The sequence below is a fragment of the Erpetoichthys calabaricus genome, chromosome 1 (genome assembly GCF_900747795.2).
Source record: "Erpetoichthys calabaricus chromosome 1, fErpCal1.3, whole genome shotgun sequence".
In the NCBI taxonomy this organism is placed as follows: Eukaryota; Metazoa; Chordata; class Cladistia; order Polypteriformes; family Polypteridae; genus Erpetoichthys; species Erpetoichthys calabaricus.
The window spans coordinates 147,207,545-147,495,902 of NC_041394.2; the positions used below are offsets into that span (position 1 = coordinate 147,207,545).

General features: G+C 40.1%; 1 protein-coding gene across 1 annotated transcript; it reads left to right on the forward strand.

The window, feature by feature from the left end:
• The first annotated feature begins 254,438 nt into the window (after positions 1 to 254,438).
• LOC114651285 (piggyBac transposable element-derived protein 3-like) lies at positions 254,439 to 256,863 on the forward strand. Its single transcript, XM_028801252.1, has 3 exons — positions 254,439 to 254,538; positions 254,979 to 256,609; positions 256,846 to 256,863. Exons 1-3 carry the CDS (start codon positions 254,439 to 254,441, stop codon positions 256,861 to 256,863), a joined length of 1,749 nt encoding a protein of 582 aa, XP_028657085.1.
• Positions 256,864 to 288,358: the final 31,495 nt, after the last annotated feature.

Sequence of the window (288,358 nt, forward strand, 5' to 3'; positions counted from 1 at the left end):
TTAATAGAAGTAGAGGTGCTCTTTTCCTAGAATTCTGCACCCTTTTTCTCCAACCACACCCCACAGGACATGTTTCCAAAATGCATCAGGCTTGTGCAAATGTTAATTTGCAAACTTAAGGTGCTGAAGTCTGTGGCTAAGACACAGGAACGGTTTTCTTCTCCTGACGCTACGATGAAGGTTGTATTTGTTCAGGTGTAGCTGCATAGAAGAACGGTGCACTACCACTCCAGAGTCTGTAAAATCTTCCTGAAGGTCTTTTGCAGTCAAAAGGGGTTTAATTGCCTTTTTAGCAATTGAACAAACAGCTCTTTCAGAAAGTTTCCTTGGTCTTGCAGACCTCAACTTGTCCTACACCGTTCCTGTTCACTGCAATTTCTTAATAGCATTTTGAACTGAGGAAACAGCTACCTGAAAAACTTTGCAGACTTCTTGTAGCCTTCTCCTGCATTGTGAGCAAAGCTCTAATGAGGTACAAAGCTCTAATGAGGTAATTAAGATCTGAGACCTCTAATATCTTGGGGTGCCCAAACTTTTGCATGATACGTTCCTGTTTTCACTGTACAAATTGTACCTAACAAAAACAATATAATGGTAATGTGTCATCTTTACCTTTATGCCTTTTTGTGATCAGTTCATCGTCTGCTTACATAACTATTCACAGCGTTTTTCCCAGGTTCCTAAAATCGAGGAGCTACTGAGTTGGCAAGGTAGGATCCAGCATAAGTTAAACGCATAACAAAATAAACTCAGTCCAATAAAGTTAGTTTTAAAAAAGATTACTGAAAATTCAAAGCAAAACAGTTCACACAAAAATAGAGAAAAAGGTTGTTAACACACACAGGATGAAAGGCAAAAAAGGAAAAAATGCTTCTTCTACAAAGTTAGATTTAGATAGATAAAGTTACTTTCTATACTTAAAGGTTGCATTATTTCTCTATTGCAAACGTACATATGTTTTACTTAACACATTCTGTATGTTCTATATGAACAGCACATTCAACATGGTCAGTATGATACGTTACGAGATACAGTTTGAAAGTGTTTGGCCTCCATGGCACTCATTTTTAGTCAGAGGGACAAGAAATAATTAGAATATTCCATTTCAATTTAGCTTGTGGGAGTTGTATTAGAATCTACCATAGACTATGTATTAATTTATAGGCAAACATGTGATGTTCAAAGGTGTTACATTCTCTAACCTTGATAATATTGTGAACACAAATATAGTGTTACGTTTTGTTTCTTAGCACAAGAGAACCAGTGCTCTGGACTGAGTAGAAGCAATGGGAACAATCATGTTTATGTATATTTGTTTTCAGTTACTATGTTTTTCAGAGCTACAGTTGTTTGGTTCTATGCAATTGTGACTGTTATCTGGGGGGAATGCAGCCTGTTTGTTTAGCCTAACCTACTCTGATAAAATTTGTCTGGTTCTGCTAAATGGGTACAATAAAGTGCTGTGGCAGAAGACAAATTTCTTTGAGTGGTATTTGTGCCTATGGCAAGCAGTGATAAGATACCATGAGCAGCCAGGCTGGCAGGCAGGCAAATTAAATAGCTGCTGAATGTTTGGGATGATGTAAGTAAACTGTGCAGCTCAAATGTCCGTCATATTGCCATATTGCCTGGTTCCAAGTTAGAAAGTACTTGTAAAATAAAACGGCTAAAGAAATTGTTAAACAAAGTTTATTGCTAGTCATTTTTGTATTTTATTTCATAAATACAAAACCATTAGACAGACAAGGATCAGGCAATCTGCCAAACATTATTATAAAGGGCAAAACTACAAATGTCAGACAAGGAATCAAAGAATTAATCCTAGAATTTCTAACCAAGAACATTCAGCATTGTGCTGTTGGGCTGAGGGCACCTTTTCTTTTTGATACATAAAGTACAGACTGTCTGTGCTGCATCCCCTAACTGTTAAAAAGACTGTATTTGAAACATTGTCATTTGACACGTGTGCAGCAGTAACGAGGAATAAAATTAAGCTAAAGAGAAAAATTGTCAAAACAGCAATTAATGGTAACCTAAGGATCCTGACAAGAATCTCTTAAGCTGAGCCTGCTGTTTTCTCTCATAGTCAGACATGACGTGTTGCTGTTCTCTCCTAGGCTTACTCTTCGGTAATTTGAAATCCAAATACCAGGTCTTAGTATTAACCACACTGAGATTTCTCAGCTTGTCTAATGAGTAGTCAATCTGTCATTTTTTTAATTTTACGATTAAACTCAGTTCTAGTGCATTCCAAGAAATTTACATGCACTCGTACCTTACATACAAAGGTTTCATTCAATTCAATTCAATTTTTATTGTTGTAAGTGGGAAGATTGGTTTGTCGGCAGCTTTTAGAGAGAGGCCACATGAAAACATTAAAAAACACATCAACAAAGAACACAGCCATCAAAAATAAACTTAGTACAAACAAATAAAATATAGCAATAAACATGATACTTTTGGGAAAAATGAGATCAAACATATTAAATAATAGAAAAATAGATATAAAAATGAAACCAGCATTTAGATTTGACTGATGATTGATGGAGATGCTAACTGTTCATCCTATGATTTAAGCCTGTGGATGGATGTTTATTATAGTTATTACTTATTTAAAAAATTAATAGACTTGGTTTCCTTAAACAGTAGAGGAAATGCTGTTCCTTTTTGCTGCTAGCTTCTGTCTTTTCATTAAAAAGTCAGTTTTGAGTCTATGATCATCTTCAGATATTTATAACCATCAACAATCTTCACTGCTTGATCTTTGGTTTCTTTTGGGTGAATGGTGTTTCTTCTGAAATCAATGATAAATACCTTAGATTTTGTAACACTTAGTTGTTGAAAGGCTAATCACACACCAGTTAACAAAACTATTGTCACGCACATACGAGTAGGAGGACGTTGTGTGGATCATGTAAAGGTAATTCCACGCCAGGCCAGGGGGTGGCGGGGTGCACTAAATCTTCTCCTGTTATCTCTACAGACCAACTGCAGGAAAACCTGTCTGACTCAGCATTGAAGACATCACTTCCGGTTCCGGCACCTAGGAGGACGTCACTTCCAGTTCCAGCCCCCCGACTGACATCAGAAGAAGGTCACTTCTGGTTCCCCCACATCACATCCAGTCTGACTACTTAAAACCAAACCCTCATCAGTTTGCATCTGGACTCCAAACAAATCACTACTTGTACAAAATTAATGCATTGCAGCCATGGATAATATACCTTTTTAAGTGTGTTGAGTCTGATCTTTTCACACCATCTACCATTAGACCAGAACTGGAGTCATTCTTATTCAGTGGGCTTAAAATCAGTGAGTCATCAGCAAATAGGATGAACCTGTTTTCAAATTTACTGCAAAAACCATTAATGTTGAGGATATACAAAAGAGGTGAGAGAACACAGCCCCGAGAGGACTCTGTGGATGAGGACAGCATATCAGACAGACAACCACTGACTTTCAGTGTTTGAGTCCTCACTACTAAAGAGTCAATCAGCCACCAAACTGAAATCCAAATGAAATCATTCTGAGTTGAGGATTCCCTTATGTATGATTTGCCTGTTCTTTTCATGCAAGATTTCTCTGCATAAACTAAAAATGTTGTTGGGCTGAGTAGTGATGAAATTACAAGAGTGTATGTACAATTTAGCAAAGGACTGGTGACAAATGCAGAGTTGGTTCCCAGTTTGTTCCCGCTTTTATTTGGACGCATTTGAATAACTTTGACCGATCAAACATTCTTTTGTAATGAACACTTTGCCAAGTACTTTGCAAAATAGTTTTCAACATACTAAATCAGGAATACACAAGAATGGCAAATAGAACCTTAATGTTCAAAGAGTAGAATAGTGTTCCAGGCCAATTTATTACCCATCATTTCAGTAACAACCTTGTGATTAAGCCTTCATGTCCAGGTTTTTATAGTAGGAAGATTAAGACAATACTTTGTATCTTAATGTTAATAATAATAATTCTAATATTATCAAAACACAGCAACAAAAAAGCATTGCCACCAGAAAGCTGGAGATTTTCCAGCAGTAGCAGAAGTAGGAAAACATTTTGAGTTTGTCATTCTGCTTAAAAAGTGCTGTAATTTTGTGTAACAATGTTAACAACAGTCTCTGGTTTTTCAGGGAGGATTGTGGGAGGCATTAGCACAGGATGAAACAAACTGATGCTGCTGCCTCTGCCTCCCTGGATTTGCAAGTTTAACATCATAATTGTAGACATTTATCTTTGAAGGCTGCTTGCTGAAACAAAGCAACCCAGGTTGATGTTCACCACCTATGGCAGTGTTTATTTATCTTAAGATCAGTGTTTTATCTTCTAATAAAAAAAAAGCACTTCAATAACATGAAGGCAATTTTAATTGCACATTAATGTAGATGAGACTGTCATCCATAAATAGCTGTACAGTCTTCTTGTATTTCTTTGCTCTTTGCTTTGGAAATACTTAATGTTCACTCAGTAGCATTAAAGGCTTCACAGATCCCTGGTACTTTGTTATAATGTGCAATAAGGAAATGTGTATGCGTTTTCACATTCTATTTACTTCTCTATTGCTGTTAGTCTTCATCTTACTCTGATCAATGGCTTGATTGTATTTGTATGTGGGCTTAAACTAAAAATTTTCAAAATAAAACTAATTTTCTAAAGCAGAAATCTAAGCATCGGTGTATAATATGACAGAAACAGGGAAGCTGGAGCCTATCCCAGCAATCACTGGGGGCAAGACAGGAACAATTCGAGTTGGTCTCCCTTTCGCCACATGTTGGAGCATACCTTGCCTCCGTTTAGCTAGCGATACCTGTTTGTTCAACAGACATTATCATCTAGAGATTGTTAAGGAGTAATGTTTGACTTTTTTTTGAGAGAGAGATCAGAGCTAAATGTATTTTACAGGGTAGTTGCTGATTGCTACAAATATCAGGGTCAGGTGCTTTTCTCCCCACTCAGGGGACACTCTCCCGTCAGAGCTGAATGCAATCAGATTCAGTGCCAACATCTGACGTTGGAGCATACCTATCCTCCAGCCAATTCAGGTTGCACAGGTGGTCCAGCTCCTCCAGGATGGCACATCCATACGTGGCGTCACAAAAAGTTTTGTTGTACCTCCCAGCACAGTCTCAAGAGCATAGAGGAGATATTAGGAGATGGGCCGTTACACAAGCAGAGGTGGACAGGGCTGAGGAAGAGCATACACCCAGCAGCAGGACCGGTATCTGCTTTGTTGCGTGAGGAGGAACAGCTGCAAGAACCCCTGTACTCAAATGGCATCCACAGTCACCAGATCTCCATCCAACAGAGCAGGGGTCCCCAACTTTGGTCTTGGAAGACCACAGTGGCTGCAGGTTTTCATTCTAAACCCTTTTCTTAATTAGTGACCTGTTTTTGCCACTAATTAACTTCTTTTGAATTAATTTTATTTGACTTGCTCTTGAAGACTCTGAAACTTCATTGTTTCTTTTTCCTTAATTAGCTGCCCAGCAATACCGAGATACAAAATGAGCCTAATCAGGACCAGCAAACTGAGTCCAGCATAAAATATCTGAAAATAAAGAAAGATGAAGGACTCAGGAATATTGATCTGCTCAGGTTCCCAAAACATTTCAACAGTGCTCTTAGAAAAGAGAAAATCAACAATTTCAGAAATGTATGCTATTGCACAACATAGCAGCAACAAGCCATGGAATTAAAGGAAAGGTTTAATTAACACCAAGACTCTGTGCCTAATTAAGCAGCTGGTTGGAGTGAAATTTGTTGGAGTTTGAGGCCCTAACTTAGTTGATCTTCTGTTGGCTCACTCATGCATTTCATGTCTGACTGGGTGCCATTTAAGGAAAGAAATGAAGCAATTCAGAGGAATGATGCAGAAATTCAGGGGAACAAATCTTAAAAAACAAGTCAATTAAAATTAATTCAAAAGAAGAATTAGCTGCAAAAACAGGACACTAATTAAGAAACGGGTTAGAATGAAAACCTGCAGCCACTGTGGTCCTCCAGACTGGAGTTGGTGACTCCTGCAATAGACTATCTTTGGGATGTGCTGAAAGTTCACATCACGGATGTGCAGCTGACAAATCTGCACCGACTGCGTGATGATGTCATGTCAATATGGACCAATATCCCTGAGGAATGTTTCTGGTGCTTTGTTGAATCTTTGCCATGAAGAATTATGGCAGTTCTGAATGAAAAAGGAGGTCCATCCCAGGACTAGCAAGGTGTACCTAATAAAATGGCAAGTGAGTGTATATAATATTTTACATAGCATCTTTTATCTATCCATATATCTAGGTCACCTTTTTATACATATATATATATATATATATATATATATATATATATATATATATATATATATATATATATATATATTGTGATAGATGGCCGGCTACATATTCCGGCCCTCAACCCCAGGCCACCAGGAGGAGCTCTCCCGACAGCGTGGACGTGCCCCGAGTTCCAGCAGGGACTCATGGACTATGTAGTTTTTATGCACAGCCCTGTTGGATGTCTTGGGGACCACCATGAGTCGCTGTAGGGAGGCTCGTGGACTCTTACATGCCCTATAACCCAGAAGTGTGTCATAATCCCATGACAGGAAGAAACGGCGTGCTTCCGGGTTGAAGAAAAGGACTGTTTACCCTGACCCGGAAGGAATAAGGACTTGTGGGTTGTGGAACAGGAACCACTTCCGGGTCAGGGGGTATAAAGGACCATGGGAAAGCCCAGTATGCTGAGCTGAGCTGGGAGGAAGGGTGGCAACGCGTCTGGGAGTGGAGGATTGGTTATTGGTTTATTGATTATTGATTTATTTATGAGTATTGTGGAGAGAAGGGTGCTTAGTGCACATTATTATTATAAAATAAATAATACCCTAAGTTCTTGTCTATAAGCCGCGGCTTATCTAAGGAAAAAAGTTGTGAAAATGAAAAAATAGAATATCGGCTTATACATAAGTCTGGCTTATACATCCATCGCGGGGGTTGCGTTCCAGAGCCACCCGCGAAATAAGAAAATCCGCGAAGTAGAAACCATATGTTTATATGGCTATTTTTATATTGTCATGCTTGGGTCACAGATTTGCGCAGAAACACAGGAGGTTGTAGAGAGACAGGAACGTTATTCAAACACTGCAAACAAACATTTGTCTCTTTTTCAAAAGTTTAAACTGTGCTCCATGACAAGACAGAGATGACAGTTTTGTCTCACAATTAAAAGAGTGCAAACATATCTTCCTCTTCAAAGGTGTGTGTGTCACATAGATAGAGAAAACAATCTCTAGCAAACAAATCAATGGTGCTGTTTGGCTTTTAGGTATGCGAAGCACCGCGGCACAAAGCTGTTGAAGGCGGCAGCTCACACCCCCTCCGTCAGGAGCAGGAGCAGGAAGAGAGAGACAGAGTTTGTTTTTCAGTCAAAAATCAATACGTGCCCTTCGAGCTTTTAAGTATGCGAAGCACTGTGCAGCATGTCTTTTCAGGAATCAGCTTTACAAAAGATAGCAACGTGAAGATAATCTTTCAGCATTTTTAGACGAGCGTCCATATCGTCTAGGTGTGCGAACAGCCCCCCTGCTCAATCCCCATATGTCAGGATCACAGATAGGCAGCGCAAGAGTGAGAGAAAAGTAAGCAATCTAGCTTCTCAGCCATCTGCCAATAGCGTCCCTTGTATGAAATCAACTGGGCAAACCAACTGAGGAAGCATGTACCAGAAATTAAAAGACCCATTGTCTGCAGAAATCCGCGAACCAGCAAAAAATTCGCGATATATATTTAAATATGCTTACATATAAAATCACAATTTAAATGACCACTACGCGCGCGTTGACTCGGCGACGCCCAGAGCAGAAAGAATGCGCTGCGGCCGCTCCAACCGCGCCATGTGGGGAGTGAGAGAGATGCCAATATCTCACACTCTCTCCCCCCTTAAAGAAATTAAATGGGTGCGAGTGAGACCACTGACCTCCCTCCCTTCTATTAGTTATAGATTATAGTACGTTCGGCTTATCCATGAGTCCGGCTTATCTATGATACGATGTTATTTTAAAAATTCGTATGATTTTTGGTCTCCGGCTTATACATGAGTCCGGCTTATAGACAAGAACCTAGGGTAATTGGATTTTTATCTGCTGTCTGACGTCTGATCAGAGGGTTCAAGGGGTCACGGAGATCTCAGTCTTTCACAATATATATATATATTGTGAGATACGCCCAAACACCACCAGACTGAGACCGCATCTTTATAAAAGCACATGTTTATTTTCATCAATAGACACTGTCCCGCACAGCACACTGTGTCCCCAGCACCGATCACCCCTACTCCAGACTTCTCTTTCACTGTCCGTGGGCCACCTTTCCTCTCTCCACAAGAGCCTCGTCCTGCTCCCACTCCCAACTCTAGCTCCCTGATTGTAGGGAGGCGGCCCCTTTTATAATGACCCGGATGGGTTCCAGGTGCTCCATCTGACGAAACTTCCTGGTGTGGCGGAAGTGTCAGGAGAGCACCCAGAAGCACTCCAGGCGTCTCTGGAAGGATCATCTTCCATGTTCCCGGATGTGGCGGAAGTAGATGTTTCCCGGGCTCTCTGAGCCTCCTTGCTCCTCTCCTGTGGTCTTCTCCCGATCCAGGGTGGTTGCCCCCTCATGGCCCGGAGGATGAATACACCACCTCCCAGTCCTTCCAGGTGTCCCGACTGGGTCTGTGACAATATATAAAATCCAACATCTGTCTGTCTATCTCTATGTATATCTGTCCGCTTTTCACAAGAGAACTGTTTAATGGATTTAGATTGTTTTTTTTTCTATAATTTGCTTGAACATTCCAGTTGATTTTGCGACTTCTCTCATTGCGCTAAGTATCATAGTTCGCTTGCGGTACAGATTTATATGCGCAAATCCGAGAAAGAGGCAGCGAGCCAAGGAAAGGGGGCAGGGCCCTCATCACTCAAGTGCTTGCCTCCATTCAAGTCGGTCTACATCTCGCCACGTGTTGGAGCGTACCTTGCTTCTGCTTAGCTAGCGATACCTGTTTGTTCAAAAGACATTATCACCCATAGATTGTTAAGGAGTAACATTTGACGTTTTTCAGAGAGAGACTAGAGCTATGTGTTAGAGGGATAGCTGCTGATTGCCAGAGATATCACGGCCATGTGCTTTATTCCCCACACAGGGGATGCTCTCCTGTCAGAGCTGAACACGATCAGATACAGTGCCAACGTTTGATGTTGGAGCATACCTACCTTCTGTTTGGCCAGAATTACATTTTTCTTTTTTAATTGATTTTTAAAGTTTGTCCTGTTTCACTTCTATGTGGACGGAGGGACAGCTATTATCTTTATATATAATACGCTACCTTGGCTGTCCGTTTTTCTTGTCTATAATTTTAAATCACCTGTAGCTCGCAAACTGTCTGACCTATTCATCTGAAATTTGGTACACATATACTACGTGACTTCTACTGTCCGCTTTCTGGGTGATGATTGACCTCCAAGGTTATTCCTCTTTTTATTTTTATTTTATTGTAGAATCAACTCTCGGCAGCAGCCAGCAGGGCGACCGTGCGGCACATGTGTACAGGCGCTGTTCTCATTCCCCCGCCTCTTCATATCTTAAATCATTCTTGAGGCATATTGAAGACTTAAGTACCATCTTAAGTGAAAAATTAAGGAAAACGTACTACTGCGTAACGTACTAATTGCAACACAAACACTGACTTAATCAGTTTTAACACGAAAAGATGTCAATGAAAGAAGAGAAGAAGCAGGCTGCTAGGGTGGAGAAAAGAAGAGCTGCTCAGGAAGCAGCAAGCACATCAACCTCTGAGCAAATGAATGCTAAACGTACAGTGAAAGAGTATGAAAAGTATGAATACTCAAGTCAAGTGTATTTGTGCAGTGCACCGTTACTGGCTATGGCACATAGTCCTATGAGCCCACAATGTCTACAAAATATTTTAGAAAATGAGAAGGATGTAGTGGGGTGGGATGTAATATAAGAACAAAATCATCACTGCAAATCCCTAGCTATTCACTTAAACACTTGCCATGGAAAAATAACACTTATAGAGTGAATGCTTACATATGTTAATCGGCAAAAATCCAAGAAAATTTTGTGTAGTAAATTATTGTATTATACAAAATGTACCCCTAACGATATTACCTAACTTAAAATGTTATATGCCCTGAGGTAAACATTATATTCTATTTTTTTTTCAATATTAACAATACAGAAAAATTTCAAATCATTAAGTGTTCAACATGCATCAAGTTATTGTAGTCATTAGAGATGTTGGGCATAATTCTACTTGCACTGAACCCAATATTGTGCTGCAATTACAAGCCAAAAGCACCCAAACTTGGAACAGCACCAACTCTTTGCATGATAATTTACCAAATTCAAACTAGTGACCATGGATATTTGGCCTCAACATGTGTAATTATGTGTGTGGCATCTCATATCTTAAGAATGAGAAACATGATGCATTGATATTTGAATGGAGTATTTGATATACTGTACATACTTGCTCTTCCTTCATTACCTACCCATTGATGCAATGAAAAGATTTCCCATTCATATTGTTGTAATGATATCAGAATATTCAGTCTACCAACCGCTGAGCATGGATGAGTATGACTACAACTGACACACAGCAAGGTACCTAAATAAGTAAAAGCAAAACAGAAAACAGAAACTAAGCTAGTAGTCAGAAGTGTTATAGACAGCCATCAGACAAATGAACCATGTACAATACAATAAAGAAGTAATTTCAGTATCTTATTCCATTACGGACCCCAAATTGAAACTGCATTAGTATTAGGTATAGGTATTCGTGGAAGAGAATCTTCAGAGGTGTTTCTTTAAAAGGCAAGGGACCCCACAAAAGGGCTGAAAGTGGGAAGCTCTGTTCCACCAACTAGTCTATTTAGAGTCATTTTTGCTTAGAAAAGATGCATTTGTTTAAATTATATTGCCCTACTTGTGATTCTGTGTAATTCCTCAATTTAACAGTTACTTACTTATTTCTTGGGAAGATAGCCTATGTGTTCAGGCGCTACATCAAAGATTGGCACACTTTTGTAATCAGTGGGCATAACGTCGGTTTGTAGATGTGTATGGCATTTCCAATGTTGTGGAGAAAGCTGCAGTTAGGAAAAAAAAAGGTACAAGATTTGCATCGTTGTCAGCTCAAAGCCTCAATATGTTACACTGAAGTGTCATGTTTTAGAAGGTTGCTTGGATACATTAAGGTCTTAGATGTAAAATGGTAACATTCATGCAGACATTTCTCTGGGCATGCTGGAATGACGACCATTCCCCTGCCCACTATTTCCTGAAGGAGGTGTGCTTCTGTGTTGATAGGTTGTTCAAGAAAGGTCATGACAATTTCAAAATGTCATCACCTTTCTCAGCTCCTGTAATAGTGAAGGCGCGATCAGCATTTGTTACATGAAATTTACAACATTTAATGTTATGATTGAATGCCCTGCTCCTTAATTATTGTGGCTGCAATCTGTTAATTCATCACCAAAAAATGGCTTTTTTGCAGGTTAATTTCAGTACATTGGTAGCCTCAGTAATTGAGCTGAATTTTATCAAATCTTTCAGAAGAAGGGGCCTGAGTTGCCTCGAAGGCTTGTATATTGCAATCTTTTTAGTTAGCTAATAAAAGGTGTCATTTTGCTTAACTCTCATTTCTGGAACAGATAAAACCTTAGCCTGTTCCAAAAAGCAGGATTAGCAAATTATCTGTATAATTTGCCTCACTTAATTCTGGTGTAATCTGTTCTAGAAATACAAGCTAAATTAAATCCAGGGTTTTTCTGGAACCTAAACCAGATTTAAATTAATCCCATTTTACATTAGCCAGATTTCACACTAATCATCCTTTCTGGAATATAACTCAGGAGTTTTTAACTTTTCATTTGAATATGGTTTATTTAAACACTGTTCTGGTCTTGATCCTTCTGATTTAGATAGATAGATAGATAGATAGATAGATAGATAGATAGATAGATAGATAGATAGATAGATAGATAGATAGATAGATAGATAGATAGATAGATAGATAGATAGATAGATAGATAGATAGATCCCAGGGGAATATTTGGCTTTTTACAGAAGTTCTTTAAATAAATAAATATACACACACTTTGTACTGAACACACACCAGTATGCTTATAAAGCAAGAAAATTAAAAAAGGATCCCAGTGAGGCATTATACAGATATATTGATTTTGGTATAAAGAAGCCCCAGTAGTGTTTCTTGAAACACTTCTGATGAATAATTAATTGGCTAAAAGTCCACAGTGTTAGTGTGAAACATTGTTCATAATGACACTCAATTTTGTTTTAATTCTCTCTTTTGCAACTACCTCCAGGGGGTCAAGAGTCCTAAAACTGAAAATACCCTTTAATTAGCTTGTTGATTAAGTGGGCCTCTGTTAAAGTGATGTTGCTATCCCAGTACACCACAACAAAGAAAATCTCACGTGTCATCACAGAATTGTAGAAGATGGGAAGGATGTCACTTCCCACATTAAAGAAACACAGCGTCCTAAGGAAAAAGAGCCTACTCTGCCCTTTCTTATATAGTTTTTCTATGTTCTGAGACCAGCACAACATGTCATTAATGTAAACCCCCAAGTACTTGTAGGAGTGGACCACTACTTCTTCCACTCTTTGAATAGTGACTGGACATAGAGTCACTGTGGTGTGGCAAAAGTCAATACCCAGTTCCTTGGTTTTGCTGATGTTAAGATGCAGACAATTCTCTTTGCACCAAGAAACAAAGTTCTCCATCTGATACCTATCCTCTGTCTCACCCCCCTTATCAATACATCCTATAAGTGCAGAATAAGCTGAGAATTTTTGTAAGTGACATGGTGTTATAGTTATAGTCTGAGGTGTTCAGAGTGAAGAGAAAAGAAGACAGGACTGTTCCTTGTGTTGCTCATATCCATATCAGAAACAGTATTTGAGTCTCACAAACCGCGGTCTGCCTGAGAGATAGTCTATTATCCAGGACACCATAGGCTGATCCACCTGCATATCTCTAAGTTTACCCCTTAACAGGGATGGCTGGATGGTATAGCAGGCACTGGAGAAATCAACAGATATTATCATAACAGTGCTGCCAGCTTTGTCCAGGTGAGAATAAGCCTTGTGGAGCAGAGAGCTTGCATCCTCCACTCCTATCTTTGTCCGACAGGCAAATTAAAGTAGGCCTTGGTGGTCTACTACAAGAGGACTCATAGAGTTCAGGACCAGTCTCACAAAGGTCTTTATGATGTGAGATGTAAGTCTTGACTGAAATTGCTGGTTAGTATTTTGAGTTTAGAGGAAAGATTTTTTGATAAAGAACTTTGCCTTTCTTTTGACTGTGTTTATCTTCTTGCCCCTATCATGTCAATCCCTGCCTCCTATACATGGTACAACACCAAGAGGGCAACCAATTGCCCTGGATCACCAGAACTGTCCTTTAGTTCAGATGTTCCTTTTAAAATGTCTCATTCAGATTCAGAAGTTGTTCATTAGTAGCTCTTACTCATCAGCTAAAATCTTGTCCTGTAGGCTGAGGTAGTGTGAAAGGCAAACTGAACAGTTAGTTAAGCTTACTTTTACTGAAGCACTCAGATGAGATAAGTAGAATTTTTTAAACTTAAGAACAGCACTTCTTCCACACTTGCACATTTACATTCAACTCAAACATTATTCAACTTAATATGCATGATAGTTACAAATTCATTTATCATGTAGCTTTTATGGTTGTGTGTAGATTTTGATTAGCTATTGGTAAGAAATCAATACATAGAATCAAGTTTTTAACATTGTTTTAACTGTTCATAGTAATTTAGTTAATGGAAGAAAAATATAATGCTAATTGGATGCCTGTCTGCAGAGTTTTTACTTTATCAATTTATTTATTGTGGTACCCAGATGGGGGTGGTACCCAGCCAGGACGCCCGAGAAGACCGGATGAGGGCTTGTGCCTCCTCCAGACCTCGAGGGGGCAACTGCCCTGGGGGCCACGGGTACAGAGCTGGGAAGCTCGATCCTGTAGGGGCCCGTGGTCACTGCCAGGGGGCACCCCAATACCAGTAGGACCCTGGACATCAGCACTTCCGCCACACCCGGAAGTGCTGGGGGGAAGAAAAGAAGGGACACCTGGAGTGCTTCCGGGGATACAGCCGGCACTTTCGCCACACTGGGGCATATCAGTGGGAGATTGCTGGTAACACACCTGGAGCACATCCGGGTGCTTATTTAAAGGGGCTGCCTCCCTTCAGAGGACGACTTGAATCGGGTGGAAGAAGGATGAGGTCTCTGGAGGAGAGAAGGAGGCGGCTTGAAGAAGAAGAAATTGTTGGTGGAGAAAGGCATTGTGTTGGCCGGAACTTTGGGGTATTGGGGCTTGTTGAGCTGAGTTGTAAATAATGGAGCACTACAATAAACGTGTGTGGGGTAATCCTAACATGTCTGCCTGTCTGTGTCCGGGTCATATTCCACACAATATACATCCATCCATCCATTATCCAACCCGCTGAATCCAAACACAGGGTCACGGGGGTCTGCTGGAGCCAATCCCAGGGCACAAGGCAGGAACCAATCCAGGGCAGGGTGCCAACCCACCGCAGGACACACACAAACACACCCACACACCAAGCACACACTAGGGCCAATTTAGAATCGCCAAACCACCTAACCTGCATGTCTTTGGACTGTGGGAGGAAACCGGAGCGCCCGGAGGAAACCCACGCAGACACAGGGAGAACATGCAAACTCCACGCAGGGAGGACCCGGGAAGCGAACCCAGGTCCCCAGGTCTCCCAACTGCGAGGCAGCAGCGCTACCCACTGCGCCACCGTGCCCTTCACACAATATACACTAATTCTTTATTTGCATTCCTAATCTTTAATTTCAACTTGTCACTTAATTGTGAAGTTATCCGCCTCTGAAATTTTACTTGGTGTGACTCAGACTTTTAAATTGTTTTTAATTACATGACACAAATTGCATTTGAACTGTCAGCTGTATCAGGTGTTTCAGTTGAGTTAATGAAATCATGTCACTTGTGGAGCTCTCAGATGATTTGTAATTATTTTATTGTAATGCTCTTCAGTAGTTTTCACACCATTCATTCCTGCACAGGACATCACCCGAATTTTGTTTCTTTTATGTTCCTTTCAGTTTTAATGTCTGTCATATTATTGTATTTGGAGTGACCCAATAGTGCAGAAGTTTATACTCCCATGTTAGAATTCTACAGATCAGGGTTTGATTCCCAATTTTGTTAGGGTTTTATGCATTTTACTGCGTAATATTGAAAGGATGCTGTGGTTTTTACTAGACATTCTGCTATACTGATTGAAGATTCGATATTGAACCAGTTTGAGTAAGCAAGGTGTATAATTAACCTTACAATGGAGTCCGCATCCCTTGAAAAGGAAAGTCTACAGCTGTCTGCCACTATATAATGGAAAAATGGGCTGTGGAAATTAATAGAAGAACGGCTTATTTTGTGTAAAAGCATGTTGCAGTTCAGCCAAGGTTTGTTGCAATAAATTTTTTTCGATCCCCTCGTATGGGACTGCAGTACCTTTCATGTGTATTTTTAAAACAATTGGGCAGCACGTAAAGCCATCACTTACTTTCCACTCCCTTTTTCCTTCTTCAATCTCCTGCTGATCCTGTCTCCTTTAATGGCTCCTATAAGTTGCTATGGTGAGGTTATCCAGACTCATCTCATTTGCATTTCCCTAAAACATTTTCCTGCATTTGTTTTGCTACACTTTGCCTCCACTGTCACCACTACCATTTACAAATGTCTGCATCCTGGTAAAATAACCCACTTCCTTCAAGTTTGTCTCAAGAATAGCTCTCCAAACTGCAAAAACAATCTCATATGTAATGTTTACAACTACCTCCTCTTTCAGAACTCCTCCAGAGGGTTGTGACCCCACAGCTGGAAAACCCTAACAGCCATACTTGTCACTGTCAAGTCTATAATGAAATGCATAAGAGATCAAGCTTGTTCAGAAAGCTAAAGCATAAGCTTTCAATAGGATTCTACAAATCCTAGGACTGCCTGCATTGGCCTCTTGAACATTTGTGGTTAAACATTATGCTGATCTGGCCGGCACAGTGGTGCAGTGGTAGCACTGCTGCCTCACAGTTAGGAGACCCGGGTTCGCTTCCCGGGTCCTCCCTGTGTGGAGTTTGCATGTTCTCCCCGCATCTATGTGGGTTTCCTCCCAGAGTCCAAAGACATGCTGGTTAGGTGCATTGGCAATTCTGAATTGTCCCTAGTGTGTGCATGGTGTGTGTGTGTGCTCTCTGCGGTGGGCTGGCGCCCTGCCCGGGGTTTGTTTCCTGCCTTGCGCCCTGTGTTGGCTGGGATTGGCTCCAGCAGACCCCCATGACCCTGTAGTTAGGATATAGTGGGTTGGTATAATGGATGGATGGATTATGCTGATCTTCTAAGAATTTAAAGTATATAGCTTCTAATAGCCTAATGTGACATCTATAAGGCTTTACAGCATGTGCAGACCAGCTGGCTTGAGAGTGGCCTGTATTGCCGCTGGACGGAGTAAGCATTATTTCCATGGTATCATCTTAATATCAGGCAATTTAGACATTATGAATTTATATCTGTCTATCTATCAGACACTAGAATGTTACCAGGGCACTGTGAAGCCCAAAAGAAAGGATACAGTGCTTCCATTGTTCACTAGAGGTGTTGAAGGCAGTTTTCCACTTTGCAGAGTCTGTCAAAGATTTTATATCTAAATGGGTGTCCTCAGGTTACTGAATGAGTTATCTACTTGAATAGGACAGGTGTCATATCCAGAGAGTTAGTGGCATTTTCTGAAGTTGTTACAAAATCTAGATACCATTGAGGTTTGCTATTAGAATGATTAGACAGCGGCTGTGAATTTCTTCTATAACTCCTACATCCAGAAATTTTGGCATCTTCAGGTTAAGTTCAGCATGTTTCATCTTGGGGATATAATAAGGTTGTTCTCAAACAACTGCCGTGGGGTCAGTATGAAAATTGTGGAATATCATGTTAGTTAACCTAGGATTAGCATCCATGATATCGCCTTCCTTAATTTAATATCTTGTGGCGGATGGCTGGGGCCCTTACCCAGCTGGGATGCCTCAAAAATGGAAGGACCAGAGGAGAGAGCTTGTCCAGGACATTATCTCCCCCAGAATGATAGAGGGCAGCCCCCCAGTGGGGCCACGGGTTTGAAGCATGGAAGCTCAAATTCAGAGGACCAGAGTCAGGAGGAGGTGGATGAAGCTTGCTGGAAAAAGAGTGGAGGTTAAAAGAGAGAGAAGAGAAGAGAAGGACTGTGACTTGTACTTTGGTGGATTGTACTGTGCTGTGCTCTGGGGAGAGAGAAAAAGCGTCTTCCCATTGTAAATAAAAGTGTGTTGTGTGCTGCACTTGTGTCTCTGCCTGTCTTTGCCTCGGTGGTCCACAACCTCTCAGAACTAGATTATTTGTTTGGGACTCAAACTGCTATTTGAATTGTGCAAAAGAAAGTGCCAAACTCACTAAGCTCATTTCTCAGTCAGCCATCTCTCAGGACCCAATAACAAAGAATATTTATTGTGATGTTTTTCTTTGTTTCTTTTATTGGATTGTAGAGAAAAGCCAAGCAAAATGACACCTTTTATTGGCTAACTAGAAAGATTACAATATGCAAGCTTTCGAGGCAACTCAGGCCCCTTCTTCAGGCAAGATGTAATACAGAAACTGAAGTTTCCTATGTTTATATACACACTCTAGGACAAGAAACAACATTAGTAAAAATTTTTAAATGAGAGATTGTAAAATCCTATAATCTACTGAGCTTATTCTTTCCTTTATTTCAAAAAGTCATTGCCAATGAGCTAAGAGTTTAGAATGAGATGTAGGCACCCACACAATATTCCAATCAACCAATAATGAGATACATATGGAGCATGACACTTTGCTAAATGTGCTTTGACTAGGGAGTCACAGTTTTTCAGCTCTGAATGATATATTCTCAGACATGTTTTGGAACTCTAACTGCTTCTTCCAAACTTCCAGGAAAAATTCAGGATGCCTCATTGTTGCCTCTCATAGGGTAACTCAAAGACAATAATCTCTGTGGACACCTATAACACCGCTCCCTAAGCAAATAGTGCAAAAGAAAGAATTTAGATATTTACCTTCCACCCATGGACACTGCCTTAGCATATGTTTTAAAGACAGGTTCAATCTTTCAGTTATCTCATGATGCTGTAGATCATTAACAGATATTTTTAATAGCTTGGCCATCTGTTTACATATCTTTTTTTTTTTTTTTTTAATTTTATTTAGTAATTTTATTGTAATCATTCCATACAAATAGATCAATTTATAACAAAAAAAAAATTGAAGACAAATCAAACCACACCCCTGAGAAGGAGAGCTTAGCCAAAGAAGAATTGCTTAGGGCTTTTTAATAAGGCAACAATAAACAAAAGAAAGCAAGAAATATATATAGGTAAATAAAAAATGGAGAAGGAAAGTAAATGCTATAATAGTTATTTCTCTTAATCTAAAATAATATTGATTAGATCCTGCCAGGATTTTAAAAAATTCTGTACAGATCCTCTAACTGAGAATTAGATTTTTTCCAATTTCAAATAATATAAAACATCGGTTTCCGACTGACTTATCAGAGGAGAGTTAGGATTCATCCAATTTAACAAAATAAGTCTGCGTGCCAAAAGTGTAGTGAATGCAATCACTGTTTGCTTGTCCTTCTCCACTTCAAGTCCATCTGGAAGAACACTGAACACAGCTGTTAATGGGTTAGGAGGGATTGTGACCCCAAGGCTGTCTGAAAGGCACTTAAAAATTTTGGTCCAAAATGATGTTAGCTTGGTGCAGGCCCAAAACATGTGACCCAGTGAGGCAGGAGCTTGGTTGAAGCGTTCACAGGTTGGATCTTGCCCTGGAAACATTTTGGACAGTTTTAAGCGAGACAGATGAGCTCGATATATAATTTTTAGTTGAATAATACTATGCTTTGCGCATATGGAGCTCAAGTGAATTCTCTGCTTTGCTACCTTCCATTCCTTTTCTGATATATTGATTAAAAGACCTTCTTCCCAATGTCCTCTTGGGTCTTTGAAAGGTAGGGACTCCAATAAGATTTTATATAATGTGGAATGGTGTTTAATTCCTCGAAATTGAGCAGAATTTTTCCAGCATGGTGGAGGGTAAGAGGTGAGGAAAATCGGGCAGTTTCTGTTTAACAAAATTTCTAATTTGAAGATAGTGAAAGAAATGTGTAGCTGGGAGGTTGAATTTGGAACGTAATTGTTCAAAAGATGCAAATATGTTGTATCTCTGAGCATTTTAATCCCAAAACTTTTCCAGGTATTAAAAACTGGATATGTTTGCGAGGGTTGAAAGAGGTGGTTCTCTTGCAGAGGTGCCGCGGATTAAAGATTTCCATCTTAAAATGCTTTGTAAGTTGGTTCCATATTCTGAGTGAGTAAAGCACAATTGGGTTATTAGTATATTTGCGATAACTTGCATTTATTGGAGCGCAGAGCAGGGAGTGTAAAGAAGTACTACAGGATTTTACTTCTATTGCGAGCCAAGCCTGTGTATGTGCATTTTTTGTGTCCAGGTTTTTATGGCTTGTATGTTTGCTGCTCAGTAATAAAACTGAAAATTAGATAGAGCCATGCCACCTTCTGCCTGAGATCTTTGTAGGGTCGCTCTTCGGATACGTGGGTGTTTTGAGTTCCAAATGAATGAGGTTATTGTTGAATCTAATTGCTTAAAAAATGATTTATTGATATATATTGGAATGTTTTGAAATAAAAAGAGAAGTTTAGGAAGGATATTCATCTTAACAATGTTAATTCTTCCGGCTAGAGTGAGATGAAGGGTTGACCATCTATGCAAGTCTTGCTTAATTTTTTCCATACAGACGGCAAAATTTTGTTGATAAAGAGCTTTATGTTTACTTGTGATATTTACCCCTAGGTATTTAAACTGATCTGCTATGGTAAAAGGTAGGGTATCCAATCTAATATTATATGCTTGTGAATTCACTGGAAAGAGTATACTTTTATTCAGATTAATTCTGAGACCGGATATCTTTTGAAATTCTGTTAGTGCTGTTAGAACTGCAGGCACAGTGTTTTCTGAGTCTGATATATATAAAACCATATCATCTGCATATAGAGAAATTTTCTGTTCCAGTCCTTCTCTGATAATCCCCTTTATCTGATAAGAATTTCGACAGTCAACCGCCAGTGGTTCAATGGCGATTGCAAACAGCAGTGGTGACAAGGGACATCCTTGTCTGGTACTATGTTCTAGCTTAAAGTAGTCTGAGCAAATGTTGTTAATACAAACTGAAGCTTCTGGATTGGTATTACAGTAGTTTGATCCATGCACAAATATTCGGGCCAAACCCAAATTTCTCCAATGCAGTGAAAAGGTAGTTCCATTCAATCATATCAAATGCTTTTTCTGCCTCTAATGATAGTAATATCTCTGGGGTGTTTGATTTTGCTGGTGAATATATAACATTAAACAAGCGTCGGAGATTGGAAGATAGGTGTCGGCCTTTAATAAATCCAGTTTGATTCTGTGATATTACAGAGGGCAGCACTTTCTCCATCCTTCTAGCTAGAATTTTTGAGAGTATCTTAACATCGTTATTCAGGAGTGAAATTGGTCTGTATGATGCACATTGTAAAAAGTCCTTATTTTGTTTAGGAAAGACGGTGATTAATGCTTGACAAAATGTTTGAGGTAGTATTTGGTTGTCTCTAGCTTCTGTAAATGTTGCCAATAAGAGGGGAGCTAGCTGAGTGGAGAATTTCTTATAAAATTGTACGGGGTAACCATCAGGGCCTGCTGATTTCCCGCTTTGAAGTGACTTTATAGTATCTAGTAATTCTGTTAGCGTAATAATATAATGTAATAGTATAAATAGTAGAAATAGCAATAAACCAAGAGTATGATGTTAAACAGTCTACTTTAAGGTAGTAAAAAAAAAAGAAAAAAAAACACCCAGCCCTACTTTACTTACTTCCACACTCACGTCTATAACTGTAATTAAGACATAAACATATAATGTCCAAGTAAAGAAAAGGATGTATAAGGATGTATAAGGATGTATAATTATAATACCAGTCTCTTTAAAAGTGGATCCAACAGCATGTCTTGACAGAATACGGCTCCTTATTAACTTTCAAAAAAGTGTCGGAAACAGCTTCTTTAGTTCCTTTTCAGCTTCCTCCTTGCTTGGAAATACATAATATTGGTCTTGAACTTCCACTTTCAGTTTGGCGGGATACAAGAGGCTGTATTTGATATCGGCTTTCCGTAGCAACTTTTTAATGTTAAAGTAGGCTGTGCGTTTTGCAGCTGTTAATGGTGAGAAGTTGGGGAAAATACGAATAAGATTATTTTCAAATATAATCTCTTGCTTGTGTCTGAGAAGTGCCATCACATCAAGCTTACATTGTAATAACTCGAAGCAGACAATAAAAGACCTGGGTTTAAAGGTGCTTGATCTGTATGTGCGATAAGCAGCTGCTATCTCAATGTCGAGTTTAAAATCATCTCCAATTATTTTAGAGAGTAATTCTACTGCAAATTTCACTGGGTTTGAGCTTTCTCGTTTCTCAGGTATACCCTCAATTCTTATATTGTTTCTTCTGCACCCATCTTCCAGGGCCGCAAGTCTGTCTCCGAGTTTTTTGCATTCGGAATTGGCAGGTGTAGCTTTATCATTGGCGTTAGATGCCAATTGCTCCGCTGTTTCAACTCGAGCCGTGAATGCCTGCTTAACGTCATCCAGCTGATCTGTAATGTCATTAATCTGGTTGGCAAGCATTTTGCCAACCAGATGTTTGTCCGATGTGTTCCTCTAATTTCTCCAACATGCCTTTAAAGTTCACGTCAAAACGTTGAAATAGACGCGTTTCCCGGTCTTTGTTATCCTTCTTAAGCTCAATGTTAGACTTCTTAAGCTCATTCTTAAGCTCATTCTTGTTATCCTTCTTAAGCTCATTTATGGCCATAGCCATGGCAGAGGCCAGTGTAGCAATCATCTCTTTCAGTTCAGTTTTCAGTTCGGACAGTTCATTTCGGATTTTGTGCTCCGCGAGTGGAAATGCAGCTCCTGTTACAGCAGGTGCTGCAGGCTCGCGATGAGTAGATGAGAGTACATCCTGCAGGGTCTTTTCTAGTCTTGAATGATCCTCAGAAATCGGCGATCCATCGCGACCTGTATCACTTGCACCTTCGCTCCCATTTTCACTCTCGACTGGAGACGATACAATGGAGCATTCGTCTGCCTGTTCCAGGTCAGTCTCCGAGAGGCCATACCTTGCACTCGGGCCGGATGTCTGTCCAGACTTTGATGCAGCTTTAAGTTTCTTTTCCGGTTCTTTCTGACATATCTTCTTGTTACTCATGCTTGTATATTGTAGTGGAAGTTCCTTGGTCGGATTAAATACAGGATACCTCTAAATAATATGAAATACGTGGGAAAATAAAGCTGCTGCTAGCGGAGCTCTGCTTCAGACGTCCATCTCCTATAACGGACGAGACCAACATCTGTTTAAATATCTATACTTTGCTCCAGCTGTACACTGTGTCATCCTTGTATTGGTGTACCATATGTTCAGATTCTCCATAAATGCTTACATGTGGGTCTGGGTGTTGACGTTTGGAGTGCTTCGGCCCATCACTTTCTGCTCAGTTTGGATTCCCAGACTGGAATGGTATTTTTATTCTCTGTCATGCTCATTAGTTCAGCTTCCATTTTCCTCTTTCAAAGCAAGTCTTGAACTCCATCTGCTAATGCTGAGAGTTCTTCCACTGTGCTCCAGAAGTGCCACAGTTACCAGTTACACTACCTAACCCCATACATCAAAAACTGGGCTCTTATCTGATTACCTGGATTTTAGGTGTATTTTTTAAATCTTTGGATATGTATACTGTAGATGGTGTATCTCTGCATCTGGCTAAATTTCCTTTTCAGTACCTTAAAATTAGTAGTAAGGATATTTTTCAGGTTTTAATAGGCTTTCGGAGGTCTCACCAGGTAAGAATGTATGATAATCCATTGTTTAGGCCAATGATACTAGCTAGCTATTATTTCAAAATAAAGGAGGCATGCTATCATCCCGAACTGCTCGCATCTGAAATAAGTTATAAGTCTTACCTATTTGGATCCATAACAAGTAGGGTCCAGGGGCTCTAAAATCCCTTTTCTTGTGACTGACATGCCAGAATGGTCTTCTGACATGCCAGATGTCATTTAAGACATTGCACCAGCTCTGCCTACTGCCTCTGCATCTCTGTGGTGGAAAGCTGGTCTACTGGATTAGACATGTTGCACTTTATCGACAGCACCAAGTTAAAACAGATTCCACGTGAGTTGCACCGGGTTTGGGTCCCAGGTGGGAATAACCCATTTATTGTAGAGCTTTGTGGCAGTAGAAGGTGTGCCAGCGATGATTGTTGAATTTTCATGTACTGCACATGTCAGCATCTTGCCATCCTCTCATTAGAGCAGAATTTCTAAGGAGGACCATTTATATGTATGGGCAAGTGGGTGTGGCCAGAGGAGTAGGTAGATTCCTATTTGGGTCAGTGTTCTTCACAAATCTCTGGCATTTACTAAAGCCCTTTCCCACATCCTTTTTAATTTAGTCCCTGTAAACTCCGCCAAAATATCTTGACATTATAAATCAGTGCTCATCATATTCATTCTACTCACTAGTGCATTATAGCTACTCAAGAATTGATTATTTTTTTATAGATAATAATTTCCTGCCTACGATTAAATCATGCAAATACGACACAATTGTTATCTCCGACCATGCCCCTCTAGTCTTGGAGCTAAAATCATTAAGCCCCTCACACTCACCTCGCAGATGGCGCCTTAACCCTGTTCTATTGGCAGACGAGAACTACACAGAATTTATATCCAAACAAATCAGTTTCTTCCTAGAGACAAACACGCCCACAGAGGTTTCTGCAGGAACACTCTGGGAGACTCTAAAGGCCCTCTTAAGAGGACAGATTATTTCATATCTTTCCCACAGAAATAAATTAGAAACCAAGAAAGTGTCAGAGCTGAAAAGCGAAATTACTAGAATAGATGAAGAACAAGCCAGGTATCCAAGTGAAGCTCTCCACAGGAAAGGCAGGCCCTGCATACAGAACTTAACATCTTAACAACTAAAGAAACTGAACAACTTATTTATAAGTCTAGACATCATTACTATGAACACGGAGAAAAAGCTAATAAGCTTTTAGCTCAACAAATTCACAAACAAGAAGTTTGCAATGCAATACCAGTAATCACTAACACGAATGGAGAAGAAATTATTGACCATAAAAATATAATGCACGCATTTAGAGATTATTATAAATCCTTATATTCTGCTGAGCTCAAAGAAGACAACACACAATCTAATGCATTTCTGGATACATTACAGACACCACAAATAGATGCTTTAAGTGCTGAGGAACTGGATAAACCTCTGACGCTAACAGAATTACTAGATACTATAAAGTCACTTCAAAGCGGGAAATCAGCAGGCCCTGATGATTACCCCGTAGAATTTTATAAGAAATTCTCCACTCAGCTAGCTCCCCTCTTATTGGCAACATTTACAGAAGCTAGAGACAACTAAATACTATCTCAAACATTTCGTCAAGCATTAATCACCGTCTTTCCTAAACAAAATAAGGACTTGTTACAATGTGCATCATAAAGACCAATTTCACTCCTGAATAATGATGTTAAGATACTCTCAAAAATTCTAGCTAGAAGGATGGAGAAAGTGCTGCCCTCTGTAATATCACAGGATCAAACTGGATTTATTAAAGGCCGACACCTATCTTCCAATCTCCGACGCTTGTTTAATGTTATATATTCACCAGCAAAATCAAACACCCCAGAGATATTACTATCATTAGACGCAGAAAAAGCATTTGATTTGATTGAATGGAACTACCTTTTCACTGCATTGGAGAATTTTGGGTTTGGCCCGAATATTTGTGCATGGATCAAACTACTGTATACCAATCCAGAAGCTTCAGTTTGTATTAATAACATTTGCTCAGACTACTTTAAGCTAGAACGTGGTACCAGACAAGGATGTCCCTTGTCGCCACTGCTGTTTACAATCGCAATTGAACCACTGGCGGTTCACTGCCGAAGTTCTTATCAGATAAAGGGGATTGTCAGAGAAGGACTGGAACAGAAAATTTCTCTATATGTAGATGATATGGTTTTATATATATCAGACCCAAAAAACACTGTCCCTGCAGTTTTAACAGCACTAAGAGAATTTGAAAAGATATCTGGTCTTAGAATTAATCTGAATAAAAGTATACTCTTTCCAGTGAATTCACAAGCATATAATATTAGATTGGACACCCTACCTTTTACCATAGCAGATCAGTTTAAATACCTAGGGGTAAATATCACAAGTAAACTTAAAGCTCTTTATCAACAAAATTTTGCCATCTGTATGGAAAAAATTTAGCAAGACTTGCATAGATGGTCAACCCTTCATCTCACTCTAGCCGGAAGAATTAACATTGTTAAGATGAATATCCTTCCTAAACTTCTTTTTTTATTTCAAAACATTCCAATATATATCAATACATCATTTTTAAACAGTTAGATTCAACAATAACCTCATTCATTTGGAACTCAAAACACCCAAGTTTCCGAAGAGCGACCCTACAAAGATCTCAGGCAGAAGGTGGCATGGCTCTACCTAATTTTCAGTTTTATTACTGAGCAGCAAACTTACAAGCCATAAAAACCTGGACAGAAATATATGAACATACACAGGCTTGGTCCGCAATAGAAGTAACATCCTGTAGTACTTCTTTATACTCCCTGCTCTGCTCTCCAATAAATGCAAGTTATCGCAAATATACTAATAACCCAATTGTGCTTTACTCACTCAGAATATGGAACCAACTTAGAAAGCATTTTAAGATGGAAAATCTTTTATCTGTGTCACCTCTGCAAGAGAACCACCTCTTTCAACCCTCGCAAACATATCCAGTTTTTAATACCTGGAAAAGTTTTGGGATTAAAATGTTCAGAGATCTTTATATAGACAACATATTTGCATCTTTTGAACAATTACGTTCAAAATTCAACCTCCCAGCTACACATTTCTTTCACTATCTTCAAATTAGAAATTTTGTTAAACAGAAATTGCCCGATTTTCCCCACCTCGTACCCTCCACAATGCTGGAAAAAATACTGCTCAATTTCGAGGAATTAAACACCATTTCCGCATTATATAACATCTTATTAGAGTCCCTACCTTTCAAAGACCCAAGAGGACATTGGGAAGAAGATCTCTTAATCAAAATATCAGAAAAGGAGTGGAAGGTAGCACAGCAAAGAATTCACTCGAGCTCCATATGCGCAAAGCATAGAATTATTCAACTAAAAATTATATATCGAGCTCATCTGTCTCGTTTAAAACTGTCCAAAATGTTTCCAGGGCAAGATCCAACCTGCGAACGCTGCAACCAAGCTCCTGCCTCACTGGGTCACATGTTCTGGGCCTGGTTAGTGTTATACTTAACCTTTTCGAACCAATTTTTGGCTTTTTAACAATATCCATAATGGCAGCTAGTACCAATTATACCAATAGTGTTATTCTGTTTAGCGATGTTCAGGCTGTTCCAAATATCCCAACTGCATTTCATTACACAGGTCAGCTTCAGTTTGGCAAACCATCAAAATGTTGGACCACTTAGGTTAAAAAGACTCCATTTGGTGAATTGTGTTGTAGCAGGGTGTATGGTGTTTGGAACTATTTTAATATCTCTCACTGCCAACACTTGGAAAAGAAATAAAAGCAGTGTTATTTCATTCATTCTGCAATCACCCCCTGTCCCTGATGTTGGGGTGGACACTGCTATAAGCATTCTCTGTGGAAGTCTCTGGGCACAATGAGACATATCCAGGAGTAGGATATCCAGAGATTTGCCTCATTATGCACGTATACTTGTAGCTGTCAATTAAGTGCACTATTTAAGCAGCTCTGCTTATGGGCTCTTTTAGGATTAGTCATGCTTGTGTAACGGTTGTCTGGAATATGTGTGTGTGTCACTGTGAGTTTGCACCTTTCCCCATTCCTGATAATGGTGAAATGTCTGTATTGGTAAGTAAGGCCAAAGGTACATGGGGAGGGGAGCACCTGGCTTGGAGGGCCCAACAGACTGTATGGGGAGGAGCCAACCGGTGGTGAGAAAAAGGTGAGGAGAGAGAAGAGAGTACAGAGCCAAGGGAGAAGCTGATGCCATAAAAAGAAAAGGCAAGAGGGACAGCTATTCATCTTGCATGGAAAAAGTCAGGGAACCTGAGTTCATTTCAGGATAAATTATTTTTCTTTTCTGGTGAATGAGGTGCAGGCATTTGGGAGAGGACCTGATGGGCCAGCACAATGGACTGTTGCGCAGTACATTTCCCAGAACAGGAGGTATGGTTCAGCGCCTCATTCCCCACCACAGACTGTAGATGTTCATCCCTAACAATGAATATTTTAAAGACTCCAAATGCATTCAGTTTTTCTTTTTCTCATATTTATGTATTAGTGACATATGTGGTTGAGTGTTTTGTGCCATGATTTGTGTGGGGTGGGATAATATATATAGGGGTTTTTGTTAAGTCTGTGTAAGTTCTTATAATAATCTTTTTTTTTTAACTTAACTCTGCCTTCACTGGTGTGTTTCTATACTTGGGGTGGTGTAGTAGGGAAGCAGTGTTAGTCGCTCACACCCTGGATTAGTTCTTCATTTTTCTTTCTCTCTTTGCTACTGCTCTAGGATGGCAGTGCATATTATAACCGTGCTGGCTAGAGGAGCGGTATTTCCTTTAATTATTGATTCATACTCCCTTCTACCTCTTTTGTTTACATCCAGACTAGATTCTGCAAACTCTTTAGAATTGCAGCTCTTTGCTTGTGCACCAAACCTTTCATCTCTTTAATAGTATTTTGGTTTCACACAATCACATGGCATAGATTGCCGTGGCTCTCTAAATGTCCAGAAAGTATATTTACGTGACCTTACTTCCTAAGACTAAAATAACAGGAAAGCACAGTGCTTCACAACATAAGCATCACCAAAATCATCTGTTGGCCATTCACACATCCAGCTATGTCCCACCCAAAGCTGTCACTGGGCTTACAGAATTATCTAAGGTGGGCTGGTGGGTATGTTGTGTTCCTTCATTCATGACCTCTTGAGTTATTGATGATTTTTCAAAATTTTCTATCATATGGTGACAGTGTTTGTGCTTAAAGGCCATGAAATACACTTTGGTTGATTTTGGGTGTGTCTGCAAACCATGTCCTAAGGGTAGTATTGTGAAAGATATTTTCCTAGATTTCACCCTTGACACCTCCTTTCACATGCTGTTTGCCCATTTATTATGTTCTGTTGCTTGGTATTACTATGTGGTAGTCATTAGAAATAAAAGTGAAGCATGGGCCCTGGGCCACACTCAAACACTGTCCATCGAAACATTTAGATTTTTTGTTTTGGTGTTTAGTGTTTCATTAGTGTTCTAGTAGTTTATTATAATCACTTCTATTTTTTTTGGAGATTTTTGCTTTTTTTCCCTGTTGTCATTTTGAGTACCTTAGGCTGGAGTTCAGCCAGGTTATTTTTTGACATTTATCCTACCTAAAGGACATTGAAAATATAATTGTCTTATCTTTATTTCTGGTTCAAGACCTAGGTTCCTTCAGGGCTTCTGTTATAGCATTTGCTTTTGATGGATTGTATGAATCCACCCTTTCAAAATGTCTCATGCAACCAGCCATGCATTACAAATACTACTTCACCTTTTATCAGTGGTACATTTTTATTAACGTTCAACAAGCAAACAACTGTCATAAAAATTGATTTAAGTCAAATACCAGCAATCAAAGTAAGCAGTAAAAACAAAACCCACCAACCTATCCCATCTTAGCCACTCTGTTAAAGAGATCCCTAAAGGATCAAAGGTTATGGCAGGCCTGGGAGAAAGGCACAACAGAGGTGGCAAACCCAAAAGCAGAGAAAAGATCCAACAAAAGGGAGAAATTCAAATTAAGACTGGGGAGGTGACAATGACCACCAGAAAGCCAACTCTCAACTAAAACCACAGCGCTTGATCCAAGTAACAGTAGGTTAAACAAAGAAAAGTTCCATGACACAGAGAGAAGAAGAGGGGTCATGCTGACAGACTGAAAATATAAGAAAGAAACAATACTCTACATAAAGTTCCATATAAAGATGTCATCACCTTTAAGTTTGGAGCAAACATGAAACGTTGCAAAGAGGCGGAAAAGAAGCGGAGAGGATATTGGGTCACCATGTACTCGAATAACTAATTTAAGAAGGAGTAGGGAGGGACACAAAGCCTGGACCTCAGTTAATGGAATATTCCTAGCCTGGAGTTGTCATAATTGTCACTAGGTATCTTAGTAACATGATCTACCAGTGGAAAAAATGAAATGAGTTTGCCAGCAATACAAACAGTTGGAAGATGGTGGTGTTATTTTAACAAACTGAAGAAGAGCTGAAGTGCTTCTCAACCTTAGGCCAAATCTAGAGTGCATATGTAATAGGGGAGCTAAATTAGCTGGAATGGGACTTTAATGTAAAGGAAATGAAGTTAAGAACAAAGAGAGATAACCATGATGGTGGAGCAAATTGGAGCATTTAATTCACTCCAGTGGAAGGAGCATAAATCGGTCAAGGACCGATTACTTAATGCAAGGTATCTTACCATTATAGAAAAGAAGAGAAAAGATAGCTAGATTAAGGCCAGTATGTTATAGGGGGCTATGACACTAACAAAATTAAAACATGCGAGTATGTTCGTTTTGATAATTGCCAATCTACAAAGAAAATGACAACAGAAGAAGGGATCATGGGAAAATAGATTCCTTGAAAGACATGAACATGAAAAGAATGTTACAGTGTCCAATAGAATAGGAGATATGTTGATGCCCAAGTGTTTCAACAAACTAGGCAAATAAAATGCATGGTAGAATAACAAACTGATGGGGTATGGAATTTAATGAAAGTACAGCAGATTTAGACTACGGTAATTTTATACCTAGACATGGTCTCAAAAGAACTGAATAAACTAAGAATATAAGGAAGACCAGAAGGAGGATTGCCAATAAAAGCAAAATATCCCTCACATACAGAGAAATTTTATAATAGGAGGCCTAAGCAGCAATAGGGGTGTATGAAGTGAAGATTGTGAATAGTGATATCAAGGGGATCAAGTTAGATATTAAAAAGTAAGGGGAATTAGAGGAAAGCTCTCTCTGGCTCTTTTATGAATTTATAAGGGTGAAGAAATACTTGAGATTTTGAGAATTAATGCCATAGAGGGAGGGGTTTAACATCTAGTATAACTCCCATCACAATCTATTGAGTACAAAACCTTCCAAAGAGTTGCTGGGTGGGGACTACATTTATACAGTATAATATGTGGAAGGCAACAAATATTATCTGCAGCCTGGTGAGAATGGATAAAACTAATCTGATCTGGGTGAATTCATTTATGAATAACCAGCTGCGGACAGCATGCAAGAAGCTTTGCCAGCTGCTTTGCATCAAAAATCAAAGAGATTGGGTAATAGTTAGAGCAGTCAGACAACTCTGCATTGTTTTAGGATGAAGATAATCATATCCAGCTCAAACTGAGAGATTAATTCATTAATTTGGAGGTGGAGACAGTTGAGCTCAGCATTTGTTTATATTAGGTAGTAATTATTTGCATAAAGCAGAAAGGAGTTCTGGAGGCAAAACTTCAGGCCCCAGCAATTTACAAGGGTTCAGGGAATCCAGCATCTCCTTAAGTTTTAATGATGCAATTGAGGAATCTAATGTTGCAATATTGTCTGCAAAAGGTTATCCATAAATATTGTCTATGAAAGAATTAAATTCTGAAAGGGGAAGACTAATAATTGGTTATTGATATCCAGAGGGTTGTTAATAAGAATTTCTGATTCAATTTTAATGGATGGAAAACTCAAAAAGACTTTACATTTCTGTAATGCTAATTTCAGTGGTTTACTAACTTTAGCTTCGGAGGTGGAACATTGATTCCTTGTTTGATGAATTTCAAATTCTGCTTTCTGTAGCAGCAAAGAATTAAATTCAGACTGTGACTTAAATCAATAGCTCAGGGTCCAGATTCACCATAATAGGGCAGGTCTCATCCAAAGATGAGAAGGGAGACTCAAGTTCAAGAGCTGATTGCTAAAAAAATGCCAGCCAAAATTCCTATCAAATTATAAAGTCACAAATTAAAACCTTTCAAGACCAATATGTGGGGTTATCAACATAGAGTTAACAGAGATCAAAAAAGAACTATGAAGGGTTGCGAGGTTAAAAAAAGTATGAAAAAGTAAAGAGGCAGGATTGTGGAGGAGTCAGAGCTGTGAAAACGAGACAAGCAGTGTGGAATGGCCCCTAGAGGAGTGAGTGCTGACCACTCAAGAAGCAAGAGTTTCCAACAGCTCCAATTGGGCTCACACAGAGGCTGGGGAATGACAGCTAGAGAAAGAAGAAGGGCTTGCTGGGTCCTTGCTGAAGGCAGAGGGTTGGCAGTGAGGGACACAAGCCAGTTTAAGGGAAGACTGCACCTGCTGGAGGAGGTCTCCACATGTAGAAGAGACCATAAAGGTAGAACAGAGGAGACTTCATTTTTGAAGGGAGGCACAAGAGGATCATGTTGGTTATAAAGAGACAGATCCTGTGTGTTTTAACTTTAGATTTTATTTATTTGATGACTGTTTTTAACCTCCACTTTTATCACTGTTTTTATTGAGAATTATTTATAGGAAGACTTTTGAACGCATTTTATTTCACTTTTGTAACACTTTATGAAAGAAAAGCACTGAGCAAACTTTCTCCTACTCTTGCATGACTATGGGCAACTCAGATTCAAGGAAGTATACCAGCTGTGGACAGCTGGACCATGAAATTTTGGTGGCAGCAGTGGGATGAGCCAGTTGTGGTGGAGAACGAAGATGGAAGGACTACAGCAGGAGAATCTGGTGTCAGACTGTTCAAGGATCCCACGTACCCAAGCCTGAATGGATGGAGGAATACTGACTGCATGTTTATTGCAGTTTTTTCTTTGAACATCCTGTTTTAAAGGGTGCTTAGATTGGTTTCATTGTGAGGCTTTTAATGTGCTTGTGCTTTTATTGCCATTGCGAGAGGAACATGTTAAGGGATGTTAGCTAGCGGGCTGGCGCGGCACATGATGATGTCATCAGGCTGAGTCAGCATCCGGCTTGCTTATGGTGTGTATCATTACAGCAGTTTTACAACACGACCAGCTTTGAACTGATTGCTCGAGTACTGTCATTATTAACATGAGAAACATGGTGTCAGAAGTTTAACCACACGGCTCCGAAGACTAAAAACACATTGCTTTTCTTTCGCATCCTAAGCACAGACAAGGGCTGCACCGCTGCGAATCAATTCAAGTTAGTAGTCGCGCTCATCCTGGACTTATCCGCAGATATGGCAACACACATTCCGCCTCCTACGCCAATGAAAATGAGTGGCGACCTGGGCACAAACTGGGATGTTTTCAGGTCAGAATTTGAAGATTATGCCATTGCTATCGAGCTTAATAGGAAGGACGCCGCAATTCAAGCGGCCACGTTGTGGAGTATCATGGGCGCCAAGTGCAGACATGTCTACAAGCACAACCTAAATCTTTCAGCAGCGGACCAGTCCAATGTAACGGCTATTCTAAATGCATTGGAGGGACACTTTAAACCAACGAAGAACGTGATTTATGAACGCTATGTTTTTGGGAGTTGCAAACAGGAGGAAGGGGAGCCATTTGACAGTTTTCTTACACGGTTAAAAGAAAAATCCGCCACCTGTGAGTATGGAGCATTAAGAGACGAATTTGTTCGCGATAAAATCGTGCTAGGTATAGTAAATGAAGCAACCCGCAGACGGTTATTACGAGAGAGAGATCTCACCCTGACCATGGCCGTGGAGACATGTCGATCAGCAGAGCTCACTGACATGAGACTTAGGTCGATGGAGTTGGATAAACCTTCCATGGATAGTGTTAATGCCACCTCAAAGCGAATTACTAGGAGGCCACTACCCATCACCGCAGCAAAGCAGGCAAGTCAGTTTTCAGGCTCAGATACAGATCGACCGACATGCAAATATTGTGGCAGTCCACATGGACGTGGGAGGGAGCACTGTCCAGCATATGGAAAAACATGCAACTTATGTCAAACAGCCAACCACTTCGCTAGAGTGTGCTTGAAAAGCAAGAGAAGACAAATGGAAGGTAAACTTCTTACCATTGAACCAGAGGTAAACCAAGCAGGCAGCTGTGCTGATAATGATGTTTATTCTACTGAACGCATTGGCACTATGGGTGCTAGAGGTAAGAAGTGGCTTGTTACACTGCAGCTTCACAAGAAACCACAGCAATGTCAATTAGATTCTGGGGCCACTTGTGATGTTATGTGCTTAAAGGACAAAATGAGATTAGCACCAAGAGCTAAACTACGTCCCAGTAATACCAAGTTAAAACTGTACTCGGGTCAAACAATGACCTCCTTAGGACTCTTTGACACAGAATGTGTCATTCACGGTCGTAAGCATAGTTTGGAGTTTGAGATCGTTGAGGGCAGTCAGAAACCCCTTCTGTCAGGCTCAACGTGTGAAAGGCTTGGCCTAATGTGCTATTACCATTCCAGCAGAGCTATACCTCATAGACAGTGCCTCATCTGTGCCCCTCACCTGCAGTAGCTTGATTAAAATGTATGCTGATGTCTTCACAGGACCAATTGACTGCCTCCCAGGCACTATACATTTCAACCTAGACAGGGTAGTACAGCCAGTTCAATGTTCCCCACGGAATGTGCCAGTTGCTATGAAGGATGCTGTTAAAGCCCAGCTTGACAAATATGAAGCTGATGGCCATATTGCCACGGTGTCTGAACCAACTGATTGGATCAGCAACATGGTAATCGTGAAGAAGCCTGATAAATTGCGGGTGTGCATAGACCCAAAATTTCTGAATCAAGCGCTGCGACGTGCTCACTATATTATGCCCACTCTGGAGGATGTACTGTACAAACTCCCTAAGGCTAGGCTGTTTACCTTAGTGGATGCCAGAGATGCCTTTCTCCAGTGTAAGCTAGATGAGGAAAGTAGCTTCATGACCACATTTTGGACACCCTGGGGGCGGAAGAGGTGGCTGAAGCTTCCCTTTGGCGTTAGTGTTGCACCAGAAGTGTACCAACGTAAGCAGCATGAGTTGTTGGCAGGGCTCGAGGGTGTGGAGCCAGTCGCAGATGACATCCTTATCGTAGGATGTGGCGATACGGATGTCGAGGCTAATAAAGACCATGACGCAAAGCTGCTTGCTTTCATGGAGCGATGCAGAAAGGTCAAGCTGAGGCTTAGCATTAAGAAGTTGCGCTTTAAAGTGCCTGAAGTTCGCTTTCATGGACACGTTTTGTCATCCAGTGGCCTAAAAGCTGATCCAGAGAAAGTGTGGGCAATAATGGAAATGCCAACTCCAACAGATGCAAAAGCTGTGCAACGATTTGTAGGGTTCATCACGTACCTGAGCAAGTTTTTACCACATCTTTCGGAAGTGTGTGAGCCCCTAAGGAAACTCTTGAGCAAGGATGTAACTTGGCACTGGCTTCCCAAACATGAAGCTGCTGTGCAAGAGATTAAGAAGCTTGTCACCACAACTCCAGTTTTGCGATACTATGATGTGTCTAAACCTGTTACCATCCAAAGTGATTCAAGCCAACACGGTCTTGGCTGTTGCCTAATGCAAGAGGGCCAGCCCATTGCTTTTGCTTCGAGAGCATTGACTTCAGCTGAGCAAAACTATGCACAGATAGAGAAGGAATGCCTAAGTATTGTATTTGCTTGCCAGCATTTCCACCACTACTTATATGGCCGAGATCAAATCATAGCAGAAACAGATCACAAACCTCTTATCTCAATTTTCAGTAAATCCCTTCTCTGTGCACCAAAACGTCTTCAGAGTATGCTGCTTGCCCTCCAGCATTACAACCTCAAAGTGGTATATAAACCAGGCCCCGAAATGTTTTTGAGTGACGCCCTCAGCAGAGCCACTACAGCAGACACAAACAGTGGTTCAGGTGAAGCATGGCACTCAGTCTGTGCGCTACAGCAGGAGCAGTTCGATCTCGAACACGTGAATCAGGCCGATTATCTCAATGTCACGGATCAGCGCCTTACTCAAATAAGACAGCACACAGAAAAAGATGAAAACCTCTAAGCGCTTAAATCCACAGTTCTAACAGGCTGGCCAAACCTGAAAGAAGACACCAACTTAGCAGTCAGAGAATACTGGCCATACAGGGAAGAGCTCAGTGTGCAAAACGGCGTGCTTTATAAAGGTCAGAGAGTGATTATCCCAAAATCAATGCGCCCAGAAATGTTAAGACGGATACATGCAAGTCACATTGGTGGAGAAGCCTGTTACAGACAGGCACGTGACACCTTATACTGGCCTAGCATGCAGAGCGAGATTAAAGACTTTGTGAGCAAATGTACAGTCTGCAATGAATACGCTATAGAGCAGCAAAAAGAGACAATGATGTCTCATGAACTTCCTACCAGACCTTGGCAAATCATCAGCATCGATCTCTTCCAGCACAACGGTAAAGATTTTCTGCTGCTGGTTGACCACTATTCGGACTTTTGGGAGATAGAGCTCTTACCTGATTTGGCTGCAGAAACAACCATCAAACGTTGTAAGGCACAGTTTGCCCGGTATGGTCAACCTGATAGAGTAATCACCGATAATGGGCCCCAGTTTGCTTGTTTTCAATTTAGACGCTTTGCTGCAGCATGGGAATTTGAACATTGCACATCCTCCCCACGACACCCAAAGGCTAATGGCAAGGCTGAAGCAGCCGTGAAACTAGCAAAGAATCTCATCAAAAAAGCACTGCGTGACGGCACTGACGCCTGGAAGGCCATATTCCAGTGGCGTAACACACCAACTGAAACAATGGACAGTAGCCCAGCACAGCGCCTAATGTCCAGGCGCTTGAAGACTGCCCTTCCAGTTGCCAATGCATTGTTAAAGCCCAGCGTTGTGACAGGTGTTGTGGAGAAACTACGTCAGAGAAAACAGATAGCAAAGCTTACATATGATCGCAGTGCAAAAGATCTCCCAGAGCTTTCAGTGGGGGAAGCAATTCGGATGAAGCCACCACCAGGTGATCATACGGGCATCTGGAAACTAGGATCCTGTGTGCAGAAGGTAGCCCCGAGATCCTACTTACTAGGAGTAGATGGCTGACTGTATCGTCGGAATAGAGTGGACTTGAGGCCTGCAGAGTCGTCTATGCAAAATTCAGATTTAAAGTCTGGGACTTTGGCAACTTTCAGTCAATCGGAAGGAAATGGCAAGGCAGAGCAACACAAGGAGAAGGAGCAGTCATCTCCTGCAATAGTAACAACACCCCCTGTTCACGACTCCTGTGCTGATGTTAGTGATGCCACCCCCACACAACATACCACAGTCATCTCACGCTTTGGTCGGGTATCCAGGCCTCCCAACAGACTCAATTTGTGATGTACCCCCCTTCACCCTTGTTCTTGCAGTTATTTCTCAGTCATTTGTTCCTTACTTGTGATGTTATTGTTGCTATTACATTGTTTGAGAAAAAAAAAGTATATGTATGTACACATGTACATAGACATAGATGTACTGTGTTTATATTTAAGAAAATGTACTACTTCCTATAGGTCTATTATGGAAAAAAAAAACCAAAAAAAAAAAAACAATAGTTTTACTTGGTGTCAATGGTAATTCTAGTTATACACTTGATGGCTAATTTCGTTCAGAAAGGAAAGATGTTAAGGGATGTTAGCTAGCGGGCTGGCGCGGCACATGATGATGTCATCAGGCTGAGTCAGCATCCGGCTTGCTTATGGTGTGTATCATTACAGCAGTTTTACAACACGACCAGCTTTGAACTGATTGCTCGAGTACTGTCATTATTAACATGAGAAACAGAACACACCACGGACCCGGTCCCCAAATGCACTAGTTAGTCTTTGATCATCCCACTCATGCCACTGGCAGCTTGTGGGAGAATGTGTGTGGTAAAGATGCCAGAAGGGTGTATTCCACCTCTGGGTGGGTGTAGTTGCACATGGTAGCGTGTTGGAACAGCCTCGTGGTACTGAATGTGGAATTGGTGAGGCAACATTCAGTTCAGCCAATTAGTGCTCTGGGGTCTGTAGTTAAGAAACCTGCATCCATGGGGATATAAGGGACTTTGAGCAAGTGGAAACCCACTTCACAAGTTTGTTTCTTTACTGAATTAATAGCCTTACTGGGCTGAGGTGTTGCCCAACTGAAGTCAGGAAAAAAGAATATTTGTTGACCTTAGGAGGATTGATTAAGAATCTTCTTTACTTCATGAAGAACAGCTTGGTGGTCGGTAAAGAAACTTATTTTAGGTACTGCAAAAAAGCACCTAATACTCATTTACTCTTCTGTAAAAAGGCCTTCATAACACTTACAAATCATCAGTAAAGTGTTTATTGATCTCTGCAATGTGATCTACTAACAAAACTACACTTTGGAGTGGTCTGAAGTGGCTTAACTAAATATTACATATTTAACAGAAGACCTATGAGTCCTTCATATTAATAAGCCATTTTACCATCATGTCATTACGCCACACTGCACAGAGATGAATAACCAATCTACTGATGGTTTATAAGTGAAGACCAAAAGAAGCCTTTGTTAAGGTCTTGTTACTTAGGAATAAATGAGTAATAAATATTTTTTGCAGTACCTCAACTAAAGAATTACTGAACCTTTAATCATTAATCTTTAACCCAGAGCAATAACATTATACCTATTGATCCCATGGCACTCATCCACTACAGACAAGAAATTACACAAAGATGTAAATAAAACTGGTGAATTTTTTTTTCCATTTTCATTAATTTCCAGGTTTACAAAAATTATTTCTGCGGTTTCTGTCTTCCAACTCTGCAAGCTTAGATTTTAATAATGCCTACCACCTTTCTAGTAAAATAATTTGCTTATTATGGTAGATGATTTTCTCCAGGAATGTTCTAAACTATGAGCTATTCCTGTGCTCAGTCTGAACTTTTCTTTACATTCTTTTGGTGAATACCTAACTCAGCTTGAAAATTCAGCTATAAGGATTCACATATGGTGAAAAGCTATTTGATAACAATCCCTTTTAAATCATTGTTGAGAATGTGCATATTTGATCCACTAACATACTCAAGCATGAACACCACTATCTACAGGGTCTTCTTTACAAGACTTGAAACTTCAGAGAGGGACTTTCTTGATTCAGGCACCTCCAGATCTCCAGATTTCACAAGGTACGTACAACAGGAAAGTTTATATTAATATAAAGTGATATGGCGAGAGAGAGTCTGGAAAATCTAGAAGTGTATCCAGAGGACTACCTCAACACATGTCCATCAGCCACAAAATGTCATGTGGTCTCCAAAAGAGACTGTGAAAAACAGCTTCACAGAGTTTCACCGAATAGAAAGAAACCGATAATTTTAAAATGATTTCCATCTAATACCAGGGGCATATATTATGATATTTGGTTACACTGTAAGCAGACAGCCAATGCAACTACAGCATAATGTTAGTACTCATCACATGTTTTGCTTACCTGAGTGTCAACATCCACCTCTTTCATCCTGGCTAGGTTCCATGTGTGCTGCCAAGTCCTGCTGTGAATGTTTGTGCCTGAGGTTCATAAATAAATCTTACTTCCACTGGAAGACAACCCAACACTTAGGACTGACAGCAATTGCGGGTGTTGCACACATATATACATAAGGGTAAGGCAATCTGGTATCTCTAAACTCTTAGGTTAGTATGGATGAGTGGCACTGTATCCAGCACTGGCTCCTGTCCCATTATAGAGTAAGCAGGTTCAGAAAACATTTGACTGACAACTACAGGAGCGCTTATAGACTTCCTATTTTGAAGAGAAATGTTGTAAACACCACTAACATGCTGCATCAATATAGAATGAACAGAAAGTTGATTTTTAACTGTATAAACTGGTCAAAAAATAGATGGGCGGATGAAATAGCTATACTCTGATGTTTATCTGACTTTCCATATACTAAATGGTGGACTTGAACTGGGGTCAGAGTGTGGCTATCTTAGTGTGCTGCCCTTATATAACAAAGTTAATTTCAGAGTGTGCCTAAGAGCCGTTTGTAATGGATAGATGTTTCTGTCAATGGCAGAAGTCTGTGGCCTTAGCCCAATTCCATTAATTCTTTTCATATTTTTAATAATCTTCTTAGGAGCCTTAAAAACCTAAAACCCCTTAAATACTTCTTCATGTTGTAACCTAGTACAGGGCTGCTGAGCAGGTTGTATCACCTTTTTGACTCTTACGACTGTCATGTGAGTCCAGTTTCTAGCTCACTCCTTAGAAGTGACTGGGGTCTGAGGAGCAAATCTATCTGTTAAATATATATAACAAGTATGATTTATTATACTAATATGATATTAAGGGTTGTCTGTCTGTCATACAAAAACTTGCAAACCACTGGGCCTTAAACCTTGATCTTGGTCATAACTGAGAAGTTATGACATGATTATGACACCTAAGAACTGGAGATGTGCCTTACCTCTGCCATATAATTGGACTTCATGCCATTCTTGAAGCAAGTAGTTGCACGCCACACACTCTAGCTCATAGGAGCAGAACAGCAGAGTGGACATATGGCATTGCTGACAGAAAAAGACCCATGGCAACTTCTGATGCCTTGGCAGAGTGACCTGGGGTGCTGTGTTTTGTGAACTACCTTTCTTCAGGGACTATAGGTCTGAGTGTTTCCTAGTAAATAATTCAAAGAAGCTGCACTAGGATAGCTCTCTACAATCTGTTCCTTTTTATATTTTATCGTGTTTTGTTTTTGGGTTTAGTGTGTTATACAGGCAAAGTTTTTATTGATAATTTATTATTTTTCTGACTTGTGTTCTCTCCTTATCAGTTTATAATTCTTTCATAGTATGTCTTCTGTTTGAATCTGACCATTTTTGCAGCTCTCTGGTTTAGTCTCGAGAGAACAGCATTATATTGAAAATGATTTGAATGCTACTCAGATTTAATAGATTGCATCTGTAAAACACCAAGGCACCACAAGTCTGTAGTCACCATTATTCATCTGTGAGACATTTAATCTGAATCTTATCTTAACCCTGAAAGGCATCTTTAAGAGCTTTAGTGAGATGCAAAACAAGCATTGAAACATCTTCAATGATTCCATCAAAAACAGTTTGGTCATAGGATTATTTTAAATATAAAATTCAGTTTTTCACAAAGCTGCACTTTCAGATGAAAAATGATGGCTCCAGTTTGCTGATAATGTCATATTCACTCATGTCACAGCAGTTTGTTTGGGTTCCTGTAATTTGCAGGCTTTCACACTTATGATCTCAAGTGCAAAAAGATAGCTACAGATAACTCCAGAAATGCAAAATATGTTTGGCATATTGTGATGAGTTACTGGCACTGGAGCAGAAACTGGACAGCATCCAGCACTTTTAGAGCAAACTTTATCCTCAGCAAAACTGCATACTTCTATGTTAGCTAATGAAAGACTGGAATGAACAAGGGGCAAATAAGTAATACTTACCGGTAATTATTACTTGGATATTAGAACAGTTTTATTTTATGAGAAAATGGTATACAAAATATATTAAAGAGGAATTGTAGTTCTAGTAGTACAGAGACATTCTTGCTTACATGTCTGACCAATATGCACTATGACAGGGAAGGGCAAAGTCATTCCTGGAGGGCCACAGCGGCCGCGGGTTTTTGTTCCAACCCAGTTGCTTAATTAGAAAACAATCCTTGCCAATAATTACATTTCATGGCTTGTTAGTGCTTTAACTCTGCTATGTCAAGTCATTCTCATATCCTAGATTTTTTTTTTCCATTCTAAGGATATCATCCAAATACTTTGAAGTTTAAAACGAATGGGTAATTCTCAATCCTTCACTTTTTTCTCTTCTCTTTCCTTCCAAGTATTTAATTAAACCAAATAGTGCATGATAAATACACACGGGTGTAAAGGGTAACAAGCAAAATGGATAACTGCTGGTTTCTTTTGTCATTTGCAGCTTATTGCTAATAAGGAGCAATTAAAAACCGAGAATGCAGCTGTTTAAGACTTAAATAAGCAATAAGGATTCAAAATCTTAACGAGGGAGATAACTAAAATGAAGCAGAAGTGTTTCTAGAGCAATAAGTGCTTCTTATTAAGCAACTGGGTTGGAACAAAAACCTGCAGCCACTGCGGCCCTCCAGGAATGACTTTGCCCACCCCTGCACTATGATAAACAAAAATGTATTAAAATACAAAACTTCATTTTAATTAATAGAAAGCACAATTCAGCTTACCTGATGCTTCCATACCACAAGCAAGAAGTCAAATCAAGTTGGGGAGGATGCACTGGTACAGCTTGTTGCCGCACCCACCACATGACAAAACAGCTCGGCATTCCGGTTGACAACCCCTCAGGCAGACATGTGGTCCAGTCCCACCCTCCGGAAATGGCCCTCTATCTGCTGCAGCCAGGTGTTACATGGGCGACCCCTTGGCCTGGTTCAGCCATTCGGGTCCCCAACAATGAGGATCTTACGAGCTGGATCACCCTCGGGAAAACGCACCACATGGCTGTAGTGCCATAACTGACGCTCCCTCACAATGCAGGTAATGTGCCTCATTCCGGACTCCGTGAGCAACCGCTCATTCGACACAAAGTCAAACCAGCGGTACCCAAGGATTTTCCGGAGAGACACAGTACCAAAGGAGTCCAGTCTTCGTCTCAGGTCACTGGATAGCGTCCATGTCTCGCAACCATATAGCAAGACAGGAAGCACCAGGACTCTGAAGATTTGGACCTTCATCCTTTTCCATAAATATCAGGAGTGCCACATACCCCTTTCCAGCAATCTCATGACCCCCCCATGCTCTCCCAATCCGTCTACTGACTTCATAGGAAGAGTCACCAGAGACATGAATGTCACAGCCGAGGTAAGTAAATCTCTCAATAAGGTCAACACTCTCTCCGCAGACAGACACACTGCTGATGGCTGTGCCCCAGAGGTCATTAAAGATCTTGTTTTTTATCCAGGACACTCACAAGCCCAGACACTCAGACTCTATCAACTATCCATCCATCCATCCATTTTCCAACCAACTATCATAAATAAATTAATTTAAATAAATTCATTTATTCATTTATTTTACAAACCCAGTTATTGTGATGCCTTGTAGGATCAGAGCCCTTTCCAGCAACATTAGGAGTAAATTGGGAATATGGAGTAGTGTGGCACACTCAGTGACACAGCCTGTCATAGAGGACAAATTTAGAGTCACCAGTTAGCCTAAGCTGCCAGACCCACGCATGAGAGCTACAGGGAGAACAGGCAAGCAGACTGGGCTGCAGTGCATCAGCAATTCTAACAACTAGGCCACCATGCCTATCTTTGTAAATTATAGTTCACTTAAACGTAGGTGTCCATTTTGAAAGGCTTTTAGCAGGTTTGTTTATTTACTACGTTAACAAAATGAAAAGATTTTTTAAATATTTGACCCAAACACACCATGTACATTCACATAATGCACACATAGCACTTTGTAGTAATATAAATCTAGTTGTTCATCACCCACTTAAGTACCCACCTTATTCAAGTCAACAACTCTGAATAGGGTCACACCTTGAGAAGAAAACCAGCCCATCATCACCAAGTGAATGACCTATACACACCGTAAAAGTAAAACACAGAGGAATCACAAAGGTTTGGGGTATTTAACTGAAAATTCTGCTTACTAGCTAGACGACTTAAAGATATCATTTGAAACGAATGATGTAATCTTGAAAGCAGAACATCTAGTTTAGTGGAAAGATCCATCCTCTCTCACAGTGGTCTTTCGAGTGAAAACTACCTCCTCTTCCCAGGTAGTTTTATACTGGACGGGAAAGAGACGGAAGTCTCACTGATCTTCTTCTGTGTTGTCCTGGCTCAAATTGAAAAGGAAAATGGAGAAGTCACTGCATCGCTCCCAAATTAATTCCCCAGTGTGCCTCCTCTTGGATTTATATTACTACCAGGGACCATGTGTTCATCATGTGAAAATGCATGGTGCTTTTGGGAGAAATATTTTTAAAAGCTTTTCATTCTGTTAAGGTAGTAAATAAACAAAGTGGACATGATAAAACCCTTTTAAAATGGGCACCTACAGTTAGTTTAGATGAACAATAATTTATAGAGACCTGCATGGTGGAGCAGTTGTTAGCATTGCTGATGCACTGTGGTACAGTCCTGATGCCCTCTGTGTTTTCTCTTTAAGAGACTGACTCAGTTTGTTTGTTTGATAACACACAGAGAAACAGCTACTGGCCAATTTGAACTTCTTTCATGCCGTGTTTGGAGAACCTGTGTTGATTTAACAACTTTCTCTTGATAACAATTCCTTAACAACAAACAGACCCTCACTCCAAGCCATCTTAACAGACTCTGTGCCCTCAGAATATTGCTTGACAACCAACCAGAAAATGAAATCAGCTTAGACCATCATACAATAAAACCCTCTAATACTGTATAACCTTCTAGTATTCAGTGCTAATAAAGTATTCATCCCCTTGGAAGCTTTCACATTTTATTGTTAGATAACATTGAATCACAACATAAAATAATCACATAAGTATTTACCACCTTTAATATAACACACCTAAATCATCACTAGTGCAGATAATTAGTTAAATGGAAATCACCTCTCTGTTGAAAAAAAAAGGTTTTTATTTCAAGATGGGCAACCATATGCTACAGTGTGTTGGGGAAGCAGTGGAATCCCTTGAGGTACAGATCTAACAGCTCCTTGTCAGACAAAAGCATCTCCAGGATCAGGAAACTCTTCAGCATTGTCTGGGGTCAAAGTGGCTACTTCACTCATATACCTGGACTGTGTTAACTTTACTGCAGCCCCTGCTCTAGACAACATCAAAGGTGATGGAATCATGGAACTTTGGAAACACAAGTCCATGTCACCTTTACTTTCTCAAGCAGGTATCACCACTTGCAACTGCTTTGACCCTTTCCACATCCCAACCGTGCCTGCAGAGATTGGTGATGTGGTTGTTATCCATCCATCCGTTGTCCAGCCCGCTGAATCCGAACACAGGGTCACGGGGGTCTGCTGGAGCCAATCCCAGCCAACACAGGGCATGAGGCAGGAACCAATCCCGGGCAGGGTGCCAACCCACCGCAGGATGTGGTTGTTATGAAAAACTCTATCATGTGCCATCTGAATTTTTATTTACATAACCATTAAACTTTTGTGTCTTGTTTTTCTGCCACACAAGTTAAAAATGCAGAAAGAACAGCCTCAACAGCCCTTGGGAAGCACAAGGGCAGGCATGTTGGGACCATTGTATTCCACACTGGAGTCAACGACATTCAACATCAATAGTCAGAACTCCTGAAGACAGACTTCATTCAGGCCATGGAGGAGACAACCCCAAATACAATGAAAGGATGGATTCCTGGACCTAAACACCTGGATAAGGGCCTTCTGCAAGAGGAAAAACATTGGGTTCTTCGACAACTGAAACTTGCTCTGGGATAGTCTGTTTTTCTACAGATGTGGAAGCCTGCATTTGAATAGGTTTGGTGTCAGGGTCCTCTCTAATAATATCACTAAATAATTTGTCAAACTTGAATATTTAGCTTTAGTTCTTATGTAATTATAAACCACTATTAGAATGTGATCATTTTACAGACAGATCAGAGTTTAAATAAAAAGTATGAATAAAGCAACATTACCATTGTTTGTCATTTCAAGCTGTCCTAACACCCAGATACTGCTATGCTCTTCCAAGGCATTAAATGAGGCTTTACTAAATATTAGAGCATTAACAAGTAAGACTCTCTGCATTAACAATCTTATCAGGGCCAGGAATACAGACTTTCATTTATTGAGTGAATGTGGCTCAGCAATGATGGTGCTACAGTGCTAATTGAAGCACCACCTCTGAATTATAATTATTTTTTTCATTCTATAACCTGCTTTTTTATGTAACTCTAACTTTTTTTCAACAGCTAAATGATTATTTGAACAAACATTCTATCTATAATAATAAAAGGCAAAGCCCTCACTGACTGACTGACTGACTCACTCACTCACTGACTGACTGACTGACTCATCACTAATTCTCCAACTTCCCATGTAGGTGGAAGGCTGAAATTTGGCAGGCTCATTCCTTACAGCTTACTTACAAAAGTTAGGCAGGTTTCATTTCAAAATTCAACACATAATGGTCATAACTGGAACCTCGATGGCCGTGGGAGGCGGAGTTGAGTGTCACGTCATCACGCCTCCCACGTAATCACGTGAAAAGACTGTGAACGCAGTAGGGAGAAATGAAGGAAGAGCCGCAAACAGCGAAGAACAAAAAATTCATTAAACAATTGAGAAGGGAGCGAAACAATAAGTAGCGAGCGAGTGAAGCATACAAGCATCTTCATAAAGGAAACAAAGCACGGTGTAAAACGAAAGTTTAAATTAAGTTTATAGAAACGCTCCCGCTGCGGATTGCAATAACATATTCGCGAGATAAAAGTTTAATGAGAAGACACGAGGTATAAACGAACCACACGCCGTAGCGCAACGTTAGGGGCTTCACCTCTGGCGCTGACTTTCGAGATTCGATTCCCGAGAGGGGATGCAATGAGTGTGTACACATGAAGAGCACAGAATTAGGGCGAAACACGTGTCGCGTACTCTTTGCATAATTTGAAAGTAAACAATTTCAACCATTCTATGATCTGCTTCTCACAACTGAAAGACGGCACATGGCGGATGTTAGCCGACTTGCTGACCGCAACGTTAGGGGCTTCAACTCTGGTGCTGACGATAGAGATTCAATTCCCGAAAGGGGATGCAGTGAGTGTGTACGCCTGATGAGCCCAGAATTAGGGAGAAACACGTGTCGCATACTCTTTGCATTATTTGAAAGTAAACTATTAAAACCATTCTAGGATCTGCTTCTGGGAACAGAAAGAGGGCACGTGGCGGACGTAAGGCAACTTGCTGACCAACCACAAGCGTAACCTGGCAGGTAACCACCCATACAATCAGATTGTGATTCAGAAAACGAATGCCATGAATGTAATTACCACGAACTACATAATGTCAAATAAACGAAACACACGCCGTAGCGCGACAGCTGTGAAAAGGGAGGTTCACAAAAAAAACAGATCCTTAACAAATTGTTATTGGTATATTTTCGATCCGTTTAAAAAGGTTTTCTTTTCTTCTTAATAAAAAATTAAAAGCAGTACTTCGCCGCAACGAAGCGCGAGAATTTGGCTATATATATCTGCTTCTCACAATTAAAAGAGGGCACGTGGCGGATGTTAGACAACTTGATGACCAAGCATAAGTGTTACCTGCCAGGTAACCACCCATACAATCAGATTGTGATTCAGACTAGGAATGCAATGAATGTAATTACCCCGATCTACATACAAGGCGAAAGTCTTGCAACATTCAAAGATGATGGTTTGGGATAAGTACACCATGGAACATAAAAGAGCTTATGAAGCCTTGAACCGAAGAAAGCAAAATCTCAGAGATCGTAAAAAAAAAATAGGAGGTGATGTCGTTTTACTCGCTGTAGATTTTAGTCAAACATTACCAGTTATTCCACGAGGGAGACCAGCAGATGAACTCAACGCGTGTTTAAAATCCATGCTTCTCCCACGGTCGGTTATATGTTGCGTGTTCTCGGGTAGGTAAACCAAAAAATGTATTCATTTAAGCATGTAATGGGCAAACAAAAAATGAGGTATACCCGAAGGCACTGCAGTAGTACTCAATGTAACTTTATTTCTTAAATGTTAATGTTTTATTGTTTAATAATTTATACGCTTCTTATATGTTGTTCAAATTCTTTTATCAAAATACCAGTGACAGCGCAATGCACGATAACATGGAGTGAATACACCATACGCATCCGCCCACAGCCGCCCTGGTGTGCGCAGATAGGAGTTGATTCTACAATAAAATAAAATAAAGATAAAAAGAGTAATACAATCATCACCCATAAAGCGGATAGTAGATGTGACGTACTATATGTGTACCAGATTTCAAGTCAATAGGTGAAACGGTTTGCGAGCTACAGGTGATTTAAAATCCTTGACAGACAAACGAATAGCCACGGTAGCAAATTATAGAAGATTTTACTGTTTAATAATTTATATTTATATGAAATGTGCTTCTTATATATTACTTCATATTCTCATATGATAATGATGTTAATGTTGTTTATATTGATTTCTATGTTATTGTAAGTGCATGTATGTGTGTATATGTATGTATATATATATATAATATATGTGTATATGTATATATATATATATATACATATAATATATGTGTAGATGTATATATATATATATATATATATATATATAATATATATGTATATGTGTATATATATATATATGTGTATATGTATATATATATATAATATATGTGTATATGTGTATATGTGTTACGTTATTTTTAAAATGTTTCCTTTACTTTTTCATAACCTCTTTAACACACTACTTCTCCACTGCGAAGCGCGGGTATTTTGCTAGTTCTTGATAAGTTTCAGTCAGGTTTTAGAACAAACTGTATTGCAGAAACCATATGACTTATGGGTTAATGTGGACACACTTGCTACATATATTCTTGGCCTATTTTACCTAGGTGCAGCATTTGACACCATGGACCATTGGTTCTCAAACTTTTTGGTGTTGCAACCCACTTTTTCCCATAAAATTGTTTTCACAACCCACCAAGGGGGGGATCCCCTGGCTAATTAAACCCACCACGACCCACTACCAGTATAAACAATAGCAATTTGTGCACCCAGTTGTTGCAAACACTGTCATATCCCACAGTATTATTATAAACTACCTTAGACAATGGGTGGGCTTTTCTGGTAGAGTTTCAAACTGGTTTCAGTCTTATTTAACAAGTTGAATATTGTGTGGACTGTAGTTCAGGGATCCATGATATTGTAAACATCGTAGCAAAAGGATCTATTCTGGGCCTGCTGCTTTTTTTAATCTACATGCTTCCATTAGGCCAGATTATCTGAAAACACAAGATGAACTACAACAGCTATGCAGATGACACACAGCTTTACTTATCTACAGTATAGCACCCGATGAACCAGATGGCCTTTCTGATCCAATGCTTTCTGAATGGATAAGTAGCATTTTTCTCAAGCTAAATAAGAAATAAACAGAAATCTTGTGGTTTGTAAAAATAGATATAGTGAAGGCCTTAGAAATAAACTTGATGTCTTCACATTAACATTCAAGGGGAAAGTAAAGAATTTAGGTGTCATTATGGACTCTGACCTAAACTTTAAATAGCATATTAACCACGCTACTAGAACTATTCTACTTAAGGAGCATTGCGAAAATTAGACATCTTATAACACAGCAGCCATGATGTTGAGAAATTAATTCACACTTTTGATTTTAGTCAGCTAGATCACTGTAATGCACACCTAACAGGACTCCCTTAGAAAGATATCAGTTGATTGTAGTTATTTCAGAATGCAGCAGAAGGGACCTTAACCAGAAAAAGAAAATGTCAGCACATCATCAGTCTTAGCATCATTATCCTGGTTGTAACCTTAGATCTTCCAGTAATAGTCTGCTTATTATTCCAAGAGCTAAGCATAAAACGAAGTGGTGAAGTGGCTTTTTACCAGTAGAGATACACTAGGCTAACCTTCTGGCAGCGGCATGTATTGATGTACCATCCTGGAGAAGTTGGACTACCTGTGCAACCTCTGTAGGGTCCAGGTATCACCTCATGCTACCAGTAGTGACACTGACTGTAGCCAAATGCAAAACTAGTGAAAAAACGGTCAGAAAAGATGACTGGCCTCCACATGTTAAAACATTCCTGTTTTGGGGGTCATCTCATTGTTGCCCCTCTAGTGTACCTGTTGTTAATTTCATTAACACCCAAGCAGCTAAAACTGATTAACAACCCCCTCTGCTACTTAATCGATCAGATCAATATCCTAGAAGTTTCATTGACTTGATGCTATACTCTGATTAAAAAGTGTTCCTTTAATTTTTTGGAGAAGTATATATAAGAACTCTGCTTTTCTACTAATTATATATTTATGTTATGTAAGCCCATATTGATTTATTTTTATTACTTGCACATTATTATTCTTACCTTATTTAATTTGTTTTTCTTGTTTTGTAACTATATCTTTAAAATTTTGTAAAGCCCTTTGAGCCATATCAAGTGTGTAAAAATGTTCTATAGAAATAAATGTTTTTATTGTTGTAGTCAAGAGGTCTAAATTGATTGTAGAACAAATGAACCTGTGTCTGGAAGGTCCGCTTTATGGTAAATCAGTATTGTGACCTAACCAACACAAAGAAGACAAAAGAACACTTCAAGCAGCTCTGTGAAAAGATGACTGAAAGCACAAGTCAGGAGATGGATACAAGAAAATATCTAAGATACTGAATATCCAGTTAAATCAACCATAAAGAAATGGACAGTGTATAGCACAACCGTAAATGTGATGATCGTGTGAAAGGGCCACCAAAAAAACTCAGAAGGAGTTACAAGTTACAGTGGATTAGATGGGAGAGACTGAGCATACAACAACTGTTCAGATTCTTCACCAGTCACATCTCTATGAAAGATTGCCAGAGAGAAAGCCACAGTTAAAACAAATGCAAATGTCATCTCGGCTAGAGATCACCACAAGGCACCTGGTAGACTCTGACATCAGGTGGAAAAAGGTTCTGTTCTGGAGGAAAACCTAATGGAGTCTGCAAAAATCCTGCACCTTTGGAGAAGGTTTGTTTTTCAGCAAGATAAGATCATAACACCAAAACTACACTGGAATGGTGTAAAAACATCAGTGTTAATGTCCTGGAGTGGCAGAGTCACAGTTCATCCCTCAGTCCAATTGAGAATTTGTGACTGGACTTGACAAAGGCTGTTCACTCATGATCCCCATTCAGTCAGACCGAGCCTGAGCAGTTTGTCAAAGAACAATAGTCAAAAAGTGCAGTGACCAGAAGTGCAAAGCTGATACAGAACCAACTACATAGACTCAAAGCTGTCATGGCTGCCAAAAGTGCATTACCTAAATACAGACTTGATGGTGCTGAATACTTATGCAATCAATTATTTAAAATTTAATATTTGTTATTAATTTACACCACTTTGCAGAGATCTGTTTTCATTTTGACATTAAAAAGTCATTTTTTGTTGATCAGTGTCAAGAAATCCAAATTAAAATCACTATGATTGAATGATGTATAATAATAGAATGAAGGGACTGAAAATCAGATGTAAAAACAATCTAGGTTAAAGAGCTGATTACAGAAATTTGTAAAAAAATTCATGCAGAAAATCGCATTGTAGTTTCAAGTATATTAGTGTTTCAACACCAAAGGTAAAGACAGATTTTTTTAATGAAAAGATCATGAGATGAAACGTAGTTAAAAATCCAGTTCAACATCAAAATATATATATATATAAACCCTGATGTCTAGCACCAAACACTAAACTAAAAGTCTTAGTTAGAAAAATACACACAGAGAATTGTTAACCAGAAAAACAAGCAAAGAGAAACTGATGGGTTTTAGTAAATGGTGTCTGCAATCTCAGAAAATCAGGAAGTGTTACAATGCTGACATTTTATGCCATTAATCTGGTAATGTCATTTGCGACACAATTCTGGTTGACCTTATACCTAAGAATGGTATAGCTACTATCAGCAAATTTCTTCAAATGGCAGCACCCAAGGGAAAACAATATGGTATTGCAGGAGAACTATAAAAACTTAACTTTATGAAAACTAATCTGAAACAATGAACAAATATCAAATATAGATTTCTTGGGATTTAAAACCCTGTTGCACATTTGGAACTTTTAATAAAAGCCCTTAGAAATGAAAAACCCCAAAAGAGATCTCCTTAACATGTTTTTGGTTTCTCCTACACAACATTGAGATCAGAAAGAAACAAAATGGAGGCATGTTCTTTTGTCTCATACTTCTCAGATTTTTCTCCTGAGACACAATCCCCCAGAATTCTAACAAGGGCCTCTTACAGAGCTTCAGTAGAGATCTCAGTAGTAGATCTCAAGTAGATTTCTTGACCTTTTTTTTTTTTTGAAATATGAAAGCAATTGCATTGTGTTCCTAATAAAATTCAGTGAAACGTATGGAAAGTTAATTGTGGAAATAAAACACTTTACTATGATTACAAAAGTGTAGTATTTGCTTCTAGCATTAGTTGCTCCAGTTGTTATTGCTGCTCACCATGTAGGTCATACTTATTGTAAATGAAAAGACAGGAAGTGTGACACAGTAGTTAAGACTTTGGACTTCAATCCCTGAGGTTGTGGATTCATCTCCCACTACTGACACCACCGTGTAACCCTGGGCAAGGCACTTGATCTGCTTGTGTATCAATTGACTAAGGACAAGTAACCTATTGTATCTCAAATGTTGTAAGACACCTTGGATAAAAGCATCAGTCCAAAAATATGAAGTCTTGAAAGAGATTAAAACAAGACTAAAAGGAGATTTCACAAAATATAATATGCTTTTCAAAATAAATTCTCAATTTTGACTCCTTTTATCTCAGTTATATCTCATGTCTCCTTTTTGTCTAAAGCTATTTGTCCTAAAAAATTTTAGGAGAAACAACTGTGACAAAGTTGATTCTCAAATTTTAGTCTCATGAGCCATCAAAGACCAACCTTTGAGCAGTAAAATTCCCTCATGGGAGGAAAACTCAGAAAAAAAATTAAATAATGCAACTACAATAATTATAACAGTAATGCCATTGCTGTCCTTTAGTTTAAGTTACCTCCCACATTTTTATTAGTTACTATTTTAACTACACTTAATACAGCTAACCACCTTCTACATCCTGCCTCTTAATGAATTTATACCCTCTCCCTTTCATTGAAGTGTATCATTTAAATTACTGTATTGTTTAAAGTTTAATTTAAGACAAATTACAGCACCTTGTGTTTTTATGATTATACTAGGGGGCTGTGCCCCTTGCTCGCTTCACTCACCCACTCCCGGGTTTGGTTAACTGGATATACAATTTAAAGAGATTGTTATTTTCATGGGAATTGTTACATATGCATTATTTTCACTTTTACTTTGAAACTTCAGTAAAAACAATACTTGGAATTAACATTTCTTCAAGATTGCATTGAATTTTGATTCCATGTTTGAACTTACATCGTGACAATGCAACGTATATCTGCCCATGAGTGAATTTAGTTTCTTTATCTCTAATAAATTGCCCGAATGTTTGTCCCTGCTCTTTCTTCTTCACTTAGTCGTTGACGTGTCTAGAACTTACAAAATTATTGCCCTGATAAAATTTATAAGCTGATAAGATTTATAAGAGCTGAGAGCGCAGGAAGTGTGTCTGCCAAAAGCATTCACACAACTAAGAGCTGAGAGCACAGGAACTGTGTCTGACAAAAGCATTCACACGACTGAGATTAAATGACTGTGGTCTTGTTTGAAAATAGTTGTAAGTAGGGAGTGACTTGAAAGAATCTAATGGCAAAAGTCACAGTCTCGCGGGACTTGCTTCCAAAGGTTGTAAGTATGGCATGACTTGAAAGAATATTAAAAGTCTCCATCTTACGGGATTTCATTCCAAAAAGTCTCTCGAAAAGTCAAGTCTCGTCTCAAGATTTTTTTTAGATAGATAGATAGATAGATAGATAGATAGATAGATAGATAGATAGATAGATAGATAGATAGATAGATAGATAGATAGATAGATAGATAGATAGATAGATAGATAGATAGATAGATAGATAGATAGATAGATAGATAGATAGATACTTTATTAATCCCAATGGGAAATTCACATTCTCCAGCAGCAGCATACTGATACAATAAATAATATTAAATTAAAGAATGATAATAATGCAGGTGAAAAACAGACAATAACTTTGTATAATGTTAAATGTTAACGTTTACCCCCCGGGTGGAATTGAAGAGTTGCATAGTTTGGGGGAGGAACGATCTCCTCAATCTGTCAGTGGAGCAGGACAGTGACAGCAGTCTGTCACTGAAGCTGCTCTTCTGTCTGGAGATGACACTGTTTAGTGGATGCAGTGGATTCTCCATAATTGATAGGAGCCTGCTGAGTGCCCTTCGCTCTGCCACAGATGTTAAACTGTCCAGCTCCATGCCAACAATAGAGCCTGTCTTCCTCACCAGTTTGTCCAGGCGTGAGGCGTCTTTCCTCTTAATGCTGCCTCCCCAGCACACCACCGCGTAGAAGAGGGCGCTCGCCACAACTGTCTGATAGAACATCTGCAGCATCTTATTGCAGATGTTGAAGGACGCCAGCCTTCTAAGGAAGTATAGCCGGCTCTGTCCTTTCTTGCACAGCGCATCAGTATTGGCAGTCCAGTCTAATTTATCATCCAGCTGCACTCCCAGATATTTATAGGTCTGCACCATCTGCACACAGTCACCTTTGATGATCACAGGGTCTATGAGGGGTCTGGGCCTCCTAAAACCCACCACCAGCTCCTTGGTTTTGCTGGTGTTCAGTTGTAGGTGGTTTGAGTCGCACCATTTAACAAAGTCATTGATTAGGTCCCTATACTCCTCCTCCAGCCCATTACTGATGCAGCCCACGATAGCAGTGTCATCAGCGAACTTTTGCACATGGCAGGACTCCGAGTTGTATTGGAAGTCCGATGTATATAGGCTGAACAGGACCGGAGAAAGTACAGTCCCTTGTGGCGCTCCTGTGTTGCTGACCACAATGTCAGATGTGCAGTTCCCAAGACACACATACTGAGGTCTGTCTTTAAGATAGTCCACGATCCATGCCACCAGGTATGAATCTAATCCCATCTCTGTCAGCTTGTCCCTAAGGAGCAGAGGTTGGATTGTGTTGAAGGCGCTAGAGAAGTCTAGAAACATAATTCTTACAGCACCACTGCCTCTGTCCAAGTGAGAGAGGGATCGGTGTAGCATATAGATGATGGCATCCTCCACTCCCACCTTCTCCTGATATGCAAACTGCAGAGGGTCGAGGGCGTGTTGAACCTGTGGCCTAAGGTGGTGAAGCAGCAGCCTCTCCATGGTCTTCATCACATGTGATGTCAGAGCAACAGGTCGAAAGTCATTCAGCTCACTAGGACGTGATACCTTTGGGACTGGGGTGATACAAGATGTTTTCCAAAGCCTCGGGACTCTCCCCTGTTCCAGGCTCAGGTTGAAGATGCGCTGTAGAGGACCCCCCAGCTCCGATGCACAGACCTTCAGCAGTCGTGGCGATACTCCATCTGGACCCGCTGCTTTACTGGCACGAAGTCTCCTCAGCTCTCTGCTCACTTGCGCTGTTGTAATTATGGGTGGGGATGTCTCTCCTATGCTGGTATCAGCAGAAGGATGTGTGGAGGGTGCAGTACTTCGAGGTGAGAGTGAGAGTGGGTTAGGGTGGTCAAACCTGTTAAAGAAGTTGTTCATTTGGTGGAAAGATTTAATACTAAAGTGAGGGCTGCTGTTGACATAGTTGCACCTGAAAAGACAGTTAAAAAATCTTCTAGCATTGTTATACCTTGGAAGACCCAAAGAGTGTCTGATTTAAAGAGAACATGCCGTAGAGCTGAGCGTAAATGGAGGAAGACTAAACTAACTATTGACTATGAGATATTAAAAGTTAAAATAACAGAATACAATAACACAGTCCGTCTTGAGAGGCGCTGCTATTTCTCTAAGATTATAAATAACAATGCTAGTAATCCCAGAGTCTTATTTTCGACAATTGATCATCTGTTAAACCCAGGTAACTCAAAGGAATGCCTCCTAAGTACTTCCAGTAAAACCTGTGAGGCTATCGCTGTATTTTTCAATCAAAAAATTAATGATATTAGAAATAACATAGTATATCTCCCCAACACTAAGGATCCCCCGAAACCCCAGTACTCCATAATAAATAAATTAGAGTCTTTCACTAGGATAGATTTACCTGATTTACATAAAATAATTTCTCAAATGAAACCATCCACCTGTGCCCTTGACCCAATACCAACAAATTTTTTCAAAGAAGTATCGGGTGTGCTTATTGATAATGTTCTTGACATAGTAAATTCGTCATTAGATACGGGGGTCTTCCCAGACTGTCTTAAGACTGCGGTAGTTAAACCCCTACTTAAGAAAAATAATCTCGACCCCTCTTCTCTTGAAAATTATAGACCCATCTCTAACCTGCCTTTCTTAAGTAAAATTCTAGAGAAGGCAGTCATTATGCAGTTAAATGAGCACCTCAATAAACATGCTATTCTTGATAAATTTCAGTCAGGTTTTAGAACAAATCACAGCACAGAAACTGCACTCGTTAAAGTAGTAAATGACTTGCGGGTAAATGCAGACAGAGGCCATTTATCTGTTCTCATCCTCTTAGATTTGAGTGCCGCATTTGACACTATTGATCATAATATTCTTAAGAATCGCCTTAGTCAATGGGTGGGCCTCTCTGGCAGTGTCTTAAACTGGTTTGAATCCTACCTGGCAGGGAGAAAATTCTTTGTTAGTTGTGGTAATTATAACTCAAAGACACATGATATTCTATATGGTGTTCCACAAGGCTCTATCCTGGGTCCGCTGCTCTTCTCAATCTACATGCTTCCATTAGGTCAGATTATCTCGGGACATAACGTGAGCTACCACAGCTATGCTGATGACACACAGCTGTATTTATCAATAGCACCTGATGACCCCAAATCTCTTGATTCGCTAACACAATGTCTAACCTGTATCTCAGAATGGATGAATAGTAACTTTCTCAAATTAAATAAAGAAAAAACCGAAATCTTAGTGATTGGCAATAATGGATACAATGAGGCTATTAGAAATAAACTGGATGCATTAGGATTAAAAGTCAAATCGGAGGTAAAAAGCTTAGGGGTAACCGTTGATTGTAATCTGAATTTTAAATCGCATATTAATAAAATCACTAGGACAGCATTTTTTCACCTAAGGAACATAGCAAAAGTTAGACCTCTTATATCATCGAAAGATGCAGAGAAATTAGTTCATGCGTTTGTCTTTAGTCGGCTAGATTACTGTAATGCACTCCTCTCAGGACTACCCAAAAAAGACATCAATCGTTTGCAGTTAGTGCAGAATGCAGCTGCTAGAATCCTTACCAGGAAAAGAAAATCCGAACACATTTCTCCAGTTTTGATGTCACTACACTGGTTACCTGTGTCATTCAGAATTGACTTCAAAATTCTGCTTATGGTTTATAAAGCTTTAAATAATCTCGCCCCGTCTTATATATCGGAATGTCTGACACCTTATATTCCAAATCGCAACCTCAGATCCTCAACTGAGTGTCTCCTTAGAATTCCAAGAGCAAAACTTAAAAGAAGTGGTGAGGCGGCCTTCTGCTGTTATGCACCTAAAATCTGGAATAGCCTGCCAGTAGGAATTCGCCAGGCTAATACAGTGGAGCACTTTAAAAAACTACTGAAAACACATTACTTTAACATGGCCTTCTCATAACTTCACTGTAATTTAATCCTGACACTCTGTATATCCAATTCATTATAATAACTATTCATTCAAAATTTGTACTAACCCCTACTCTCTCTTCTGTTTTCTTTTCCGGTGTCCTATTGGTGGTGGCTTGTGCCACCACCATCTACCCAAAGCACCATGATGTTCCAACAATGATGGATGGATTAAAAGCCAGAAGTCTGTATAACCATCAGCATCAAGTGACTCCGTGAGAACCCTAACTACAAAGAGGACTATTTCATTTATGTTAGGTAGAATGCCCAAAGGGGACTGGGCGGTCTCGTGGCCTGGAACCCCTACAGATTTTATTTTTTTCTCCAGCCTTCTGGAGTTTTTTTTTGTTTTTTCTGTCCACCCTGGCCATCGGACCTTACTCCTTTCTATGTTAACTAATGTTGTCTTATTTTAATTTCTTATTTGTCTTTTATTCTTCTTTTCTTCATTATGTAAAGCACTTTGAGCTACTTTTTGTATGAAAATGTGCTATATAAATAAATGTTGTTGTTGTTGTTGTTCATTTGGCTTGCTCTCTTCACGTCTCTCTCGATGGTGGTACCCCGCTTTGAGCTGCAGCCAGTGATGATCTTCATCCCATCCCACACTTCCTTTATGCTGTTATTCTGCAACTTCTGCTCCAGCTTTCTCCTGTACTGCTCCTTCGCTGCCCTGAGCTGGACTCGGAGTTCCTTCTGCACGCTCTTGAGCTCATGCTGATCACCATCTTTAAAAGCCCTTTTCTTCTGGTTCAAAAGGCCCTTGATGTCACTTGTAATCCATGGCTTGTTGTTAGCATAGCAGCGTACAGTTCTTACTGGAACTACAATGTCCATACAGAAGTTGATGTAGTCAGTAGTGCAGTCAACAACCTTCTCAATGTCCTCACTATATGATCCCTGCAGGATATCCCAGTCTGTAGTTCCAAAACATTCTCTCAGAGTATTCTCAGCCTCCGGGGTCCACTTCCTGAATGATCGTGTGGTTACAGGTAGGACTCTCACTTTTGGTTTATAGTGAGGCTGAAGCAGAACCAGGTTATGATCTGCTTTCCCAAGCGCAGGCAGCGGGGTGGCGCTGTATGCTTATTTGACGTTTGGATACAGTAAATCAATAGTCTTATTTCCCCGGATGTTACAGTCCACATACTGGGAGAATGCAGGTAATGTTTTGTCCAGCGTCACATGGTTAAAGTCTCCAACGATTAGCACAAGCGCCTCTGGGTGCTGCGTTTGTAGTTTAGCAACAGCAGAATGGATGATGTCACTCGCTGACTCCACGTCTTCCCCGAGGTGGAATGTATACAATAACAACAATGACGTGTCCAAACTCTCTGGGCAAGTAATAGGGACGTAAACTTACGGCCAACAGTTCGATGTCCCTGCAGCAAGTGGAGATTTTGACGTTAACATGTCCAGAGTTACACCACCGTGTATTAACATAGAGAGCGAGTCCTCCTCCTTTGTGCTTCCCACAGGTACTTGCATCTCTGTCCGCTCTAACTGTGCTAAACCCGGGTAGCTCCACGTTAGCATCTGGGATGTTAGTTGTGAGCCACGTTTCACAAAAACACAACAAACTGCATTCTTTGTAGGTTCTGACATTTTTCACCAGCGCAGCAAGTTCGTCGATCTTATTTGAGACTGAGTTCACATTCCCCAGAATCACAGAAGGCACCGAAGGCTTAAAACGCCACTTTCTCGCAAGCCGCTTCATTTTTAGCTTAGTGCCCACTCTGCTGCCACGATACCTCCTTCTTACCTCGTCGGGTAAATAGGGAACCACACCGATACTGGCATTTGTTCTCAGCGCTCGAAATTGAGTACTCAAATAGGCGAGTCTCACGTGTAAAAATCCATGCCCATGTTGTAAAAGTAAGTGTGTCCAGTGAACAAATCCACATAAAATAAAGTGATAGGAGTGATCAATAAATAAAAATAGAAAAATAAAAGTAGAAAAGTACACATACACATACAGTCATACACGGAGCTGCTGAAAAGGCTGCCACTCTCGGCGACGCCGGATGTATACATTTATTATAATAGATGTTACTAACATTAATGCTCAAAGTACATTTCCATTCCACTTTGTCTGTCCTTTAGCCAATAAACAACAGCATATTACTCAATATTATTTGTTTCTCCCGTGATAATCAAAGCATGAGCTCTACAAGCTTTGTCACACCATGTTCTTGGGCTTAGATGTTTCTTTTTATCTTCTCACCATGGCCACAGTACAAGCCAATAAGTTACATTTTTAAATTGCTGCAATATAAAGATCTTTTAAGCATAGGCAAATGAACTTCATAAAATGCCTTACCCCAGTAAACTGACAATTTCGACATTTGTTTGTTTGACAAGATGGCCGTTTAAACAATATAACAGAAAAGAATAAAATGTCAGCCAAGTGGTTTACTTAAACAAACTCAGTGCACCATATTCTTGAATTAACTCATTTAAACTAATAAATAGCATGTGGGCATCGGTCTTTCACAATGTGACATAAAAGCTAACAACTGGACATAAATTCCATGAAAAAACAAACAGTACATGCAAAGTCTGTACAGAAGGTCCCCTGACAGCCTATAGCTCTGCAACTGCACCCCTGCACCAAAATGATGCCCCCTCCATCAGTATTATTTTCAGTTTGTTTTGTCTAGCATGAATATTGCTATAATATTTCTAGTCTCAGTCTGAGAAGGGTTTTTGGTGAGGTTGGAAGTTGAAGTATAACATTGTCTCCCACATTTGTGGGTCGTGAAAGGCGCTATATAGGCGCCCAACCCGACACAGACTGACAATGAAGGCATGTGTAAAAATTAAAGAAAAAGAACTTTTATTTTTCTTCACCTGTGGGTGCACATCTTCCCCGTGTCCCACAGGCAGTACACAGTACCACACAAGCACACCACAGTGCAACAAAACAAAACAAAATACTCTGCTCAGGTACTTCTTCCTCCACTCCTCTCAGGCAGCTTCGTCCTCCTCCTCCTCCTGACTCTGGCGCCTAGAGTTGTGGCTGCAGGCTCCTTTTATAGCACCACCAGAAGTGCTCCACGTGCTCGTTGACCTACTTCAGGCTGTACTTCCGGATGTGGCTGCAGTCCAGCCCACATGGGCTCGCTAAGCCATGCAGCTCCCCCTGGCAGTGGCCATGGAGCCCAAAAGGGATGAGCTCCAGTGTTCCACCATTGTGGCCCCGATGCAACTATGGGGGGCTGCCACCAAGTTTTCCAGGGAACATAGGGTGTAGCCCATGGGTGTTCCCCCGAATCCAGTGTCAAAGGGGCATCCTGGCCGGGTATGGGACCCGGCCTCCCGCCACAGGGTTAAGAAAGGGTTGGATAAGAAAGTGTAAAGTCAAGCTGGAACACAGACGTACCTCCTGTGACCTTTTCAAATAAGCATGAAAACCTCAGTATTTCATTAAATGTGAAATTCAATACTATTCAACTCAATTTTATCTGTATGCAAAGAAAAGGCAGTTCACCCTTTTTCTTTTCTTCCTGCTCTTAAGTAACCACTGGGGATCATCACAATAGCTAAACATCTGTGCCATTGATTTCAGACTGAGTGCTCTTCTGATCTACCTTGAGCCAAAGTGGCATGTGCCAATCGTCTTTTTTGCAAACTTATTTTATCTTTGAAATATCTTTATAAACGGCACTATTATTCTTAATAAAAACTAAAATATGCAGTCATGATATTTTACATATCACTTGACATCGAATGTGTTTCTCTATTGAAAATTATTGTGCAAAGTACAAAATAAAAGGAGAAAAAATAAAAATATTCTATACTTGTTAAGCTAAAATGGGGGTATCTACTGGGCTTACTGAAACTCAAAACAAAAATCTTTTATTCACCAATAAACATGACCTATGATCTAAAAAAGCTATGAATGGATTTTTTGACTTTTTGATTATTAAAAGTTTATATTTACTCCTTTACTTTGGTAATTTCCTTCTTGTCACACTCAACCATCCGTTTACTCCTGATCTGCTTTGTTTTTAATATTTGAAAATCTAGATATTAGTTTTTCAGTGGAAAGCCTGTCAATCTGCAGCACATTTGAAGTTTCATGGGATTTTTTTCCTTGAGTCTCAGTTTTTCAAACCTTAATTCCAATGGGCAAATTACAGTTTCAAGGATTACTGGTTTTTATCCTCTTATCTAATCCCTACTTCACTGGACATGAACTTTAGGTCATCTCACTCTTTCCTTGTGTATAATTCTGAAGGGTGTTTATCCAAGCAGGGTCTTCATGGCAACAGAGCTCTAGAAGGATGCAATTTTTATGAGCGTATTCTTTCTACTACTGGTCAGCTCTTCATTTCTTTACTGATGTTTTTAATTCATTGCACTTAGAGGTTTATTTTTTTACTTATTGTTAAAACAGTAAAATAATTGCAGACACTTGGTCATCAATTAAGCATTAAAATCCTAAATGTCACTGTGTCTGGTAGGGAGAGTTAGCTCAGTGGATATAAAAGGATGAATCCTGAGTGATGTACCGTGGAAAGGTCATTCCACTCACTGTGCAACCTCAAAGTCACAGCTACAACAAAATAATCACAATAACAACAAAACAAATTAATCATGAAGCAAATAATAAATTTATACTTAGCTGGAGTCATTGGGACATTCCTGATAAAAAATTGACAGAAATGAGCACAGCAGGTACAGTATAGAAGAGTATATTCTTAAAGTTGATGATTTACATATATTCAATGAGAATCATAAGCATGTATGAAAATAAACAGTATATCCTAATGCATGTTAGAATAATAAGGGTTAAGTCAAAAAAAGCTTGTGCCTGTGTATTTTTTTTTTTTTTCTTACCAAGCTGGAAACCACCAATATTTCATGAGTCAAGGACAGTGTGTACTGTGAGAAAACTAAGCAGGTCATCATTTTAGAAATGCAGCTGCTTAAAACTTCAACCTTGAGAGAGGCTTGGACGTCAAATAACTTTCATTTGAGCAGCACAGTATCTCATATGTGGGTCCTCCTGGTTTCGACTTAAGTTGTGTATTTTATCAATGAATAAGTTTCGGACACCTGCACAGGGAATGAAGTAATGATGGCAGTTACGGTCAAGTGATGGACATTAGGTAATGGTGGGTTTGTGCTTCTAGCACATCACTTTCAAGAACTTACTGATCAATTGTTTCCTAATATATCCCACCCCTTAACAGGTGCAATTGCAACAAGATAATCAATGTTATTCACTTCACCTATCAGTGTTTTTAATGTTGTGGCTAAGTGTTGAATATGTTCAGAGTTCAATGTGTATCTGTGCAATGCCTACATGTGGTGAAAAAAATGAAGAGGGTTGAGCTGAAGAAAAAAATAAAAACACTAAATTTATATATTATGGAATGAGGAGCATGTTCAATTTTAATAGTAAAATTCAAAGAAAGGTTCACAAATTCTAGCAAGAAGTGTAATATATAATAAGTGAAAAACAATATCCCAAAATAAAAAAGGAATATGAATGCTGACTGTTTATCTAGTAAGTGAAAGGAAAAAAGATGGAGTCTTGCACTTTTACTTTGAAGAAATACTCATAAGTATATACAGTACCTTTCACAAAAATATGCATTCATGCATTTTGTGAATGATTACGGTTTGAAGGTACTAGAGGCGGGCGGCACGGTGGTAGAGGAAACTCACGCAGACACGGGGAGAACAAGCGAACCCGGGTCTCCTAACTGCGAGGCAGCAGCGCTACCACAGTTAGGAGACCCGGGTTCGCTTGTTCTCCCCGTGTCTGAGTGAGTTTCCTCCCACAGTCCAAAGACATGCAGGTTAGGTGGATTGGCGATTCTAAATTGGCCCTAGTGTGTGCTTGGTGTTTGTGTGTGTCCTGCGGTGGGTTGGCACCCTGCCCGGGATTGGTTCCTGCCTTGTGCCCTGTGTTGGCTGGGATTGGCTCCAGCAGACCCCCATGACCCTGTGTTCGGATTCAGCAGGTTGGAAAATGGATGGATGGATGGATGGATGTACTAGAGGCAAGGAAGGAATTCACCTTGCATAGAATACTAATAGAAACATTAATTCATTCATTTTCTGAGCTCATTTAAGGCAATACTGGGTCATAGAGGGGCATCATTGGGAAGAGTGCACCAGTTTACTGCAGGATACATTCAGTTACACCCTTATATTCACTCATTCACACAGGGCCAATTTTTCCCATCAAATCTGCCAATCATGCACATCCTCCCACCACAGGAGCACTGGAGTGTTCACAAAATATAATTTATAAATTTGTGGAAAATATGCAAACACCTCACAGCCTGTGACCAGCCCAGAAACTGAACCCAATACTGTGGAACTGTGTGATGGGAGAGCTAACCAATGAACAATCATGTGCTCTAAAAATAATTTATGAACAAAGTTGAAAAAAAAATCATCACCCATTCCAGAAATTGAGTGAAACGGTGGCATAGTTCACATCCTGGGTCTTCCCTGCATGCTTAAGATTCTTGAAAGTTAGGTGAATTAGTGTTGCTAAAATGGCACGTGTGTATGTGTGTGTTTCTGGCTGTGTGTTCTTGTCTTGTGCCCTACTGTTTTCTAGGATAACATCAGACTTGCCTGGAAAATAGATGATGTTTTAAAAACGTGAGTTATCCATTTTAGAATATGTTGATCTTCTATGTAATAAAACACAAAGTCTGTGTGTCCAGTTCCTTAGAGCAATCTGATTGGTCAGTTTGGCTTTTGTAACGTGATGGAAAGAGGGAATATGAGAGTGAGACACAGGAGGAGGAGTAAAGGTGTAGGAGGCATGCTGAGAGTCGCCTCTAAAGACAGGAAGTATAAAAGCACACAGGAGGTGAGCAAGCCTCAAAATGACAAAATCTAAGAGACAGGCTTTATGAGAACGCACTCAACAGAAGGAGTGCCAGTCAAGACAGGAAAGGACCTGAAGGTACACGTATGGCAGGAGATATCAAGTATTTTTAAATGTATTCTATTACCTGGGCTAGTATTGTATAAAACAAAAGAAAATGCTACTGAGTCCATGCTGCATAGTAAGAAATGAATTTATGGGAAATTCCAAAGCTCACAAGATGCAGAGGACAGAAAGATATGGAAGAAGATGATCTGCTGTGGCAACCCCTAACGGGAGCAGCCAAAAGAAGAAGCAGACTTAACAAAAGAATATACTCTTTAATGTCTTGTTGAAGTGAAGGAGTTTTACAAATTTCTCTTCACTTTTTTGACTATAGTTAAAAAAAAGACATATTGTATCTCTCTATTATAAAAAAAAAATCTTGGAAGGAGATGAGACGTGATTTTCTCAGAGAGACACTTTCACATACCGTGAGATATTGTCAGACACATTTCTTGTAGAGAGAAAGAAACAATATTCACTCACAGGCAGTTATACGTGGCGTTGTCACAATGTAATTCCAAACACGGAATCAAAATTCAATGCAATATTGATGAAAAGGTAAAAGCGAAAAGAGATTGAATATAAGAACATAGGTGATATGACAGAAGTGTGCCATGCGAGATGCAGATCACGCGGCACGGCAGCAGCGGCAGCAGCAAGCCTGCAGCTGATCGAGCAAAGAGGAGGTAAAAAAAAAAACTGTATTTGTTTCCAATTGTATTACTGTTTAAGAGGGAGTTTCAGAGGAGCGACCACATCTCCTTGGGATGCGTTCAGTCCCCCTCCTCACAACGCCAACGGCAGAGACGCGAAGTGGCTGGCATGTAGTGTAAGCCTCTGGCAAGCAAAATGAGCAGGAGGCGAAGCCCCCTAGTGCTGTTATGTTTTTAGCCAAGTGTTTTGCTCAGGCTTAAGTTTATTTTTTGTTTATTCAATCTTTTTTGTTGTTTTTTTTAAATATAATTTTGTATATTCCTCTGTATTTGGTTTCATTCTCATTTTGTATAATATGGTTTCTTTGATATTGTATTCATTGATTATTTTGTAGGCTTGTATTATATTTTAATATGTCCACTTCTGTCAGCTGTCTGCCTGATCTCCTAAATGTAGTGTCATAGGAGGCAGGGCTATGTAATTGCACCTGATCCCAGCCAATATTTAATGGGAAGCTCGTTGTCTTCTTGTTTTACATTTCTCTTTATGGAGCTTTTTGAATTCTCTGGTTTGAACCCGGGCTCAGGGATTAAGGTATTGTTTATTGGATTCTGCTTTTGGAATTGTTTGAATGATTGTAACTTGTGTATTACAGCTCAGGGTGCCAGGGCCCACAGTTTATTCTGGCAGCATCAGATGCAAGGCAGAAGCAAATTCAGGGCAGTCCAACCCATGTCAAACACTCAGACACACAAGCACACACACAATCACACACAGAGTCAATTTAGAGGCAAACACACAACTAACACTCTTCATGTCTTCCAGAGGACCTGGGGAAAATGCAGTCAAATGATATTAGAACCTACAAATTTTACTCAGTGCCTGAATGTGAATTTACACCTAAAACTCTACAGACATTCACCAGCGGCATTAGGTTCTGCTCCATGATGTTTGGTATTCACTGAAACAAATAATGTGCAACATGATTTTCCTTTATGTAGATAAAGAAGTGATTGGGGAAAAAATAACACTGTAGGTTAACAAATGTTAAGCAATTGCATTGCCCTCTATGTTACCCCTGCTACTCCCACATTTGGTGTTTTTCCTCCTCTGCAGGCAGCTATATGTTGCTGTCTTTTACCTGTGATTCTAGCAGTTTAAGTTCAATTACATTCACTCATATATCCTTAGAGATCTCATTGAAAGGCTATAAATTCTCAGAATATAACTAACAGCAAGAAGAAGGTATTGCCTAGCAATAAAATAATTACTCATAAATTGGTGTATAATTGCTCTGTAATTATTGTATATTTCCTATGCTGCTTCACAGTAATTTTCATGCATTTTGCATTCATGGAATTAAAATCCAAGCTTCTCTAAACGAAAAAAATTTTCTGAACAAAACGTTACATGTTACACAGCTGTGACTAGGGATAGATAGATAGATAGATAGATAGATAGATAGATAGATAGATAGATAGATAGATAGATAGATAGATAGATAGATAGATAGATAGATAGATAGATAGATAGATAGATAGATAGATAGATAGATCGCAATCTGATTATTTGGATGGTTACCTACCAGGTAACGCTTGTAGTTGGTCAGCCAGTCAGCAAACATCCACTACGTCTCCTCAGTTACGAGAAGCAGATATATTTGATACAGTACCTGCCAAATAATACAAAGAGTACACGACATGTGTTTCACCCCTATTGGGGCTCATCAGGTGTGCGCACCTCTGCTTCACCTTATGGGGATCAAACGTTGTATGTCAGCACCTGAGGCAAAGCCTCTGACATTTCACCACAATGGCTGGTTTGCTTACTTGACAGGGTGAAGACTGGAGTATTACATTCATAGGTTTGAATTGCAATCTGATTATTTGGATGGTTATCTACCAGGTAATACATTTTTCAAGTACGCAACCCAGACGTCATGTTGCAATCTTTGGGAAAAGCCTTTGGGAAAATAATCATATATTAAACAACCTTTACTGCTATCCGAAATTGTGTATAGTTGAGTTGTTTTTGGTGTTTGGGTCTTGGGGGCGCCTTCTGGAGGCCACTATATATATATGTATGTGTGTGTATATGTGCCTAGGGATCATCTCCCTGGTTCTTCTGAGTTATGCGGTACCACACTGGGACAAAAGGGGGTGATGGCGCAAACTGCCTCTCCTTTTCCACCTGCAGCTCAGAGAAGCCACCCAGTAATGGCAACTAACCCTGCCAAGAGTGCCAGAGCAGGCCTCACCCCTTCCAGTCAGGACCGTATAAAACCGGAGGGTCTCAGAAGATGGTGTCTCACTTTGGACTCAGAACCCGATCTGGACAGAGCTCCTTCAAGTTACCTGTACCTCCCTGACCTGGGAAATATTTACTTGTTTGCCTATTTAAGCCATCTTTTTTGTTGTGCCAATGTGCACGGTTTTTGATTACTTGCTTTTGTTGATCTTTTTTAAGAACATTAAATTGTGACAAAGTATAACAGCCCCCATATTTTTCTGTGCTCATGTTGTATTTGCTGATAGAATTGGTTGAACTAATTTGAAATTGAAAACATGATAAAATGAGAAGAAAGTTTGAGCTGACAGATAACACACACATCTTCTTACTGAACAGTTCATTTGTGTAACAATGACATGACATGACTTCTCTTGGACTGGTGCCTTGTCCAAGGGGTGGCTCCTGTTTTTGCAGTGCTGTCATGATTGGTTCTGACTTCTGCAACACTGAACAATGTCAGTAAGGGTGATAGTTATTAATTTCACATAAAAAGATACTCAGTGCAAAAAAGAAAATAGTGGGTCCAGGACACCGAAAGATATGAATGATTGTTCTCTTTGCCAGACTTGGCTCAGCCTGTATTACTTATTCACTCACTACTCCAGAAACCCCCATAAGCACACATGCTGCATGTGTCTCCAGTCAGACTATAGATAGTAAATAGTACGTCATAATTATATCAAGGATCTTCACACAAAAGTATTATTGAGCCTTATTCTTATATGCTATTACTTCCTCCCTGCAGCAATTTATTGCTATGAAGAATACAGATTGACAACTTTGCTACTAATTATGCCACATTAATTGCTTTGTTGTTCCAACTGAGATGAACAGATTTTCCTCAAAATATTTTGCAACATGTGTTGAAAGGGAATAATTATCTAAACATAAAAGGCATCTAACAAATAAATACTGATGCTGTGTGAATTGTGCAGCAAGGTAAAGTCAGCACTGAGGAAGAATAAATACCTCATACAGTCAGGCTTTATATTCAAATGAAAAATAATATACTGAAAACAAACTAATGATTTTGAAGTCTTAATTATGAAGCACAATTTTATTCAGAGTGGCATGGTGGCGCAGTGTCAGTTCTGCTGCCTTGCAGTAAGGAGACCAGGGTTTGCATCCTGGTTCCTCCCTACATGGACTTCAGCATGCTCTCCCTGCGTCTGCATGGTTTCTTCTGGTTGCTACAGTTTCTCAGTTCATGGGGTGAGCACCAAGTAATACAATTAATTTGCTTTTATGCTTTCTACTACCATTACCTCATCTAACACATCACATCATTTGACTCTTAATATGCATGGCTTTATTATTTCATTCAATCATCTAGTGCCACCAGTATTTTCTGACTCCTTTCGACTCTCCCATTTACCTGAATGCTGCCTCATAAATAGGGGTGTTCTGCAGATTGTTCTATTGATTTTTAGCACTGCTTCATAGGAGGGGTGCTTGGGCTTTCCCATTAGTTTTCCACACTTTCTAGAGGGGTGCTTGTTACTCATTTACTTGATTCTAATCCTGGAAAAACAAGCTGGTGGCTTCTGTGAGATGAGGCAGACCTCACATACTCATGCCATGTTTAGTTAACCCTTTAGTTACCTTCAGTCCTTTTACTTATGTTTTAATAATTCATTGTTACCACTTCATTTAAATATATACTGTAATAATTTGTAAATGATTATGTATAGTAACTAAAATTCCACACATTGTGCCCTATGCTAGCTGGGATAGGTTCCAGCACCTCTCGTGACTCTGTTCAGGGCTAAACAGGTGGAAAACTAACTGACAATTTTAATTAAGCTTGCTAAGCAGTTGTTTATTATTTTATTGAGAGCATTTTGATGGCACAGTGGTTAGCCTTGCAATTTCAAGAATCTCAAGTTCAAATCCTGCACCACATTCTTTCAATAAGGACTTTGCACATTTTCCCTGTGCCTTCATGGCTTTTTTTCTGGATATTAGTGTTTAACTCCTACATCCACAAAAACATACTGGTTAGTTTAACTGGTGATTCTAAATTACATGTGTGTGAGTGGACCCTGCAATGGATGGGCATGCCCATATCTGCCAAAAAAGACTTTAGTCGCTATCCAAGACCACAGACTTAATTAAGCAGGTTTGAGAATATGCCATTTTAAAAGATAAGTAGCAAGTGGTTAGTTTGTGTATCATACATACAGTAACAAGTTGCCTGGCTCATTAGTGAGTGACTGAATGGAGCATGTTGAGTGCTAAAAGTGAATGAGCAAAGTCCAACCCATTGGGGTTAATTGGAGAGATGGCTTTACACAGTGCAATCAGGAATTGTTGAAAAAGGAACAGATTATCAGCAGCAATACCCCCCTCCCAAATGGCACCCAACCCTAAATTGCTCTGTAAAAAGGGTTCCATTTCAAGTTAAAAATTACTGATGCCAGACAGGTGAGAGAGGCCATGCAGACGCAGTGAGTCCCAGTGGAGCAAAAGGAATAAGAAAAGGGAATTATTAAGGATTAAGATTAGTGGTATGATGAGGACCCCCTCGCCAGCCAGCTCCGAACCAAGTGCACAGCAGTTTGTCACATTTATATATTGGAGCCAGCTGATCCATTAATCCATGCTGCTGAAAGTTAAAGTAGGGTTAAATTAAAGAAAGATGATTTCCAGAAGTTTACAAAGAGTGAGTCAGGAGATTTCCAGCAAGAGGCTAAAATGAGTTTAGCAGAAATTGTACCCAGATAGAATAACCTCCACTTGATAGAAGTCAAGGTAAGAGAAGAGAAGTCCAGAAGAAGAAATATATGAGGCAAAAGGGGAATATTAACCGAAAAAATATTAGATAGATAGTTTGAAACATTCATCCATAATGCATATACTGGAGGGCAGTCAAAAAACATATGGAGAAAAGTGCCAGGGGCATTTAAAGGACACATGTGGCAGCATTTAATCAGCAGGCATATGCATAGCATAAACTTTTTGAGTGAGGTGCAGGAGATGTACAACTTTAAATTGTGAATTCTGATAGTTGGGGTGTTTAGCAGATGTTGAAATATTGTTAACGAGTCAGGGGGCAAAAGACAGGAGGTCACGTTGCCAAACTGAAAGTACAGGTAGTGATGTGACACATGCCTTACTTAAACTTGCATAACAAGATGATATTGGCCTAAAGTATGGAGAGAGTAAGCAAGAAAATGTATCAAGGTGGAGAGAAGGAAATGTAGATGATATTAGGACTCTATTTTCCTTAAAGACTGATCTGAAGATAGAAGAAGAGGAAGGAGGAACAGAAAACTTGAACCTAAGTAACTGGAACGTTCCAAATTCATAATTATTACAAATGTCACCAAGCATCTCACTGCACCAATACAAAGTGCGGGTGTTCTGGAAAATGGAGGTATGGCTGTGCCAAACTGGAGTTGTGCCTAGATGTCTCTCTGCTTTCCGCCAAATCGGTAGTGTATGTAAGACTAAGGGACTTAAAGTAGGGAGATGTGACTTTAGCTTCATGGCATTAAAGGGAAGAGCAGAAAGAGATATAGGGAGCACCATGTTGGACATGATAGGAAACAAGGAGGAGACACAGTGATGGAAGTTAACCCAAGACAATGAAAACGGTTGGGTGAATAAATATGACCTCACTGTCCAGTGGGAAGAGCAGACTGTCCTCCACATGCCTTTGGGTTTACCCATTAGGAGGCACTTGGCTCAGGGATCTTTGGGTTCTGTCCCATGTGGATAAGAATCCCATCCTGTTTAGTAGGGACATGGCCATGTATGATCCTAGTGGTGACACAGGAACTTATTCCAGTTGGGGTATCTTAGGTCAAATGAGTCTCATAGGGTTTAGACAAGCCAAAAAAAGAAATACAACAACAATGCTAAACAGAGAGCTGCATCCTTTAGGTTTGACTATCCTGGTTACTGCATAGTCTATCCAGTGAGGCAAGTTTCCCATTTTTTAATAACATTACTAAGAAACCCATCTCACCTCAAGCTTCACTCTCTCTATGTCTGACTTTTGGAGCTACAGAATTGTATTTTCTGTTTATCATTCCTTTGAAATATTTTGTTTCCATGTTTATCAACCCTTCCATTTTGGTTTAGAACATTAGAACAATTTGGACAAGAAGAAGTCATTCTAATTTATGGTAGATACAGCTAACTGTGCTCATATGCTGGAACTCATGACACCTTATTGTCAGTCAGTGAGACCATTAGGTTGTGTGCTCAAGAAGGACTGCTATACTCAACGGAATTTGGAAACCAGCAGTGTTTAGACCCTAGGAAAAACATTTACAGCCATCCCTTGTTTTTCACAGTTTCGCAGATTGCAGTTTTATTTATTCACACGTTGCCAGAAGAAAATAGTAAAAGTAAAACAAAACTTCCCTTGCATTTCTGTATTGAGAATGAAAATATGCTCAGAAATGAAAATATGCGGAAGAGAAATGAACTGAAATACAAAGATGGAACAAAACTGCATTTGCTTACTGAAACATTGTTTTATTAAAATTCTTTTGCTGTTATTCACTCTGCTGTGTACTTGTAAATCTAGCATTATGATAATTGTACATTGACATCTAAGATATTTAAAAGAAAGGAACTGCTTTCTGAATGGACTTTATTTGTAATGCTGCAATAGCTTGTTTATGTTGCCTGCTACTGAAAATTAACCTTGTCTGTTTTTGCTTTGGTGTTTGCTTAAGAATTACCTGAATGCTTTAACAGTTAGTTTAAGTGGAAAGTGTAATAAGCTCTACCATACTGTAAATCTAAAGTATTCTGTGTTTTGGTTGATAAACGATAACAATTAGTTTAAATCAAATGTATAATGCAGAACTGCTACCATAATGCATGTATGCTTGTAAGATGTATAGACATGTGGCTCCCATTTATGATGGCAGACGCATGAGTGAAAGTAGTTCTATGATTGCACATGAATGCTTCTTATAAACCCCATTAATAAGTTACACAAGTATGGCACATTATAGCCTCCTGATTCTAATGGCAGAAGCACATGAGCATTTTTTGGTAACAAGCTATTTCATTTAAAAGAAGGCAGAATTGTCCTGGAGACAGAATGACCACATCATACCTAGATTAGCTTTATAAGATCAGCAGACAAGGAGCATTAGAGAGAATAAAGGACGAGTGGGAAAGTCAAGACAAGAATGCTGTAACCTAATAATGACAATTTAAGCAACACAAGAAATATGCTGCCTGGGAAGACTAACCATTTAGCAGTACCAGGTTGTGTGGTGATCACACATTATTTTGCTTTTATGGCATTATCTATTTGAATAATTTTACTAAATGAGCATTTTTTTTCTTGCCTGTTCTGGTGCTTTATCTTGTTGCTTGAGATCATAGATATAAAAGGTACTGTAACATATGAGGGCTATAGCAGGAAAACTGAGATATTTTAGTTAATGTCTACATAATAAAGAGTATAAAGGGAATAAAACGGTCACCAAGGACAAGACTATTTCCCAGAACATTTTATATCTTTTTAGAAATGGGGCAGCATGCAGGCAACAGTACTTCCATGAACCCATAAATTTACGTTTAGATTGTCGTTCCTTTCATAAATTAAAATGGCAAAGGTCATGATCTTTATCACGTTGGGGAAGGGACTTTGACTGAAAATTTTTTAAATATATTTACATCCATCAAAGCATGACTTGAGAAATAAAAAAAAACCCTGAGGGTGGTGAGTGATGTAACTTCTGTTAAATATAAAGCAACAACAGCAGCTTTCTCCAAAGTGCTTTGTGAAGTAATAAAGGAGGAGAGATACATGTCAGAGGAAGTATTCCGCGTCAAACAGGACCTGCATTAACCAGAAGTACCACATGTTTTGGGTGTCACACACGTGTACATGGGAGGCAGCTAAAGCACTTGAGTACGGGCAGTTCCGAGTCAGACCAGGATGTGGCAGAGTGCACTGACTGTTTTTCTCCCTTTCCTGCAGACCATTCACGGGAGATTCCACCTGGCCCTCTTGGCGTCACTTCCGGGTCGGAGCCTATGGAAGAAGACCTTGCCGGCTCCGAGCCCTGTGATGTCACGTCCGGACTCGAGCCTATGGCTGAAGACCCTTATGAGCCTGACCCCTTTGGCCTCACTTCCTGTCTTCCCCTTTAAAAGCCTCCACCTTTTACCTATTCCCTCAGTTCTGTTTTGGACTCGGTTTTGTGCACAGCAGTGCTATCATTTACGTCAATTTGCAGCCAGGAAACCAAATATACGGGTGGCTGCCCCAAACCTTACTATGGCTCTTTGAGGAGTTTGTGACATGGGGCAGATGAAAATGGGGTGACACTTGTACTGTGTGGCAATAAAGTGGGCCAAAATGTTCATATTTTCTGGGACTCGAGAGATTTGCTTGTGTTTTCACTAAGCAGTCTTAGAACCTATCCTAGCAAAAAGCAAGGACTGGCTGTAATTTAAAATTATGTATATGAAGACAAAAATGTCAATTGAGGCATGTATAAGCAACAAAATGCTAATGGGGAAGTAGATCACTTCACAGAAACATTCCAAATGGGCTCTGTAAGCAAAGAAAAAATTCACATCATGTGACTTCTTGTCTGATTAAGGAGGGTATCGTCAATAATTACCCAGTTTCTTGTAAAAATTGATCTATTTGTATGGAATGACTACAATAAAATTAATAAAATTAAAATAATAATAATAATAATAATAATAATTACTCAGTTTCTTGAAACTGATATTTAGAAGCTACCAGAACCAAATCATGAGGGTAAATATGTATACGAAGAAAGTAGACGTGCCCTTCAACTGGCCAATTCAGGAATATCTAACAGTACTCCGCTACCTTAAAGAGGTTCATAAATTAGAATTTTCTGTTACTATTTTGTAAATAACATTGCCTCACATGTTAATTTTTCATTTCTTTATACTTCTTCAGGCTTACAGTCCTTCTTCTATCTGTTGTCTTTTAACACATCGACAACAACATTGACTCTCTTCTCACTTTTAGAATGTGTATTATATACTGTACACCTGAACAGAGTGTCCCATGCCTCTACTATAGCCTTTACCCTCATTAGCCATTCACAAAGAAGCAGCTGCAATCTGCAACTCCACTTATAGTCACCGTCAGAGTTGACTGCTTCTTTGTCTTATGTCTATAACCCCAGGCATCATCACACAGCACCAAAACATTAAGGAGAAAAGGTTTACACTTTTATTCATAAATTATATATAACTTAAGATTCTCAGTGTGCCTGAAACAGAAGCAAAATAATGATTGTGACAAAACATACAAAATACAACCTGGATGGGTAGCAGCTCTTTTTTTTTTAGCAGTCTAGGCTGCCAAAATGTTTAACTAATCAGATTGGTCTTCATCTTGGTAGCTGATTCATCTCTGATCTGGCATGGTCTCTGGTTATGGAGTAAGAGAGAGAAAGACTCAGAGTTTCTCTATTAGCTTGCTTTTATGCTGATCCTGTGTGTTCTTGATATACTTTTGGACCAATAGGACATCACAGTGCAGGGCGATCTACCCGGACATGGTCAGGCCTCATGCCCAATCCTGTTTAGGCATGACTTACTGTATGGTTCTTGAAACTTCTACCAACTCAGCTTTTCATTAAATTCCTTTGGCTACGTCAAACTTGTCCTTGCATATTTACAACTTACATTTACGGGTCCCTAGTTCTTACATTAGATCTGTAGATCTAATCTATAGCAGCTTTGACCTGTTATGTGGTAAATAGAGCAGACTATTTTTACAAGAAAAGATTCTAAAAGGTTTTCTATGTACATACTTTATCATAATTTATGTAAGATAAGAAACCAAATCACGCCATCTTCAAATCAATAAGTCATGTCATTTTTTACTTTTTTCAGCACATGTATTTTGAGATCAGTTTTGCATGGATACTACACATTAATCAGTATTCTTCACATATCCATGGAAATTAATGTATATATGTTGGAACTGCACAGATATGCACTTCCTTTTATGTCTGCTGAGTGGAGCAGCAGTGACAGCAAACTGTATAATCTCAGAGCTGGTCAAGTAAAATCTATACAAATTGTTGGGCTATTATAATTTAGGTAACCCCATTCCAGGCTAATGAAGGCACTCTCTTTGTGCGTGTAAAAATAATTGAACACAATACTAGGATATCAAGCTATAATAAAAAAAAAATGTAAAAACGAACTGAAAATCTCATACTGAAATTTATGTATTTTGACATTCTTGATATCCTTCTGCTGCGAAACATTCTGACCTGTCATTGTATAACACATCTTAAACAACTATTATCATACACTGACAATTTCTGTATTATCTATATCTATTATTTATTTATTATATTACATTGCATATCTATTGACTATATTTATAGTATGTATCTACTGTAGATTGCAAATATCATACATTGCATCAATGTTCATATTGCTAACTACACGGTAATATTTCTGCTACTTCTTTGTCTTGTCTTTGCACAATGTCTTGTTTGTATTTTAATTTTAAATTTGAATTTTAATTCTATTTTTTTTATTTATTATTTGCACTTCATGTTGTTACACTGTGGACCCTGAGCTTCACAATTTCGTCTATCTTTATACTTGTATATGGTTGAGATGACAATAAAGTTCCCTTTGACTTTGAATAAAGAAGGTCGTTCAGTAAAGCAGGTGGTTTAATGTGAGTATCAGCTTATAGGCATCTAATTCTGGGTATGTATACTGTATGGCCAGAAGCTAGATTGAAAAGATCATGACAGAATTGCTATTATATGTAGATTAAAATCATTCAGCTATAATATAGTTAGAGTTTCCCAGCACCTTCAAAAGTGGGCAAGTGGTGTATGTCTAAATTTGAACACTCACAACAGAAATTAGAACATCCATTGAGACAGGCACAAATAATAAAAATAATGGCTAATGGGAAAGAAACAACTTGTAGTGTCCACACATAAAACATGTGTTGTTCTCACTGAAGAATAGACGTAGTGGTACCTACTACTTATCTGAACTTATCATTACTTACAAACCAGAACACACACTGAGATCTCAAGATGCCAGTGTACTTAAGATTCCAGGGATTAATAAAATAACAATGGTAGGTTCAGCTTTTAGTTACTGGGCCCAAATCTGTGGAATAATCTGCCTGCTAATATAAGAGATGCCCCTTCAGTATCAAGTTTTAATCCAGGCTGAAGACACACATCTTTAGTCTGGGATACCCTGTCTAGAGCTGCTAATTATTTTGCATACCGAGTTGGTCTCGACCGTTATAGGAGATGGACGTCTGAAGCAGAGCTTCGCTTGCAGCGGCTTTAATTTCCCACGTATTTCACACTGTTTAGAGGTATCCTGTATTTAACCCAACCAAGGAACTTCCACTACAATATACAAGCATGAGTAACAAGAAGAAAACTCAGAAAGAACCGGAAAAGAAACTTAAAGCTGCTTCAAAGTCTGGACAGACATCCGGCCCTAGTGTAAGGTATGGCCTCTCAGAAACTGACTTGGGACAGGCAGACGAAGGCGCTTATCTCCTGGGACCCCGCTCCATTGTTTCGTCTCCAGTCGAAAGCTGAAAACGGGAGTGAAGGTGCAAGTGATACAGGTGATACATGTCGCGCTGGATCGCGGATTTCCGAGGTTCATTTGAGACTAGAAAAGGCCCTGCGGGATGTGCTTTCATCTACTCATCGCGAGCCTGCAGCACCTGCCGTAACAGGAGCTGCACTTCCACTCGCAGAGCATGAAATCCGAAGCGAACTGTCCGAACTGAAAGAGATGATTGCTACACTGGCTACGGCCATAAATGAGGTTAAGACGGAAAACAAGAATGATCTTATGAAGTCTAACATTGAGCTTAAGAAGGATAACAAAGACCGGGAAACACGTCTATTTAAACGTTTTGACGTGAACTTTAAAGGCATGTTGGAGAAATTAGAGAAATTAGAAGAACACATCGAAGAAAATAGATTCAAACTGAAAATGCTTACCGACCAGATTAAAGACGTTACAGATCAACTGGATGACGTTAAGCAGGCATTCATGGCTCGAGTTGAAACAGCGGAACAATTGGCGTCTAACGCCGATGAAAAAGTCACAGCTGCGAATTCCGAATGCAAAAAACTCAGAGACAGACTTGCGGCCCTGGAAGATGGGTGCAGAAGAAATAATATAAGAATTGAGGGTATACCAGAGAAACGAGAAAGCTCAAACCCAATGAAATTTGCCGTAGAATTACTGTCTAAAATAATTGGAGATGATTTTAAACTCGACAGTGAGATAGCAGCTGCTTATCGCACATACAGTTCTAGTACCTCTAAACCCTGGTCTTTTATTGTCCGCTTCGAGCGACTACGATGTAAGCTTGATGTGATGGCACTTCTCAGACACAAGCAAGAAATTATATTTGAAAATAATCTTATTCGTATTTTCCCCGACTTCTCACCATCAACAGCTGCAAAACGTGCAGCCTACTCTAACATTAAAAAGTTGCTACGGGAAGCCGATATCAAATACAGCCTCTTGTATCCCGCCAAACTGAAAGTGGAAGTTCAAGATCAATATTATATTTTTTCAAGCAAAGAAGAAGCCAAAAAGGTACTAAAGAAGCTGTTTCCGACACTCTTTTGAAAGTTAATGAGGAGCCGTATTCTATCAAGGCATGGGAAGGACCTGTCATCTGCTCTCTGGATCCATATTTAAAGAGACTGGTATTATAATTATACATGCTTTTCTTTATCTGGACATTATATGTTTATGTCTTAATCAGAGTTATAGACGTCAGTGTGGAAGTGTGGAAGTAATTAAAGTAGGATTTGTTTTTTTATTACCTTAAAGTAGACTATTTAACATCATACACTTGGTTTATTGCTATTTATACTATTACATTATACCTTTTTTTTATTACCTTAAAGTAGACTGTTTAACATCATACACTTGGTTTATTGCTATTTATACTATTACATTATACCTTTTTTTATTACCTTAAAGTAGACTGTTTAACATCATACACTTGGTTTATTGCTATTTATACTATTTATACTATTACATTATACTATTACAGTAGGAATTACCATGTTTATCCTAGACTACTTTTTAAAATCATTCCCAGGGTTCATTATTTTTTTATCTTAATATTTTAATTTTTAAAATTGCTGAAGATTATTTTAAGCTTAGATTGTTAATGATTATATTTTCGGCAGATAGTAGTAAGAATTCAGCTGCAATAGATATCTCTTTGTTCTAATTCTCTAAGGCTGCTGCGGGGTGGTGTTTGTTTTGTTTTGGACGTGCTCTGTCTCTTCGTATGTCAGAGGACCGGGACATCGTGATGTGGGATCAAGCCTAATGTGGGGAGGCAAAATGGGGGGGTGGGGGGATAAAGGGGGGAGAGAAGGAGAGCAGGCTATATCTAATCTATTCTTCTAATCCCTATAACTATAAATATCAATGCAACAATAGGCTAACTATTTTGCATACCGCATTTCTGTCTGTTAGTCATTTGTACAGAAATATAAGTATCACAATATTTTTAAACCATTACTATCCCTCCTCTATTTTGTGTTTCTTCTCAGCATCTGGTTGTGGCATGTGGTGCCACTGCCCTCCTGCATATGGAAAAGTCATCTCAGATAAATGATTCTCTAATCAGACAGGATGGCCTACACAGACTCCACTATGGAAAACACAGGAGCGGGTAGGTGGCCAGTTGGCCAAGGTCTCCAGCACTGTGACTTTATTTTGACTTTCTCTTTTGCAATTTTTGTTTTCCACCATTGTCAACTGGCCATCAGTTAATTAATTGACAGATATTGCTTGGCTTCCATTTATGTTTACTTAGTTTCCTACTATTTTCTTTGGGTGTTTTAACAAATCCACATTTATATATGTATCAGTTCTGCATTTAATAATTGATATTATCTGTACTTATATTTTAACTGAGAATTGTTCACAGTGGTCTGTGTCTGCACTATACAAAAAATGCATTATACTGCATTGTATTATTTGTGTGTGCTACAGATATTTCAGACTTAACAAGTGGTTGCATCACTAGTTCCCTACTTCATTCTGCTCATGTGCATTTCTGTGTTAGGAGAATGGCAAGGTTAAAGTGGATTTGATGTTAAATTCACTGTAAAGGAAAAAAGACTTTGAGACAACAAGGTGTTGGGAAAAACAAGTTGATGGAATGCAAGAAGAAGATACATCAATTAAATAGTCATGGGACAACATAGGTGCAATCATCAGTGTGCAAACTCATTAATGAATCACTATAACGCCATTGTCATATGCTATGGTGGATGGGAAGGTGTCTCTGAGCCACAGGTCTTTTTCACGGTCAGCTACTTTCTGACTTCAAAGAGGAAATAACCACAAGATCCCCTATACAATAACAAATATCCCCATAAAGTCAGTAACATAATCACATGTTGGACACAGAATACAAAACAATTAGGATAGCTGTGACAAAATGTCATTTCTGTTTGAATTGGTTATACTATATTTGTTTTATTTTATATAATTAAATCACTTGAGACGTCAGCCTTACGTCACAATGCAGCAAATTCTAGTAAATTATTTCTTAATTGTCTCATTGGGAACTACCCCTAGCCAGGATGATATTTCACATTGGGTAGATAATTTGTGTATTTCCAATAGCATGTAAACACAGAGTGTTTTCACAATAACACCACTAGTGGATACAAATAGCTTTTTTCATATTTTGGGTAGATTATTGTAGCCAATGGTTTAGATTGATAAGAACCTAGTATAGGCGGGCACCAAGTGGCTGAAGAAGACCTCAGCCATAGTCAGAATAAGCTATTTTATCTTCTATTAGGTTTGCCGTCAGAGTGCAGCTACAACAAGACTGTGCTAAAGAAGAGGAAGTTCTTATTTTGTCTCAGATGGTGTCAAGTTAAAGTTGTTTTTTCCTGGATCCCCAACTACTAAGATCCCACTTCAGAATCCAAACCTGTAATAATGTTATTCAGATCTGCTTTCCAAATGCAGTGATTTTATGAAGATAGATACTGATGAAGAAGTGAAGAGTTTAATTTCAAAAACTGAAATATAATAACGCTAGACAAAGACTTGCTTTTATGGTGAATTTGCTAATCATAAGAAGTGTATTCTTAATGATTTACTGCATTATACTACATATTATAAGTAGCACATTTATTATAAGCTTTTGAAATTGATTTAATTTACCTGCTAGACACATTACATGTTATATTAGAAGAAAGAAGGGCAAACAGTTGAGTTAAAACAAATCATTCCATGTGCAGACTCAGACAGCTTCTGCCTTAATTACTCACCTCCCTTGACGGCTTATCCTTATTGTACTTGATGAGTCTGCCTTTTGGCTTTCTAGCCATTTATCTTACCTTAGCAGTTTATCAGAATCATTCTGATCCTGTTTAGTGTAGTTTAAAGAAAAAAAGATACTTATACTTTAAAATATAAGCAGTTTATTATAAACTATTAATATCTACGGAGCCTAGGAATAGCTGTGAATGAGTCATGTGCATGAAACATATTGCAGGGGCAGGATTACACTGTTAAATGTTCGCTTATCAGGACACATACACACCTTCTGCACACATTTTATTATTGTTGTTTTCTCTTTGTGAATTATTATTTCAGTCATATGACTTATTTCTTCAATGTTTATTATCTTATTATTTATGGCTTACTGCTGCAATATAGTGAAGCTGTCACTTTGAGAGCTGAGATAATTAATGTTGTCAAATATCTTATATGTAAAACCAGGCTGATAGCAAAGGCAGTGGGGAAAAAAAAAGTTATTTTGTTTCAGATTTAAAAAATGTGAAACTAACATAATTGTACTGGTGATGATTGTTGATGCAAGTCAGGTTTAGCCTAACATTTCAACTAAAAGGCTAATGTTTATGTTAAAAATGAAGCAGGTACTTGCTATATTAAGATAGAGGGAATAATTGACAGAAGGCATGGATGAGTTTGCATTACCATAAAACTATGATCATTTGAGAAGTAAACAATTCAGTTATTAAAAATGTAATATACTTTTTTTAGTATTATGATATATAATAAATTATAATTTCAGAATATTACATGATATACTGTATGATTTATTCAGAATCCAAACCACTTTTTCCAGTACAGGGATGAAGCAATCCAGAGCCTATTCCAGCAGCATGAACTTCAGCTCAACTTGAACAGGATAATTTAAAGTAAACCTAACCCTCATGACTTTTGCCATGTTGGAAGAAACCAAAAAGAGTCCACTACAAGAAATATTCCACCCAAAGAAGAAAATAACATGCAAACTCAAAGCAAGGAGCACCTCGGACTGGAGCCTTGTTGAAAGGCAATGGTACCACTGCACTGCTATGCTGCCCAAAACCGAAACTTGTAGAACAAGATCAGACACTTTGCTCAAAAAATCCATTAAATGTAAAGACACCACTTTTCACTGTAACTCACTGGAGACATCAGTTCAAAATACTACCATATAAACTTGTTACTGCAATATCTCATAAAGAATGTTTTGTCCAAAGTTGCCTTTACCATATTTTTACATCAAACTCAGGCACACCATGTCATTGTGGAAGAAACCTCAGAGGAAGACAGGAATAGTTCAATCAATCAGCTTTTATCCAATCACAGACGAATACATGGATTCATGCGTTGCAAGGCAGAAGAGCACAGATTCCCCCTTTCGGTTGGCTTTATATTTTTTTTCCTCCCTACCCCTTCCATTAACTTATCAAAAAGCATAATATTGTTTACCTAAGCATTTCATCTTATATTGTGCAAATCAACCATCCGTTTCTGTTTTGTATACGTGTCAGATGGGCTCTAAAGAAGGAAAGGTCATATTTCCTGTGACTAACAGACATATTCCTTAAGAGGAAGTTGTCTTAAGGTGGCTTACTGCACCCTGTCTCATACAGATGCCTGTATGAATAACCTTCTGTTATAACAAAACAGCTTTGTCAGCTTTTAACCCTTAGTAGCTTGCAAGCAGTTCAGTTTTCTTTCACATCATCAACAGAAATTGTGCGACAATCTAGGTACAGTAAAACACAATATCATGTAAAAAATTTTATATCCTGTATACAGTACAAGAATATGCAATGTCAAGTATGAAAGCACAGTAAAAGAGAAAATAAGGCACCAAAAATTAAAGTCCAATGTACACAAGTTAACGACAGTAGACCACAAAAAAAACTGGTACATAATTACAATAACCTTTTATGATCTCATGGTTCTCCTTCTACATGTACCGTATTTGGCCAGCTTGGGCCACAAAACTTCATTCACATCAATCAGGAAGTGGAAGAAGTACCTCCTTGATGTGTCTTCTCCACCCCTCCACCCCTAGACAGACTCCGGTGCAATGTCCCACAAGTTTTCTCCATTACTTGCAGAGCCACTTATTTCTCGTATGGTTTTTCTTTCATAAGCAACCTAAAAGTGAGGGCAACCCATAGTCCCTTATGGTTTATTCCTCCATGCTTGACAATTGGTGAGTGATTACTGTGATTCTACTTTGCTTTGTAATTCTCTGGATATTATTAACCTATGCTGTTTTTTGACTTTATTGTGTCAGAAAATACCTTTTGCCTTTTGATACTTCACAGAGCTTATTTTTTGTTACATGACAAATTTTGAAAACTACATTTTTTATTTTATAATAATCCTGTTTGCCATTATTACTAGCCAGTGGTTACAAGTAACATCTCCCTCTTTGTTCTTTCTGAACCCTTAAGACTCATAACTGCAGGTATTTAAGTAATTATTGCTTAGTTTTTGTCATGATTTGATATGATTTTGGGTCCTCAAAGGCCGCCAGTGTTTATTTCCATCATTAGGCTCACTTCTATCATTGCTAGGTGTGTGGCCTCTGAGGTCAGGACCCATCCATAATCAACACAACAAGATAAAAGGATGGCTATAACTGCAAATCCTTTCCAATCTGCGGATACCAAACCTCTGAAGTATTCAGCTCATCTTTGTGCTCTTTTATGTGGTGTACTTTGGTTTTGACCCTTTTGTTCTCTTGACCATGAATATTGTCTCTTGCATTGGGCTTCAGTTTTGTCTTGCTGTATATATATTTTTTGTTTTGTTTTTGCTCCTGGTTTTTGCTCAAAAGTTAATCTGCCAGTTCACTGACAAAATAATTTTAAGCTCTGTTTATACCTAAAGTAACACTTGTCATTCCTTAATTACTAATTTTGAATTTTGTGCAGTAAATCTGTAGTTCAGTAATTAAATCTCCTCTGGAGTCTTCATTGTGATCAAAAAATTCAGAAAGATTCATAAATTAGTCACTGTATTAGACATTTTCCTTTGAAGATTGCTTTATCATTGATTTTATTGTGTTAGTAGATCACCTGTGAAATGCACATAGCACCAAAGGTACAAACTTATCTCCTAGGTTCTTCTCTTAATGGGGGACAGGAAGAAAATGTCAAAACCAGCTATACAACTGTTACCTGCAACCTCTTATCTGTGTTACGCTCCATACTGTACCCCATGTTCCACCCTAGGGACCTCCAATGGCAGGATGCTTCACTGACGGGAAGTGTCTTTACTTTCACTCCTTTACTTCATCCTAGAAAACTTCCAAAAAGCATCTTTTTGAGCCTTTAAGGGACCACAGCCAGATTAGGAATGATCGATCCAATATCACAGCTACACTAATAGTAATCAGACATGTATTACTTTAGCTTTCACTTAAAAATGATATTAATTTGTATAATAACCAATATGAAAAAATAAGAGCAATATAAAGAATTGTGGAACCTGCGTGGGTTAAGGCAGCCTTCATTCAGTTCCAGATGACATTTCTCAGATGGCCCAATTCCTTAGTTACAGATTATATATTCTTATCTGAAAAATGAAAAGAATGATTTCTTTCCCATAGAGAGAGCTCCTTTCCAAGTGTTACCAGCAGATGAGCATCAGACAGAAAGTGTCCAGCGGAGCTGAGCTCTTTTGAAAACTGTCAGAAAGCAAGTGAACAATATGCTCCATATTTGCAACAAAGCACCACCTGAGTTGAACCGGAAGATCTCTTTTTGAAAAAGGTTTATTTAAAAGAAGTCAGTCTTTCCCCTCTACTCACCCAAACTGACCACCTGGCTTTTTTTCACTAGCATAACAATCAGATTCTCAAAACACTGAAAAAGGTTCTAATTCTCACCAATTCAAAGTCCATTCCCAGAGGAATCAAAAGATACACTTTCTAATTAAGCAAAATACTCTGAATCTTGTTTTGTCTTTCAGCTGTCCCAGAATACACAGCATTTCTGTTTAGCATGACAAGACTTTCAGAGTAAGGCTGTTTACATGAAATCTGTTAGCTGGAAAGGTTCATTCATCTCCCATATAAAGGTACAGCTGAAAGGTGTACTGGTGCAGAAACATGCAGTAATAATACAGTACATAATACAATAACAATAAACAAAGCAATAGCAATATTTCATTCTCTCACAAACTGGAAAAGAAGCAGCTTATATATTGAGTATAAATTCTTGGTTACAGACTTACAAGTAACTGCTTCACAATATCAAATGAATAATAATATTAGAATCCGTGCCAATTTTAATCAATACATAAACACATAATCTTAGACATGCCTAAATCCAGTATAGGACTGCCACGGGACTGCAGCCTATCTTAACAGCACAGTATTGAAAGTAGGAAAGAGCCTTTGAAAGAGTGCAAGAAGGGTTCACCCATGAACATAATTTGGAATCACAATTTAGCTTAACCTGCATCTGTTTGAGGATGTGGGAGAAAAACTTACACAGATACAGGGAGAAAAGCAAAAACCACATAGAGAAAGTCCATGGGTGGGCTTCAAACCCAGGATGCTGAATCTCTAAGGCAATGTGCCACCAGGCCCCACTTATTTTATCATCACTATTCTTTATTTGGAAAAAGCTCTTACCTAAAGAAAATTTTACATTACACGCCTTCAAGTCAATAGGGTGTGTCAGATATGCTGGCCACAATTGCTGATGTCATTGCTGGACTATGTCAGTTCAAATGGCTTGCTTGCCTCTTTTTCTGACATCCAATAGGATTCTTCAGAGTCTGTGCTGTACGAAGGTATAACAGGTATGGCAAGGTCAGCTTCAGTCTGGGCTCCTTTTCTTCTATTTACTTTCTGGTATAAGTAGCATAGAATAGTAATCGCAAAAAATTCCACCTCAAACACATTTAGACCATTTTTACAATTATGTCTGTGTGTATGTACGGAAACACGAAAACTTGAGAACGCTTTGAGCTAAATAAATGAAATTTGACATATGAGTGTTATATCACAATGTTAGTTTTCTATCAACTTTTGGGCAACATATGTTAACCGGAAATGGTACTTTACCTGAACACATTGTGGCAGAAGGCTGGGGGCAAGACCCAGCCGGGATGCCTGGAAGGAACGGGAGGCAGCTTATACATCCCCCGGACCACGAGGGGGCAACCACGCTGGATAAGGAGGAGACCACGGGGACTGAGCCAGGAGGCTCAAACCTATAGGGGCCTGTGGCCTCCGCTAGGGGTGCCCTGAGCATCATGGAGCCCGGGAAATGTGCACTTCCGCCACACCTGGGTAGGTGGAGGAAGAGCCTTCCAAGGATGCCCGGAGTGCTTCCAGATGCTAGTGCGGCACTTCCGCCACACCAGGAAGTGCCACCGGAAGGTCAGCAGCAAGCACCTGGAGCACATCTGGGTGAAGATAAAAGGGGCCGCCTTCCTACTGTCGGAAAGCTACTGTCGGGAGCTGGAGCAGGACGAAGCTCCAGTGACAGGAGGAAGAAAGGCGGCCCACGGACATCGCGAGAGGCCCGTGCTGGGAGTGTTTGGTGCTGGAAGTGCTGTGTGTTGTGTGGGATTTTGAGAAGAATAAAATGTCTGTTTTATAAAGTGCTGGTGTTTGTCTGATGGTGTTCGGACCAGCTCTTACAACATTTTAAAATCTTTCAAATAATCTGGTACATAGCTTAAATAAACAATTTATTGAAATTTTTTATAGCAGTTTTTCATGTGAAAATTGCATTATAAGAAGAAAAAATAATTGAAATTTTATATCTTCGTTAGTTAAGAAGCACATAGGTATAGAATTTAACCTTAATTGGATAACCAGAAATGATATCTTAACAGGGATCAGCACTATTATATATACATTACTACCATTATATAAATATAGATAAATAATTTAAAACTTTGTATGATCATTAACTTATTGTTAGATATAAAGTTTGACCTTGATCAGGTGACTGGAAGTGGTATATTACTGACCACAAAAAACAATCACATTTGAAATTTCAGTTTGATCGGATTGCTGGAAGTAGTTCTTTGCCATATAAACCTGCATTATAAACAAAGATAAGTGATAGAAATTTTGTAAGAAACACACATATATGAAGTTTCATTATAATTGGACAACCAGAAGTGGTATCTACTTTCCCTGAACAGGTATAAGCAAAGTTGAGTGGAGAACAATCCAGATTTTTATGGCTTATGTGTGGTGCTTTGCAAAAGACTGGCAAATTGGCACTCATCAATGCCCTTAACAAAATAACCAACAATAGTTAGAATACAGAAGTATGTGGATCATTGTGACACATCTGGTATAATAAAACTTTATTTCCTCATAGGAATGACATTTTTATATGCATCAAATTTGTGTCTACCTTTTTTTTTACCCAGAACTAGGGATTTTTTAGAATTTACTCAACCACTTCGATTGACTGACAACATTTCAATATTCTTTCTTGATAGTTGATTCTGTGATATTGTTGAAGCAGGTTTATCTATTAAACAAAGTATCATATTTTGACATTTAGGCACTTGTTACTGTCTTTGTTAAGCAAATTGTGTTCCACAATTGTTTTGAGCTGTTTTTTTGATATTTACTTTTTGCCTTTTTTGGTTTTGAGCTTAAAATACAGTACTTGTAGTGATTTAATAGGGTTTGTAAATTTTTTCTTCATTGTTCTGGTTCTGAATTTCCACACAATGTCATTAATTCATTAGTGAAATTATGCAACTTAGTGTTAGTAAGTATTTGTGTTCAATACTTATCAAGTATGATTGCCTACATATGAACACTAACAGTTGGTAAGTTTATTTTTCCCTGTTACACATTACTTTGTCAATGAAAGAAATTTGCTTTATCAGTAATTATGATGGTTGTTTGAACTATTTTAATAAACTATATTACGATCAATTAAATCATTGTTTTATCATTTTTCTGGTAAGAGATAATTTTTAATTAAAATATAGCTATTCTTTAAAAATTTGAAATTTACATATCATACCTTTCAGATTTGCGCTATGCATTTACTTCTTAGTCCTTACGTTTAATTCCATAAATTGTATTTCATATATGTTTTGATCTTTCATAAATTTTGTACTGTTTGTGAATTAATTGACATTTCTTCATGTTTGACATATTTTTTGGATTGCCTGAACTTTTTTTTATTACCTACATTTAATTTTTTATTTGAAAATGAGAGTTAAAAACTGCGGTGGGTTGGCGCCCTGCCCAGGGTTTGTTTCCTGCCTTGCACCCTGTCTTGGCTGGGATTGGCTCCAGCAGACCCCTGTGACCCCGTGGTTAGGATATAGCAGGTTGGATAATGGATGGATGGCTGGAGTTAAAAAGTAAACAGCACTGCAAAGGCAGAAGAAAATTAATCAGTTGCATACACATTTACACTCTGATTTTTCATATAAATAGAATTTAAAAATTAAAGACAGCATAGTATAATATATAATTTTGGTAATATCTGGTTATTCATTGTATTTAGTAACAGTTTATTAACTACGTTGCACATATTATTAACTGTTATTTAACTTATCACCAATGCAAAGAAATTACATGGTAAAAACACAACATAACACCATAATTGTAAATTTATCTAATCAGGTAAAAGAATGAACTTGAAATTTGAATAGGTACATGTTTTGTTTCACAAATTGACATATTCATATACTTATTATATAATACGAGAAAGTTGAGTGGAGAACACTCCACATTTTTCTATTCTATCACGGTAAATAAAACATAACACATCAGAATGACAAGCTTCTCTTCTGGTTGTGAGATCTAAAGCCCCATTTTTCATATTCCACATCGCTGCTTTATATGTATTGTACTTCCTGATGAGTATTCATTGGTTGTCAACTCTCATGCACACACAGTTACAGTAGTGCCTATAACTAAGGACAAAATCAAACAGGTCCGATTTTGTTGGAGCAAGTTATGGGTAGTTGGAGTGAGTCATGTGCCATGTCACATTACACAACTGATTTTAGAGGATCACCCTGTCAACTGCCTCCATCTCACTTAGTTTATGACGGCTACAACTGAAAATTGCTGGAAATGTTTTATAATGTGACATGGCCTTAAGGTGACATGGAAAAATGATTGCACATGCAATACCACTTAATTGTGTACATATTAAATTGGCCAATGAGACTCCATAAGGAAAAGAAGGAATGTGTGACTCTGCACACTGGTTATAACTGGCTTTGCATCCAAAGGATTAACCTTTGATTTATCAACATGTAGAATAATGCCATTGCATTTCAGTCAATCTTTATTTTATATTGCTGTGTTCCTCAGGTATTATTTCAAAGGTTTACTGTCAACTTTATTGTGTTTAGATTAAATATGATTACAGGTTGTCGTGAGATTTTGAACAGCACCAAGCATATTGAAATGGTGGTGTAATGGCACAGACTGTCTGATGCTCTTCCTCTGTCAGTAGATCGCACTGTAGTATTTCATGACACTCATTCTGCCCCCTACCCCCAGGTTAGGGGACATCTAGGTGCCATATATATTCTAAGTTAGATAATCCAAGAGTTATCCATCAGCTTTCAGGAAAATCAATATAGTCCAGTGTGATGTGACAATAAAGATACAAGTATACAAACATGAAAAGAGATGCCTCAGCTTTAGCAATATAATTGAGACTCCTGAAATGTGGGGCTTCAGCACGTATTGTATGTAAACTGTCTTGAACTAGGAATGAGAGAGAATTGAGACTCCAACATGTTCTAAGAGTGAGCCAACAAAGTGCTAGGGATTGGAAACTCAATATTCCATTATTTTTTAACACTTTACATACATTGTTGGCTATGAGAAGACCATAATGGCATTTGCACATGTCCAAACCAACGCAATCTCACCTTTCTGGCTTTGTCTCCAAGCCGTCCAACGTGAGCTGACCCTCTAATGTACTCATTTCTAATCCTGTCCATCCTCGTCACACCCAATGCAAATCTTAGCATCTTTAACTCTGCCACCTCCAGCTCTGTCTTCTGTTTTTTGGTCAGTGCCACCGTCTCCAACCCATATGACATAGCTAGTCTCACTACAGTCTTGTAGAACTTCTCTTTCACTCTTGCTAGTACCATTCTGTCACAAATCACTCCTGGCACTCTTCTCCACAAACTCCATCCTGCCTGCACTCTCTTCATCACCTCTCTTGCTCACACCCTGTTTCTCTGTACTGTTGATCCCAAGTATTTAAACTCATCCACCCTTGTCAACACTACTTCCTGCATCCACTCTTACATACTTCTCTGCCATTCCCGGCTTCCTCATACAATACCACAACTTCTCTGAAGGCACCCTGTCATATGTTTTCTATAGGTCTACAAAATCACAATGCAACTCCTTCTGGCCTCATTTATACTTCTTCATAAACACCCTCAGAACAAACATTGCATCTGTTGTGCTCTTCTCCTGCATGAAAACATACAGCTATTCACTAATTGTCACCTCCCTTCTTAATCTAACTTGCACTACTCTTTCCCATAACTTCATGTTGTGGCTGATCAATTTGATCCCTCTGTAGTTACTACAGGTCTGCACATCACTCTTATTCTTAAAAATCAGTATCAGTACATTTCTTCTCCACCCCTCAGGCATCCTATCACTTTCCAAGATTGCATTAAACAATCTGGTTAAAAGTTCCACTGTGATTTCTCCTAAACACCTCCATGCTTCCACAGATAGGTCACCTGAACAACAGCCTTTCCATTCTTTATCCTCTTCATAGCTGACCTTACTTCCTCCTTGCTAATCTGTTGCAATTCTTAATTTACTACCTCCACATTATACAACCTTCTTTCTATCTCTCATTCTTTTCATTCATCAACCTCTCAAAGTACTCTCTGTCTGCTCAACATAGTCTCCTCACTTGTGAGTATGTTTTCATCATTATTCTTTATCACCCTAACCTGTTGCTCATCTTTCCCAGCTCGGTCTTTCTGTGTAGCCAATTGGTACAGGTCCGTTACATCCTACTTAGTGTTCAACCTCTCATACAACTCATCATACGCCTTATCTTTAGCCTTTGCCACCTCTCTCTTTACCTTACACTTTATCTCATTCTACTCCTGTCTACTATCTTCATCTCTGACTATCCCACTTCTTTTTTGTCAACCTCTTCCTCTGTATACTCTCCTGTATTTCCCAATTCCACCACCAGGCTTCCTTGTCCTCCTTCCTCTGTCCAGATGTCACACCAAGCACCCTTCTAGCTGTCTCCCTTACCACTTATGCTGCAGTTGCCAAGCTTTCTGGTAACTCTTCACTGCCACCCAGTGCCTTTCTTACCTCCTCCCTGAACTTCACCTTACAGTCTTCGTTTTTCAGCTTCCACCATTTGATCCTTGGTTCTGCTCTCACTCCCCTCTTCTTCTTAATCTCCAACATCATTCTACAGACTACCATCCTATGCTGCCTAACTATGCTTTCCCCTGCCATCATTTTGCTGTCTCCAATGTCCTTCAAACTGACCCTCCTGCATAGGATATAATCCACCTGTGTGCATCTTCCTCCACTCTGTATGTCAAACCTGTGTTTCTCATTCTTCTTAGAATGTGTATTCACAACAACCATGCCCATCTTTTTCGCAAAATCCACTACCATCTAATCTTCTGCATTTCTCTCCTTGACACTATACCTACCCATCACCTCCTCATCTCCTCTGTTCCCTTCACCAACATGACATTGAAATCCATTCTAATCACCACTCTCTCTCCCTTGGGTACACTATCCACCACTTCATCCAACCTACTCCAGAAATCTTCTATCTCAACTGTTGCGGGAATATGCACCAACAACATTCATCACCACACCATCAATTTCCACCCTTCTAACACTCTTTTCATCTCCTAAACACTCTTGACATACTATTCCTTTAGGAATACCCCTACCCCATTTCTCCTGCCATCCACACAATGATACGCCTCTGATACACCTAGCCTTACTCCTCTTGCATTTAGTCTCTTGCATGCACAATATATCAGCCTTCCTTCTCTCCATCACATCAGCTAACTCTATCCCTTTACCAGTCATACTGCCAACATTCAAAGTTCTTACCCTCACTTCCACTTTCCTAACCTTCCTCCTCTCCTCCTGCCTCCAGACATGCCTTCCCCCTCTTCTTCTCCTTTGGCCAACAGTAGCCGAATATCCACCAGCACCCTATTGGCTAACAGGACTGGTGGAGGCCGTTGTTAAACCCAAGCCTCAACCAATCCAGTATGGAAATCTGTATTGTTGTCCACATATTGATCTGGCAAAATTTTGCACCAGATGCCCTTCCAAACGTAACCCTCCCCATTCATCCAGGCTTGGGAACGGCATGAAAACCCCATGGCAAGGTTATGTCTGACTTTTTAATGTTTTTCTATAATTCCAGATATGTTATATCTGAAAGAACACCAATTACAGCTATATTTTAAGAATATATGCTAGGAGTCTGATTCTGTTTACTCACAGCTGACATCAAAGGGGGATAACAGTGAGTTTATCAGCCACCTAAATAAATACATTTTCTGAAAATGTGCACTTACTGTAGATTTAGGTCTAGAATTGTAAATCTTAATGGAATCACATTGAACAGCGAGCAAGAAATGAACTAATTTCAGTCATTACTTTCATAAGTTCAAGTACCAGTTCAGGCAACCGCTAATCTGTGCTTATTCTCCAATCAGGTGGCATTGATTCGATTGTGCACCTTTGCTTAACAAATCATTAACATTCAGTGTGTATTGCACATAGAGCAGCTACAAAATCAGTTAATTCTGCAAAAACTGCAAAATAAAAAAAAACACAAATACAACATTAAGACTGAAGAAATTGATGCCTGGAGGCTTTTTATACCAAATGTTAACTGCAGAAATATTTTCATAGCAGGGTGAGACTTTTTGTAGGGTTATGTTGTTTTTTTTTGGTAACTATTGGTGATTTTCTGAATGACACCCTAACAAAAAACGGTGTAAATGCTTTCTATGTGTATGAAACACATTTTTATTCTGATATTAAATACTTTACTCTACTGCATGTAAATACTTTTTCAGAAATTGGTTTACAAATAATTTTTACGGAACGATTATCCTGGCAGCTGAATTTTTGCATGTGCATTGGCATTGGCCCAACATAAAATAAAGCCTTTGTGGTGTATCAGGGAGAGATGTTGTAATGGTAGGGCAATTCAAAATCCAGTACCGATGTGAACACTACAATTCCCATCAGGGAGCAGGAGTGCCCAGTGGCTGATGGGTAGATACCATTATCAGCACACACAAAGTTTTGTAATGGCCAAAGCAGGATCTCATCTAAGACCACTTGGAACTTGGCTTCTTAAATATATACTATGGTCATGAATTTGTGAATGGAAGCAAGGGAACTTGTTCAGTTCTGATTATAATGCCAAACAATATAATATATTATTTAACTTGTAAATGTATAGTGTCATTCCTCTTTTCCTTACCATTAATTTACAAATAAAGAAGCAGTTAGAAGAAAAAAGCATTCAAGATTTTAAGACAGCTCTGTAGTAGAAAAAGAACAGCCATGTTCAAGAAAGGCTTGAATACTTTGTGACTCTTATTGAGTAAACTTTATTTTTCCCATATTCCCACATTCTTAAGCTATTATGGAGTAAAGGGTGGTACAGAATTATTCTAGCTAAGCAACACTATTTAGAAAACTACCTGTTCCTAGCTAGGATTACCTCTAAAAGCAAAATCTTAGAATGAGGGTCATTTAAAATTCCAAAGGCTTCTGATAGCATCAGAGCCTGTCTCTGGTTGGGTCTAATCCTGGGTGTATGTTAGAAAAAATGTGTTTAAACATATGTTAGGATGGGGGGAGCAGAGTTTTTCAATGAGAGTGTTTTTTCATTTCTAGTCTTTATTATTAGTAACATTATTTTACTTCAGGTGTCTAAGCTGAAAGTTTAAGTTGCAATGTCCTAAGGTCATGTCATAACATTCTTTAACCCACCTAATCCAGAGTGTATCCCAGTAGCACTGGGCCCAAGGCAGAATTCAGCCTTGCACAGAGCATCAGACCATCAAGGAGTCAACTCACATGCATAAAAATCTGCACTCACACAGGGCCAATTTGGAGTCACTAGTCAACCTAACAAAGTCACTTTTAGTAAAATTTAAAACTTCTAAGGCAAGAAAGATTAATAAACAATAGCTTGACAAACTTTGTAAAATAGACTTCAACAGTACTGATACACTAAGACACATTAGTGAGAAACACAAGTAGAAAGCGTTCTTTGACATTGCTAAAGGACATTCTAAGTACCTAGTGATGCCCTATGGATTACTGAAAGTTCCTTCAATATTTCAGTCTTCTTAGAATAAACCTGCTTAAACAATCTTTCAACTATAGTTATTATATTACATTCTTATCCTTTCTAAGTATGTGAAAGAAACTTTTGACTATAAAACTTAGTTAAATTAATAATACTCAGCACAAATATTACTATAATAATTACAATACTTTGTGGGTTGTGTTAAAGATTTTCCTCACTTTTGTTTTTTAACCCATTATAATAGAGACTCAAACTACATTAAAAAGTGACAGGAAATGTACCTTGGTTGCTGTTTTGTCATGGTAGGGTCCTATGGTGACCCTGTTCTTACTTTCAGACTCTTTATTATGTAGACCTCAATAGAGTGTTCCAAATCCAATTTACAGGCCTTGTATGTTTACTCTTATCAGCCTGGTCACTGTCAGGACTGACTGCTAGTGTAGGTAAAAACTTATCTCTTTCTTTTAACCCCAGGCAGTTAGCTAGACTACCAGATTAGACGGGACTTTTTATTCACAGATTAATTTACAATTTTCAAAAAGATATGTTCCCAAAATATAAGCAGAGTAATAAATGAGAGTAGCCAAAACAATAAAACCTGATTAATAAGCAGTTTATGTTCCATGTTTAGCTACCAGGTGATTCTCTGTCTTAGCATGGTGAGTGTGTCCTGGTCAGACATTGTCCAAGTTGGCCTCTGAATAGAATAGCAGACATGACAGCATTGTCTGTCAATGGATATGATGTCAGCATGGCTTTCTACATGAATGGAGCAGCAGAATGATGTTTTGTGCCTCTCTTAGCCCGTAATTTAAACCCAGCCCTGTTGTCCTTGGCACAGCTCTAGGATGAGTGGGAGTGTCAATAATTCAGCTCTGCAGCACAACTCAAAAGGTCCTGCAGCTGGCCAGTGTAGACCTCTTCATGTCCTTTCATCTCAGCCACCAGTCTTTATTCCATCCCTTGCCTTTCATCGTGGCAACCTGTATTCCCTCAGGCCAACTTACCAGAACCTGTTTTTTACAATCTAATCTATATTAGTTCTGACCTTTGGTCAAAGTACAACTTGTTTCTAAAGAATTGTTTTCCTTCTGAGTACATATTTTTTATCATAATACTAAATTAAACCATCTTCATGGTGTAACAGTTGTGTTTAATAAAAAAACAATTTAGTCACATCTGTTGCATTAGTGGTGTTATGTGATTCGGCTCTCACAGTTTATGTGATAGTGAATAATTCTAGGCCATGAGTCAAAGCTGTTTTATCACAGCAATATGGTCAATTTAATGCACTGTTTCTTGGTGCCTTTATTGAATGGAAGCTTTCTTGTACAGAGTAATAAAGTGGAATATCAGCAATTATTAACAACCGAAGTGGCAACATGGTGTACTGATTGAAACAAAAGGGCCTAGTGTAGCTATCTTACAGTTACTAATACAATATACAGTAATAGGCTGTGGCCATAAATGCTTTAGATCTTTAAAAACTACACTACTTCAGGTCAGAAGAGTATTTCTTCAAAATACAATGTGATTCCAATGAGCGTGGTATGCTACTTTTGTTTCTTATTTACTTTCTTAAAAACTTTGCATGTATTTTATAACACAAGCTGTCTTGTCACACAGACTTTTAATGGGTTGGCTATTTCATCAAATTAAAGAGTTACATTTAAGCAAAAGGAGATGTTTGGTTATATCCAATCTTGAATCAGTACTGTCGTTCTGAAATACGTCCTTTGCAATTCAGTTCCCTGTGACCATGTGCATTTTCTAACAGTATTCCAGTTCTCTCCAGTAAAAAATGGACATGGACAGTAGGTTAACTGAGGATGGAGTACTGGCATCAACATGCGTATGCCCTGTGATTGCCTGGCACACTATTTGGGGATAGCTTCTGCCTTGCAATGTATACTGCCACGATAGGCTTCAAGTGTGGCCTTTTATACTAGGCGGTGCATCACAGGGTTATTTAACTGTTTCTTTTAACTGTTCCTCAAATCTTCAAATGGCCAGATGTAGAGTAAGTAAGCTAATGGTCTCTTTTATTTTTGATGCTTTGGTTATTTTGGTGAGAGAGAGCAAAGGGTTCCCTTAGAAATATTGCAATCATAATATGCCCAGTTTTCTGCAGTCTTTGAGTAATTCAGATGACAATGGTGTTAATGCTGATTTTGGGAAGAAAAATGGTCTTGGTTTGTAACTAGAAGGTTCTCTTCCATACATTGTTGTGCTGTTAATGCTTGAGTTTGGAGTACATATCTGCTGCCATAGCATTCAGGGATTTGTGATCTGCACACACATTGCAGACTAAATGTGGCCTCCAGGATGAAATCTTAAAAGTCCTGGATTAGAGTGTACCTGCTACAAACAAATGGAATATACATGGAATAAGGCACTTATGTCTAACAGTTTAAAGCTGACAGGATAATTGTGAATCAGGGGAAGGCTACTAATCACAGGAATCATAACAGCTTAGCATCATTACATTGAAATCAAGAATTAAAAATTACAAATGCTATTCATAATTGTTTAACTCTGTTAAAATGATGGTTTCTAATATTGATTCCTGTAATTATGCTTAGAGCTAGATAAAAAAAGAACCACAGAAAAATCAGTAGAATGCAAATCAAATTATATTTCATTTAGAAACATTCCATCTGGTGTGACAGAGGGTTCTGTGTCTTTACTTCCAATGATCAGGAGTGTAACATGGGTTACATTAATATGTCCAGGGTAGTTGCTTTGAATTAAACTCACAGTTGTTTCTGGTTAGTTTCCATGTTCTCCTCATGTCTGTGTGGGTTTTCCACTGTGTATTCCGTTTTTCCTCCCACAGACCCAAAGATATGCATGTTAGATAATTTGCAACTCCTTTGTGGTCCTTTGTGAGCACAAGTGTGAAGTGTGCATGTGTGGACCCTGTGTGTGTTCCTGCCTTGCACCTAGTGCTTCTGGTATAGACTCTAGCCTTTCATGATCCTGGATGGGATTAACAATTTTGACAATGTTATGGTAATTGTGTAACATAAACTGGAGAAATAAGTCTAAACTCCCGGAGAAGAAGCCCATGCAGTGGTTAAAATGGCTCTCCTTAAAGGACTGCAGAGTCACACTAAATGTAAGGCCATTTAATTTTAGATGCTTGTTAGAGAACTGGTTTAATTCAAAAGGTGGTTTTGAACACCTCACTTGATCTTACTTAACAGAGTTATACTGCCTAATTGGTTTATGTAGAATAAGACTACCATGCCCGAACAGTGATCCACAGATGCACATGAGTGATGATAGATAGATAGATAGATAGATAGATAGATAGATAGATAGATAGATAGATAGATAGATAGATAGATAGATAGATAGATAGATAGATAGATAGATAGATAGATAGATAGATAGATAGATAGATAGATAGATAGTTCAAGTTCGAGTTCAAGCACTTTATTGTCATCGTGTAACACAACGAAATTACTTTTTGTGACAGCCCCAATATGTCATATACAGTGTTAAGTGATCAAGTAACCAGAACAAATTATTATTGCTCAAAGTACAGCAGCATAAATTGTTATTGCACCTGTTAATGAATAGTACATTACATATTCTATATTGTATTACATTAATATATTGCACATTACCAATGTAGGTTATTGCACATGTTCAATTAAAAATGAGCTCAGATTGAGGACATTCAGAGTTCAGAAAGTTTATGGTAGATGGGAAACAGCTATTTTTTAGTCTGTTTGTGTGTACACGGATTGACCTAAAGCGTCTTCCTGACAGGAGGAGCTCAAACAAAGAATTTCCAGGATGAATTTTGCCCTTGAGAATGTTTTTGGCCCTTCTCACAAAGCGAGTCTTATACAAGAGTTTGAGTGATGACAGTTCAGTCCCAATAATGGCCTCTGCTGTTTGTACGACACGCTGCAGGGCTTCTGTTGCAGCCTTGGTGCAGCTGTTGTACCAGGCCATCATGCAGTTAGTTAAGATGCTCTCTATAGTGCATCTATAGAAATTAACCAGCAGCTTCTGGGGTAGGTCAGCTCTCCTTAGCTTCCTGAGAAAACAGAGGCATTGTTGTGCGTTGCCTATTATAGCCAAGTTGTTGTCAGCTCAGAACAGGTCCTCCGAGATTTTCACTCTTGATTTTGGTCACTAGATAGGAGCTCCATCCTGCTGTGCATTCTGTTCAAAATGGAATAACTCTTTCAGGTAGCTGCAAGATATATAGATGGGGGACCAGAAGAGACAGAGTTATTTGCCCTCATTGGGTGTCTTCTCTTTATTGAGGAGGTAATAGTAGAGTTGATGATTAATGCCAGCACCTCCTATCAGTGGGGGGCCATTCGTAAATTTTCACAATTTGTTCTGACCAGCATGTGGATAAACCCTCTGCAGTCCTCCACACTGTAAGGCCACACTTGCTCCTCAGTAAAGAGATGTGCATGGAACCCAAAATATCATATGAAATAACTTTCAGTGTTTCTTTTTTGCTGCCCAAAATTAAGTATAAAGTTCAGTACTGTGAGGGTGCTGTTTGCTAATATTAAAATATGCGTCTTAGTCTCACAATAAAATAGTTTTGACTCTGTATAGGAGAATGCCATGTTAAATTTACCTTTTAGATGAGTGTGTCAAGTCATAAATTGAACAAATAAGGAAGGAGACTGAATCCTAGGTAATTGAAATGCATGCCATGCAAGCAGTTTAGGCGAAGTAAATGTTTTTCTGTTGATAAGTCATCGTATTTAATTTACTTCTTGATCCACTCTACACAGAGACAATTTTTAGTCCCATTCATAAGCCCTCAAGAAAATGAAACAATTTTACAATCTATTAGCATTCCTTTTAAAGCCACCTAGAGCTCTGGCAGGGCACACAGGCTTTGCTAAACGTTGCCAACTAAGAGGCTTTCCAATGCAAAGCTCTGTCTTTTCAAATGATCAAAATGTCACTCAAAGGCTGGTGTTGTTGACTTACCAGCAATATAAGAGTATCATTTTCATTGCTCTGTGCTATTTTAGAGAAGCTTAGTAAGTCCTGCAATAATGTACTCAAACCCCTTCATTTCAGCTTTCTTAACTGATGCATTAATTCAATCAATCAGTACTTGATATATACAGACTTTTAGGGAAAGAAAAACTAAAACTATCAATTTGAACAACATAATTTGAGATGCATATGGTCTTCCTGTAGATAAAGTCAAATGGTGGTTATAAACATGTGTCATAATCCACTAAGCAGGCAATGTCACATCATCCTCATCATTGTCACCACTAGTTTAATGGTAATTTTCAGGGTTTAACCAGGTTAGCCATTTGATCCCAAATCAAGTCTCTCCTCTCTCTGCAATCCTGGGCATCCTTTGTGGTGAGACCCATTCCTCTCATACCATCTAACACCACCCCCAACCACATAATTTTTGGTTTCCCTCTTGGTCTCTTCCTGTAAACTTCCATCTTGATAAGCCTTTTCTCCCAATTATCCTCCCTCTTTCATTCCACATGTCTAAACCACCTTAGTCGGTTTCATTACAGCACTACACCTCCACACCAAGACTTTCTCTTAACTCAGCATTTGTCTTCCTCTCACTTCAACACACATCCACCTGATAATTCCCATCTCTTTTCCTTTCCTGTGTTCTGTCTTCATCAGCCAGAGAGCTCCCATAAACTTTAACCTCCAATACCAGAAGGACTCCTTTATAAATCAGAATGGGTGATATGTAACAAAGTTTCTTCCATGCACATCTGACTCTGGCTATCACTGCTGTGTCTGGACCTCTGTCTGAACTCAACATGTCTCTTAAGTGCATAACTTCCCTACTTTCACCAAAATAAGGCTACGTTCACATTACAATTTTTTGCCTCAATAATCAGATCTTTTCAAATCAGATTTGAGTCACTTTAATATGTGGTCCTAGATCACATACATATCAGATTCATGACCAAATAACATGAATGAGATTGGAATTCTTGTGTTTTTTTTGCCTGTAAGCATGGGCTGAGTGCTGCCGGTAGGGAGCTACAGCTGTAAAAACAGTCCCAACATTGCTGGCTTTTTTCCTTGTACCCACATAGTTCTTAGTGCAGCAGTGCCAGCAATAGCTGGGAAAGCAGCAAAGTTAGCTGTCTGGCATCTTCTCAACTTAATAATTTGCAGCTGACGAACTGTTTGCCAACCTCCAGAACAAAGTGTGATGCATACACTAGCTTCTAGCATTTTTATTTTGTCAGTTTCAATCCCATACACGAGTCGTCTCACAAATATGACATTTTTTGTTGTTGGTGACACAGATGACTTGTGCACAAACCTATCAATGTACACATGTGTGCCGTTTCAGAGGACAGACACATTCACATTACAGTTAGATACAGGTTAAATTTGAACCATCAAGATATGCAAATGTAATCTGAGTAAAAAAAATGGAATTGAGCAATGAGGCTTGTAAGATGAACGTAGCCCTCACTCTATTGCTGATATCTAAATTAACACCACAGCAGCATTCTGCTCCTCACTTACACACTTTCTTCAAACAAAAATCACACTCCTTATCTGTAGTCTATCCTTCACACCACTACATGTTTTATACACCCACTTATGACAGTGCATGGATTGGATCTCTCAACTACCTTTGTGACCTGCTCAAGACGCTTGATTGCTCAATATTACCCACACTCCAATTGATCATTCTTTCTTATGTATACATAAACGAGCACACTTCTTTTCCAATTTTCAGGAATCATCCTTTCACAAATGGTCATGTTGTGCCAGTCTGTCTACTATTCAACTGCAGGACCTTCTGAAGCCTTCAACATTTTCTACACCACTCTGGCTGGGCCCTCTGCTTTCCCTAACTTGCCGTAACATCATTATCCAATTCATCCTACTTATTCATCAATTTCTTCTTGTGTTTCTTCCAGGTATCTTTAATCCGATTACTGGGTGGCACATCTTTTTAACTAAAATTCAGGGCTTTTAGTTTTTTTTGTTTTTTTTTTAAATAACATTCTCAAACTCACATCATCAAGTTCAGGGTGGTGGGGAACTGCGGTCTATACTGACAGCACTTGACACAAGGCAGGGACTAACTCTGGAGAGCATGTGCTCGGCTGCAATCATTCACACATCACCAGTTAACCTGAGGATTTGGAAGGAGAACATGGAGAAATGACCACAACAACATGGGGAGACCATTCAAACTCCAAATGGTCAACATCTGGGTGCTAGTTTCAAACTCAAGATATTATATCTGGGAGGCAGTAGTGTTATTCACTGCACCAGTTTTTTAATGGATTATTAAAGCATGTGAACATTTTCATTTTAAATAAATACAATGACTTATACTTGTTGCCTCCTTATTTTTATAAGTATTATTATTAAGTGGCTACTTTATTAGGTCCACCTGCGATTGACTGCTGAATCCATCAATACATTAAAGGGATAGACAAATGTTGTTTTAAAGCAGGTGGTCAGATACCAACTAAGAGAACAAAGGTGCAACTCAACAGGAAAATGGGAACAATTGACAAATGCAAGTGGCTTTGAAACGTTACATTTTAATGCAAATGTCTGATAAGTATTACTAAGTATGTTTACTCACTCAATACACCATTTTACTTCTTTCTACCATATTCTCAATAACAGTGACTTAGGATGCTCTATTATAAAATTGTTAATAGGTCTGTAGCACTTCATTCTGTTTTCTTGTGTTTTAGCTCTGTTGCATATTCTACATAATTTTTATTTCCTCAGTATTTTTTCTTATTGTGCATGCACACATCATGCTACAAAAGCATATTCACTCTAAGTGTTGTTTGGTGTTGTGAACTTAGTGACCACATTCAGGTTCCCAATGCTGTTCTTTCTTTGAGAAATCAAATATTTTGTTTTGAAAAAAAAACATGCTGCAGTGGAATCAGCTCAGTTCAGATTTATTGTCTTGTGTACAGAGTAATGCAAAACGCAATATGTGCCACCAATCTCACTCCATAGGTTAGGTAAAATATAAAAATGCAAAATACAATTGGTCCTTCACTCTTAAAAGTAATGGTTCTTTAATGGCATTTTATGGATCTTTAATGAGTTGTGTGGTTCCTCACTGCTTGAGAAAGCACCATTTCATTCTGGGAAGGGTTCTTTGCATATGATGGTTGTTTGTGCTTTGAAAAACTTCCTAATATGTGGGGAAAAAAACAGAATTTTTTAATCTACTCTGCACTAGCTAGCAGGACACTAGATTAAGAAACCCAGGACATAGCCTGTGTTACTGTATATAGCCAGAGGCCCTATTAAATTCATGAACCATTGGTCTGTCACAAATCTGTTACCATCTATTCATGGTTACTTACTGTAAGGAGTCTGTTAACAGATCTAAATAAATGAAGATTCTTTTTGGAACCTTCATTTGGATGCATCTTTTGGGAACAAAAAATGGTTCCCCTATGGCATCACTGTGAAGAACCACTCTAGCACCTTTATTTTTAAGAGTTTAGTTTTAATGTCCATGAACACATCTATCACTTCCATTAGGGCTACAAGGACATTATGATCTTCCACCATCAGTATTCCTTATTTGTAAACCCTTTTGAGACTTTAGATAGATAGATAGATAGATAGATAGATAGATAGATAGATAGATAGATAGATAGATAGATAGATAGATAGATAGATAGATAGATAGATAGATAGATAGATAGATAGATAGATAGATAGATAGATAGATAGATAGATAGATAGATAGATACTTTATTAATCCCAAGGGGAAATTCACATACTCCAGCAGAAGCATACTGATAAAAAACAATATTAAATTTACAGCCACCCTGTACTTCCCACATAAACAGACATTCGTAAAAATCTATTACTGTATTTCATCTCATTTTGTTCTTCATTTTTCAATGAAGTTGGGAGTAGCAAATGAATATGTTCATCAGATCTGCCCTCTTTAACTCCAATTACAATTCCTTGGGAATTCACTCTGGTCACTATTCAAGCAGTGGATGTAGAGGTGATGCACTTCTATGTGTACTTGAGGGTCCCCATCAAAAGCTGGACCAGTCTAGTAACACAGAGGAACTATATATGAAAGGACAGAGCAAACATTTTTTTGGAGACTGCATTCCTTTAATGTGAGTAGTGACATCCTTTACATATTCTAAGTCTATAATGATTTTCTGTTCTGTGGTGTGCTGAGACAGTAGCATCATTTCAAGAGATGCCCAATTAATCAACAACTTGATTAAGAAGGTGGGCTCATTTATAGGAAGGAGAGAATGAAGACAAAACTGAGTGCCATTATGAACAATGCTACACATCCTCTCTCTGATACATGAACACTGAAGAATTTAAGCCAACGAATTATTCACCAGAGTTGTGTCAGGAAATGCTACTGGGGCTCTGATGACAATTTGCCTGCATAATGCCTCACTGTGACTGCTATTTTATCTTTAGCCAAGTCAGATGTTTTTTCTTGTTTGTAATTCTTGTGTGTGCTTATGGGGTGTTGGTTTTATTGTTTGTTACAATATTTCTTGAGCTTCTGCAAAAAGCTAAACAAATAAAAATCTATCTATCTATCTATCTATCTATCTATCTATCTATCTATCTATCTATCTATCTATCTATCTATCTATCTATCTATCTATCTATCTATCTATCTATCTATCTATCTATCTATCTATCTATCTATCTATCTATCTGTCTAAAGGCAGACCTCATTCTGACGTACATCCACAGACGTTAATATTGGCCCAATTTAAAGTCATTGGTTAAACTATTCTGCAGATGTTTGGTACATAGAAGAAAAACTGGAAACCTTAAAGGAAACCCCACCACAGGCATGGCGTGAGACACAGACCATGAATGGCCTTAGATTTGAGACTTCTGTCCTGGATCTGTGTGACAGCACTGTTGACTAATGTGTCACTGTGTCATGGAACTGAAAACTTTAAACAAGCTTCAAATTTCAAAGGTATTGTGCAGTGTGTTAACTTCTAAAATTATGTACCACATATTGTTAGTTTTTTTATGTCATAATGCTCATTTCTGTCTCTTTGTATCATTCAGATTTCTGCATGCATTGCTTTTAGTAGCAGGATACTTGTTGTCAAAATGACTTAACACTAAGAATGCACAGCACAGAACACACTCTACAAATGGGCCTATGGGCCATTCTTCTGTTTTTCCTTTAATAAGACATCCAGCATCTTCCATGATGAGGTCCTCGTGAATAAGGGGCTTAGCTGTAGGATAGAGTTGAAGCGTCAGTGCAAATCCCCCATAGCTAGAATGCTCTCTTCTGTTGTCCTTCCTAAACAAGTGACATACTGCACTACAGCATTAGTCAAATATTCTCTCCATTCCTTATGAATTGTCACAGGCTCATAAGAGTTTGTAAGTCATCCAACTGTCATTTTCCATTGCATCATGAAACCCACCCCAGTACAGAGAAGGAGATAACTTATTATTGAGATGTAAATTGTCTGAAATATCTTGCATTTTCCAATTTATGTGCTTTCAATTGCCTCTCTGGGTAATGGACTTTGGTTAAATCCAAATAGTCCTACATCATTTACACCAGAGACTGCTCTTAAATATGTTTATATTTTTTGTGGTCAAATATAAATTTAAATAAAGCCTTTCAAATGGCAGGCAATCATAAAGCACTTTATCAAAGAAAATAACAACACAAATAACATTGGAAACATAACTGGGTGGAGTAGTGGCTCTGAGGCTATGGATCTGGGCCAGTATCTGGAAGGTTGCCAGTTCGAATCCCAGTCACTGCCATAAGAGATCCTACTGTGCTCGGCCCTTCAGCAAGGCTCTTAACCTACAATTGCTCCAGGGGTGCTGTACAATGGCTGATCCTGTGCTCTGACCCCAGGGGTATACGAAAACTAACAAATTCCTAATACAAGAAATTGTAAAAGGCGGAATAGAGAACAACATTTTTATTTTTCATAGAATGGAACACAAGACGTTACAAATATGCTTTATCAAAAGGATAAAAAATCTTCTTGTGCTTTCTCTCCAGATCAAAAGAGTGGTACTGTGCTGGACCAAACACATGCATATGCTGGTGATAACAGCAAATTAAGAACTTTGAAGCCTGACGAAGGTTCATGTGACTAACATTTGAATGGGTTGGAAGTTCACATGGACCAGATCTTCTGTTTCTCAGCAACAGAGCATTTTCCTGCTTTTTCTTTACCTTTCTTACCCTAACATTCTAAATATCCCTTCATTCAATTTAATGTGGTGGGTGATCAAAGTCCTTCCTTGCAGCTTCTGGCATGAGGTAAGAACTAGCGCAGGAACTCTATCCATTACAGTGCCCACTCAGATATGCACCCACACCCATAGGCACCCAGTTTACAAAGAGCAGAAAATCTAAGAAACATGTCTTTGGGGATATAGGAGGAAAAGTGGAGTCCAAGGAGAAAAAACAACAAAGACACAGGCAGAACCTGAAAGTGACATACAGTCAGCAACAATTTCCAAAATGCTAAAATGGACGCTGAATTGATTTAAGAGGTTTTGAGAATGCTGGGTTGTGTTTTGTTAACAAATTTGACATGTATATCTCTAGAATGTGGGTGGAAATTAGAGTCTTTATCTGTAGGAAATAAATCATTCATTTGTTTGCATTGTTATAATTAGACATGTTTGATCCTTAATCTCTGATATTCAGTTTTGTTATTCTAGTCAATTTTCCAGCAATTTTACTTTTGCTGTTTTCTTTATCTATTGTTTAGAATTATCTCTTTGAGGCAAACATCAAATAATGAAGAAATAATTGCACATTTGAAAGTATTCATTTTAAACCCTAGAAGATTTATCATCATAAAAGTTACAAGTTTGTTTGTTTTTAGTTTTTCTATATGTAATATTGCAATGAGATTGTGTTTTCAATAGACTTTCACATTCTGACCATTTCCAGAGTAATATCTCGTTTCCGTGTGTCTGTGGAACAAAATTAAATATGGCACTCTTCAGCTTAATCAATCAACTGGAAGTTCCAGTTTACTGTATACTGATCTCCATTCTTAACCTGCAGACATCTTGAAAGTTCTCTTTTGAAAAATGTTTCAGAGGTTTACAGACTTTTAAGTGCTTTTAATGTTTCCAGACTTTTTCTGTTTACTGCAGGAAGACCTTTGCCTTCTGTAACTCTGACACTTCATTTCTCAGAAAATTTTTTTATAAATAAAGTGGTTTGAAAAAAAAATCTACAGGATTTGATTGAAATGCTACTATGAAATTCTGAGCCACTATTAAGAAATGGGAGAAATAACTGGCAAGAAGGCCTGATATGTTCAACACCACTCTTCCTACATGAGCCTGCTGCAGTTGCTCCATGTTTAATTCTTCCAAGTGAGCACAGATCTTGGTTTTGATTTTAATAAATTTGGAGTATTGATGTAGATATATTACCAGCAAGAGTGAACAGAGAGAAATGTGCATGACCTGGGACCTTCTGGGACAGATGTTTCCTCAAAAATGGTATTGGAAGACACTTATTTAAATTTCTACTCTAGAATAAATACAATCTAAAGTAGAAAATTAATTTAAAAATCTGGCAGCACATTACCAGACTTTTAGTCAGTAGAGACGTCAAACTTGAAGACTGTGTTGCTGATGCCTTCATCTGTGGATATCAAATTACAAGAATAGGAATTGCAAGGAATGACAAATTACATGGATCTGAGCAGAATTTCCAGCACAGTTTTACATTTCCGATGTATCGTTCAGCTCACCACATGCTGACAGCCAATTGACATGCTGCCTGACCGTGCTGGTGCTGTAAGAATGCTCTACAGCAGGAGTGAGCAACATCCCTCCTGGAGGGATACAGTGGCTGCAGGTTTTTTGTTCCAACCCAGTTGCCTAATTAGAAACCAGTCATTGTCAGTAACAGATCTTATTAAATTTCATGGCTTGTTAGTGTTTTAACTCTGCTATGTCGGCTCATTGTTATAGCGTAGATTTTTTTTTTTGCTTTTTAAGGATATTATCCAAATGATTTGAAGCCTAAAACAGATGATTAATTCTCATTCCTTCACTTGTTTTTCTTCAGTTTCCTTCCAAATATTTTATTAAACCAAATAGTTCACGATGAATACCAACAGGTGGAAACGGAAACTGCTGATTCCTTTGTCACTTGCATCCTATTGCTGATAAGAAGCCATTAAAAAACAGTGCATGCAGAATTTCTGGCTGTTTAAGACTAAAACAAGCAATTAATAGTTTAAAATCTTAACAGGCAAGACAACTAACATGAAGCATATAAACATTCCTGGAGCAATAAATGCTTCATCAGCAATAATTGACTCTGAATTAAGAAACTGGGTTGGAAAAAAAACGGCTGGAATGGCAGCGCTCCAGGACTGATGGTGCTTACCCCTGCTCTACAGATTATGGGCAGATCAGTAGCACTCTTGGCCCTTTTTATTGCTGTTTCCATTCTGTCGTGGTACAAGAAACACCAGACATCAAACAGATGAGTCCAAAACACCCCCATTCTATATTTCTTGAACCTGAATTCTGTGCATACTTCTGAGTATGGCCACATTAGTTGATAAAACTCGCAAACACACAATCCAGCACCTACAAATCAAAGGTCGAGTTGCAGACTCTTCTGACAGCAGCACGTTACTTGATGTCTAGTCTAGTTCTGATGCCTGCAATTGTTGATCTTGTTGCCTTGAAGACATCAGATTACACAACCAGAAATGCAAAGAATGACTAATTACACAACTCTATGTAGAATTTCCAGCTCTCTGTCACATTTTCAAAGTATCACAAACTTGCAGCACGCTGACAGGAAATTTATATACTGCCTGACAGCCCCAGTGTATGAATGAAAAATATGAATGCTTTCCAGATATGGTGAGTTCAGATGCAATTTCAGCCTTTTTTTTTCTTTTTTTCATTCTGTCATGGTTCAAGAATCATGAGAAATCAAACAGACAAGCCTACCTCGTGAGGTCCAAGACACACAAGATCCTTTTCGCTCAGGGCTTCATTCTTTGCATTGTAATTGCTCTTGTAGGTCTTTCAGATGTAGCTCACCCCTACAACTTAAAAACAAAATCAAGCCTTTTTGCTTTTGCAAGGTCAAGTCACAAACCAGTATAATGGAGTTGCCAGGGATGTCGAACTACACAACCACAACGCAGCTGTCCTCAAATCTCTAAGTAAATGAAGTTTGTGACTGACAATTACTGGAAAAATTGTGTACTGTGATGGTGTTTTTAATGTAATAAGGTACCCTATCATCTGAGAGTCTTCATAGTAGTCTTAAGCACCCCCATAGCAAAGATAGTGTGTAAGTTCAGAGAGAACCATATTGTATCTGGTATCCTAATGGAGAGAGAGCACCTTTGATCTGTGGACTTTTTCTGTCAGAATTTTTTTTCACAGCCCCGGTGAAAGTTGCTGCTCTTTTCTACTGTTGCTAAGTGTAGAGAAGACTATGTGCATGACTCTCCAGCTGGTACAGGATTATCAAACCTGTACTAGCTTCCAGGGGCTGCAAAGTTTTGTTCCATGCAATTTCTTTATCATTAGCTAGTTTTAGTATACAGTACTTTTTTACTTGATTGCTTAAACTGTTCGGGACTCATGTATAAACAATGCAAACACATAAAAAATGTTGTTTATGCCCATTTCCGCGCTATCTTCGAGATGTATAACAACTAATCTTGGTGTAAAGCCACACACATTTTCACGGCAGCCTCACACCATACGTATGCACCTTTCTACTCGGTTTTGCAAACTGCCGGCACCCAGCATCAAAGCAGTTATACTGTTTCTGTGGTCTCTCTTTTTTAGATTCACATCCATGACACGAGCTGTATCAAATACACTAAAATTAACTGCATATTGTTTACAAATTTAAGGCACTTGATTGTAATCATTCTGTAACAGTATAATGGTGCACGGAATGGCCAAAGTATTCCAAATACCATAGCTGCTTCAGTATTGTTACATTTAGTGCACCACTGAGAGTATTTTAACCTGTTTATTGTATTTGTGTGTGGATTCACAGCTTCACCTGTTGTGTTGAGAGCACAGAGGATTACAGCTTACAGCAGAGGAAACAGCTTCCAGCCCTGGAGGACAATTATAGCACATAGTTCCTCAGGAAAGCCACCAGCATCTGCATGGATTCCACTCACCCAAGCTACAATCTATTTGATCTTTTCCCATCTGGCAAATGCTTCAGAGTCTTTCCTGTAGGGACCTCGCGGTTCAGAAACAGTTTTATCCCAAAAGCTATAAACGCACTCAATCAGTCCATCAAGTGCTCCCAGTAGAACTGTTAGTACTTAGAATTACAATTACCTCACTGTAAACTTGAACTACAACTGTACTATTGCACAACCTGAGCCACTTTTTGAATCATCTGCACTATATGTACATATACTTGTGCTTTCATATTGTACAATTTTCATTGTTTTTTAATCATCATATTATTATTTATTTTTTTAATAGGAAAATAAGTTGATGGAGGAGTTGCATATTGAATCTAAATGTACCTACAATGACAATAAAGGAATTCAATTCAATTCAATAGAAGAGAGCAGGTGTTTACAGATAAATTACTGACTTCTAAGTCAATTTAGATTTGCAGGAGCTATCCTCTTGGAGCTGTTGCTCTTGCTGTTAGAACACTAGGATGTACGCTTGATTACATTTTATGATGACTTGTATTTAAGCATGTATATTACATTTTACAGATAAATTGTTACCTTTATTTAAAGAGTGTATACTGTTAATAATTAAATATGTGGAGGCACAATGGCACCCCGACCAGTGATTGTTCCTGCCTTGCACTCAATGCTTGCTGGGACTGGTGTGACCCTGAATGAATAGATGGAATAATTAGACAAGTATGCAACTTGCACAGAAAACTCGGGGGTTGGTAGTAGGATTAGCACTCCAGCCATTGTAAAAAAAAAAATAACCTCATACTGTTCAGTATGGAGCTGAGGTGTCACCCATTGCATGGCTGCACTCAGATCCCAATCCGGGTGGTTCGTTGTGTGATAGGTGCGGCGTTGCGCTGTAATCAGCGCATGCTCCCAACCCTATAATGAGGATTTTTCAATGTTCCTTAAAAGTTTAGAAGAATTGGCGTTATAAGCTTGCAGCTGGTTTTTCATTTATTACAGACACTTATTGTGCGGCAATTGGTTACGTGGAGAAAGAAAACAGAAGTGCAGGAATTAGGGGTTGGTACAATTGACATAGACAGGACTACTGCAATAAATTATTCCATCAAGGGTCATGCATGTGTCCCAGCAAGCATAGCTACTACTACACCACCGTGCCATCACATATTTAATACATGCTTTAATGTATTTCTTCATGAAAATGATATCAGGTATACATCTTAGTATTCTAAAATGTTCAGAGAGCTGTGATATCATGAATATAATGTATTCTGTGTGGCGATCACTGTCTGCGCTCTCCTGTTGGTGTAAGAAGAAAGCCCATTTAAGAAGCATGTAGCGATTCAGCAAACACATAGAAAATTAAACATTTAACATGTTACTGTAGTTACAATGGGATCTGAGAAGCTCTAGTATATTTAAACATCAATTTTAAGATGAAGTTTACGACATTCTACTTTAATGAGATTGTTCTACTTTAAACTATGAGATTAAAGTGGAAATTTCAAGATGATTCATTTTGACTTTAATCTCAACACAGACCTTTTTTTCTTCATTGTGTCCATGTTTTTTTTTTCTTTTCTTCTTTGTGGCCCTAATACACTTCTGTATGACACTCAGAAACTTGCCTTTTCTTGTCATCTCTGACATCTGACCACTTCTTTTTTTATATGTGCTTTTATCATTGTCTTTTAACAAAACACTGAATGGAAGGAGCTATTGTATTGAGTTGCATATTCAAATATGCAAAATTCTGTGAGGAGTCGGTGTGGGGATGTAGGCAAGTACATGTGTGTTAAAATTTACATTAATTGGGATTTATAAAGGGGAAGGGCATGGAACTTTGGTTACGCACAGTTTTATGCACTTTAAGTTTTTTGTGTATACGCACATTACTGTTTTTGTCCGTACATCATGTTTTACTGTGAATTCTACACACAGCGTTAAACATGAGGCCCCTGAACTTTACATGGATACTTTTATTATTATCTGCATTCAGATTATTTCATTCCTTTTTTGTTCCATTTATTTATTCTTGCATTCTACCTTGAGAATTATCACAGCAGTCTGCACCTACACTCGGTAAGTAGCTCTGCGCAAGAACAAAGTGCTTTATACTGTTGTGCTGCATTGCTGAGGTGGCAATGATAGATTGGTCATCTGCCTCTGTGAAGAGGATTACTTGCATTCTGTTTTGTGCATTGTATTTACTCAATTTTTTGACACCCATTGCACACCCAACCTACCTAGAAGGGGGTCATTCTCTGAATTGCCTTTTCCAAGTTTTTTTCCTACAAAGTTTTTATTTTGGGGAGTTTTTTTCTTATCTTCCTAGAGAGTCAAGGCTGGGGAGCTGTCAAAAAAACATGGCCTGTTAAAGCCCACTGAGGCACTCATTATGTGATTTTGGGCTATGCAAGATATAAGTTGCTCTTTATTCATATTTACCTGCTAATTATCTAATCTATTCATCTATTTCTGCTTAACTGATGTAAAAGTCAGTTTGGAGTCATAGGGAGCTGAAGCCACTGCAAGAAACATTGATGAGACCTTAGCCTTACCCAGCAAGTTTGGAGATGCCAATAGACTTAAAGTGTATGTCTATGGAATGTGGAAGAAGAACTGCAGGACTCAGAAAAAAAGCCCTTTAAGATGATGACTGAGCTTGTACACATACAATGATAAGCCTGGGATTCAAACTCAATCTCCTGTAGTTGTAGAGCAACAACACTAACTCTATTTACAATGGTAAAATCGTTATGTTCTGAGATCTTTTAGGTAATGAAGACAGTTTTTTTTATACTTTGTAATCATCCTATCCAGGAATTACCACTTTATTGTGGTGGAGAGGTTTGAGTGCCCCTGTGACCCTGGGACACTGTTTTATGGAGCAGAAACTACCGGTAAGGCCTGCCAAGGCAAATTGGTCCCAGGTGAGGAGTCAGGCAGAGTGATTCATAGCCCCTAATAATGCAGTTCTATAAGTATAAAAAGAGTACTCCATCCGGTATGGGGTTACCGGGGCCTCCTTCTAGAGGCAGGCCTAAGAGAAGTGCCCGCAGATGAGCACCTGACAGCTGGGTCTACCACAGGGCACAGTTGGGCACAGCTCATAAGCGTAATATATGACTGCCATCCTGTGGGCCCATCACCTGCACAAGGAAATAGGGGCCATGTGCAATGTGACCTAGGTGGCACACAAATGCAGAGGCCTTGGTAGACTGAAACCCAGACACACAAACTGACTCTTGGGATGTGGAAGGTCACCTCTCTTGGGGGGAAGGAGCCAGAGTTGGTGAGTGAGGCAGAAAGCTACCAACTAGTGTCACAAGTGGCTGGGGGACAGACCCAGCCGGGATGCCTGGAAGGACCGGGAGGTGGCATATTCATCCACCGGACCGCGAGGGGGCAATCGCCCTGGATCTGGAGAGGACCACGGGAGAGGAGCAAGGAGGCTCAAGCCCATTGTGGCCTGTGGCCACCGCCAGGGGGCACCCTGAATCTCAGAGCCCGGGAAACATTTACGTCTGCCAAACCCGGAACATGGAGGATGATCCTTCCAGGGACACCCAAAGTGCTTCCGGGTGCTCTCCTGACACTTCCGCCACACCAGGAAGTGTCATCAGATGGAGCACCTGGAGCCCATCCAGGTCACTATAAAAGGGGCCGCCTCCCTACAATCAGGGAGCTAGAGTCGGGAGTGGGAGCAGGACGAAGCTCCCATGGAGATAGGAAAGGTGGCCCATGGACAGTGAGAGAAAGGCCCAGATTAAGGGTGATTAGTGCTGGAAGCACTGTGTGCTGTGCGGGACTGTGTTTATTGGAGGTAAATAAATGTGTGACTTTTGTAACGATGTGGTCTCAGTCTGGTGTCCAGGCATGTCTCACACTAGATACAGTAATATGAAAAAGTCTGGGAACCCCTCTTAATTCTTTGGATTTTTGTTTATCATTGGCTGAGCTTTCAAAGTAGCAACTTCCTTTTAACCCCTTAACCGCCCTCTGCCGGATATATCCGGCACCGTTGTTTTATTGCTAACGCCATACTGCCGGAATTATCCGGCACATTTGCCTGTGGTTATATGAATGCCTGGCAAGTAGTATAACTGACGGTTTGGCGTGGGTATTATTACTACGTTGTATTTCGACAAGTCTGTGGTTGTTTTGGCCGGTCATGTGACGTGATTCGCATGTAACAGCTGTGAATATGGCGAAACGTAAACTGACTTCAAGTGAGGCTTTGCAGGCGATTTTGGACAGTTCTGATCATGATTGTAGCAGTTCTGAAGAAGATTTTAGCGACAGTGATGAGCAGCAACGTGCGCTGCATGATACTGTGAATGAAGACGCATCGGATGACGGCGCTGAGTGGGTGTATCCCCAGCATCTCAGCTGGGCTGCTGCCCGTGGTGAACTACCTTTTCTGCATTCGTTTGAGGGAACGTGTGGCTTTATTGTTGATGTAAACAATTACACTGCTGAGCAGTTTTATGAGCTGTTTGTGTCACCTGATTTGATCAGACATTTTGTTCATCAGACAAATCTGTATGCAGCACAGTTTATTGAGAAAAATCCCAATTTACCTCCACATTCCCGTGTTCGTGCTTGGTTTGACACTGATGAAAACGAAATGAAAAAATTCATTGGGATTTTGATGTTGATGGGAATAATCAGAAAACCAGATATTGAGATGTACTGGTCTACAGATCCTATGTATGCAACACCTATTTTTGCAGCTGTCATGACACGTAACCGATTCTCTTTGCTGCTGAAATTCTTTCATTTGAATGACAACAGAAACGAGCCAGATAAGAAAGATCCAAACCGCGACCACTTGTTCAAGCTACGTCCTTTGATTGATCATTTATTTGAAGCATTTCAGTTGCCCTACATGCCAGGACCGTCAGTTGCAGTTGATGAAAGTTTATTGTTGTGGAAGGGCCGCTTACAGTTTCGACAGTATCTACCATTGAAAAGGGCACGGTTTGGTATCAAGATGTTTTGCTTAGCTGAGAATTCAGGTTACATTTATAGATTTCGTGTATACACTGGCAACTTGCACAACATTTAGTGGTCAATACTGCTTGAATAAATGTAAAAAATGTAAAAAAAATGTAAAAAAGTAAAAAAACGAAAATTGTTCAGATTTCGCCTGGCTTGGGGAATATTTAGGGAGTTGGCGGTTAAAGGGTTAATATATGACATGCCTTATGGAAACAATAGTATTTCAGCAGTGACATTAAGTTTGTTGGATTAACAGAAAATATGCAATATGCATCATAACAAAACTAGACAGGTGCATAAATTTGGGCACCCCAACAAAAATATTACATCAATACTTAGTTGAGCCTCCTTTTGCAAATATAACAGCCTCTAGACACCTCCTATAGCCTATGATGAGTGTCAGGATTCTGGATGTAGGTATTTTTGACCATTCTTCCATACAAAATCTCTCCAGTTCAGTTAAATTTGCTGGCTGCCGAGCATGGACAGCCTGCTTCAAATCATCCCATAGATTTTCGATGATATAGTCAGGGGACTGTGACGGCCATTGCAGATCATTGTACTTCTCCCTCTGCATGAATGCCTTTGTAGATTTCGAACTGTGTTTTGGGTCATTGTCTTGTTGGAATATCCAACCCCTCCGTAACTTCAACTTTGTGACTGATGCTTGAACATTATCCTGAAGATTTTGTTGATATTGGGTTGAATTCATCCTACCCTCGACTTTAACAAAGGCCGCAGTCCCTGAACTAGCCACACAGCCCCACAGCATGATGGAACCTCCACCAAATTTGACAGTGGGTAGCAGGTGTTCTTCTTCCGCCATGCAAAGAGCTTTTTGTTATGACCAAATAACTCAATTTTTGTCTCATCACTCCAAAGCACTTTGTTCCAAAATGAATCTGGCTTGTCTAAATGAGCATTTGCATACACAAGTGACTCTGTTTGTGGTGTGAATGCAGAAAGGGCTTCTTTCTCATCACCCTGCCATACAGATGTTCTTTGTGCAAATTGCGCTGAAGTGTAGAACGATGTAAAGATACACCATCTGCAGCAAGATGTTCTTGCAGATCTTTGGAGGTGATCTGTGGGTTGTCTGTAACCATTCTCACAATCGTGCGCATATGCCGATCCTGTATTTTTCTTGGCCTGCCAGACCTGGGTTTAACAGCAACTGTGCCGGTGGCCTTCCATTTCCTGATTACATTCCTTACAGTTGAAACTGACAGTTTAAACCTCTGAGATAGCTTTTTGTAGCCTTCCCCTAAACCATGATACTGAACAATCTTTGTTTTCAGATCTTTTGAGAGTTGCTTTGATGATCCCAAGCTGTCTCTCTTCAGAGGAGAGTCAAAGGGAAGCACACCTTGCAATTGACCACCTTAAATACCTTTTCTCATGATTGGACACACCTATTGATGAAGTTCAAGGCTTAATGAGCTAATCCAACCAATTTGGTGTTGCAAGTAATCAGTATTCAGCAGTTACATGCATTCAAATCAGCAAAATTACAAGGGTACCAAAATTTTTGCTCAGCCAGTTTTTCACATTTGATTTAATTTCATACAAGTAAATACTGCTTCACTAAAAATCTTTGTTCGGAAAACACCCCAGTACTCAGATGTTCCTAGGAAATGAAAGACATACCGCTGTTATCTTTTTTGTTGAAAGTAAATTATGCAGGCTGAGGGGGGTTCCCAAACTTTTTCATATGACTGTATAGATGGGCTCACATCCACTCACTCATTTGATTCTGGAACCAAATCCCTTGAAACTGGCTGGACTGCCCTTTATTCTGGAGTTGCCCAGGGAAAAGGCATTGGTTGAGAGTGGGCTTCTTACTGAGTCCCTGTCTGGTCAATGCCATGTTGGAGCCTGCCCTGGAAAATGAGAGGGCTGTATCTGTGTGGCTGAAGGTCACAGAGGGGAGGACTGTGATTATCATATATGCCTATGCACCAAATGTAAGTTTGGAGTACCAGGCCTTCTTGGAGTTACTGGAAGGGAACCTGGAAAGGGTCCCAGCTGGGGACTGTATAGTTCTGCTGGAAGCCTTCAGTGCCCATGTGGGTTATAATGGAGACACCTGGAGAGGTGTGATTGGGAGGAACTGCCTCCCTGATCTAACCTCGAGCTGTGTTTTGCTGTTGGACTTCTGTGCTAGGCATGGTTTATCCATAATGAACACTGTGTTCAAACATTAGGTGGCTCATCAGTGTTCACTCGATACCAGAGCACATTAGGCTAAAGATCTAAAATCAATTTCATAATTGTACTATCAGATATGTGGCTGTATCTTTTGGGCATTTGGGTGAAGAGAGGGGCGGAGCTGTCAACTGTTCACCACCTGGTGGTGAGTTGGGTCAGATGGTGGGGGAGGCACCTAGACAAACTTGGAAAGCCCAAGGCGAGTGGTGAGGGTGGACTGGGAATGTCTGGGGGTAGGCCCATGTCCAGAAGACTTTTAATTCCAACCTCCGAAAGAGCTCATCCTGGGGGAGGCTGGGGACAGAGTCCAAATGGGCCTTGTTCAAAGCCTGTGTAGTGGAAGCAGCTGCAAAGAGCTGGGCCTGAAGGCCATAGATGCCCCTCAAGGTGGCAACCTAAGGACCCAGTGGTGAGGGTTGCCATCAGGCTGAAAAAGGAGGCCTTCCATATGTGGTTAGCATGGGAGACTCCAAAAGCAGCAGAGAGGTACCAACAGGCCAAAAGGGCTGTAGCCTTGGTTGTCAGTGAATCAAAAACCCAGGTGTGGGAGGAGTTTGGAGAGACCATAGAAAGCAACTATCGATCAGGCTCAAAGAGATTCTGGTAAACCATCAGGCAACTCTGAAAGGGAAGGCAGGGATTCACCCTGGCTGTTCTCAGCAAAGGTGGAGAAGTGCTAACCCAGACTGAGGATGTTGTCTGGTGGTATAAGGAACACTTTGAGGAGTTCCTGAACACACCCGCTGTAGATGAGGCAGAGCCTGAAGCTAATGGGGGTTCAATGTTCATTTCCCTGAGGGCTGTCACTAAGGAAGTTAAGAAACTCTGCATTTGCAAGGCCCCGGGGGTGAATGAGATTCACCCAGAAATACTGAAGGCTCTGGACATTTTTGGGTTATAATGGCTGACACACCTTTTCAGTTGCATGGTCATCAGTAGCTGTGCCTCTGAAGTGGCAGACCGGGGTGGTGATCCCCATTTTTAAAAAGGGGGCGAGGACTGTGTGCTCCAACTATCACACTCTTTAGCCTACATTAAAAAGCTTATGCCAGGGTAGTAGAAAAGAGACTCTGCCCAGTCGTGGAACCTCATATCCATGAGGAGCAATGTAGATTCCATCTAGGCCATGAAATGGTGGGCCAGCTCTTTACCCTCATGAGGATTCTGAAGTGGGCACTGGAGCATGCCCAATTGACATACAAGTGTTTTGTTGTCTTAGAGAAGACATATGACTGTGTTCCTTTAGGGATTCTGTGGGATGTGCTGGGAGAATATGGGGTACCGGGGCCCTTAATAAGGGCTGCTTGGTTCCTGTATAATCACAGGATAACAGTGTCCTCACACTCAGAAAAACATCATCAGTGTTTCCATTGGGTGTGGGAATTCACCAGGGCTGAGGTTTGTCTCCTGTCCTGTTTGTGATTTTCATGGACAGGATATCAAGGCAGAGCTGGGGTAGGGGTGGGGTCCAGTTTGGTGGTGTTAGAATTGTGTCACTGCTTTTTGCAGATGATGTGGTCCTGTTGTCTTTTTCGGGTTGTGAATTCCTGCACGCACTGGGATAGTTTGTGACCAAGTGTGAAGCAGCCGGGATGAGGATCAGTACCTCCAAAGATGAGGCTATGGTCTTGAGAAGGAAAAAGGTGGACTGTCCTGGCCAAGTGGGAGGTGAGATATTGCCTCAGGTGGGTGAGCTTATGTATCTCGTAGTCTTGTTTATGTGTGAGGGGAAAAGGGATGGTGAGATCAACAGACAGATTGGGGAATCGAGTGCAGTTATGTGGTTGCTATACCGATCTGCATTGGTGAAAAAGGAGGTGAGTCAGAAGGCAAAGCTCTTGATTTACTAGTCGATCAACATCCCTACCCTCACCTATGGTCATGAGCTTTGAGTAATGACTGAAGGAATTAAATCGTGAGTGCGAAATTAGCTTTCTCCACACGGTGACTGGGCTTTCCCTTAGAGACAGGGTAAGAAACACAGACATCTAGGAAAGGCTCAGAGTAGAGCCACTGATCCTCCACATCAAGAGGAGGCAATTGAGTTTGTTCAGTCTTCTGCTAAGGGTGCCTCCTGGATACCTCCCTGTTGGCAAGTGTGACTGGGGAAAAGGACATCTGTGCCTCACTGCTAAGACTCTTGCCCCTGCGACCCATCTTTGGATATGTGGTGGAAGATAAATGAATGAATGAATCTTAGTAATCATGGTGCTGGAGAGTGGTGATGTGTTGCATAGCACATACGAGCAAGAATTCCACTGTACTCTGTTCAAGTGACAATAATTGCCATGTAAACTTACTGTATTAACCTACACAATATGCCCTACTGCTAATAGCTTTCCAGTTTCCATGAAATATACCCATAGTGAAGATATGCAACAGTGGAGAAAATGATTTGGGATAATGTAAAATCGAGGCTGACCCATGCAATATGCATGTGTAAAGTTAAAATAACCATACTTTGTTAGTATAATGTTATAAGAGGCTTATTCTTTAAAGAATGTGTATTTAACTGACTGCAGCAAAATATAAACTAACTGATGAGTAACAAATCCAATTATACAGTATTGCTGTGCTCTAAGCTTATTCTGCGTGAATGAACTTAGCCCCTTTGGCTATTGCTCCATGAAGACCACAAACACTCATCTCAATTTATTTTCAAAACTTAGCCTCATCTGTCTTAATATACCATGTTACCAATTTTAGACTGTCCATTTTTCATTAGCTGTTTCTTGCTTGTGCGCAGGCATGTCTGTTGGCATGTGTGCATAGAAAGAAACTTATTAAACTCTGTTTAGTAAATTTAATTTGCTATGCTTGTCTCAAATTATTAGTCATGAAAGAATCTCCACAGGAAACTATTCAAAGAGAAGTAATGTGTTTTGCTAATAACAAGAAATTCTTCAGAAAAGGAAGAGTCACATGCATGCAAACTACCCTGAAGGCTTTCCCCATGAGAATTCAGAGGCGTAATGCTTTATCACCATGGAAGGTCAATCTTTGTAGATTTGAAGTGCTGGATATTTTTCACAGAAGTGTTTTAATCCTTCTGACGATGAGAATCTACTCTTTTTTTATCCAAGAATCAGGTCCTGATCTACCAAAATCTCAATGGCTACTGTGCCCTCCCATGTAACCTCAATCACTGTTGTGAACTCACTTATCCAGAGTAAGGTCATGAGGAAGCTGGAGCCTATCCCAGTAATCAATTGAGCAAACCAGAAACAATGCCTGGGCAGGGCACCAGTCCATTGCAGGGTGAACACACATACACACCCACAAACATCAGGGGCCATTCTAGCATTGCCAATACACCTAGTGTTAATTACAATCACATAGAAATATACTGCATATGGCATTTCTTTACTACAGTTTCAGCTACAGGGTGGTCCAGATCTAACTATGCAATGTTTAATGCAATGCAATGCAATAATTGCATAAGTAGATCTGGACCACCCTGTATATTGTATATACGTAGCATCTTGCACATCATCTTTACATGTCCTCTCATTAACCCAGCGGTTCTCAAACAAAAAAGGGGACGCAAATGTTGCCATATGTGGCGTAATTTAGCTATTCGTAGGAAAATTTTAAACTTGTAGCGGTGTATTGGCAGCAAAAAATATTGGAATAAATTTTGTTAGGGTTTCAAAAAAACCTTAGGGGGGGCGCGATTAAAACTGTTATGAAAACTCGGGTCGCAAATACTTAAAGGTTAAGAAACACTGCATTAACCAATCAGTAAAACTGCAAAACAAGTTAAAAAAAAAAATGATAACAGCTGTCACAGTTTATACTGTATATGCAGTTAATTTAAGCATAGATAGTAAAATGCCAAACGTAAAAGTCACAGATATAACATTTTAAAAATAAAATACAAAATATTGTATACCCTTTTTGTAAAACCCAGTGATCAAAGAAGCTACTTGCTTTTGAAACCGTGAATGGCACTGCTGCCACACAGACTCAGCTGTCTAGCTTTAACTCATAGCTCAGGCACTGCTTACACTGAGTTTGCATTGTTTTGACATTTTAAAGTGAGTTTTCTCCCTACTCTCATTTCCTTTCCCATTCTACAGTATACATGCAAATGAAAAACTGACAAATGTAGATTTAGCCTAGTATGAATAAATTTGCTCTGTGATGGACTGGCATCCCATCTCAGATCTAGATCTTGCTGTAAATTAATTCTTCTAATAAAGTGAGGAAAATAAAAGCTGTTGCTTTAGCTACACGGGTGTGTGTATGCCACTCACTTTTGTTAAATAACACCATTCTAGTGGTTATTTGGGGCTATGAATCCTGAAGACCAAAAGAAGTTCAATTAATGACAGGCCAGAGGAGGGTTCAAAGGAACTTTGCAAAGAATAAGGAAAAACAGTCAGTATGTGTCACAAGTTCCCATAAAGCTGGCATATTACATTGCTTACTGCGGAATACCAGTAAAAAACTTTGTATTCCATTGAACCTTCTTATGAATAAGTGGGTTCAGAAAATAAATTAAATAGACAGGACAAAGATGTTTCATGGACATAAACGGAGAGTTTCATATGTGAGTTGCTGCAAAACTAAACAACAGCAAGACTTTCAAACAAAGAAAAGTTCAGAAGTGGCCAGGTTTATAAAGGGTAGACAATGAAGACAAGGAATTCTGGGACATTATTGATATACGACTTGTCAGAAATAAGAACGCTAGCAATCAGGTGATACATAAGAAAACAAAACAGGATTGAAACTAGAAAGTCAAGTTGGACATACATTTATCAGTTAAAACCTCTAAATGCAAAATGTATGTCAGCAAAACTAGCAAGTCAAGTACCAGTAAACTTTCAAGAGTAATTGAACACCAGCAAAGAGACTTTTAGTTTGAATTATCCATAATTACTAGGAAATAATCAGTGCAACCCTTTTAAACGGATTTCCGGTCATGCGCCGTAAGATGGCTGCACCGACGAGAGCTCAGAGTCTTTTCAACAAAAAGTTATTATTTTCTTACTGCTTACTGTCTTTGTGCGTACAACTTTATCACACTTTCAGTATGACCGGCAAACACTCTTGGAATTACGTTCATCAGCCAGTTCGGATTTTACAACAGTTTTTGATATCGCGGACACTGTACTGCCTGGAGTCTTTTGTTTACTCATGCGACGCCGAAGGAAAACAAAGAGGGGGAAACGCACCAGAGTTCTGTGCCGAACCCGACAGAGAAACAACAAGCCTCCTCTGCCCAGCATTCTGCTCGCTAACGTTCAGTCTCTGGACAACAAATTAGACGAGCTGCGCGCACAGATAAAGCACCAAAAAGACATCACGAACTGCTGCGTTTTGGCATTCACAGAGACGTGGTTGGAGCCCAGCATACCCGACTGCACAGTCACACCAGACGAGTTCACAATTTATTGGGGAGACAGAACGAAGGACTGAGGCAAGTCGAGGGGAGGGGGTGTGTGCTTTATGGTTAACTCTTCGTGGGCTACAGATGTGTGTGTTTTAAAAACGTATTGCTCACCGGTTCTCGAGTTGCTGACCATTAAAGTTAGACCCTTTTACCTCCCGAGGGAGTTCAGTTCAGTTCTCCTTTCAGTTGGTTACAACCTCCAACAAGCTGATAAAGCTTCAGCTATGGATGAACTGTATGACGTCATCAGTGGACTAGAAAACATTAACCCAGAAACAGCATTTATTGTGTTGGGAGACTTTAATAGAGCAAACATGAAGAAAGTTCTCCCTAAATACTATCAGCACATCTCTTTCCCCACAAGAGGTGATCAGACACTGGATCATTGTTACACCCCATTCAAGGACTCTTATAAACCCCTTCCATGACCAGCTTTTGGAAGAGCAGACCATTGCTCTATACTGCTGTTGCCCACATACAAACAAAGACTTAAACAGGAAAAAACCGGTTTACAGGGACATCTACAAATGGTACAGTGAGGCTGAGGGGGTCTTACAGGACTGCTTTGAAACAACTGATTGTCAGATGTTTGAGGATGCAGCTGATGGCAACATCAGTGAATTCACAGACTCTGTCACAGGATATATCAGCAAGTGCATTGACGATGTTGTCACTAAAACCACCGTTTGCATATATCCTAACCAGAAACCCTGAGTAAATGGGGAGATTCGGGCTTAGCTCAAGGTGCAGACCTCTGCCTTTGGCTCAGGGGACTCTGATGCATACAAAGCAGCCAGATACGACCTCCGGGAAGTCCATTAAGAAGTCCAGACGGGACTACAGGGACAAAGTGGAGTCAAGCTACCATAGCTTTGACACTAAATGCCTGTGGAATGGACTGTGCTGCATCTCTGACTATAAAAAGAAAAACACAGTCAGTGTTCAGCCCACTGCATCTCTTGTAGACGAGCTCAATGCCTTCTATGCTCGTTTTGATGCAGCCAACAAAGAACAGGTGCTATATCCTCAAGGCGGCAGTGAGTCTGTCACTCTGATCCTTGAAACATCTGATATGAGAAGGTCTTTTAAAAAGGTCAACCCTCGCAAAGCTCCAGGACCAGATGGCATCCCAGGCCATGCCCTCAGGGCATGTGCTGACCAGCTAGCAGGTGTGTTCACCAACATCTTTAACCTCTCCCTGAGGCAGTGGTGGTCCCCACTTCCTTCAAGGCATCCACCATCATTCCTGTCCCAAAGAAACCGGTGGTGTCCTGTCTGAATGACTATCACCCGGTTGCACTGACATCAGTCATCATGAAATGCTTCGAGCGACTGGTCAAAGGTCACATCTGCTCCTCCCTCCCTGACACGCTGGACCCTCTCCAATTTGCTTACAGAGCTAACAGATCTACAGAGGATGCCATTACGCTAACAATAAACACTGTCCTCACCCACTTGGAAAGAGGAAATACATATGTAAGAATGCTGTTCATAGATTACAGCTCGGCATTCAACACCATCATCTCCTCAAAACTTGTCTTGAAGCTCGATGACCTTGGGTTGGGGACAACCATCTGCAGATGGATTTTCTCTTTCCTCAAAAACAGGCCTCAGGTGGTGAGAGTTGGCAAACATATGTCCTCATCACTCATTTTAAACACAGAAGCGCTGCAGGGCTGTGTGCTTAGCCCCCTCTTGTATTCTTTGTTCACCCACGACTGTGTTGCAAAACATGGCACAAACACTATCATCAAGTTTGCGGACAACACAACCATCATAGGCCTTATCACTGGCAACGATGAGACAGCCTGCAGAGAGGAGGTGCTGGCACTGAGTAACTGGTGCCTGGATAACAACTTGTCTCTTAACGTCAGCAAAACCAATGAGATGATCGTGGACTATCGGAAACAGCAAGGCAGAGAACACCAGGCCATCCACATCAGTGGCATAGAAGTTGAAAGTGTTAACAGCTTCAAGTTCCTCAGAGTAAACATCACCGAGGATCTCTCGTGGACCCTTCACACAGACACTGTGGTCAGGAAAGCTCGCCAGCACCTTTACTTCCTGAGGAGGCTGAGGAGGGTTGGCATGAATGCCAACATCACCTCAGACTTTTACAGGAGTGTGGTCGAGAGTCTGCTGACAGGCTGCATTACTGTCTGGTATGGGAGCTGCTCTGCCAGCAGCCGGAAATCACTACAGAGAGTGGTGAAGGCAGCAGAGTACATCACGGGCAAGAGTCTCCCTGCCATTGAAGACATTTACCTACATCTGTGCCTGCGTAAGACAAGCAGCATCATAAAGGACCACAGCCATCCAGCATGCCAGTTGTTCTCCTTGTTACCGTCTGGCAGACGATACAGGAGTCTGGCTGCTCGGACTACAAGACTTAAGGACAGTTTTTACCACCAGGCCATTCGACTCCTCAACAGCAACACCTGAACACTTACATACACTTTCATCACACCTATATTGCATTACATCCACATTGCACTACTCACACACAAACTGTACCTGTTCACACCCAGAATACTGACTGGAACATGCATTTGTACTTTATGGAATATGCATCTGCATTTTATAAACCATTATCTGTGCAATAACTGTCATTTGTACTTGCTCCTCATTTAACTCATATTGCTCTATTACTTCTTTTAAAATGTACTCATTTTATATTGCTAGTTTATTTTTAACTTGTAAATTTTTTTTTTAATTATCTTTAGCATTATCGGAACTAGGCTGAGTGACTTGTTTTTCTCGTCATACACATTTCTTTGTAATGTTGACCTTGTGTTAACCTACATATTATAAATAATAAATAAACAAACTACTGAACAGATGATGTCACACACCACACACTACCAGTCATTGCTAGAAACCAAAACCATAGCACCTAGAAATAATATGGAATACTCAATGTCAGCACTCATCATAAACAATCATGGTGTTGCAGCAGTTAAGGTTAAGGTTGGGAGCATGCATTGATACACAGCATTGCTGCACACACCACACACGACAAACTACCTCAGGATTCCAGATTAGGATCCGAGTGCAACTATGCAATGAGTGGCACCTCAATATCAATATATTTATAATGTCTTTAAATATGCTTATAATAATTTTTTTAAAAGGCCAAAAAAGAATTCTCTGACTAGCAAACCCCTAAAACGATGAAAATAAGATTTAGACAGATACAGAAAAATGGCAGGGAAAAATAAATAGGAACTTCAAAGGTTAGCAGTTATACATTATAGTGTGGTAAGTGACTAGCAGAATCTTCAACACATTTCTGAAAAGTGTCCCAAGGCATTGTTGTCAAGCTAAGTAATGCTGGAGAAGTGCTTTGTTGCATTTCAATACCCCATGTGCCATTATTTCAGGACTTCCAAATTGTTTCCCATATTGTTTTACTGTCGGGAAACCTTTACTTAAAACATAAATACTCTTTTATGAAATGTACAGATCTTTTTTTTTTTTCTTATGATACTCCTTTAGCACTACTCACGTTTGACTATTCTTACACTTGCCAACCTTTTAGGATATACATTTCATTGTTGTAATGCACTTGCATCCAAGACTATAGTCTACAGCCTTAAGACTTCACCTAGAAATGGTTGTCACTGTAGGTTATTTCTTACACTCTTGATTGATCTAGTTGACAGAATGACTCATTTTCTTAACTCTCAGAAGAACAAATAGAACAAAATAATTTTAATAATAATAATTTTTTGCATTTATATAGCGCTTTTCTCACTACTCAAAGCGCTCAGCAATTGCAGGTTAAGGGCCTTGCTTAAGGGCCCAACAGAGCAGAGTCCCTATTGGCATTGACGGGATTCGAACCGGCAACCTTCCGATTGCCAGTGCAGATCTCTAGCCTCAGAGCCACCACTCCGCCCTTAAACATAAAACATAAAAGCAGGAAAGAATGTTTAATAACTTTTAATCTACAAATATAACTAGTGCCATAAACAAAAGCAAAAAGCGATGTGGCCTTTCATACCAGTACAACATAGATCATTCCATAGTTCTGGAAGCAGATGAAGATCAGCAACCATTCTTTGTCTGTGTGTGTGTGTGTTATTCCAGGCAGCCCTTAATTTGAGAAGTTATTCAAAGTCTCTGGTCAGGTTCTCTCTGCCATTTTGAAGCGACTCTCTCTCTCTCAGTGGCCATATTCTGATAGGTTACGCTACCTGTTTCTGACACTCCAATCAATGGCCATGTGGGTACAAAGAACAAACGGGACCAGAAGTCAATCATTTTGAAGCTATCTGTAGCCTATTAACATTTGTATTATATTAACCAAAACAATAGTACTCTGTTTATATTTTGGATATATTATTTACTAGCTGTGCCCCGCACTCCACCCGCATAGAAATGAAACAGGACAGTGAGGAGGGCCCTGTCTGGCTACCTACTGCTGACGTCATGCTTCCCCCTCCCCTTGGCCCGCAGCCTCTGTCTCGGATTTGTGATAATATATCACTCCTGAAAGCAAACTATGATTCTTAGTGCAATGAGAGAAGTTGCAAAATCAATGGGAATGTTCAAGAAAATTCCAGAAATAAACACAATCTAAATCCATTAAGTAGTCCTCTCATTGGCTAGCTAATCTGTTACAATGTCAATGTCAATGTCAATTTATTTATATAGCACATTTAAACAAACATAGTAATGCTGTGGCCAAAATGCTTTACAAAAATAGAACAAATTAACATAAAACATAAATAGAAATAAAATACAAGAACAAAAAATAAAATACATAATAAATAGGAGTAATGTAATATAATCACAAAGAGGAAGCCATCAGTATTACTGAAGGTCACTGAATGCAAGTGAGTAGAAATGAGTCTTTAATCTTGTTTTAAACAGTTCAATTGTAGACGACTCCTTTATATGATGAGGTAAAGAGTTCCACAGGCGAGGTGCGATAGCTGCAAAAGACCTGTCCCCCTTGGTTTTACACTTGGTACGAGGGACAACCAGAGACAGCTGACCAGAAGATCTAAGCACTCTGGATGGCTGATGTAAAACACACAATTCGGATAAATAGGCAGGAGCAAGCCCATGTAAAGATTTAAAAACTAGCAGCAGGATTTTAAAATCAATTCGAAAATTGACAGGCAGCCAGTGTAAAGAAGCTAAAATAGGAGAGACAGAGTCATACTTTCTTGCCCCAACCAGAAAGCGAGGGGCAGCATTTTGTACCAACTGTAACCTGTGTATCAAGGATTTGTTAATCCCAGAATACAGCGAGTTGCAGTAATCGAGGCAAGAAAAAATAAATGAATGAGTAGCTATCTCAAGATCCCTAGAAGATAAAAAAGGCTTTATCTTACCTAATAGACGAAGTTGGAAAAAGCAACTCTTGACTACAGAATTTATTTGTTTCTCAAAAGAGAGGTTACTGTCAAAGGTAACACCAAGATTGCGGACTTGAGGTTTGGAAAAGACAGAGAAAGAGCCGAAAAGACCAAGACCAATTTGGGCTTTAGCTGATGGACCCACTATAAGCACCTCCGTTTTACGTAGTTACGTAGTTCTCTCGTGAAAACCCAGACAGACATATCGACAGACAGACATTGGATTTTATATATATACAGATAATACGTGATTAATACATATGTAACTTTCTCTCCTGCCTGTTCTTGTTGCCTGAAACATGAGGGCTATAGCAGAATTTGTGGCATTTTGTTATAGTCTGCATAATAAAGAGTATAAAGGAAAACAGGGTTACTCTAGGACCCTACCACAACAAAATATATATGGTGTTCAATGGTTCACATGTGAGACTATGTAAAAACTAAGCAAAACCATATTTCTTCAAAACAAAAACCTTGATGACATGCTAAACAGTATTCTATGAAGACTAAAACTGAGATCTTCACAATTTGATTCAGCAACTCAACTTTAAGGGCAACATGGTGACACACTGATTAAAACTGTTGCCTCACAGCTTCACAGAGTCCTGGATTTGAAATTCCAGCCCATAACTAATGTGTGGTATTTGGACATTCACCTAGTTTTTGAGAAGATTTTTCTCCTTGTATCATAATTTTTATCCCAAACCTTTAAGACATAATTGTTACGTTAACCTGAGTGTTCGCTGTGATGGACTAACACCTTATCCATGGTTGGTTCCTACTATGCGTCCAATGGTGTCAGGATGGCTGTCTGCTCCCAATGACCCTGAGCTACATACTGTAAGTGGGCTATAAACTACAACTATACCACAAGTTGCATGTGAACTGAATATGGTTAGATTAGCTTTAACTGATTAGAAAACATTAAATGCAACATAAAAGCCAAACACAGGGCACTGTGCAATGTCATTTGTTAAAATGATTTTAAACAAGTAAATCTGAAATATATACAGCACAGAGAAGCTTGTCTATCCTCAAACTAGAGAGCAGTGCAAAAATCACGCTATGTAACTAAGTAGGATTTTTACCTTATTAACACAAAACATATTACTCCCATGATGTAAATGTAGTGCATATTAACTGCATGTTATGTGGAGCATATTAAATTTATTGTCTAATCAATCTAGCACTTTATTATTGGTAATAGCTCTGGAATGCAAACCGTGATAGTAATTGTTGTGAAAGCTGCCATATACTGTAAAACAAAGACTGTCTGATTAATTTATAACATTAATATTACATATACACACAGAAAGAAAAATAGCAAGATTTATATGCAGTTCTGTAAGTAATGGAGTCTCCTTCATGAGTGGAATCAATCCCTGGTCTCCTATGCATATTAAAACATTTTAAGTGGAGGTCATAAAGGTGTCCAAATAAAGGACAGGCCATCTTGTAAATCTGTCTTTTTACCAACGCCATCTAATTCAATTACGTTGAGACTTTTTACTCTATGCAGTCTTTTGCAGGCTCCATGATAAGTGGCAAATCAATGTTTATCAATTAGACTCAACTAGCATGACTTGGCCACATTGTCAGCAGAGTAATTTATGCTGATTACAGCACAGCACAGTAAAGCAGTCGACTTCTACAGAACTTCCACACAGTAAAGAACTCTACTAACCTGGGGTAAAAGGTTCCAACTTCAACCTTGAACAACTGAATAACTTTGTCTGTATGTCTGTATGTCACTGCATATTCAAAACAGATTGACATTTATTTCTGTAAGCATTATTTTGTTGATGGTACTCCTCATGTATTTAAAGAATTACAGGAATGTTGAGTAGTTGTAGGCAAACTTTGTAACTAGATAGGAATGATATCAGCTTTTAGCAGTTGGACCCTTGACTGAAGAGTAATTGCCTCAGGTGGTGTGCTTATCAGATCTAAACTACAAGTTCTTGAAGCTGCAAAGGCATTGACTGGGAAACAGAGAAATGGGTAGGCATAGGCACAGTTGGAGAGATTGCACAGCTGGGAGTGCCCGTGAAATTCCACATGGAAAATAAAGATTAAGTGATTGATGTGGGGATATCACCCAGCTGTCCCACAACTGAGTTCAAAATCCTGTCTCACTACTATCCGAGTTTGTATCTTTTCTTCACATCTTTGTGGATTTTTCACTAGGAACTCTGCTTTTAATCTCACATTACTAACAATATGCAGCATAGATTGATTTGTAATTCTGAATTGTTCCTGTGTGTTATTATGCCCTGTAAAGGGCTGGTGCCCCATCCAGAGTTGTGTTCTTTGCCTGAAACCTCCAGGACAGGCTCCCACTCTCCACAACCATAAACTGGACGAAGAGGCATGACTTTGGTGGGTCCTTTGGTGCTTAAAACATTTCAAACTGGATTCCGTTAAATGTGTGAGCGTTCACATTTGAGAAACATGGAGAAACACAGTGCTCACAAAGCAGTTGCAAAACAGCAACAAAGCTAGATGTAAAACAGGAGACAAACAAAGGTAAAAAGATGGAGAGCACCATCCTTGGTAAACGCTGTATATTAAATGCCAGCAGGTTAAACAAGTGTGGAAATATCTTTGCAGACTGTAGTTCTAGACTGAACTGCCTAGGCTGTTGGCGCTCTTCATTATGTAGTTCTCGACAGGATGGGGATGGTCCAGGTGGGTGGACAATGAAAGTGATATCAGCACTGGAGTGGTGGAAAAAAGATATTTATTATCTCCAGTGAATTCTTCTGATGATCTACTTTTAAAGACTTCCCCTGTCATTATACCCATTTGATTATGTAACAGAAATCTCTGTATTTACATACTGCTAATGTGTTATAATATGGGAGAAAAAGTACAAATTGGTAGCTACCACTTATGCATTTAGCAGTCCAGGTGGGTCAAAAATTACATTTTGACGTCATTGATGGTGATAATTTCTTAATTTGATTTAACTCAATTACATGTGAATTGGGTCTTATTTATGTATTTATTTTTGCACTAGGTGAAATTAAATTCTAATTACATCACTGCACCGGACGCATTACTGAAATGGCTTGTTCACTGAAACCTTTGTCTTGGGTCACTCCAGCTTCATTCAAATTTCATTTAACCAGCTGTTTTCCTTTGCTTGTGTGCTCAGCAGTACATCACCAGTCAATGGTATGCGTTTCTGAGATGTTCCACCACGGTTTTCAAATAAAGAGCATTGTACACTGTAAAGCGGGTAGTCCATTCTGCACTAAGATTATCCTGCTTGATGCAGAGCAAGTTAGCTTCCAGCCATTGGCTATAAACAGCTTTAAACAAAGGAACACTGCAATTCCTTCCTGAATTTAGGTACATACAAAACTGGATCCCTCAATATATGGAATCATAGTTGGTAGGAATACAAGAAGTAAACAATGTAATCAAAGCAATTTGAAACTAATGTTTTCAGAAGGTTTGAACCAATCCCAAACACTGAAGTTTTCCATTCAGGTTTGAATTGTACACATAACATTTATAGATGGTAGTTTGATTTAATATTGATAGATTGATTGAGAAGGTACTGGTTTTCTGTAATAGTCTCCAAATTGTAATCAGCCATAAAAATCCCATTCCGGCGAACAGGTGGTGCTACGTAATCTCTTGAAATTATTACTGGAGAAAACTTTCAAATAATAAGCAATGAAGGTACAGTATCTTTAAAGCATTATGATTCTGCTGATGTACTTAAACATATAGCAGTTAATAATAATAATAATAATAATAATTCATTACATTTATACAGCACTTTTCTCAGCACTCAAAGCGCTACCCACACAAGGTGTGAATGGCTGTGTAATGTCACTCATTTTACAAGGTTCTACTGAAAAAGTTGGAGCTGTTGAAAGAGGCGCATGGTGAGGATGCTATGACAAAAGTCAAATGTCTGTGATTGGTATAAGAGGTTCAAGAAGTGGTGAGAAGATGTGAACGACAATGCTAGAAGTGGATCACCCATCATGACAATGCCCCAAGTCATGATGCACTTGGTGTACCAAAACTGGATTATCTGCCTGATTCATCTGACTTAGCCCCTTGGGATTTCTGGCTCTTCCCTTAAAAGGATGGAAATATTTAAATATTTCTGACATCTAGCATATCATAATAAAGGAACTCAAGAGAATTCCAGAAACAGAGCTTCAGGTATGTTTCCAGATATCGTTTGAATGCATAGCTGTTGAAGGAGATTACTTTGAAGGTGACAGCAGCAGGTGGTGCACAAATATACCCACATTTTTTACAGGTTCATTCCAGGAATTAAATTTCCACACCTCATAAGTGTAATGTTGAAAAAATTGATAGACCCTTGAATCCACTCTTATTTCAATTGTTTTTGAATTGATATGACCGTTTGAATAGGCAATTTAGCATGTAACACTTTATTGTTGTTCTTGTTATTCTTGATCATTGAACAAATAATCAGCATTTTTTTCAGTTTAGTTAACTGTGTGATTTACAAACTCCTTCTTTTCAGTGTCAGTTTCGTTAAAAGGTTCATAATTTGCCATTCTTACACACAAAATACTGTATTTTCTTATTGCTTCCAATGAAAAGAAGATGCGGATGTCTCAGAAATCATAATGCTTGGTTGCACTGTGCAATGAAGGTTTGTTGTTGAATTGCTTTAGCTTAGATTTTTAATAGGGATAGGTTTGAGCTTAGTCTTAGTTTCATTTACTGCACACACTGAAAAACCCTCTGCTATCATATTCAGTAGTCTAGACCTTGACTGACTTGATCAAGAGCAGAAGAAAGATGAGTATCAGCACTTTCAGCAGTTGAACACGTGTGTTACATCGTGTGCTATGGGTGCTCTTCTGCAAATATTACAAAAAATCCATCAATTCATCCATTTTTAGTAACCCCTCATTTCATATCACAATCACAGAGAACTTGTAATATGGACATAAAGTAAACTATTTTTATTTTGTATTGTAATTTTGAGTAAGTGCAGAAAGTAAAACAGGACATAGAAAAGAGAGGAAAGCTAAGCCAAATGCAGTACAGTAGGGGTTCAAAAATAAAGATACAGTTAGTATGTCAGTATCAGAATACTCAGCCTACATTTAAATTTTGTAAATCAAAAGCCCTTATAAATAGATATTAGATATTATAAATACAGTAGATATTAGAAATGTGATGCCCACATCAGAGTGCCACCGCCTCCTCTTCTACCCCATATCACGTTACCCTTTAGGAGCAAAAATTTTTAAAAGGAAAGCATGGGAAAAAAAAACTGAAAAAATGGATCAGCCTTTGTGATTCCTGCTGTACCATGTGGAGCTACAGTGAAGCATAAGCAGGGATTTAACACTGGAGGCAAAACAGGTTACAGGATAAACAAAGGCAAGAAATAAATAACCAAACCTGATTAATACAACTGCAGTGGGTTGGCACCCTGCCTGGGATTGGTTCCTGTCTTGTGCCCTGGGTTGGCTGGGATTGGCTCCAGCAGACCCCCATGACCCTGTGTTCGGATTCAGCAGGTTGGAAAATGGATGGATGGATTAAAACAAGAAAATAGAGATACAAATCAAAATGAGACGGGAATAATAGCATAGGTACCATCTATGGGGAGCTTGGGGCTACCCAAACTCCCAATAAGCATAGCATAGTTTCAGAATTATGTTTCAGTCTGAACCCTTTTGAGTCTCACTAACAACTGAACCAACTGGAGCCAACTACCTATTTTTTAACTCCATTAACCCATTTAGAGAAGAGTCTAAATATATTAACACACTGTGCTTACCTTTTTCAATGCAGATCCAGGTGTTCCTCTTTTCTGTTTGTGCACACTTTAACAATATGAGAATAATCTCCATCTCCATCTCATTGCAGAGAAACTTCTTTCTGAGGTGGCAATTCCAATTGGCAAAATGAGGGCCAGCAGTTTGTAATCATATTCACAGGTCCTCCACTTTAAAGAATGTTCATTTCAGAAAGGAAAGGTTCAGCACTGATTTTCAAAATATCTAAATATTTACTCAGCAAAGGTCCAATGCTGCATTTGTCACATGATAGCTAGCTATGAACCAACTGACAATAAAACTGTAGAAAATTTTATTTTCAGTACCAATAACTATCTGCATGCCTATCCCAGATGCAACAAGAAAGCAAAAATGTGATTGCATTTAACTTAGTTATTTCTTTTATTTTATTGTCCCAATAAATTTTATGTTAATAATCCATAATAGTTAATTTCAGACTCCTCTGGCCCTTGATGAGATACACCCATAGCCCCCCCCCCCCCCCCCCCCCCCAAATACTAAAACTGGGGTGTTACTGCACCCCAAATCCTGGAGCAATACTAGAAAAAAGTCACAATAGTAAAAAAATGAATTGAGATGTCCGTACCAGCAGTGTTTCAATGATAATATGGCCTATTGAGGCTTCATTCAGACTGGAATGAAGTGACTCCAATTCTCAGCTCATATCCAAATTCTTTATTTGACTGTTCAATTTAATCTTGTAAGCAAATGAAATCAGATACGACTGTGCACCGATATCTATCCCGAATCTGCAAAATTAATTAAAATTAATTCATCACACAGATGCAACCTAAAGGTGTAGTAGTTAAGGCTTTGGAATTCAAGCCCTGATGTTATGGGTTCAAATCATCTTACTGACACCATGTGACCCTGAGCAAGTCACTTGACCAGCCTGTACTCCAATTGGAAAACCAAAAGAAATGTATCATAAACGTAAGTTGCCTTGAATAAAGGCATCAGCCAAATAAGTACGTGTAGATATGCAGAATGTAATAGAAAACCATGAATACAAGCTACATGTTAACTGTTGACTTCAGACCATTTACAGTGAAGGGCACATTTAATTAAATTTTGCCATGTCAGTTTGAAAATTATAGTTATTATAATTATTATTATGGTTATGGATGGATTATTAATCTATGCTGTTGCCTATATTTTTTTTGCCCATCCAAAGTTTTTGATGAGCAGATACCCATGAACACTAGCATAATCATTAAACAAAGTCAAAAGGAGAAACAATGGTCAAAACACCTGAAGTACTAAGCAGAACTGAATCGAAAGCAAGATACGCCAAGGGCAATTAATTCTGTGAAGGAGTCCTAAATGAAGACAATGTACTTACCTAAATATATGCATCCCTTGCTTCTTTTGACTGCTCCAAATTACAAAAGACAAAAGATTAAGGAACAATAGTAATCATAGAACTAATTAAATAATGTAAATGCCTGAACTTGACACAAAGGGAAGTAAATTACCAAAAAAAGGAAATAACAACCAGAGAAAACCAAAACCCAATACTTCATTATTTCAAAAGGTATCATGAGGAGTCCTCACTTGTGATACCTTTAATTTAATTCATTTCATTTTTAGCACATTTGTACATTTACAGTATTTCTAATGATTTATTGTATTTTTACAATGTAACCATGAAACCATTGTGTGTTCTGTTTTTCTGCATGGTGCAACCATCTCCACATGGCTACGTGTACCGTTGTACCATCATTATGTCCTGCCTATTTAAAATAACAGCAGAGAGAGCTTACTATCCGAGCATTGGATGAACTTCACAGCAAAAAAAAAGAAAAACCTAAACAAATGACTTGATCAACGTTAGTTATGTTGACTCAGTGGCACTTCTTCACAACAAAGAAACCAGAGTTCAGTTCCAGGTGCTCCCCACATGTAGTCTGCATGTTCTCCCCCATCCACATCAGTTTCCTCCAATAGTCCTAAGACATGCAGGGTGGGTGGATTGAGCATGCTGAATTTGCCCCGATATGTGTGTTTTTGTTCACTCTGAGGTGGGTTGGCACCCTGTGATGCTGCTCAGGATAAGTTAGTTTATAAAGATAAGTGTCATGGCCCAATTTTCCTACTTTGACCTACATTCAAACACAAATCTAACAATTAAACTTTAGTGAAGGTAACTGTATATCATCTAAACTGTAATGCCGTCACCTGATAAGACAGGGATGGTGCCGTTTTCTGATCCTTTCTCTCTTTCTTTCAATCACCAGACCTGGTGATTGACGGCTCTTTCATCAAGGACATCATCTCCCGCGTCCATGCTCCTGGACCCACCCATCCCTGTCATCAGTCTTCATAACCCGGAAAACCACCTACCTGCTTTGGTTCAGTTTTGGACTTGAGTCTGCAAAGACATCTCCACTATTAATTGCATGTTTACTTTGCTCAAATCTTTCAAATTATACACCAAGGTCACCAAGGTAGTACCCTGTCTGTTTAAATGTGTTGCTTGTATCATGTACATATATACAGTAAATTTACATATTGTGACAAGTGAACCACTCCAGACATCATTAAAGGTTTGGGGTAGCCTCCCATATATTATAACCTGGCTGCAAAAGTTTAAGTACTTGAACAGGGACATTCACAAGATCGAGTCCAAATCAGAACTGCCAGACTGGAGGTAAGCTGGCGGCTTTAAAGGCCCGTAGAAGAAGTGACGTCATCCCTGGTACCGGAACCTAGTGGGATTTCCCGGGAATGATCTGCAAGGAACTGAGAAAGACAGTCAGTACATCCTGCCACCCCCTGGTCTGATGTAGTATTAGAATTACTCAAGCCCTTTAGCTGCCTCCTATTCACACATGTGTGACTACAGTATATATATATAGTCACAAAATGAATTTACAATAATTTTTTCAAAGCCCCTTGATTGGGACACGATTAAAACACTAGACAATTATGACAGAAGTAATATGATTATCAAAGTAATTCCTAATGAAATTTTGAATTATCCCAAATGAAATATCTGAGTGCAGAAAAAAGAATAGGAGGATGGCTAAGTAATGAATAAACCTATAAATGTCCAGAATTGTTTGCATGTTCTCCCCGTGTCTGCGTGGGTTTCCTCCGGGGCGCTCCGGTTTCCTCCCACATTCCACAGACATGCTGGTTAGGTGGATTGGCGATTCTAAATTGGCCCTAGTGTGTGCTTGGTGTGTGGGTGTGTTTGTGTGTGTCCTGCGGTGGGTTGGCACCCTGCCTGGGACTGTTTCCTGCCTTGTGCCCTGTGTTGGCTGGGATTGGCTCCAGCAGACCCCCGTGACCCTGTGTTCGAATTCAGCGGGTTGGAAAATGGATGGATGGATGGATGTCCAGAATTCCATGGCTTTGTTTTCTTCAGCCAGGTCAGGCTTATATTTTTTCTGCTGCAAAAATGATGAATTATAAGATCTGGATGATGCTGTGATGAAGATGAAAATTACAGGAGAATATCTTGCCAAACTGCTGCTGTTGCCAACTTGCCTCCTCTCTAAGCTCTAAAAGATGGTGTGGCAGGTAGTTGGCGTCCATGTCCAGCCGGGACGCCACTGCACACTATATTCAGGGGGAGCAGCCCTGGACACTGCAATACCTCCCCATGGACGCTAGATGGCTGCCCCCCCTGGGGTGGAGCAGTGTCTTTGTTTTCCCACAGGGCTCCCTGGGAATTGGAGTTGGGTGCAGCCCAGTTGGGTCCCACAGGCACTGCCAGGGGGTGCTGTGTTTGGGACTCCTGAGCCCATGTGGGCAGCCTATACATCACATTCGTAAGTGCAGCCGGAACTCGGTGATCAAGCACATGGAGCACTTCCGGGTGAACTATAAAAGGAGTCAGCGACCACCACTCAGTGGCCGGTGTCGGGTGGAGGAGGACAAGGTTGCCTGGGAGGAGTGGTGGTGCCAGAAGGAAAGTGCTTGGTGACTGTTGTGTGTTTGGGACTGTGTATTGCCTGTGAGGTTCACGGGGAAGATGTGGCCCACAGGTGAAGAAAAAATAAATAGTTTATTTTATTTTACATGTGCCTCAGTGTGAATCTGTGTTGGGTCGAGCTCTATATAGTGTCCATTTCACACTGGTTTTAAGGCTTACTTCCTGCATTAAGCCAGAAGTCTCACTCCAGCTAATGTCTTGATTAATCCATAGAATTCCTTTACAGAAGTATTTGTTTAAAGCACAAACTGACAGCAAAGGGTGCAGGCAAACAAAAAAATATGTATGGATATGTAGAATTCTACTGGTTTAGAAAATGAATGGATATAGTTAGCTAGATCAAGAAAAGCAAGTTATTCTTAGAAACTCTGCTTCACTTTCAAGTATGGTTTTGATTTTGCATTCTGGCTTTGACATTTAATTTAATAATAATAATAATAATTCTTTGAATTTAAAAAGCGCTTTTCTCACTACTCAAAGCGCTCAGAAATTGCAGGTTAAGGGCCTTGCTCAAAGACCCAACAGAGCAGAGTCCCTTTTGGCATTTACGGGATTCGAACGGGCAACCTTCCGATTGCCAGTGCAGATCCCTAGCCTCAGAGCCACCACTCCAATTTTACTATTTGTTCTTAGTATGCAGGTTATTGCTGGTCTAAGAGGCAGAGTTTTAAAACATATCTTAAACTAGCAAACAAAAAGGAAAGATTAAAATAGTAAAATAACTCAGACACTGGAGAGTAGATGAGTGGAAACCTATATTATGGTCAGCATCATAGAATCATCTTTTCACTGTTGCAGATGACATTGGTATTCAGTGTGTATTTAATGAACAAGCCCTGTAAGGCATTTGTTTCTTAAACTACAGACTCTGATGTTCCTATAATCATATACAGTCATATACAGGCTTTCTCCTTCTTTTTCTGGCCTGGTTAGACCAAGATTGCCCTCTTCTCTCAACACAGTAATAGACACCTTTGTATGAAATCTTCAGTTTCTTGGCAATGTCACATGGAATAACCTTAATTCTGCAAACAAACAAAAGATTGATATGTTTCTTGATAAAACTGTTTCATTTTGGCCATTTTTGAACCCAGAACTAATGCCAGTACCTTGCAATCCAAGTGAGCCGAATAACAGGTTTCAGCAGTGCTAATGCAATTACAAAGGTTTCTCTAAAAACCAATTAGCATGTAAAATAACTAATTAAGGATAAGCAAAGGGAGGTGACCAGTAGAATATTAAAGGAAGATAGATAGATAGATAGATAGATAGATAGATAGATAGATAGATAGATAGATAGATAGATAGATAGATAGATAGATAGATAGATAGATAGATAGATAGATAGATAGATAGATAGATAGATAGATAGATAGATAGATAGATAGATAGATAGATAGATAATACTCCTAAAATGGGTAAGATATAACAAGAGAAGGTTGATGTCATACATAAATTGTACAAGGTGATGATTAAGAGATCAGCAGATATCCTATAAACACCAAGATTGGACAGTTGTCATATATCCAGAGATTTCAAGGGTAATAACTAAACATTACAGATATGATAAGTATTAGAGTATGGTAGAACAAACTTTTATCTCAGTTCATCATCTTAGTGTCTAAGCCAGTGAACCAATCAGAACTTGCATACATTTGAAGTGCCAGTCCCTATATGAGACAGGCTGTTGAACTGGCCATGAGACTTGTATTAAAAGAGACATGATGCATGGACACTACAGGAGTCATTGGATAAACTAGGACAGCGTTTCTTAACCCTTTAAGTATTTGTGACCCAAGTTTTCATAACATTTTTAATTGCGCCCCCCTAACATTTTTTTTGAAAGGAGCCTACTAATACCAATTTGTTCTTTTTTAATTAATGATATATCATAGATGCATATTTTATTATACCTACTTAACTTTTATCGACATTCATCTAACTCTATATTTATTTTTCTAGTATCAGAATGCAGTGTAAGTTAATTTGTTTTGGTTTCAATAGATGTATTTTTCATATTTTCGATTCTTGTTTTCTTTTTTTCACATCTTCACGCCCCCCTTTTTGTTACTTCACGCCCCCCTAGGGGGGGCCCGCCCCACAGTTTGAGAACCGCTGAACTAGGAGATTCTGATTCAGAAGATTTCAAGCAATGAACCACACAATGAATACAAGAAGATGAAGTGAAATACCAGAGATGTGCCATTGTTTGATCCTCTGTAAACAGCCCTCTATAATCCACTGTTTTTTTCAGTAACACACTGAATAAAATTTCTAAGGTAACAGGCAAGATGAGTTTTATTGTTATGTCTTATCCTATCTACTTTTTCTGCTACTATTGTTGCTGTGCAATTTCTGATTTTCATATTTTTAATGTTGTGCTCATTTTAGAACTGTCTGTTTCTTTATTGAATCAGTACTGCAGTTGCTTTATGTTTTGACAGAAAATAATCCTCACTATTTAATTTTCTATTCCTATATCACATAAAGGATGCTTATGCTGCAGATCACAGCTGCCTGAAATTGTGCATTTATTAATTATGGTGTTAAGATGCAGGGATTTGTGTGGATTAGACACTAATCAACTGCTGACTCCAAAGCAGTACAGCATTGTTCCCAGGTGAACAAGATGATACCAAGGTTTATTTAAGGCACTAATCATTAAATAATATGAAAACGCTATACTAGTAAGAATATTAAGAATAAAAGATATTAATATTTAGAGATAATGGAAAAGTAATGATTTTACATGACTATATCCAACATTTAGTGAGCTAAATAATTTCAGAAGTACAAAATTGACCCCAAATCTGAAACAATTAGAGGAATGGACTCTGTTGAGTTACAAATCATAGTGTTATTCATCCATCCATTTTCTGAAGGTTCTTTAATTTCACAATAAAAGTCATGTACTGTAGTGAATTCTAAGCCAAGGGAAAAGAACAAAGAAGCTTTTAGAATGAGTCAGAAATAAATTTTCTGAAAGTCAAAGAAGAGGAAACTCGGACAAGATAGCCGAAAATCTCTGAATACCTGTGTAGGGAGATAAATTACTAAGGTAACACTTTAGTTGAGGTACTGCAAAAATGCTCATTTACCATTACTAATTTACCATTATGTAACAAGACCTTAACAAAGGCTTCCTTTGGTCTTCATAACACTTATAAAACATCAGTAGATAGGTTATTGATCTCTGTGCAGTGTGGCATGATGGCAAAATAACATGTTAATATAAAGGATTCACGGGTCTTATACTAAATATGTAATATCAAGAGAAATGTGTGTCAATTAAGCCACCTCAGCCTACTTCAAAGTGACGTTTTGTTAGTAGGTCATATTGCAGAGAGGAACAAACACTTTACTGGTGTCTTTAATATTTTACCATAACTCATACCATGCACTCCTGGAATTAGCACTGCTTGTAATAATGAAATCAAAATGACACACAGTATCTTACAAGTACATTATATTACATAACTTTAGCAAAACCTCTCCACATGAATTCCACACAGAATGCTTCATAAACCAAACTCCTATAATCCTTACCTTTAATCCCTCCTGTACATCATGTGGTTGTGGTCAATAGTGTATCCAGCACAATTTTACACTCCCTTGTTATAATGTATAATGTATTTTCACTAACCATACCAGCTCATGTTGTCATTGTACCTCTGCTTTAAATCCTCATCTGTCTTACGTGGGTTAGGATAATGAGCAGACAGATTTAGTGTTATTAGAAGTTTAGCCAACTTGCTTTTTTTGTGTTGGTACAATGTATTTGAAGCAGAAACCTTGACATCTTTTGCAGAATATCCAGTGTGGGGAACAACCCGGACACAGACAGGTAGACAAGATGGTTTCACCACACACACGTTTATTATTCATATTTACAGTGCACAAACCCAGTGCCTCAGAACCAATCACCCCTTAAGTCCTTGGCCACACAACACAATGTCTTCTAGTCTCTGGTCCGCCTCCACTCCTCTCCTCTTAGCTCCGTCCTTCTTCCACCCGACTCTTGCTAATGACTGGAGGGAGGCGGCCCCTTTTATACACCCCGGATGGACTCCAGGTGCATCCTGAGAAGCTTCTGTAGCCAAACCCCTGTGGGCGGAAGCTCTGGCGGTGTATCCGGAAGTCCTCCGGGTGTCCCCAATCCTCTTCCCCCCAGCACTTCCGGGTGTGGTGGAAGTGCTGAGGTCCAGGGCTCCCAAGGCATCGGGGCGCCCCCTGGCGGTGACCACGGGCCCCTAAAGGGTTGAGCTTCCAAGCTCTGTACCCGTGGCCCCCCAAAGCAACCAAGGCGGGCACCCCCTCGTGTTCTGGAGGAGGCACAAGCCCTCCTCCGGTCCTCCTGGGCATCCCGGCCGGGCATGAGCCCCAGCCGGGTACCACACCAGATGAAATACTGGGACTACTTAAGTAATATCCAACCAAATGGGTCTGATGGACTGATGGTTCTTGTAACCACAGCTGTTACTGAAAAAAGAAATGGCCATCAACAAGAAGAGGGAGCATGCAGAAATTGTAGTAGGAAAAACAAGCCTATGTCAGCACCAGAAAGCACACAAGATTGATTATAAAACACATCATGTTTGTCCTTGCCCTAACTAAACTTAAAGTTACCATCACTAGAATGATAATTTATAAATTGAATCTAAAGCTTGGACACAAGCATTGGAGCAGTGACATAACCCACTGCTGCGTCAGGAGCATGTAACTAACCATAGGAGTCCATTTCTATAAACAATATAATGCCAGAAGTGAAAAAGAAAGCTCATAAAGGAGACTGTACCAGAAAACAACACCTGAAAATGGTAACACAATGACATCACCGTAAGAAGACTAAAGGTAAATAACAATTAAAAAAAAAAATCAAAGAAGTGTCAGAACAGGGAAAACTAATATCTTGGACACCAAAACTCATATTCACAACAATGGTCTCCTATCATTTGTAAGACTTCTTATGTTACTAAGTACAGGCTTGCTAATCAGACAGGGCTAATGCTATGAAAATGGCCATCCTCAGCTTTCAAGTTTTCTTTTTATTCCTTTTAGCCTATAGCTGGTACATTTAAAGCAATTACTCTGTCAGAGAAGAGAAAGATGTTTCTGAAAATATTTGAATCACAAAAAAGGCGGGTAGCTGAAACAGTTCTAATTGATTTTATTGTAATTTCTCTTTTTAAAAGTAAAACAAAAATGCTGGATTACTCCCATACTAATCGATGGAATTTTGTAGACTCTTCCATAATCTGAAAACATATTCAGTAATGTCCAGTGGACAGTTTAATGTTCTTTTGCAGTTGCTATCATCTGAATTTAAAGCAGCGGACAACTTAAAAGGGAAATCACCAACTCAAAGCAAAGATTGAAAGATTACCAGTGGGTAAATTTCATTTCAATTTTATAAGGTACAGTACTTCTTCTCCTTTCAGCTGCTTCTGTTAGGGGTCGCCACAGCAGATCATCTTTTTCCATCTCTTCCTGTCCTCTGCATCTTGCTCTGTTACACCCATCACCTATATGTCCTCTCTCACCACATCCATAAACCTTTTCTTAGGCCTTCCCCTTTCCTTTTGCCTGACAGCTCTGTTCTTAGCATCCTCTTCCCAATCTACCCAGCATCTCTCCTCTGCACATGTCTAAACCAGTGCAATCTCACCTCTCTGACTTTGTCTCCAAATCGTCCAACCTGAGCTGACCCTTTAATGTACTCATTTCTAATCCTATCCATCCTTGTCACACCCAATGCAAATCTAAACATCTTTAACTCTGCCACCTCCAGCTCTGTCTCCTGCTTTTTGGTCAGTGCCACTGTCTCCAGCCCATATAACATAGCTGGTCTCACTACCATCCTGTAGACGTACCCTTTCACTCTTGCTGATACCCGTCTGTCACAAATTACTCCTGACATTCTTCTCCATCCATTCCACCCTGCCTGAACTCTCTTTTTCACCTCTCTTAAACAATCCCCATTACTCTGTACTGGTGATCCCAAGTATTTAAACTCATCCACATTCGCCAACCATACTCCCTGCATCCTCACCATTCCACTGACCTTCCTCTCATTCACACACATATATTCTGTCTTATTCCTACTGACCTTCATGCCTTTCCTCTCTAGAGCAAATCTCCACCTCTCCAGGGTCTCCTTGACCTGCTCCCTACTATCGCTACAGATCACAATGTCATCAGCAAACATCATAGTCCACGTGGACTCTTGTCTAATCTCATCTGTTAACGTGTCCATCACCATTGAAAATAAGAAAGGGCTCAAAGCCGATCCCGGATATAATCCCACCTCCACATTGAATGCATCTGTCACTCCTACTGCAGACCTCACCACTGTCACACTTCCCTCGTATATATCATGTACAACTCTTACATACGTCTCTGCCACTCCTGACTTCCCCATACAATACCACAACTCCTCTCGAGGCATCCTGTCATATGCTATCTCCAGGTTCACAATGACGCAATGCAACTCCTTCTGGCCTTCTCTATACTTCTCCATCAACACCCTCAGAGCAAATATTGCATCTATGATGCTCTTTCCTGGCATTAAACCATACAGCTGCTCGTTAATCATCAACCTTCCTTCTTAACCTAGCTTCTACTACTCATTCCCATAACTTCAAACTGTGGCTCATGAATCCCCTGTCGTTACTACAACTCTGCACATCCCCCTTATTCTTAAAAATCGGTACTAGTACAATTGATACTAGGCATCCTCTCACTTTTCAAGATTCCATTAAACAATCTGGTTAAAAACTCCACTGCCAACTCTCCTAAACACCTCCATGCTTCCACAGGTATGTCATCTGGACCAACGACCTTTCCATTCTTCATTCTCTTCATAGCTGTCCTTATTTCCTCCTTGCTAATCTGTTGCACTTCCTGATTCACTACCGCCACATTATCCAACGTTCTCTTTCTCTCATTCTCTTCATTCATCAGCCTCTCAAAGTATTCTTTACCTTCTGCTCAACACACTCTCCTTGTTTGTGAGTACGTTTCCATCTTTATCCTTTATCACCCTAACCTGCTACACATCTGTCCCAGCTCGGTCCCTCTGTCTAGCCAATCGGTACAGGTCCTATTCTCCCTCTTTAGTGTCCAGCCTATCATACAACTTATTGTATGCCTTTTCTTTAGCTTTCGCCTCCTCTCTTTTCACATTATGCCTTATCTCCTTGTACTTTTGTCTACTTTCTGCATCTCTCTGACTATCCCACTTCTTCTTCGACTTCCTCTTCCTCTGTATACTCTCCTGTATTCCCTCATTCCACCACCAGGTTTCCTTTTCTTCCTTCCTCTGTCCAGATGTCACACCAAGCACCCTTCTTGCTGTCACCTTTACTACTTCTGTTGTAGTTGCCCAGCTGTCTGGTAACTCTTCACTGCCACCCAGTTCCTGTCTTACCTCCTCCCTGATCTCAACCCTGCAGTCTTCCTTTTTCAACTTCCGTCATTTAATCCTTGGCTCTGCCCTCACTCTCCTTCTCTTCTTGATCTAACAACATCATCTTACAGACCACCACTTTGCAGTTTTCAATATCCTTTAGATTGACCCTCCTGCATAGGATATAATCTACCTGTGTGCATCTTCCTCCACTCTTGTACATCACCCTATGTTCCTCCCTCTTCTTAAAATATGTATTCACCACAACCATGTCCATTCTTTTCATCAAATCCACTATCATCTGACCTTCTTCTTTCTTCTCCTTGACACCATACCTACCCATAACCTGCTCATTCCCTATGTTCCCTTCACCAACATGTCCATTGAAATCTGCTCCAATCACCACTCTCTCTCCCTTACTTCATCCAACTTATTCCAGAAATCTTTTTTCTCATCCATCGTACACCCGATTTGAGGGCCATATGGACTAACAACATTCACCATTACACCTTCAATACAGTACACTGAGAATAATTTTTTCTGAAATGTGTATGCAAGAAGTACTTGAATCAGCAATGTACTTTTGTGCATTTCATTCACCACGGGTGAGGCACACCACCTTGAAGACAAAACAACAGACTTTTGTCTGACACAAAATTAAGTGAGACTCTTTCTTGGACTCTCTGCTATGGACCCCCATACAAAGCATCCTCTACATCCCCCTTAGTTGTGCCCCTAATCCAAGTTAAGTGTGCATCTGCTGTTCTTAGCTTATTGCCTTCATCATGGAGTAAGTAGAGAATGCTGGGTTAAACAGATGCTTACTTCGTTTTGTTTGAAAGTAAGTATCAACAATTTGGCTAAAAGATTCTTTGTGATCCGTTTGAGTATGAGAACAGTACCCAAAATTTGCCCATCCTATTCACCTAATTTTTCTAAAACACATTGAGCTGAAAGTCCCTAAAGTGATGTTGTCCACCACACTACTTGGTAATATATTCTATTGGTCAATGGTTCTGTATGTGAAGAAACACAATCCAAAATCTGTGTGAAATTTACCCTTAACAAATTTTCAAAAATGTCCCTGTGTTGTTGTTGTTGAAGAACTTAATTTAAAATAAAAGGCATTTATTACATTTGAACATTGTTTTAGGATATTCAAAAAAATGCCAAAAATAATCAGTTTGTGGCCCTTCATTATCTTTTTCATTTGCTATTTCATCCCCTGATTTTGTGTCCTCTTTTAAAGAAAATGTACATTCAGTTCAGAAAAAAAATCCCTAATGGCTAGCCGGCTGGGTTAATTTTGTCTACAATGTGACTTTGAAAACTTCTTAGAAAATGATTAACCTGACACAAACAACTTTTTTCACATTGGAAACTATTTTTGTGTTTCAGTTACAGCTGCCAAGTCTTTCATCTGATCCTGGCCCACAAAGCCATTAAAATGTTTGCCCATCAGTTAAAAAATGTTGTAACGGTCACTCCAAAATTACTTATTTATCATCTAAAAATAAATTCAAGGTGGAAATTGATGACTGCTCAACCTCAGGTTGTTTCATTTTTTAATTTAATTTAATTAGAAATGTCTACTGCCAGAACTAATAATGCTTCTCCTAAATCTATCAACCTGTGGGAGGCATTGGCTGATGCACTAAAATCCTATATATAACATCGCTCTTATTCTAATATTATCATTAGTTTCCCCCTTTTTTTGTTTTTAGCACCTTTCACATTGCTAACAGTCTACTTTGTGGTGTTGCTTACCTGTAGTTGAAACTCCAGAGCTTGAATGGGCTTGTTCTTGATAATTTTGTTTTGTGTCATGAATGTCATGATGGGGCTGTGGGAGGGATGAATTATATGTGTGTGTGTGTACTGGTTGAGAAGGGATTTTATTACAGTTGTATTACTTACGTTATTTTAAACTTTTGGACTGTTTATTTTTATTGGTTAAAAATAAATATACATGTAATCACAAAAAAATAAATTCATGTGTTTTCCTTATCTGTTTCTATTTTCTGATATATATTGTGGCGGACTACCGGGTCCTATGCCTGGCTGGGATGCCCCCTCATTATATATTCAGGGGGTGCAGCCCTGAACAGTGCAATGCCTCCCCCTGGATGCTGGATGGCCACCCCCCTTGGTTGGTTAAGCACCTGGAGCACTTCCGGGCGGGCCATAAAAGGAGCCAGAAACCACCACTCAACGGCTAGAGTTGGGAGAAGGAGGAGAACAAAGCTTGTGGAGGAGTGGCGGTAGAAGAGAGGAGTGTGGTGCTATACCTTGTGTGTTTTGAGTTTGTGCTTGGGACTGTTTTGTGGCTGGGGGAAGACGTGCCCTCCAGCTGAAGAAAATGAACAGTTTATTTATTTTTATATGTGCCTCCTGTGTCCAATCTGTGTCAGGTTGGGCGCTTATATAGTGCCTTGTTACTATATATATATATATATATATATATATATATATATATATATATATATACATACACAGGTGAAATTTATATATTACAAATGACTTGTACATCAAATTATATTTTTTATTATGTGTATAACAAAATGAAAATGGTGAATTTGAAGAAAAGTGAAAGAATGAACACACAGTTACAGTGCATCCGGAAAGTATTCACAGCTCATCACTTTTTCCACATTTTGTTATGTTACAGCCTTATTCCAAAATAGATGAAATTCATTTTTTTCCTCAGAATTCTACGCACAACACCCCATAATGACAATGTGAAAAAAGTTTACTTGAGGTTTTTGCAAATTTATTAAAAATAAAAATATATACTGTGAAAGCAAGGGGGTGCCAGAGTGCCCCAAACACGAACACACAAGACGGTCTCAGGTTCAAACAAAGGGTGCTTTATTACAAAACACTTTTGTTCATGTAAGCACAAATCACAAGTCACTTCCTCTCCTCTAAATCACCTGTCTCTCTCATCACTGCACTGCTCTCCTCTAGTCGAATGTTGCCTTTCTTCCCTCCAACTCCGACTAACCTGGACATGGCAGCGCAGTCTGTTATATTGCGGACCCGGGAGTACTTTTGGTGGCCTGACATGGCCATGTGGAAGCACTTCCAGGTCATAAAAAAGCCAAGGAGGCCCTTCCTCTGCAGCGCCCTCTACTGTCCACCAGGGATCCCAGCATGGCTGCTCCTCCAGACTCCAACTCCCATGCAGCCCTCCGAGTGTTTCAACTGTGATTGTATATGCTGGACACCGCAGCATATTAAAGTGGGGGATAAACTGCTCCCTTCTGTCCTCTACTACAAGTTCTTGTGTTCTTCGGGCATCTCAACAAGTACAGAAATCATTTAGTCAATCCTTCCATTATGGCATCCCGGCTGGGTAAGGATTTCAGCTCTGTCCTGGGCGGGATGCCCAACTGTCCTCTTGGGTGTCTACTGTCTATCTTTATACACAGATATATACACACACACACATACAAACATACATATATATATATTGTGATGGATGGCCAGGGCCCATGCCCGGCCGGGACGCCCCTGCAGTATATGTTCCAGGGGAGCAAGCATGAGAAACACAATATCTCCCCCTGGACACCAGATGGCAGCCTGCCTGAGTTGCAGCGGTGCCTCGGACTCCCGCAGGGCTTCATGGGAGTTGGAGTTTGGTGCAGCCCTGTTGGGTTCCGCAGGTGCCGCCAGGGTGTGCTGCAGCAGGAGCTGTTAGCCCCTTTTGGGCACTAGTTTCACCACTCCCGGAAGTGCCTGGAACTCCCAGAACACTTCCAGGTGCCTAATAAAAGGAGTTAGCAACCACCACTTATTGGCCAGAGTTGGGTGGGTGAGGACGAAGCTAAGAGGAGGAGTGGTGGTGCCGGAAGAGAGGAGTGTGCTGTGTTTGAAGTGCTTGTTTGTACACTTGGGACTGTGTTGAGCCTGTGGGGATTACGGGGAAGACGTATCCCACAGGTGAAGAACAATAAAAGTTTCTTGGTTTTTATATGTGCTTCCGTGTCCATCTGTGTCGGGTCAGACAACCAAAGGGCCTGAATAAATGTAGTTCCACGCTGGTCCAGGGGGTGGCGAAGTGCGCTAATTCTCTCTCTCAATTCCTTACAGACCATTCTCAGAAAATCCTGCCCTGCTTTGGGGTAGCCAATGACATAATTTCTGGTTTCGGTCCTAATGATGTCACTTCCCCCGTGAGGGTTTAAAAGCCTCCATCTTAAAGATGATACTCAGTTCTGTTTTGGACTAAGTTATGTGAACATATCTTTGTCTTTTGACAGATTTTGCAGCTGGGAAATATTATACGGCTGGCTGCCCCAAAACTTCCCAATGTCTCTTGGTTATTCTTGTGACAGTGGCATAGTCAGCTGGATGGAAGAATCCCAGAAGAAAACGGGATCGGATCTGACTTATGAACAGGGGGGTTCGTCCCGGTTTCCGGAAAGAACCGGTGAAGACTCCGCTTCCTTTGTCTAGTTCCGGGACACACGGAACTGGGCTGGTCTCTGTGGGGGAAGCGACAGAGACTTATTATGCCCTCTTGGACAAGAGGGTTGTCCTCCTCGCTGGGGCCAAGGCCCCAGAGAAGGGTGACGTTTTTGCAGACCTGGAAACTAGATCCCGAGAGATCTACCCAAGAGCAGGTGGATGCTCTTTGGGAAAAGGTGGTGGAGTGGGTGAATCCCTCTGAATGCTCCACCTTTCAAATAGTAAAAAAGCAACGCACCAATCGGCCCATGCCACAGGGTCCCCACTTTGTCATTGAAAATGATTTGTTATACAGTATTGGGTTAAGGAACATGAGGGGGAGGTACGGAAGTTGTTGAGGATTCCACAAACCTTCCGGCGGCAGGTTTGTGGGTTAGCACACGCCCACCTCCTAGGAGGCCACCTGGGCACCGAAAAACATTGGATCAAATTAAGCTCCGATTTTATTGGCCAGGAATTAATGAGGAAGTTCATCGCTTTTGCCCAGAGTGTCAACTGTGGCAAATTCCTAGGAAGTACTTTGCTCCTCTCATTCCCTTTCCCTTAATTGATGTCCTGTTTGAGAGAATAGGGGTTGATATCGTAGGACCCTTGGAACCCTCAGCCCGAGGACATAAATATATATTAGTCCTTGTGGATTATGCAACCTGATATCCAGAAGCTGTTGCGTTGCACTCAGCTAATTCCAAAACCATCGCACGGGAACTGGTAGGGGTCTTCTTGTAAGACGGCATCCCTAAGGAAGTCCTTACGGACCAAGGGACGCCGTTTACCTCAGAGACATTCAGGGAGATAGCCAAGTTACTTAAAATAAAGCATCTAAAGGCCGCGGTGTATCATCCTCAAACCAACGGTCTAGTTGAGAGATTTAATGAGACTCTCAAACAGATGCTCCGCAAGGTGGTTAGCGGGGATGGAAGGAACTGGGATCAACTCCTCCCCCTCATGCTCTTTGCTTACAGAAAAGTCCCTCAAGCCTCGATGGGGTTCTCACCGTTTGAACTATTATACAGATGACAACCCCGGGGCATATTGGACATTTTGAAACAAGGGTGGGAAGGAGAGGCTCTTCCCTAAAATAATATATTAGAATATATCGCACAGTTACGTTATAGATTTGAGAAAATTCGACCTATCCTAAAAAGTCACATGGAGGAGGCACAAGCAGCACAAGCCCTCTATTGCGACCGTGGCACAACGCTCCGGGAGTTCCAACTGGGGGATCGGGTCATGGTGTTGGTTCCCACCTCCCACTCTAAACTACTTGCCCATTGGCAGGGACCATACGAGGTTAACGAGAGGAAAGACCTCATCGACTATTTGGTGAAACAGCCCAATCGTCAGCCGAGCGAGTGGGTATATCATGTGAATATGCTGAAACGGTGGAAGGAAAGGGATCCTGATCCCCCCTCATTCTTTGCTCAGAATAACACCCTTAACTTTGGCTCTAACTTAAACACTCGACAGAGACGAGAGCTCGAAGCAGTTATCTCGTCCATCCTGGAGGTTGTAGATGAAAAACCCGGAAGGACTTCTCTGATTGCCCACAACATTGTGACCGAACCTGGGGTTATAGTCCGAGAGCGACCCTATCGTCTTCGCGAGGCAAAGAAGACTGAAGTGAAACTGGAAATCAAGCACATGCTGGACTTAGTCCTAGAGGAGAGTTATAGTCCCTGGTCCAGTCCAATAGTCTTGATTTCTAAGCTCGATAGGAGTTGGAGGTTTTGCAACGACTTCCGTCGACTTAATCAGGTTTCCCAATTTGACACTTATCTTATGCCTCAAGTGGACAACCTCCTTGACAGGCTGGGAGAGGCGGTATACTTAACCACACTTGACATGACCAAAGGCTACTGGCAGATTCCTTTAACGGACTCATTGAAGATCAAGACTGCATTCAGTACCCCTAGAGGACACTGGCAGTATCGTGTCCTTCCATTCAGGTTACATGGGGCTCCTGAGACTTTCCAGTGTCTGTTGGACAAAGTGCTATGCCCCCATAATTTGTATAGTGCTGCCTACCTAGATAACGTCATCATCTATTCCAGCATGCGGAAGGAACACCTACAAAATGTCCGAGTGGTATTATGGATGCTGGGTGAGGCCAGTCTTTGAATCAATCCAAAAAAATGTTTTTTTGGGTTGAAGGAATCCAAATATTTAGGCTACCTGGTGGGACGTGGTACTATGAAGCCACAGTGGTCCGAAATAGATGCCATTTTGAAATGGCCCCGTCCGCGAACCAAGCGCCAGGTCCAAGCGTTTCTCTGCTGAGCCGGGTACTACCGCAAGTTTGTGCCTTGTTTTTCGGAGAGAGCAGTGCCCTTGAGTAATTTAACAAAGAAGAGGGCCCCCAACACTGTGGTATGGGCTGATATGACAGAAGCTGCATTCAGTGACTTAAAACGGGCCCTGACGTCAGCACCTGTTTTGAAAGCACCTAACTTTGCCCTTCCTTTCACTCTCCAGATGGACGCTTCAGACACAGGCCTAGTAGCAGTGCTGAGCCAAAGCATCAATGTTGCTGAACACCCCGTCATGTTCCTGAGCCAGAAACTGCTGGATCGGGAGATCAGGTATGCGGCGGTGGAAAGAGAGGATCTTGCTATCAAGTGGGCGATTACACAGTTGATGTACTACCTCCTGGGTCGGGAGTTTACACTTGTTACGGACCATGCACCTTTACAGTGGATGGCTCTACACAAGGAGTCCAACCCTCGGGTCACTAGGTGATTCCTTGACCTGCAGCCTTATAAGTTTTCGCTCATTCATAGGAAGGGCTCTCTCAACACCAACGCCTATGCTCTCTCTCGTGTACATGACTTCTCGATGCAGGACGCCCGACCCGGTGGGTCTGGGCTGAGAGGGGGGTCCTGTCACACACGTGTGTTTAGGGGACAACCAAAGGGCCTGAAAAAATGTAATTCCACACCAGACCGGAGGTGGCGAAGTGCACTAATTCTCTCTCTCAACTCCTTACAGACCATTCTCGGGAAATCCTGCCCTGTTTTGGGGTAGCCAATGATGTCACTTCTGGTTTCGGTCCTGATGACATCACTTCCCCCATGAGGGTTTAAAAGCCGCCATCTTAAAGATGATACTCAGTTCTGTTTTGTACTCAGTTGTGTGAACATCTCTTTGTCTTTTGACAGATTTTACAGCCAGGAAATATCATACGGATGGCTGCCCCAAACCTTCCCAATGTCTCTTGGTTATTCTTGTGACAATATATATACAGCACACACATTTATGTGTTTTTTAGTTTGTATTTGGAATTAGACCATATATGAGATTAAACAAGGTATTGTTGAAATGTAAACAAATGGAGAGAAACAAGCAAGAGTCATACAGCATATGGAAGTACAGGTATATTGTCAGTTGAATTAGTTATAAATAACATTTGAATAAAATAAAGAACTGTTAACGAGAGTTTACTTCTCCTTGCTCACTCACACTCTGTCTATAACAGCAGTTTAACATGTCTTAATGGAAGTCAATGAGCAGTCCAGCCTTCTTCAAAACAAGTTAGCTGGGCACAGCTTGAAAGCCACATACTAAGCCACAGACAGGACAGTTGCACTTGCGCTGTTGTAGACTTTTACGTTTTGTTGATGTGATATTCCTTCATAACTTGCCATAAGTTAAATCAGCTTTGAAGGTCAAGGTAAGAATTATTTGACTTAATGTTATTTAAGTCCCTAATAAAATTATGTATATCTTAAATTACTGTTAAGTATACAGAGATTTTTGTCTCTAATATTTATAATAGTAGTTACATATTATTAGAAGTGATTATGGAATGTACTGTAAAAGTATGGCTGGCTGGTCTTACTGCTTCACATAAAACTACTGTACATTATTAAGGAGGCTGAGGATACTGAAACAAACTGAGGTAGTTGGTGACCTGCAACATAAGAGGGCCAGAAAGACTGAGATGAAAACAAGGGTGTATGCTGAAGGACTTGATGCAAACTAAAACAACTACTGCCCGGGTTCAGCAATGGTAATGGTAATGTTGTTAATGAATGTCTTTTTTCCAAATGCATGGATGTTTGCTTATGAACTAAACAAACAGGGTATTGAATAAGATGTTGATTTACTTTGTAACCTATTGAATTTTACATAATAATTACATTTTACAATAATAAATTAAAAGTTTAGGGGTAAAGGCAGGATTATGTTTTGCAAAGATGTTACTACAGCTAAAAAGAGTGAAGATGCTTTGAGAAGATAACAGTTATCGACCTTCCAGCAAGCATCAAGCCAGGATATGAAGCAGAAGATGGCAAGAAAAGGGCCTTATGCCACCTCCTGCATTTGAAGGTCTGTCTCACCCTTGGCATTTGTATATCCTTTGGGGAAGTATCCTCAATTATTTAACTGCTCTTAAGGATTAAGTATGAACATTTAAGTATGAAAATTATGAGAGTTTTAATGATTACATTCTGTTGCTCAAATGTAACAAGACTATAGCTGAATAAGAGGATGTAAGGTCTTGTTCTGTCATTATTCCATCTTGGGTACAGTTAGAGGTGAACTCATTAGAAACATACATATGGGCATTCTGCAATATATAAATGTGATAAACTTATTCATTATTTTTATGATTTCCGGTACTTGAGAATTTGACACAGCAAGCCTCATTAATAGTCAGAACATCCAAATCTCTCCTAGCACCAAAGGCAGATGCAGAATACTTTCATCAGCTGGTGGCGGCACAGGAAGCCTTCACAGTGACTAGCTCAAATCTTTTATATGTGACATTGTAGTTCCCATTTTCATTTCTTACAAACAATTATGCAAAGTCCAAAATAAAAAATTGTAGGCTTGTAAGAGTTTTTTTTTAAATGTGTTAGCCTGGTATATCAATATTGGTAAAGATCATTAAACAATTTGACAGGTTTTAGTTATTAAGTGAACTGATGAACAAATACTGTTTGTTGTTGAATGGATGTCTCAGCAACTTTCAGATCTAAAGAAAATGTCTTTTTTTAACTTTAGTGTTTTGTTTATTTCAAAATCTTTGCCACCAGCACTGACCTAATATCACAGCACTGCATTATATATGTATTACATGGCTGAAAACATCTATTTCATATTTAATTATGCCCTCTGCAATAGAAATTCTGATTGTTGGAAACCTTGTAAAATCAGATATCACATAATCAAGCACTTACAAAGAATAGTTGGATGTTTAATGGAGTGGAGAACAGAATGACGCTAATAGAGGCTGAAAGAAGAATGGTAGCTGACCTGTTTATGAAAACTGTTATACAGGTTTATGTCAGTTTAGCAAGCAGCATGTAAAACTGCATGTCAATCAACAATGCTCCCTTAAGATGTAGGAGTTGAGTTAAGTTTTGTCATTTTGCATTTTCAAAAAAAAAAATGGCAATGAATGAAAATTACAAGCATTGAAAAATGTTAATTTTGAAAACCAAATCACTGCCTTTACAGATGTCCTCCAAGATACAGCTCTTAAACAGGCTTTGACACTAAGTTATGTTTTGTGGGCTTTACCTCACGGTACTAAAGAGGTTAAGCAATTCATTTCACAAAGGAACCTGATGAAAAGTGACACGTGAAATCAGCCTTTAAAAGAAAATTTAAGTTTGTGTTGACTGTTGAAAACGGCAGTGAAGGGCAGCTAAACCTTCAAACCTAGCAAAGAAATTGGTAAATGCTGCACATGGTTCCCTTTATAAGCACAAAAGACAACAGAGTACTTCCATCGAATAGATTTATAGACTCATTATTGTCACATGCACAGAGCACAGTAAAATTGTTATTTGCACGTGCTATTGAATATGTAACACATCGCCACTCTCCAGCTCCATGATTAGTGAGTAGAACTGCCTTACCTCAAAACCTTTGTATCCTTTACCTGGAATAATTGCCTTATCTTAAAACTTCTGTCTTCCTTACAGACATCTTTTATTACTTATTACACCACATTGGTCCTAAAACTAGTGTGTGTGTTAAGTAGATTCAAGCATGTCAGTAATATTTACCAAATTCATATACAGCATTTACCTCATTTACCTAGTAATTAAAATTCAAGGCTGGTAACTCTGAGTACAAATTTATCCCACATGACTCTTCCATATGGAAAAACAGATAACATTTTGGTGATGAAAAGAACGTAGTAGTGAACTGAATAATTCCATCTTAAAAGCAAACCCTTCAAATTTTCACTTATCACCTAGCAGCATATTGTTATACTTTGTAATATGTCCGATATTATGATTTTCTAAAATAAATGGGAATAATTTATCAGACAGGAATAAAGCGTTGTGCACAACCAGCCTAGAAAAACTACATGTTTAGATTTGCAGCTAAAGTTCGAATCATGCACACTCAGTCACAGTTTAAAACCTTTTACTTTAAGGAGCAAATAGTCTTTATGGTATGTTATGGAAACAAGTGTAATGCAATCCATCCAAGGTTTTGTATTATTCACAAAGATTTTTGAAGTAATTAAACACAGAGTAAATAAAGTTCATGCATACCATGTGAAGTTTCTAAGGATCCACCTTAGGGTCAAAAGGAGTGTCACATGAATTGGAGAAAAAGACTAACCGATGGGCTATCTACGTATACAAGTTAAACTGGATAGAGGAGTGTCACTCATATCTTGCCTCATTGTTATTAAATCTGATTTTTCCTCACTTCTGTTGTATTATCTTCTACTAAAGGTGTATTCCATATTGTATTGTTGGAAATTTATAGGTATAATAGTTTGTTGGGTTCCTGCCTCCTTATTTTAGGGATGTGGGTAATAAAAGGGCTGATAGTACAAGTATGGGATTCATACATGACAGATGTTGTCAGGTAAAGCTCTGACAGGTAGGTGGCATTGTGGATTGTATTAGTCAGTATAGGAGATGCATTTTGTAGGAAGAAATGGAAAGGAAGAATTGTGGCTAGAAAGGATGAGGCTTAGGCGTATTGGATTAAATTTGATTTAGTCCATTATGGTGCAACATAATAGTATGATGTGTAACTTTTGTAAGGCACTAAAAACTGTATTCTCTACAGTATGCCATAACTTCCAGGTGGAAAGCATGAAGATGTTTGACAGCATAGTGGGTAATCTGGAAGTATTTGGGTAGGTGGATTTTTAAAATGTCCTGCGGTGGGCTGGCACCCTGCCCAGGATTGGTTCCTGCCTTGTGCCCTGTGTTGGCTGGGATTGGCTCCAGCAGACCCCCGTGACCCTGTGTTCAGATTCAGCGGGTTGGAAAATGGATGGATGGATGGATTTTTAAAATAGTTTATCCCTCCATATACCATACTTTTCCAAACTTCTTAGTGCCTATACCTAAGATGCAGTTTCAAAATGCAGGCTGTTTTAAAATTTTAAGGCAGAACTTGAACTGATCTACCTAAAAATATTAGTGAACTTCCTTATGGTCTCAGCATTTAAATTATGGTGTTATGATATGGATGTAAAAAATCATAACATTAATGACTAATATAAGCAAATGGACAGAGAAAAGAAAGCACAAAGGAAAGTGAAGTCTTTAAAAGTGCCAAGGTCAAAACCAGGAGCTCAACTAGCCTGATTGTCGAAATGCAATTCGTTAAAAGAAATCCAAAGACAAAATCCTATCTACCTTATTTAACTTTCCCTAAATAACTACTGAGCACTATGATATCCATTTTATTTTAATACAAAACTGAATAGTGATGACTGAACACCAATGAATTCGTTTCACCTTGGGTTTGTCAAAAAGGTGGAGATGTTTGTGAATTTCGATGAACTCAGTGAAATGCATTAAAGTCAATAAGGAAGGAGAAATGAATTAGTTGTGAGAGGATTCTAATAGGGCATTGGTCATTTAAATGTCCCTGAGGAATACAGAAGCTTATCTGCCAACTATGTTGAACTGGTTATTAAGGCCAAAAATGTGACCTGAGCTGTGAATTAAAAATCATACTCCGAGTTGATCATACTCTGAGTAACTTTATCTCCCTCTGCATCTTCCAAGCTCTTATCATTATGACTAACTAGCACTTAGGGAACCTGTGATGCATGGCATCAGTGTTACATCGGTTGTCCCTGTCACTATTCAGTCTGTGCTACATAGCATATCTATGAAGTGTTTTCAGAAAATTCTCATTATGGTGGGGTTAGTTAATGTACCCCTTTAAATGAAAATACTGCAAATGTGTTGTACAAATCAGGCTGGAGTAACAATCAGGTAGTGACGTCATGCATGTGTGAAGTAGATAAGGCAGTGCCATAAACTGTATATGGAGTACGCTTACAATATGCATGTGTCAAAGTTCAGCGCATGCACAATGCAAATCGAGCAGGCAGTGCAGACTGGGTGGTGACAACCCCATCCAACATGACTGCTACAACTCTGTGATGTCACAGTGGCTTTGCAAAGCATTGTAAGGTTAAATGTCTGAATACTGAATAATAATTCAAGAATGTTTCTGGGTAAACAGCAACCTTTTTAGGGCTTCCTGGAAGAGGGGAGATAAATTTGGAGTGTGTGAGTAGTGGCGTTCAGTACAATTAATACAAATAAACAGTAGATGAAGAAAAAGTAAAGAACCCTAACTGTGAGTAGTGGAAGAAAGTGTTTGCATTAACTGGCTGCAAGGCAAATTTTCAGGGAAAACTTTAGTAAACAAGGTCACCAAATTCAATGCTTTGGCGAATTTTGATGAACACTAATGCTGAACGCAATGCTCTGCCATCTTAAATACCCTTCAGAAGATAATGTCACAAAATGTGATTTCCCAGTGTCACATGGTAGCCACAGAGCTCAGGGGCAACAACATTTCATTACAAAAATGTCATAGTGTTAAAACAATATATAATATAAAAAAAAATATCAACTCAACTAAAATGAAGCCTAAATAAATAAATAAAACAACGAATTGTTATGTTGAGCTTTTGTTATGTACTGTAAGATGGCAGATTACAAAGTCATAAAAATCCTAAGAAATGAACAGCAAATAAAAAATTGAACATGAAGTAAAATAAAAAGCCTCCATTTTATGAGACAAGGCTGATGTCTAATTATTTCAGCGTAGCCTATTCTTGTAATAGTTGCCACTGAGGTTGTTTCATATTGCTCTTTTATGTTGCTTTTTAATTAACTGTATTAATTGTTTTAGTTTTGCCACCACAAAGTCTTTTCCATTTTTCTTTCTTTTGTAGGTGTCTGTGGTGTTTACTTGGTCTTCCCTGGACTTTTGGTTGGCATGTGAAGATGTTTTTTTTCTCAGAGTTTTTCTATCCACATGAAATTGTCATTGTTTCCCTGCAGAATGATTCTTTTCAGAATGCAGCTGACCAACGACAGTTGGAAATTGGGCTTCATCATCCTATATACAGTATACAGTTTAGATATAAACATTTGCGTATATTATATGATGAGTCACTGTTTATGATTCAACACTATGTTTTGTATTTATGCTTTTCTTTTTTCACACTATATTTGTAATCATTGTATAGTACTATGGACTCAAAAGTGAAAGCACTCTTTACATGAATAAATTGAATTGAAGAGAATTTGACCACTAGAGAGGTCACCATATGGATTTATCCGCTTATGAAGGGGATAACTGCATTCTGTGCCTGGTATTAATTTACTTAACTTAGTACATCTGATAGGGACATGGTGTGTGTGTGTGCGTGTGTGTGCGTGGTTGTGTGTGTGTGTGTTTTTAAGGCTCACTTGGCAATCCTGTACCTTATTTTGTTTCTTTTGTTTAAGTTAAAATAATTTTTATAAATACAAAAATCATTTTGATTGGTTAGACCTAGCTTAAAGTTTTATATTTCTAATGCATTCTGAAATAGACAGACCTACAATATAGACAGAAAAAAAGACAATTTCAGCTGTTTTATTTTTATTTTTTGTCACCTTTCAGTAATTTCTATTCTTGTGTCGCTCCAGAAATTTCTTTCATACCAGTTCCCTATGTCTTCATTAATAAGAAATATAAGAGAGAACTAAAATAAATAATTCCAGAAGTTTAGAGGTTTTCATATGTAGTGTATCATGTAACCTTTTAAAGTACAGTATCAAACTGCTAGAAGTAGTTAGCAAAGAATGTCTTTTTCAAATGATGTATGTTAGAATTTCTATGTAGGTTTTAACCTGCCTTATCTCTATTTATCTATTTGTTTATTTCATTTTTGTCTGTTATTGCATGAAACAGCAGGCAAATTTTCATGTTTTATGGTGTAAACATGACTATATAAAACCTTGAACCTTGATCTACAAAAGGAATCCCCTGACTATCAAAGACCCAGGAGAAAGTACAGAACATACACTGAGACTTGGACAAGGAGTTCAAATATGCCATACTTAGTGCAGTTGTACATGTTATTTATTGCTAAAAAAAGCTTAAGCATTTTATGTGACCTGTGGATTCATTCACTGAGGGCACAAGAGTTCTAGGGCATTGAAAATAAATATTTTAAAACATACAGTACGTCATGCTGAATCAAGTAGGTTATACTGCTCATTGTGAGCATATGACAGCAAACTGAGTCAACGCTTCCTGCTGTTTAAGAGGTGGCGGGGGGCAGTTGTGGACCGCCTAGTCAATAACAGGCAGAAGGTTTTATAAGCATTTGTTTTCCAATCCACAGTCTTTCTTCTCCAATGCATAGCTATTTTTCTGTGTCAGATGTTTCATGTAAACAGTAAGGCTTTAAGTAGACTAACTGTACATATTAGCAGGGATGTTAATTTGTGTGAGATAAAATGAAGAGTGTTGTTCATTATAATAGTACTTACAATGGTTATAGAGGTATACTCTAAACGTAAAAGAAGAGATAAAATAAAATTCATCAGTTCACCTTCCAACCCATCTAATCTACTTCAGGGTCACAGGGGCAAATGACTAACCTGAAAACATTAACCAACCCACGGTAGGACGCAAGTTTGTCATGTATGTTGCCACACACATGCACCCTCATATGAACTGATTTATAATCATAAATTAACACAACACAAACACTTTGGGAATGCGGGAGGGGGGGAATAATCAGAGCTCCCAGAGAAAAAGCCCACATGCAGGAATGAAAAAAAAAGGAATAACATCAGACCTCTCAAGTTCATCACAATACAGGAAGAATAAAATTAAAAATGTAGTCTACTGAGAGACTGCACTTTGTCTCAGACTTATCCTTCTTTATTGAGTTCCCGGTCGTATTTCCTAGATGCATTTTTATTGCATAAAGAGAAATTAGAATTGCATATCACAATTGGGGGTTGATATTTTTAAAACTACTGGCCAGTTTTGTTCATCATTATTCTTTGACTTTTGACTGTTCTTTTCTCTGAGGAGCAAGGCTTTCAGCTTTAATGTTAGTACCATAAATATAAGAAATGGATGGAGGTCAAAGACCATCAATGAGCTAATACTAGCACTGCTGAGTGCACTTCTGCCTGTGCAGCAAAGAAACCACTTGCTCAGCAAATTTGGCAAATCCCTTACAAGTTAAGTGAATTACAAAAGCATTTAATTTAACATCCGCATTCTTAAATCTGCAGTAACCAATATGGGCAATGGTATCATGCCACCAGTGCAGATGGCCCTCACCCCACTACCCAGATGTTTTACAAGATGAGAAAAGCATTGTGTTATGGGGGCTGCACAAAACAATTTTGTGCGTAAACTTAATAAAAATAGAGAAATTAGTGAAATACTATTAAAAGACTACATTTCATCCTGCTTTAATCCTATAATTGCACCCTGCCTGGCTTTTATTCTAGGCTGCAATCTAGGACAAATTAGCAGAGCACAGTGTTATCAGTGTTATCATGTCCTCTTGTCCACCATTTAAAGCTGACACATAATGTCCTCAGGATAAGGTTCGGATTGGCTGGTTTTAGTTTTGTAGAAAACAAAGTAGAGTTGACAATTTGCATAAGAACGGGCATTATACGTGAGAGGTTCTTTGAAAGTTTTCATGAGGGAAACACATGAAATGCATTTCCGACTATAAGGACAAATGTTTCGAACCAGCTTCTTAGTGAAATTAAGCAACTTTAGACAGACAGACATTAAATTGGCACAATAGCCATTTTGATGCAACAACCACTTCCACCATATACTGTACATTATAGTGTGTGGTTTTTATTATGAATGCTGATAGACTAGCCAGATGCCTTATTGCAATGTCCTTTCTTAAGTATTCACAGGCATGACAACTTTATTGACTTAACTTATAATGTTTGGAAAAATATACTAAACAAAAGCAGTATCAATAAAAGCTATAAATACCTGACAATTAAAGATGCCAACCACATAATTATAAACAGATTTCTAGCCAAGGTTCAGTTAGAAACCTAATTAAAGCTGGTGTTGAAGCAAGCATAAGGTATAATAGTACTTTACTCAATATATACGGTATACAGTATATATATCATTTCATACCTTCGAAAAGGACGGATATTTTCACACAAGAGCTACATGCCTTTAAGACACACTGTGAAGTAGTGCATGCCACTATATAAATTGATTTTGCCTCTGAACCAGTTCCGGTTTGGTTACTTTATTTTATTGCATCTGGCAACCTGACAAATTTTCAGAACTCCAGACAAGTTTCAGCAATTTATTAAATTTTAAAAACATTTAATTTATTTTTCGTATGTTTTAATCTCTTATTCCAATTTAACTGAATATAGGTTTTTGTGAGAGTATAGGACTGATAATCTGCAAATTTCCTCATGCTTAACAACAAATGGGTGACTCTTCTTGTACAAAATTGAATGTGGGAAACTGCATTAGCTGAAGATTTATATGTGTGTAAAACACTTCCATGGGAGATGGAAAAGACTTGTGAATCCCTAGGAGCCACAGTGGAGGTATTAGGAGTGTTGACATGCTTGGTTTGCCACAATAACATGTAGTGCAGGTAAGACACCTCCATAGCTGTACAACTGAACACAGTTAGTGTGGATCCGTTTATCATTCTTCATATGACAACAAAACATACAATAAAATTAGGCATTCAGTTCTACAGGCCTGATTTGTTTATTTTATTGAGTTTAGTGTCAGGAAGGGCATCCAGCCATAAAAATCACACTGAAACCTAAATAATGATCCCATGCTTGGTGTGTTTGTGTGTGTCCTGCGGTGGGTTGGCACCCTGCCCAGGATTGGTTCCTGCCTTGTGCCCTGTGTTGGCTGGGATTGGCTCCAGCAGACCCCCGTGACCCTGTGTTCGGATTCAGCGGGTTGGAAAATGGATGGATGGATGGATAAAAATGGGAATGGCTAAGGAATAAGAAGATGTTTGATGATTACATCATAATTCTGTGTGTATAACGCATACAATCAAATTTACAATCAATTTCCAGAACAGAATTATGATACATTACATCACAATCAACACTTATAAAACCCCAACTCTACCCAGGTTGCACTGTCAACAAACCAATTATAAAATTATTCCTCAAATATATTAAACATTAAAAACAAAACATAACAGAGACAGACTGGTTTATTTTAGAGCAACATTAAAGGATAAGTTCAGTATTTCTCAAGACAAAGTTATTTTTTCACAATTACGGTATATATTAATTTGCCATAAAAACTGTTTATAAGTGAAGAATTTTTTATAAATCTTATTAACACTGTGCTTTAAGCTGTGGTTTAAAGTGGAGCCTGGACGGAATGTGACAAAAGCTTTCTAACATATCGTGTATGTTCACTTTTAAGAAGCAAAGCTTTAAATTTTTGAAAACATGACTTCCATGTTTCTGAGGTATATTTACAGGAACAAAAGGAAACCAGAAGTAATACATTTTATCACAGATACTTGGCACTACTTTTCCTGACATAAAGGTACGTTGTTTGTTCACAGTGACAGTTTGAGGGGTGGAGCTTTCAAGTAAATAAACTAGTGAAACAGCATTCAACCAATCACGTGTCTGAAATTGTTTAGTTTGACACTTTCCATAAACCTCCTAACGGTAATCACAATGTAGCACTTAGATTTGATGAGAACACAAATGAAGACCTACAGAAAGCTGATCTATGAGTTACAAGATGGCTGCTTACAGGCTAAGATTGTGTGTTTCTGAAGCCTACTGCAGTTCCAAGCATTATTTTGGTGAGTTCCTGCACTGCAGCATATTATGAAATGTTGTGAAATATAGAATCCTAAAAAATTGAAATTTAATTTACTAGCAAACTGTACACTGTATGATAAGTAGTTTGTTAATGGCATGTAGATAGAGCCTGAGGATTATTGTGACTAGGAGATGATACCATGTTGCAAGGCAAAAGAACAGTTTGAGCAATGCAAGGGTCAAAACTAGGAAGAGCAAAACACTGAATGTCTCAGAATAAAAGGGCAAAAGAAAGGTGAAAAGCCCAAATTAGCTCAAGCCAACCTATTTCGGGATGTTCATAAGAAATTTAATGATTTATTTTATGATGTAGAAGTAATAAATACAAATAATTGCATCAGATATTTGAAATATTAAACTGTGTGCTTTATTTTAAATGCTTAAATTTTAAATATTATTAATTGTAATAGAAATGTGTCATTTTTCACCCTCTGATAGAAGGTCTATAGAGAGTAAAATCCCTAGTAAAGGATCAAAAATAACATCATATTAGTAATCACTAACCTTAAAATGGTGTAAAATGATTCCACACATGCTTATGTTTGAAATTTGTTATTTTTAACCTTCTGGGAGTGGCTGTTAGGGAGCTAGGGCCACTGGTGAAGAATCAAATATCAAAAATATTCATGATCAGCAACCTCAAAATACTGTAAAACGGCACATTTTTCTTTTTAAGTTTTGTGAAAAGAAGTTACTTTGACCCCTCGTATTCCATTAGGGGTCAGCCTCTGGTGTCAGTCGATGCCTATAGCTTTATTTCTTATCATAAGAGTGTAGTTTCCTGCATAAAATATGGTTTAAAATTGCCTAAAATAAGGATTTTTCAGGTCTAGAGTGCCAAAAATAGAGGGGGAACCCCAAAGTTTGGCATATTGCATAACTAGACATCAAGATGAGTTAAATGGTATGTAATATGTTAGGGGTTTCTGACTGGTGAGTCAAGAGGTGCTGGACAAAAAAAATTCAAGTGATTTCAAAATGCTTTTAAATAATTTTTATGAAAACTATGAAATATATATTTTTATGAAATACTCTTTGACAAAAAAGGCTGAAATTAAAGAAACCTGACACTGAACTAATCTATTAGCATCACTGATTTGAGTTGCTCTTTACAGAGTTTTACCCACTAAGACAGGGGTTGGCGATGTCGGTCCTGGAGAGCTGCAGTGGCTGCAGGTTTTTGTTCCAACCCAGTTTCTTAATGATAAGTCATTTATTGCTAATGAAGCACTTATTACTTAAGTGATATTTTGATGCTTCATTTTAGTGGTCTCACTTATTAAGGTTCCCCACCTTTAATTGCTTATTTCAATCTTAAACAGCTGCATTCAGTGTTTTAATTATTAGCAATAAGATTTAAGTGACAAAGCAGCCAGAAGTTCTCCATCCAGCTTGTCTCCATTTATATCTCTGTGTGTGTGTTCATTCTGCACTGTTTCATGTAATGAAAAACTTAATAGAAAATGTGACAGACTGAAAATTATATGTTTTAGGCTCAAAAATCATTTGGATGATATCTTTGGAAAGGAAAAATTCTATGATATAAGAACCTTACATTGCAGAGTAACAAGCCGTAAGATTAAATAAGGTCTGAGATTGACAAGAATTGGTGTCTAATTGAGCAATTGGGTTGGAATGGAAACCTGTAGCCCCTGCAGTTCTTCAGGACCAACATTGCCCACCCCTGCACTAAGACATATTGAATATACTAGTCATGACCATATTTATACCAGCAGGTATAGTGAAGTCAAAGTGAGACAGAAAACAAAATAAACAACACGAAAAAAACAAATCAAGTAAATTAAAAACAACCTGAAAATGTAATAATTAATGCTTCAAAACAGCAGAGAAAAATGCCAAAGCCATCAGAAAAAAATGATTAAGCAAAAAGGTACATGAATATAGAATTACAACATAGCTCTTATGTCGGACAGAAAAGTAGCGCAGTCGTTAGCTTTGCTACTTCACAGATATATCATCCTGGGTTTGAATCTTGTGACTATTCTTGTCCATGTGGTGTTTGCATGTGGTGTTGCACCCACATCCCTAAGTATATGCAGGTCTGGGAAATTGGTGATTCCAATAGGTATGTGAATGAATGGCTATGAAATACTATTTATTTTCTCAAAATACCAAGGAAAGTGTTACCCCTAAGTACTTGAATCACTCTCAAAAGAGCAATGGTAGTAACTTTGATTCATGAAACAAGCTAAAAAAACCACAATTATGGGAGAGTGAAAAGTAATGAGTTGAAGAGCATAGCCAGACTTCTTTTAAAATGGCAGGTACATTCAGTCATTCAGTCAGTCAGTCAGTCATTGTCCAATCACAATTAATTAATCACTACATAATCTTGCAATGTCCATCTTTTTTATTTTACCTGGAAAATTTTCACCAAAGAAAAAAAAAATGGAACCTCTTGAACTTTCCACAGATCACCCGGGACAGAGACCCTCTATCTTTCTTTTAAGATGCTTAATCCTAATACCGTTCCACATGCTTCACACTGAACAATGTAGACTCTCTGGACCAAATGGAGATTGGCTTTGGTGTGTGGGTGTGTTCTTGTGGAATGTGAAAAAGAAATATACAAATTTACTGTTTGGCCTGTAACTGTGTGTGTGCAGAGGCTAGCTATGCAGGCAGGTCAGGAAAAAAAAGGTAAAAAAAATATATACACAAAGCACATTTTCCACTTTCTAGGCCTGCAGTTACAAAAATAATCTTCTAAATTATTATAACAAAATCCTCCATGTTTACATTCACCACAAATTGAGTCAGGAATTGAATGAGGATCATCTTAGTGGAAGCATATTCATATCTTGTGCAAAATTTTCAAGTTGCCCTTAGAACAACATAAGGATCCAAAGCTGTGGAAATACACTACAGAAATTACAAAACAAATACCCAGAAAATTTTATTGACCAGTGCATGTTACATAATTTCCAGTCATGTCCTTTTGAAAAGTTGACGAAGATTTTTGATCTCCTCTTATTTACATATCAGGCCAGTTAAATGAGAACATTTACGAGTAGTTTTGAATAACCACTTGAAGGATTATCTGCTGATACGTTGCTTCACTAGTGCCTTGGATTCAAATTTCATGCCTGGTTAATGTCTGCCTGTTCTCCCTGTTGTGTGTCTGTGCTTTTTTCCCCCAGATGCTTTAGTTATCCACCCACATCCAAGAGATACATTAGGTTGACTGTTGATTCTGGAAAGGTCCTACAATGGCCTTGCCGTACTCCTGATGCTGTCCAAATAATAATAATAATACATTTTATTTATATAGTGCCTTTCCCATGTTCAAGGCACTTCACAGAGTTTAAGATAGAACGGCAGGGTATACAGTATATAGCATTGTACAAACCATCAATCCATCCATTTTCCAACCCGCTGAATCCGAACACAGGGTCACGGGGGTCTGCTGGAGCCAATCCCAGCCAACACAGGGCACAAGGCAGGAACCAATCCCGGGCAGGGTGCCAACCCACCACAGGACACACACAAACACCAAGCACACATTAGGGCCAAATTAGAATCACCAATCCACCTAACCTGCATATCTTTGGACTGTGGGAGGAAACCGGAGTGCCCGGAGGAAACCCACGTAGACACGAGGAGAACATGCAAACTCCACGCAGGGCGGACCCGGGAAGCGAACCCAGGTCCCCAGATCTCCCAACTGCCACCGTGCCGCCTATACAATCCAGATAAATAAATAAATAAAGAAGATTAAGACAGTAAATTCAGAGAAAAAAAGCCTATCGGACAACATAATTGATGGTCTTGCACTCACACACAGGTTACATGAGCATCTTGACATAAAGGTAAACTGAGAGAAAGGTAATAAAGTCAAGTAGAGCTAAAAGCCTTCCTGAACAGATGAGTTTTGAGTTGTTTTTTAAAAGAATTCATGGAGTCAGCTGACCTGATTAATTTCGGTAGGTCATTTCAGAGTCTGGGTGCTATGGAGCTGAAGGCCCATGGAGTGTAGATTAGTGTGGGGCACAACAAGATTGCCAGAATTAGAGGACCTTAGTGGGCGGGCAGGCACATCGTGATGGAGAAGGTCACTGATGTAGTTTGGCGCAAGGTCATTTAAGGCTTTGTAGGTTATTAGTAGGATTTTATACTCAATTCTGTAAGACACAGGGAGCCAGTGGAGACGGAGCAGGATGGGTGTGATGTGCTCACTGTTGCTGGTTCATGTAAGAACTCTTACACAAATAAGCTGGAGCTGTGATATAAGATTAGAAGGGGAACCTGCCAGCAGAGAGTTACAATAATTGATGCGGGATGTGATAAAAGCATGGACAAGTTTCTCAGCATTAGAAAAGGAGAGGAAGGAGTGAACACGGGATATGTTACAGAGGTGAAAGTAAGAAAGTTTCTTAATGTGGTTTATGTGGGCGGAATAAGAAAGGGAGGAATCAAAAATGACACCAAGATTCTTTGCAGTAGAGGCAGGTCTGATGAGATCACCGCCAAGATGGACTGGGAAGGAGCTCATTTTATTAAGTTGCACTTTAGTTCCAATTTGTAGCAGGTCAGTTTTGTTGCAATTTAATTTTAAAGAGTTCTGCTCCATCCAGGTATTAATTTCACTGAGGCAAGTTGTGAGCTGAGAAAGTGCTGATGAAGTTCCACTTTTAACATTGAAATAAAGTTGAGTATCGTCTGCATAAAAATGATAACCCACTCCATAGCTACGAATAATATGGACAAGGGGAAGCATATAAAAATAGAATAGAAGAGGGCCAAGGACAGAGCCCTGAGGGACTCCTTGTGTGACCGGCGCTGAGCTGGATCTGTTGCTGCCAAGACTAACAAACTCTTGCCTATCAGTCAGATAGGACTTGAACCACTGGAGGGCAGTGCCAGAGACACCCAGCATGTTCTCCATTCTGGACAGTAGAATGTCATGTTTCACTGTGTCAAATGCTGCACTGAGGTCTAATAGAATTAATATGCTGGTTTGTCCAGAGTCTGCTGCCATAAGCAAATCATTGGTTACCCATAGCAGAGCAGTTTCACAGCTGTGCTATGCTCTGAAACCAGACTGAAAGGGTTCAATCAAGTTATTAGAGGTTAAGTAATTGGTGAGTTGGGAGACTACAACACACTCAAGAACTTTTGACAGAAAAGGTAAGTGGGAAATAGGCCGAAAGTTGTTAAGATTGTCAGCATCAAGACCAGACTTTTTTAACATGGGAGTTACAGAAGCGAAGTGATCGGCACACAGCCAGTGTCAAGGGATGAGTTTATTATTGTTGTAACAGTCGGGATTATGGCATGAAAGCAGGATTTAAGTAGTGTGCTGAGGATGGGGTCCAGTATACAAGTAGTCGGCCTCATCTTACAAAGCAGGTTATTAACAAATGCAGATGTGACTGGTGAGAACTTAGAGAACAAGCTGGATGGAGTGGGAAAACAGGAAGAGATATAAACAGATGATGTATTTGTTAGTTGAATTATTTAGATCTTTAATTTTGTTATGGAAAAAGTGGAGGAATTCCTCACAGACTTCAGTAGAAGAGGTAGTTGGGCAAGATACGGGTTCGATTAGTTTATTAACTACAGAAAACAAAACCATTGGGTTATCGTGGCCACTTTCTATTATTCTGCCATAATGGGTGTTCTTGGCAGCAGTTAGTGCTTCTCTGTAAGCTCTTTGGTGGTCAGAGAAAGACTGGATATGAACAGTGAGGCCAGTCTTACATGACATTCTCTGAAGACGTCGGCCAGCTGCTTTCATAGATCACAATTCTGAGTTATATCAAGGAGCTGAACGCTTAAAGGAAACCTCCTTATGTTTTAAAGGAGCTGTTTTACCTAATGCTGAATGAAGGGCTGTGTTAGTGGTCAACAAGACTATCTAGTGTTGACGGAAAAGGTGCAGACAGTAAAAGATCAGAAATGGATCCAGAAAGGATAGAGGGACAGATATTTTTAAGGTTTCTGTAAGAACAGGTAAGAGGAAGGAGAGATAACGAGACAGTGAAAAGTACTGCTTTAAAGTCAGAGAGTCCTAAATCAGTGTGTAAATGTTGGCAACAGATAGTCCAGAAGTACAGATCAGATCCAATATATGACCACCAGAGTGGGTGGGAAAATCAACATGTTGTGTCAAGTCAAAACAGTCCAATAAGGATAGGAATTAATTTCTCAGTTTAGATGTAGTAATGTCAATATGGATGTTGAAATCACCGAGATGGATAATTCCCTGAGAGTGAGAGCTTAGGTGGGTTAAAAGTTCAATCAGATCGGATAAGAAGGATGCATTGTATTTTGGAGGACAATAAAGAACAATGAGTGAGACAGGACCTGGTTCCGTTATTAGTTTATGAGCCAGGCACTCAAAAGACAATGGATAATCAATTGGGATTCGTTTGATGCTTAAGTCTACTCTGACAATTACTGCAAGTCCACCTCCTTGTCTTGAGCTGCAGGGCTCTGTGTGGAAAGTGAATCCAGGTGGAGTCACCTCCGTGAGAGACGTAAATTCGTTCGTTTTTTGCCAAGTCTCCATTAGGCACAGTATATCAAGTTTCGTGTCAGTGATGAATTCTGACAGCACCAATGCTTTGCCATTAAGAGATCTCGAATTAAACAATGCAATATTAGTTAATGAGGCTTCGTTTGGCACAGAGCCGTGATCTGAGTTTTTTTCACATAATGTAAATTTGGCACATTGACACTTCTATTTCAGGGCCATGAGTAGGACGGCGTATTCCTGAGCAAATGCCGCCAGTGGTCTTTTCATTCGCAGCCTGGCGGTGGCGGCGACCTGACCCGTAATGTACATATTTCAGGCGCCGCAAAATCCCGCCATCTTTTAGTATGTTCCAGTCAGACCATTTGATCTGAACAAACTGTTTAATAAGAAGGAGTTTATCATGAGAATATTTTAGCATGATACTGAGCAATGCTTATCTGATAGAAGTGGAGAAGCAGCACAGCACAGCGGAGCCGGTAGGACAGGCGGGTGTGGTAGCGTAGATGAATGGCAATAGCAAAGCAGCAGAAAGCAAAGCAGGAGGAGGTAGCAGGATTTGGAAGTTCCAGCATAAAGCCATAAACAGTAACGCTGGGTATTACAGGTGTGATCACCCCGAAGCCACCGGCCAGGTGGGTATGAACACCAGATAAGTTCTTAGTCAAACAGTACTGTAAAATGAATCGGGAGCAGACCAGAATAGCAAATATAATCAAGGAGACAAATTATCCTGAGGTTCTAGATCGCCAGGTACAAAGAAATGTTCGTAGGTCTCGTCCCGTGATCCACAGGTTCAGTTGTTCCCAGTCAAAGTAGAGTCCATAAAATCTGTAAATATTAACCAAATCCATACAATTTGAGTCAGCTGCATCCATGAACTATATGTACAATAAAGGAAATAAAATAAGCGTAAGAAAGTGTAGAATTAAAGCGAGTTTTGCAAATAGACTGCAGAATTCTTCCATCCATTCATGCATTCATCTATCCATCCTTCCATCTTCCAGACCTGCTTATCCAGAGCAGGGTTGTTAGGATAATGTTATGTTATGTCACTTTGACTGTACAGCTTTGCTATGTTACAATCCATAGACTCACTCTCAGCTATACTAAGTCAGTTTTGATTTGTCAATAAGCCTAAGCTTTGTCCTTGAGATGGAGGAACACAACTGGAGTACTCAAAGAGAACTCAATGTATATGATGTGAAAATCTGTAAATACCATCCAGACAGCGGCAAGGCGCTAATAGGAGTGCCATCTTGCTGTCAGTTTTGAATTAAAATGTAAGGAGTATTCAGGAAGCAGCTATCCATCTACAAGTAAGAGAAGCTGCTTTTGTCACCTAAGTCTATTATGTCTTCAAACCTAATAAAATAATGAAACATACCTAATGTAGGAAATGTGCCATTCTTAATAGAAATCAATATTGTGAATAACATACCATACTGGATCAAGAATGGGCATAAAAAAACCTTTTAATGAAATACAATGCAGAATGGAACAAAAAAAGACAAAAGCCACACAGGTCTGAATCTATTCAGAGACTTATTACCAATGGAAAAGCCACCTTCAAGGTTGAATTTAATTAAACTAGCACATCACTATTCACCACCATTATAGCTGAGTCTTATCTTAATTCAGGCCACTTGAATCAAACCAGATACAATTATCACACATATATTCTGTAGCTGAAGTGCAATTGCTTTTGTATAGATCCACACATAGAGAGATTTAAAATGAAAAAAATTAGTGTTATATATGCACGCCCACATCTCCATCCCTAAAAGCCCAAATCTGATGTACATTGTCAAAGGGTGGCCCTAGTCCTGGGTCAGCATGTATCAGATAACCAGAGGAAAAGCAATCAAAATGTTCATTTGGGAGCTGTCACTAAAATGAACAATCCATCAATGAATTACCCTTCATTATATTGAGAGCATTTGGTGCTGTCAAATATTTTTTAATTTTAATTTGCTGTCTATGGTTATATGTATCTATGTCATTAAAAATATGCATCCTGAAGCTATAGTGCTGTGAATACATTAAGAGTGCGAGGAGATGAACAGTAGTAAGACAAACAGGTAATCCTTGACAGCTTTTTCTCATTTATTTATTTATTTGGAGTGACTGCCCAGTTCCACCTCATATACAGAAAACTGAAGAGTTCTTCAGTTCCCATGAACCAATAGGTTCAGTTACTCAATTCTGATGTTCATGTTCTCATTGTAAAACACAGCAATTTGCTCCTTAACAAAATAGGTAACAGTACTAACAAAAACTCAAGGTTTTTTTTTTTGGTATAACTACTAAAGCAATATTGCTGTTTTGAAGCAGCAGAAATGAAAAAAAATATAAAATTAGATTTAGCATACTGTCATGATGACAAATGTGTACCATTTTGCTAAAATCATCCAAGGCTGTCATGTTGTCTTCCAAAAGATGTGCAAGTTAAACTTGTTTGCAATACTAGACTAGCCCTATATGACTGAGAGTGAAGGGTGTGCCTAAAATGGACTGGTGTCCAATCCCAGATTTGGTTCTTGTACCCAGTGTTGCCAAGGTAGACTCCTCTCCCCAATATTCTAATCTGGAGTATGAGGGTCAGAAAATGGATAGATGCTTAGCAAATTCCAGTTTGGTATTATCATTTTGATAGAACATTGACTTAAATTAACTTCCAAACATTTGTACCACTGTAGAACGCTTTTGGTACAAGCACATCTACAAAGTTATTGATAATTTAAATTTGTTTCATATCTTTTCCCTTTGGCATTACTGTCTTTAATTGCAGTAATGAAACAGTGTAGTTCAAGAGTGCAGGCAGCCCTCCAGTTGCATAATCTCTGCTTAAACTAATGATCTACTACTGTTCATCTATCATCTATCATCTACTGTTAAATTCTGCTATCATCTACTGTTAAATTCTGCTCCGTACTTCTAAAAAATTTTATTTTTTATTGAGGATTTGTTCTGTTCTGTGTATTGTATTGTATTGACCCCCTTCTTTTGACACCCACTGCACGTCCAACCTACCTGGAAAGGGGTCTCTCTTTGAACTGCCTTTCCCAAGGTTTCTTCCATTTTTCCCTACTAGGTTTTTTGGGAGTTTTTCCTTGTCTTGTTAGAGAGTCAAGGCTGGGGGGCTGTCAAGAGGCAGGGCCTGTTAAAGCCCATTGCGGCACTTCCTGTGTGATTTTGGGCTATACAAAAATAAACTGTATTGTATTGTATTGTATTGTATTAATGACTTTTTTCAGGTATAGACTTGGACTCATCTTAATCACTCTTTGATAGGTGAATATTTTCACCTGGTTCTGTGTTTTCTTCTACATGAACATTACACTGCCCTGCTAGGCCACTTTCATGATAGGTCTCATCATGGACCATAGCCTTTCATGGTAGTATTTCTCCATATAGTGTGAACTGCAGACCTAGCCATTCTCTCAGTGCTTCTCTATTTTCTAAAGATGTCCCTTTCAGCTTTACAATCTTCTAAATTGTGATTTTCAAGTTTTCAGCCTCCTGGGAAACATGAAAATCTGTCCCCTGAAGAACTGCTAAATGCAATCACTTGTCGCTTTAAATTTTGCTTTTCTTGATTGATTCCTGTCTAATTCTTCACTAACTATGTCTGCCTTTAAAATTTGGCAAATCCATCAAATGACTCTTCAGGTTTCTCTTGCATATCATTTGTTGCTCTAGTCACATTTTTTAATCCTAACCTTGATTTTACTGTATGTTCAACATCCCAGCATCAATAGGTACTCAGAGTCTGTCATGCAGTCATCTAATCCTAGTCTTGTATCTTAGCCTCATTTTCCCTTCATGCTTTCTTGGCATTTTCTGATCAATTTTCAATGATTCATGCAGTTGTTTCGCTCCTCCAAAAGGTTGGCTATTGTAACAGTCTAATGAGTTACCACTAATATTCTTCAGGACATTTTAATTCTTGTATGAAATTCTCCTATTTATTATTCAATGCCTGTCACATCCACATCAATCATATCCTTGTGGACAGATGGTGGACGCTACTATAGAACTGCAGGGTCTACAGAAGTGCCCAGTTTGTGAATTTTGACCACAGACTTGTTGTTGCTACTCAGAAGATCCAGCTTAGGTCCAGTAGGATACCACCTAGAAGGAAAATGAGGCTGGACTTGTCCAGACTCGAAGATCAGGCTGTTTCTAACAAGTCTGCACACAATTTGTGTGAGGAACTTGCACACTTAAGTGCAACTGCCGATCCTAATGGGATGTGCAAGACCTTCCATGACAAGACCCTGAAGGTTACTGAGGGTTGTGTTGGTGTTGCTGGTGTTTCCAGAAGGAGGCATTTCAGGCACCCTGGACATTATTGAGAGGAGTCACAGCACATGGCTTGATGGCAACTCCAGTCTGTATCAGGAACTGAGAAGGACGGCTGTGAGGGTTCTCAAGGAAGACAAGGAAGCGTTTGTTAGATGAATTTGTGAGCAAGTGACATCATCTGTGTTTTAGTGACCCACGTCCTGCTTACAGAGAAACTGAAGCATTACACTAATCCAAATCTGTTCCACAGAGAGTCGACTTTCTAGTAGAGTTGACTCTCTAGTGGTGACCCACTGAGCTGACTACTTTGAGCAGCTGTTTAAAGCTAATCATCTGGCTAGAATATTGGATATCTCTGGCTCCGTGGTTCTTGAGGCTGATCCTCCAATTAGCTGTGAACCACCCAATCTCACTGACAGACTGCACAGGTGGTAAACCAGATGAGGGTAGGGAAGAAGGCAGGGATCTGTGGTATCTGGGGTGAATTTCTCCAGGCTGGTGGTAAGGCTGTCCTTCTGGAATTGCAAGCAATCTTTTCCTCCATTTGGGAGATGGGCATCATCCCAACTGACTGGGAAATGGGATTTGTCATCCCTATCTGGAAAGGGAAGGATGATCACCCAGATTGCGGCAACTACAAGGGGAAAACACCGCTCTCAGTGATGGGTAAGGTCCTTGCTAAGGTCATCCTCAGTAGAATCCGTGACTACTTGCTCACCTACCAGTGACCAGAGTGTGTGGTTTTACGCCTAACAAGTCTACCTTCAACTTGTTACTGAAGGTTCCCTCTGAGCGCAAACACAAATGTCGGCAGAGTATCTTTACAGCCTTTGTTGATTTTCATAAGGAGTTTGATTCAGTTCAGACTTCATGGATCCCCTCAAAGATGCAGGATGCCATGGTCAGCCTGTACACTGGTACTGTGAATGCTGTGCAAAGTGGAGGCAGACCCTCTACATTCTTCCATTTGATTCTGGGGTTCGTCAGGGGTGTGTTCTTGCTCCTAACCTGTTCAATGCTTGCATAGACTGGGCAGGTCGTGGGGTCAGGCACTGTAGGTCATCTGTTGGTGAAAAAGATTCACTGATCTTGACTTTGCTGACAATCCTGTAATCATTGCCAAGTCAATGGAGGCTCTGATTGGAGCTCTTGAAAGACAGCGAGAAGTCTGAGTGTCTGGGCTTGCAAGTGTTCTGGATAAAATCCAAGATCCAGGCCTTTAATGACCTCTTGGGCATAGCCATCAGCAGTGTGTCTATTTACCTAGAGAGTGTCGACTGATTAGAGAGGTTTACTTACCTTGGCAACAACATTCATGTCTCTGGTGACTCTTCCTATGAAGACAATAGACAGATTGGGAGAGCATGGGGGTTCACGAGGTCGCTGGAAAGTGGTGTGTGGCACTCCTGATATCTTTGCATAAAGATAAAGGTCCAAGTCTTTAGACTACTGGTGCTTCCTGTTTTTCTATATGATTGCAAGAAACAGATGCTATCCAGTGTCCTGAGATGAAGACTGGACTCCTTCAGTACTTTGTTTCTTCTGAGAATCCTTGGGTGACACTGGTTTGACTGTGTCGAACGAGCAGTTGCTCAAGGAGTCCCGAATAGGGCACATTACCTGCTTTTTGAAGGAGCATCAGTTACAGTTACTACATCCATGTGACACAGTTCCTCAAGGGTAATCCTGCTTGCAAGATCATCATTGTTGAGGACTGGAGCAGATGCATCAAGCCAAGGGGATGCTCAGGTCACACCTGGCAGATAGATGGTAGTTTCTGGAGGGTGGGACTGGACAATATGTTTGCCTGGGGGGTTGCCAACCGGGATCTTGAGCTGTTTTGTCCTTTGGTGGGTGTGGCAACGCGCTGTTATCAGTGCAAACTCCCCAACCTGACCTGATCTGACATGACCTGCCTGTCACCTTTACCTACTCTACCCCATTCATTGGTTTTCTTGGGGAGACATTACAGCTATAAAACACAAAGCCAAAGACAGAAGTTCTTGTTTATATTTTCTGTATAAATTCAGTCCTAAACTAATGCAACACATCTTACTAAAATAATATGGTGGCACAATGCACTGTGATAAATAATCACTTGCAAAAACCTCAAAAAGAGTTGGGGAATCACTCTGTATATTCTTCGATGGACAAAGATGAAAAAAATGCTGTCAGATGAATCAAAATAGATCACAGAAGACATCGTACTGTCAGTTTAAGGCATTTTTATATACAAAATGGAGGAAGGAAATGACTTGGAGGAAATGACATGGTGGAACTGACGTCATCTAGAATGGCCGGTAGTGACGTCATTATGGTAGTGCCAGAAGTGATATCATCAAAGATGGACGGAAGTGACATCACTGTGCAGGAATCGAAAGTGACGTCACAGAAGTTGTGTGTGATGTTGTTCCAGCCATTTTGTGGACCCGGATGTAAGGTAAGTGCATTCTTATCTTTCTTCTTTATTTCTGTCGGCAAAGAGAAAGAGATATCAGCACACATAACCAACCCTCCACCTCGCAAAGTAACACTTACCTTTGGACTTGATAGCTGCTTCCTAATCACACATGTGTGACAGAACTTAATGATCAGCTTTTATAAAACATTTCAACAAGATATAATTTGAAACTTTAATTTACCTGTGACATATTCTGTTTAAATTTGGCTTCACAACCCATCTCTTTTAGGTAATTTCTTTTGTATTTCATACATCAAAATGGTTACCAACCAAGGACTCCATGAACACATGATTAAGTCTGCCTTTGTTCATTCAAGTCCTTCCATTCTTCCCATTAGCCTGACCTCCAAAAATGTTGAAAATATGTACTTTTGTGTTTGAACAAAACAATGCTGTCACCATGTGTCATGGCTGCACTCCCTTCTTGATATCTACAAACTGGGCAATGGGTAATGTATAGAAAAAATTATATGAGGTGAGATGAATGATACTAGTCTGTATAGTGTCATTCAGTTGTTTGATAACCTGTATATAAATAAATTAACATGTTAAGAAGTTTAAGGAAGAGAATAATGGGAATTTGCATAGTAAAATCAAAAGGATTCTGACTTAACTTTTGTCTTTTTTAATACTTAATCTTCTTTGCTTATTGCTCAGTCTCTGCATTGCTGTTCACTATCTGCCATTTCCTATAATCACATCCAGCTTTACTTACTTTGCTTTCCCTTGATTTTCTTCTTTTACAAACCTTAAAGCCTTGCGTTATTACTTTTACTTTAAAAACAGCATGGGGTCCATGGCATTTACTGGGGTGTGGAGTGGATTGTTTAGAGATGCAGTATCTTCAGTCTGGTTCATTCAGATCAATTGCCATTTAGAAATCACTGGCTAACAAGCATCACCTTTCTTATCTTTCTCTACAAGTATTACTTTTCTTATTATTTAGTTACTTTTTAATGTAGCTAATCTCAGTATTATATCACAGAATGGTAGGGTTAATGTTCTTAGTATTTGGGAATACTGTACTTTCTTCTTTGTCACCATATAGATGTAGCAATCATTCAACAGTCACACTTGCTACAAGTTGACGTTTGTTGTTAAAATGAATACTAGCGACCTGATATTTGATCCAAGAAATGTAATGTGCTCATTCTTCTCTTTGTTTCTTGTTAGCAGCGATTGGGGTCCTAAGCTGGCAGTTGTATCTGCATACACTTAAACTCTGTATCATGCTTCTTATTTTTCAGATCTTGCCAGACGATTCTTCAAGCTCCCTGGCTTGTCAGCATTAATGTAAACACAGTATTAAACCTGGCATGAATCTCCCCTGGCATAATTCTTCCCCATCGCCTAATTCAGCACACTTCCCAATGCTACAGTTTCTTTATATCAGTTCTCCATAGACCTTAACTTGTGATGATATCTTTTGTTTACTTAATCCCTCAACAAAAAAAAATATTTTTTTACTCTATCATTAAACTCATGCTCTCATTAATTATATTTTTGTCTCAATCTCCTGCCCAATTAGACTTACAGTACATGCATTATTCTCCTTGTCCTCCCTCATTGACCATAGGTTTTTTTATTCCAGCTGAGCCAGCTGATCTCCACTCCTGTAAGCCCTGATTGAGACTTACATCTTCTCTTTTAAACAAGCTTATTTGCAAGCATCTTTCAAGGAAAATAGACTAAATTCTTGCCATTAATAGGGTACAGCTGGGAAGTAGTTAAAGAATTTATTTGAGATTTCATTATTGCATTCTTTTTTTATCAATCCCTTGTTAAACTCCATAGCATTGCTGAATTAGAGTTGAAGCTCTCTCAGAAAAAAAAACTTTCTTGATGGGTAAAGAATGCAAGCTACATATTACTAATGTTGGAATTGAGCTTAAAATTTCTATTGATTTAGAAGGTAGAATTTCAAATCCATACACTATAGCCCATTATTACATAGTAGGCACCAAAGCCTAGCAAATTAGTTGTATTAGGCCTACAAAACTGAAGCCCACTTTGCCTCTGCCTATGCATTTTTGGACCAAATCAGACTTAACATCCACTGGTGACCAAATTATTAATAAAGAATTATATGATTATTTCACAATTTGTTTTCTATAGCTCCTACTATCACCACTAATGATGTTGAAGCATTTCTTAAAGGTCTGTCCCTTCCACGCCTAACAATGGGTAAAGCATCTCTTTTGGATGGCTCCATCCCCTCAACTGAAATCAAGGAGGCCTCAGACTCCCTCCTGAGTTATTTTTTTGTAAACAATTATCTGTCCTACTCTTTATCATGATTAAAGAAGCCACCTCTTCTAGTCAGTTGAATTCAAGTAATAAACCAGGATTTCATATAGATAAAAAAAAATACCGGATACACCCTAATTCCCTTTCAGATAAACACTACCATTCAGTAAAGTTTGTTCTATCTATCTATCTAGGCACAGGATCCACTTAATCAATCAGCCCGATATCCAAGACAGGAAACTTTATGGCTCACTAGTTCTCTCCATCCTGGGGACAAATCTTCTTCCCAATAATCTCCAAAATCTTCAGGTAAAGTAATCCAAAATTATATGATACAGAGCAATATAGCTGTTTCCAGCACCGATGTCTGTTTGTTGTGTTTTCTTTTTTTTGCCTTTTATATTAATACCAATCTCTTGTTTATCCTTTCTCCTCCTGTGTCATCTACTTTTTTTGTTTTTTTAAAACTGCTGCAAGTCCGCTCATTTCTGGCAATAATACAGTGGCCTTTAAAAGACAAATTACCAAGGGTCCTGTTTTCCCAAGAAAAAACCTGCCTAAACATTTTACATCTTAGGCTTATGTCTTTTAACAGGAACCACAGGATAACACAGACAAATTACCATATGTAGTTACTAAAGTAGAAATTTGATGTCAACTGCTGCTTGCTCTGAACATTTTAAAATAATAAAAATTGGTTGACTAATCTTAGGTGGCACTGTGCTGCAGTGGTCTGTGGTGGTGCTTCAGAACTCCATAGTTGTGGACCCAAGCCCTGTTCCTGCACACTGCCTGAATGGTGTTTTCACATTCTCACTTTCTGTCTGCAGGGGCTCTCCTTGCACACCCCATAGATGTGTGTGTGTTAGATTAAGCTGTCAACAGAGTGACAGAATGACACCCTGTCCAGGACCTATTTCTGGCTTGTGCCCCGTACTGCAAAGGTGCAACTGGTTAGAAAATGAAGTATGTATTGACGGTTAAGCTTAGCTTCTACATCTTTTGAGTCAATTGGTCTCCTAACAAATGCCAATGTGTTCACCCAGGGTGGCATTTTCCCCGACACAGACACACATATAACCAGAGAGGACACACTTAGTCTTCTCAAGGCGTATAAGAATATTTATAGAGTGGCAACAGAGCATAGTAGGCGGCTGTAATGTTTTCTAGTGTTAATAGCAAGAAAGCCTGGCAGATACTCGCTGCCAGACGGATTCTGCTTGGTCAGTCACACAGTGCTGGGACCTTCCTAAATCATAAAGGAGGAAGCCAACTAGAAAAGCTGTTCAGCTAACATCAGATCAGCATGACGTCTGATAGCTGCAGGGCACAGAGGAGAGAGAGAAGCTTTACTTGTTTTGCTAATAATTATTCTTTAAGCATTCTGTTGCAGTCTGATAGCTTATGTAACAGTTTTCAAAAAAGGACAGATCTGAACACCAACAACTCCCCCTCTCCCCCGAATCATTCCAAAGATGCCATTATATAAACGCCTGTCCCTCGCATGCTCACTTTAGCTGCTACACAAAAATGGACTACTTGATGACAAGTGACCCTCTCTGACCTGTCTGTGAACCTGCCTGTCACGCATTGCTTGGCACACTAAATGTCACTGAGAAGGACATAGATCAAAGGCGGAATCCATTGGCGTCTGTCACCCGTGAAAAATCAGCTTCCCAGAGCATTGATTACACTTGACTGCTGTGGACTAATTAGAATTGAACAGGCACTCAGAAAGCTCACAAGTGCTGATACCGTCAAAATGCAAAAGCTGGAACGGGCACTGATGGAATCACCGTGCACAGGCAGCAATTGGATGCAGTCTTATGAGGGGTTTATTTATTTTGCTTGGCTGTTTCTTTTTCTCTTCTTTCCCTACTTTATTAATTTTGAATTAAACAGGCATTTTAATGAAAGATTAAAACTGCATTTTCACTCATTTTTTGTTGTTGTTGTGTAGAGTGTATATTTGGGCGGCACGGTGGCACAGTGGATAGCACTGCTGCCTCGCAGTTGGGAGATCTGGGGACCTGGGTTCACTTCCCGGGTCCTCCCTGCGTGGAGTTTGCATGTTCTCCCCGTGTCTGTGTGGGTTTCCTCCGGGCGCTCCGGTTTCCTCCCACAGTCCAAAGACATGCAGGTTAGGTGGATTGGCGATTCTAAATTGGCCCTAGTGTGTGCTTGGTGAGTGGATGTGTTTGTGTGTGTCCTGCGGTGGGTTGGCACCCTGCCCGGGATTGGTTCCCTGCCTTGTGCCCTGTGTTGGCTGGGATTGGCTCCAGCAGACCCCCATGACCCTGTGTTCGGATTACAGCGGGTTGGGAAATGGATGGATGGATAGAGTGTATATTTGGTACTTGCAATCTGTGTTAAGGAGAAAACTGAAGCATTTCTGCAGCCATAATGAGCTGACTGGTGGAAGGCCTGGTAATGTTTGCCCCAATGTGAAATTCTGTCATTTACTTTATTTAGCATCATATGTGAGTAACATTTACTGTATATCCTATAATTCAGGGTGGGATTGTGTGGTAAGATAGTACTGGAAAAGTACAAAAAAAAACCCAAACTGTTAAATGGTGTGGTAGCACCATTTCAGGATTTTTAGCACCTGAAGTAAACATCAGCTTTCCTCTCATCCCCCTCTACTCTTCCCTTGAAACCCACTATTGGGATTGTGGAAAAATGTAAATTTTGTTGACTTTACAGATTGAACTACACATTTCAAAGTGATTGGCACTTCACAGGGGATTCCCCCATTGCTTCAAAAAAAATCTGTAAGGAAGGAGTAAGTCGGGGTGTTTTGGAGTTATCCATTATTTGCTTCAGAACGGCTGAGGTCTAAAAGTTGGTATCGATACCAAAGTCAAAATTTTAGTACCAATCCAACACGATTCATGGGTAGCACTGGTGCGGTGTTCAGTCGATCCAGGGTCATGTATACAAATCACCTTGTCGTGTGAAGCTTGCACGATCTCTTACTGTCTGCATGGGTTTTCCTCATGTTCCCAGAAGTGTGCAGATTAACTTGTGGCTCTAAATTGGCCCTTTGTGGCTGTGTCAAGACTCTTGTCATGCCCAGTGCTGCCATACTAGACTCTGACACTCTGCAACCCTGAATTTGATTAAACGAGTTTAAGAATGCGCTGCATGTTTTCAGATTTCAAGAACCAAGTTTGGATGATGGGTACATAGGGTCAGGGGGCTAATAAATGGAAACTAGTCTGTCTGCTTTTATTATAAAAAGAAAAATGTTGGGCAGAGTGGGGTCAACTATAACTGTATGCATAGTGTTAAAAGAATTTGGAGCAGGGCCCTTGCAGACATGCAAAGAGGAGGTGACTACAAGTGGACATGCCAAGTATTGCTTTTCAAACTTAACAGTTCTGGTTTGACATCAGAGGCCAGAGATTCCCTTTAATAAAATGTTAAATGAGTTCTCAACCAAAATATAAAGCAAGTAAAGGAATGTTTTCTGACCTAATGGCCAAGACTCTAGACCTAAGAGTTAAATCTCTGCCTTTGATTTATTGTATGACACTTAGCAAGTGATCAGACTGTAACTATTATTTAATCTAATTTTTATTTATTATTATTTGGCTGACATCTTTATCCAAGGTGACTTACACAGTTGAGAGACAATTGGTTACATTTCAGTAATGAGGCCAAGGATTGCGTCCTGGGTCTGTCCTTCATGTAGTTTGCATGTTCTCCCTGTGTCTGTGTGTGGGTTGCCACTGGGTACTCCAGTTTCCTCACACTTTTCCAGAGACATGAAGGTTATGTGAACTGGTGATGCTAAGTTGACATTAGTCTGTGTTTGCCCAGTGATGGACTGGCATCCTGTCCAGGGCTTGTTCCTGCCTTGTGTCCTATGCTAGCTGAGATATCCTCCAGCACCCCTCACGACATTCTGGATTAAACAGGTTAGAAAATGACATGAAATGTTTTGGCCATTTTGTGTATTGTTTCCCACCACAGGTGCTGCCATTTTGGATTCTCCAGGATGGTTTTGTTTGCAACAGCTTCTTGACAAAGAAGAAATTGTCCCCTATGGGACTGTTGGACAATCAAATAAAATCATTTCCCAATTTTTCCTTAATGTGTTGCTCCAAAGGATATCAGGGTGATGTGGTAGTGTATCGGTCTCGAATCAAGAAGACTAGGGTTTTCATCCTGGAGGCTCCCTGCATCGATTTGCTCTTTTTTCCAGTGTCCATGTAGGTTTCCTTTAACAATCCAAGCACATACAGTTTAAATGAATTGGTGTTGCTAAAATGGACTTTAGGATCTGTTTGTGTGTGAATGTGTTCACCTTACAATGGAATAGTGCCCTGTCCAGGATTTATTCCTGCTTTGAGCCTGATGCTTGCTAGGACAGGCTCCTGTTTCCCCAAGACCTTGCTCAGAATAAGCAGGTTTGAAAATGATAGATAGTATTCCTGCATTACTCTACATTAAAAGAGTAGATTTTCCACTTGTCCAAATAGGAATCAGGCAATAACTGAATCACACAATCATTAAGGATGGAACAACAGAATTTACAGTGAGTTTTGATTACTAACTATGGGGCTCTGCCCACTGCTCACTTCGCTTACTAACCCCCGGGTTTGGTCCTGTGGAAATACAATTTAAAGTGGATTTTTCTATGGGAATTGTTACATATGCATTATGTTCACTTTTTATTTTAAAACTTCAGTAAAAAACAATATTTGGAATGAACTTTTCTTCAAGATCGCATTGAATTTTGATTCCTTATTTGGTCTTACAGCGTGATAATGCAACGTATAACTGGCCGTGAGTGAATATCGTTTCTTTGTCTCTTATAAATAAATCGACTTTTTCAAATGTTTGTCCTTGTGCTTTGTTAATTGTCATTGCAAAAGCTATTCTGACAGGAAACTGTAAATGTTTTAATATGAATGGCATATCAAGATCTCCTTTTTGCCCGAACACCGTTTTGTGTTCATTCAATAAAAATAAGACTTTCTGATAAAACAATCTACTTATGAAAGTGGGAATATCCAGAGACGGTGTAGCCGGTGGCATTGTTCTCAAGAAGCTGCAGATTTCTGACCATTGTGGATTGTATGTCATTGTAAGATATAACTCTGGTCAACCAACAGTTCTGGATTTTGCCACTGTATCTTTGCTCGCCAACCCCCGCTTTTGGTCCTGTGGTTACATATGCATTAAGTTCACTTTTGATAATGCAACATATAACTGGCCGTGAGTGAATAGCCTTTCAATAAAAATAAGACTTTTCTGATAAAACAATCTACTTATGAAAGTGGGAATATCCAGAGCTGATGTAGCCGGTGGCATTTTTCCCGAGAAGCTGCAGATGTCTGGCCATTGTGGATTGCACATCATTGTAATAAAGAAATCTGGCCGAGCAATAGTTCTGGATATTGCCATTGCATCATGATATAACTGTTGCAATGCTCTTGGACTACCTTGATATGATGATGGTAATAATACTGCTGTACCTATTTGAATTTGTCTGAACAATTAATATTTGAATTTTGAATGTGATCAATGAGCCCTTGCATATGTTCCTTTCAAAGTTTAGCTTGATTTGATTTAATAAAGAAGAGATGATTAGCTGCCACTTTTACATACGCATCAATAATGTAATGTTGCAATAGACGTTGAGATGATAGAAGTGGGTTAAATACATGGGAACGTATCACTAATTTTGACCTGAAATATTGTGTGGGTGTTAGACATTTTGCTGAATGCGTTTGTTTCATATTGTATGACCATCCAGTTTCGACATTTGGGAAAAGCAAAGGTAAAGGGTTGGCATGTGGCGATGTATTTGACATAAATGACAAAGCATGCTTTGCCTTTGGATATACACGAATATTTACTCTGTCTTTGATATCTCCGTCTTTCGAAAATATTATCGCTGACAATTCATCACATGTGGGTTTATTATAAATGCAACTGTGATCTTTCGGATTCATATAGATATCCAAGAAAATGTCTTTGTCCATGTGTTGCTGGTAAATCTTGTGTAAAATGCGATACATTTGGACGTATAGATTTGTATCCATTATTGACTGTATAATATATATTACGTCGGATCGTTTAACTGTTTCGATACTATGTTGCATCGCTTCTCCGTGATCATAAAGATACACCTTACCAAATTTTGTTTTTTTTTTCAAAATTAAACTTGTCATAGCTGTAATTGTTGCGAGCTACACAGATTCTCACAGAGTATGGTCCATGTTTTGTGCATTGAATGATGCTAACACAAAACGATTATTGTAGACACATATATTTTGCCTGTATTGTTTGTTGATTTCACTAACACCAAACAACAAATCTTTTAATTCTTGTGGAAACACCTCTTAATTGGGAATCAGCAGTACTTTTCCCTGACAGCAACATGAGGTAGACGATCTACAAGTTTCCGACTTAAACTTTAAAGCCTTACAATATCTACATACTTCTGACATATCACCTACGTCCATATATTTGATCTCTTTTTGCTGTTCCGTTATTGTTGACACTTTCGAATTTTAGTACTGTCATATTTTTGAACTTGCTCTGTGTGTGTATCATGGCAAGTTTTTTGTGAGCCTTTCGAATTCCACTGCTGTCATAATCTGTAACCAGCTCTGCATGTGTATGGCACCAACGTTTCTGAACGTCTTTATGAAGTTCTACTTTGTCTTTTACTCTTTGTCTTTTATTTCTGACCCCATTCGGACCTGCAAGGTTTTCAATTCCACTTGTTCCGGGCTCATTATTACTTTCCTTGCCTAGGTCACCATCTCACGGGAACATGCTTCCAATGGATGTCAGTATGATATGACTTGACCGTGTCACGGGAAGTGAAAGTGTCTCTGCCTTTCTGAAGTGTCTCTCTGTCTCTCTTCAGAAGATCATGTCTCGTCTCAAGATTTTTTTTTTTTTATAATAGAGGGATAACATCCAAAAAGGAATGCATAATTTAGTGGAAAGATATCAGTAACATGATAAGGAGCTGGTGGTAGAGACAAGTGTGAAAACAGTGTTCCTCCATTAATCAAATACTAGATTCTTGCAATTAATAGGAATATGGAATAATTAAAACCTTGGAAATTCCAATATAAACTTTGGATCTGGTGTTTCCCTGAAAAAATACAATCTGCTATAAAAGCAAATAGCCTTCTTGCAGAACATATTTGCAAAGATATTTGACAAGACCATCCCTAATTGGTCTGCCATCAGTGGTCAAGATACAGTACATTAGTGTACCCCAGCAGTACTTTGTGACTTGAAGTTATCTTATAAGTTATGTACTAACTAAACTACACCAGAACTTACTAATGCCAAAAATATGCAATTCTTTATTTATCATTTCTGGTACTAGGAACATTACTCTTTGTGAGGAACTGCATGCAGCTACCTATAGCACAAATCCCAGCATGAAAAGGACATTTAGCTTTGCCATACAGGTTAGGTGGATTGGTGATTCTAAATTGGCCCTAGTGTGTGCTTGGTGTGTGAGTGTGTTTGTGTGTGTCCTGCGGTGGGTTGGCACCCTGCCCGGGATTGGTTCCCTGCCTTGTGCCCTGTGTTGGCTGGGATTGGCTCCAGCAGACCCCCGTGACCCTGTGTTTGGATTCAGCGGGTTGGAAAATGGATGGATGGATAACGTATATGACCAATTTTGCCCTGAATTGCCACAATATTAACAAAGCCCCTTCCCAAAATATCTCTTGTGTTCCCCTATACTTCTAATTCTCCCCAATCATAGTTTGATGAGCTGAATGGCTTTCAAATTTAATGCCAAAGTTAATCATTTTAATAAAGGTGAGTTTAATAAGAACAGATTGATTTTCTACTTGCTTTTTTAATGCTTGCTGGATGCACTGCAGCTGCTCTATTCTTGTTAATGCATCTTCCATCTTGAAGTTAAATAACTAATGGTCCAAGTTTTTATTATGTTTTGCAAGTTTCACATGGCACAGAAGGAAAAAAAGACAAGGCCAGGGGATGGACAATGATTCAAAGGAGCAAGCCGAGACATACTCAGGGAGAGGCAAACGTTCAGAATCCCAAGAGAAGACAAGAAATGCTGTTCATCAAAACAGAAACAAAAGAGCAAGAGTTAAAAAAGTGAAAAAATAATGCAAAACATCAAGAATTTAAAAAGATTAAAAAATTGCAAAACATCTATACCCTGACTCGATTAATTATTAAAACCTATCATAAAGAAATAATCAAAAACTTGGACACCATCTTAAATAGTGTCTGCCAAATTACATCACAGTCCCTCCCATTTGACATTACTTGCATATGAGGTCACTAGGAGGCATCACAGACTCCCAAACCTCAGATGCAACTGCTCCAGTTCCAGTCCTTGGTTCAAATAAATGTTTATATTAAACAAATGACTTCCGAACAGGTCTCAGAATAACCAAATATTTTTTTTCTGTTCTTTTCTCCTCCTATTCTCACTCCTTCCTTCACTTTTCCAGGCAAGCATTGATCTCTTCCTACTGATTTTTTCCCCTAACTGAGATGAAGAAGCCCCTTTTATGCTGGACATTGCTTGAAGGAAGCACTTCTATGTCAGGTGGTAGCCTTACAAAGTAGGGACAGTCCTTCCCTGCAACTCCCCCTGACAGGAGGACTGCCCAAAAAACACAAAATTTACCAGTATTCCCTGCTGGCGTTTGCATGGGTGCACCAGTCCAGGAGCACTGCCATCTAGCATATTGGGGAGCATACTGTCTTGAAAGTTTGTCTCCTAAGGTCCTTCCATTATGATGGCCTTCCAGCCAGATAAAAGTTTTCTGTCCAGTCATTCTGGGATGCCAGTCCATCCATGTCAGCATGCCATGCCAGCCTCCAGTGTGAGACAGGAAATGGGGTTTATCCCAGCTGGAATGCCAGCTCATCACACACATCAAATCTATACACAATATGGCAGCAGCCTTGTCACAACACTTCAAAATGATATTGGTCACAAATAGAAATTGGCAGCATGAAAAGTAATAAAATAAATAAAAATAAAAATTCAAAAACAATCTTAAATAAATTAATAATAAAGTCAAGCATGCATCTGTGACAATACACTTTAAATCCTAGAGATCCTGAGACAGAAAACAGTCTGTAAACAAATTCAAAGATGCTTAAAATCAACGAACCCTAGGATGGCTGGTTTTGAAAGAAAATGTGTTTTGTTACATATTTGAATTCATGACATATTTCATTATATATTTAAATTACATGAAAAGGCCTTTGGCTTGGAGAAGGATTAGCAGTTAGTAAATATTGATGAGGGATAGATGGAATAGCATGTGGAAGATTTATGCATGATACGTATTTTGAAAAGGTGTCACATAAATAAATGCTTTTGGTTTATCATTTTTTCAAGAGAAACCACAATTTGCACTTTGGTGATTTTTGAGAAAACCAGAAAAAAACTTCTAATGTTCCTCCTCACCTCATGCACTGCAAATATAAATGTATCCATTCCTAAAGAGCCTAAACGTAAGCCGCATGAAATCCCTCAGGACAGCACTGTCGCAATGCCAAAGAAAGAGATTCTCAGAGGACACACAAACTACAGCTTGCGTCACAATTTTTCAAATGTTAGTGGAATACAGTAAAGCAGACTGCAGCCTGAGAGGTAAGCTGCTTAGCTCAGCATTGTCAGGAGTGAGCCGAGGGAAGTCCTGGAAGACATATTATTTATTGTCCTTCAAGGCATAAGAAAAGTCTGCATCCAGAAGCCTCTGTTTAGTCTGCCTTTGCTTCTGGCTCACTCATTTCCTATGAGGTAATCTCTAAACAGTTTAAAACAGCAAATGTGTTAGTTGAAAAACCCAGCCTCAGCAGCTCAAGCTTCGAGAATTACAAAAGTCAATCCATCCGTAATACAGTGTCTATCATGGGTAAATACACTGAGAAGGGTATCACACTCTGTACAGCATAGCCTAGCAATCCAAACCCAGCACATCATCGACAGAATGGAGAGCTAAAAAATAAATGTACCACTATATGGATAAGAAGGATGAATTCTGTTTGTAGTGCAGTCCTTATTTGCATATTGAGATTAAAGGAGGCTTACAGATAGGAAGGGGCAAAGTTTCAGTGACTGAGGAGAAGCAAAGCTGAATAAGCCATCCTGACAAAAGTGCATCAAGGCTTTAGAATCACAACTGTCATGTAGGATTATAGTCTTTTGGGTTCAGAGCTTTGTAGGTTTTGATGACTAAGGGATAAGGGTGAACTCATAAAGAAGATAACTGATGAGAGGTGAAAGTCAAAGTTCAGGTCTCTGTCAGCCATGTGTACAAAGCTCTGAAGAGAAAAGCTGAAGCAGTTTGAAGGGTTTAATATTCAAGATGAAACACTGGTGGAGCTTTAACAGTAATTAGGTATATTTTTATTGATTTGCACTCATTAATTCATTTATTTTTCAAACCCTCTTAATCTCATTCAGAGTGATGGGCCAAAATTGTTCCTAGAAGAAGCATTATGTACAAGGCAGGAGTTCACTCTGGATGGGGCGCTAGCTTAAACGTAGGGGCACTTGCCACTTTTGGGATGTGACAGAAAGCTAGAATAGCTGGAGAAAAAAATCATTTTTCTTTTTGATAAACATTTGTGTAAATAAAACATTAATCTTTGTGTCTTATTAATTAAGAAGCTAGAGGAGGAGAAAGATTTAAGGACAAATGCTTTTCCGGACTTCCGCCACCTTTAGTTGCCATGCAAGGGGAACAGTGACCTTATTCTAACTCCAGGCCACATTAGTTATAATGCATTATTTTGGGTTAAAGCATTTGAGGAATCCTTTTCTTTGGAGTACACAGTTGATCCCAAACTGAAAGTGGTGTGTTGTCTGAGAATTCATCCTGTGACTTGTAGTCATAGTGGTAGAAGTTTAGTTTGAATATACGTATATGTGTAAATGTGTGAGGGACTATATATTGTGCAAGATTTGATCATTCTGATCGATTTAAAGGAGGCACAGGGTATGTGGTCACACATTTTCTCCTCTGCAGGTTGGTAGTATCTGACCCAGAAGAAGATGGCAAAACCCTGCATTTTCACCTACCTCTTCGACACCCAATGAAATTCATTCTGTAGCCAGAAGACAAAATGTCACAGAAGTTGCTGAACGCTGGAGGCCAGACTGGTGTTGTTCTAGGGTAGCATTCCATCATTTCGTCTCCCACCATGCCATTTAACAGGGTTTTCCTATCTGGGACCTCAACTTTGTGTGGGTTTTTATGTCACTGTCTTTTACAATATGTACTCCAGAGAATTAAAGCACACTGATATGCTGATTACCCACAAGTTAAAATTAAACTCACACATTTTCTAAAACCACATAGTCCAACAAAGGTATCCAGAGCTTGTTCCGACAACATTGGAAGCTATTTGCAATGCTGTTCCAATCCATTACAGTATACACACAGTACACATACAAAAACAAAAATAAATCAGATAAGCTTTGGAATGCAGGAGGAAACCACACAGATAAAGGAGAACTTACAAACTGCACAGAGGCAGCAGCTGGGATGTGAACCCATACTTTTACAAAGGTGACACCTCAGCCCCTAATTTATATCAAAATGAGTGCAAATCATTGCCGTTCTCACAGAAGTGTAACAATTGTTGAATAATTTTTATATTATACATTATATAATATACATATATATTAGATTTTATATAATTTTTTATCTATTGGGGACAATCAACTAATGTAAGACTAACGTGCTGTGCCTGCAGCACATTTGCACAGCCATGAATTGTATTTTAATGTTTAATTAGCATGCTCGGCTTGTAGGCCACTGAAGCCAAGTGAATTCTTCAAAGAGATCAGGATTAAGTTTTCTTTTATTATTCCCAGTCTGCTTTGTTGCATACATCTGTGGGAAATGCCAATATATTAGACAATGGGATCTGCTACAATTAAGAACATGCTAATTATCAGTAAGTCAGAGTGGGAGGGAGGGGATGCCATCTTGATGAGAAGTCCCATGATACACTGGGCTCTTCTGAATTAAATCAGCTTAGGCCATGACCGCAACATTTATTTAACCCTCACAACACCTCAGGCCATCTGCCATGCAGAGCTGATTTTTAAGAGAGGATGTTTGGCAAGACAGGGATTAAAGGACATCCATGGCAATGTTAAATCTATGCAACAACATTTCTAGGGAATTGTATATTAGCTCTCTTTTTTATTTGACCTTGTTCATTCTTCCATTCTCTCACTTCTCAGGGTTCCTTAATTTATCCTTGCAGCAGCTTTCCTTAAAACTAATAATCACTACAGAGAGCAATTTTTTTAGAAAATAAATAAAATATGTGATCTTCAAAACTAGTTAAGAATTTAAGCAACATAAAGATATCAAATTCCAGATTAGCTGAAACACGATCGTAGTGTGCAGCTGGCTATTCTTTTTGTCATTATTGCAAATTTACATATATCCACTATTGATCCTGAAGTACAGTAAAAGGGTTAAAAAAAATCAATAGATAGATGCATCTATACAATATGTACATTAATCCATTAGCTTTGATTTTTTTTTCATATTATTCACAAAATAGTAAACAGTGAATAATGGAAAAAGATTTAACAATATAGGGATTACGACTCTTATTTTAAGGGTTTTTAGTATATGTGCTTAAAAAAGAAAACACTTTAAAGTCCTGAATGATATCAACTTATGTAGTTATGTGAAAACAAGGATAGCAATACAACAATACAATGTAACAAAAACCAAAATACCAACACTTAGAATCATTAAGCAATGTCTCTCTGCTTGTGAATGTTACATGTGGTACTAGGAAGCACATATAACAAAATCCATTGTGTTCAGCACATAATAGTCGACATTACTCTCTACTTCCTGAATTAACATTCAGATATTATATGATTTTAGTTTATATCCATCCATCCATTGTCTCCCGTTTATCCGAGGTCGGGTCGCGGGGGCAGCAGCTTGAGCAGAGATGCCCAGACTTCCCTCTCCCCGGCCACTTCTTCTAGCTCTTCCGGGAGAATCCCAAGGCATTCCCAGGCCAGTCATTTTTTTTTTTTTTAGTTTATATGTGCAGTGAAATATAAAAATCACAGGTTCTTGAAAAAATATATATACTGTATTTCCGTTCTCTATTTCACTGCAGTTGGGGCAGAAATGGATGCTAAAAATGCAAAATCATTATATTTGCAGAGCAAAAGCTGCTGGAGCTACTCTGCTTGATAATCAATAAGCTTTCAGCATTTGACTTTGCCAATTTAATTTGGACAGAGTGATCTGTTTTTGAGTTATTGTGTCACAGATTCACATGCTGGCACATCTCCACACACACAAACATCACTCCTAAAATGATCAAGTCATGTGAAAGGATACCTAACATGAGTGAGTTGATTGAAAACTCAAAGTAAGAATTTACTTTTAAGAGCTTGCTCATGGCTGGTGTACCATTAGGATATCACTTGGCAGAGCAAAGTCCTGTAGACAGACTGGAGAGAGAACATTAGGATATAATAAAATACAGTATCTGCCTAGAAGTGACCATTCAGCCCAAGAAGCTTGCCAGTACTATTAACCAAATATATCCAGAGCAATATCAAGTCAAGTTTTGGAGGTTCTTAAAGTCCTTCTCTCTAGGAAAAACACTCTAAGATTTGTATAAAATTCACCCTTAAAAATTTTGTAACATTATGATGTGTTCTTGTTAAAGAATTTGTATTAAAGTAACAACTGGGATCAACTATATCAATTCCTTTCATAATTTTAAAAACTTCACTCTTTGTCACCTCATAGTCTCCTTTTGCTTAAACTGAAAAAGTTCAACTCCTTTAATCCTTCCCTCATATCTCATAACCTGCAGTCCTGCAGAATCAACTTTCTCTTCTCTGGATTTTTTCTAGCACTGTTGGAGAAGTACACACTAAAGTGGTCGTAGAAGGTGGAAATGTGTGCTGTAAGGTCCAGAAAGGCAGAAGGCAGGGCACCTACATGAGTGACAGAGGAAGCTGCAGTCTGAAACAAACATGCAATCCTTTCCCAGGATTCTAGAGGACAGGGAACTCAGCTTCCAGAAGAGACGCCTGTGGTAGAAATTTAACATCTCTCTATTATAATAAAAAAATCCTGGGACGAGACAAGCCTTTTTAGCCTGGGACGAGACATGACTTTTTCAGAGAGATACTTTCATGTCCAGCAAGACAAGACTTTGTGCCAAGAGATTTAACCACGCCTGGGTACGGAAATAAAAGACAAAGAGTAGATGACACAGTAGAATGTCATAAAGAATTAAAAAATGTTGGCATAATACACATGCAGAGCAGGTTAGAGATAATGAAAGTATTAAAATTTCAAAGTCTCAAAAAAATGACAGTAAAGATCACATTAGCGCAAACAAACGGAAATTATTACTCGGTGAAATAACAGAACAGCAAAAAGAGATGGAATATATTGTTTGGATTTAAACTGTAAGTCGGAGACTTGTAGATCGTCTAATTCATGTTGCCATCAGGGAAAAGTAGTGTTTCTTCCCAATGAAGAGGTGTATCCACGAGAATTAAAAGATTTGTTGTTTGGTGAAAGTGAAATCCACATACGCGAGCAGGAAGAGACGTGAAGTGGCTGGCACATGGTGCAGGCCAGGAGGGTTGATGAGTGAAGCAAGCAGGGGGCTTCGCCCCCTAGTCTTATTAAAGAAAGAAACATCCTCTAACAGGACAATTCAGTAATCAGGCAGGTGAAAAGCTGTTCATTGTAACTTTTAATTACTCCTCAATAAAATGCCTTGGAGGGAGCATTCTTTAAAAGCAGTCTGTTACAGCATGGTCAGAATGATCAGAGAAACAAAGGTTAGAGGTTCATTTTATAAACTACTGAATTTTCATACAGTGTCAATCAATGCATACATTTTACTGTGGTTGGTTCATTGGTTTACATCCAAATGATTTATATAAAATAAAAGTCTGTTATATTATATTCTGGTTCTTCTTATACCTTTGAGTTGCACCACCACCCTTGAAAATTCTGTGCATATAACAACTGTCCATTCTTGTTCATAGGACATCTACTGATTTCTTAGTCATCCTTCAGGACATTTTTTATATTACATCAACCTTTCTTCTGATACATTATTTACTTGACTATCTCAGTATTTTTCCTAAATTAATTCTTATTTTTCAGTATACATTTTGATGTTCGCTTGACCTTTATCTGGTTTCATGTTGTGCCTGAACAGGTTTCTGACATTTATTAACCCTTTGTGCGATTTCTTTAAGATGAATGCTATGCTACCCTAAAATTATTCTTTCACACGCCTAACCCTCTCAGTAAAGTTAAGGTGTTGGATTGGTTCAGTGATTTTCACATACCATCAGAGATGCTTTTAAAGGGAAAGATAAGAGGGATGTGGGACAGACACAAGTTAATACACTAAACTAAGCAACTGGCAAAGAACTTCATCTCAAAAATCTAACTTGATTCTCTCAAAAAGAGAATTCTAATTTGTGGTCACTCCTTTATTTACACAAAGTGAGCAGAATGTCATATAAAATCTGCATTGAAATAATTGACTACCGTTATATTATATATCACACTGTGTACAATTCACATGCTTAGTGACAATACTGGAAGCAGCTATGATTGGACAGAAAATGAAATGAAAAAACAAATACACACAAAAATAAACATCGCTTAAATCCTCACACAATGAGGGAATATAGGAGGTGGCAAATCCTCCTGGTTTCTAGAGCCACACAGAACATATGAGATCATGATGTTTGTCTGAAAGCTGGGTTTCCACCTTGGAACCTGAGCTCTTTAAGGCTAACAGAAGGCTCATGGATGTAAGGATACCAAGAAGTTCTAGAAGGAGTTCTAGTTTGAAGGCAATTTCTGATCCGAGAGGTGATGCCAGATCTTCAGATACAAGTGACCCTGGAAAGGGTTTTAAAGCCATTTTGAGTGCAGAGAAGAGAAGGACAACTGGTGGGAGGTAAAGAAGCAAGGCCAGGTGAGGGTCAGAGAAAGACATGGTGTTAGAATGTGCTAATCCTTCTTAATTTTATCCTGGCCTAATACACTTCTTCCAAACTTCTAATTACCCTTTTCTAATATGTTAATATCAGACAATTTAATGGGATCATTTTTTTGCATTGTATTGATATGAGAGTTTTCAATATTTATATGATGCCATTTTGTTTTCCATGGTTGCCACCATTTTGTTGTTCCATTGCCATGACACGATGGCCCAATAATTGGGACACTGTCCCAAAAGTCACATGTTGTGATGTCATCCTGACAATTTAGAAGCTGATGCTATCTAGCTATTGGCATCTAAGATTGTGGATTTCATTTAAAAAAAAACCTGGGTGTTCCTTGTATATTTAGTGTTACAAACTTTTGGCAAACTTTGTAGACTTTGATTTTTGGTTAATGTTTTGGTTTAGGTGAAAGACCTGGTTAGATCCCATTGTTTTTAAACTCATCCCTGCCTTTTGGCTATATCAATTCCTTTTGGCTTCTCAATTCTTTAATCATCTTCATATTCTTTCTATCTGATGGTGAGTCAGAACAGACACGAGGCAAGGTAGAGTTCTTATAGGTAATGAGTAAGTAGACAATCAGCATCTCCTTATAGACAGTGATTTTTGTTGTTCTACTTGTGTTTTATTTGTAAAAGTGCCATTTTTGTGTTTGCCTCATACTGTAAGTGTTGGTCCAAATGTGGTGGGCTGCCACAAGGGCTCGTTTCCAAATACATATACTCATAAATATAGTGGAAAACTTGACCATATCGTGGAAAATGGAAAATGAATTGCTTACTAGATGAAGCTAAGGGTTGTTGTAACCATTTAATTAATATGTTAATTTAGTGAAAGGAGCTTAATACTTCTTTGATCAATATGTAGTGGGGCTGTGTGCCTCTGGCCCTTAAAGTAGAAGCACCACTGCTTGTGACCCTGCTCCCATAACAATACTAAACGAATAAACAGAGTGTACAGGGAACATTTACCAGGGGCAAGTCAGTTGATAGTGAAATTATATCAACGCAAACACTCAACAATTTCAACTAGCTAACTTGCCAGCCTAGTCCAGTTGCTTTTATTGTATTGTATGATTTCCAGAGAAGCAAAAACAAATTAAAAACCAGGATCCAATCATTTTGGAAAATAAACATAATTTGCACAATGAATAGAAAGAAGGATATTTTTTAACTCAGTGTCCAATGGTAAATGTGTTTGTCTCCCATGAAGTGGCTTTTCCATACAGTACTCCTATCTGGCTCAACACGACAGGAGATTATCATTGTTGACTTGGCACTTTCCTGTTAAAAATAACTTGAACATGTCTTTTTTCCATGGTTATACATACTATAACCAGTTCTCATCTTACATACTATAGGTTTTTAACAAACAGAATATTCTCTAGTCTTCTGATTGTGTTATGCTGGATAATTTTGGATCCAAAGATGCCTGCTCAAAACTTTAAGTCCCTGGATCATAAAAATGTTCCTAAATGCACATTATATATAATGCACAACATATCTGCAAATGCTGTTGACCTGAATGTCACACAATATAGCAAATGTGATCACTCTGGATTATTGCAGAGACTGAAGAAAATGTCCCTTGACTTATATTAAAAGTTTTTATAGTATAGCTAAATATTTCATTGCTTTTGTTTGTTGCTTGGAAAGTGAGATTATGTTATAATGAAAACTAGCAGTATTGCTAGCACTCTTACATTTATGATTTATATTCTCATTTAATGCATCAGTTTTTACTTATGTTGGCACAATGGCACAGTGATAAGCATTTAGTCCTCATGGCTCCAAGAAACAGACTTTTCAATCCCAATCTGGTTGAGTCTATGTGAAGTTTATACATTTAAGAAGGGATAAAAATGAAAGAATAGGTTAATGAATAAGGATGTTTTGTACTTATGTTCACTGAATTTGATTTTGCACATATTGCCATGTCTGAAGTCTTTATATTATTATTATTGACAGTTGCTTAGTTTAATTTTCAAATATTTCTTTTTATTTTATAACATTCATTTCTTATGATCATTTAAATTGCTTATTTCAGATTTGTTTTTTGAGCCCTGAATGGTGTTGAATATCACTCATCGCCAGTGATGCCAGATGGTGTGTAATCAGAGGCATGTGTTTTCAGCCTGTGTGGACGATCACAATTTAGGACAAATACTGTAAAGCAAAATGGTACATTTTCAGGGTCATTATGTCACTTTCAGAAACAAATCTCTATAGTTTTAGAAGTACAATACTTTAATTCAACTATTTTTACAAAAAAAAATCTAAATGACCTGACTATGACCATGTTCTATGATTTATTGCCTGTTTTGCAGCCTCCCAGTGCAGTATACTATTTACACTTGTTACAAAATAAAGTAAGTGCAAATTACCTAAAAACAAGATTTTCTTTGAATTAGTACATCATGCTGTCACACTCGTGCATATGGGAGGCAATCGATGGGCTTAACTAAATGTATCTAAGCACTGGACCAGGAGCATATCAATGCACACTAATACCTTTTCTGCTTCCTCTGCAGACCTTCAGAATGAAATCCCACCTGACCCCACTTCTGGCTTTGAACCTCAAAACATGCCCCTTCCTGGTTACCCTATATAAATTTGCCATATTTTCTCATGTGTGCAGTTTCGTTATGGACTCAATCTGTTAACACTACTCTAATTTGGCTTTTGCTTTAAGCTCTTTTTTCAGGTATATGGAATGGATACCCCAAAAGTTTTTCTTGGTTTTGTCTGTTTCTTACGATTTTTATTTTGTGATTAGTATACAGGCAGATTAAGGGGTTCTCTTTGGGTTACAAATTGAGATGCAAGTCTGAACTAAATCAGCAGCCTTATGGTTAGGAAAATAAGAAATCTGACAAATGAGAGGAGACCGTTCAATCCATCAAGCTTGTTTAACTAATAGCTAACTTGTCTCAATATCGTATCCAGATACTTCTGAAATGTCGTCAAGGTTTCTGCTTCAACTACATGTCTCTGTAGTTTGTTCTAGATTCCCACAACTCCCTGAGTAAAGAAGTGCTCCTTGGCTTTAGTCCTAAGTGTACTCCCCCTTAATTTCAAAATCTACCACTCTCTGAACACCATAATGTGCTGCCTACCTTTGAACCTCTAGGTTTCACTAACTAGTATTTCCCCACCCATGAAATTTCAAAAGTATGAGCTTTATTCGTTGAACAGGAGCACCCCATAATGAAATATCTGCAGACATATACCTGCTTAGATACTGGGATCACCATTTTCTTTTACCTGAATCCTTTTACTTTGAAGTTTTCTTTCCCTTTGTTCTCCAGCTTTGACACTGTATTCTAACATAGAACATAATAAACTTGGGAAATATTAAATTATCTGAAAGGTAAGTAAATTTGTACTGGTCAATGGTGCTCCTTGAATTTCCTACTTCCTTTATCTATATCATGCACACACACACCCATATATATATGTATGTAAATATATTGTAACGGTCCTGACAATGTGGCTCTCAAATGAAAACAACTTTAGCAAACACGTGGAATTGAAACCAGCATGTGAAGGCTTAAAAAGAAGAACACTCAAATAATAAAAAAGACTTTATTATTCCAACTTACTTTGAGTCCTACCTTACTAATCCAACCTTCTCATCTGCCATTTATTGTCTTTGATTCCTGTATGTTTAATCATTTTCCTCTGATGATAACACCTGGTATGTATATATATAGATATATATTGTGAAATAAGGACACAAATAACAGATTAAGGGTTGGGGTTTTTACGCCCCATATACTGTAAATCAAAATCAATGGTCAAAAAATAGTTTAGCAACTCAAAATTTGACAAATACAGTAGGGAAGGATGGACATTTTATAGCGGTGGACAGGAAATAACGAGTGAGGGATGCTGGGAAGTGGTGCATTGGATTCTGGGAGTCTGACGTCATCAAGGCTCGTCAGTGTTTACATCTGCACCCGGAAGTGTGCATTTTCTTGATACATCCGGGCGCTCTTTACGGCTCCGCCGCCTCGGTCTTTCTGAGGAAGTAAAGAAAGAAAGGTTAGTGCACTGCCACAGCTCCCTCACGGGATGTTTTACGCCACAAACCAGGTCGCTCAGCTGCTCTCTAATCGCTCGTGCGTGACAGGACCCCCCGTTAGCCCAGACCCACCGGGTCGGGCGACCCGAACCGAGAGGTCGTGAATGTGGGAGAGAGCATCAGCGTTGGCCTGCAGGGAGCCCCGACAATAAACGACAGTGAACTTAAATGGCTGCAGTTCCAAAAACCAGCTGGTGACACGAGGATTCGAGTCACGATGCAGGGCCATCCACTGGAGGGCGGCATGGTCCGTTATCAATGTGAATTCCCATTCCCAGCAGGTAATACCGCTGGTGGGTTACCGCCCATTTAATAGCCAAGGCTTCCCGCTCCACCGCTGCATACCTGATCTCCCGGTACCAGCAGTTTCCGGCTCAGATACAGCACAGGATGTTCAACACCATCGATGCTTTGGCTCAGCACGGCACCTAAACCTGTGTCCGAAGCATAGGTCTGGAGAAGAAATGGTAAAGAAAAGTTAGGAGTGCGCAATATTGGTGCCGAGGTAAGGGCCCGTTTCAAGTCACAAAAAGCATGGTCCACTTCCTTGGTCCACATCACAGTAAAAGGAGCCCGCTTCTTTGTAAGATCCGTCAAGGGTGCTGCTCTCTCAGAGAAGCGGGGCACAAACCGGTGGTAGTACCCTGCCAATCCTAAGAAGGCTTGCACCTGTTTCTTGACCATCGGATGGGGCCATTCCAAGATGTCTTTAATTTTAGTGCACTGTGGTTTGACTAATCCTCCTCCCACTAGGTAGCCTAAATAGCGGGTTTCGTTCATCCCAAAGTAACACTTTCGAGGATTGATACGAAGTCTAGCCTTCGCTAGCGTCAGGAGAACTGTATAAACCTGCACTATATGTTCCTCCCAGGTGCCGGAATAAATAACCACGTCATCCAGGTAGGCGGCACAACAAGATTGGTGGGGCCGTAGCACTCGATCAACCAGACGCTGAAATGTCGCTGGTGCCCCGTGCAGCCCAAATGGGAGTGCCTTATAGTGCCAGTGGCCGCTAGGGCTACTGAATGCCGTCTTTTCTTTCGCGGAATCCATTAAGGGAATTTGCCAATACCCCTTCGTCATGTCAAGCGTAGTCAGATAGCGGGCCGTCCCCAGTCTCTCTAGGAGCTCATCCACCCAGGGCATGGGATAGGCATCAAACTTCGAGACCTGATTGAGGCATCTGAAGTCATTGCAAAACCTCCACGACTCGTCCGGCTTGGATACGAGGACGATAGGACTAGACCAAGGGCTATGGCTCTCCTCGATAATGTCCATGTCCAACATCCATTGAACCTCTAGCTCCACTTCAGCACGTCTCGCCTCAGGGAGGCAGTAGGGCCGTTCCCGGACAACCACCCCCGGGGCTGTCACAATGTCAGGCTTAATCAACGAGGTCCAGCCAGGTGCCTCGCTGACCACCTCCGGGACAGACAAGATGACTCTTTCGAGCTCCTGTCATTGTTGGGGCATCAAATTGGAGCCGAAGTTAAGGGGTGTATTTTCTGAGAAAAGGGAGAGAGTAGGGCCAGGAGGAGGGTCAGGTTCCCGTTCTCTCCACGGCTTCAGAAGGTTAATGTGATAAACCCCCTCACTCAGTCGACGATTCGGCTGGCTTACCAGATAGTCGATGAGTCTTTTTCTCTCCTTAACTTCGTATGGGCCCTGCCAATGAGCCAACAATTTAGAGTGTGAGGTGGGCACGAGCACCATTACGCGATCCCCTAGTCGGAAATTCGCGTAAAGATGTATTTCGGTTATAATTCCGGACCTGCGCTTCTTGAGCTTTGGACATGTGATCTTTTAGTAACGGTCTAATTTTCTCCAATCTATCGCGTAATTGCGCGATATATTCCAATACATTGGTGGAGGGACGGGCCTCCCCTTCCCATCCCTCTTTTAGTATATCCAATAGTCCCCGTAGTTGACGTCCATACAACAATTCAAATGGGGAAAACCCTGTGGAGGCCTGTGGTACTTCCCTGTACGCGAAAAGTTCTAGTGGTAAAAGCTGGTCCCAGTTTCTACCGTCCTCTCTGACTACTTTGCGGAGCATCTGCTTCAATGTTTGGTTGAAGCGCTCAACTAGTCCATCTGTCTGGGGATGATAAACGGATGTCTTAAGATGCTTAACCCGGAGTAGTTTGGCAACTTCCCTGAATGTTTCCGAGGTAAAGGGGGTACCCTGACCCGTGAGGATTTCTTTGGGTATGTCCACCCGGGAAAATAATCCTACTAATTCCCGTGCAATGTTCTTTGTATTAGCAGCTCGCAAGGGAACTGCCTCGGGGTATCGTGTTGCGTAGTCCACCATTACTAAAATATATTTATAACCACGCACCGAGGGTTCCAGGGGTCCCACCAGATCGACACCAATCCGTTCAAAGGGTATATCAATAAGGGGAATTGGGATCAGAGGAGCGCGATCCCTCCAAGCAATCTGTCGTAATTGACAAACCGGGCAGGATTGACAAAAATGTGAGGACCTCCTCATTGATCCCGGGCCAGTAAAACCGGAGTTTGACTCTCTCCAGTGTTTTTTCGGCCCCGAGATGGGCGCCTAGGAGGTGGGCGTGAGCTAGTTCGCAGACTTCCCGCCGGGAAGTCCGCGGTACTAGCAACAACTTCCGTACCTCGCCCTCATGCTCGGCTACTCGATACAACAAATCATTCTCCAATACAAAGTAGGGCCCGTGTGGTGTGGAAGCCATAGACGATAGGTCGTCAGTGGACACTATAGCATTTCTGGCGAACTTTAAGGAATCATCGTTCCATTGTTCCCTTTTGAATGACGCGGGAGTAGAGCGATATTGTACATCTAACCCACTGAGTGTATCCACTATTGGGTCCGTGGGAGCACTCGACTGCTCCAGAACTCCACCCAGGGTCACTTCCGGGCTGAGGTCCGGCACCGAACAGCGCTCCCCCGAGCTCCCTACGTCATCAAAATTCGCCGATGTGCACGGCGTGAGAGCAGCTGGGAGGGCTTCCTGACCATCCATAACTAGACCCAGTTCGGTTTTTGGAGTGGTGACAGTCCTACCGCTTTTATTGTTAGACCAGTCCCATGCCAATATTACTGAGAAGGGAGGCTCCGGCATCACGGCCACCATCATTCGTTTCAGAGTCCCTTCCCAGGAGATGAAGCACATTGCGGACCTGTAGGATCTGGTCTTTCCATGCACACACTTGACCCCCAAATGCTGGGTGAGCCACTGTCGCGGTAAAACATAATGGCGAGCAACAATGGTAATGTTACTCCTGGAGTCAAACATCGCCACCACCCATTCAATAACACCACTCCTGTATTAGTAACTGCGAGGGGATTAGACAGTGCACAGTACCTTTCTTCTCGGGTCCAGCTGCAGTCCATGGGCTCCTGATTGAGGGGGCAAGCTGGCAGCAAGTGTCCCGGCTCCCCACACTTGAAACAGAGTGGGAGCGCGAGTTTACGTTCCTTGATCTTGACCGGAGCCTCAGCAGCGCGGCGAGAGGGCTCGGGGACAACGGGCCATCCCTGTCGAGGCCCCCGACTGGAGCCATCAGACCCCCCTAGTTGGGTCACCTACCAGTTGTCGCTCTAACACCTCCAGAAGACCATTCATGTCCTTAAACGGGTGCCTCCGGACCTGCTGGGCGAGATAATCTGGCATCGCATAAATCAGACCCTCGCATGCCACTTGCTCTACCACCTGGCGAGCCTGGTTCTTATCTGGCCGTAGCCAGCGCCCTAGCTTTCCCCAGTACTCAAAGGCCTGGGCTCTTGCTGGGAGTGCGGGGTCGAATTGCCACTGCTGCCAGGCGCGTACCTGCTGGCCGGAGGTCACTCCGTATCTTTGATAGATTTCGGCCTTCAGGTGGTCGTATTGGGCGGCTTCCTCCTCTGGGAGGTCTTGATAAGCCCGCTGCGCGGGTCCCTTCAGATACGGCGCCAAGAGGGACGCCCACTCAGCCCGTGGCCACTGGTTACGGGTAGCGGTACGCTCAAATAACGACTCTATGTTGTCATCGGCCGTAAGGGGCAACATCGGAGGGAGAGGAGGCCTCGCTGGCTCCGGTCTTACCGCTTCTGCTGCCGCCAGCTGCCTCCTCGTATCAGCGAGCTCTGTTTTAGTCGCGGCTGCGTTCATCTTCACTGCCTGCAGCTCTGCGACAAGTGTGTTGAGGACCGCGTTCAGGTCCTGTCCTTCTGTCATCTTCGGACTTTTTATTTTTTTCAATCCGCACGACTACGCCACTGTGAAATAAGGGCACAAATAACAGATTAAGGGCTGGGGTTTTTACGCCCCATATACTGTAAATCAAAATCAATGGTCAAAAAATTGTTTAGCAACTCAAAATTCGACAAATACAGTAGGGAAGGACGGACATTTTATAGCGGTGGACAGGAAATAATGAGTGAGGGATGCTGGGAAGTGGTGCGTTGGATTCTGGGAGTTTGACATCGTCAAGGCTCGTCAGTGTTTACATCTGCACCCGGAAGTGTGTGTTTTCTTGATACGTCCAGGCGCTCTTTACGGCTCCGCCGCCTCGGTCTTTCTGAGGAAGTAAGGAAAGAAAGGTTAGTGCACTGCCACAGCTCCCTCGGGGGACGTTTTACGCCACAAACCGGGTCGCTCAGCTGCTCTCTAATCGCTCGTGCGTGACAATATATATATCTATATATATATATATATATATATATTGTAACGGGCGGCCAGGTCCCATGCCCGGACGGGACGCCCCTTCTACATATGTTCCGGGGGAGCAAACATGGGCTGCTCAATACCTCCCCCGGGACACTTGGTGGCAGCCTCCCTGGCTGACGGTGGTGCCTCAGCTTCCCGCAGGGCTTCATGGGAGATGGAGCTCTCCACAACCCTGTGGGGATATGGGGTGGCCGCCAGGGGGTGCTGCATGGATCCCGGAGCCAACCTGGACACCTCTACAGCCCCGCCTGGAACAGCAACAGGTGATCATGCACCTGGAGCACTTCCGGGTGGGCTATAAAAAGGGCCAGCATCCACCACACAGGGGCCAGATTCGGGAGGAAGAGGACAAGGTTGCCTGGGAGGAGTGGTGGTGCCAGAAGGGTGTATTTGTGGTTTGGTTGTGCTTTATTTAAAGTGCTTTGGTACTGTGTATTGCCTGTGGGGTTCACGGGGAAGGCAAATAAAAAAGTCTTTGTGCTTTTACACGAGCCCCAGTGTGAATCTGCGCTGGGTTGGGCCCCTATATAGTGCCTTACTTCACACTATATATATATATATATATATATATATATATATATATATATATATATATATATATATATATAGCATAGGCGGCTCAGTGGCACAGTGGGTAGCGCTGCTGCCTCGCAGTTGGAAGACCTGGGGACCCGGGTCCTCCCTGTGTGGAGTTTGCATGTTCTCCCCGTGTCTGCGTGGGTTTTCTCCGGGCGCTCCGGTTTCTCCCACAGTCCAAAGACATGCAGGTTAGGTGGATTGGCGATTCTAAATTGGCCCTAGTGTGTGCTTGGTGTGTGGGTGTGTTTGTGTGTGTCCTGCGGTGGGTTGGCACCCTGCCCGGGACTGGTTCCTGCCTTGTGCCCTGTGTTGGCTGGGATTGGCTCCAGCAGACCCCCGTGACCCTGTGTTCGGATTCAGCGGGTTGGAAAATGGATGGATGGATGGATATATAGCATATTCGCATATAGTATACTAGCAAAATACCCGCGCTTCGCAGCGGAGAAGTAGTGTGTTAAAGAGGTTATGAAAAAGAAAAGGAAACATTTTAAAAATAACGTAACATGATTGTCAATGTAATTATGTTGTTATTCTTATGAGTGTTGCTGTCTTGTATGTGTGTATATATATGTTTATGTGTGTATCAGACCTTCTCTTCCATATATATATTATATATACACATATATACACATATATACATACATATATACACACATATATACATACAAATATACACACATATATACATACATATACATACATATCTATCTATCTACATATCTACATATATATATCAAAATACCCGCGCTTCGCAGCGGCGAAGTACTGCTTTAAAATTTTTATTAAGATGAAAAGTAAACCTTTTTAAACCGAGGGAAAATGTATCAATAATTATTTGTTACTCCTCCTCGAACCGCCACCTTATCGTGGTAGAGGGGTTTGCGTGTCCCAATGATCCAAGGAGCTCTGTTGTCCGGGGCTTTATGCCCCTGGTAGGGCCACCCAAGGCAAACTGGTCCTAGGTGAGGGATGAGACAAAGTGCGGTTCAACAGACCTCCTATGACGAATAAAAAAATTTGGACGGCGTTTTCCCTCGCCCGGACGCGGGTCACCGGGGCCCCCCTCTGGAGCCAGGCCTGGAGGTGGGGCTCGTTGGCGAGCGCCTGGTGCCTGGGCTTGCACCCATGGGGCTCGGCCGGGCACAGCCCGAAGAGGCAACGTGGGTCCCCCTTCCCATGGGCTCACCACCTATGGGAGGGGCCAAGGAGGTCGGGTGCAGTGTGAGTTGGGTGGTGGCCGAAGGCGGGGACCTTGGTGGTCCGATCCTCAGCTACAGAAGCTGGCTCTTGGGACGTAGAATTTCACCTCTCTGAAGGGGAAGGAGCCTGAACTTGTGCGTGAGCTTGAGAGGTTCCGGCTAGATATAGTCGGGCTCACCTCAACGCACAGCTTGGACTCTGGAACCAATCTCCTTGAGAGGGGCTGGACTCTCTACCACTCTGGAGTTGCCCCCGGTGAGAGGTGACGAGCGGGTGTGGGTATACTTATTGCCCCCCGACTTGGAGCCTGTACATTGGGGTTTACCCCGGTAGACGAGAGGGTAGCCTCCCTCCGCCTTCGGGTGGGGGGACGGGTCCTAACTGTTGTTTGTGCGTATGCACTGAACAGCAGTTCAGAGTACCCACCCTTTTTGGAGTCCCTAGAGGGTGTGCTAGAGGGCATACCTTCTGGGGACTCCCTCGTACTGCTGGGGGACTTCAATGCTCACGTGGGCAATGACAGTGAGACCTGGAAGGGCGTGATTGGGAGGAATGGCCCCCCCGATCAGAACCCGAGTGGTGTTTTGTTATTGGACTTCTGTGCTCGTCACGGATTGTCCATAACAAACACCATGTTCAAGCATAGGGGTGTTCATATGTGCACTTGGCACCAGGACACCCTAGGCCTCAGTTCGATGATCGACTTTGTGGTCGTGTCGTCGGACTTGCGGCCACATGTCTTGGACACTCGGGTGAAGAGAGGGGCGGAGCTATCTACTGATCACCACCTGGTGGTGAGTTGGCTTCGATGGTGGGGGAGGATGCTGGTCAGGCCTGGTAGGCCCAAACGTGTTGTGAGGGTCTGCTGGGAACGTCTGGCAGAGCCCCCTGTCAGAAGTAGCTTCAACTCCCACCTCCGGCAGAACTTCAACCATGTCCCGTGGGAGGTTGGGGACATTGAGTCCGAATGGGCCATGTTCCGTGCCTCTATTGTTGAGGCGGCTGACCGGAGCTGTGGCCGTAAGGTGGTCGGTGCCTGTCGTGGCGGCAATCCCCGAACCCGTTGGTGGACACCGGTGGTGAGGGATGCCGTCAAGCTGAAGAAGGAGTCCTACTGGCCCCTTTTGTCCTGTGGAACTCTGGAGGCAGCTAATAGGTACCGGCAGGCCAAGCGGAATGCAGCTTCGGTGGTTGCTGAGGCAAAAACTCGGGCATGGGAGGAGTTTGGGGAGGCCATGGAGAACGACTTTCGGACGGCTTCGAGGAGATTCTGGTCCACCGTCCGGTGTCTCAGGAGGGGGGAGCAGTGCAGTGTCAACACTGTATATGGTGGTGATGTTGAGCTGCTGACCTCAACTTGGGACGTTGTGAGTCGGTGGGGGGAGTACTTCGAAGACCTCCTCAATCCCAATAACATGCCTTCCAATGAGGAAGCAGAGCCTGGGGACTCGGAGGTGGGCTTCCCATCTCTGGGACTGAGGTCACCGAGGTGGTCAAAAAACTCCTTGGTGGCAGGGCCCCGGGGGTGGATGAGATACGCCCGGAGTTCCTCAAGGCTCTGGATGTTGTAGGGCTGTCTTGGTTGACACGTCTCTACAACATCGCATGGACATCAGGGACAGTGCCTCTGGATTGGCAGACCGGGGTGGTGGTCCCCCTCTTTAAGAAGGGGGACCGGAGGGTGTGTTCCAACTACAGAGGGATCACACTCCTCAGCCTCCCTGGAAAAGTCTATTCGGGGGTTCTGGAGAGGAGGGTCCGTCGGATAGTCGAACCTCGGATTCAGGAGGAACAGTGTGGTTTTCGTTCTGGTCGCGGAACAGTGGACCAGCTCTACACCCTTAGCAGAGTCCTGGAGGGTGCATGGGAGTTCGCCCAACCAGTCTACATGTGTTTTGTGGACTTGGAAAAGGCGTTTGACCGTGTTCCTCGGGGGATCCTGTGGGGGGTGCTCCGGGAGTATGGAGTACCGGACCCCCTGATAAGGGCGGTTCGGTCCCTGTACAACCGGTGTCAGAGCTTGGTCCGCATTGCCGGCAGTAAGTCGAACCCGTTTCCAGTGAGAGTTGGACTCCGCCAGGGCTGCCCTTTGTCACCGATTCTGTTCATAACTTTAATGGACAGAATTTCTAGTCGCAGCCAGGGTGTTGAGGGGGTCCGGTTTGGTGGACTCAGGATTGGGTCACTGCTTTTTGCAGATGATGTTGTCCTGTTTGCTTCATCAGGCTGTGATCTTCAGCTCTCTCTGGATCGGTTCGCAGCTGAGTGTGAAGCGGCTGGGATGGGAATCAGCACCTCCAAATCCGAGACCATGGTCCTCAGCCGGAGAAGGGTGGAGTGCCCTCTCAGGGTTGGGAGCGAGATCCTGCCTCAAGTGGAGGAGTTCAAGTATCTCGGGGTCTTGTTCACGAGTGAGGGAAGAATGGAGCGTGAGATCGACAGGCGGATCGGTGCGGCGTCCACAGTGATGCGGGCTCTGCATCGGTCTGTCGTGGTGAAAAAGGAGCTGAGCCATAAGGCAAAGCTCTCAATTTACCGGTCGATCTATGTTTCTACCCTCACCTATGGTCATGAGCTATGGGTAGTGACCGAAAGAACGAGATCGCGAATACAAGCGGCTGAAATGAGTTTCCTCCGCAGGGTGTCTGGGCTCTCCCTTAAAGATAGGGTGAGAAGCTCAGTCATCCGGGAGGGGCTCAGAGTAGAGTCGCTGCTCCTCCGCATCGAGAGGAGTCAGATGAGGTGGCTCGGGCATCTGATCAGGATGCCTCCTGGACGCCTCCCTGGGGAGGTGTTCCGGGCACGTCCAACTGGGAGGAGGCCCCGGGGAAGACCCAGGACACGCTGGAGGAACTATGTCTCCCGGCTGGCCTGGGAACGCCTCGGGATTCTCCCGGAAGAGCTAGAAGAAGTGGCCGGGGAGAGGGAAGTCTGGGCATCTCTGCTCAAGCTGCTGCCCCCGCGACCCGACCTCGGATAAGCGGAAGAGAATGGATGGATGGAATTATTTGTTAAGGATCTCTTTGTATAGCACGTTGTCAGTTCGCCCCTCTGCTTGTAATATGACCAAGCTGTGTGGTAGCTTACTGTTGAGCATGCAACGTACAGTTGGCCATGTGAAAAGCAGTCCTGCCTCAAATCAATGCCAACCTTTTGTAGGGTCTGTCCCTGAGACTTATTAATTGTCATTGCGAAGCAGAGCCTTAGTGGAAATTGTAGGCGTTTGAATTGAAATGGGAGATCAGAGGGTATAACGGGGATGCGAGGAATAAAAACCAGTAAAAATAGTTGCCTCAATGAGGTTGTTTTGCAGACACGTGACCTGAAGTCTCGTGCCGTCACAAAGTTTCAGTGGCTGTACACAAATCCACAATCGGTTTCATATTGTTTTCGTACCTTATCAATTGTGTAATGTGTTTTTTGAACAGGTTTGATTCATCGAAGTGATCACTCCTGCTGCGTTCAGTCACTTCCCGTGAGCCGCTGTCTTGTGTGATGTTGCGATGTCCACGGGTTTATTTAATGACCCGGCAGTTAAAAGTTTCTCGCTACAGCAATTTTAACTCTATTACAAAGTGATCCAAACTGTCGTTTAAACCTCGTGTCTTCTCATTAAACTTGTATCTCGCGAATATGGCATTGCAAACGGCAGCGGGTCAGTTCACGTGCTTACGTGGGAGGCGGGATGACGCGATATATTTTGATATACAGTAATCCCTCGCTATATCGCGCTTCGCGGCTTCACTCCATCGCGGATTTTATATGTAAGCATATTTAAATATATATCGCGGATTTTTCGCTGCTTCGCGGGTTTCTGCGGACAATGGGTCTTTTAATTTCTGGTACATGCTTCCTCAGTTGGTTTGCCCAGTTGATTTCATACAAGGGACGCTATTGGCAGATGGCTAAGAAGCTACCCAGCTTACTTTTCTCTGTCTCTTGCGCTGACTTTCTCTGATCCTGACGTAGGGGGATTGAGCAGGGGGGCTGTTCGCACACCTAGACGATACGGAAGCTCGTCTAAAAATGCTGAAAGATTATCTTCACGTTGCTATCTTTTGTGCAGCTGCTTCCTGAAAGGACATGCTGCACGGTGCTTCGCATACTTAAAAGCACGAAGGGCACGTATTGATTTTTTTATCTCTCTCTCTCTCTGCTCCTGATGGAGGGGGTGTGAGCTGCCGCCTTCAACAGTTTTGTGCCGCGGTGCTTCGCATACTTAAAAGCAAACAGTCCTATTGATTTGTTTGCTCCTTTGAAGAGGAAGATATGTTTGCATTCTTTTAATTGTGAGACTGAACTGTCATCTCTGTCTTGTCATGGAGCACAGTTTAAACTTTTGAAAAAGATACAAATGTTTGTTTGCAGTGTTTGAATAACGTTCCTGTCTCTCTACAACCTCCTGTGTTTCTGCGCAAATCTGTGACTCAAGCATGACAATATAAAAATAACCATATAAACATATGGTTTCTACTTCGCGGATTTTCTTATTTCGCGGGTGGCTCTGGAACGCAACCCCCGCGATGGAGGAGGGATTACTGTATATCAAAATACCCGCGCTTCGCAGCGGCGAAGTACTGCTTTAAAAATTTTATTAAGAAGTAAACCTTTTTAAACTGAGGAAAATGAACCGGTTGTAATATGACCAAGCTGTGTGCTGAGTTTACTCTTGAGCATGAAATCTAACGTGGTTTGTGCCCTTCAGAATGAAAACAGTTTGCATTTACCTCTTTAATAAAAGGCGAGCTTTTAAGCCTGAGAAATCACCCCGTAAATGCACACGTTTAATTGCACATGTGTATATGTATGCTTACACAGTATTAAAAGATACTCAAAAATTAACGTCATTTACCTTCGTTCCCGCATTTGACTTGTGCTATAAATCTCTTCCTTGTTTTTAGTTCACGTGACTACGTAGGAGGCGTGATGACGTGATACGTGACTCCGCCTCCTCCATTAGAGTATATGGACAAAAAACAGGTTCCAGTTATGACCATTACGCGTAGAATTTCGAAATGAAACCTGCCTAATTTTTTTAAGTAAACTGTAAGGAATGAGCCTGCCAAATTTCAGCCTTCTACCTACACGGGAAGTTGGAGAATTAGTGATGAGTCAGTCAGTGAGGGCTTTGCCTTTTATTAGTATAGATACACACATATAGGGTTAGTGTTGTTATGTTTCACAATTTTAAGCCAAAATAAATCATTCATTTCCAATGAAACTTGGCATAGGTATTACAATATTGATTTACATTGTGCAGATATAATTAAATATACCGCAGGCAGTGTCCTCTCTACCCTTAGGGGTGTGTGTGTGTGTGTGCGTGTGTGTGTGTGTGTGCTTGTGCAACTTGAACTTTCCAGTTTAGTGATGGATCTTGAAGGCTGTAGCCCCCTTTTACTTAGCTTTAAAATGAGGACCATGAATACCTTATTTATTTATTTAATGGCACTTTTGCACAATAAATGCAGTGGAAGCCAACTAAAAGGCATGACAATTCCAGTACCATTTGTTTCAGGTAGCAAAGATACCAATAAAAAAACAAGCAAGAAAGGCTGATTAATACCAGGTATGCATTGAACCCTGGACATTAAGCTTATCACAACAGGGATATTATTCACCTACCACTGGAGACCACCTGACAGTGCTTATTTTGAACAAGCCACCAAAGATGCCTTGCATGTGCTCCTAGTACTTTTAACTGAAAGGAAGCCAGCAGTACGATGCTCCTGTTTCAAACAAATGCAGAATCAAGGTGGTGAAACAATCGATATGTAGAAAAATATTTTTTCTACTCATTTACTGGCCTTATACTGCAAGTCAAACACCTGGCCACATGGTAGTTAGTGCTGCTACTCAACGGTCCCAGTCTTGTGTTCGATTTGTGCACTGTGGGTAGTCTGCTCGTTCCTTGTGTTTTATTGTAGCTTGTCCTTTTAAAACTCAAAGCCATTCTGTTCTAAACTGGAGGTATTGCTATTTCAATTTACATGTGACAGTTTGGTCAATTTTAAAAATTACATGCAGCCGTTATAAAATTTGCTTTGAGGCTGTGACAGTAGGCTCTGTCATAGGCCTCAAGATTAATTCATATATAAATAATTTACAATCTACTTTCATTTCAGTTGTTACTTTTAGCATATTATGCTTCATACTAATTTGGTACTGAGGGTACACAATCATGACAGCTACTGTGGGTATTCCATTCATTTTACTTAGGGGTAAAAATGTTAAATGTTATGTTTTGCATATCTTAGGCATGTTGTTGTTCTTCCTTCTTTAAGAAAGCTAATAATAAAATCCTGCAGTACTTAATATTCCTTGCTTTGCACCCTAATGCATATTTTATCGGCAATATACTAACAACCCAATTGTGCTTCATTCAGAATATGGAACCAATGCAGGAAGTATTTTAAGATAGAGAAGCGTTTATCTATGGCACCTCTGCACGAGAACCACCTTTTTCCATCCTCTCAAACATATGCGGTTTTTAATGCCTGGAAAACATTCGAGATTAAATCACTTAGAGATCTGCACATAGACAACATCTTTGTATCCTATGAACAATTACACTTCAAATTTAACTTGAATTTAACTAGAAACACATTTCTTTCACTACCTTCAAATTCAAAACTTTGTAAAACAAAACCTGCCTGACTTTCCTCACCTACCACATACTTCTACTCTGGTAAAAATATTGATCAGTCTTGAGGACTCAGATAGCATTTCTTTAACATATAAAAAACATTTTAAAGTCCCTCCCTTTTAAAGATCCCAGAGTACAGTGAGAAAAGGATCTGTCACTCAGCATCTCAGAAAACGAATGCACAGAATTCACTCAAGCTCCGTATGCACAAAGCATACAATTATTCAACTTAAAATCTGTCTTGTTTAAAATTGTTCAAAATGTTTCCAGGGGAAGATCCAACCTGCGAACGCTGCAGTCAAGTTTCAGCCTCACTGGGTCACATGTTTTGGGCCTGTACCAAATCAACATCATTTTGGACCAAAATCTTTAAATGCCTTTCAGACAGCCTTGGTGTCACAATCCCTCCAAATCCACTAACAGCTGTATTTGGTGGACTCCCAGATGGGCTTAAAGTGGAGAAGGACAAACAAACTGATTGCCATTACTACACTATTGGCATGCAGACTTGTCGTGCTCAACTGGAAGAATCCTAACTCTCCTATGCTAAGTCAGTGGGTAACTGATGTTTTATACTATTTGAAATTGGAAAAAATCTAATTCTCACTTAGAGGATCTGTATGAAACCTTTTCAAAACCTGGCAGGATCTAATCAGTAACATTTCAGAATAAGTATTTAAATTGATGAAGCAGGTTCTCTCCCCTCTTTAACTCCATTTATCTTTAAACAGATATTAATATCTGTTTACTTATTTTTAAACTGCTGGCCTAGCTCTCTTTTTCAGGGGTGGGGGTTGATTTGTTTCAAACCATTTTTTTTTGTAAAACTTTAGTTATTTCTATGGAATGTTATTTGATTTTAATAAAATCAATAAAATTAAAAAAAATTAAAAGAAAACTAATAGATTTTGGTCATAACATTTGTACTTATCTTTAAATATGTGTCCTTTCTTTTTCACTCATGGCTTCCACACTTCTTGTTTCCCACTTCATCTTTGGGTCCTCAACAGGTCAAACTGAGGCCTATGTTACAGGTTGGCTTTGAAGTGCTGTCCTGAAATGCACATGCTCAGTAGTGTTTTGTTGGAATTTACTATTATGTGCTTTGATAAGAATGAAAGTTTTATATCTGAGTTGAGTTTTTAACTGATAGTACTTTATTTATTAGGTAAAAGCATTAATTCATAGCATACTGAGTTAAGATGTATCAATCTGAGATCAAGTCAGAGTTTCTGTGGTACTGACTAGTGAAGTCAAGAGATTAAGAAAAAATATATTCTGATTGAAATTGAATTAACCTGCTCTTTGTAAGAAATTCTTGAACTGAAACCCCACCAAATATAGGAAAACCTCAAGATAAACTAGTCACTTTGGGTAGACTGACTTTAAAATGTGTTAAGCTCCTGCTTACATGATGCTAATTTACATCATCTGCAAATAAATGTGTGCAATGCCTGCTGAGAAAGCCTGCAATAATTTGTGTCTAACTGTGGTGGCACATTTTAAATGTACAGTGCAGTCTACAAACTTTCTGAGATCTCCTTTTATCTGTCAGCCCCTTAGCTCAAGGAATTATTAATGTAGTCTACCAGTACTGACCTAAGCAGCAGTTTACTGCTAACTGCTAATGTTAGTCGCATGTGTTACTAGGCTGAAGATAACACATTTGTGAGTTTTACTATCTCTTTGCTGTGTGAGCTTCCATTGAATTGGGATTGCAGGGGATGAACTGAACTAACAGGGTTTGAGGTAGGAGTGCCTGCTGACCTTTATCTCCACACATGTAGTCGGTAAACATTCAGTCTACCAGCAGATTATAGAACCAGCTCTGTGGAATGTACTTCATGCTACATTAGTCAATGTCAGCATGTGCAAATAATAATTAGATCTAAATGTTAATGAACATAGTACTATCTGCTAGATTAGGGAGCTATGCTTTGACCTTGACAATTAATTATAGTGTTAATTTTTTTATTTTGGAGAGGTTGCATGCTCCATGAAAACTATGATTCTTAAACCTTGTAGACTTTACTATTTATTTTGGGTTGTTAATGTGGAATAAAAAGGCAATGGAAGGAAAACACTCTCAAGCATGGGAGAAAATGAACACTTAGCTTGACTTTTATTGCTTCCAAGACATAAAAAGTCAGCATGCCATCAAAACAAGAGTTTGTGTTTTTGTTTCTTGTCATTTGGTGAGTTCTTGGCCCTTCCACTGTGTCTATGTGGGTTGATTCACAACAAAGATAAAAAAAGGCTGGAAACCTTAAATCATTGAGCTAGACAGATATTCAGTGGTCTCATGGTATATTAGCTACTTTAATTCAAATGCTGTTTATAAGAATTATTCCAGAAATGATTAAATTCCCTGTTTCTGTCTGTGTAACCAGATTTTTTTCTGGCAGAATATTGGTTATGTAAAAGATCATTTGGTACTCTGTCTTGTTTAGTAGTTTATTTCAGGAATGTTTACATTTTAAAAAGGCCTTGTCTTGTAGTTAAATGTATTCTCATACGGAGCTTGCAATAAGCAAAAAATCACATAGATGTCTAACATAACCATTTATAGAGTACATCACAGAGACTCGCAACTTTCCCTTTGTCAAACCATTTGGCTATTGTATGCATGATAGCCTGTGAGTAATAAAACTGCACTGGCTGCAGCTCTGCTAGAGAATGGCGGCTGACATTGTACCAGATTTTGGTTACTTATCAAAACTCAGTGAAAATCTTGGAGACAATTTTGGGAAAATCAAAAACATGATGATCTTTTCCAATAAGGTAACCTTGTGTTTTTTCAGTTTGGCGGACTGCCGGGTCGGGTGTCTCGCGGGCGTCTAAAGGGGTACAGACGGCACTGGGTCCTCTCTTCTTCTCATAAGGTAACCCAGACCGTCAGTGCACCCCAAAGCAGGAGGAGGACCCGGGAAAAGAAGACGGTGACTCCTGACAGAGCGCAGCGTAAGCCCATCTGCTTTAAGGCATTGGAGGGCTGCGCTGCAGAGGGGTGGAGATGCCACGAGCCCTCAGATGAGTGGATGAAGCAGGGGTTTCCTTCCTGCTTCCGGTCCCGCAGGGATCGAACTGGATGGGGTTGGTCATGTTATAACTGCGGCCGCTGTGGTCACATCTGGCGGTGTTGTCCGGAGAGGATGTCCAATTGGCAGGGATGTCGGGGCAACACCCCCAGACCTCTTGGTTATGTTTCCACAGGTCGGAGCTGTAGTGCTGAGGATGCCGTCTCACCTTCCTGGAGAAGACCAGCCCTCGCGGGACATGCCGCTGAGCCCGACGGGGCTCATCTGAGAGAGGGGCAATGTGGCGGACAGCCAGGTCGGGATGCCCCTTCAATGTATGTTCCAGGGGAGCAACCATGGGCTGCTCAATACCTCCCCCGAGACACTTGGTGGCAGCCTCCCTGGCTGACGGTGGTGCCTCAGCTTTCCGCAGGGCTGCATGGGAGATGGAATTCTCCACAGCCCTGTTGGGATCTGGGGGGTACTGTATGGGTTCCTGAGCTTGGCTGAACGAGTCTTCAGCCCCACCCAGAAGTGCAACCGGAAACAGATGATCAAGCACCTGGAGCACTTCTGGGTGGGCTATAAAAAGGGCCAGCAACCACCATTCAGTGGCCAGAGTCGGGAGGAAGAGGACAAAGCTTGACGGGAGGAGTGGTGGTGCCAGAGAGGAGTGTGGTATTTGTGCTTGTGCTTGTGTTGGTGTTTTGGACTGTGTTGTGCCTGTGGGGTTCACGGGGAAGATGTGCCCCACAGGTGAAGAAAATAAAAAGTTTATTTATTTTTACACGTGCCTCCATGTCAGTCTGTGCCGGGTTGGGTGCAATATAGCGCCTCTTTTACACAGTTTAAAACTAATTTAACTGTGGCTTTAATCCACGTTCTTATGTATGCCTGCTTCATTTTTGACTGCACTCACTCACAGATGCTTTGTTGTATTATGCCATATGTGTAATTTTTAGTTCTAGTTCATGTTACATGCAATGCCAAATTAAGGATGTCTCTAAAAATATTGATATAAATATGTCTTAATTTTGCTGGTGAAAATGATTTTTTCACTTAGGCCAAAAAATATACAAATTTGGTTTTGGACAGTTTTTAGAGTTTGTAGTCCTGGACATAAGACTAAAACTGAAAGACAATCCATGCTGTATAGTCAAACCATTTTGGTTTATTATTGAAAATTACATATATGACAAAAGGTCTCCTTTTAAAAATAAGGAGGTTTTTACAATGTTAAGAATAGTATGGGTCTACAAACATACAGTTAGGTCCATAAATATTTGGACAGAGACAACTTTTTTCTAATTTTGGTTCTGTACATTGCCACAATGAATTTTAAATGAAACAACTCAGATGCAGTTGAAGTGCAGACTTTCAGCTTTAATTCAGTGGGGTGAACAAAACGATTGCATAAAAATGTGAGGCAACTAAAGCATTTTTTAACACAATCCCTTCATTTCAGGGGCTCAAAAGTAATTGGACAAATTAAATAACTGGAAATAAAATGTTCATTTCTAATACTTGGTTGAAAACCCTTTGCTGGCAATGACAGCCTGAAGTCTTGAACTCATGGACATCACCAGATGCTGGGTTTCCTCCTTTTTAATGCTCTGCCAGGCCTTTACTGCAGCGGCTTTCAGTTGCTGTTTGTTTGTGGGCCTTTCTGTCTGAAGTTTAGTCTTCAACAAGTGAAATGCATGCTCAATTGGGTTAAGATCAGGTGACTGACTTGGCCATTCAAGAATTTTCCACTTATTTGCTTTAATAAACTACTGGGTTGTCTTTGGCTGTATGTTTTGGGTCATTGTCCGTCTGTATCATGAAATGCCACCCAATCAATTTGACTGCATTTAGCTGGATTTGAGCAGACAGTATGTCTCTGAACACCTCAGAATTCATTCGACTGCTTCTGTCCTGTGTCACATCATCAATAAACACTAGTGTCCCAGTGCCACTGGCAGCCATGCACGCCCAAGCCATCACACTGCCTCCACCGTGTTTTACAGATAATGTGGTATGCTTTGGATAATGAGCTGTTCCACGCCTTCTCCATACTTTTTTCTTGCCATCATTCTGGTAGAGGTTGATCTTGGTTTCATCTGTCCAAAGAATGTTTTTCCAGAACTGTGCTGGCTTTTTTAGATGTTCTTTAGCAAAGTCCAATCTAGCCTTTCTATTCTTGAGGCTTATGAGTGGCTTTCACCTTGCAGTGCACCCTCTGTATTTACTTTCATGCAGTCTTCTCTTTATGGTAGACTTGGATATCGATGCACCCACCCCCTGGAGAGTGTTGTTCACTTGGTTGGCTATTGTGAAGGGGTTTCTCTTCACCATGGAAATGATTCTGCAATCATCCACCACTTGTCTTCCGTGGACGTCCTTTGCGTTGCTGAGTTCACCAGTGCTTGCTTTCTTTCTCAGGATATACCAAACTAGATTTTGCCACTCGTAATATTGTAGCAATTTCTTGGATGGGTTTTTTCTGTTTTCGCAGCTTAAGGATGGCTTCTTTCACCTGCATGGAGAGCTCCTTTGACCGCAGGTTGTCTGTTCACAGCAAAATCTTCCACATGCAAGCACCACACCTCAAATCAACTCCAGGCCTTTTATCTGCTTAATTGATAATGACATAACGACGAACTTGCCCACACCTGCCCATGAAATAGCCTTTGAGTCAATTGTCCAATTACTTTTGAGTCCCTGAAATGAAGGCATTGATGTTAAAAATTGCTTCAGTTGCCTCATATTTTTATGCAATCATTTTGTTCACCCCACTGAATTAAAGCTGAAAGTCTGCACTTCAACTGCATCTGAGTTGTTTCATTTAAAATTCATTGTGGTAATGTACAGAACCAAAATTAGAAAAACGTTGTCTCTGTCCAAATATTTATGGACCTAACTGTACATGTACAGTACCTCAGTTCAGCTATTCTGTATGAACTTATTCAGCACCGAATAGCCTAATTTCTTTAAAGTCTTATGTAATTTTCATTATAAAGCACTTTTTGATTTAATAATATAAAGTGAAGATTGATTAACTAGTTTACATTTTTTCATGGGTAAAATCCTATCAAAATATTTAATGTCAACAATACTACCTAGCTTTCAGGGAGGCATATTTTTGCAGGTGGTTTAAGTGATATGTTTAATGTCGTTTTAGAAAAATCACCCTCTGGCAGTGTAATACACCTTCACATCAAGAATAAAATCTGATTTTATAAACCAGTCTAGAGCATACATACACACACAAACACAGATGGAAGCAATAAACACCATGGATTGTGCATAAACAAAGTGAAACAATGAATATTGTTTTATACTGTACTGTGTATTTAAATAGTGAAAGCAGGACGTTTTTGTAAGAGCTGTTTTATAGGTCATAGACAGATCAGACCCCAGCTTCCCATAGTCTGATTAATTTTTTTGTGATGCAAACTGGCATATCTTACTAGTCATTGGCAGAAGAGATTATAATGTTGTTAGTTAAACTTAATGTTAGCGTTTCTATTTGGAAAATGCTAGTATCGGCTAAAAGAATTTTCATGGCAAAAATCGCCACTTGTAACGGTATGAAACTGGATATATTTTGTGATAATTAGGTTTTTCTCCCACACTTGCAGACAGCTTTGAAGGAGTAAGTACTACAGAGAAATATAGAGCAAGCTCTTAAATTCTAACATTCTCAGAAACATTTTGTGTTTGTTAGGCAGATTGATTCACACAACTAAGTGGAGATGAGAGCAGCCTTCTGTTTAAAATCCAGTGGCTTACTCACTAGGCCACATTGTCTGTCATCCTGAACAACATGAACAAATGGAATTGTTTCTCTTTATCAAAGTCAGGCAACCTACAAAATAATTCAATTGATCACTTCTAATATGTTTAATAACTCAAGTCTTTGTTTGTTGACACTAGTTAAGAAAGATACAACTATTGGGAGTGAAAGTTATGGAAGATAATAGTGTGACATCAACAGTAATGTACTTCACTTAAACTGTATTTGATCACATGTCTACTGTCTTTAAGTCTCTAAATATTTATTAATAATTTTTGTTTTGGAATGTTTGATTAAAATGTACTACATCAACGTTAATTTGGGTCCAGTGTTCTCATTATGCCCAAAGAGCATTACCATTAGAAGGATCCAACCTGTGTACAACACTCTTTTGTGGTATAAGATTAGAGTGTTTGATCATTAGTCACACAGGACGCTACTATTTGTTTCCTGCCATATCTGTATGTGGTTTGGTTGATCTGATCAAAAGTAAATTTACATCCTTTTTTAATATGGTCCAGTGCTATCTGATTGTTAGGAGACAAAGAGGCTGAGCTTGAATCAGACGATAAGCTTGCTGTGATTGACTGGTACTTGTGCCTAAGTACTGGCAGAAATGGCAGCACACACAAATTGTACCTATAATGCAACATATTACCTTCAGTTAGATCGGTCTTGTGTCAGATGACATTCATACTTCACACAAACTGGACTAGAGTTCGATTGGTAGTGCATAGAGACCATTGTTTGTAAAGGGTCTTGATCCAATTGTTTGGTCTACACCAGAGTGTGATGAGCACGTTTACATGTACCTAAATGAACCAGACTATGGGCAAAATTGTTCCCAATGAACTAGGTGTGAAAGTGCCTTTAAACTTTCAGCTAAATAAATGTACAGGAGCAAAATCAGACATGTTAACTGATAAAGGACAATGCAGGATATATAGAGATAGTGGCAATTCAGAATTCTTAAGGAACATTTCTACTTTAATCACATTAAATTACAAAATACAGAAGATAGCAATGGAAAATTCAAAGAAAATCAAAAGATGTCATTATGCTTACAGACAGTAAAATAATGTAAAAGAAATGCACATCTTAATGCTGAAATGAGTAGGTTATTGTGGACCTGGCATGAACCATTAAGTATTAGTATTGTAAGACTTTTTAGGAAATTATAATTTTTTAGAATATTTATTAATGGGTCACACATATTTCAAAGCCCTTTTTAACAGAGCATTTATTACCAAGGGATATTGTTTAATACACATTTTCAATTAATATTTTTGGAAATATGTAATTCCTAAATTTTATATCCATTCTTTGTAAACAATGCTAGTTCCATTCCATGAAGAAATAAGCCATTTATATGTGATTTTGTATACTGTAAGGTTTCTAAACTCTTTTGGGACTCCCCCTACCGAAGAGTATCCTGAAGTGCAATCATGGCGTCTATGGAAAACAATTTATCAGTTGCTGGAGCAACCGTGGGCTCCCAGCGCTGTAGTAGTTGGCAGCTAAAGCAGATCCTAGTGGATTGGATCGCGCTATAAATGTTTGCCATCGATGGGTGATGCAAGGAACATTATAAATGCAGGGAACAGTATTATTTGGCCACTAACCTGGCCACAAACCTGCCTGATTTCTGTGTCTGTGTACAGGAGAGTGGCAGATCCCACTACAATAAATAACCGTGCTGTTCCTGTTTCAAGCTGAATAAAGCTGGTTTTGCTAAAGTACTGAAACTCAGCCTCGTGTTTTAGGGTGCAAGACAGGGACTCACATATCACGTGGTACCAGAAATGAGGTCTTTGCACCGATGGATCCTCAAGAAATACAGCAAAACCCAGAACAAGATGAGGTTCCGGTGGCCGCTGCTGCCTTGGCGTGGCCACAGGACGTGCTGCTGAAGATGGCACCCTCAAGCGACCCTGAGTGTTTCCTTTTCTGCTTTGAATGTATGGCATTATTGATGCACTGGGACAAGGGAGTCTGGACAGCTATTTTAGCCCTGTTTTTAACCATGCCGTTCCTGTTTCAAGCTGAATAAAGTTGGTTTTGCTAAAGTACTGAAACTTAGCCTTGTGTTTTAGGTTGCAAGATAGGGACTCATATGTCACAATGTGTAGTGTTGATTATTCTATATATCCATTTTAGAATTCAAAACAAAAATAAGATCAAGATTTAAAAAACAGATACAGGCAGAATTTGAATCACAATGCTATTATTTTGCATCTCCATCTCTGCTGTTCTATATTTTTCATAGGCTGGCATAATACTAACTCATTCTGGCTATTAAATGTGAAATATCATTGCTGTTTTCTACAGAAGCTTACAGGCCTCAGTGGATTAATCCATTAGTGGAAACTCATGGTGTCTGCAAATAGCCAAGAATTTCTTGTCAATGAGTAAATCAGAAATATGTATGTTTATGTATAACTAGCCGCATTACCTGTCTTTGTTATTGCCACATTCATCCTTTGTTGAATTAACTCAGAAATAAACATACACAATTTGTGTTTGCTTTGTGAGTGTGGAGAGTGTCAGCAGTGAGTCTTAATCACTTTATCTTGTGTCATATATTTGAATGAGTAAATTTCAAACGATTGCAATGCCATACTTCATCCTGAAAAAGGAATGGAGGCCTTGTATTCCGTTGAATGTTAAGGACATGGCAAGACTTAGTAATGCAACCATCTATCCATTTTGTAACAAACTTATTTGTACATTTGGCTGTTCTACAAAAGGGATGAAATGGCCTTCTCCATACTTTCATTACAAAATAAAATGTATACAGGTAGTGTTTTAAAATTTCATCCTGGTCAGACATTCATAAAGCTTTGAAACACGAGGAAACCATTATGATGATACAATTTCAAATATGTTAATGGCAGTGCATATTTGCTAAGAAATGTGGTTAGTGCTTCAATCAGTAAACATTATATTGATTTCATTTGTTTGGTTGCAAACCCAAAGTACAGTTTATTAGTATGACAGCTAAAAGGAGACAAGCATAATGAAAGCACACTGGGATGGAAAAGAGTGGAATTTCATCTCCAGGTATGATTATTTAGCGCTGATATAGTCAGTCCAGTTCAACAGCTAGTTTAATTTTAATTTAGTGGACAGGCTAAGCAATAACAGAGTTGGATCACTTATGTGCAGTGCCTTGAAAACAACACAACAGATGCTCTTCTACAGGAATTCTGGAATAAGCCATACATCTTCATTAAATATGTTTGATTTCACAGAAATAACCTTGATGTTGGAACAAATGTAGAAATTTAAAAAAAGGAAGGAGACATTTGGAACATTAAAGCATGAAGATGACTTTTCAAATTTGACTTTTGCATCAAATGTTACCATTCAGTGTTATTATCTTGTTAATGTCCATACATTGATGCAATCTCACAACAGCAGATGTCGCAATCCTGACAAAGTGATTTTCAGACAAGCTTGATTTGAATAATGTATTGCTGCAAAATCTAAGCGACACTGATATTATAATGATTGAAATTTTACTTTTTAAAATTTTATATAAGCAGTATTTATTTTTTTTATTTGCATTTTTTTGCTACTGAACAGAAAATACCAGTAAATAAATTTAGTGTATTCTTATGGTAAGATAAATAAGGTACTCCATGAAGATCATTTCATTCTTTATAAATGTTGTGCCCTCCATTCCTTATCTTGCATAGATTTAAAATGAGTGTGATGTGAATGAGTGGGTGACTGGATGACATTGTCCGGGAGTGAATGAGACAGTGTCTCTGTTAAAATGTCTGTGTCAAACCTATTTGATGACCCCTGTTCTAGAATTGAGTATAGTTTAGACTTTTACTCTCAATATATGTATATACTGTATATATTTTCAGGATTTAATTAATTTGTTAATATTCATCTTGTTTAATTATTTTTTCTTATTTAATTCTTTATTCTTATGTTCTTGTAAATGAATTATTTGTGCTATAAATAAATATTTAATAATTCATTATTATGTTTATTTTAAGGGTATTGTCTCTAGTGTTTTGATATTAGTCTATTCCTTGTTGGTGATCCTTAAGAGAGAATTGTGACAAAGGCAGAATTTGACTTGCTTAGCAATTCAGAAACACACACTCAGTCGGCTCAGTCAGTCAGTCAGTCAGTCATTTTCCAACCCTTTATATCGTAACACAGGGTCGCGGGGGTCTGCTGGAGCCAATCCCAGCCAGCACAGGGTGCAAGGCAGGAACAAATCCCGGGCAGGGTGCCAACCCACCGCAGGACACACACACACACACACACTAAGGACAATTTATGATCGCCAATGCCCCTAACCTGCATGTCTTTGGACTGGGGGAGGAAACCAGAGCACCCGGAGGAAACCCACACAGACATGGGGAGAACATGCAAACTCCACGCAGGGAGGACCCGGGAAGCGAACCCAGGTCTCCTTACTGTGAGGCAGCACCGCTACCACTGCACCACTGTGCTGCCCTCAACCATCTCAGTTTAGGTTAAATATAAAGCCAGCTTTTCCCCAGCTAGTCTCTGAACATTGCTTACCTGTCAGGAACATGCTAATTAGTAATTTCTGACATTTATATGAGGGTAAATCAAACAGTATAAGCAATATGAAAGTTACGTTGTAAATACGATGGATAGAAGCTGACGCAATACAATACATTCGCAATTGCTTATGGGTGGTTTGAGCATGCACATGCATGCACAGCGTTCTGCCATTAGTCTAATTGAAGCCAAGGACAAACGAATATGGACGCTCCACTGTGGGACTGCATCATCACTGAACATCGCACCTTAGTGAGATTTGTTTGGGCAGAGGGAGTGAAACCTGCTGAAATTCACCAAGTGATCTTAACCTCCTTGCTGAAATTAACATAGTCTGGGCCAAAATGCAACTGAAATGGGAAATGAGAATCAATCTTATTTAACCCTAAGCTGAGTACACGCTGACCGCAACACAATCCTTTTGTGTAGATCTTTATAAAAACTTGGCTCTTTGGGGAGCTCAAAAAGCATTCACTTCTAATTAAAGTTAAAAATTCTTCAATAGTTTGAGTGTAAGGAGTTTTTATTGCTGCTGCTGGTGTTTGAGTTTGCTTTTGTCATCAGGAGTACCAGCATAAGCCCATTACCATATCTGCTGTCTTCAACTTTGGTACCCACTGACAGGCAAAACATCAAATTCTGCTGACTGCTCCAAAATAGACACATGAAACAGAGAGAAAAGGAACATCCTTTCAGAAGCAGAAGGATGACGGCTAATAGGAGCTCTGCGACACCTGCTAAAAACCAGTCTATCTAATAATGGCATCTGTGGATAATCTTGAATGACATCTATGAAGTGCTCACTTTAATGATGACAGCTGAGAGGCTTATCCAACTTAGGTCACAGATTTCTTTTGCTAACTGACAGATTTTTAAGAACTGAAAATGAAAGAACCAATTGAGGTCTGCCTCACTCTTTAAGTTAACCTTATTTATTCTAGCTCTAGAATTACGTTATTAAAGTGAACTTCTGCTTTTGTCTTTCCTTTCATTTTTTTCATTGACCTAATTATTAAGTACCCAATATGTGCTGGACTAGCAATATTTTAAGCTAAAACACAGAGTAAAGCCTTTAACAAAGCAGAGTGTGATGGCATGTAAGAGATCCTGGACATACTTGATTCAGTTTAGTTGCATGGCTGTGCAACTTTGAGCATGAGGATTTCATAGTTAGCAGGATTGCATGAAGCTTTGTCTTCCATTTATAATCCAAAAATATGCTGTGTGGTTTATTTGCATCTCCAAATTATGCTTGGCTAGGAGGGTGAATGGGTGTATTTCTGTGTGTTCTGAAATGGAGGAAGTTGGTGTGTCTAAAAGAACAGTATTTAAGCAATTTTAATTAAGCAAAGGCTGGGTTGTTAAAAAAAGACTTTAGGAGATAAGCTAAGGATAGTCAAATGTTGATGCAAAAGCCCGAGCTACAAAGACATTAAAATGATAAAGGGAAAAATTTAAACTTAGCTTGAAACTCAGCATCAAAGCAAAGCATTTACATATAGTCCTAACTTCAATAAAATATCCTTTCTCTGACTACAATAAGTATTTTCAAAGCCTTCAGTTTATTTTTGAAAAAATCCAAAACCTTGGTCATCGAGTGCTATGTGCCACCATCTTAAAGTCCTAACTTCAATAAAATATCCTTTCTCTGACTACAATAAGTATTTTCAAAGCCTTCAGTTTATTTTTGAAAAAATCCAAAACCTTGGTCATCGAGTGCTATGTGCCGCCATCTTAAATAGTCTCTGTTATAAAGGGTTTCAAAGCATGTAGGCCAAAATCCTGCAAAGACACTTGTAGAAATGCCCACATCAATAATAATAATAATTCTTTGCATTTATATAGCGCTTTTCTCACTACTCAAAGCGCTCAGCAATTGCAGGTTAAGGGCCTTGCTCAAGGGCCCAACAGGGCAGAGTCCCTATTGGCATTTATGGGATTCGAACCGGCAACCTTCTGATTGCCAGTGCAGATCCCTAGCCTCAGAGCCACCACTCTGCCTGTATTATACATTATACCATCAAACAAAGGCTAGAATAAAGGCAAACACAGAATCCTTAAAATATAAAAAGATTTATTTTCTCAGAATGTTCTGTTGCACAAAAGAAGGCCCATGGAGCATAAGAGGCAAAAAGGAGTTGCCTAAGACAATAAGGCAATCCAAAGCAAGAGACAGTCCCCATACAGAATCCAGATACAAAGACAAAAACAGAGCATGAAGTCAAAAATCCAATAAATTGTACAAGCTCAGTAAAATACAATGAATGCAACATATAATGAAACTCATTAGCTGTGGGAGACCCTCCAGACATTTAGGGCAGAGGGCAATTCGTGGTGGTGATTGGCAGGTGACCCCACCTCTTGGGGGACCTCTCATAAAACTTAAGGCACATACCAAAGGCTATGGTAATAAGTAAAATTAAAAACAACGAACAATGTAAATAATGAACAAAAGTAAAAAAGAATACATGAAGTAAGGGCTTAAATGCCAGCCAGGAGAGGAACCCTGGCTGAAATATAACAGTCCCTGTGCAATGATGTCATGTGCACACAATAGCAAGCCTGTGACTACCAGAATCATCACTGGTAACAAAAATTATCTCGAAATGGTAACCTTTGCAAGAAACAAACTGTGTAATGAGAATGAAAATAAAATAACAGTAAATTTTAATAACCATAAAAACACTCATTAGCACAAAATAATAATGTAGAATGAAATAAAAATTCTTTTGTGAAACAGGTAGCCTTTTTATATAACTTGACTGCCATGATGTCATAGGCAGCAAAATGAACATCGGAAACACAATGTAGGTGTTTCCAAAGTAAATTAAAAAAGTAAAATAATATTACAAAATGGCACTGACAGTGACATCACCTGTACTGGTCAGAAGTAACAGTATAGTTTTCATGAAAAATACCAGGAGAAAAGACATAGTTAAAAAAGTAAAGGTCAAAACCAGGAATCTAACCAAAAGTCAAAGTAAAAAAAAAAACATACTAACAGAAGTCAATCACAAAGTCAAAAGTAAAGTGATTGCACAGTTTAAATCTAGTCTTGGATAGGTTGGAAATGAACTTGATTACCTTTATACCATCATGCAAGATGACATCAGTCAGGATTATGATAAAGATTACCATAGAGACAAGATACACTATGATTCCAAAATAGCCAACAGTAAAGGAAAATGGTGTTGACAAAATTATGATAAAATATTAACTTTTAAAGAACACCAGAGTACAAAACAAATAACAGGGATGCATTCCCAGGGTTCAGAAACCCCTTATGCAGTATGACTTTCAATTTTATCCAACAGTTAAAGCCCAATACAAATGAAAGAAGATTTTAATTCATGGGAGGCACCATCAAGTTGGTCAGATTATTAATAAATAATGGAATAAAGTCAACTTGAGTCAAATTGGGGAGCATGCACTGGTACAGTGCGTTGCTGCACCCACCACATGAAGAAACAGCGCTTGGGATCCTGGCTAACAAACCCGATACCCATACCCCTTCACAATGAGCCAAAAAATTCACGCGGTCCAGTCCCACCAAGTGGAAATGACCCCCTATCAGTTGTATGTGGGCGTCCACTTGGCCTGGTCCAGCCACTCGGCTCCTGTGAGCTGGATCACCATTGGGGAATCACGCCACATGGCCGTAGTGTCGTAACTGATGCTCCCCCACAATGCAGGCAATGTGCCTCATTCAGGACTCCATGAGCAACTGCTCATCTGACACAAAGTCAAACCAGTGGTACCCAAGGAATCCAGTCTTCATCTCAGATCACTAGATAGTGTCCATGTCTCGCAACCATATAGCAAGAAAGGAAGCACCAGGGCTCTATAGACTTTTACCTTCGTCCTTTTGCATAGATATTGGAAGTGCCACACACCCCTTTCCAAAAACCTCATGACCCCCTATGCTCTCCCAATCCATCTCCTGACTTCATAGGTAGAGTCACCAGAGACATGAATGTCACTGCTGAGGTAAGTAAATCTCTCCAATGGAATGGAATAAAAATAAATAATACTTTAAATGACATTCATCTTTTAGAGTTGCTTATTCATTTTTAAGAGAAAAGAAAAACTAAATATAAATTGAAGCCAGTATTGAAAAAAAAAGAAGAAAAGAAATTATAGAGGAACGCAAAAGTAACTCTAGTATGTTTCAGTGGATTCCATAAAAACTCTGGTTTACAAGAACCAACCATCCACATTGCAATTTGGTTTAACAGCAACTTTATAGGAAGCTGAGTATTTTAGAATGCATGCACACTGGAGACAGCTTACGTGCTCTCGTGATGGTAATCTCCAGCTGGAACACAGGATGGTGGTAGTTACAATCCCTTTTCTCTTCCTCCCTCTGCAGACCAGAAGACTGATAGCTTTAGTACCCCTGATGTCACTTCTGGTGTCCAACCCATCTCTTCATGCTGAAAGTCCTTATTAACGGATGATCCGCAAATCTTGAGGCAGTCAATACCTAGACTCACATCTGTCAAGATGATTCTCTTTTTCCAACGTGTTTGTGAAACCACATTTTCTTTTAATTATATGGGGTTTGCCTTCGGATGCCCCAACACTTTAAGCTTGTCTGTGATTTTTCTTACAAGAAACACTTGATATAATTCCAAGACTTGCTTATCTCTATGTACAGCTCACAGATGACACTTTAGATTTCACAAAATTCAGTCTCTCATGTATATTTCTAAGTATAAAGCTACACAACACCTGGATCTGAATGAGTGCACAGCATGTGGAAATGAGTGCAGTAAATATGTAGACACACTCCAGAAAGTCCAATTTCACACACGAAAAGAATACAGATGACTGCATTCATTTTCATACAACATGTTAGCTTGCTACCATGTGTGCCATGTCTTCCTTCTTCATAACTCTGCAAACACTGAATATTTATTATCACCAGTGTCTACACATGGCCAAGAGCAAAAGTTAAAGTTCTTGATTTAGAAAGGCAAGGAAGACTAATTCCCAATGAAGACAGAGAGTTAACTCAAAATATTTTGTTAAGTATTTTCTGCTTAAATGTATTATTTATTTCAATAAAGAGTCACAGAAGTATAAAAGTAAGTATGTTTTAAGTTAGATGTATACAAAGAAGCATGCAAGTGTACAAGTAACCTATCCATTTTGGGCTTTCAGCTGTAAGTGCTATATACCCATCGAATATTTCAGCCTTCTTTCCACAGACAGCAAAATTTGCTGTTATGGCTAAGAAGTATTACACAGAAAGAAAAAAAAAGTTTCATACTGTATATCTAATATACTATATCTATTGGCAGCACACTGGCACAGAGGTCAGTCTTGCTATCTTACAGCTGCACAAACCCAGATTCAGGTCTGTGACCAGTCCCTTTTGTTTGCATTTTCACATTTTCTACAGTACTCAGTTCTCACCCTGTGTCCCAAAAAATCCGAGTACAGTTGAACTGGTGGATTTTTTTGACCAGTATGAGTGATTGTGGATGTGTAAATGAGTGTGCCCAATGATGGTCTAGAATCTTGTCCAGGGTTGTTTCCTGTTGCTGATCCCGAAACTGAATCTCCATAACTCTGTAATAGAGAAAGCAGGTTAAGAAAATGGATGGAAACATATTTTTCTAATAGGAAAACATTAATGCATGGCCTAAGCATGTGCAGCCTGTTCTTAATACTATGATGAAGAGGTAAAGCTGTGTGTCTGTCCACATTTAATTAAATAACTGATTAAATACTCCTCCTTTCATTGTATTTGTAACATAACATTCTGAAACTCATTTAAGCATCTGCAGGGTTAAATAAATCTGAAAAGGTTGTATCATGTCCTTTTACATATAAAAACAAATGCATGCTGTTTGATCAAGTGTTTATGTAAAATGAAAAGACAAAGTTCCACAAGGATGCTTTAATCTTTAGAATCACAGCATTAAAATAGATATAAAATAAAAGAGAAATGGGGGAAGTCATCTGTATTATGTATTCTGCACATTATTAATCTCACGTTTAGCTGTCTTGCCATGATGCATTCCTGGTATGATGCTTTCTTATATGCATTACAACTGACCCGGTGTTTGTTTCCACTAAATACAATGAAACCTATGCTTTTAATTTTTTTTCCTTTGCATGTCAACCATGTAGTATGCCAGCTATGTCTTACATTAAGTCTTACATAAACTTGAAAAGAATGACTAAGTTGTGCATTTCACCTCAATTTTGGCTTCAGCTTTGAATGAAATTACTGTTGACAATTTCCACACTTTTTCTTAGAGCAAACAACACTATTTATGGGTTCGGCTTAAATGAAAACATTATTTTTGGTCCTTCTCTGTTCTACAGTATATGGCCCTGCTCCTATGACCCTAATAGTACACTTAGTATTATTATTGGATGGCTAAAATATTAGTATGTCTGAACACTAACACCATTCTGCTGTGCTTGTGAAATGGTGTTGGGTTTCCAGAAGGTTGTTGTTTAAGTCAGCTGCATTAGTTCATTTAGGATTGCCTGCCACTAAACTCGAGAAGGTCAGAGCACAGCATGTGATTCATCAGACCAGACTACCTTCTTTCAATGCGCCATGTTCCAGTCATGTGCTCATTTTAGATGCTTTCGGCAGCGGATAGGGGTCAGCAGGTGCATACTGACTAGTCTGTGGCTACCCAGCACCATATGCAGCAAGATGTGTGTTCCTACACCATTTTTCTCGTAACCAACATTAGGTTTTTCAGCAATTTGCGCTGTAATAGCTCTTCTGTGGAATCAGAACTTCGCTCCTAATGTGCATCAATGAGCTTTGGGTGTCCATGACCCTGCTGCCAGTTCACTGGTTCTCCTTCCTTAGACCCCTTTTGGTTAATACAAACCACTGCATGCCAGGAACACCCCACAAGATCTGATGTTTTGGAGACACTCTGACCCAGCTGTCTAGCCATCACCATGTAATAGTTGTGAAAGTCGCTCAGATCCAGTCTTGAACAACAACAAAAATTTTTGGAACATTACAGATATGAAGGCAGCTCAGCCAACAATACAGAATTCAAAGGACTGAAAGCTGGTACAAGATTTAAAATGGAGACTTTGATCACTTTGTCTTTGTAGTCCTAATGTGGTAAAAAGAAGCAATTTGTTGAAATCAAATCTGAAAGCCTGACTACATGCTTTTGCAAATCCCTAAACAACTTGAAAGAAGTAAATAAAATGCCCTTACCTCTTCTGCTGTGTTTTAGTTGGCTGGATTTGCTAGGTTTTTTTTTACTTGGCATCTTGCTAACTGTGCACTTCATGCTCAAGTGATTATATGAATATCATTCAAGTACACAAATTCTGCACAAGTGTAGACAGGTAAAATAGAAAATATATTTAAACATATACATAAATACATTTACAAAGACTTTAGTTTTCCTATCCCTACTGCTGGCTTTTTTCCAGGAAGGCTCATAAAGTTGCAAATCTGTTAACCCTTAACCTTATCCTTGATATATGAGGTTAGCAGTTAACATATTTTCCTCTTGGATAGTAAGGAATTAGAGATCTTTGGGCCTTCCAGTTTCTTCCCATATCACAAAGATGTGTGTTGTATAAATTAGCAGGTGCAGTAACAGTAAGAAAGTAGGCCAACATTTTCTTTATATTCCATCTATTATTAAACCTCCTTAACTTACTGTATATTGCCCTTGAAGAATCACTTAGCTTTTTGTATAGAAGTCTCAATTATTTAGATGTGAAGACTAATAAAGCAATGCCATTTTTGTTCTATCATTTAACTCAATATTTCAGGTTTCTAATCCAGGTACTGTAAGAAGGGCTTAACATTATACAGACATTGAGAGTGTCTGGGAGAGAAATAGTTAAGAAGCAGGCCTAAGTCAAAACCGTCTTTCTTCAACATTAGAACATTAAACAGAAATCAAGAGTCGGAAATAAGAACAAGAGTTCATAAACCAGAGAACCGATACATTAAAGAACCTTTTACAGAGCTTGAAGACATTGATTAATCCACAACTCGAATACTCCAGAAATGTCTGAGGCAATGTTTGAACAGTTGCTCTGATGACATTTACAGGCAATGTGTATCCCAGTCAAATTCTTATAGAAAAGCAAAGATAGTGTCACAACCTAGAAAAGCAAAGATAGTGTCACAACCTAACAGTAAAAATATTAAACTCCTTCAATACATGGGTGGAGTGGTGTCTCTGAGGGTAGGGATCTGCGCCTGCAATCAGTAGGTTGCCAGTTCAAATCACGTAAACGCCAGAAGTGACTCTACTCCATTGGACCCTTGAGCAAGGCTCTTAACCTGCAATTGCTTTTTCCTGAGTATTACGTTAATCTGCATCCAGCCCTGCAAGCAGGTCTTCCAGTTTACAGGGAAAATGTGGGGACTGGTGGCAGGTTTGGCACTCTGCCCACTGTAAACAACCCCACATGGTTCCAGTGTGTTTCTTGCTGCAGTCGGGTCCCAATAAAGGTGGTTCATTGTGTGGTGGGTGTGGCAATGCGTTATCAGCGCATACCCCCAACCTCTCTCTCTCTCTTCAATACACACTAAAGTAAAATTATAATGGTAAATTGATAATCTTTGAGTCCTAAAACTCAATTCATCCAGGAATTTTCTCAGAAATAATAAAACATGCTGATCATAACACAAATAAAGACTGTATTTAAACTGGTGGTCTTGCATATTGTTCCTCCAGGAATTCAGCCCAGAAACAACAATATATCCTCCCCAATCTCATACATTATGAGGGGGTCAATTTACATACACCAATCAGACACAACATTAAAACCTGCCTAATATAATTTAGCCCTCTTCATGCTGCCAAACTAGCTCTTACCCATTGAAGCATGAATTACACAAGACCTCTGAAGGTGTCCTGTGGTAACTGACACCAAGACATTATCTGCAGATCCTTTAAGTCCTGTAAGTTGTGAGGTGGGGCCTTCATGGATCAAACTTGTTTTTCTAGACTATCCCACAGATGCTTAATCAGATTGAAATCTGGGGAATATGGAGGCCAAGTTAATGCTTTGAACTTTTTGTCATGTTCCTCCAATCATTCCTGAACAATTTTTGAAGTGTGGTAGGCTGCATTACCCTGCTAAAAGAGTCCACTTCCGTCAGGGAATACCACTTCCATGAAGGGGTGTACATGGTCTGCAAACAAGTACATGTTAAAGTAACATCCACATGAATTCCAGGATCTTATGTTTCCAGGCAGAACATTGCCTAGAGCATCATGGTGCCTCTTCCGTCTTGCCATCTTCCCATAGTGCATCTTGCTGCCATCTCTTCCCAGGGTAAACGAAGCACACGCATCTGGCCATCCACATGATCAAAAAAAAATGTTATTCGTCAGACCAGGCCACCTTCTTCCATTATTCCATGGTCCAGTTCTAACGCTTATGTGCTCATTGTAGGCATTTTAGGTGGTGGATGGGGTCATCATGGGCACTCTTACTGGTCTGAGTCTAGTCAGCCCCATAAGCAGCAAGCAGCAATGCACTGTGTGTTCTGACACAATTCTGTCATGGCGAGCATTACATTTTTCAGCACTTTGTGTTACAATAACTCTTCTGTGAGATTGGACCAGACGGGCTAGCCTTGGTGCTCATATGTATCAATGAGCCTTGAGTGCCAATGGCCCTGTCACTGGTTCACAGGTTGTCCTTCCTTGGTCTGCTTTTGGCAAGTATTAACCACTGCACACTGGGAACAACACACAAGATCTGCTGTTTTGGAGATGCTCTGTCCCAGTCATCTACCAATCGCAATTTGACCCTTGTTAAATTCTCTCAGATTCATATGCTAGCACATTTTTCCTCCTTCCAATGCTTCACCTTCTGTAAATGACCATTGTTGCTGCATTGTAACAAGGTAATCCATGTTATTCACTTCACCTGTTAGTGGTTTTATATTTCATTGCTGAGTGCTGTATATTATTGTAGCCCGTATTTGGTGGGTAGCACAATGGCACAGCTGTTAGTACAATTGTGTTATGTTACAGTATGTTTATTTTCCTTTTTATAGTTATTTTTGTTGTTTTTTTGGTTGTTAACATTGTTTAATTGTTATTCGTTGTATATACAGTATGTACTTCAATTGCATTTTCCTTGTTTTATGGGTGGAACCTCCAAAGGCAGGGCCACCCTGACATCTACTGTGGGACTGCCTTCATCCTTTATATTGAAGTTGAGGAGATGTTTTCACGAGAGCATCATTGACTGTTGTGTAGTGTTTTTTTTATCTTTGTAAGTACAGTTTTTGGATTTTCTTGTTTATTGTGTATTTTTTCTTTATCTTCAGTTTTTGATTAGTGGATTACAGATTGGACTGGTGAGCTTTGGGTGGTAGACCTTGAAGCATTGCTTTTTTGAGTTTGAGGTCAGACTGTCTGGACTATTTTTGGTTTGGACTTAATGAGGTCTTGATCTCGCTGATGGTATCTTGAGGCCTATTCACCCTTTTCACCATTCTGTTCTGCAACTTCACTACAGATTGCTTCACAATTTCAAGCACATGGTTTCAATTCTGTCCTCAAAAGCAAACTGACAAGACCTAATATAAATCTCAGTTTGGTCATTGTTTGTGCTGTTTTTTTTGTTTTCCTCTGGTCATTGTGTGTTGTTCTCTAGGCATTCCAGTTTCCATATCCCAGAGTCACATGTGCTGTATTACTTTGCAACTTTAAATTGTCCTTAATCGTGAGAGTACGAGTGAGTGGGCCTTGCAGTAGATTTATATCTCATTATGAACCATTTCCTTCCTAGTGTCACAGGTGGCTGGGGGGGCAACCCGGCCGGGACGCCCCGGAGGACCGGAAGAGGGATTACGCTTTCCACAGACCACGTGGGTGGGGGGACCACGGGTACAGAGCTTTGAAGCTCAATCCTGTAGGGGCCCGTGGTCAACCCCAGGGGGCACCCCTGTGCCTTGGGAGCCCTGGACCTCAGCACTTCCGCCACAAGAGGATCGGGGACACCATGAGTGTTTCCAGGTGCGCAGCTGGCACTTCCGCCACACTGGGGAGATTGTCGGGAGGCACCTGGAACACATCCGGGTGACTATAAAAGGGGCCGCCTCCCTCCATTCAGGGGCTGGATTTGGGAGTGAAGGAAGACAAGGTCTTGGTGGAGGAAAGGAGGCGGCCTGAAGAGTGAGGCATTTGTATTGAGGGCCTGGACTTGTGGGGACTTTGGGGCTGGTGTGCACTTTTGTAAATAATGGACTGTGTAAATAAACTTGTGTTGGATGAGTTGAACGTGTCCGCCTGTCTGTGTCCAGGTCATCTTTCACACTAGTATTCCAGGATACCAGGATAGGCTCCTATAACCATGGATTAGATTTAGCAGTTTTGAAAATACAATATATTATGTCTTTAGTTGATAGAAAAAAGAACAGTTCTCCTATAGAGGAGCACTATTGATAAGTTGATTAATATGTATAAAAAAATCTGCAGTATGAGTCATATTTTTTAACCACAAATGAAAAAAGCCTCAAAAGATGTTTATTAGGAAAATTAAATTTGCAATGTGATTTACTTTCATCTTAACTATCACTCCCTACTGGGTTTTTCCTCTGTGGAGTTTGGAATCATAAATTAAAATATAATGATGGTTATTGTGTTTTAAGCATAATTATGCCAGTATGAAAGTGTGTGTGTGTGTTTGTGTCTGGGGGACAGTGTGCCTTATTTTGTTGTAGATTATATGTATGCACTTTTCTGAGGAAAGTCATGCTTTGATGGTAAACATGAATTTAACTCATTTTCGTAGACGAGAGTCTACCAATTGATGTGTGAAATTATGAAATATGAAAAACAGAATAAATCAACATTTAGAGCTTTCAGTAGCAATACTGACATAATTGACTCCTTGAAAAAAATAAGGAGAGGAGAGGGGAGATTTTTGCCACATAGCACGAGAGCATGTGCCTTTGACTGGCTGGTGTTTTCTACTCTCTTTGCTCTCCTCCTACCATGTCTCCTTCTTGGACTTGTTCAGAAACACTAAACAGCTAATCTTAGATCCTCGCAACTAATTGGATGAGAAATTGACTGTTTGCTGAGTGACAAGAGTTAAAGCTAATTGGATTACAAAGTGATTTAAACACTAGGTTTAAAAGAAAGGTTATGAGGGATGTTGCAGTCGCTTGACTTCCATAAAAGTCTCAAACAGAGTTTTTATGTAATCAGTTTCCAATTTTCAGACCCAAACCTTTTCCGATTTGTTTTGCCAGGCCTGAACGTAGGAAATGCAGACATCAGTTGTTTTAAATGCTGAAGTAGGTGGTTTTGGATTTTTTCAAAAAGATTCTTGAGTGTGAATAATTTGGCACTCTGCATGAAGCTGATTGCTTGTTACAGAAGTCATCCTTCAAAGTCTTAATTGTTCAGTGAGGCTTTCCATGGTCCAATAAAATATTTTACAATTTCACATTCTTACACCACAATCATGTTCAAAAGTAATTATAAATGAAGCAAAAGGATGTTCTTCTGTTAAGATGATTCCTTGTTACTATTCCTCAGTAATAGATCATTTTTCCACCAGTGTCCTGTCTTAACTCTTCTGTCCACTTAGCAGCTGTAGACTAAAGAAGATATTCTTACAGTAAATGGACGCCTGAACGTCATTTACACATTCATTGCTTTGCGATGTCCACATCAAATTGTGCAAGATGATGTAGACTAGCAGATAGCATTAGATTGCCATAGTGCAGTAGTGCTCCTCCAACTGTGAAATAGCTGCTAGATGTCCTCATCCCGTTTTCTAACTAATGCCCTTTCTCTGATTAATTGTCAACCATTCATTAATCCACCATGGCTGAGTATTACCTATGATGGACTGCCATTCCACCAAGGGTTGATAGTCAAGCTTTCTGCTTGATGTTTCGTGAGTTAGCTCTGGCTCCCTACAACCCTAAAACAGGATTAAGGACATTTATTAAATAGACTGAAGGGTGCATGCATGGAATTAGGGTTAAGAGTAATTTTAACAGGTTACATGGAGTTAAGAGTACAAGACTGTGCCTTTAAGATAATATCATTAGAAATGTCAACTGCTTAATACATAGTCAAAGGGTATTATAATAAAATATAATATAATAAAAAGCACACAACATTTTGAAAATCAGTGTACAAAACGATTATAGGAGGTTTAAGGGTTATGACTGTCAAACTTGTTAGGTTTTGTGTGCTTATTGTCATACATCTATGATTGTTAAATAAAATCTGAAATAACCAATTACTTTCTGTACATGCTACACATTACCCATGGCATACCTTAGAGGAGTGGACATTTTGATGTGCTTAGCAAATGACAACAAAAGGCATACTTGTTAATAATTATAAGTGACTCCAAATACATAAGTATTATAGCTTGACAAAGCGTACAGAATATGGACATTTTATTAACATCAAATATCAGTGTGTCATTAGTTGCCTGCTGTATGTGGGAAAGGATGGCACAGGATAAGGACAGGGCCCAGCAAGGTTCATTGCCTCAGTATTGTGAAAGGAAGGGTATCCCCACTGGTTGCTGTGGTATATGTATTTAAAAGGGGTTCTGAATGTAAATACACCATAGGCAGCAGTGTAGGACACCATCAAAATTCTCTCAGACTGAAGGCAAAGAGTTCTTGTTGGGAAACCTCCAGTACACAATGGAAGGGAGGCAGGTTCCTGAAGCTAACAAAGCTGCTTAGCAATTTAATTATCATTTCAGGCGCAGTGATTCTGGAAAGCTGGGACCACCTGAGGGACCTCTAGAGAGAAAATCCCAAGACTTTGAAAGGGCATATCCTCAGCACAGATTTAAGACCAAGTTGTTGTTTAAAGGACACTTTCCAACAATGGCTATTTGAGATGAGAATCAGAAAATGAGTTTGGCGATGGTTCACTGGTGGGAGAGAAAGAGAGAGACGGCAGGTGAAGAAGGAAGAACTTGGTATAGTATTGAAGCAGACAAGTGATGAACCATCCTACATTCTTAAAAATAAAGGTGCCATAGGGGTACCATTCTTGGTTTTCAAAAGAGCCATCCACATGAAGGTTCTGGAAAGAAATATTATTTATACTGTATCTGTAACAGACTCTATAAATACCAATGATAGATGATGTCAGATTTATGAAATACCAATGGGGTCATGATATAGTGTACTATACATTGAAATTTCTGTTTTGTCCATACATTATTCTGCTCTGTATACTTTTTAACTTTTGCCAACTCCCTTTGTTTGTCCATTTTCTGCATTCATAACAATAACAACATTTATTTATATCGCACATTTTCATACAAACAATGTAGCTCAAAGTGCTTTACAAAATTAAATTAAAGGAAGTTAATATAAATCATAAACAAGCAAGATTATGCAATAATATTATACAATATGTAACAAAGAAAAGGGTAAAAGAAAAAACTAAGAAACTCCAGTTAGGCTGGAGAAAAAAAAACCTGCTGATGTTCCAAGGCCAAAAGACCACCCAGCACACACTGGGCATTCTACCTAACATAGATGATCTAAACCAGTCCTCATGGTTTTCAGGCTTCACATGGAAGAAATTGATGATGATGGACATGTGGACATCTGGGACACCCACCATTCAATCCATACACAAATGGGGCAGCATGGTACCTTGATCAGGTGGTGGTGGCACAGATCGTCACCACAGAAGAACTGGAAAAGATGGCAGAGAATAGTACAGTGTGGACCACATGGCTTGCACCACCACCTGAACCCGACACAGACAAGAGTGGGACACAAGTTCAAGGCACACGTTTTATTTTTTTCTTTTTCTTGGTGGGAAATGCCTTCCCTGTTTCCCACAGGCAGAACACAGTCCAAAGCACAGCAAAAACAGGTTCTATTCAATAAGGGCGCGCACAAAAAGGCGAGCTTCAAAAGGGCGACCTCAATTGGCCGCAGCGAATAAAGGCAAACGCAACAAAATTATTACAGAAAATTTATTAGATAAAGGCAATGATTGAACGTATAAAAAGGGGAAAGCAAGAATATTAAAACATCCAATTAATTAATGCATGAACTTCTAACAAACTATTTCTAAAGCTCTCTATATTTCGTTGTTTTCTGCTCTTACTCATTGTTGTGTTACACTTGAAACTGTAGATTATGTGCAATGCCACGTAGATATTTTATTATTTATTATTATCTACTATTATTATCTATCTATTATTATTTAAATTATCTACGAACGCCTTTATTCGCCGCGCTCAATTGAGGTCGCCCTTTTGAAGCTCGCCTTTATTTACGCGCGCCTTTATTCGCCGTGCCCAACTGAGGTCGCCCTTATTGAAGGATACCGCAAAAACACAATACTTTCTTTTCTCTCTTTTTCTTCCTTTCTCTTCTCCTCCGGTCAAGCTTCATCTCACTCCTTCCAAATCTGGCTCCCCGAGTAGTGGCTGCTGGTTCCTTTTTATAAGGCACACGGAAGCGCTACATGTACTTGAAGACTTATTTCCAGCAGCACTTCCGGGTGTGGTGGAAGAACTGCCCATAAGAGCTCAGCAGCTCCTGCTGCAGCACCCCCTGGCAACACCTGCAGATCCCAACAGGACTGCACCAAACTCCAACTCCCATGAAGCCCTGTGGGAGTCCAAAGCACCACTGGAACCCAGGGGGGTTGCTATCTAACATCCCGGGGGATGTAACGCTCTGGCCATGCTTGCTCCCCCAGTCTTCCCAGTGTGGAGGAGGCACACTACAACAGATTAGTAGGGAATTGCAGAACCCAGGGGAAAAAGATAATTCAATGCCCATAGTGTAATAGGAATACGACTAATATGTAGCTACAAAAAAGCCATTTTAAAATAATTAGTTTTTACCAGTTTTTTTAAATTGTTCTACAGTATTTCTATTGGTAAAGTATTCCAAATTTTAGGTGCATAACAGCAAAAAGCCGCCTCATCACTTCTTTTCAGTTTGGCTCTTGGAATTATAAGCAGATCTGAGATTATGACTTAGAGTGTACGAGGACAAACACTCCAAAATATAGGACAGGGTGACATTATTTAAGGCTTTGTAAACCATTGGTAGTATTTTAAAGTCAATTTTAAATGATGTGGGTAACCAATGTAACAACACTAAGACTGGTGAGATGTGCTCAAATTTTTTTTTTTCTGGTTAAGATTCTTGCTGCTGCATTCAGCAATAACTGAAATCGATTCGTTTCCTAATAAATTTAAATATTTTGTACATTTTGGCCTCCTTGACATTACTGTGAGTCAGAAATGCCACTATAAATACTCCTCATCTACTGTATATACATAAACTAGAATGTTTGTCTGTATTTCCCCTATACAATCCTACACACTTTGACTGATCTGCATCAAAATTTGCATAGTTGCTGCCTAGCATGGGCAACACCATGTGCTGCTTCTATCTACTATAATATAAAAAGGAGTATTGTGCACTTTTGCTGGGAGTGTTGAATGAGGCTTGATCGAGAGTGAAAGTGTAGCCCAACACAAAGTAGAATCAGAGGATTGCTGTTTAACTCCTGCTTCATCAGCTTTTATTCATAATTTAAGCTCTACAAACTGTCTATCTTGAACTAAGAGGATGAGTCAGGCATGACAGCATTCATGGTTACAGCCCAGCAAAGTGTTACCATAATTCTGGAATATAGTTGCACCCAAAAAGAACAAATTCTCGATATGCCAGTGCTGCTATTTACTATAATATAAAAATGATTATTGTGTGTTTTTGCAGGGTGTGTTTGAGGAGACAATACAAAGGAGAATCAAAGGGTTGTTTTTTAACTCTTGCTTTGTTGGGTTTTCTTCATAAAGTAAGCACTTTGAATTGTCTACCTTGAAATAAGAAGACAAGTCAGACACGACAGTGTTCATGATTATAACCTAGCAAGGAGTTACCACAATTCTGAAATCCAATTTGGACCCAAAAAGAACAAATTCTCGACTTATGAGAGCAGAGAAATTGATAAAGAGGCAGTGTGTCTGATGGATGGGACAGCTAGTAGTAACAACAGGGTCACCATTTAAAAAACTGTTAAATCTGTGCTTTCTTTGCTTTCTTAGGTACTTGAGCTAGAACTATTACAAATATAAACATGAAGTTAAATGATGTATGTCTTAATTAGTCATTTTCACAATGCTTTATAATGAAAGCCCTTTACAAAATGATTGGTACACAATTGTATATATCACTAATGCAAAGCAATATAAAACATTAGTCAAAAGCTTTAAATTGAAAAAAATTCAGCAAATAGGATTGACAAGCTTTGTTGGGCAGAATGGCCTGTTTTCTTCAAAATTGTTCTGTTTCTCGAGTGTACATATTTACATAATTTATCCATATTTTTAAATGCAGGATTAGTTACTACTATGCATTCAAACATGTAATTGCATTAAGCAGGATGTAAAATACCTAAATGAATGAATGAATATTCATATATTTATAGTATAATTTGGAATTTCAAGTCTAGCTCACACAGAAGAACAAAGTGCTTAGCAACAACGTACACCATCAATTTTCTTGTCATGATGTAGTTTTTATAGCCAACACCATCCCAAAGTGTTGAATCTGCAGTGCCATGGCATCCTCTCCAATCTGTGTCAATCATATCACAATGCTGATGCACTACATGCTTGAATTTACAATTAGTGATCCTCCAGGTCTGCTACGTCTGCTTCTGAGCAACAGTTACCCAAACACAATTTTGACTTGGTTGTTGTCTGTATGGAATTTTCACATTCTCCCTGTGTCTACTTAGGTTTGTTCCAGTTTTGGTCTCCAGGCTACAAAACAGACATAGAAGTGATTGAAAAAGTCCATAGAAGAGCGACTAGGCTGATTCTAGGGCTACAAGGGATGAGTTATGAGGAAAGATTAAAAGTGTGAAGCCTTCTCAGTCTAAGCACAAGGAGCTTAAGAGGAGATATGATTGAAGTGTTTAAAATTATGAAGGGAATTACAGTGGATTAGTGGAGAAAATTACTTTAAAATGAGTTCCACAAGAACACATTTTTTTTTTTTTTGTTCTTTATTTTGCCTTATACAATTTCTTGTATTAGGAATTTGGTAGTTTTCGCATACCCCTTGGGGTCAGAGTGCAGGGTCAGCCATTGTACAGCGCCCCTGGAGCAATTACAGGTTAAGGGCCTTGCTCAAGGGCCCAGCAGAACAGTGGCCTTTTGGCAGTGACGGGGATTTGAACCGGCAACCTTCAGGATACCAGCGCAGCTCCTTAGCCTCAGAGCCACCACTCTGCCCGAGAACACCAGGACACATTTGGAATCTTGTTAAGGGTAAATTTCAAACAAACATTACAACCTGCCTGAAGAAGGGGCCTGAGTTGCATCGAACGCTTGCATATTGTAATCTGTTTGATTTGCTTGACTTCTCATTATACAAACATTAAGAAGTTTTATTTCACACAGAGAACCATAGACACCTGGAATAAGCTACCAAGTAGTGGGGTAGACAGTAGAACTTTAAGGACTTTCAAAACTCAACTTGATGTTATTTTAGAATAATTAAGTGAGTAAGATTGTCACGATTTGTTGGGCAGATTGGCCTGTTCTTATCTAAATCTTTCCCATGGTTTAATGTTCCCAAAGTACTAACGGTTTACAGCCTATGCCCAAATCAGGAACGTGTCAGGTTAATTAATGACTTACAGTATATTGTTCTTTTATGACTGTTCTGTTCTATGAGTGTTCTGCAATGAATTATGGTTGGTTCAGTGCTGCTGGGAAAATGAGTAAGCAAAAAGATGGGTAGATGGATGAATTTTATAAGTTTACTTTATTCTATTTGCTGACTTAAGATGGATAAATTATATGAATTCAATTTAATGTTCTTAAAATCCTGTAGATGACTAGCTTTATGATTATTGTCATACATGTTTCTGAAACTAAACATATTGTACTGTTTCACTACATTTATCTGTATACAGCACCCTTGCCGTTGACAAGCTCATAATGTTACACACATGTGATATGAAGCACACAAAGCTGTTTATCTAACAAACATGAGCAGTAATTGAGACAAGTCAGTGTTGATTGTTGGAAAATGAAAACAGTTGTCATTTGGGTTTTACCTTAAATCAAAATGTTACTGATATTTATTCTGCAGTAGATATCAACACCTTTATATGTTATCTAATTGTCTTAAAAATAAGCACATTAAATCACAAGTCACAGATCTACACCATAATAAAACTTTGCTCCTCTCATCTTCAGTACAAATAATCAAGACTCAGCTAAACCCTGGCATGCCTCAGAGTATAATGACACCCCGTCTCTAATGACTAAGGATTCTTACTTACATGCCAAACTTTCCCAAATGATTGATCTATTCTCACATCTGCTCCAATTCTCAGTAAGCCCACCTGACTGACAGTTTACAAAAGCTTCCACTAACTATTTGTTCTCTGACAGAGTGCTGTTTTATTTTCTTCCTAGGGAAACTGCAATTGGAAACCAGACAGTCACAGCTGTCCTGTTTCTGTTTGTCTATAAATCATCTTAGGTTTGATTTTTGGTCTGGGCATTGCCAGTGTGGATTCTCTGTTGGCTCTTTATGCTTGTGTGGATTTCTGCTGAATGCGCTGTTTTCTTCCCAAAACTCAAACAAATCTGTATTACCTTATTTGGCATCTCCTACTTGGCTCAGTGTTTGAACTGGTGATGCCCATCCACGGTCGCCTCCTACCTTTGTGTCTAATGCTGTGGGAATAGGCTCTGGCTACTAGCAGCCCTGTGTTAGGTTCAAAAGTGAAAAGATTAATGAATGAGAAAATAATCGGCAGCTTCCTGCAGTGTTTTAGAGAAAAGTTAAAAAGTAAGACATGCTTTACCAACAGAGGATGTCTTGAGGCATTTGGTCTTTTATACCCCTATAATGCAATTGTTTCTCTGAAGAAATATTAATTAAAGCTGATACTTTTCCACCTTTTTGGGTTTTATTTTAATGTCTTAACAGCTGTGATACTTTGAAGGCTCTAGAATGTGTCTTCATATGTCATTGCCGGAGATGCGTTTCAAAAGAAATGGGGAAACCCTCTCAGCCAGAGATAAGATAGCAGACGGAGGGGTAATGAGAAGAAAATATTTCCACATTGTCTGGCAGAATAGCTCATTGAGCCCTGTGGATATACTGGCACTAAAGCAAAACGCAGCACTTAAATGTAATCACTTCCTCTGCCGGCATGTAAATGAGACTGCCAGGACTTGATGGCCACAATGCTGCCTGCCTGATGAAATTAAAATGCAGCCTCAAAGGAGTCCTGCTGCAGCAGATGTGGCACAGTTGGAAAAGGACATAACGGCAGATTACGTGATGTACCAACAAAAAAGGTGTCAGTGAGAACATGCAGGGAAAGTCCAATGCATATTGTTTCCAGTCATCTGTACTCTCACTAAAGAGTAAGAATGGAGAGACAGCACTGGCTTACTTTAAATAAAAAGTACTCGGGAGAAAAGTATTGATCCTTGTTTCCATCACTTGATAACATCCAAATATATGAGCTTGCTATATTTATTCCTTCTGCTATGATGATTCACTTTGCCAGTCAGTTAGTTGTTTTGCTCTCACAACCCTCCTCTATTCTTTAGTTCCCATTTTAAAACAATTGGTGGCTGCCATTGTCAACTTCCCATGATGAAGCTCAGTTTTTGAAGTAAAAAAAAAGACATTGTAGGTTGATGCAAACAAAAATGCACAAAAACCCATTTTTATTTTATCCAAAACCTCAAAAAAACTAATCTTATTGGTTATGTGAAAAGTATGCAAAAATCACAGTACATAATCAGATCTTTTTTTTTTCATGGAGAATTGTTAAAGCTTTTTTGTACAATTTAATTCTTTGTGAATGTTTATTTTCTTTCTTTGTGAAGTTCACTTACTAGCTATAGCTGGACTGCTACAGGAGACAGTACACACACGTTATTCATTTGGTAGCTGACACCATAGATAGGTTAAGTGAAGTACACATGCTGCATTTAACTGTTATGAACTAGTAGCCAGTCATAACTTTTTTTTTTTAAATAATCAAATTGCTCCTATGTACAGCATTCTAGACAATCTCCTTACTCAGACGTGATCATTTTTGTTGTGGCTTTCAGAAATTATTGCACCCATCCCATGATGAACAGAGGGAAAGTATGTGATAAGATCTCTGAGTCTGTGTTAATATTACAGCTTGGCTCTGCTTCTTCCACCCTCCTTTGTTTTTCCACCATGAAAGCACATTTCTGTATGCAGAAGCTCACAGTACATTGTTTTGTGCATACTGAACACTATGCAGTGAACAATGAACCCTTCTTATATATTGAACTGGCCAACTGGAATTCCTCAGGATTCCATGTTATCAAACAATCCAATTTTAATAAAAAAATGAATCTGTGACTTCACGTGGTACTTAAAGGTTGATTTTTTTAATGTATCCTCAATGTGTTTAACACACAAGAAAAAAGGGAACATCTGAATTAAAATTTTAGAAGTTGTGGAACACCATTCCTGACTATCACCACCCACTTCAAGCACAGTTAAAACTTGTAGTCCTTATCCCGTTCCACTTTAGGAGAATGTATGGAAATACCAATCTAGGAAGATGCCACCTTGTATCTCCTACATCATCAATAATTTGCTTTAACAGGATATTAAATCCAGACCCCCATGACCCTGTAGTTAGGACATAGCGGGTTGGATAATGGATGGATGGATGAATGGATTTTAAATCTCCTGCTCTACATATTCAGCGAAAACAACAATGTTTACTTCTATACCACCTTTTCATATAAGTGATGTAGCTCAAAGTGCTTTACAAGATCTCAATGAAGTAGTTACATGCAAAGACAAAATATTCAGACAGTACAGCACATTAACTGTGCTACAAGTTGGCTCCACTTGCATGTTTTAGCTACTATGCTTTCTACAGTAAAACAGATTATCCAGATGACATGTTTGAGGATGAGTGGGTCACTCACAAACACACACACATGTAGCGGTCCTATTGGGGCTTGAAACTGCAACTCCCAGCAGCCCCTACAGTGGCTCTGATTGGTCTTCTGCTGAGGGTATTTGGGCTGTTGGATTCAAGGAGGCCAGTATGGCGTTGAAAAGGAGGCCTGTGAGACCAAGGAAAAAAAAAGTATTTTGTGGCTCGTGTCTGAAGTTCTTCTCTGATACCTGTGGATTCTTGTTTTGTCCTGGATCGTTTCTTAGTCAGGGTCTGGATTCTGTCTGACTGTTATGTGAAGACTGTATGTGGATTTATGGCCATCCTGTGAAGAAAGGAGCACTCCTGAACCCGTCCACCCATCTTCATCATCTCAGGAACTACCAGTAGGACTATCTTTACATTCTCCTTCAATGTGTGGATCTCTGGACTATTTACCTTCATCTTTACATTTGTTGCTGTTTTTTCATGGACTTTACTGTGTGTGATTTTTGTTTGTGATTTGTTGTATTTAATGTATAATCGTCATAAGGGGAACTGGGGTGGGGTCGTTGTTTTCATTTATTATTGTTAGTACATTCTTTATTTGCTGTTTTATTTCTGATGGATTTTTGTCTCTGTTTGTGAGTGAGTGAGGGTCGGGCCAAGGTTGGGTATGTCCCTGGAATCTCCACTAAAAAAATAAATAAATCACCGTCCCTTCGACGGTGTGAATCTTAGTGGCACCAGACCGCTACACATATACACATGTACTGGCAGCATTAAATTAACCAAGAAAATAAAAGAGTCATATACTAGCTCTCTGTTATATATTTTTATAAGTGTGCATTTCAGTTCAGCTATTGATGCCTTATTGTGGAATTATGCAGAGTGATATGATTGGTAATGCTTTTAACATTTTGGTCAGTTGGTACTGTTCAATAAAGAGCAAAAAAGCACTCTCTTTCTCCTCGTCTGATCTTATAAATAAGTACAATAGCATACTGCATCACGAATATATGACAGTGGCGATGAGAACAAGACAAAACTTTTAAGCACTGTGACAGTGAATAGGCTGCAGCGAGAACTGCACCAAGAAAGCAGAAAAGCAAAAGGATCCAATGTGAGTATGATAAGCAAACATGGTGTACATCGGCAAGATAGTTTTGATAGTTCCAGTGAAGACTGGAAGCATGTTATGTTGAAAGGCTGCAACAATATTTCACTACAAATGATGTACTGGTTGAAAAACATGTTCCTGAGCTACTGAGCACCATGGGAGGATAAGCATACAGCCTCCTCCATAGTTTAACTGCTCCAGACAGACCTGCAGAGAAAGGATTTAATGGTTTAGACCAGAAGATGTGGGATCATTTGTCACCAAATCGCGGATCACAGAACATTTCAGGTTTCATAAGTGTAATCAGAACGAAGGAGAGACGACTGTGGCTTATGTTGCAGTACTGAAAAAGTTATCAGAACATTGATGGTTTGGTGACTGGCTAAACGACATGTTGCGCAATCATTAGGTATGTGAAATCCTCCAATAGGGAATCAAGAAGAGGCTGTTAACTGAAGCAGACTTGACATTTAAATGGGCATCAGAGTTTGCAATTTCAACAGAAACTGCAGCTAAAGATGTACTTGAACTACAAAGCAGAGTGAAGACGTACAATATGAATAAAATCGCAGCAGCCAAGATAAACAAAATAAATAAAAGGCCCTGCTATCGCTGTGGACGCAAATCTCATCTTCCCTCACACAGCCAATTTAAAAATGAAGAGTGCAGACAGTGCCACAAAACGGGCCATATTCAAAGAGTTTGTTGCAGTGGAAAAGGAAAGTGGAGTGTGGAAAACAAAATGCATTACAGCAAAAAGAAAAATGTCCATAATGTTGTAGAAGTCTCTGACATTAACAGCAAAGATGCATTAGCCAGTCTGGAATTATTTAGTCTTAGTGGAAAAGACAAGCAGGCAATCTGGCCCACAGCAAAGATAAATGATCAAGTGGTAAACATGGATGTGGACACAGGCTTAGCTATTTCAGTAATCTCACTGAATGATTAGTAAGTAGTGGAAGCTGAACTCCTCTTCTCATCTTCTCAGAGAACACACTGGTGAAAAGGTTATGCCTATTGGAGTGCTTCCTGTGACAGCAGAGTATAATGGAAAGAAAGAGGCACTTCATTTTATTTTCACATAATACAGAATGGAGGTGCACTGTTATGGGGCCATGAGTATTTAAGGAAGTTGAGAGTCAATTGGAGGGAGATTAAAAGCCTTCATGCTTTGCCTGTTGTGGAACAGACCACAGAAAAGAACTTGGAGCTGATGCTAAGAAATGGTGCCCCTGTATTTAAGAATGGCATTAGGACTCTCCAGCACATTAAGGCTAAAATCGTACTTAAGAATAGTGCAACCCCATGGCTCCACAAGGCACATCCAGTACCATATGCCATCTGACCCCTGGTTGAAAAAGAATTTGATCGGTTGGAGACAGATGGCATAATTTCTATAATAGAATGTAGTCCATGGGCAACCCCAGTTGTCCCAATAGTAAAAATATGGCACAGTCAGACTCTGTGGGGACTTTAAGGTCTCCATTAATTCTGTGCTATAGGCTGAACAGTATTCTCTGCCCAGAATTGAAGATGTTTTTGCTAGTTTGCCAGGTGGGCAACGTTTAACAAAATTACTTTGTTACCTGTAGATGGAAGTAGAAGAAGACTCTGAAATGTTCCTGACTATCAATACAATAAAAGGCCTTTATTGTTACAACAGGCTGGTGTTTGGGGTAGCCTCTGCCCCCAGCTATTTGACAAAGAGCAATGGATCAGATCCTACAGGCAATGCTACTGAGACATCATTATTGTCACTGGAGTTTTAGAAAACCTCAAAACAGTCCTGAAAAGGCCAGAAAAGTATACAATTTCCTGAAGCCCAATGTCAGATTTTGAGGGCACCCTACAGTTGCCCAAGAGTTGCAAAAATGTGAGGACAAGAATCAGGCTGTGTTGAAGGCCCCACAACCACAAAATGTTTCACATTTAAGATCCTTTCTAGAGTTTGTGAATTATTGTAATAGGTTTCAGCTGGATCTGGCAACTGTGCTACATCCATTCAATGAGCTACTGCAAGCTGACAAACAGTGGTAATGGTCCAGAGTATGTGAGCATTCATTTCAAGAAGGAAAGAAACTGGTTATATCTGACACAGTCCTCTCACATATTTTAATCTGTCCTTTCCAATCAAGCTGGTTTGTGATGTTTCTCCATACGGCATCGGAGGAGTGATGTCTCACATCATGGAAGATGGCAGTGTAAAATAAAGACACACACGATCATAAAGGTTTGGGGTTTTCCGGCCCCGTATACTGTAAAGAAGATGTAATAGGGTTATACAGTTCAAGTACATTCACTTCGATAACGGCTAACAGCCATGTGAGTTGATGGGGGAACATTTATAGAGGGGACCGGAATTGAACAGAGGAATGCTGGGTAACGAGGAGTGGTGCAGTCTGGGATACTGACGTCATCAGAGGGAAGTAAGTTGTGGAACTGGATTAGCGGGAGGTGATTCAGGGTGTCGTCGTTTCCTTCTTTCTGGGAAAGATAAAGAAAATAAGGTTAGCTGCCTGCCTGTCCCATGGCTTTCGGTTTTCGCGCTCTTACCCGGGTCGTTCTGCGACTCCCCATGCGCACGTGCGTGACAGGGCCCCCCCCTCAGCCCAGCCCCATCGGGGCGGGCGGACCGGACCGAGAGGTCGTGAACCCGGGAGAGGGCATCGGCATTGGCCTGAAGGTTACCCCGCCTATAAGTGACGGTAAACTTGTAAGGCTGAAGGTCCAAAAACCACCTGGTGACTCGGGGATTCGACTCCCTGTGCAATGCCATCCACTGTAGGGCCACGTGGTCTGTCATAAGGGTGAACTCCCGACCCAGCAGGTAGTACCTCAGATGTGTAACCGCCCACTTGATGGCGAGGGCTTCCCTCTCCACTGCCGCATACCTGGTCTCCCGGTCCAACAGTTTCCGGCTCAGGTAAAAAACGGGGTGCTCGACACCATCGATGCTCTGGCTCAGCACTGCCCCCAGGCCTGTGTCCGAAGCATCGGTCTGGAGAAGAAAAGGAAGTGAAAAATCAGGCGTGTTTAAGACAGGTGCCGAGGTAAGGGCCGCTTTTAAGTCACGAAATGCTTTGTCAGCTGTAGGATCCCATACCACATACAAAGGAGCCCCCTTTCTTGTCAGGTTAGTCAAGGGTGCTGCCCTCTCAGAGAAACAGGGCACAAACCGGCGGTAGTACCCCGCCAACCCCAAGAAAGTCTGCACCTGTCTCTTGGTACTCAGACGGGGCCATTCCAGGATGTCTTTGATTTTGGAACATTGCGGTTTCACCTGTCCCTGCCCCACTAGGTAGCCTAAATATTTGGCCTCCTTTAAACCAAAAAAACACTTCCGAGGGTTTATGCGGAGACCTGCTTTCGCTAATGTGGCCAGGACAGCATACATCTGCACAATATGTTCCTCCCAGGTGCCGGAATAGATGACAACGTCATCCAGATAGGCGGCACAATAGGACTGGTGGGGCCGTAGCACTCTATCGACCAGACGTTGGAAAGTCGCAGGTGCCCCGTGCAGCCCAAATGGGAGAACCTTATAGTGCCAATGTCCACTAGGAGTACTGAAGGCGGTTTTCTCCTTTGCGGATGCCGTTAAGGGAATTTGCCAGTACCCTTTGGTCATATCAAGAGTAGTCAAGTATTGAGCCGTACCCAGTCGCTCAATAAGGTCGTCTATCCGGGGCATAGGGTAGGCATCAAACTTGGAGACCTGGTTCAGACGTCTAAAGTCGTTACAGAACCTCCAGGAGCCATCGGGCTTAGAGACGAGGACGATAGGACTGGACCACGGGCTGTGACTTTCCTCAATAACATCCAAGTCCAACATCCGCTGGATCTCGAGTTCGACCTCCGCACGCTTTGCCTCCGGGAGGCGATAGGGCCTTTCCCTGACTACCACCCCGGGATCCGTACTGATGTCGTGCTCAATCAGCGCGGTGCGGCCCGGAGTCTCACTTACCACCTCGGGGACTGCCAGTATTGCTTGTTCCAACTCCTGGCGTTGGGACAAGGATAAATCCGGTCCGAGGTTAAGTGGCAATTTTTTTGAGAACAGGGAGAGGGTTGTACCGGAGATCGGGGCCTCTTCCCGAACTCTCCACGGCTTCAACAAGTTCACATGGTAAACCCTTTCGCGTGGACGACGGTTTGGTTGTCGGACCAAATAATCGACCAGCCCCTTTCTTTCTATAACCTCATAAGGCCCTAGCCAATGAGCCAATAATTTAGAGTGGGAGGATGGTACGAGCACCATCACCCGATCCCCAGGCTGGAATTCCCTGAGGGTGGAGTTTTTATTGTAGCAATGCGCCTGCGCTGCTTGAGCACGAGTCAGGTGATCTTTAAGAATAGGCCTGATGTGGGCTAACCTATCACGCAATTGCGCAATATATTCCACTACGTTTGTAGAAGGAAGGGTTTCCTCCTCCCATCCTTCCTTCACTATGTCCAATAGTCCCCGGGGTTGGCGTCCATATAATAACTCAAATGGAGAAAAGCCCGTGGAAGCTTGGGGTACCTCCCGATATGCAAAAAGGACGAGGGGCAAAAGCTGATCCCAGTTCCTACCGTCCGCGCTGACTACCTTGCGTAGCATCTGTTTAAGGGTCTGATTAAACCGCTCGACTAATCCGTCGGTCTGGGGATGATAAACAGAGGTTTTCAGATGCTTTATTCGCAGTAACTTGGCCACCTCCCTAAACGTATCCGAAGTAAAGGGAGTACCCTGGTCCGTGAGGACTTCTTTGGGTATTCCCACTCTGGAAAAGAAAAGTACTAGTTCCCGTGCGATTGTTTTAGTTGTAGCGGAGCGCAATGGAACCGCCTCTGGGTAGCGAGTCGCGTAATCAACCGTAACCAATATATACTTATGGCCGCGGCTTGAAGGCTCCAGGGGACCCACTATGTCTACCCCTATCCTTTCGAAGGGAATATCGACAAGGGGTATTGGCACGAGAGGAGTTCGAGCCCTCCTAGGGATCTGGCGGATCTGACAGTCAGGGCAGGATTGACAGAAACGTCGGACCTCCTTGTTAATACCGGGCCAATAAAATTGGAGCTTTACTCTCTCCAACGTTTTTTCGGCCCCTAAATGGGCGCCTAAGAGATGGGCATGCGCTAGTTCACAGACCTCCCGCCGGTAGGTCCGCGGAACTAGCAACAGTTTCCGTATCTCGCCTTCGTGAGTCGCGACTCGATACAACAGATCGTTCTCAAGAATAAAGTAGGGTTCCGGTGGTGTGGGATCACTTGACAAATGGCCATTCACAGTAACAACAGCATTTCTGGCAAACTTTAGGGAATCATCATTCCACTGTTCACGTTTGAAAGAAGCCGGTGTAGCCCTATATTGCAGCTCCACCCGGCTTAGTGGGTCGTCCGTCATTGAATAGGGGTCGGTGCTCCGGCTCGGGCCCTCACCCGGAGGTTCCGGGCCAGGGTCCGTCACCTGAGCATCTTCCCCCGGCCGACCTACGTCATCAGTGTTTGCCGCATGGCACGGCGTGGGAGTCGCAGCGAGTTTCTTTGGTTTACTCACAGCCAGACCCAAGTTATTACTAGGAGTGGATTCCGTCTTGCCGCAATTAATCTTTGACCAGTCGTGCCCCAATATTACTGGGAAGGGGGGTTCCGGGAGAACAGCGACCGCCAGTTGAATCACCGCACCCTTCCAAGCAATAAAACATTTCGCGGCTCTATACGCACACAGGTAACTTTTAAGCGTTGACTTATCCACTGTCGCGGCAAGACATAACGGCAAGCAACAATAGAGATATTGCTCCCGGAATCAAACAAAGCCCTCACCGAGTATCCATTTACCAAAACCACTCCCACATTCGGAACAGCCAAGGGATGAGACAAAGCACTATACCTTTCTGTCAGGGCCACGCTGCAGTCCATTGACTCGACATATAAGGGACAGGCTGGTAAGATGTGGCCGAGCTCCCCGCACTTGAAACAGCGCAGCGGAGCCGGCTTCTCCCGGGGCTTTGCTGGTGCTTCCGCCACGCGGCGGCTGGGCTCGGGGTGGCTAACGCGTCCCTGTCGGGCACCACGAGCCGGCCGTTCCGTCCCCCCGGATCGGTGAACCGCGAGCTGACGCTCTAAGACCTCTAGGAGGCCTTTCATATCCTTGTAAGGATATCGCCGGACCTGCTGGGCGAGATAATCTGGCATGGCATTTATGAGGCCTTCGTACGCGACCTGTTCCACGACCTTGCGAGCGTGGGGCCCTTCTGGCCGTAGCCAGCGGCCCATCTTGCCCCAGAACTCAAAGGCTTGCGCTCTGGCCGGGCCTTCAGGATTAAAGCGCCACAGCCTCCATTCACTCGCCTGCTGATCCGGCGTGACGCCGTAGCGGCTTAGGATTTCAGTTTTAAGATTGTCATAACTCGCGGCCTCCTCCTCAGGGAGATCGTAATAAGCCCGCTGCGCAGCGCCCTTCAAGTACGGCGCTAAGATGGACGCCCAGTCCGATCGCGGCCACTGGTTCCGAGAGGCAGTCCTCTCAAAGATTCCCAGGTATGATTCTATATCATCCGCCTCCGAAAGCGGGACAATAGGCGGAGGCGGGGGCCGTGCAGGCTCTGGTCTTACCGCATCAGGTGAGTCAAGCCTAGCGGTGGTTTCTGCCAGTTTTCGCTGCGTTGCAGCATGTTCTACCTGCAGCTGCTGTAGTTGGGTTGCCAGAGTCGTTAATACGGCGTTCAGATCCTGTCCTTCGGTCATTTTCGGACGATTTAGTATCCTGCCGACTACGCCACTATAAAATAAAGACACACACGATCATAAAGGTTTGGGGTTTTCCGGCCCCGTATACTGTAAAGAAGATGCAATAGGGTTATACAGTTCAAGTACATTCACTTCGATAACGGCTAACAGCCATGTGAGTTGATGGGGGAACATTTATAGAGGGGACCGGAATTGAACAGAGGAATGCTGGGTAACGAGGAGTGGTGCAGTCTGGGATACTGACGTCATCAGAGGGAAGTAAGTTGTGGAACTGGATTAGCGGGAGGTGATTCAGGGTGTCGTCGTTTCCTTCTTTCTGGGAAAGATAAAGAAAATAAGGTTAGCTGCCTGCCTGTCCCATGGCTTTCGGTTTTCGCGCTCTTACCCGGGTCGTTCTGCGACTCCCCATGCGCACGTGCGTGACAGCAGAAAGAGGCCTGTAGCTTTTGCATCACACTCATTGTCTGCAGCTGAGACTAATTATGCCCAAATTGACAATGAGGCATTGAGTCTAGTGTGGGATGTCAAAATGTTTTAGCCCTGTCACAGACCACAAACTGCTAACATCAATTTTCAACCCGCAGAAAGGAGTTCCTGCCACAACTGCCCCAGATGCAGAACTGGGCAGTGTCTTTAGGTGGACATAGATACATTGAGTACAAACATACTGTGTGTCACACAAATGCAGTTGCTGTTGCGACTGCCACTGGAGGATGAAAAAGATGACCTTGGAGATGAGAGAATGACAGATATGTTCCCCATCAGCCAGATTGAATGTTTGCCCATGACAGCAGACATGGTAAAAACAGAAATGAAACATGTCAAGATCCTGTCTCAGGTGTATATTGCTACACTGAATGGTTGGACAACCCAGCACAACTCTCTGCTGGCTGCATATTACTCAAGACGTGATGAACTTGCCTTCAATGCTGGATGTGTGATCTGAGGATAAAGGACCATCATACCAAAAAACCTAAGACACAAAAGTGTTAGAGGAGCTTCATATGGGCCATCTAGGTGTGGTGAAAATGAAGGCACAGGCCAGAAGTTTTGTGTGTTGGCCAAGTATTGATGAAGACATTGAGAAACTAGCGTAGCAATGAGGCGGCTGCCAGATGGTTAAGAATGAGCCTTAACATGCATCGCTTCACCCATGGGAATGGCCTATTTCACCTTGGCAGCAGCTTTATATCGTTTTTGCAGGACCATTCATGGGGATAACCTTCTTGGTGGCAGTCAATGCATGCTCAAAATAGAAAGAGGTCTTCACTATGAGATTCTTCTCACACCACTGAGGGATTTATTTGCTAGAACTGGAATTCCACAAAAATTAGTAAGCAACAATGAACCCCAATTCACAGCAACAGATTTGCAGATATTCCTCCACAGAAATGGCATCTAGAATATCATATCTGCCTCATGGCATCCAGCCTCAAATAGCCTGGTGGAGAGGTTGGTACAAAGCTCTAATGTGACAAATGAGAAGCTAATCCTTCAGCAAAAATTGGCCAACTTCTTATTTGCATATTGAATTCCATCTGTGCTACAACTAATCAGACTCCAGCTATGTTGTTCTTTAAAGTCCTCTTCGCTCTAGATTAGACCTGCTGCAACCAAATCTTAAGTAGACTGGGCAAAACAGACAAATCAAATAAGGTCATAAAGCAATTGACAAGGTTACATGCAGCTTTGCCATTGGATAATCAGTTCTTGCCAGGAGCTACAGAGGAGACCAGAAATTGGTTTCTGCTCTAGTCAAGGAGAAAACTGGGCCCAGAGGGGAGGAATTGGTATATATCATTATAAGTGTGCATTTCAGTTCAGCTATTGATGCCTAATTGTGAGCTGATGCACAGTGATATGATTGGTAATGCCATTTGGTATCGACCAATAAAGAGCAAAAAGGAAACCACTGCCTGTTTGTCTGTTCTTATCAATAAGTATGATAGTGTACTGCATCACAAATACATGACAATTTCCTTTTAAAAAGAAACTCAGGGTTACAGAGTCTAATTTGACAGCATTAGCCCTATAACGCCGAGCGCGACGTTTTCGTAACATTTAATTAAAACGTATCTGGTACAGAAATTCTAAAGCTTTTGGAGCCAACGACGATGTCAACGAAATCGGCGCACTTTACTATTACAAATGCATACCGCTAGTCAGGCATTTTAGCGGCCAAATGCTTGAATAGTGGCACATGTTTCGACCGATTGTGCGTGTGTGGTTAGGTGCTCGTTGGCGTTCAGTGCATTTTACGATAATTTTCAATCTAGTGAAGTTTTAGTGTTGATATTTTTTGTATATGTTCATAAAACTGTAGTTTTTATGTCAAAGGTGTAATACTCATAAAAAACATTATATTTATTATATATTTCCGCTTTTTCAAAACGTAACGAATTCGTTACGTTCGTCTTTTGATTCGACGGTGACAAAAATTACCACAGCATGGATTGTGGTTTGTTTTATGGAAAACGGCGAATTTATGACCTAGATGGAAACGGTACAGACTCAGACAAGGAACCAGATGCTAATACGGATGACACTGGTAAATAAAATGTGTATTATATTTAAAAATTTTGATTTTACAATATACAATTTGGGCAGCACGGTGGCACAGTGGGTAGCGCTGCTGCCTTGCAGTTGGGAGACCTGGGGACCTGGGTTTGCTTCTCAGGTCCTCCCTGCGTGGAGTTTGCATGTTCTCCTCGTGTCTGCTTGGGTTTCCTCCCACAGTCCAAAGACATGCAGGTTAGATGCATTGGCAATTCTAAATTGTCCCTAGTGTGTGCCCTGCGGTGGGCTGGCACCCTGCCCGGGGTTTGTTTCCTGCCTTGTGCCCTGTGTTGACTGGGATTGGCTCCAGCAGACCCCCGTGATCCTGTGTTCAGATTCAGCGGGTTGGAAAATGGATGGATGGATATAAAATTTTAATTATATTGCTATTCAAACTATTTTGATAACAATATTTATTTTTTCCCATGATAGGAAGTGAATATGCGCCCGATTATTTTGATTTGGATGAATTAGAAGACCTCGTAGTTAGTAATGATAATACTAGTGAAGATGAGTTAGAAACTTCAGTTGTTGAAGTTGAAGAATCAATTCCAATAACTACAAGTTCAAAGCCATCTACATCAAGAAATTTCCAATCAAAAAGAATTCCTCTTTGGCGGCACATTTCTGGAGACGGTACAGCTAGACCTATGCCTGAATGGTTAGGACAAATAGATTCTTCTGGGGTAATAAAACGTCCTGTTGAATATTTTAGACATTTTTTCTCGAAGGATATCATTACTCATATTGTCGACCAATCAAATCTTTATGCAATCCAGCAAAATCCTAATAAACCTCTTGCACTGAGTAGCCAGGAACTTGAGCAATTTTTGGGTACACTGCTTGCTATGTCTATGGTGAAGCTCTCAAATTCACGTTTATATTGGAAGAGCAAACTAAACTGTCCTATTGTATCGGAAGTGATAAGTAGAGATAGATGGGAAGAAATAAAGTCCAAGATTCACTTCAATGATAATTCACAAATTCCCTTACCTAATGAGAAAACAGATAAATTATTCAAGATCCGGCCTTTGATAGACCATTTACAAAAAAAGTTTCGGGAAATACCAATGCCCCAAATGCTATGCGTGGATGAACAGATAGTTCCATTCAAAGGTAGATCAAGCATGAAACAATATATACCCAGCAAACCACACAAGTGGGGATACAAATTGTTTGTTCTTTGCGATGACAAAGGCATCATGTATGATTTTTTCATATATTCAGAGAAAATTGAACCGGTATTAGGAGAACCCGACTTGGGAGCTAGTTCAAATGTAGTACTGAAATTGGCCCAATCAATTCCTGTTGGATTGAACCATTTATTATATTTTGATAACTGGTTTACGTCACTTCCTTCGATGACAACTTTAGCAAAGAAAAAAATATTTAGCTTGGGAACTGTTAGAATCAATCGTTTGCCTGGCATCAAACTAATCAAGGACAAAGATTTGATGAAAAGAGGCAAAGGGTCCCATCAAGAAGTGACTGCTCTAGTTGAAGATACTGAAGTACGTGTAGTGAAATGGGCAGATGATAGAGTTGTAAACCTTATGTCAACTTTTGCCTCGGCAGAACCAAAGGCCAACTGTAAGCGATATGACAAAAAGACAAAACAAACCATCACAATCGATTGCCCTGCTATTGTGAAAACCTACAATCAGTTTATGGGAGGTGTTGATTTGATGGACTCGCTAATTGCACTGTACAGAATTCACATCAGATCGAAAAAATATTATCACAAATTATTTTTTCATTTTATAGATGTGACTGTTGTGAACTCTTGGCTACTTTATCGTAGAGACTGTGAGAGCCTTCAGTTACCAAAAAAAAAGATCCAAAGTCTGCAAGAGTTCAAAATGAGCATCACCGAAGCTCTTCTTCTTGAAGAAAAAAGTAATAGACCAACAAAAAGAGGCAGACCTTCTACTAGTTCTACTGATGTTGAGTTTGCTAACAAAAAGAGAAGAGGTCCTGCCACCAAAAGTATCCCTGGAAGTGATATCCGTTTGGATGGTCTTCACCATTACCCTGAGGTCACAAACAGAGGAAGATGCAAAAATGTAAATTGCAAGAGTGCACCAGTATTTTTCTGCAGCAAATGCAAAGTTCATCTTTGTATCACAAAAGAAAAAAATTGTTTTGTTCAATTTCACACTAACTAAAATTATAAACAAATACATTTTGTATTATACTTTATAAATAAAATAAGCTTTCAGTTTGTTTTTTTTATTTAATAATAAAATAAGATGAAAAATAATATAGAAATGAAGGTGCATTTTTTATTCTTGTATTATAGATCCATGGACGAATGTGACAATTTGGTTACATTTAAAAAACATTGCAAATTTTATATTTTTTTAATATATTTTGGTTGTTTTATATATTGATAACTATGAAAGTAAAGAATAAAAACAAAAAAAATTTTTTTTCCTGAAATTAAAAATTCAGGCGTTATAGGGTTAGGCACTAGACCATCATTATGATATGTTAAGACTAATAATACTAATATACAATTCTTTACGTTATATGAGAAAAGCCTGAATGCCCAAAGAAAACACCATTCAGACAGGAGAGGTACACAGAAATTCCACACAGATATTGATCAGGTTCAATATTAAAACACTGGATACTGGATCTACGAGGCAGCAACGTTTATCCTTGCAGGACTTCATGACTACATACCAGTGGCACTTACGTCTCACATCATGAAGACCTTTGAGAGACTGGTCCTGAACTGTTTGAGTCCTCTTGCAGTAGCCACCTGGACTCACTGCAGTTGGCTTATTGCACAAAGATTGGAGTGGAGGGTGCAATTAACTTTCTGCTCCACAAGGCTTATTCTCACTTGAACAAAGCTAGCAGCACTGTGAAGATTATGTCTTTTGATTTCCCCAGCGCCTTCAATACCATCCAGACATCTCTGTTAAGGGTTAAAATCAAAGATATGCAGGTGGATGAGCCTGTGGTGTCCTGGATAATGGACTATCTGTCAGGCAAACTGCAGTTTGTGGGACTCAAGGACTGTGTCTCTGATATGGATGTGAGCAACACTGGAGCCATATGAGAAAATAAATAATAATAAATAATTCAGTAGAAGTGTGTCAAGAAACTCTACTGGGGCTCCTTTATACCAACAGCAATATACCTGTAATGCCTCACTGGGACTGGGACAGCCAAAAAAGGAAGTTCGCTTTCTTTTTAATTTTGTTTCTTTTTAGTCATTTTGGAGAGTTTTCAGGCCGTAGTATGTTTATGTATGTATGTATGTATGTATTGTGGAAGAAATACCACAAACAAAAAGGAATCTTCACAAGATAAAGGTTTGGGGACCATCCCCATATATTGTCCTGCGGACAAATGAAAGCAAGAGATACAAAAGGTTGATCAAAAGTACATGTATTGTAACAGATGACAATGAGGCATTGACAAAATGGCATTTTTATAGAATGATGGATGATGGGAATAGGAAATGGTTGGCAGGAATTGGTGTCATGGGGGAGGAAATGGAAGTGATGTCCAAGGTGAGAGCCGGAAGTGATGCCATATGGAGTCGCCGGAAGTGAAGTCATGGTGGCCATTTTGAAGCCCAGAAATTGCCCTAATTATTTTTCTTCGGTTCTCCTGTGAAGAAAAGAGGTTCAGGTAAGCACCACGTGACAATCCTTCCTCTCGCGATATTTCACTCACCTTTGAGCTTTTTGACTGCCTCTTAATCGCACATGTGTGACATGACACCCCTGGCCCAAGAGGTCATGGGCACGGGAGAGAGCATCTGCGTTGGCCTGCAAGGAACCTTTACGATAAACAACACTAAAACAATAAGGTTGAAGGTCCAAAATCCACCTCATGACACAGGGATTAGGCTCCCGGTGAAGGGACATCCACTGTAGGGCAGCATGATCCGTCACCAGGGGAAATTCTCGTCCCAATAGGTAGTACCTTGACTGTGTGATAGCCCATTTAATCGCCAAGGCGTCTTGCTCCACCGCAGCATACTTGGTCTCCCTGTCCAGCAGTTTCCGGCTGAGGTACGTAATGGGGTGTTCAGCACCATCGACGCATTGGCTCAACATGGCACCCAGTTCTGTGTCCGATGCGTCGGTCTGGAGGATAAAAGGGAGAGAAAAGTCAGGAGATTTCAAAACAGGTGCTGACATATGGGCCAATTTCAAGTCACAGAATGACTTATACACCTTGTCATTCCATACCACACCACTTTTAAAAATGCTCTTTTCTTAGTTAAATCAGATAAGAGCATAGCAATTTCCGAGAAACGAGGTACAAAACAGCGATCCCGCTAAGCCTAGAAATGCTTGAACCTGCCTCTTAGTCTTAGACGGGGCCAATTAGTGATGGCATCAATTTTGGAACATTGTGGTTTAACAGTGTCCCCGCCCAATAGGTAGCCCAAATATTTGGCTTCCTTCAATCCAAAAAAACACTTTTTTAGATTAATCCGAAGTCCTGCTAGCGCCAATGTAGAAAGCACCGTTTTAACCTGCATTACATGCTCCTTCCATGAGGCAGAATAGATGACCACGTCATCCAGGTAGGCAGCACTAAATGAATTGTGGGGCCGTAGCAGTGTGTCTACCAGACGTTGAAAAGTTGCTGGTGCCCTGTGCAAACCAAACGTAAGGACCTTGTATAGCCAATGTCCGCTGGGTGTACTAAAAGCGTTTTTTTCTTTAGCGGAGGCCATTAAGGGAATTTGCCAATACCCTTTAGTCATGTCAAGAGTAGTTAGAAATTGCGCGTTCCCAAGCCGATCGAGCAAATCGTCTACTCGTGGCATTGGATACGCGTCAAATTTCGAAACCTGATTAAGTCGTCGAAAGACATTACAAGCCCTCCACGACCCATTTGGTTTAGGAACTACGACAATTGGACTAGACCAGGGGGCTATAACTTTCTTCAATAACTCCTAAATCTAGCATTCATCTTATTTCCAATTCCACTTCCACGTTCTTTGCCCTCAAGAGCCTATAGGGTCTTTCTCTGACAATCACCCCTGGGTCCGTAATAATGTCATGCTCAATCAGAGTAGTACATCCCGGTAGTTCGTTTACAACCTCTGGTACTGACAGGATAGCCATTTCTACGTCCTGTTTTTTTTGGGGGGTCAAATCAGGTCCAAAATTAAGGTCAGAGTGTGATATGAAAAGGGAACGAGGCTGGCCGGAGGAGGGATCAATTTCCCTGTCCTTCCACGGCTTTAGCAAAATTATGTGATAAACTCGTTCACTCAGTCGACGGTTTGGTTGTTTAACCAAATAATCAACGAGTCCTTTTCGTTCCTTAATTTCATAAGGGCCTTGCCAATGGGCCAATAATTTAGAATGTGAGGTTGGAACGAGCACCATTACACGATCACCCAGGATAAATTCCTGAATGGTGGTGTTTCTATTATAATAACGTGACTGTGCTGCTCAAGCTTTGTCTAAATTTTCTTTTAGTATAGGTCTAATTTTTTCTAATCTATTGCGTAATTACACAATATATTCAAGTATATTTGAGATAGGAAGGACCTCTTCTTCCCAACCTTATTTTTACATATCCAATAGCCCACGGGGTTGTTTTCCATAATGTGGGGAACAGCCTGACACAGACAGGTAGACATGTTGATTTCACCACACACACGTTTATTATTCGTATTTACACATTCCAGAAGTGCACAATCCCAGTGCCGCAGCACCAATCACCCCTTAAGTCCTTGGCCACACTCACAATGCCTTCTAGTCTCTGGTCCACCTCCACTCCTCTCCTCTGAGCTCCGTCCTTCTTCCACCTGACTCTTGCCATTGACTGGAGGGAGGCGGCCCCTTTTATACATCCCGGATGGACTCCAGGTGCATCCTGAGGAGCTTCTGTAGCCACACCCCTGTGTGGCGGAAGCTCTGGCGGTGTATCCGGAAGTCCTCCGGGTGTCCCCAATCCTCTTCCCCCCAGCACTTCCGGGTGTGGTGGAAGTGTGCGGTCCAGGACTCCCAAGGCATCGGAGCGCCCCCTGGCGGTGACCACGGGTCCCTACAGGGTTGAGCTTCCAAGCTCTGTACCCGTGGCCCCCAAAGCAACCAGGGTGGGCGCCCTCTCATGTTCTGGAGGAGGCACAAGCCCTCCTCCGGTCCTCCTGGGCATCCCGGCCAGGCATGAACCCCAGCCAGGTACCACAGTGACCCATCGCCAGCGAAGACCCGTTGGTCCGAGTGACACACCCCATTAGGGCGGTTCATCCCCGAAGTGGGTCCTACTATTTGTCCAGGGTCCGATCCGGCACCCTGGAACTCTCTTCTTCGGCACCCTGTCCGAGGTCTTCGCGCCCCTCTGTTCTGTGCCGCTTGTGCCTTCGTAGCCTCCGCCGGTTGTGGGGCTGCCCCATCGCCAGCAAAGTGTCGTCCTGACAGACGGTCCATCTGATGAGGGTCAGCTTCCTACGAAGTAGGTCCTACTGCTCGTCCTGGGCCCAGTCCTGCAACACACAGAAACAAGGGGGCAGAGCCACTGCCTGGACACCCTTCCCTGGCGTCCCTCTGTGCTGCGCACTGGCAGCGCTCCCCTCTTTGACGAGGACCCCGGAACTTGCCTGTTCGGAACCCCCTCCGCGGGTTGCGTGTCCCTCCGAATGCAACCAGGGCGGGCGCCCCCTCGTGTTCTGGAGGAGGCACAAGCCCTCCTCCGGTCCTCCTGGGCATCCCGGCTGGGCATGAACCCCAGCCGGGTACCACAATATAATAAGTCAAAAGGAGAAAACCTGGTAGAGGCCTGAGGGACTTCCCGATAGGCAAACAACATGAGAGGAAGTAACTGATCCCAGTTTCTTCCATCTTCAGTAACTACCTTAAGTAACATCTGTTTTAAGGTTTGGTTGAACCGTTCTACCAACCCGTCCGTTTGGGGGTGATAGTCCGATGTTTTCAGATGTTTTATTCTGAGTAGTTTAGCTACCTCCCTGAATGTCTCCGAAGTGAAAGGAGTCCCTTGGTCTGTTAGAACCTCTTTGGGGATCCCAACACGTGAAAATATCCCTACTAGTTCCCGTGCAATGTTTTTTGTATTAGCTGAACACACTGGAACAGCTTCAGGAAATCAAGTAGCATAATCTACTAGAACTAAAATGTATTTGAAGCCTTTTAACGAGGGTTCTAATGGTCCTACGAGGTCGATACCGACTCACTCAAATGGTACATCTATCAGGGGAAGGGGAACGAGAGGAGCTCGATCCCTCCTAGGAATCTGACGAAGTTGGCACTCGGGGCTCGAGGCACGAAATCGTCGGACCTCCTCATTAATTCCCGGCCAATAAAATCTTTTTATTCTCTCCAATGTTTTTTCAGAGCCCAAATGGGCTCCTAGAAGGTGAGCATGTGCCAGCTCACACACTTGTCGCCGAAAAGTGCGTGGCATTAACAGTAATGCTCTCACTTCACCTCCATATTCTGCTACTCGATATAATAGTTCAATTTTTATTACAAAGAAAGGCATCAGTGGCATAGGATATAGGTTTGTATGACCCTTGGTACATAATACTGCATTCCTAGCAACTTTTAAGGAATCATCGTTCCATTGTTCTCTTTTAAATGAAGAAGGGGTAATTCGAAATTGGGATGATAAAGTTTTGTTTCCGGATCTGCTGGGCGATGTTGTCAGAGAGGGCATGAACGAACATCTCACAGGCAAGCAACTCAGCCATCTTGTGGGAGTATATTTATGTTGGGCTGTAGTCAGCGACAAACCTTACTCCATGCCTCAAATGCCTGAGTTCTTAGAGGACATTCGGGATCGAACTTCCACTCCCTTCATTCTCTCGCCTGCTGCTCCAGAGATATGCTGTAGTGCTTGAACACCTCCATTTTGAGAACGTCATAGCTGGCAGCCTGCTCCTCGGTTAAATCATAATAGGCTCTCTGCGCTATCCCCTTCAGGTAGGGAGCCAGTAGGTACGCCCATTCAGACCTCGGCCATGCATTCCACTTAGCAGTACTTTCAAATACCAAGAAATAAGACTCGATGTCATCGTCTTCTGTTAAATAAGTTAATTGGGTTGGCAATGACCGAGCGGTGTCCGTCCGTACTGCTGCTGCAGCGCGAGCCTCGGACTCAGCGAGTTGGGTTCTTGTTTCGCCCATCTGTATCTTCAAAGTGTGCAGTTCGCTCACAATTGTGGACATCACGCTCTTTAGGTCTTGCCCTTCTGCCATCTTCGAGAGCAAAAATCCTGCCAATTGTGGAAGAAATGCCACAAACAAAAAGGAATCTTCACAAGATAAAGGTTTGGGGACCGTCCCCGTATATTGTTCTGCGGACAAATGAAAGCAAGAGATGCAAAAGGTTGATCAAAAGTACATGTATTGTAACAGATGACAATGAGGCATTGACAAAATGGTGTTTATTTAGAATGGTGGATGATGGGAACAGGAAATGGTTGGCAGGAAATGGTTGGCAGGAAATGGTGTCATGGGGGAGGAACCGGAAGTGATGTCCAAGGTGAGAGCCGGAAGTGATGCCATATGGAGTCGCTGGAAGTGAAGTCATGGCGACCATTTTGAAGCCCGGAAATAGCCGCAATTATTTTTCTTCGGTTCTCCTATGAAGAGAAGAGGTTCAGGTAAGCACCACGTGACAATCCTTCCTTTTGCAATATTTCACTCACCTTTGAGCTTTTTGACTGCCTCCTAATCACATGTGTGTGACAGTATGTATGTACGTATTGTCATAGACGGCCAGCAGCTCAATCCGGTTGGGACGTCCCAGGATGGGAAGAATGGACAAGGGCAGCCTTTCCAGAGCACTGTCTCCCCTAGGACGCTAGGTGGCAGCTCCCCTGGATGGTAAATATACCCCGGTTTCCCGCAGGGCATCATGGGACGTGAAGTTGATTTTCTCAGCCCTGTTGGGTGCCGTGGGTGCCGCCAGGGGGAGCTCCTAAAGGACCTGAGGACTCTTATGTTTCCTACAACCCAGAAGAACTTCGGAGTCACAAGGACGGAAACCCACAGTACTTCTGGGATATTTTGAGGACTGATGATGTGGCGTTTGACCCGGAAAAAGAGAAGGAGCACTTCTGGGTCAAGGAATATAAAAAGGACTGTTGGAGACCCAGCAGAGAGAGCTGGAGTTGGGAGGTTGGGTGACGAAGATGCTGGGAGTGGAGGATTGTTATTGATTATTGTTATTAAGTATTGGTATTGGAGAATTGTGATGAGTGTGGTGCTTTGTGCACTTTATTTGAAGAAAAGTAATTTAAAATTGTTCTTGGTGCTTTTAGAAGTGTGTCCTGGACATCTGTCTGTGGGGTTTCACGGGGCAACAGCACCCCTAGCGTTTACAATTGGTGTAGTCGGAAGGATTCTGACCGTTGCTTTAGGTCAGAAAACCTTTTAAAATTAATGTGGACATAACCCACAGACAGCAACACACAGGAACCGCCAAGCTCCTTTGCCGGTCCGACATGGGAAAAAAGAAGATTAAATAGACCAACAGTGTGGAGTGAAGTCAGGCGTTCAATGTCCCCTGCATCAAAGACGAGCAACAATGCCTTATGAGAGGAAAATTTTCCGGGTGACATCACCCCAGACAAGGTATGTGCTGGGGAAGGGATTAAAAATATCTTTCAAATAACACATTGTCCCATGCTCATACCTCATAGAAGGAGCTCACCCGGAGTTCGTATTAAAGACGGAGAATTTTCCAGAAGATGGTTGTGCGCTTTATGAGGGATGTCTGAACACGGAAGACTTCCGCATGTGGTCTGCCAGCAACGAACATGTGACCAGAAATGAAGCATCACGGGATAGAGAAGGTCAACAGCGACCCGTATGCTGGAGTAAAGACATCCTGACGGACGCGGGTCCAATGAAAAGGGAGGGGAAGGTGGACAAAGCATTGCATGTCATAAAAGAAGGTAAGGAGGTTCGGGGAGTGACCAATCGATCCGCCGAAAAAATGAGTCAGCCGGATCGCGGTCGGTTTGAAGCTAGTCTCCAAAACTCCAATTCCCAAAAGGCAGTGCAAGGCCCAACTGCGCAAGCACAGGAGACGCTTGTCGGCTCGTGGCTGGAGGATGGGGCTTTTGAAAGTCCAAACTTGTCTCCAGCCAATAAGGAAAGTGTGCGAGAGCTGGAAAAAGTAATACAGCCTGTAAAAAGCCTGTTTCAGGTCATCTCTGTGATGAAGAAGATCATCGATGAGTTGGGAGCAACGGCCGAGGCAACTATATGGCGGGTGGAGGAATACTTACGCCGCTTCGGAGTGGAGCTTCCCCTGATGACAGATTCGGCGGTACAGGTGGGTTCGACTGGTACCGTACATGAAGTCGGGACGCAGATGACAAAGGCAGCACGATTGGCTAGTATCGGCTGCCATGTAATCTCGAGTCCCACAGTTGAGATTTAGGTGATGACTGAATGTCCGGTGGAAGGAGCAGGGCCGTCGGAGCAGCGGGATAGTGCTGACTTCTGGGTTGTCCACCTTAAGACATCGGTGCTGGTCTCACAAAAATCCAAAGGGGTGCAAACAGTAAAGGGTCTCTCTCTTACTCATAGGGAGACCCAAACTGTGAGCAAACCCCAGAGAGAAAATAAGAACCTGCAGGAAAAGCAAGGAACTCCTGACAAAATAGAGCATGTGTGGAGGGGACGCTCTCCATGTGGGCGGGAGATAGTCCACCCTCAGCTGGCCAAAGGTCAACGCAGGTGTTACCAGCCTGCTTCCAGTCCCGCAGGACATTACAGTCAGGAAGGTGGCTATGTTATGAATGCCATCGGCCGGGCCACTTATGGAGAGAATGTCCAGGGAGAACCGGGGAAGCCATGAAAAGGAAACAAAAGTGCAGTGTCTCCCCGTTGTTTTCCTGATCTTGTTTTTCAGGACGACGGCATGGTCCGGTCAGCGTAGAGAGTCCCTCCCGAGAAAGGACTATCCTAGCGGGGCAGGCCGCTTCGCCCTATGATGGTCAGCTGGGGGAGGAGCAATATCATAGACGACCGGCAGCTCAATCCGATCAGGATGTCCCAGGATGTGAAGAATGGGGTTTCACGGGGCAACAGCGCCCCTAGTGTCCACAGTATGTATGTACAGTGCAGCCAGAAAGTATTCACAGCGCATCACTTTTTCCACATTTTGTTATGTTACAGCCTTATTCCAAAATGGATTAAATTCATTTTTTTCCTCAGACTTCTGCACAGAACACCCCATAATGACAACATGAAAAATGTTTACTTGAGATTTTTGCAAATCTATTAAAAATAAAAAAATTGAGAAATCACATGTACATAAGTATTCACAGCCTTGTCTGTTCCTGTTTCCCTTGATCATCCTTGAGTTGTTTCTGCAACTTAATTGGAGTCCACCTGTGGTAAATTCAGTTGATTGGACATGATTTGGAAAGGCACACACCTGTCTATATAAGGTCCCACAGTTGACAGTTCATGTCAGAGCACAAACCAAGCATGAAGTCAAAGGAATTGTCTGTAGACCTCCGAGACAGGATTGTCTCGAGGCACAAATCTGGGGAAGGTTACAGAAAAATTTCTGCTGCTTTGAAGGTCCCAATGAGCACAGTGGCCTCCATCATCCGTAAGTGGAAGAAGTTTGAAACCACCAGGACTCTTCCTAGAGCTGGCCGGCCATCTAAACTGAGCAATCGTGGGAGAAGGGCCTTAGTCACGGAGGTGACCAAGAACCCGATGGTCACTGTCAGAGCTCCAGAGGTCCTCTGTGGAGAGAGGAGAACCTTCCAAAAGGACAGCCATCTCTGCAGCAATCCACCAATCAGGCCTGTATGGTAGAGTGGCCAGACGGAAGCCACTCCTTAGTAAAAGGCACATGACAACCCACCTGGAGTTTGACAAAAGGCACCTGAAGGACTCTCAGACCATGAGAAAGAAAATTCTCTGGTCTGATGAGACAAAGATTGAACTCTTTGGTGTGAATGCCAGGCGTCACGTTTGGAGGAAACCTGGCACCATCCCTACAGTGAAGCATGGTGGTGGCAGCATCATGCTGTGGGGATGTTTTTCAGCGGCAGGAACTGGGAGACTAGTCAGGATAAAGGGAAAGATGACTGCAGCAATGTACAGAGACATCCTGGATTAAAACCTGCTCCAGAGCGCTCTTGACCTCAGACTGGGGCGACGGTTCATCTTTCAGCAGGACAACGACCCTAAGCACACAGCCAAGATATCAAAGGAGTGGCTTCAGGACAACTCTGTGAATGTCCTTGAGTGGCCCAGCCAGAGCCCAGACTTGAATCCGATTGAACATCTCTGGAGAGATCTTAAAATGGCAGTGTACCGACGCTTCCCATCCAACCTGATGGAGCTTGAGAGGTGCTGCAAAGAGGAATGGGCGAAAACTGGCCAAGGATAGGTGTGCCAAGCTTGTGGCATCATATTCAAAAAGACTTGAGGCTGTAATTGCTGCCAAAGGTGCATCGACAAAGTATTGAGCAAAGGCTGTGAATACTTATGTACATGTGATTTCTCAGTTTTTTTATTTTTAATAAATTTGCAAAAACCTCAAGTAAACTTTTTTCACGTTGTCATTATGGGGTGTTGTGTGTAGAATTCTGAGGAAAAAAAGTGAATTTAATCCATTTTGGAATAAGGCTGCAACATAACAAAATGTGGAACAAGTGATGCGCTGTGAATACTTTCCGGATGCACTGTATGTATTGTGATGGACGGCCAGGGATCCTGCCCGGACAGGACACCCTTTTCAAGAGAAGACTGTGGGAATGGGTGTACTACCAGGAGTACTTACCCGGGGAAATGAGAGGGGAGCCCCCTTGGTTTACATCGGGGCCACGGAATTGGAGCTCAGAAGCTCAACCCGGTGGGGGTCTGTGGCCACCACCAGGGGGCACCTGGACAGCTCCAGAGTCTGGGCATGCTGCCAGAAGAGGAGCAGGGTTCCTATGAAGCACTTCTGCCACATCCGGAAGTGCTGTCGGATATTAATCAAGAGACACCTGGAGACACCACTAAAGGAGGCTGCCTCACTCCATTCAGAAGCCAGAGTCGGGAGGAGGAGGTCGAAGCTTAGGAAGAAAGGAGTAGAGGCGGTGAAAGGAAAAGAAGGGCTGAGTACTGTGTGTATTGGAGCACTGTGTTGTGTGCGGTATAGAAATAAACATGTGTTATTTTGGACATTCGGAGTCCGTGTCTGTCTGTTTCCGGGCCAGTCTTCTACAGCATGTATGTATGTTGTGGCGAGTGGCTGGGGGTGGTACCCAGCCGGGACGCCCAGGGCTTATGCCTCCTCCAGACCTCAAGGGGGCGACCGCCCTGGTGGCTTTGGAGACCACGGGAATGGAACTTAGAAGCTCAACCCTATAGGGCCCTGTGGTCACCACCAGGGGGCGCCCCAGTGCCTGTGGAGCCCTGGCCCTCAGCACTTCTGCCACACCCGGAAATGCTGGGGGGAAGAAGACCAGGGCCACCCAGAGTGCTTCCGGTTTGTGCAGCCAGTACTTCCGCCACACCAGGAAGGGGCGGCGTAAGCTCATCTGGAGGCAACTGGAGCACATCCGGGTGTGTATAAAAGGGGCTGCCTCCCTCCATTCGATGGCTGGAGTCAGGATGAAGAAGGCAGGAGCCCGGTGGAGAGGAGTGGAGGCGGCGAAGAGAGGCATTGTGTAAAGAGGCCTGGACTTTGGGGTGAAGGGGTTTGTGTGCTTTTGTAAATAGTCGTGTAAATAAACATGTTGTGGCGCTTAAAACGAGGTCTGCCTGTCTGGGCTGTGCCCCACAATGTATGTATTTATGTATTTAATGAGCTTCTGACAAAGCTTGGGGACAAATAAAGTTCTATCTAATCTAATCTAATATAATATAATCCCTAATACATGAAATGTCATGAAATACATTGCAAATGAATGATTTTGTTATGACGAGTTACTATGCCATGCTTCTGGTTTAATTTGCCTTTCTTTACAGCATATAACTTGCTTTTCTCCCCGAAGTTTCTTCTAATATTTATGTTACTTTAGGCCAGTTGATTCAAGTGACAGATATATTGTGGCAGAGCCAATTCTAAGTCTAACACAACACAGTCCCTGCTCTTTTATATTGGTAGGGTGTACAGCCAGTGGCTAGGGCGTTGGACTTTAATGTGCAAAGTTATTTGATCCAGTTTGTTAAAAAAAAAAGAATATATATGAAAACAATTAATATATAATATATCATGATGTTGTAACACCCCTTAGGAAAAGGTGTCTACTAAATAAACAATAATAATTATGCAATAAGTCATGAACTGATGAAACATACAGTTTATGCATAGAAAATATTCAGAAACAATGGGTGACATTCTTTACTTTTGTCTCATCCTCGTGTCTTTATTGCAATCCTTAAATGATTTTATGCACATGAAAAAGAGGAATTGTTTTTACTGATGCATGAATGAAAAAGTATTTCAACTATTACAACAATAAAATATTAAAACTTTAATCAAAATAAATAGATTGAAACAAAATGACTCTTTAAAAAATATAAATCATATATAAATCAATTGTGAGCAAAGCACAGCGATCAGGACAGTGGAAGTATAAAGATACCATGTAAAACACAATTAATGAACACTAGAGCAAATTTAGCAATGTATGCCCAATTTCAGTAAAAAAATGCTGGAGACCAAAGCCTAACTTGAGCACCAAATGGTATAAAAGAACAAGAATTATACAAAGCAAACTATAGCTGAATGTGAACAAAATCCCCAATCAATATCATCAGAAGTTAAACACACATGGCACGCAGTGGCCCATGGGTTTTGATCATCGTGCCATGGGGACAGCTCCATAAAATAGTAGGAAGTCAAAACTGTGCTGCAAGAAAATTTGTAACAAAATGATAATGAGCAAAATTTTATCTAAAAGCAAAGAAATATATAATATGACTATGAATCAAATGCCTAATCAAAAATTAAAAGAACCAAAGAAAAATTTCTAAAGGTCAGAAAAAGATTATAGATAGAGATAATATTAGCCACCTACTTTACATACATTTTGAAGAGCCGCTGTTTACTTTCTGAAGTCCAGTTGTTTAACAACATCTTAAGTATTATTGAACATGAGGGGAACAAAAGACTACCAGCTTGAGTTTGCTTTGTTAACATAAGCCAAGACTGTCCAGAGTTGCTGAAAAGGCTAAAGGAATTTTTCTGCTAATGTATGAGGCTGAAGCAATGCGTGGCATTTGTCTGTTCCTGGAAATTGGATTGGTGCACTTTCCAAAAAAATGACCATAGAAATGTATATAAAAATGGTTCATATTCTCTTGTGAAACTTCTAGCCCATCTAAAGACAGAAACTCAAACCACTGCTGTCCATCCTACTTTTCCAAAGAAAAAAAAATGATAATCAGGACTAGGTTTTGGACCATTGCTTTTCCTTTGAGCTTTCTTCAGCTAATCTTGATTGGAGGCCAGCACTAAATGACCACCTAAGTGCAGAAGTGTTCAATTCACTGGGGTGTCTGCCAATCAATGCCTTGTGGAGATTGTTTCCACATCTTCTGGCTGGACTTAATAAACTTTTTTATTAACCAATCAGCAGCACAGAAAATAAAAATATTAGGTTAGGCAGTGAGAACACCACCAATCGAGTGGGTATAGCTACACAAAATACATAAAATCTCAACATACATTTGAGAAGGAAAAGTTAAACAATAAGCAACAGGGACAAGATAAAACAGATATTCTCATAAAATAACAATTTGGTGGCTGTGGCAAAGTTTATCTGTGGAAGTTCAGTCTACATGAGGAATAGGACTATTTTTGAACCTCATGACCTGGAAGAGTACACTACAACTGTTCTGGGTTATATTAAGTTCTGCATGGACACTGTCACCATTGACAAGTACATCCAGGTCCATCCTAATTAGAACTGCTGGATGACAAAAAGAAGTCTAGTGCCCACTCAGGGATAGAAATGCCATTTTCAGGTCTGGTGATGGGGCACAATACCATTCTGCCAGAGCCAAATTGAAAAAAAAGGCATAAAAAGACTAAGGATAATAAAAAGAGGAAGATTGAGGACTGCTTCTATAGTAACAATACATGACAGGTGTGGCAGGGGGTTCAGCACCTCACCGGCTATAAATCCGGCAACCCCTCAGAGGCTGACAGTGATGCTTCGCTGGCTGAGGAGCTGAACCACTTCTTTGCCTACTTTGAGGTAAAGTCACCAGAGACACCTACATTACATCCACCAGCCCACAACAGTCACATCTTCGTGGTGGAGGAGCATGAGGTGAGGCACACACGAGGAAGGCTGCTGGACCTGATGGCGTCTGTGGTCGAGTGCTGTTGGATTGTGAGGATTAGCTGGCTAGGGTTTTCACCATGATCTTCAACCACTCCTTATCCCAGTCCACCATTCCACCCTGCCTGAAGTCCTCTATTACTGTATAGTTCCACTACTAAAAAGTCTACCATCAATAGCCTAAATGACTACCATCCAGTGGCACTTATTTCAGTGATCATGAAGTGCTTTGAGAAACTGCTCTGAACTCACATAATTTCAAGCCTTCCACCAATGTTAGACACACACAAATAAAAATAGGTCTCCATATCTCCTCAGCCCTCAGCCTCAGCACTGGTTTTCCACAGGGCTGTGTGCTGAGCCCCTTTCTTTTCACCCTCTACACCCACAACTGCAACCCCGCATACTCCAGCAACAGCAACATCAAATTTGCGCATGATACTACCATGGTGGGACTCTCTGTGGGGAAATGAGTCCGCTTATTGGGACAGTTGTCTGGGTGGTGCAGAGACAACAATCTTGTTCTTAACACCACCAAAACCAAGGACCTGTTCACTGACTTGAAGAGGAAGAACACAATTATTCATTCCCTTTTCATTGACACGGATTGTGTGGAGAAGGTCTTGAACTTCCGTTTCCTGGGTGTGCTCATACAGGAGGACTTGAATTGGAGTGCTAACACCACAGAGTTGGTTAAAGAAGGCACAGCAGAGATTTTACTTTCTGAGGATTCTCAGGAAGAACCATTCACCCAAAAACTGCTCATATACTGTTGCTCCTTAGAGAGCATATTAACTTATTGAATCTGTGCGTGGTTTGCCAGCTGCACTGCATCAGAGAGGAAAGTGCTCCAGAGGGTTGTCACCACTGCCCAGAAGATCATCGGATGTCCTCTCCAATCCTTGGAAGATCTTTACCATTCCCGCTGCCTGAAAAAGGCCCAGAGCATAATTAAGATCCATCCCACCCTGGTCACTCTCTGTTTGAACTGCAGCCCTCGGGCAGACGCTTCAAGACAATAAAATAGACTAAAAAATAGCTTTTGCCCAAACACTGTGACTGCACTAAATGATGCTCACACGGTCAAACTTTAAAGGAAAAAAATTATGCAATAAATACCAGAAGAATATGAAAAATGTCTTGTTGTGTAATATGATGTTTGCAGTGCTTTTCCACTTTTAGAATCTATTTTATATATCTTCATATTTATATGATTTTGTAGTGTAATAATTTCTTGCTGTTTTGCACTGATAGGCTGGCATCCAGTTTCATTGTACTTGTGCAATGACAATAAGGATATTCAATTCAATATTGAGAACATCCTGTGGCAGAGCTATCTTAGAGGACTTCAGTTCCAAGCAGTCAGATTTAATGCGCAGGATTCAACAGGAGGAAGTGCAAAGTTTCAGGGAGTTCAAATTTAGCAAGAGGAAAGAATTACAGCAGAACTCAACAGTGTGTATGTATCACAAAAAATGGATGCTCTCTGCTTGATACTTGTGGAATGCAAGATGATATGACTGTTGTTGTTTTCAGAGTGTGTGATGCAATTAATCTACTGTACATAAGACATGCTTATCTTAAGTAATAATATTCTCCATAGCGGATTTATTGCATATTCGACAGTATCAGATTAAGATTTCAGTATTCTAAGCAATAAGAAGACACCATGATTACAATCGGCTATTTCGCACAGTCTGAAAAGTTTAATAAGGAAAATCTTCTGCTTGCTTTACTGGGATGACTGACTACATGCCATCACATCATGCCTAAGTGTTTACATTTTTCTAGTGCTTTATTTCTTTTTCTCTTGTGAGCATTTTTGGAAGGATTTAATTTGAAATAAAGGCTACAATTTTAAAAGATCATATTTGACAGTATGTATGAGCTGTCTGCTAACTGCACAAGGCATTAACTACTGTATATAAAACATATTTTAAAGGTAAGCATATACCTCTTTAGGTTGCATTATTAATTCAGAATTTTGCTTACTGAGACACAATTAATTTCATTTTTAGATTATTTTGACTTATGTGTCTGATTGTTTATATTTTTTATTTTTCTGACACTGTTTTAAACAGTGATTTTCTTATTTTTGTTGAAGGTGCCAGGGCAATACCTCGCTTGGATCAGCACACACACTCCTACAACAGAGACACAACACGCTGAAATAAAAGTCCAAAAGGTGTACTCATAAAACTATCAAACATAAACCCACCCCAATAACGTACAGTGACAACACACTACAAACAACTGATCAACACAAACACAGTCCAAAGTACAGTCCAGTTATTGGATGAAGTGGATGGTGACATACAGAAAAATGCCCAATGTGACCAACCTTCTGGACAAATGATAACCATGGTCCTACCTTAATTTAAATGTCTGGTGTAGTGAAAGGAGCATGCTCCATGTGATGGGGACTCCAAACAGGCAATCCAAATGAACACTTCAAACAATGAACAAAGAGCATATATTCAAGGAAAAACTCTAATCCTCAATGTTTGTATAATTCAAGAAAAAGTGGCAAGAAACTGGTTTGCTGCAGCTATGTAGAGTGAGAATGGAAAAGCAATCTCAACTGATATCCCTTTTAAACCTTGTGCCATAACAGGCTTACTTTTGGGACCATACCTGCACAAGCAGGCTATCTGGCGGTGCAGTGATCCCACAGCATTCTTGGATCTGAAGTTCCCCTCAAGTAGTGTTGTTAAACAGTGACTTCGCCATGGTGCCATCTTTGATTGATTTTTACCATGGATGGCACTATTTTTCAGTAGTTTCTGGTGACAACAGCAATGTTGTGGGTATGTATGCTGCTGGCCACATGATCCATGGCACATGACACCAGCACAGCTCACTATTTGAGATGTCAGCACACATGCCTTAATATCCCCTCTTCAGATCATAATAAAAAATCTAAATCTCTGTTACTTTTCCCTCTCTATATCTAGTGTAGTGTTAGCCTAGTATTTTCTAAGGAGATTACAACCTGTAGTTTGCTTTCTGAATTTACATTATCATTTTGTATTTTTTGGCTCAGTTCCTCTCTATTTACTGTGTTCTCTATAATTTAACATTTTGCTTGTCCTTCATAGTGCTTTTATCTCCTGGTCCTTCTTCCTACTAACCCTCTGGACATAACGGAGCCATTCATTTAATAAATAATAGAACAAAAATATATTCAATTTGCTGTGTTTTTTTTTAAACTTCATGTAAATAAATTATTGCAAACTCTAACAATACAACAGTATTTGAAAACACGGGTCCTGTTGTAGGGCCGGTGGTGGTCCTGGCAGCACTTTATCCCACCATCTATTAATACATTTTTCAAATGCAATCCAATGTTAAGAATGTGTGGTTTCTAAGCCTACCTCAGGGCAAGGCAGAACCAATCCCTTAAAGAAGTGCTAGGGGGACATTAATTAATTCTTAATTTTTATTTTTTCCACAGGCTCAATATGGTAAGAACCAGTACTCTAACACTATAGAATATATTTGAATATATATAAGAACTGAACGTCAAAATGTTAGAGAATGTGGACCCGGAACGATGCTAATATGACATTAAAGAAGACCATCATTCCTTATATATTACTTTATAACAATTTTACTAGTTTCCATCCATGTCTCCCAGGTTTACAGCTGACGATTTCCACCACAACTCTACCATTTTTAGATGTCAGTCTTTCTATTAGCTATTCTAAGACTTAAAACCTCATTTACAAGCCAACTGACAGTTACCGTTATTTTACAGCTCCTTCCATCCCTAGCATACTAACAAACTCTCTACCCTCTTTTACTGTTCTTTAGACTCCAACACCTCTGCAGTGATGAGGGCTGACTTCTGTAATGAAGCACTTATGAATGAGGTTTTATTTTTTTATATGTATATGATGATACCCCTTCTCTAGGATTGTGGATGGGACCTCTCAATCAAGCCAAGAGGGAGACTTTGTAATATCCACTCTAAAAGGGAATCACAGTAATGAAACCCACATCCAAGTGGTCATCTCATTCCGACCTCAGCACTATCTCTCCTAAAGGAATCTTCAAGCAAATTTTACATTTTGTAGACTGGATTCTTCCTGAGGAGCCCTTTTTCCTAACCCTTCCTTGACAATCCCTTCCATTGACCAACCTAACCTACATAAACTTCACGTCCACAGCTTCACTTCACAGAGGAGGAGCCACATCCTCACCAGGCACTTTAAGCTGTACCAGGAGCCCACTGTTGTCACTTGGCAAATATGAAACCAGAAATACCCTTGTATCTGGTCGCGTCTGATAAATTCAATAAATAAACAATGAGTCTCTTGCCAGTCTACAATATGTATTTATTGTATTTCTTGTAGGTAGTGCCAGCTATCTACATAGGAGAAACAGGGAGAAAATTAGGCAGTATTGTTTCAGGGAGCATGTTCAAGCCATTATAATCGTAACAACAGCGACAGCGACAACAACAATTTATTTCCTATATAGCCCAAAATTACACAAGGAACTGACTCAGTGGGCTTTAACAGCGCCCTATGTTTTTGACAGACCCCTGGATGTCAAAAACATCACAAAGCCTATTGTAGAACACTTTACATCCCCTTGATCAAAGCAGCACCTGACTCTCACCTGTTTGTGCTCTTTCACAGGGTTTCAAGACACTTTTTAAATGGACAATCAGAAGAAAGATAAGCTAATTCTCAGCCTGCGAATCACAATTATTTCTCCACATCGTAGATGACCATCTAACTGTTAAATTCATTTTATTCATCTTCTCTAATGGCAGCTTTCTCGCACCTATGCTCACTTTTTCTCTTTTCAACTGCATTATTCCTTCCTTCCCTTAAATATTACCTGTTCTTCCCTTTTCAACTTGCATGCCTGACAAAGTCTATATAGCCAAAGTGATCCATATTATTACCTTATTTCCTGTTTCACCATGGAAATAACTTTTAAATGTTTATTCCTTAAGAAGTATGTGTTTATCAGCTGATTTTGCACAGAATTTTTCTATTTTTATAAAATAAAAGTAGCTGGGGGTGGGAATAAGTGTTCAGTTCCCTCCCATTTTGCTCCTTATCTAATATATACTGGTAAATGTCTATAAATGTGTGGAAGTGTGTCTGGTCCTGGTCCGGGCCCAGAAGTGAGAGTGCGGAGTCGGGGTAGAGGGCTCTACCTCCGAGGAGGACAAACTCGCTTAGCTGTTAATGCACAATCGAGGGGAGCACATCGGCAAAACAAAACCCCTCCTTAGGAGACATGCTCAGAGTAGTTCCTTTCAATTACCTGACATCTATACATTTCAATTTTTTTTCTTATGATTTCAATAGTTTTCCTAGGACCACCCCGAGCTTTTTACAGCATGGCATACACAGCACTAGTATATATATATATATATATATATATATATATATATATATTATATATATAGTATATTTATATATATATAATATATATATAATATATATATATATATACATCATATATCATGCATTTACAGACTCCCTTACAAATCTACTTGTCTTCATCAAAAGGAATAGAAGGACAACCTCAGATTATTTGAGCTCTACTCTTAGAAAACACAAAATCTTTTGAGATGTGGGTCTCTTTGTTCTCCTTTATAATCTAAAATATTGTCTTTTTACAGCATCAAGCCTTTCCCTGCATTTATTATTGGAACCACTTTTTCTTATTCATGGCTGCAGATAGCCAAAATCCAACTTAAAATAAAGTGGCAGAGCACAGTTGACATGGTGCCAGACACACACACACACACACACACACATCCGGTATGGAGCATTTTAAATAACCCTATCACATTAATGCCTCCCATGTCACTTAACCACATAAATAGTAACAGTCTGACTCATCTATTAACTTCAAGCTGTTCTCCATTCAAAAGAGCAGCACATTTTGTCCACACTAAAAAGGTGCATAAAGAGTGAAGCAAAGGGCGCTCCAAATAAACCATTAGGAATCCACACTGTGGGAAGCAGAGAGGAAGACGCCGTCCTAAGACAGAACCTAACGTGAACTGTTTTGTTATGAGGCACAATAACTGAACTTCTAGATTTAAATACTGCATACAAAATGGCTACTGTGCCAGAGATTATAAAAATAAAGCATTATCCTTTTTATACACTATTTATACATTTTATTTAAAATAGCTGTCAAAGGTCTAAGCATCTTTATTGCAGTTGAATGTTTTGTTAATGCAAAGGCTGAAATCAAAACAAATCATGTAGGACCTTTTTTCCCCGTTTACTAAGATTTTAAAACAACAATTACTCAGCAGTTCCCTCTATTAGGTACATTTGCTTGAATGAAAATAGGCTACTCCTCCAAAATAGCCATTTTGCATGACTTCACCTCAATATACTGTACCTTCACCTTTGTAGCATGCAGGCTTGGTTAAAAACGTTTTACTAATTGCTCATCCAAGCATTAGAATGAATGTGACTTATGATTTAAGATACTTTTAATCTGTTATGATTGTTGGTGCCGGACATGGGTGTGTTTTTCTATCTTAGAAACAGCTGCCCCTCCTGGGAATTCACACATTCCACCATCTGGATTTTACACGAAAATTGTTGCCGTTTAAAAAAAAACAAATTCAGCGAGCAGTAGTTCTGTGGACTTAAAACATGAGCAGAGAATGGACAGACTCATCCAAACTGAGTGAAAGGCCCAAAATTCTCAGATAATATCTCTTTACATCAATGGCATAAAGAAAGGGCACTCTGAATGCACATTGCAACTTGAAGTGGATGAGTAGACGACCACACTGGGCTTCATTCACAGCATTCTTTAGCATTGTTGCATCCCTTTAGGATTATAGCTCACCCTATTTCAATTGGAGGCTTTCAGCAGGATAATGCACTATGTCACAAATCACACGTCATCCCAAGCTTGTTCCACTAACATCACAGTTTACTGCAATGGCCTGCACACTCCCAAGATCTCATGCTAATGGAGCACCTACAGAAGAGGAGGAGGGATGAATGTGCAGCTGACAGACATGCAGGAACTGTTTGATGCTATTGAGTCAGCAGAGACCACAATTAGTAAAGGATTATTTACATCACCTTCTTGAATCCATGATTTTAAAGAATTTAGGCTGTAATGGAGTTAAAATGGAGTTCATGCCATGCCAGTATTATATAGGTTTACCAAATCTAGTGGACACTTAGCACATAAATGAATAACAAATGGATCAATAGTGCATTCAATTCTATGGGGGACCACATGGTGGCCAAATCCCCCACCATTCCAGAATCATTCTTCATACAACAGCAAAGAATAACACCCAGCTGTCTTTGTTTTCCGAACATGCAGTATACAATATTTGGTACTTTAGAAAGACAAACAGGGATAACTGAAAACCTCTACCATCCAGCACAGTGCCTTTTCTCACTTCTCCCTTTTGTCAAAGAGTACAGGGTCATTGGCCCTTGCATTAGTAGATCCAGGGACAGTTTCCATCCCCAGATTGTCAATTACAATAACACACACTTCGTATATATTCTTATATAGTCATGGCAAGCAATAGTTGGGAAGCCCAACATAAATGTCGAATAGTCAACCAGGCAACATCTTTCAATGTAAGGAAAACAAAAAAGTTATTTTTAAAGCAAACAGAACAAAAATTAGCATTCCAGGCTCAGCAATGGTTCTCAACAAAATTATATTTGCTTCAGGCATCACGGGAGCTCCATCTAGGACTAGGTCCAAACTGAGATGTTTCATTCTGGTCACACCTCTTTTTATCAGGTTTCCACTGGAAGGGGCAGGGCCTTCTCTGGGCTCTATAGGTGGGTAAGTTGTCATTGGGAATCTTCTAAGTACTGCAGGGTGAAAAGGAAAGGACAGGTAGCAACAGCGCCTCCTCTTGCCTTGGTGCTATCACTTACTTTTACAAACATATATATATATATATATATATATATAAATATATATATATATATATTATATATATATATATATATATATATATATATATATATATATATAGATAGATAGATATATTATGGGGCTCCACCCCCTACTCACTTCACTTGCCAACCCCCAGGTTTGGTTAACCGGATATACATTTTAAAGAGATTATTTTTCATGGACTTGTTACATATGCATTATTTTCCACTTTTACTTTAAAACTTCAGTTAAAACAATATTTGGAATTAACATTTCTTCAAGATCGTATTGAATTTTGATTTCGTGTTTGGATTTACATTGTGACAACGAACATATAACTGCCCGTGAGTGAATAATCATTTCTTTCTCTCTAATAAATAAACCGACTTTTTTGAATGTTTGTCCTGGGAATTTGTTAATTGTCATAGCAAAAGCTATTTTTCACAGGAAACTGTAAACGTTTTAATACAAATGGCATATCAACATCTCCTTTTGTGTCTAATGTTATTTGCGGAATTCGTACTACATTACCTTTCTTGTTGCCTGTAAAAATTTTACATTAGAATTGTTCAACCCAATTTTTAATACAACTAATCTTGTTCCATTGCACAGTATATCACTCATACATAAATTACACAATAACATTACGATACAGCCTTCTTTCAACAGTAATTTGGCCGGTGGAAGACCGAATGGTGTTAACACTTGTAGATGTTCTATGGGATATTGTAAATTGATGTTTTTATCTTCCGCATGATCACTACCAACTGCTTCAGCATAGTCTATTGATACGCATTCAACCAATTTGCCATGTAACCGATCAACGATTTTCGCGTTAATTCGTTTGACTTCATCGTTTCTCACTACCATATTTAGATGAATGGGTGATTCTAAACTGGATCTTCGTAAGTATGTGTGTTCATAAGTAAGCTCTTTAAAGGACTGGTATCTGTCCAGGTTAAGTGCCGGAATGCACCTGATGACCGTGGTCTTGTTTGAAAATAGTTGAAGTAGGGCGTGACTTGAAAAAATCTCACGGCAAAAGTCTCCATCTCGCAGGACTTCTTTCCAGGAAGTCTCTTTAAAAAGTCACATCTCGTCCCAAGATTTTTTTATTATAATAGATAGATATTGTATATGTATATGTGCATGTGTATGCACTACATTCCATCCATCCTATCCATTTATTTGTTTTCTGTGTCTTTCGTTGGTATTATATTGCTGTTACTATTCTGAAAAGACATTCAAATAAGAATTTGTACACAAGACTATAAATTTGAACTTGAACTTCTCTGTTTGCGTTTTTCTCTATGTACTTTGACTTCTTCACACATACTAAAGATATGCATATTATCTTAACTAGTGACTCTGCTGTACATCACATAAGTCTGCTTGGAATGAATGTGACCTAAAACATTGTGGCACCCAAACCAGAGATTGTCCCAGTCTTGTGTTCATTAAAGCTGAGAGAAGTTCTGTTCCCACAACCCTAAGCTTGATTAACTGGGTTAAAAATGGATGGATCATATAACATCAGTCATATTTACAGTGGATTCAGCAAATATTCAGACCCTTTTCACATTTTCTGGTTGCAACCTTGTGCTAAAATCATTGAATTAAAATTTTCTCCACATAAAAGCAATATTCAAAACTCCAAAATAACAAAGCAAAAATAGAATTTTAACATTTTTACCAATTAAAAAACTGAAATATCACATTAACACAAGTATTCAGACGCTCTACTTAGTTTAAGTACCATTGGCAGTCTTTATGGCCTTGAGATTTCTTAGGTATGATTCAACAAGCTACACATACCCAGATTTAGAGGATTTTCTGCCATTCTTCCCAGTATACCCTCTCATGCTCTGTCAGGCTGGATGATGGAGACTGTTGGTGGATAGATATTTTCAGGTATCTCCAGAGATGTTCAGTTGAGTTCAAGTCTGGGGTCCGGGTGGGCCACTCGAAAACATTCTCAGTACATTCTCCTGTATTGTCTTTGCTTTGTGTTTAGGGTCAAAGTCCTGTTGGAAGTTGAATGTTCAGTCCAGTCTGAGGTCCAGAGTGCTCTAGAGCAGGTTTTCATTAAGGACACCTTTATACATTCCTCTTACAGCTTTGCTCCAGCCCTGTCTAGTCTCATATTCCATGGCAAGGTAAAATAACCTCACAGCCTGATGTTGGTGCCACCATGTTTTAATGTTGCAATGTTATTGTGCAGGTGATGAGCGGTTCCTGGTTTCCTCTGGACATAATGGTAATCTTGATTTAATCAGACAAAAGAATCTTGTTTCTCACAGTCTTAAAGTTTTTTAATCGCCTCTTTGAAAACTTGAAGTGGGTTTCCATGTGTTCTTACTGTGGAGAGGTTTCTGTCTGGCCATTCTGTCATAAATCCCAGATTGGTGAAGCCTTGCAGTGACAGTTGTTCTTCTGGAAGTTTCTCCCATTTCCACACAGTTTCAATGGAGCTCAGCAAGAGTGACAACTGGGTTCTTGGTCTCATCGTGCTCTTCTCCCATGTTTTCTCAGTTTGCCGGTGTGACCAGCTCAAGAGTCAAAGTTGTTTCTGACTCCTTTTATTCAATAATTATGGAGGCCACTAGGCTGTTCTGAACCTTTAATGCTGCAGGAATTTTTTGCAGCCTCAACACAATCACGTCTTTGAGCTCTGCTGGCAATTCCTTTCATTTAATGGCAACCTTCTATGGGCATATACAGTATGTGCGTCTCCTAATACGGTGCAATCAGTTGAATTGACCACAGTTGGACACCAAACATTGAGAAACATCTCAATGATAATCCATAGAATGGGACGCACCAGAGCCAAACTACAAGTGTCATAGCAAAGACTATGAAAATTCATATCAACCAAATATTTCAGCTTTTCATTTGTACTAAATTTGTAATAATTTCTAAAATCCTACTTTCGCTTTGTCATTCTGGGGTACTGAGTCTGGCATAATGTTTTAAATAAATTTAGCATTAAGTTGAATATAGCAAAACGTGAAAAAAGTAAAATGGGTCTGGATAGTTTCTGAATCCACTGTATGTGTTAGGTATTTTTTAACATTTAATTACAGAACAGGTTGTCTTTCATTACTTTACTTTTTTTCAGTCGTTCCAAGCACAAATGCTGGTTAATCAGTTTGCTACATGATACTAGTAACCCTTGATGCCAGCTTTTAATTCCAGAGTCATCAAATTTAAGTAAGCGATGATTGCTTTTCCTGGATGTAAAAAGAAAAGGAACAAGCCAGAGAGAGAGGGAGTCAGAGAAGCAGGCCTCACTGTTTACTGCTCAATACAGGGCACTCAAGCAAGCAATTAATCTCCCTTTTCATTAATTAAAAGCGAAGCAATCTTTTTCACGTAATGGTGCCTGAACTATTTTTAGAAGGCACATGGAGCTTAATGCTTCTTTAAATCTGCCTCTGCTTGACTGAGTTCGCAGTGTGGTTATGCAAGGGGTGAGGGGATTCTCTTATAGTCAAATCCATTGGGAAACTCCACTCATCACTTGCATTAGCAGGCATGCCTGCCAACATTCTAGCACTTCAGAGTTACTTAGCGTGCACATGTGTGCATTTGTGTGTACATTTATTTTTGTTAGAAATACCTATTCAGTATTTACCAGTTCATTCTGCTATTCAGTTTGCACAAATACTCTTTACAAAGTTATTGAAAATGTGTCCCTCAGATCTTTTGCATAGCAAAGAATTTTACTTGTAAAGATCCAAAAACTCAAAGTGTGGTGTAACCCTAACAGGGCTATTCAGCTGGGGTTAAGGGAATGAGTGCCATAGTTGGGTATTTTATTGTCCTCACTATATAAGTAAGTATATACACTCCATGATAGTCAAAAATGGACATTTCCTATTGTCCAAAGGAGTCCTGCTGGTGCACAAACACTGAATATATAGTATAAATTACTAAACAAAGCAATGGTAATAAACAGTAGGAACAGTATAATATATTTCAAATAACTATACAACAGTGTTAAATTTTAAATATAAAATTTAAATATAAAATATACATCTGTATAAAATTAAACATATCCATATTACATCATTATACCTGCTGACATGCAGTTAAGCAATTACAATGTTACAGTCTAGTGTCAAGTATTAATAACATGTTTGTCAGAAAATGACTTAACACAGCATTCACAGAATTCATTTCAGGTTCAAGGCCTGATGTTCAGCAACAATGGCAACAAGGAATGAACCAATCAGACAGAGTGCCACTCCAATGAAGGGCCCAATCATGAGCATTTTTATTATTATTGCTTATGAGGGTACCTATGCCTGTCTGTTTTACTGTTCCATGAGATCTGTTTGTGCAAAGACAAAGTGAGCAATGAGTTGGTGCAATAATAAAAGCAATGCGAAAAGCAGTCAGAACTGGTCTGCCATCCATTGTAATAGGCAATGTTTGATCGCTCTTAAATAAGACGGATGAACTTTCTGCTTGTATGCTCATGGAGCATACAAGTACAGTAGCATTTTGTGCTTTAAGGAGACCTGACACTGTCAGACGGATTTCATCTTCTTTGATTTCACACCCAGTACAGTGTAGAAAAAAGGCAGAATGGGGGTCATCTCTGCCAATGAGGAATGGGTGCAAAAGAGAACATATTATCTGGACCTGCTCTATTCTTAAAGATGCCTTTAAGTGTAAATTACTGGCACTTTTGGGCAGATCTTACTACAACCCAGTTTATCTTATTCCCAGCTACAAGCCTGTTATTAGATGGCATGTTGTTGCCACCAGGATAGCAGGACCTGGAAGCTGAAATGGCTCTGAATGACTGCTTCCAAATGACAGACTGGGAAATGATGTGTGAGTCACATAGGGATGATATTGAAGGACTCAGTCAGTGCATCACAGATTATATAAACTTCTGTGTTGACACAGTGGTACCATCAAAAACAGTGCATTGCTTTCTACATAACATGCCCTGGATTACCAAGGAGCAAAAAGGTCTCATAAATGAGAAAAAAGCATTTAAATCTGGGGATTCTGAAGCAAAAGCTGAGCTAAAATAGAAAACAAACTCACTCAGAATAACATGAAATATGTCTGGGCATAAATATGGGATTCAAGAAATGTAGGGCTCAGGTGCTAGAAGGGGCTTGGATGAAGCTAATGCCCTGACTCAGTTTATTAATAGATTTTCCCTCCCACTGCCACCTTCTTTCAATGACTAGTCCCCACCACACCATCCCTACTATATCAACAACTCCTACCACATCAACTGGAGTGGCCAGTGATAAGTCCACTTCTGATTATCAGTAGAGGCTGTCCATAACTGAAGACCAATTAGGAGACAACTGAGGAAGCTACACACAGGAAAAGCCACAGGACCAGATGGAGTCATTCAACGAGTTCTTCAACATAAGTTGACCAACTTTCTGGTGTCCTCTGTCACCTGTTCAGTGTCTCCCTAAGGCTTCAGAAAGTTTCACTGTTGTGGAAAACAACCTAATGACTACTGATCAAAGGCACGTCTCACAAAAAAAAGACCTTTGAGAGACTGGTCCCAGACTATATGACTCCTCTTGAGGTAGAGCATCTGGAACCATTGTAGTTTGCCTATTGGACAAAGATTGGAGTGGAAGATGCATTTATATGTCTGCTTCACAAGGTTTATTCTCACCTGGGCAAAGCTGGGCAGCACTGTGAGGATTATGTTCTTTGTCTTCTTGAGTAGGACTGTGTCTCTGATGTTGATGTGAGCAACACTGGAGCACCACAAGGAACTAAGTGAAAATGATAACAGTTTGTACTTGTCTATTCTAGGGGTCCTGTCTCCTTTTCTCTTTACCCTGTGCACCACAGAAGGTCATGTCACGTCACTTACACAAATTCTCAGATGACTCTGCACTTATAGGGTTTATTGATAATGGGGATGAGACAGAGTGTAAGAGCCAAGTGAAGAATTTTGTTTCTTGGTGCAGAATTGCCTACATCTTAACATCAGCAACAACCAAGGAACTGATTATTGACTTTCACAGCACAAAACAGCTTCTATGTCAATTTTTCGGGGAGTGTATGTAGAGGTGGTGCATTGCTACAAGTACAGGCTGGACTGGTCTTGTAACACAGAGGAACTATATAAGAAAGGGCAGAGCAGGCTCTTTTTCCTTAGGAGACTGAATCAATAAACTAATTAAAAGGGCAGGCTCAGTTATGGGACACCCTCTGGACACCCCTGGTGGTAGTTGTGAATTAGAGAAATAGACTTAAAACAAAACTGAGTGCCATTGTGAACATTGCTGCACATCCTCTCTCTGACACACTAACAGAGCACTTTCAGCCAGCGAATTATTCAGCAGTAGTGTGTCAAGAAACACAACCTGAGCTTTATACCAACAGCAATGTATCTGCATAATGCCTCATTGTGACTATGACAGCCAAGTCAGAAGTTTTTCTTTCTTTTTACTTTTCTTCCTTTTTTGTCATTTTGGAGTGTTATCGTGTCTCGTGCCAAAAACGACCTGGTTGAACCCACAATCTCAGGGTTCTGCCTTGCATTCTGTGCCTGTTGGGATATTCTCCAGCTCCCCCATGACTTTGCTAAAGATTAGGCGGGTTTGAAATCGAATATATGGATTGAAGTTACTGCAAAGTTATTGCAAGGTGACAACCATTTAAATGTTAGCTTGGAAGCGAACTATACTAAGTGAAAAATGATAAAAATGTGTGCCTGTCTATCCCTATCCTTGTAGTTGTTTTTAAGTGAAGAACGCCCAAAGTATTGTACTAGCTGGTCAGGGCTCCACATTACTATAAACCTAATTATCCAAAACAGATCATGATCTTGAACCTTGACTACTGCTAACTGCAGTCATATAATTTGATTTTGGATAAAAGTAGACCTACTGTACATTAATCAGTAATGCCTTTATCAATTTTGTAAAATTATTACCTGTGCAATTATTCTTGTCTAAGGAACTCAGTGATTTCCTACAAGAGAAAATAATTGACATGCAGTTTTCAAGATAGATATGCATATACAGATATTGGTTCAAAAACTATGTCTGCATTTAGGCTATAACAATAGTATATTGGAATAGGACTACTTTTATGCAATAACAGAAGAACGTTTTTAGTTCTATTATGTTAAAAACAATGTGAAGAAATTTAAAGACATTTTTTTAATTGGAATAACTGACTTTTTATTTTTAGAACATCAGCCTCATCAGTACTGTCACAGCACCCTGACAAATTTCCAGGAATGCCTCAATTTGAACACCATTGGTCACTTCAACTATGTATTTCTAGAGTCAAGGATTTCTATGAAAACTAAGCAAATAGCTATTTGCATTATTTCATGGAAATTAACTTCCTAAGAATTACTCTTACAGTCAACTTAAGGAAATGGCAGATCAAGATAAGTTTCATTTGCATAAATAAACACAGTACATCCAATTAAAAAGAGCGAACAACAAAAGTAAGTGTCATTAAAACTAAGTGGTGGGAAGTGTGTAACAGGAAAATGAGCTCAAAGCTGTCCAGGCTATCAAAACAAATATGAAAACTGTGTCAAAGTCAAAGATGTATGAAACAAATAAAAATGATATAATGAAAGAAGAAGTTGAATAAAAACACTTCCTATCCATAGTCATTGCAAACATGAAAGAGCATGAATGGAAGATAAAGCCAAGATGGCTAATTGTGTGGGTACCATATAATTTAGATGCAGGTTGTGGCAGGCGGCTGGGGGCTGTGCCCAGCCTGGACGCCTAGAAGGGCTGGGAAAGGTACTATACCTTCCCCGGACTACGAGAGGGCAGCCGCACTGGCTTGTATGGGGGCCATGGGAATTGAGCATGGAAACTCCACCCTATAAGGGGCCTATGGCCACCGCCAGGGGGTGCCAGGACGATTGCGAAGCCCTGGACGTCAGCACTTCCGCCGCACCCGGAGGTGCTGGCGAAAAAAATACCAGGGACACCCGGAGTGCTTCTGGGTGCTCATGCGGCACTTCCACCACACCAGGAAGTGCCGCAGGAAGCTCATCAGGAGGCACCTGGAACACATCCGGGTGGGAATAAAAGGGGCCACCTCCCTCCAGTCATCAGCTGGAGTCGGGAGGAAGAGGACAGAGCTTGGAGGAGAGGAGTGGAGGCGGTGAAGGAAGGCATTGGAAGGCCCGGACTTATGGGTGATTGGTGCTGGGGCACTGTGTGCAGTGAGGGACTTTAGTGTAAATAGAGAGAGAGAGGTTAGGAGCACACACTGATACAGTGCATTGCCGCACCCACCACACGACAAACCAACTCAGGATCCAGATTAGGATCCGAGTGCAGCCATGCAACAGGTGACACCTCAGCACCACACTAGTTCAGATGGAGTGGAACAGTATAAATAGAACTGTAAATAAAACGTGTGTGTTTTGGAGCCATTGGTGTTTGCCTGTCTGTGTCTGGGGCTGGACTTCCGCAAGGTGTATAAGCCAATCTAATTCTTCTGAGTGTGTTTCTAAAAATTTCAAAAGAAAAATATGGGAGAAAATAAAAATAAAACTGACTGGAACAAGAATCTCAGAATTGCAATGGTCTGTCAAAGTGCAGGACAGAAGCCAAGTCATAAGTCCCCCAGGTGCACAAACAATGTTACAATTGCTGGTGACAACAGGCTACCAATACTGTGTATGGAATCCCACACATACTTACTTCTGGGGTGCCAGTGTACTGTAAGTCTGGGTCAGTGGGGGTCATGAGAAGTCACACATGCCCCTATACTCCAACCTATGGTGGACAAACATGTGGGGGTTTGCATGGCCTTTTAATAGAAGCCTGGGGTTCAGAACTGTAGGGACATTTGGAGCTGCTACCAAGAGTTCTGACGGGATGACCCTACAAGTTACCTAGGCTGCTCTTGAACCTAGAAGTGGTAAAGAGGACTCCCCTGGAAGTAGTCCCATTTCAGGACATAAAACACTCTACTGGACATAAACCAGTTTTTCCAGGGGCCAGGGTAAGTGTGATTGGCAGTAGTATGATAGTTGGGAGGAAAAGAGTCTGGAGGGCAAAGATGAAGAATGGAAGAACATGCAGCCTTTTGGGTAGGTACCACCCCTGACAGACAGGTTAGAGTCTGTATAGTTAGGCACAGAAGGCTATAGTTTGCTGTCACTATTGTATTGTATCTTGCAGAACTTGTTTTGTTTATTATTTATATTAACAACAAAAAACATTTTCTTTTACAAACTCTGACCTCCATTGCATCGTTTGGGTTTGGGGCCAGCTGAAGAGCAGTACTTTCAATCCACAACTGTTTATGGAAAAGACGAGATACCCGTGGAAGTAACCTGCATGCATGTTCAACTTTACTTACAGTGAATGCAACGTAAGCCTGCTGTCGACTGTTTACTTCTGTGCTCTCCACTCGCTGAGTCAGGTTCTTGACTAACTCAGAGCCAAATTACAAGTGAACATTGAGATATATAAGCAACACAGGATTATACCTACTTTCTTTTCATTGACATAATCCTTGCTATTTCCTTCAGTTCTTCATGGCTTCTCAGTTTTGCAATTTGTTCCCTATTTTGACTAATTCTTTTATTTTTACTTACAGTTATTATACATTAATTCTGATTGGGACAGATGATGATTACAGTAATCCCTCCTCCATC

Coding starts and splice junctions, on each gene's coding strand:
- LOC114651285 (XM_028801252.1), top strand. CDS start 254,439: ATGGATTGTGGTTTGTTTTATGGAAAACGGCGAATTTATGACCTAGAT. Junction 254,539..254,978: donor TGCTAATACGGATGACACTG/GTAAATAAAATG, acceptor TTCCCATGATAG/GAAGTGAATATGCGCCCGAT.